The following is a 257,601-nucleotide window of genomic DNA, read 5'->3' as shown; positions in this document are numbered from 1 at the left end:
ATGGAGGCAGCGGTCACTCACCACAGACCCTATCAAGGGGGAAATGCAGGAATAACAAAAGGAAATAACAGGGGAGACACAGCAGCTGAACAAGTGGAGAGGGGATCATGGACTTCGATATGCTGCCGTCTACACCCCAGAACAATGGCAGCAGGCTTTCAGATGGTGATATCTTAAAAGCCCTGAGTGCCCGGGTGGATGGTTACTGGTCATGGGCAGCTGTCCCTCCTGTCGGCCATCACACTGCAGGCCATCCGGGCAGCTCACCTGAGTACACAGGACAGTCAGGAGGCCCCATATCAGTGGCTCATCAAGTCCACGACCATCCCTGTTCTCCAGTCTCCTTAAACGGGGTCGGAGCTCACTTTGTCTGCCTCCGGAATAAGCCCAACACTCACCCACCCCCCGCAAGGTCAACGGAGTGACCCCCACGTGGGATAGAGCCACACATCCAGGTCAAGACTGGCAGACTGATTTTCTAGGGATGCCCTGGACACAAGGAAACGTCAGACGTTTGCTGACTGTCACCGACACCCTTGCCAGCTCGATAGAGGCATGCCCCACCCAAACGGATACTGCCCTGGAGTTCTCCAAGACCCTGCTCAAGGAAATAACCCCTCGGTTTGGGCTCCCCAAGTCCATCCAGAGTCACAACAGGCCCACCATTGTTTCCCAAATTTCTACGGAACTCTTTAGCATTCTAGGAATTAAGTGGGCTTTTCATGCCACTTGGAGACCACAATTGTCGGGAAAAGTAAAACAAATCAAACCCTAAAAAGAAACTCAGCCAAACGATGTCCAGACACTCACCTGCCCTGGCTCTCCCTCCCCTAGAGCACTTGTGAGAACATGGACAGCCCCCAAGGAACACGCAGGTGGGGTTCACGTGGGGGCATGTGACGGGTGCCCCTTCCTCTAGGACCCAGCTCCAAAACCCACCTCAGGGAGACACACGCACTGAAACATGCCTTAGAGAGGAGAGTCAGAGCTGTACACACCTACAGGGATTTGGAACTGCCTCCCCTGACATCACTTCACATCCTTTTCTCCCTGGGGACTGGGTTTGAGAACCTGGGAAGCTGGAAATCCACAAGACCAGTTAGACCCCCAGGTGCTGCTGTAGCCTGCCAGATTCCTCTGTCTGTGTGATTTTCTAGGCAAGAATACTGGAGTGAGTAGCCATTTCCTCATCCAGCGAAATTCCTCGACCCAGGGATCGAACCTGCATCTCCTACATTACCAGGAGGATCCTTTTACCACGGAGCCACCTGGGAAGCCCAGACCCTAGGTGGGCAGGACCTTCCCAAGTAATCTCGACCACCCACTCTGCAGAACGATTACAGGGCATGACTCCACAGGCCACCATACCAAAGTGACATCACCTACACCTGAGAAAGAAGTTATTGAGCCACCCACTCAATATACCAGTGAACCTGCCACAGACCTTAAATCACCTCCTTTTTTTTAAACCATGCCTCGAAGCTTGTGGCACCTTAGTTTCCCAATCAGGGATTGAACCCCAGTCTCCTGCAGTGAAAGTGCTAAATCCCAATCACTGGACTGCCAAGGAAGTCCCCAGCTCACCCTCGCTTAGACAAATCCCAATTTGTGCACAATGCATGCCAGGCTGGCTAAGTTCTCACAACCCAGATATAACCATTCATGACATCTCCCAGCCCCAAGAGCAAAGGGCAACGGGACTCACTGTGGCAGGAGGAGGGATCAGTCATCAGCCTCTGACTAGCAGCCTCCCAGAGTCTCACATAGACCCTAGAAGACTTGTCTAAAAATATGGCGGATGCCTTACAAGGACTCCATTCTTCTCTGGACTCAGTAGCAAATATTCTCGACAACAGGCTGCCCCTTGATTATCTCCTACCTGAGGAAGGGGAAGTCTGCACAGTTAAGACCTGCTACATGGGAGTCAATAATTCTGGTCAGATCAAAGTAAATACAAAACACAGGTATGAGCAAGCTCAGTGGTCACACAGATATAACACACTCCCAAATCCAATCCAAGCTCCATTTAGTCAGAGGCCTCCTTGGCTTAGCCTGGCTTCTTCCATTTCTCTACCACTAACTGCTATCATCTGCCTGCTCATCTCTGGGCGGGCCTCCTTAATTGCCTCCTCGACTTCCGTTAGTGAACAGCTTGAAGTCATCAAACTTCAGGACGATTCGAATGCAAGGATGCAAGTACATGGGACTGCAGCCTGGTGACCATCACACATATTTTAGGCTCATCAGGGAACAACCACACCCGTGTGTTCAGCAAAAAACAGCCTCAGCTTCGGAAGTCAGACCATCTGTCCTCCAGCGCCCCTCAAGAATGAGGAGCAGTAACAAGAAAAGGGGAGGCTTTGTCACCAGGGATAAACCAGGAATTTGCTCAAAACCTGCCAACCACACCCCCTCCCCACTTTTAGCAAGAGTTAACATAAACCTTTAAGTTCAAGGGTCCAGAAATAAAAAAGGAAGCGCCCTTCCCGCACACAAACACACAAAGAAAAACACAAGTGGAACCAGCTGAGACCAAGATGGCAGCAATCCAAACTCCAATAGACCCTGCATCTCATGACATGTTGATTTTACTGTATGAACGTATTACACAACACACCTCATAGCAGCCAGTACCATACATTAAAAGACCAAAACAGGATAAAGAGAAGGTGGTCCCCCACTCCCTCAAAAAAGCCCTGCCCCTTCCCAGGTAAACTAATGAACATGGCTCCCCATCACTGACCTCACACTCCTCCCTTTAAAATTAAATCCCTCTCGCCAGGGGTTGTCAAGTTCAGCCCTGAACTAGTTCAAGCTTCTCCATTCTCTGGCGGCTGAATAAAGCTTGTGATGTGTTAACCAGCACCCTCCTCCCAGGCAGACAGCGTAAGCCGGGTTGAGGCCCCACAACGGTCCATACGACTCAATCCGTTAACAGGCGCACAAAGAGAGGTGGCACCCGGAGCCAGGGCCGCCCCTACCAAGATCCAAGCTACACCGGCCTAGCAGTGGGCGGCTAGGCGGAAAGGACGGGTAGAGTCCCAACGGTCCCAGCACCAATGTCTTCCTCATAAACTTCTGGTAGGCAGTACGCATATGCAGGACCCCGCCTCACAAACAGTGTTTATGGAAATGGGTCCGGGGGTAGGGCAAGGGTCGGGGGGTTGGTCTGCAGGCGCGTCGCGGTCACATGTTGGCTCGTTCCCGCTGCAGCCGCGAGTTGTAGGCACGTGACACGGTGTTCCAGGCGTCCATGTAGCGGTCCATGCACATGGCGATGCACTTCTGGGGAAGGAACCGGCGAGCCGCTTAGGTCTGGACCGCGGCTGGTGTCCCCGCCCCGGCTGCGCACGCGCAGCATCCTCTCCACGCCTCTTCATTAAGTCAGCGCACGCGCGGAGGCCACCCTACCGGGTCCAGCCCGCGACCCCGCGACCCCGCCACCCCGGTTTTACCTGCTCCGAATTGTCCAGGGAACCCCCCGGCTTCCCGATACACTTCCGGAAGCACTTGTCCGTCATCCTCTGTGGGGACACGCGAGCCCTCAGTTGCGACACCGGCCCCGGCGGATCCCGCAGTCCTCAGCCCCCCACCCCGCCCCCGGCCAGCCCCGGACCTGTAGCAGCTCCTGCGCGTTGGCCACGGCGATCTGCACTTTCACCTGCTCCATTATGAGCCCTGGGTCCAGCTTCCCCCCGCCGGAGCCCCCGAAATCGGAGCCGAAGCCGCCCTCCATGGCTCCGCAAAGTCAACCGGACCGCCGCCGCGTGCGCCGACCCGCACTCACGCCGGAAGTCCGCTGCCCCAGGGCCCCACGGGAAATGGAGTTCCGGTGGGTGGGAGCAGGGTCCGGACTACGAGTCCCATAAGGCCGCGCGAAACTTCCCGCGCACGCGCAGAGAGGAACGGGCCGAAGTCCGCTTTCCGTGTCGAACTCCGGGTCGAGAGGCCCGCACCTCCGTGCTTAGGCTCCAACCCCCCCAAAGGTCCCGCCGCGCGTGTACTGGACGATGAGCGCGTTTACCCCGCTCTTTGCAGACCTGGTAGCGCCAGGCCGTATTAGGGGACCAAGAGCGCTGCGGGGTGTCGGTGTATCAGATGGGGTAATGCATAAAACTAGCGGTCCGCGCGGTCTGATGGGGGTCCTAAGACATCCGCTTAACTAGTGGCTTGGGCTCCTACTACAGCAGCCTGGCGTGGGAGTAGTAACTCACGGGCAGAATTTAAAACCAAAATGTTTTATTGGATGTTGTACAAAAAAGTTTCCAGTCTTAAAATGTATATTACAAATCATTGGAGGAAACAAAAGACCACACGTTTAGCATGCATCTTAAAAATCACCATCTGAAATGTGTCTAGACAGCCAGTTGCTGAAACTGAGTCCCCTGGCGTGTAGTGCTGATGATCCCTTTCGGGCTTGGAATTAAGACCTTTCCAATAGCGTCAATGTCCTTGAGGAATGGCAGTCCCCGCTCGGATGTGCTGATATAAATAGAACTGCTGAGTAGACGGTGTGGTAAAAACGAGCCCAGGTCAGAGCCTGGCTGTGATGAACACTGAGCGCCCAGACCACAGGGAAAAAGGCGTCCGTGTCTCCCTGGCACTGGGTCCCTTCCGAGGGCTGGGCCGAGTGGCTGTTTTTCTAGAAGGGTGCTTCTCCTCACATGACACGGGCTCAGAAAAAAAGAATCGCTTCTGTATCAAGTGGCTTAAAGTTAAGCATGTTTAAGGATAAGTGCAAATTCTGTTTTTCAGGCCAAGGCTGACATTGTAACATTGGACTTTGTCCTTTGTTTTCAACTACTTAATTACCAAAGACTGGTAATTACCAAATTACCACCAACCTCCAGCCCCAACTGGCCACCAGTCCAGCGCACCCTGCCCTCACCAGTCAAGGGCTTCCCAGCCTGCCAGGGCCACTTCCAGGCTCCACTCATGATCTCAGCCAGGCAACCACTGGGCGGTGATGAGACCAAGAACTGGCTGAATCAAGAAGTCATCTAGTGAGCCTGGGGGTTCTGCAGTTTTTTAGGCCCTCTGGGCCTGACGGGAGGGTGGGGCCCTCTCCTTTCCTTCCTGAAGTCCTCAAGCCCAGCCTGCAAAACCGCTTCACACCCAGAATTCCAGGACACAGCTTCGATCCCCAGAGATTTCCAAAATACCCTGAAGGGTGTGGCTGAGACCAGTGCAGTTTCCACTCGCCCCAGGACCACCCAGACCCCATCCCGCTCTCCAGACCCTCATGGTCTACTCAGCTCCTGTTATGCCAGGGGAAGGGAGCAGCCTGTACCTGGAAGCACTCCTGGCAGGGGGGTGGGGGTGAGGGAGGGTGGAAAAGAGAAGGTGCTGTCAAGACAGGAAGCTTCTCATGGGCTGCACCATTCTTCTGGTGAGGCCACTTCCCTCCACAGGGCAAGTACAGCCCTCGGGCCAAGGACTCTGGTAGCCAAGGAAAGATGCCCAAAGCTTTGGCCTGCAGGGAGATTCTAGACTTGGCAGAAGCTTGGTTTTGCCGGTGGCTGACACTTTCCTGTCCTGGGGCTTGGGCCCTCCTCACCATGAGCAGTTCCCAGGGAAAGGAGGTGGACGGGCTGCTCCAGCCTTGGGTAAACCCTGAGGGGCTGGCACTCAGCCTACCTGGAAGCAGGCTGCCTTCAGGGGCCAGCCTGCCTCCATGGCTCAGTATTGCGTCTTTAAGACTTGAGCTGCGCTTTCTGAAGAGTCAGCCAGGGGCGCAAAGTCCACAGGGACAGAGCCCCCTGATGACACCACCTCCCCACCCCCAGAGGGGACTGTCCCAGTGACCCTTGAGTGAGCCCCTGAGGTGGGAGCCTGGCAACCTGTACTGACCAATGTAAAAAAATAAATATCCATTAAAAAAATAACTTCTGTGTATCTACGTGGCGCGGGTCAAAGGTCTACTAACGCAGGGAGGGGGGTCTCTGGGTGATCAGAAGCTGGGCTGTGGCACGGAGCATTCCACAGAGGTCTGCTGGCATGGGCAGGTCTGTCTAAGAAACACCGTTTCAGCAGGAAGCTACAGAGGAAGCTAGCGTATCCGTGTGTACCCAAGAACACAGGAGTGGGCATGACCTGTGCTCAAGGCACAGGGCTGGAGGTCAGGGAGTCCCACGGCTTGCCCTCGTCACCCTCCACAGATGGGAGGGCAGAAAGCGGTGGTTGCACATGGATGTCATGTCCGAGGTTGTCACACTCATCCCCTTGATACTGACCTGGGGATAAGTCTCAGAGAGGAATCGCCCCCAGGTCCCAAGCTTCCTTCTTGCCTGTCCCACAGGGTGAGGAAGTTGACTGCAGAAAGGCCCAGAAACGTGAGGCTCCGGCAGCCAGAGAGGGAGCCGACAGGCCCACCCCACACACCCGACTCCCAAGGGTTGAGCAGAAACCACCCAAAGCCCAGGTCTGACAGTACAAGCTGCTTCCAGCCCTCTTTCGGGTGCTCAGTTGGCTGAGTCACGGAAACCGCAGGGGTGCCCCTGCTCCCCACCAGGTCAGAAGCTGGATTCTGAATTTGGTTTTTTTGAAAGCTTAAATGAAACAAACTATGGGATCCTTATGCAGTTCTGCTCTGTCCATCCCAGGCCTCCTCTCCCGCCCCGACTCCAGGCTGCAGAAGAGACCCACGCAGCCAACGGGCCTCCTCCCACCCCTGCTGGACTCCCCAAAGTCCGCTAGCCACTAGGCTCCTGGGCTGGTTGGACAGGGCACCAACAGAGTCTGGTCAGTGGTGAAGGGTCCCAGGAAACCCGCCGACAGGAAAGATCAATAGAGACCCACCCCCAATGCTCTGGCAGTTTGCTTAAAAATTCTCTAGAAATGTACCAAGGATTAAAGAAGCCAATGATATAAAAATAGTTTTCAGTGGCTCTGGGTAAAGAAAGACGTGATGAGGCATGTTCGGTTCACATGACGCGGCAGCCTCGAGAGGTGGTCCTCGGGTCCCCCTGGAAGGAAAGATGGTGTAGTGAGGTGAGCCCAGGGTGGCAGGCACATGCCAACCTGGCCAGGCAGATAGCTGGTGGCCCTCGGCCCTCCCACCAGGGGGGGCTGGACCAGGCTGGGGCCTGAGCCACCAGGGAAGCTCAGCTTCCAGCAAGACGACCCCAGCTTCCTCGGCTCCTGTTCCAGAACCTTCCATGTCTCCCTCACTCCTGAGTCACAGGACTCGTTACAATGGTCTTAGACCCAGAAGAGTCCTGCACTTGTGTCTTGTTCAGTGTGGTTCCTCGGGCCCCCCACCCTCCCCACAAAACCATTATGAAGTCACCAGCATACCAGTCTGGAGGAATCACAGTAACAGCGGGTGGGCTGAGAAGCCCTGAGGCTGTACCAGGGTCACTTTGAGATACAGCAGCTTTGCAACCCCATTCCCGGTGTCCCTAGGTGGGTACCAGAGGTCCGCACGACAGGCAGGCCCAGGAGGCAGGGCAGCTGACCCCACAGCCTATCTGCTGTGAGCTCTGTGGCCTGAGTGATGCCCAGGGCAGCTGCATGAACAGGGTCTGGGATGTGTGCGTGTGTGTGCACGCCCGTGCCTGGGAGCTTCTACCTGCTGGTGGAAAAGATCCTCCTCTCCAAACTCAGCTGCCTCGTCCTCGCCCTCCTCCCCATTCTCGGTCTCCCGCACCACTGAAGACTGCTTCACGGTTCTCATGGCCACTTCCTGTACGAGACGAGAGCTGCAGACAAACCCCTCCCCACCCCAGGAGCCCAGCCTGCAGGGGAGGCAGTCAGGACGCCCAGGCCTAGGCTGCACTCATGTGCCTGGCGGCCAAGGCTCCATCCACCCAGGAGGCGCCCCAAGACCCAGGCAGCGGGGAGGCACTCACCTCCCCATCAGCATTGACCAGGGTGGTCCGGAAGCTCTCACCGGTGCCCCAGCTGTTCTGGCTTTTCCACACGAGTGTGGATGGGGGGCTGTGAGCCACCCCCGCTCCAGCTGCCCACACCTGGGGATACAGGAAGGCCTCCCCGTTAAAGTGGGCTCCAGTCCTAGTGGTCACCAGCCAGCCATTCATCACAGGTCCCCTTGATGCCCTGGGTGTTTAATCCTTCTAGGCCTCTTAGATTCTGGCCCAGGGATGTTAATCAATCACCCCAGTATGGAAGAAGAGACTGAGGTTCACAGTGGCCAAAGACTTTCATCTCAGCAAATGAGCCAGGCTGGGATGAGGTGCCCTAGAGTCTGTGCCCGTGACTGTTAACATGGCTGGCACTTTGCCTGCCAGCGCAGACAGACAACCTAGACCCAGTCCCGCCCACACTGGGGACCCCTGGCACATCACTCAGGCCTCCCAAGAGCTCCAGGGAGGCTCCGATGAAGAAATGTGGACACAGGCAATTGGCTACCACAGGCGGCTGTTCTCAGCGGCGGGGCTCCACCCTGCGGTTCCCCTGGCCCCCTGCCCCATCCCAGCTACACCTCACAACCTGCCCCTCCGCAGCCACCTACCGTGACAGTCTGGCCGGCCCGCAGCACATACTTGGGGGTGAACTTGTAGGAAATCTCCTCCCCTTCCAGGACCTGCCTCTTGATCCTCCAGTTGCCCAGAGACTGATCCTGAGGAAGGGCGCTGGCGTTGGCACAGGGCTCTGGGAAACCCCGGGGGGCCTCCCCTGAGGGGCGGCGCGGCACGGGGCAAGGCCTCACCTTGTCAGAGCTGTTCTTCAGTTGCACGAACCTGCCCTCCAGATCGATCTCCTCGATGCTGACGCTGCCTGAGGCAGAGGCCTGCTGCGCCAGGTGGAAGCTGCCGCCGCTGCTGGTGCTGCTGCTGGAGCCGAGGCCACTGGAGCCCGTGCCCGGCGGCTCCTCCACCTCCAGCCGCTTCCGCTTGCTGCGGCCCGGGCGCCCGGCTGTGGACACACTGCTGCCGCTGCTGCTCGTTGTGGCCCGAGAGATGGTGATCCGCGATGACGGGCTGGGGGACAGCTTCAGCCTGGGGGCAGGGGTGCGGGGTTACCATGGGCTGAGGTGCAGGGGTGGGGTGTTGGAGGGGGAGGGACAGCGCACTCGCCCAACCCCCTCTCCTCGCCCCGCCCCTGCCGCGCTCACCTCTCCTCCTCTCCCTCCAGCAGCTTGCGGTAGGCGCTGATCTCCATGTCCAGGGCCAGCTTGACGTCCAGCAGCTCCTGGTACTCGGCCAGCTGCTGCTGCATCATGTCCCGCACTTCCATCATTTCTCGTTCTTTGGCGTCCAGCATCTTCCGGAACTTGTCCCGCTCCCCAGCCACGGTCTCCTCTAGTTCACGGATCCGGTCCTCGGCCGCGCTCGCCTGCAGCAGGGTCCACGCGCGTCACGGTGGGGAAAGCCCACTCGGCTGCAGGCCTCTGGGGGCGTGGGAGGGGATGAGACAGGACACGGCCCGAGGAGGGGTCGGGGCTGGGGCTCTGGTGAGTCACCTGCTTCTGAAGGCTGGAGAGCTGGTAGCTGAGGGATTCAACCCGCATGCGGGCCTCCTTCAGCTCCTCCCGAGCGGCGCTGGCAGCCTTGTCATTCTGGTCGGAGCTCAGCTTGGCGTTGTCCAGCTGCGGGGACAAGGGCAGGCATGAGGGCCGGCACAGAGGGTGGGAGTGGACGGCCCAATGCCCACCGGCAGGCATGCTCGCATGCACACCTTGGCTTGGTAGGTCTGCTCCAGTTCCAGACGGTACAGCCGCACTTGCTCGTCGTGCTGGGCGCGCAGTTCCTCCAGCGCCTGGGCCATCTTAAAGTCATACTCCTGCTGCCGGCTGCTGTCCACCTCCACCAGGCGGCGCTCATGCCGCCGCCGCGTCTCACGCCACTTCCTGCGGACATAGCCATGCGCTCACTGCACGCTTTGGCCCTGTCACAGGCGTCCCTGACTCTCCCCTGGGGCCTGAGCAAGGGTGCCCAACTCTGCCACTGGTGACCCTCTGGGGTAGGCCCGGGCCACCTGTTCACACCCACACCACGATTTACAACCACCCAAGAACCATGACCCAGAGCCCCCAGCTGACTGTCGATTAACACACCTATGCCTTCACACACAGGAGCATCACCCGGCCCTGAAAAAGAGAGAGGCCCTGACATTCGCTACCATGTGGACGGATCCTGAGAACAGGATGCTCAGTGAGAGAAGCAGACACAGAAGGACATACAGGGTGTGATTCCACTGATGGGAAACGTGCAGAGAAGGCTGATCCACAGAACGAGTGGGTTCCTGGTTGTCAGGAGCTAGGGCAGGGGGTGGGGGTGACTGCTGATGGGGGTGGGTTTCTATTGCAATGATGGAATGTTCTGGAACTAAACAGTGATGGTTGAACTATCCTGTACTAAATTTCATTAAATTGTATGTTTTAAAAAGTTTTGTTATATAGGAAAACTGGAAGAATGCTAATGGAAACACCTACAGAATTTATTTTGGGGGTAATGTTCTGGAATTAAGAGGGGATGGCCGCACAGCTCTGGGAATGGACTAAGCTCTAGTCTACGTGGTAAACTTTGAAAGCTTTCTGGTAGGGGACTATTTCAATAAAGCTGTTAATAAAAAAAAAGAATTCTTAAAAAAAAAAAAAAATCCTAATGTGGCTCATCACAGGAGCCTGGGGTCTAGGATAGATCAGCAGTGGGTCATGGCAGTGGCCAGCTGGCCCTGGCCACATGTACCAGGAGCTGACCAGGCAATGGTGGGGTCAAAAGTAGGTGGGGGAGCCCCACTTGACAAAACTCCCTGCACAGATGTCAGTCACATGTGTCTGGGCCCCGTGGATGAAGACAATAGGAACGTGTCCACAGGAAGCCACTGTGTTCACAAACAGCCAAGAAGCACAGTTGGACCCTCAGCCCGCACCCCACCCCTGGCCCACCTCAGGGGCCCTCCCGCCCCCTTGGCCTCCTCACGGGATCCAGGGCGGCTCTGGTTGCAGTGGGGCCTGGCAGGAGCAGGAGGCCGCTCCGCAGTTGCATGGGCATCTCACCCGCCTGCACGCCGCAGTGAGCCCAACAGTGGCTGCCTCCGGGTTCCATCTGGCTGTGACAGCACAATGGGCCAGGACCAGACGGGAGGCCAGCGGGGCCAGGGCTCTAGTCAGTCCTGCCAAACCAGGGAGCCGAGGCCCAGAGGCAAGGAGGCCAGGGAGGGTCTGCAGGAGCCTGAATGATGACCCCCAAAAAGCATGCCCATGAGCTGATCCCCACAGTCTGCCAAAGTAGCCTTCCTGGACACAGGTCTTTGCAGGTGTGATTAAGATACAGGGCTCAAGACCATCCTGGACTATCTGGGTGGCCCCAAACCCAAGGACAAGTGTCGCTATAAGAGACGCAGATGCACAGACAGAAGAAAGCGGCGTGATGGTGGAGGAGGGGATCAGGAGATAAGTCCCCAAGGCAGGGAGAGGCAGGAAGTGGGGGAACACCCTGGCTCCTGCTGGGGGGTGGGGAGGACGACCTACCTCCTCAAAGACATCCTTGCGGAAGGCCAGCTCCTCCTGCAGGCTCTGGCAGCGGTTCTCCAGGTCCACGCGCATCAGCGTCTCCTTCTCCAGCTGCTTCTTAGCCACCGCATGCCCATCCTCCGCCTGGAAACGTGGCACAAGCAGCTGGTGACGCTGTCTGCTGCCACGTGAGGTCCTTGGGGATCCCGAGTCCCCAAACTCCCCTGGGGTGTGGACTGGGCAGGGGTGGGGTGAAGGGGGAGCCCACAGCCTGCACCGCCTGCAGCTACCTTAGCCAGCTGGGCCCGCAGTTCTGCCACATCGTTCTCCAAGGTGCGCTTGTCACTAAGTGCAGCCGCGAGCTCGGCCTCACTTCGGTGGAACACAGACTCCAGGTCCCTGACGCGGCCCTGGGCCACTGTGAGCTCACCCTCCCTCTTCTTGGCGCTGGAAGTCAGGAGCAGAAGTTAGTAGGCAGCACTGACCCCAAGGCCAAGTTCATGGCTGCCTCGGGGCCCAGACCCTCACCTACCCATGCTTTCAGTACCAGAGCCTCATCTGTCAGCACCAAAGGGGCCTTGTCTTCAAACCCGTTCTGCCCCATGGGGACCCCGCCAGCCACTCAAAATAACCCACAAGATGTGGATTTTCATGTCCTTTTCCCTGACTTTTGGGCACAGGAGGAGGGACCACTTAGAGGAGACTTTTTTTTAATGTATAATTTATTAAAGTAATGAATTAAAACCCTGGCCTTTGAAATGCTGATCTCATTTGTAAAGTCAAGCTACTTCAGGCAGGCTCACTTAACTTTTAATAGATATCTCTAATGTGACACATCTAAGATGCCAAAGAGACTTTCTAAATACACAATTCTCTCTTTTGTTTTTTGGCTGCACTGTGCAGCACCATACAGCATCTTAGTTCCCTGACCAGGGAGCGAACCCAGGTTCCCAGCACTGGAAGCTTGGAGTTAGCCACTGGACCACAGGGAAGTACCAACACACAACTCTTACTAGCGTGAACATTTCTAAATGGTGCTCTAAATCTCTTGAATTAGAAGTGGGTAGTTGAAAGCTACCCACTTCCCCACCAAGGAACTGAAGCTGCGCCCTGCCCAGCACCAGTGGGGACAGCACAACAGGGGTCAGATCAGCACCACCCTTCCTGGGTCCTGATAACCACAGACATCCCCAGACATCACCTGGTGTCCCCCAGGGGCAGGATCGCCCTGGGTGACAATGATCGGGGACACCACACCAGTTTGAGTGAGGTGTGTGGGGGAGGGATAAAGCCCAGTGACTTCAGTCACCAGGCTGGTCCTGTCCTCACAGCAGTCCTTGGGACAGGAACTCCAGGCAGACGTGGCACCCATAGCCTCCATGAGGGCCTGGGGTCCCGCAGTCCACATTCCTGAGCCATACAGTCCTTCCACTCAAGGGAGGGGGGTGGGCTGCAAACCCCACATCCCTAGAGGGTTTGGGGAAACTGGACTCATCTGTCCGGTAGACCACTACTGAGAGCCAGTTTCATGGACATGCTGTCCTCTCACCAGAGAAACGTCTGTGGACTCCCCATCATCAGGAGGAGCTTTCTCGTGGGTGCAGAGAGCAGTGAGACCCGCTGCCCTCAGGTGAAGGGGGAGGAGACAGGAGACAGACACGCAGAGCGGGAGCTACTGGGCACAGCCCTTGAAAAGCCGGGGCCCGGGGCCTGGGCCAGGCCGTGGTTCCCAGGGCACTGGGGAGAGCAGAGAGTACACAGGCCTAGGGTGAGGTGGGTGGGCAGGTCGAGATCAGCTGTATGGCCAGGGCAACAGGAGCAGAGGTGTCAGGAAATGTCGAAAATCTCTCAACACCGCCACCCTGTGCCACAGAGATGAGATGAATGGAATGGTCTGGGAAGCAGGGGTGCTGGCGACCCTCAGTGGCTTAAGTTTCTGCTGCTTGACAGCTTCAGGGTATGAAGTTCCTCCCCTGGAACCCTAATTCCTGGGGGATTAGGCAGGAGAGCCCAGCCTATCAGGTCCTCCGCCCGCGTTCCCATCATCACAGGGTTTTCACAGCGCTCTTGGTTGGAAGAGAAAAGCACAGGCTGCCACCTCACGGCAGGTGCACTTCGTTCAGGGTCACGGGCCACCCACACTGTCTGCAAGAGCTTTGCGCCTCAGAGCAGGAAGTGAGGCCGGTAGGCAAATCGCCTGCACACCCAAGTACTCGAGACTGGGGAAGCCTTCCCTCGAGAGCGGGGGCCAAGGTAAGTCGCCGGCCCGGGTGCCCGATGGTGGGGCAGGGCTGTCACTGAAGCTGTCGTAGGAGCCTGTGACGCGGCCCAGGCATGGGGGAGGCATCGCGACACACGTGACATCAATGCCAGGCTCGAGCTAGACAAAGCGGTCTGTTATCTAAGGGTGTCCACCATGAGTGTAAATTCAGAAAGGCGGAAAAGCAATACCCCAGATCGGCCTCGGAGGTTCTGTCTGGGCGGAGGCTCATGGAGACTTTCAGTTTTCTCTCTTTAAAATTTTTACTTATGTATTTTGGCAGTGCTGGGTCTTCACTGCCGCGCAGGCTTTTCTCTAGTTGTGGCAAGTGGGGGCTGCTCTCCAGTTGCGGCGCGCGGGCTTCTCACTGCAGTGGCTTCTCTTATTGCAGAGCATGGGCTCTAGGGCACACGGGCTTCAGCAGTTGCGACTTGCGGGCTCTAGAGCACAGGCTCGGGAGTTGTGCACAGGCTTAGTTGCTCTGAGCTGTGTGGAATCTTCCCAGACCGGAGACTGAAACCGTGTCCCCTGCATTGGCAGGTGGATTCTTCACCACTGAGCCACCAAGGAAGCCCTTGTTTTTCTCCTTAAGTTCACTGCGTTATCTGCTTTCTCCCCAGGGAGCATCTATGATTCTGACAAGCAGAAACGTGACTTCTCAGCCCACCCAAGGAGTCACACGCAGGTTCAGGGTGTCTGGAAGATTCCAGAACCTGTGTGGATGTGACAGAGAGAGGCTGGGGGAATTCCAGAATTCTCCAGCATTCATCCTCTTACTCGTCTCCAAAAAGCATGTCACTTTTTAATTCAAAGTCATAATAAATGGATGGGGTCTCCCATCTACCCGACCTCCTGAAAAGCACGCAGACTGCCTCTCCTGCCCTGTCAGACACCAGCTGATTGTGTTGCGTGGGTCTGTCTCAGACTGTCTCACTGCTCTGTTCCATGAGGGAATCAGAAACACACCGCTAAGAGACAGGGGACAGTCTGAGGAGGCGACTGGAAAAGGCAGAGCTGTGGAGACATGAAGGACCCCCAGCCTGCAGGGGTTGGGGGGAGGATGAGTTGGGGGTGTGGGGAGGCTTAGGGATCTTCAGGGCAGTGACCACGCCCTGTGACGCTATGCTGGTGCACACGTGTCAGTGTACATGTGTCCATACCCAGAGAGCGCAGGACACCAAGGGCGAACCCCTGTGTGAGGTATGGACTCAGCTGATAAGAATGTATTCATATGGGCTCATCACTTGTAACAACGTAGCACACCCGTTCCTGGGAGATGTCCGCAAGGTGGGGCCCTGGAGAGGGGTCTGGGGCACCCTGTGTTCTCCACTCATTCTCCTGCAAACCTAAGGTGGGGCCCTGGAGAGGGGTCTGGGGCACCCTGTGTTCTCTACTCATTCTCCTGCAAACCTAAAACTGCCCCTCCCAAAGAAAGTAAGAAAGTCTCATTAGAAAAGAAGAATCCCGCACACACGAAGGTGGCCTCCGGAGCTGGTGCCGCTGAGCCCCCTGACCTCGTGCTCAGCGTCCCTGTAGCCAGTCTGGCCTGCCGGGGTCGCTGCGAGCGAGGGTGGAGGGGCCCTGGTCTAAACACTCGCTGAGTTCACGTCACTTCCTTCCTTCTGCCACCATCACCACCAGCGCTGCCTCATTCTCCAGACTGGTGACACTTTTACTGGGGAGCAGCCAGGAGATGGTGCTTTGGGATCAGGAAGAGAAGGTCACCCACCGCTCCCCGGCTTCCCAGGGCGGGCACAAGGGGGGAAAGGGCTGGGAGTGTGGTGGTGCCAGATACCAGGGGATTCAGTCCCAGGGGAGCTGCTGAGGTTTCATCTCCGGGGGCCAATTCTTTGGAGGGGATAATGGTGCTGGACAGGGCAGCCAGAGGGCCAGGCCCCAAGAACCCACATGGCCCGCTCCCAGGAGGGCTGTGCAAGTTGGGGTCCTCCCACCACACACAGCGTGACAACCCCCGCCTCCTGCCCCGTGCGCCGTCACACCGCCACAGCCCCACCTCTTGGTGGCCTCCTCCAGCTCGGCCCTCAGCTTGCCCATTTCGATCTGCAGGCAGGCGCGGTCCCGGGCCGTCTCGTCCAGCACCCGGCGGGCGTCAGCCAGCTCTGCCTCGTACAATGTCTTGATGCCACTCACCTGCGGGGACAGCCGGGCCAAGGTGAAGCCCTCTTCCCCACCAACACAGTGCCACTCACCCGCATGGGCCCCCCCATCTGGGCCCCCCAGAGTCTGCCCAGGTCACCAGCCCCTATCAGGCCACACCTGTCAGCTGGACACACACTCAGGTCTCCCTGCCCCACCCAGAGGGGCCCAGAGCAGTGAGCATATTTAAAAGTATCAGAGACCAAAAGGATAGGGAGATGCCATCTGCCCCATAAGGATGGCAATCACAGAGACCACAGCAAGTGTCAGGAGGATGGGGAGAAGCTGGCACTCCCATGCATGGCAGGGAGGGCGGGTTGGTGCCGCCATCATGGAAGACAGTTGGCGGTTCCTCAGATGGACAAACAGAGCAACCACTGACCCAGCAACGCCACCGCCCGGCATCTACCTGGGACAAGTAACACACGTACACAAAACCCAAGCACAGGCACTCACAGCCCCGGCACCGCTACCAGCCCCAAAGGGGAAATACCCCGAGGGCCCATCGGCAGGGGACGATGGATACAGTGTGGTCCCGCCACACCTGGGGCGTCCCTCAGCCCTGAAGAGTGAAGCCCAGACACTCGCGACCACGTGGACAGGCCCCGAGAACACGGCGCTCAGTGAGAGGAGCAGACACAGGACACACAGGGTGTGATCCCAACAGGAAACACGCAGAGCAAGCAGGTCCGGAGACACAGAGAGTGGGTTCCTGGCTGTCAAGGGCTGGGGAAGGAGTATGCAGGGAGGAGAAAGCTACTGGCATGAGGTTTCCTTTTTTTTTAAGTGCGATTCTTGTTAGAGATACAGATGAACTTGGGCAAACTCCAGGAGATGGTGAGGGACAGGGAGGCCTGGCGTGCTGAAGTCCATGGGGCCAACAAAGAGTCGGACATGACGTAGCAACTGAACATCAACACCATATGAGTTATAGATGTACAACATAGTAATTCACAATTTGTAAAGGTTATTCTCCATTTATACTTATTATAAAATACTGAGTATACCCCCTGTGTTGTAAGTATATCCTTGTAGTTTATATACTTTATACATAGTGGTTTGTTCCTCTTAATTCCCTACCTATCTTGCCCCTCTCCAGGAAGGAGCTTTCTTTAGGGGGATGGAATGTTCTGGAATTAGATAGAAGTGATGGCTACCCAGTTGTAAATATATTAAAACCACCAAACTTAAGAGTTTAATTGGGTGAACTGCATGAGATTAGAATTCTGCCTCTACGAGGCAGTTACAGGGGTTTCCCTGGTGGCTCAACGGTAAAGAACCTGCTTGCCAAAGAAGGAGACCCAGGTTCGATCCCTGGGTCAGGAAGATTCCCTGGAGAAGCAAATGGCAACCCACCCCAGTATCCTTGTCTGGGAAATCCCATGGACAGAGGAGCCCGGCAGGCTACAGTCCACGGGTTGCAGAGTCAGACACGACTGAGCAACTAACAAAAAAAGCAGTTAAAACCCTTCCTGGGACGGACAAAAGGCTGACAGAGGGAGACAAGGCAGCTGGCTTTGCAAGTGGCCAAATCCTTCAAGCTGGGCTTCAACAGTATGTGAACCGAGAAATCCCAGATGTATAAGCTGGATTTAGAAAAGGCAGAGGAACCAGAGATCAAATGGCCAACATCCACTGGATCACAGAAAAAACTAGAGAATTCCAGAAAAACATCTGCTTCATTGACTACGCTAAAGCCTTTGACTGTGTAGATCACAACAAACTGTGGAAAATTCTTAAAGAGATGGGAATACCACAACACCTTACCTGCCTCCTGCAAAACCTGTATGCAGGTCAAGATGCAACAGTTAGAACTGGACATAGAACAACAGACTGATTTAAAATTGGGAAAGGAGCACATCAGGGCTGCATGTTGTCATCCTCCTTGTTTAACTTACATGCAGGGTACATCATGCAAAATACCCAGCTGGATGAAGCACAAGCTGGAATCAAGATTGCTGGGAGAAATATCAATAACCTCAGATATGCAGATGACACCACCCTTATGACAGAAAACAAAGAGGAATTAGACTCTTGATGAAGGTGAAAGAGGAGAGTGAAAAAGCTGGCTTAAAACTCAACATTCAAAAAACGAAGATCATGGCATCCAGTCCCATCACTTCATGGCAAATAGATGGGGAAACAAAAAAAACAGTGAGAGACTTTATTTTCTTGGGATCCAAAATCACTGTGGATAGTGACTGCAACCATGAAATTAAAAAACCCTTGCTCCTTAGAAGAAAAGCAGTCACAAACCTAGACAGCATATTAAAAAGCAGAGACATTACTTTGCCCACAAAGGTCCGTCTAGTCCAAGCTATAGTTTTTCCAGTAGTTGTGTATGGATGTGAGAACTGGACAATAAAAAAGGCTGAGTGTCTTCTAACTGTGGTGCTGGAGAAGACTCTTGAGAGTCCCTTGGACTGCAAGGAGATCAAACCAGTCAATCCTAAAGGACATCAACCCTGAATATTCATTGGAAAGACTGATGCCAAAGCTGAAACTCCCGGTACTTTGGCTGCCTGATGTGAAGGGCCGACTCACTGGAAAAGACCCTGATGCTGGGAAAGACTGAAGGCAGGAGGAGAAGGGGGTGACAGAGGATAAGATGGTTGGATGGCATCACCTATTCAATGGATGAGTTTAAGCAAGCTCCGGGAGATAGTGAAGGATAGGGAAGCCTGGCATGCTGCAGTGCATGGGGCTGCAAAGAGTCAGACCTGACTGAGCTACTGAACAACCACCACCACTTCCCACAAAGCTACAGACAGCAGTGAGTGTCTGTGCCCGGGCTCAGAGGGCAGCTGAGCCGGGGAGGGACCCTCCCTTCCACAGGAAAGATCCAGGGGAGCTGCCAGGAACCTGCCACTTGGTAGCCGGATCACTATTCTGGTCTGCCTGAGACCTGGAAATTCTCAGATGTGGGGTTTTTAGGGTTAAAACTGGAGTGTCCCGGGCAGATCAGGACCAACCCGTAAGAGTTGGATTTGACAGGGGGTCTGAGACCCCCACCCTCTCCAGCCCTCCCACCTCAGTCCAGCTCTCCTAGTCATTTCATCCCGCAGGTATGGGGTCTTAGTGCCATTTCACACATGGGGGAACTGAGGCATGGGACAGCACACTGCCCTCTCCTAACCTGTCGGTACAGGCCAGAGAGGTCTGCTGGGGACAGTTCTGAGAGAGAGACACATGTGGGGATCAAGATGAAACAAGCCTCTCCCTCCTGTGCCCTCTTCACCCCACCCCCATCTCCACCTTCTGGAATAAACCCACCATCACCAAGAGCAGCCAGCCTCACTGTCTAAGGGTGGCCGGGAACCCGGGTTCACAGGAGTGTCTCTGCCCTGTCTCCCTCCTGACCCCAAAGGAGGGCCTGGCACCCAGGCTGCCGTCTCGGACAAGATCTCTGGCCCCACAGACTGGCTCCTCCTGGGCTTTCCTCCCCAGCTTCCCCTTGTGGCAGGAGGAGCACTGATGGCCAAGACAGCAGGAAACCAAGGTGAGGTCAGGTGGGAAGCTGTCCCTCCCTGGGAGCCCAGGGTGAAGGAAACCTAGCACGTGCACCTGACGCTTATCTGACGGTGACGTCAGAGTTAATTTTGATTTTTGAAATATCTCATTAAGATGCCACTCATGGGGATTTCCCTGGTGGTCCAGTGGTTAAGACTGCGCTTCCAGTGCAAGGGGAATAGGTTCGACCCCTGGTCAGGGAACTAAGATCCCACATGCTGTGAAGTGAGGCCAAAACAAACAAAAAACAAAAAAGGAATGAAAACAACAACGTATAGCCCTTATTTAAAACACTTTATTGCTAAAAGATGCCAACCATCAACTGAACCTCAGTGACTTGTAATCCTTTTGCAATAGCAATATTAAAGGTCACTGATCACCCTGACAAAATAAAACAAATGAGAAAGTCGGAAATATCTCAAGAACTATCAAAATGTGACACAGAGACCCAAAGAGAGCAAATACTGTTGAAAAAAAATAGCACCAACAGCTTTTTTTTTTTTTGGCTGCAGAGCTTGTGGGATCCTAGTTCCCCCAGCAGGGACCGAACCAACACGCCTGCAAAGAAGCACAGTCTTCACCACTGGACTGCCAGGGAAGTTGTGCACCAACAGACTTGCCAGAGGCAGGGTTGCTGCAGACCTTCAATTTATTAAAAAACTGTGTCTTAGGTGATCCTCCATAACCAGGTCTGCAAACTCAGGCCCACAGCACAAAACCCCAGCCACCTGCCTGCAGAACTAGAATGGCTTTTATATTTTTAAATGGCTGAGTAGAGAATAACAAAATTTTCATGACACAGGTACCTATATGAAATGCACACTTCAGTGTGTATAAACAAAGCTTTATTGGCACACACCCTGGCCCGCCCCTCCATGTACTGTCCCTGGCAGCTTCCCCGCCAGCTGTGACGCCTGAGTTGAGTGCTCACACTTGAAACTGTTCACCCACAGAGCTGAAACCCCAGCCCTTTCCCAAAAACCTCTACTGAACCTGGAACCTGATCTATGGCACCAGGACGAAGGAGAAAACTCTGTAGAGGAGGCTGCGAGGCCGCAAAAGCTCTTTCAGAGCAGGGAACAGCTGTTCCCCGCAGGCCTGTGCCTCCATGTGCTGTGACACTTGGGATGTCCCATGGGAGCCCCGGGCACAGCTTTGGCTTTTGTTCTGTCTTTAACAGCCAGGGCTGCACAAGTGAGGAGCTTGAGGAATCCCAACAGATGTGTTAGCATGTGTGGCCGTGAGGGGAGCAGAGTTCGCATAACCCGAGGTAACCCTTTTCCTAGGGTCCCAGACTTGCCCTGAGGCGCTGCCTGCATCCTCAGGGACAAAACTGCCCCGGAGTTGACAACCACTGCCAAACTCCACAAACCCTGACCCTCTGCAAATCCTCCAACTCCCAGAGCCCAGCTCCTGCTCCCTGGGTCTACCTGAGGAGCACCCGCCCCCTGGTCCGCACAGCAACAGAATACATGGGCAGGAAAGGAAAAAATGTGAAGCCTAGGGGAACTCAACACCTGTTTGGGGACTCCCTGGAGAACCCCCTTCTTCCCTGGTCCACTCGAGCCACCCCCCCACCCCAGCACCCAAGACTCTTCCCATACAGAAATTTGGCCAGCCCTCAGCCTCCCAGAAACCCTTCAGGGATGCATGTGGCCATTCACCCTAGTTAGTACAGCTCACCAAGCCAAAACACCCATCATCTGACTTTCAATGGGAAAGGCAAACGTCCACACACGACCGGCCAGGGTCTATGGGGCGGAACGTGACTTTATCTTAGGCACCTGAACCCTTTGCGTTGATTACAAGCCCACGGTACGCTCACATTTTAAACAGCATCACCACTGGGTTCCTTAAGTGGCTTCTCAGCTTTGACACTAATGGCATTTGGGGCTGGATCGTCCTCTGTAGGGAGATGTCCTGGGCTCTGGGGGGAGGAGTGTGTGGGGCAGCCTCCCTGGACCCACCGCCTTGATGCCAGGAGTCCCCCAGTGTGACAACCACAGACGTCTCTAGCCATCACCCAGTGTCCCCTGGGGGCAGGTTCTTCCAGGGGAGAAGCTGCCATCCAGATCGGAGGCCTGACACACCATGCCCTCCCACAGCCCTTGGCCACTTCCAGGTCACTCCCTCCATGCAGCGCACATGACCAGCCCACCTCACTGCTCCAGCAGGTTACTAGCTCCCTCCACTGACCAGCTGAGGGGGCATTCGTCACCTCATCCCTAAGCTCCAGGGGATCAGGCAGGTGGGAACTCCCCACTCCTGCTGTGAACGAACACCTGTCATCTGGGTGGCTCCAGATCCTGGGCACAGTCCTGGGGTGCACGGTGTGGCAGGGCCCCTCCTGCTCCCACCCGGCAGTCCTATGTCCTAACCAGCACGGGCAGCCGAGAAGTAAACCACGCCACTGCCCAGACACGTGGACAGCATCGAGTTCCCCAGGTCCGGCCCCTGCGCTCTAGGGCACGACACTCATCCAGTGGGGCCGGCACCCCACGTCCACTGCCTGCAGGTGGGAGGAGAGGCCGGGGTGAATGACCCAGTGCTGACCAGCCCAGCAGGTGGAACTTGGGCCTGTACTCCGAGGACCCGCGTGCACTGCTGAGGCAGCACCACTGGGGCAGCCACTCCAGTCCCATCATACAGACGACAAAACCAAGGCTCTGGGGGCCTGAGTGACCTGCCCAAGGTCACAGATTAAAACCAGGGTTTGGATCCCAAGCTTTAATCTAATCCCAGGCGACCTAACACACCACCACCCACCAAGTCTCCCACCTCCCCAGACACCTGAGACACACTTTCGGGCCCATCCTGATCCCGGGGACCCAGGCAGGGGCAACAGAACCCACGGAGTGTTCCCTCAGGGCAACTGATATAGTTCCTGAGGGAACACTATATTTTATTGCCTTTATTCTAGAAAACAAATGTGAATTCATGGTGGCCCCACATACAAACCCCAAAAGTAGGCATTTATTATTATTTGCACTTTACAAAAGAGGCAGTGAGCTCAGAGGTTAAGTGATCCACCCAAGGTTATACAGGCAGTAAATGGCTCCCAGAAATGACCAACCCCCTAGCTCCACTCCACCCCCCACGCTCTCCTCCCAGAGGTCATCACTGCACCCATTCTTCGGAGAGGAAAGCTGAGGCTCCGAGCACTAAGTGCCAGCTTCAGGCCCTGACTCTCCCACCAGGCCCACAGGGAACCACATGGTGGCCCCTTCCCCCTTATTCTGAGGACCTGCCCTTGGGTTGTGGGGGGACCTGTGGGAGAAAAGGAGCCCCCCAGGTTGGCAGCCAGTTTTGACACACCCCACCCAGGATCCCCAGACCCCTGCCCTCACACCCACTTAGGGGGCAGGGCTTATCCAGCCTCTTCCCCCTCACCTGCACCAAAACTTCCCCTGGTTCCCCAAGGCCTCACACCTCCCCCTCCCCTCACATCCCCCAGGACAGGGCAGAAGCTACCAGACTCGTAGGCTCCTGCCCATTAGCCAAGGGGGTCCCAGGGCCCAACATAGGGCCTTTCAAATTTCCCATGGGACCAGGGAGACACTGGACTCCCCTGCTCTGACCCCTAACCCCCAAGTCCTAGTAAAAGACTGAACTTTCTTCCTGTTCTGTGCTGTGTTTAGTCACTTAGTCGTGTCTGACTCTGTGACCCCATGGACTGAAGCACCCTAGGCTCCTCTGTCCATGGGGAGTCTCCAAGCAAAAATACTAGAGTGGGTTGCCATGCCCTCCTCCAGGGAATCTTCCCAAACCAGGAATCGAACCCAGGTCTCCCACGTTGCAGGCAGATTCTTTATGCCCCAGGTCCTGGTAAAAGACTGAACTTACTGCCTAATCCCACTCAATCCCCAAACTCCCCAGGATGCATTATGGGACCCCTGCAAAGTTCTAAGGAGAACTGAGACCACTGACTCATCCCAGACCCTCCACTCCTCCTCAGAGACCCAAGAACGTCCCCTAAGTTTTCTTGTAGAACACCCAAACACAAACCCAAAGACTCTCCACAACTCCTCTGTGGAGGAGGGGTCCACCCTGGCTCACACCCCATCACTCAAGGGCTCCCCAGATCTCCTCAGATCCCTTGATAGGCAGGGGCTGCCCCATCTCCCCCTACCCTCCAAGGCCCCTGGGGGCCCTTCAAACGGTGGGGCCTGACCAGGTTGCATCCCTCAATCAGGGCACCTCCCACCAACCCTTGGGGACACCTCAGAGAAGGGGTCTGCCCTAATGGACCCCTCACTCGGGGCCCCTCCAATCCCGAGTCCACTTCAGGGGACTGGCCAGCCCCAAACTCAAGGGATACAGGAAACACCCTGGAGACCCCCGGTGGGTGGGGGGACCTGTCCCAGGGTGCAGCCCTCACTCAGGGTACCCCAGCTCCCCCTGGGTACCCATCAGAGGACACGACTCACCCCAGCCTGCACCTCTGTCTTAGGGGATCCCCAGATTGGCAGGGATTCCCTCGGGGGCGGAGCTAGTGCCAGTCTCCACCTCTCGCACGCGGTGGGGAGGCGGGGGGTGGGCAGAAACCCATGGGGATCTCTCGTAGGCGCCCGCCCCAGCTCCCACCCCTCACTGAGGGCCCCTTGAACCTCCCCAGGGGCCCCTCAGGCATGCACCCCTCACTCAAGAGACCCTGAGAAGTTCCCGGACTCCTCGGTGGGCGGGGCAGGAACCAGTCTACCTCTTGCAAGGGAGAAGTCCCCGAAACCCTCGAGGACCCTCAGAGGCCGCAGCTCAGTCAAGCGTGTGACCCTCGCGCGGGGCCCCCGAAGCTCCCTGGGGACGCCTTGGTGGGCAGGGCCCGCCCCAGTCTCCCCCTGTCGCAGGAGCGTCCCCGAAACCTCCGGGGACCCTGAGAGGCCGACCCGCCCCAGCAGGGGCCCCCGGCGCCTGCGCTCACCTCGCGCGTGGTCACCTCCTCCCGCTCGGAGATCTTAAGCTGCAGCCGGTCGTTCTCCAGCTCCAGCGCGCGGACGCGGTCGATGTAGTGCGCCAGGCGGTCATTGAGCTCGCGCAGCTCCTCCTTCTCCTGCAGCCGCGACAAGCGCGTGGGCGACAGCGGCGTGGAGGGCCCGCCCGCGCGGCCGGGCTGCGGCGTGGCCATGGCGGCGGCGGCAGCGGCAGCGGTTCGGGGTCCGCGCTGCTCGGAACGGCGGCCGCGGCTCGGCGGGCTCATTCAATCCGCGCCGCCGACCAAGATGGCGCCTGTCGCCCGCCGCCGCCGCTGCGACAGGGCAGCCTGGGACTTGTAGTCCGGCCGGCGCCGCGCGCGGCACGCCGGGAGCTGTAGTCTCCTGCTCAGTTTCGCCCGCTGTCCCGGAGCCAAACAACTGGACCCCAAATCCCAGCTTGACCCATGTATGACCCCGGGTTTCTTTCCGGGCCTCAGTTTCCCCACTTGCATAACCTACCTACGTCATCGGAGTCTCATTAAAATTACAGGTGGAGTGGTGAAGAAACTTCAGAAATATCTTCGGTGATTTCACCAATATATGGAATAAAAAACAAAAAACCCAACACATCAGAAATACTCCAGGCTGCAACTAAGACCTGATGCAGCCAAATAAATAAATATCAATATATTTCCCAAGCTCATAGAGATATTGCCAAGTTGTCCTCTGAAGAAGTTTACCAATTTACATTTTTGCAACAACAATGTATGCATCATCTAACTTAATTATTTCATTTAATTTCTTTTTAGGTCTATAAGCAAAGTTTTGCAGTTTTTTGTGTGTGGGGGTTGGCTTTTAAAGTACACTTATTTACAAAGTCGTGTTAGTTTTAGGTGTACAGCCCAAGCACATACATACAGAGAACGGATTGGTGGCTGGGGTTTGGGGATGTGAAGTGGGTGAAGGAAGTCAAAAATTACACATTTCCAGTTACAAAATAAATGTCATGGGGCTGTAATGGATAGCATGGTGACTATAGTTAATACTATATTGCAATTTGAAATTTGCCGAAACAGTAGATCTTAAAAATTCTCATCACAAGAAAAAATTCTATAGCTATTAATATGTAAGGTGATAGATGCTACCTAGACTTATCAAACTATTAGTTTGTACATCTAAAGCTATATAATGTTATGACAATTATACCTCAATTTTTAAAAAATGCTCAGTGAAAGAAGCCAGACACAAATGGCCATACAAATGTATGATTCCACTCATATAAAATGTCCAGGGATTTCCCTGAAGGTCCAGTGGCTGAGACTCTGGCTTCCAGTGCAGGGGGAATGGGTTTGATCCCTGGCGATGGGGTGGGGGGTGGGGAGCAGGGAGGGGGAGGTGGTGTCCATTCATTGTAGGATGTCAAGCAGCACCACTGGGCTCCCCTCCCTGCCACCTTGATGCCAGTAGCACCAGCCCCCAACTCCAGTCAAGACAACCCAAAGTGTCCCCAGACTTTGCCACCTACCACCAACGGGGCAATGTCACCCTCAATTGAAAATCACTTCCCCTAATCCTGGAACTTGCCAGTTGTTATTTTTGTCTTGAAAACCCCTCTCACCAGACATTTAACCTCAGAGGACTTGATGCAAACAACCTTCTCAGGGACCCCAGCAAATGACACATGAAAACTTGATTCCTTTTCCAGACGTCTGGTGGAGGGTCTGACCTTGGTGCTTACCTCTCTTGACTCTTGATGTTGTTGTTTAGTCACCAAGTACTGTAGGACTATTTGTGATTCCATTGGCTTAGCTCACCAGGCTCCTCTGTCCATGAGATTGCCCAGGCAGGATGCAGGAACCTGCGTCTCCTGCATTGTCAGGTGGGTTCTTTACTATTGAGCCACCAGGGAAGCCCCTCATACTAGGAGAAACACCAAATACAAAACAGTAGGTAGAACGTGAGGAAGCTTGAGGTAAAGACTCTGCCTGCAATCTCTGCCTGCAATGCAGGAGATCCAGGTTCCATCCCCAAGTGGGGAAGATCCCCTGGAGAAGGAAATGGCAACCCACTCCAGTATTCTTGCCTGGAGAATTCCATAGGAACCAGGCGGTCTACAGTCCATGGGGTCATGAATAGTCTGAGAGATTAACACTTATCACTAATAAGTGATACAACATAACGAGGGGTGGGAGGAAAGAAAAACGATTAACGTTTGGGTTTGAGGTAGTATGGGATCACCTTCCTCCCCTCCACCCTCTAGACATAGCTGCAATCCCCTCCCCATCAGAGGTCCCACTGACCACCGCCCGGGTCTTCTGCCATGCAAGGCCCCAAAGCCTACCCTGCGTCCACCAGGCTGGCCTCTCACGGAATGTGGATGTCCCATTTGCCTCCAGGTCTTGGCCTGCGCTGTTCCCTCCTCCAGGAATTCTGTTCCCTGCGCTCATCCCCCACCCGGGGCTGCACGGGCCTGACTTCAGTCTGGAGTTTGGCCCCTTCTCTCCGCCCCATCTGTGCCCCGAGCGCCCTCCCCGCCCCTAGCCCATCGAGGAGCCCGGGGGGAGGGGGCTGGACTCCAAGTCCCAGAAAGCCCTGCGCTTCCCGTGGGTGGGGCCGGTGCTTCCCCTCCGCGTGCTCAGTTTGGGAGGCGCTGGCAATTTTCAAATTTTGGCGCTGAGCCGGCGGGGCGGCGACTGCTGGTCCAGACCCCTCACCCCAAACCCCACCCCGCCCCGCTGAACCCTAGGTCTGGCCACCCGGAGAAGATGGCCTGTCCACTTTACGGGCTCACCAGGCGCGACACATGGTTGGGGTTGGTGGTGGTGGTGGTGGTGGTGGTGGTGGGATTCTCGGCCCATTTCCAAGACGGGAAACTGAGGCACGGGGCGATCCGGGGACCTGTCCTGGGAACCCCGGCCACCAGGGGCGGGGAGGGGATGGGGTTCGAACCCAGGATCCTCTGACCCCAGGGCGCTTGTGAGTTAATGGGCAGTTGCTGCCTGCTTTGGGTGTGGAGGGTGCGGTCGGTGGGCGAGAAATCCCTGAGCCCGGGAGGACCGGCCAGTCTCTGCCCGCCGTCCACTCTCCCTCCCCGCTCCATCCCCCATCCCCCGTCCCTTCCGCGGCATCTTGCTGGAGTTTGGCGCCAAATTTTTCAAAATCTCAGTCCAACGACTCCCTCTGGCTCCCAGCCCGGATCACGAGCCTGGATGCTGAATTCCGGCGCCTGGACCTGCAGGACCGCGGAATCTGGAATCTGGAGGAGTGGGGCGGGCTCAATGCAAAACCTGGAGCTAGGGGGTGGGGGTGGAGGGCGTGGATTCCGGATGGGAGGAGAGGGGACCACTCGCATTGAAGGGTCTGAATTTGGGGGACCCTGATTCTCGTGTCTGTTGGGGAGCTGGGGTTCTAGACCCTGGATCGGGAAGCCCTGTTTCAGAGCCCAGAGGAGGACAAGTTTGGTCGGATTCCTGAGCCTGGAGGCTAAACCTGGAATCTAGGATCAGAAGTCAGGAACCTGGAGCTGGAACCCTGAAATTCCAACTGAAATCTGGGGGGCAGGGTAGCGCTAGGACTGGAGGGACAGCTGCTTGTTAAATGGGCTTGGGGGAAAAATGAAATCAACAGGTGTGGATTGACATCTCCCAGTGCCAGACACCAGTGACCAGAACAAAGGTCCGTCCCTGCCCTTGGGAAGCCGGCAGGAGTGGCATGTTAGAATATAATAAGTACATGGGCTTCCCTGGTGGCTCAGTGGTGAGGAATCCGCCTGCCAATACAAGAGACACAGGTTTGATTCCTGGTCCGGGAAGAGCCCACTTGCTGCAGAACCACAACTACTGAGCCTGCACTCTAGAGCCCAGGCTCCGCAACAAGAGAACCCACTACAATGAGAAGACCAAGCACATTGCAACTGGAGAGTAGCCCCCGCTCGCAACTGGAGAAAACCCACGTGCAACAAAGACCCAGCACAGCCAAAAATTAATTAATAAGTAGGGCTTTCCAGGCGATACTAGTAGTAAAAAACTTGCCTGCCAATGCAGGAGATGTAAGAGATTCGGATTCAATCCCTGGGTTGGGAAGATCTTATGGAGAAGGACATGGCAACCCACTCCAGTATTCTTACCTGGAGAATCCCATGGACAGAGGACCCTGGCGAGCTACAGTCCATGGGGTCGCAAGGAGCTGGACACCACTGAAGCGGCTGAGCACACATGCACACATAAATATGTTGTGGTGGGGGTGGGGGTGCGGGGGTCCTTTGATCATGGAAGCTGGGTGCCATTTAGTTGCGTGGTCTGGCTCCAGGGTTCATGATGCTGCAGTGAAGGTGTCCCCTGGAGCAGGGCCCACTCCCAAGCACACTGGTACTGATGTTAAAAGGATATACATCCTTGCTGGCCATTGTCCCAGAACTTAGTTCCTTATCATATAGGAGAGGACTTGATTTGAGTTTCGAAACCCTCACTGTTTGTTGTTGTAGGGAAACAAAAACTGAAAACAGCTCAAATATCCTTCAATAAGAACACACCCATGGGAACTATGTTCAGTATCCTGTGATACCATAATGCAAAAGAATCTGAAAATTTATATATATATATATATGTGTGTATTTATATATATATACATATATATATGTATGTATGTATAACTGAATCACTTTGCTGTACATTTGAAATGAGCACATTGTTAATTGTACTTCAATTTGAAAAAAAATGGTGTGTGTGAGGGGATTCCCTGGTGGTCCAGTAGGTTAGGACTTGGCACTTTCACTAAGTGCCTAAGTGGCCTAGGTTCAATCCCTGGTCAGGGAACTAAGGTCCCACAAGCCATGCAGCCTGCCCCCTCCAAAAAATAATAACAAATTTTAAAAGATTTAAAAACAGAATACACTGATACCTTTGTGTAGACTCACAGTGGAACACTATACAGCAGTAAAAGTGAATGCCCAGAATGACCACCTAAACAAAAGAGCATGTAAAAAACAAAGTGCAGAAGACTAGCTCCAGTAGGCTACCATTTGTATAGTTATTTCAGGGTGCTATAAATATTAGAGAACTGAAAGGAAAAGTGGGGACGTGGTTAACCCAGAAGTCAGCATGGTGGTTGTGTTCTGGAAGCCTGGTAGTTGTGAATGTTTCTATGCTTTAGGCTAAGGTTGCCTAAGACATAGATGCTCTTTGTCTGTTTGATATGTTTTGTGTTTCAAAAATGAAATACACAACCTCCCTCAGACTGCTGTGCAGAACAACATGGTTCCAACACAAACAGAATATCCTACCATAAAAAAAAAGAGATGATAATTATGTGACCTGGATAGAGAGGTTAACCTTTGGTGGTAATCATACTGTAACATATAAATGTATCAAATCAACACCTGAAACTTACACACTGTTATATCTCAATTATATCTCACTTTAAAAAAGGAATATCCTCAAGAAAAAAAAATAGAACACCAATAGAATGCCATCTATATTATTCTGGGGCTTCCCTGGTGGCTCAGATGGTAAAGAATCTGCCTGCAATGCAGGAGACCTGGGTTTGGTCGCTGGGTCGGAAGATTTCCCTGGAGAAGAAAACCTCAACCCATTCCAATATTCTTGCCTGGAGAATCCCATGGACAGGATACAGTCCATGGGGTCACAAAGAGTCCGACAAGACTGAACGGCTGACACATTACTTTAAATATTTTAGTCAGTACTTTAAAGACTGAAGGAAAGGAGAGAGATTAATTTTTAATATGTTTTACTTAACCTAACATACCCCAAATATTTTAACCAACATTATAATCAACATACACAATTTTTAAAAATTTTATCAAAGTATTAAAAAACTTATTGAAGCGTATAGTTAATTTACAGTGTTGTGTTAATTTCTGCCATATAGCAAAATGACTCAGTTATAAATATATATGGGCTTCCTTTGTGGCTCAGCTGGTAAAGAATCCACCTGCAATGTGGGAGAGCTGGGTTCGATCCCTGGGTTGGGACGATCCCCTGGAGAAGGGAAAGGCGACCCACTCCAGTATTCTGGCCTGGAGAATTCCAGGGACTGTGTAGTCCATGGGGTTGCAAAGAGTTGGACACGACTTTATATATATTTATGTATATATATTCTTTTCATATTCTTTTCTATTAACACAAATGATTGATGAGATATTTTACATTCTTGTTTTTTCACATTAAGTCTTTGAAATCCACTGTTTTTCATACTTTCAGCCTATCAAAACTTGGATGCTCAATTTTCAACAATTTAAGGAAACAATAAAGTTGTTTTTAACGGAAAAGTATTTTACACCACTTCTTTATTTTCTTTTCTAGTTTTTGGCTGCACTGCATATGGGATCTTAGTTCCCTGGCCAGGGATTGAACCCTTGCCCCCTGCAGTAGAAACACAGCGTCTTAACCTCTGGACCACCAGGGAAGTCTCTCCACCATTTCTATTTGTAGGTTTTTTTTTTAACTAATTATTAATTTATTTGGCTGCATAGGTCTTGTTATGGTATGCAGGATCTAGTTCCCTGACCAGGGATCAAACCCAGGCCCCCTACAGTGGGAGCACAGAGTCTCAGCCCTTGGACCACCAGAGAAATCCCTGTTTGTGGGTTTTAGTTCATTAAAATGAAATTCAATTGAAATTCAGTTCCTCAGTCACTCCAGCTACATTTCAAGGGCATGGTAGCCTCAGGTGGCTGCTTACTACCTGGCCAGCACAGGTGGAGAGGATGCTGGATAGTCCCCAGGTGAGGGACTGTAGTTACCTGGGCTGGGGTCACTGTTGCACTTAAAGTCTGCCTGTCCCCCTTTGGGACCTCTCTCCACACCTCCTTTTCCAGCCCTCACTCTGGTACCCACGACTCGGGAATTCCTTGTCTCCTGATGCAGGGTACATCCTCCTAAGGCAGGCAGTGTCCCCAGTCTGCACACCTGCATGACCCAGAGGTGGCAGAGGGCAGCTGTTTAGGGGCAGGGCTATGGATCTGTGAGCCGAGGTGCCCTTTGTGTGCAGGTAAGGACTCTCATGATCCAGGGCAAACCCTCAAATCAAAGGCAGCAGACCATCAGCGTGGGGCCAGCCCTGCCCACACTGCCACATTCTTGTGCAGAACCACCAGGAGTCTGAGAATCCTAAATGTGAACCAGACATGCCAGGAGGCTTTGCAGGTTTCGATTCCAATCTACTGCTGTGTAACAAACTACCCCCAGACTTTATGATGTCTCATGATTTTGTGGGTTGGGAATGCAGGTGGGGCTCAGCAGAGTGGTTCTTCCATGTAGTGTTGGTGTCCAACTTGCAGCTGGGCTGGGGGATCTGAGCTCCTCCTCCTGTCAACCTATAGCTTCGCCAGCCCCTTTTTCTTCTGTGTAGCCTCAGGGTCTCCCCAGGGCCCATTGGTACAGCACAGACTTCCTATGAGACATCTCAGGAATCTCAGACATCTCCTCCGAGAGCAAGACAGTAGCTGCTCCTGAAGTTAAGGATCATGGTTGGCAGTGTTGCCTCCCTCAGGACCCTGAGGTCAAGGCCATTATAGACCCAGCCCAGATAAAGGGGAGGGAAATGGGTCTGCCAAGAAATCCTAGAATTGCAGCCATGTTGTTTTATTCTAATAGCTTTATTGAGATGTAATTCACACCTCATATGACTCACCCCTTAAAGTGTATGATTCAGTGGTTTTAGTATATTCACAGATGTATGCAACCATGGCCACGATCAATTCTAGAACATTTTCATTACCCTAAGAAGAAACTCTGGGGGAACTTCCCTGATGGTCCAGTGGTTAGGACTCTGCACTTCCACTGCAGGGGGCACAGGTTCAATCTCTGGTCAAGGAACTAAGATCACACAACCTGAGTGGTGAGGTTAAAAAAAAAAAGTAATATTATAATGTAATACTTTTTTAAACTGAAACATATGTGAAAAAGTCTCCACCCGTGATGAACTTACAGCTGGTATCTGAAGTCAGGATTGTCATATGGGAACCATGTCCACCTAAAATACAATGGGTTGAACTCCATGCATCTATACAAATGTAAATCATGTAAATGTAAGTCATCCATGCAAATCATGGAAAAGGACGATTGTACTGTATCATTTTGCATCAACTAAACAAATTCAATTCAGTCTCTGGATGGCCTAGAAGACATCTTACCTGTCCCTTCATTAGTTAACGAGTTCCTTGCAAACTCTGACAAATATTGATTGGATATTCAAGCGAGAATCATGCTTTTACCTTTCTTAAAAAGTGCATCTCTGTTTTGGGTTGGGGGGAGGGACCGGCAGGGGCAAAGGCACAATCAGAGAACAGCGGGAAGGGTGAGCAGAAGAGGGGCGTGGTGAGACTGTGGGTTTGGAGGAAGCCCTCTGGGTACTCCAGGGAGAACTTGTTTGGCAGGGGGCATGAGCATCTGGGGACAGGGGGTTGGCTTCAAGTGGCTTTCAAGGTAATTGCCATAGGGAAGGTGTACAGTGCTCTTTCCACAGGCCAAGCCCAGTCTAGGTCATGGGTTTTTATCATCCTTTTCACAACTTGATTTCCCCAGGAAAAAAGGGAGTTTCAGAGAGGTTAGGTTACCAACCTGAGAACACACAACTTGTGAGGGGTGGAATGGGATTGGAACCAGGTGAGCTTGACAGAGCAGAGTGGCCCCTACCAAGCACCTCGCCCGGATGTCACAGACACAGACATTCTGGCCCCTCCTGCCTACTGCTATCCACCCCCAGCACCCCCGGAAGTGACCGGGCCTCCTCACCTTTGCCCTTGACATTTCTGCCACCTGGTGTGTGTCCTGTTCACCTCCTCCCAGCCCATCCTGTCTTCCCAGCGTCTCCAAGTTCAGATGGTGACTCGCCTCCACCAGGAAGCTGCTCCTTGGGGACCGGAATCAGGTCTTGTTCATTTTTGAGAAAAAAAAAAAAAAAGATGTCAGAGGCCAGTCCCTCCCCTGCTTCAAGCCTGACAATGGTTTCCTTTGCTATATTGACCCCAAGTCAAATTCAGACCCTTCCAATATTTATTTATATGACTGTGCTGGGTCTTAGTTACGGCATTCGAGATCTTCTTTTAGCTGTGGTGTGTGTGATCTCATTCCCTGACCAGGGATCGAACCTGGGCAACTTGCATTGGGAACTTGGATTCTTAGCCACCCACTGGACCACTACGGAAGTTCCTAGCTTACTTTCTTCACGACACTCAGATTTCAGCTCAAATGTCACCTCCTCAGAGAAGCCCACCCTGACCACGCCACCCAAAGCAGTTGCATTATCACCACTCCCAGCGCTGAATCAGCACCCAGTAGGCCTTCAATCAATGCCTAAATCCCCCACTTAGAGGGCAGTCACCATACACAGAGCCCTCTCCTAAGTGTGGACCAGAATGAATGCATTCCATGCTCAGAAGGATCCTAGGTAATACATTGTTTCCATTTCACAGAGGGGGAAACTGAGGCACAGGTGTGGGGTGGCAGGATGGTCAGGGGGAGATTCAAAGCCAGGCAGTCTCCTTGGTCATGCCCACTGCCCCTGCCCCATGCTCCTCACCCCAGCCCCTCACACCCCTCCTGGCTTACTGGGCTTGAGTTATCATAACAGAAACACCACAGGCTGGAGGGGCCTAAATCATAGACATGACTCTTCCATGTCCTGGAAGTCTGGTGTGGCTGGTTCCTGCTGAGGACCTGATTCCTGGTCTCACTGTGTCCCCACCTGGCAGATAGCGCTCTGGGCTCTCTCTTCCTTTCCTTATAAGGACACTAACGCCAGGGGCCCCACCCTCAGGGCCTCATCTCACGCAACCCCTCCCAAAGGCCCCACCTCCAAACATCCTTAAATATTTTAAAAAACTTTAAAGAAATGCAAAGAAAAAAAAAAACCCACACCATGCTGACTACATTATCAAAATTGTAAATCAAGATAGGATGGGGGGCGGGGCGCTTCCCTGGTGGTCTAGTGGTTAAGAATCCACTTGCCAATGCAGGGAACCTGGGTTCGGATCACTGGTCAGGAAAACTAAGGTCTCACAAGTCATGTGGTGCAGCCAAGAAAAAGGAAAATAGTTTGTCTAATTCTGGACTACTGGTGATGGTTGCATAAGCTTGTGATTCCACAGAAACCCACTGAACTAGACACTCTAGATGGGCGGGTTTTATGGTATGTGATTTCCATCTTGATAAAAAATGAGAGAGAGAAAAAAAGATTATCTCGATGACCAAGTTTTTGGTGCCTCTTTAAATTCTGCACCTGCCTCCCCAACAATTTTCCTTCCTTCCTCATCCTAGTCCCACCAGGGCAAGCCAAGATGTTCTGAATCAGCCTCATCAGTGTCTCCCCAGGGGGCCAGGCCCCGGCCAGGCTGGCCGTGTTCTCTGCTGGGCAGACCACTTCCTGGCTCCACCAGGAAATACCTCCTCATCCTTCAAAACTCACTTTGCTTGTCTGGTCCCCAGTCTGACCTCCTGGACCCGCATCCCCCTAGCCCATTCCCTCTGGACCACATATCCTGTCCTAACCCCTGCCTCTGGGAATAGCTGGAGTATCTGGGAATTGTTGTTCAGTCACTCAGTCGTGTCTGACTCTTTGCGACCCCATGGACTGAAGCATGCCAGGCTTCCCCCTGTCCTTCAGTTTGAGTTTGCTCAAACTCATGTCCATTGAGTCAGTGATGCCATCCAGCCATCTCATCCTCTGTTGTCCCCTTCTCCTCTTGCCTTCGATCTTTCCCAGCATCAAGGGTCTTTTCCAACAAGTCAGTTCTTCAAAGCAGGTGACCAAAGTATTGGAGCTTCAGATTCAGCATCATTCCTTCCAATGAATATTCAGGGTTGATTTCCTTTAGGATTGACTGGTTTCATCTCCTTGCCTCCAAGGGACCCTCAAGAGTCTTCTCCAACACCACAGTTCAAAACCATCTTGGAATAACCTCAGACAGCTCTGAGCTCTGTGCCTCTGGATAAACAGCATGGTCTTCCTGGGTCTCTATTCCACCCCCTGCAAATGTGCACCCACCACACAGGGCTGCTTCCTGGGCACTGAAGGAGAAACTGCTTATGAAAGGCTTAGCATGTAATAAATCCTCAAAAAAAAAAAGTTTGCTCTTATGCATATCCATGTGGGTTTTTTTGGCCACTGCATGTGGGATCTTAGTTCCCTGACCAGGGATCAAACCCATGCCCCAGCAGCGGAAGCACAGAGACGTAACTGCTGGACCACCAGGTGGTCCTCTTATGTGTGCCTTGAATGCGATGTAAAATTAAATTTTAAAGCACTTACATTTATCAGTTCTAGAGACAAGGGAATCTCATTTGCAAGGTGAGTGTGGATATGCTCAATTCTCTGACTGGGCAAATCCCCAACTCACACGTTCTCCAGGAGGAGGGTGTGGGTTTCCCCCTCGGAAGACAGGGTCACCTCTTCTAGAGCAGACAGGGACATTTTCATGGTTGCACCTACCTTAGGAGCAAAATTTAAGAGGGTGCCCGAAGCTCAATCATCAAGATAAATAGTTCATTTATTTATTTTTCCTCTTTTGGCCATGCTACATGGCATGTGGGATCTTCATTCCCTGTCCAGGGATCAAACTCATGCCCTCTGCATTGGAAACACAGAGTCTTAACCACAGGACTGCCAGGGACGTCCCAAGATAAATACTTTAATGTAACATTTTAAAAAATAAAAATCAATGCAAAAAAAATCATGATGAAGAAAAGCTCAAAATTGGAAATAAAGCCAGGATTTAACCTTGCAAGTGAACAACTCACCTCCCTGCCCTCTACCCCCGACCCTGTCAGATAATGCTTGTTTTAAAACCTGGATTTTTGCTCATCATGGATGGGGGTCTTGGGGCATAGATTTTGGTTAAGAATAGTATATTAAGATATTGTTTATCTTTTTTTTTTCTTTTGGCCTCACCATGTGGCTTGCAGGATCTTAGTTCCCAGACCAGGGATCAAACCTGTCTCTCCTCAGCAGTGGAAGCACAGAGTCCTAACCACTGGACTGCCAGGAAAGTCCCTATAATATTATATTGATGACTGAGTTTTATGGCATTCCTTTAAAATTTGTGCCTGAGGTGAGTACGTTGATTCCCTCACTCTATACCCTGCCCTTGGTCCCAATAAAACTTTGTTGACAAAAAATGGGGTGCACAATAGCCAAATGGTAGAAACAACCCATGTGCCCATCAACAGATGAATGAACTAAATGCAGTCCATCTATACAGTCTAATATTATTCAGCTTCAAAAAGAGGGCAATTGTGACACACACATGAATGAACAACTGTGGATGAGTCTTGAGGATATTACGTTCAGTTAAGTAAGCCAGACTCAAAGGACGAATACAGTATGACTCGATTTATACGAAGTCCCTAAAGGATCAAATTCATAGAGACAAAAAGTCAATGGTGGGTGTCAGGAGATGGGGGTAGCTCGTGTTCCATTCCCAAGAGTTTATTCTGGGGATGATAAAAAAGATTTGGGTCTAGATCACGGTGATTGTTGCCCAGCATTGTGCATGTATATCACGCACTGGTATACTTACAAATATCGAAATGATAAATATCGTGCATATTTTACCATTAAAAAAAAACCCCACAGTAGCCTAGGCAGTTAGTTTGATTAAAAAATTAAATCTATAAAGTTATTTGTCATCCGTTCCGGGTTTTTCACCTCCTCTACACTCCGCCCCTGCCGGTTGGTCCCTTCCGGAACTGCGGACGCAGGGACCTCGCGTGGACACCAGGTGGCGCCGCCGCGCCTCGCAGGGCCCGGGACATTTCGCGCCTCCACGGTGGGCGGCGCGGAGGCGGCGCGATGCGTCAGCGGGACCGCGGGCCGGGGAGCTGGGGGAATCAAGCCGTGGGGCCGAGGCCAGACCCCAGGCTGGCGGGGGTGGGGGTGCAGCTGAGTCATACGGGAGCCCCCGATCGACCGTGGGAGCCAGTCCCACGCGGGCCTGCCCGCCTGGCTCGTGAACTGCTTTCCCAGGGAGATGGCGTGGCTGGCGGCTGTCCGAGCGCGCGGCCGCGCCTGGCGCACACGTGTAACTCCAGCACGAACTAACCGGGGCCTTGGATTAGTGGAGGCCTCACCAAACCTCAGTCTACCCTTTTGCATCCTGCAGATGAGCATAGCCCATGCTTCCCGGGTTCTTAGGGATTCAATGAACCGTGATACGGAGAGCCTGGGACTAAGTGGGCGCTCTATACTTTCAGCGCCCACACCGGAGGGAATAAAAGCGGCCACCATCACAGCAAGCGCGCCAAGCTGGCAGCGCGCAAAGGTGGCAGCGCGTGGCGCACAGATGAACCGGCTCCCCTCGCTCTCTCTCGAGCCTGGATTTCCCCCAACAGAGGCGCGGTGAACAGGGGCAGTCAAACCTTGCAATGCGAGGCGCCTGCAGGGGGCGTGGAGCCTGCGAGGCCGAGCCACCTGCGCCTCCCACGCGCGCCCCACCCTGAAACTCGCAGGATTGTAGAGGGGGTACCGGGTCTCGGCCCTGGGCTCTGCAGCCCCTGGTTCTGGGGAACTCGAGGCGACCTCCCAGACTACCAGGCGACGTTTATCAAGTGCCGCTTGTGTACTCCACTTATTAGTTAATGTTTCCTGCAACCCAATGAGGGCGGTGTGCATTGTCATAGGACAGGTGGGAACTCTGAGGCCGCCTTCGCAGCCTGCAATTTTGGGGATCTAGAGGCGGCCTCCTGCGGCCACCACCGCGTGCTAGGCGCTTACTGTGCATCCCTCACTTTATTTAGGACTCTCTGCAATCTAATGAGGCCAACTTTGCATTTCCATTAGACAGATAAGGGCATAAACGCCCAGAAAGTAAAGTCACCCAGGGGCTGGGGTCCCTGCAGCCTGGTGCGACCCCACTACCACCACCTAGGGATCGGGCTGCAGACTGGGCTCCCTCTCAGTGTAAAACTCCTGCAGAACCTGGAAAGACTCGGGCCGGGGACTCTCCGGGGACCGGGAGGGGATTCCAGGCCCCCCCGAAAGTCTGGGCCGCCTCGCGCGCTGGAAATCCCGCGCGCGCCCCGAAACGCGGCGCGGCTGCCGGGAAATCAGGAGAAAACTTCTGCTTTTTTTTTTCTTTTCTGGCACTCAAGCTCCCCCCGGCTCCACCCCCCCCGGCGCCCTCCTCCCGGCTCTCGCCCCCACGTGGGGCGCCCCCGCGCGGCGCCCCGCCCCCTCCCTGCCGCCGGCCAACCGAAGCGCGAATTTCTCTCTCCTTTGTGTTTTGTCCAATCGGAGGGGCGAACGGGTCACCGTGGCCACGCCCCCAACTTCTTAGTCTATAAAAGGCGGTGCCGGCGGCTGCAAGCTCAGATCGCTGACGCCGAGGACTCGGATCTTACGGAGTTGCTACTTGGATTATTCTTGCTGAGACACTTGCAATTTTTTTCCGCCTTTTTGGGGGTGGATTTCGCTGCCTTCCGAAGGTCTTAACTAACGCTTGGTCTCCGTGGGAAGGCTTTGGGCTCTCCAGCCTTGGATATTGCATTTTCTTCCTTGAACCTGTCTTAAGGCTGTTTTCCACTGTGGATTATAACTGCAACATGACACTGGAAGAGCTCGTGGCGTGCGACAACGCGGCGCAGAAGTAAGTAGCGGCGTCCCCGCCGCCTGAGGTCGGCCGGGCTGGGCCGGGCGGGGACGGGGCGCCCCGTGCCTGGCCTGGTGCTGATCTCCGCTCTCCCTTGGCCCTAGGATGCAGACGGTGAGCGCCGCGGTGGAGGAGTTGCTGGTGGCCGCGCAGCTCCAGGACCGCCTCACCGTGGGGGTGTACGAGTCGGCCAAGCTGATGAATGTGTGAGTCAGATTCTGTCTCCCGGCTGGGCGCGGGTGGGGACCCTCTCCGCTCTGCAATCTCCCTGCTGCACCCCTCTCTTGCATGGGTCTGGGACACCCCCAAGTGTCCCCATTGTGGGTTGGGGATCTTTCTGCTTTTTTTTTTTTTTTTTTTTGAGGCGTGGAGGCTGCAGTATGCTAGGGCTACATCACTTGCAAACAGTCGCCTGTTTGTGTCCCTGACTTACCCCCCACCCCCACCCCCGGCCTTTGAACCGAGCATCTTCCCCACTCCAGCATCTGCTTGCAGACGCCATCCCCTGCACACCTGCAGTTGCTTTCTGCTTTTGCAAACTCCCCGCCGAACAGGAAGGGGGGCCCTTCCGAGTCCCCAGCTGACCGACCCATCCCCCTCTGGCCCCTCAGGGATCCCGACAGCGTGGTCCTGTGCCTTCTGGCCATCGACGAGGAAGAGGAGGACGACATCGCCCTGCAGATCCACTTCACGCTTATTCAGTCCTTCTGCTGCGAAAACGACATCGACATCGTGCGGGTGTCGGGGATGCAGCGCTTGGCGCAGCTACTGGGCGAGCCGGCCGAGACCCAGGGCACCACCGAGGCCCGGGACCTGCACTGTCTCCTGGTCACGGTGAGCAAACTGGGTCTCCGCCCTGCCCCACCCCCACCCGGCACCTGGGCCCGTGTTTGTCAACAAAGTGGAGCTGGCCGGTGTGCACCAGCTCAGCGCTCAGCCACGCTTGGCATGTCCCGTGGGCAACCCGCTGGCCTCCAGGCCTCTTCACCCAGAGAGTTATTTTGAGCCAGCCTGTTTTCCCCATGGGAGCCCTGGGAGAGGGAAACTCCCCACCCACTCCTGGGGGCTCCTGCTGAACCCCCTCTTCTCGCTCTCCCACAGAACCCTCACACAGACACCTGGAAAAGCCACGGCCTGGTGGAGGTGGCCAGTTACTGCGAAGAAAGTAGGGGGAACAACCAGTGGGTTCCCTACATCTCCCTCCAGGAGCGCTGAGACCCCGCCGGGCATCGGAAACTTGCTGCCGAAAACAAAACCACATAAATATTTGACCCCCCCTCCCTCCCAGAACAACCCCCCCTCAACAACCCAACCCGTGAGACCATCGGGGGCAGGATCGCTGGAGACTGAAGACAGGAGAGGGAGTGCGCGGCCACCCCAGGGCGGGAAGCTTGGAGCCGGGGGGCCAGCGGCGGCCACTGTGTGAGGAGAAGACAGGACCCGGGCCAGCAGGAGAGGGGACCTGGGAGCTCAGGCCTGGTGACAGAGCAGATGCAGGAGTTGGGGAGGTGCTTGCTTCCCCCACCAAGGAGGGCCTGGGCTCCACACTTCGGGGGTGGGGTGGGACTGACTGCAGCCCCCACCCTTCTTGAGACCGGAGCTGACATCTGCAAAAAACGGGCCTTGGTTGGCCGAGGGTCGGCACCCAGGCCAGGACAGTACTTTGGGACTTGGGAGCAGGGGCTCATGTTGCTCTGTACCCATGAACTCCCAGCTTGCAAACTCATTATATTGACAATCTATTTTGTTACTTGCACTTGTTACTTGAACCACTGAAAGACAGAGGGGAAGCTTACAGATACATATATTTTTACTTCTACTATGATGGCCTTGTAATAAATTTTTAAAGCTTCTGGGTTCTTGTGTATTTGCAATCCAGCCTCTGTGAGGGACCAGCCCCCCCAACCCCCCACCCCCAGACTCCAGCAGTGTGCCCCTGCACCCCCTCCTGCAGGCTCACCAGGAAGTGTTACTTAAGTCCGAGTTAGCCGCTCCAGGCTCCTTGCAAAAACAGTGCCTCTTCTCTCTGCAGCCGGCGCCACCCAAGTCCAACAAATCTTTGCCTCTTTTTTTTCTTCTCCTCCCGTCCTGCCCCGTAGCAATTAAAAGACCGGTTTATTACGAAACCTGGCCGCCGTGCGGCTGCTGTTACTGGCGGTGCTGGAGCCAACCCCAGGTTCTGGGCACATGAAGACGCACCCCTGGGGGGCTGGCTGCAGCCCCTGCCTGTTCAGCCGCCACCGCAGCCCAGCTCCAGAGAGGTCAAGGGGCCACCTGTGACCACACAGCGAGGTGGGCTTGGAGCTCAGAGCTGCCTCTGGGCTCGGGCCTAGCAAGAAGAACTTTGGGGATTCCCCAGAGGGCACCCCCCACCCAAGCCTGCTCCATCCCAGGATGGGCCTCTTCACTCCACTGAAGAAAAAAAAATTTTTTTCATTCCTGAAACTAAAATCAACAAGCAGAAAAATACCCCAGGAAGTCGTGCTCCCGGCCCAGCTGGGCTTGGCACGCGGCTACGTTTTGCCTCTAAATCGAAACTGCGAAGCCTGGCCGTCCACCTCCTTGTTCTACCAAAGTCTCAAGTGGGTGACCCCCTGCGGCGGGGGTGCGGGGCGGTTAGGAGGGCAGCCCGGCTGGAACTCCGGCTTCAGTCTTCCTGCCCGGAGCCTGCGGAGTGGGCTCGCGACACCTGTGCAACACACCCCCTCCCCTCAGCGCTGCACCTCGGGCCTGGGAACCAGGTTGCGGGGGGGCGACCCGACCCGGGGACCAGCCCAGGCCGCGACCTTTCCACGGAGCCCCACGTGGGCGCGTGAGGAAAACCCCGACGGCCCCGGGGGAGTCACGGGGCTCGGGGGAGCCCCGCCGGGGGAGGATGGGGGAGTGAAAAGAGCAAGGGGAAGTCCCAGAGGGGGAGGTGGGGGCGGGGCGGGGATCCCTCCTGGAGGGGAGATCTGAGGGGTGGAGGAGACGCAGAAGCAGCCGTGATGGAGTAAGGACAGTTCCACTCAGCACAGGGGAGGGGGCGGAATCCCAGTAGGGGGTGGGGGAGGGGAGGTTCTATAAGTGGAGAGACCGGAGCCCTGGAGGGTGGAGGTGGGAGTTTGAAGAGAAAGGGGTGTGGGGCGAGGGGGCACCCAGAGCGGGAGGGGGAGAAGGGCCAAGGAATCCCTGTAGTGGGTGGGCGCGCGAAGTGAGAGAGAAGACTTGAGTGGGTGGAGGAGGAGCCAACAGTCCGAGGGGAGAGGGGAGGGGGTTCCTGCTGGAGTTGGGAGGTGAGGGGACGGAAGGCCCGCGTGATGAAAGTGGCCTGTGAGGGGGTGGGGGGGGATGGGGCGAAGGATCCCTGAGATAGGGCCCAGAGAAGGGAGAGGGAGCAGAGGCCGAGACCTCAGAGTGGGGGGCGGGGCGCGGCGCGACGCGGAAGGACTAAGGTGGGGGGGGGGGTTCATTGTCCCAGAGCTGATCTGGAGATCCCCCAGTCGGGTCAGCTTGTGGGAAAGCTCCCGCTGGCTCCGCCTGTGGGTGTGGGCCGCTCTGTCCCCGTCCTGACCTTGGCCACACAGAAAGGCCGTATGACCTCTGACCCTCTCCTCCCTAAGTCTCCTGTGCAGTGGGGGCACGATCCCAGGCCCCTGGGCTCCAAGGAGACACAGGGCATGGGTAGGACCTCGGCTGTGTGACCCTGAGCTGGTACCTTAACTTCTCTGTGCCTTTAAAGTTTCCCTTTCTGAAAAGGGGGAATAATAATGCTACCTGCCTGCCTCATAAATTGCTGAGGTTAAACGAAATATATATTCCTCAGATTAGCTTCCCTGACATAGAATGTATTAAGAGGATTACCCATTATTACGACGAGGGCTATTATCAGCACTGTTATGTCCCCTGCATTTCCAGAATCGTCTCCTTTAATCCTCGCACAGCCATCCTGTGAATTAGCAGAGCCGAGACTAGGGTGAGGCGAGCGGCACACACTTTCCGTGCAAAATTTAAGGCACCAAGCGCCCAAAAACTCAGTCGGCAAGATGAAGAATATTTTCAAGCAATATTTTTAACTCGGATGCAAACATTAAAAAAAAGACAGAGAAAATCCCCTGGGGACCAAAACCTGTAAATCATGAGAGGATTAGCTGATTTGTCCCTCTGCTTCTTCGCGGGCAGGGTTCCTGACCGGGTTTGATTTAAACTTCGGATATTTGGCTCTTTGCAGGCAAAGAACCGAGGGCTCGTAGGGGGCGTGGCTTTTCACATGGGCGTGACTTCTTAGGGGCGTGGTTTCCAGGAGAGGCTAACCAACGCTTTGAACTCGGCTGCCACTGCGCGAACACGGGAACGTTCGTCATGGCTCTTACGTTCTCACTCTAGTTCTCCCATTATTATTACTACTATTGCTCCTGCTGTCGTTAAAAAAAGCATTGAGTCTTCCTGACGGAACCCGGAACCCAAGGGCTGTACCGAGGAGTTAACAGCAGCTCGTTGATTCAGTCTTCTCTGCATGCAAACACCCTTAAACTTGACCACTGTCCACTGAGGACGATGCTGTTGTTCCATCTTCCAGTAGAGAAGCCTGAGGTCCAGCGTGGAGGAGCCCGGGCTTGGCCAGGAGTCTTAAAAACCCAGGGGTACAGGGATCGGGCAGGTTGCACCCTAATAAACTCCTGCCCCCACCAGATTTCAGGGTGGAGTGGCCATAGGTCACCAAGGCTTGGCCACTACTGCAGGTACCCCCTCGCTGAGGCTTCCACTGCTGAGGGCTGGGTACCAGGAGCCAGAGGGTACAGGCCAGCACTCTTTCTCAGCTGGGTACATGCCTGACTGGGGTGCACGCTCCTCTCAGGGTACCCACACTCGCACACACATTAGCTGTCACCCCCATCCTCCTCTAGACCCGACAATCACGAATCCACTCTTTTATCTCTGTGGATTTCCTTGTTCTGGAGTTTCGTAGAAATGGAATCCCATGTTCTATGGCCTTCTGTGTCTTAACTTTTCTCACCTGCATTGTATCTGGGGGCTTATCTGTTTTGCAGGGTGTGTGTCCCTGCCAAAGTTTGAACTTGTATTGCCTACTCTGTGTCCCTGGGACCCCAGCAGCACCAGCACCTCCCTGAAGCCCAGAATCTGTGGAGGCGTCCCACCCCACCCCTGGCGTGCGTCACTGCACACCCACCCTAGGTCCAGTTGCTGCTTGCACACCTGGCCCTCTAACCTCTGCCCAGAACCCTTTGTCCTTCCCTTTCGGCAAGCTAACACCCACACACCCTCTTGTCCTCACCTCACCTGCCTCCTCCTCAGGGAAGCCCTCCAGGCAGGCAGGACCCCTGAAAGCCTGTCTCCTGGCTCCATCTGCTTCCCCTACCTCACCCCCGTCTTGGAGGGTTTGGAATGACACTTCATCCTGCCACCCCCTGTGCCTTAACTGTCTCCTGGGTTAGGCTTCAGATTCAACTGGGCTGGGTGTGTGTATTAGTCAGTCATGTCCGACACTGTGATCCCATGGACTGTAGCCTGCCAGGCTCCTCTGTCTGTGGAATTCTCCAGGCAAGAATACTGGAGTGGGTTGCCATTTCCTCCTCCAGGGGATCTTCCCCACCCAGGGATCAAACCTGGGTCTCCTGCATTGTGGGCAGATTCTTTACCATCTGTGTTTTTCTCACCTCCTCCCTCCACCCCCACCAGGCCCCTCATGGCCAAGCCCCTCGTGGTACCCTCAGTGCTCCTGGTGTGAAGATTCAAGGCCAGATCTGGACGAATGAATAACCAGAGATTGACCCATCGGTCATCTGGGTGACCTAGGACAGACTGTTTTGTCCCTAAAGAACACATACACTGACCTGCCAAGGGCTGGGGGCCCAGCCAGACACAGTGACACCACCTCGTCAGGGAAGCTGGAAGGCTGTGGAGGCCACGCCCTTGGGAAAATTGTTTCTCCTCTTTGGGCTCAGTTTCCTTATCTGTACAATGGGCACATGAATAGGAGTGCTCATCTCTGGGGCGTTGTGAGCATTAAATGAGTGAAAATATGCAAGGCATTTAGAGCAGCTGGGAGAGATTTCCAGGAGAGCTGGTTGGTATGTGACTATTTATCTGATTCTTTCTACCTGTGCTGGGCCTCTGCCTCTCAGTGTCCCTGTGAGTCGAGATCCCTCTCTGAAACTTCGTAGCTACGCATCTAGGTGGTTGGATCTGTGTCACTACATGGGGTCCCTGAAGTTCATGTGCACAAGTGGCCAGGTCTTGCTGTCTTGCAGTCCTAAAAGTGTGTTCAAATGTTGCTCCCAGGGTCAAGCCCTGTCCCCTGGCCTCTGCAAACCCCCACCAAGTACTTCCTAGGTCCTCCCCTTGGCCCATGGTCCCTGTCTGGTGTGTTCCCCCTCCAACCCCACAGTGCCTCACCTGCTCTTTTTTTTCTCTCCTGACCCCGGTACCCAGGCAGAGGGCGTGGCCTCCGTATTAGATTATGGGGGGTGGTGGCAGTATTTCCCTGGGCACAGGCAGTGGGGAGTGTTGGAGGAGCCTGGCCTTGTCTGCTAGAAAGGGGAAGTCTGGGAATGATGGCCCCTCCCCCACAGCTGCACACCAAGGTGTCTGGAAGACCTGCAGCCTGCGGGCCCCAGACCCACCCTCCAGTGTAGAGAGGGGGGCTCCAGGTAGACAAGTTCACCATCACCCCACAGCCTTGCAGATGGGTACCCAGGGACCCACGGTGATCGCCTGCAGAGACCCAGAGTGACACACAGCCTGAGTGACACCCCTACCCCTAGGATGCCCGGGGATTAGCACGTGCATGCAAACACACACACGCATAGAGCAGCTCCATCTGAAGAGGGCGGGGGTCAGTCTGCAGTCCCTCCCTATTCTTTCCTGCTTCCTTGTTCTTCCTCGTTCCCACCCATCCCCTGCTCCCGGGTGCCAGGTTCCCAAGCTCCCGCAGCTGCTCTGGGATGGAGTGGGGTGAGGGGCGTCGCGGAGGAGCCTACGACCTTCTTGCACACGTGTGCGCGCCTGCCCCAGGCGTGAGCGTGCAATTGCCTGCGTGCAGGCGCGGGATGGCGTTTGTACCAACGCGTACACAGCAGGAGCACCATAAGTGCCTTTGGGTCTGCTGGCAGGGCAGTGGAAGGGCAGAGTTCAGGCCCGAGGGGGAAGGGCAATCGCAGAGCTCGGGATTCGAATCTCGTTTTGGCGGTTAACCAGCTATCGGTGTGCGCAAGCTTGACTCAGTTTCCCCCTCCGCAAAAGGGAAAGTCTAACCACCCTCCCACATGGCGAGGCGAAGTAGATAATACACCACAGCGCCCGGCCGGGAGAACGCTTATTACCCCTTCCCTCCACCCCGCCCTCCCGCCAGACACTGGGCGGGGGGCGCTGACCCAGGCCCCAGACGCCCCTCCCTTCCCAGCAGGCAGGAGTCCCGGCCTCCTCGATCCTTAAATTGGATAATTGGAGACAGAGGCGGGTGTGTGTGAGACAGAAACTCCCGAGTGGGCGAAATGCAGAGACCTGTCCCCCGAGTTTCCCCACGTCCCGACCCTCACCAGCGCCCCGCGGGTGCGTCCTGGGCGCGCAGCCTCAGCGCCCGCCGCCGACCCCCTCCTGTCCCCCGCGGTGCCAGCCTTCCTGTGGTGCCCGCCAGGCGCGGTGTCTGCGGCTGCCCCGGCGTGGAGGCGGGGTGGGGTGGGGGGGGGGGTGTCCAGGCCGGCGGCTGCCCTAGCGGCGTCTCCCCCCTCAGGCCCTGGCGGCGGGCGGCCGGGCCGAGGGCGGGGCGTCTGCACAGACCCTCCTTTTGTGAGCGGCGCCTTCCCCGGGCGGCCTGGCGCGCAGGGCCCGGGCACCGCGCCAGCCCCGGAATAGCCTCCCTGCCCCGCCGGCCGCCCCACGCCCCGCCGGAGCCGCCTGACCTGCCGGGCCAGGCGCGGGGGTGGGGAGCCGGCCGCGGAGGCGCAGGGCTGCGCGCGTGAGGCCTGCCGTGCGGAGCTCCTCTCGGCTGCAGACGCCCACGGGGATCAGCCCCGGTCCGATCTGCGTGCAGGGCCTTCCTTGGGCAGCCCCCTCTCCTCCCTGCAAATGCTACTGTGGGCGGCCCTCCTTCTGAGCGCAAGGCTTACTGCGTGCGGGTACCCACCTGCCTGCAAACACCTGCGGAGAGGACCGCCCTCCGTGCGTGCGTCGCCCACGGTGTGCAGACACTGACGTTAAACAGCACTGTATGTGGCACCTGAGTGCGTGCCTGCATCCACTGTGCACAGGCACTGACAGGCTCACCAATGCCTCTCAGCAGGCACTGAGACGGCTGTGCCCTCCAACACCCGCGTCTGTGCAGGCTCCAGGAGCAGATGGAAACCCTCCTGTCGCATACCTTCACAGGCAAGCACCACGTGAGGGCCCCAAGACTGCAAATTCTTCCCCAGGTCAAACATTCTCTGTACAGACCTCCGACCCCAGGCGGATTTGGGGGGGGGCACTCCCTGAGACCTGGGACCCTCTGCAAGGGGCCCCTGTGTGTGCCTCAGTTTCCCCTCCAGAGTCTCTACTGGTTCTGGCTGTGAGGGGCTTCGAAGGAAGTAGAGGAAGCCAGCTGCACACTCCCCCCTCCACCTGTGGGTCTGGGCAGTGGACACAGGCCGGCAAGGCTGGGGGCAGGGCCTCTCCTAATCAGCTTCCTGGAAGCCCAGGGGGCAGGTGCAAAGGCAGGCAAGCTCCGCAGGCAGCTCGCCAGCGGGTGGCTTCCCTGAAACTGGGCACAGCAGCTGGGAGAGGTTTCCGGGCCCGCCCGGCCCCACCTGGCCGGGGGCACTCTCGGCACATGGGTGGGGCCTGCAGGCAATGCCAAGGAGGAGCCTGGCTTGGCCTGCACATGCCTGCACAGGAGCCACTGGGGACGCTCAGGCACACACACACACACACACACACACACACACACCCTGTGTGCCAGCATGTGTGAACCCTGTAGCCCACGGGCCAACATGTGTGCTGTGCACACACACAGGCTTGCATTCACTTGTGGGTTGTATGCTAACCACAAGACACAGGCGATGGCCCCCAGGTCTGTGTTCGGCCTTAGGCTCCTGTGTGTCTCCAGTGTCAGTTAAGTATTTGCGGAGTGAACCATAGTAAGTGGAAACATCATTATGCAATGATGTACCAAGTGTTCATCAAGTGCTGGGCACTTGTACCTCCAGGAAGAACAGAAAGATCCCTGGACTGACATTCTAGACATATATGCAGGGTGTGAACAAGTTCACACTTGTGCACACTTGGGGGTACCATGCACATGGATCAGGAAACACCTGCTGCTTCTGCTGCTAAGTCACTTCAGTTGTCTCCAACTCTGTGTGACCCTATAGACGGGAGCCCACCAGGCTCCCCTGTCCCTGGGATTCTCCAAGCAAGAACACTGGAGTGGGTTGCCATTTCCTTCTCCAATGGATGCAAGTGAAAAGTGAAAGTGAAGTCGCTCAGCTGTGTCCGACTCTTTGCGACCCCATGGACTGCAGCCTAACAGGCTCCTCCGTCCATGGGATTTTCCAGGTAAGAGTACTGGAGTGGGGTGCCATCACCTTCTTTGAGGAAACACCTGAGGCCACCTTCATTCATTCATCTGCAGAAACCAGAGTCAGGTATGCACACACTGGCCTTGTGGAGAAATGCTTTCCTAGACACACAGTTTCCCCTCTTCTCTGCCTGAAATCTGCTTGTGTTCTCCATCTGCCAGCCTGCTCCGGACCTGCCTTCCTGAGGCCCCTGGGTGTCCACACCTGGGTTTTGAGGGGCTCTTCTGGGCATGATGAACCCTGCCCCTGACCTTTTGAACATCTATTACCAGGTGGCACTGCGGCCTGGATTTCCACCCTTTGAAATTCTTCTTAGTCTTAGGTTATGTCTGCAGAAGCCTCCAGAAAAACACAGTCAGAGTTGGCAGGATCTGAGCTGTGAGGAGTTGGGGGAGCTTGGAGAGGTGGCTCCTGGATCCCCCAGAAACCATCCTTCCATTTTTCAGCTTGGCAAACTGAGGCCCAGAGGGGAGGGGGAACTGTGAGAAGCGGATGATGCCGCCGGTCCCCTCTTGCCCCTCTTTCAGCCCAAACAGTAGGTTCCCACAGACAGCAGCCAGGGTGGGGACAGGAAGGTGGGGACCATGCGGGGGGAAGTGGGGAGGAAGCCTGGGGGGAGATGGCCTGTCTGCGTCCTGGAGACAGAGAGTGAGGCTAGTGGCCCAGAAACGCCCACCTCGGGAGACAGACACACTCACGGTGACAGAGACCCAATCTGGGACACACAGACATGCTTCCCCTTCCTGTCTTGGTTCAGAGGCTTCCTCCCCCGCCTCCAGATGGGGCTCCTGGGGTGCCTGCCCTGCCAGTGTGTCTATGTGTGTGTGTAGGTGACATGCATGTGTATGTTTTTGTGTGTATGAGTGTACCTGTGGTTTTTTTGTGTGTAATTGTGTATGTGGACACTTGTTTAGCTGTGTGTGCATGTTTTTGTGGGTGCCCATGTGTGCACTTGTATGAACACACGTGTGCTTCTTGTGTATTTATAAGTGTGCATGCATGTGTTTGTGTGGATGTGTTTTGTGTGTGTTTCTATGCCCATGTATATTTTTAGGGGCCACATCTTGCAGCTTACGGAATCTTTGTTCCCCAACACCAGGGATCGAACCCGCGCCCCCTGCGGTGCTCAGAGTCCTAACCACTGGACCACCAGGGAAGTCAATGTGCATACGTATTTTTGTATTATGTCCACACACGTGCTTTCATGCTCATGTGTTTGTGTGTTGTGTATGTGCTCACAGATGTGTGTGTGTGTTGGAGAGGGAGGCTCCAGTGCTCCAGGTGTCCCCAAGACCCAAGCTTCATATTTGGGGACCTGGGGTTTGAGGCTACTTGCACACGCACAGACACATGCACAGATACAAGCAGCAACAACAAGGGGAATAATAGTAACAGCTGGCATCTCCTGTTGCGTTACTAAGTAATGGGCACTTTTCTAAACACCTTACTTTCAGGACTTTCCTGGTGGTCCAGTGGTTAGGACTCTGACTTCCAATGCAGGATGCTACAAGGGCCAAAACATATAAAACAGAAGCAATATTGTAACAAGTTCAGTAAAGACTTTAAAAATGGACCATTAAAAAAATACCTTTTAAAAAAAAATCTAACTTTTTTTTTGAAGACAAGTCTATAGAAATCTAATTTGTAAACAGTAAGTTTATACTTTTTAGGTGTGTGATTTGGTGAGTGTGGACAAAAGGATACAGTTGTATAACCCTTACATAATAGAGGCTGAGAGCAGGCCAACACTCCGGACTTCCTTCCCTTCCTGCGCTTTGCATAGTCCAACCCTCCCCCACAACCAGCCCCTGCCACCACCCATCTCCCCCATCCCTAGGCTTCAGCCTTTTTCAGGAAGTCACATACACAGGATCACACAGTATCCAGCCTTCTGAGTCTGGCTCTTGAACTTAGCACAGGGCAGCTGAGACCCATCACGTTGCTGCCTGTGTAAGCAGTTTGTCCCCTTAAAAAAAAAGATTACCATTCAGATGCCATGAAATTCACCCCTTTGAAGGGTATAATTCAGTGGCTTCTAGTGGATTCAGACTTGTGCAACCATCATCTTTAATTCCAAAATATTTTTATCACCCTCTAGAACCAGCCTGGCTCCACAAGCAGGCACTCCCCAGGCCTCCCCGCCACCCCTGACAACCAGAATCCCACTCTCTGTGTCTGTGGATTGGCCTGTTCTGGACATTTCCTATCAAAAGGATCGCATCCTGTGTGGCCTTCTGGGTCTGCTTCTCTTACTGAGGGGAAATATTTCAAAGTCAGTTTGTTTTATTGCTGGCTAATATTGTATGTATGGCCTGACCTGTTTACCTGTTCACTTGGGACAGATAACTGGGGTTGTTTACAGTTTCTGGTGATAAAGAATAAAGCTGCTAGTGGGGTCTGGGTGTGGAGCCAAGTAATCATTTCTCTTGGATAGACCCAGGAGTGGAGTCACTGGGCCGCCTCCCGTGTGTAAACACCTCACATTTCTTAATTTATTCCTCATAATATAGGAGGTGAGAACTATTATTGATCCATCTCATACATAAGGGAAGTGAACGCTTCGACAGATCTCTCACACTTGCACTCGCGCGCGCGCGCACACACACACACCTGCTGGCTGGGATCTTGCCTCCAGCACCCATTGGAGACCCGCCAGATTCCACGCACATGTCCAGGGCTCCCCACGGCGCATACAGCAGGCAGCGTAGTTGTCACGCCCTACACCCCCAGAACAGACGCCGGTGGGGCTTGCAGACCCAGACGTGCTGCAGACACACTGCGATTTGTTCATCTTTCCAGCCAACCCGTCTAGTCCTGACAGTAATTAGCTCCCAGACTGGCGCGGAGACGGTGAACAGGCTCAGAGTCATCGCGGCGGCCCCACGCCCACAGGCCACCGGCACTCGACAGTGAGTGTGTGTCCAGGCTAAGCCCCCACCTCCCCACGCCAGATAACATGGACAGGCCCTGGTTGGTATGAGGTGGATTATATTATGTATGAGATGGATCCCAGGCGAGGGATTCCCACCCACTCCCTAGAGCTAGCCGGGTTCCCGCACGCAGGCCTACGGTGCCTTCCACACGAGATCATGCCCGTGAACTTGTGCACGCCCGCACCCCGCAAGCGCGCGTCCCTGCGGGCGCCCGGGCACTCTGCGCTCCGGGAGCGTGCACTCTCGCTCCCCGGACCCGCGTTGGCAGCGGTAGGGGTGGCGGAATGGGAGGGGCCCAGCAGGATCACGCCGCGCCCCGCCCCGCCGCCCGGGCCGGAAGATCTGCGGCGGCAGCGGGCGCTGGCGTCACGGGTTTCCATTGGGGCCTCCGCGCGGGGGCCGGGATTCCCTGGCGCAGAAACGCTTGTGACGGCGGCGCCGGCCTGCGTCGGCCGCGCGGGGAGGCTGGACCCGGCTGGGATGACATCAGCCCCAGCGTTTGTGGAGCCGGCCTGGGAGGGGAGGGGGAACCGGAGAAATGAAAGTGACACGTGCGCTGCGCCTGGTACCTGCCCGGCCGCGGGCTGAGCGCTGGGCTCCGACCGGCCCTGAGCGCGACCAAGGTCTCCACTTCACAGATGCGGAAACTGAGGCCCGCGGGCCCTCATCTGTGAGACTTGCCTGCCTGGGGCATAGGCCGTGGCTCAGTCTGGAGTGAGGGTCCCTGGCTGGAAGACCCCTTTGCCTAGGGCCATTTGGGGTCCGGACCCCCAATTGCTCGTCTCCCTCTCTTTTCCGCAGCAAGCGGGCTCAGAGAGGCCTGGTTATCCTGGCGCCACCCAACAAGTCTGGCAGTCAAGCTAGATCTGTCCACGCTGTTGGTCTCTCTCCAGTCCTGGCCCCTGCGGTGGCCAGAGGCGGTGCCCGCGTCTGAGCCCGGGCGCCCCGGCTGGCCGGCGGGGTGTGCCCACCGGCTGGCTGCCTCTGTGCTGAGGACAGGACGAATGGACTCTAAAAATAGCCTGGGAGGAGGCGAGGGCTATTTTTAGCCTACGTGGCTCGGGCCCTCCCAGTTCCCGGGTCAGCAGCCCTCGGGCCATGGCAGTGAGGGGGGTGAGGGACTCCAGTTTCCAGGATCCCTACGGCTCCTGGGCATCCCGACCCCTCTAAGTCCCTTGATCGCCCACCAGGGAAGCCTCTTCTGCGCACAGCCAGTCCTATGTGTACCGGCTGGGAAGAAATTGGACCTACAGCGGGGAAGGGGGGAGCGGGGGTGGGGTGGGGAGGGGTTGCCCGAGGCCACCTTTCTTGAAGCCCCACCCCCTTCTCGAGCTGCCCTAGCCTTTTGTTAGGCGAGGAGGCTGCTTTCTATTTTGGGAAGGTGTTGGAATAAATTCCCCGGCTAAAAATAGCCGGTTTGGGGATTCCTCCACCCAGGCTAGCCGCCCCGCCTCTCCTCCTCCTCTTCCTCCTCCTGGCTGACCCAAGGCTCGCCTGGATTTTAAAGGGCAGACGGGGACACATAGCCCGCAGGAATGTGTGTGTGTGTGTGTGTGTGTGTGTGTGTGTGTGTGTGTGTGTGTGTGTGTGTGTGTGTTGGGGGAGGGGTCCTCCCCTGGGGCAAACCTGGATTGGAGAGGACCCTCCTTCCACACTCCGCACCCCCCTCCCGTTTCCTGGTTGTGGGGGAGGGGCCTCTCAAGGGCGTTCCCACGTTCCAGGTGAGCCAGACGTTCCGGGCTCTCGGAATCTATGACATCCCACATCTGAATTCCATCTCCAGGACAGGGTGGGGCTCCCCACACTCACCTTTCACCTCCTCTCAGGGTTGTGACGTGTCTGCTCTGCTGAGAATAGGTCTTGATCTCCACACTCTGGCAGGGGGACTTTCATGTCCCCAAGAGGAATATCTGCTTGGGGAGCGTACACCGAGGTACAGAGGACCCAGGGCAGGAGTGGGACCCATCTAAGGCTCCTTCCCTGATAGTTTTACTCTCTCCAGCTTAACCGCTGGGCAACCTTGGAGTAGTGACTTCACCTCTCTGTGCCTCAGTTGCCTCCTTCAGGAAAACAGGGTAATAACCACAATAGAGTTATTGTAAAAACGTGAGTGAAGAGATGAAAGAGCGTAGAACAGTTCTGGCAGGTGATGGAGCGGGTGGCCCCAGAAAAGATGTGGTGATGGGATGGCTGGAGCCAACAGGAACATTTTGGGTTCTGGCTGGCTCACAGTCCTTGAGGGTCTCAGGAGTGACCTCATGCTACACATCAGGAAACTGAGGCCCTGGGATCATTTCACGGGCCAAGGGTCTCATGATTGGATGATACATGGGAGTCCAGAGCCATGTCCTGATGCTCTGGGCTCTGACCTAGGCCTTATTCCAAAGCTGCCTTTTGCATTCTTCCATCTGTTCCTTTTCTCACTCAGCAAATACTTGTTGGGCATTGTAGGAGTTTCCTATTGCTACTGTAATGTCACCACAAACAACACAGATATATTCTCTTAGAGTCCTGGAGGTCAGGAGTTGGAAGTCCCTCTTACTGGACTAAAATCAAGGTTTCCGCAAGGCCAGCCACGTGTCTTCTGGAGGCTCTCAGGGAGGATCCATTTTCTTGCCTTTCTCAGCTTCTAGAAAGGGTCCCATCTCTCCCTTCATAGCCCTGGAACACATGCTCTTTCTATTACTTCAGGCATCATATCACCTTCTCTGAGTCACCTGCCTCTCTCTCTTTCTCTCATAAGGACCTCATGATGACTTCGGCTCCTCCAGGGAATCCAGGATCATTCCCATCTCAAAGAATCTTTAATTTAATCCCATCAGCAAAGTCTGGAAAATAGTCTGGCAATAGAATAGGACATCTTGGCAGAGAGGGGGCTTATTAAGCCTATCACAGTTATCTGTCTTTGGCCAGACTCTGCTGGGTGCTGGACAACAAGACACAAAAGCTGGCAGATGCTTGCTCTGGTGGATCACCAGGATCCATGGCAACATCCATCAGGTGGTCACAATGTTGAACACGTGATTATAAATAGGCTTGCCAGATAAAATACAAGACACCTGGTTAAATTTGGCATTATGGATAAGCAACATTTTTTTCATATAATACTAGTATATTTAATAAAGTACTTGGGACATATTTAGTGAAGGCTATGGTTTTTCCTGTGGTCATGTATGGATGTGAGAGTTGGACTGCAACCAGTCCATTCTGAAGGAGATCAGCCCTGGGATTTCTTTGGAAGGAATGATGCTAAAGCTGAAACTCCAGTACTTTGGCCACCTCATGCGAAGAGTTGACTCATTGGAAAAGACTCTGATGCTGGGAGGGATTGGGGGCAAGAGGAGAAGGGGACGACAGAGGATGAGATGGCTGGATGGCATCACTGACTCGATGGACGTGAGTCTGAGTGAACTCCGGGAGTTGGTGATGGACAGGGAAGCCTGGCGTGCTGCGATTCATGGGGTCGCAAAGAGTCGGACACGACTAAGCGACTGATCTGATCTGATCTGATCTGGGACATACTTACAGGTAAAATAATTTTTTAAAAAGTATATATGTATTTCTCATTTAATATCTGACTCATAAAAAAATAACTATAGTACTCTGATGGGTGATTAGACCACAAGTTATAACTTGGCAGGGAAGGGTCTTAAGGCTAACAAATAATCCAATACGTGTGTTAGAATGACAGTGACCTGGGTGTGGAGAAAGAGACCAGGTACAGACGCAAGTTTCGCACCCAGGAGCTCACTTACTGTAAGAGGTTTCTTAGAGCACTGCCCAGCCTCGGGGTGGGTGGGCCCTGTGCGAAGCTCCGACCCTTGAGCCTGTACAGGCGCGTCCTCGCTGAGAGGCTTGGCCAATCAGAAGGCGAGTCTTAAGGTCAGGGTCTGAGGATGCGCGTGCCCCCTAACTCTGGTTTGTTCTGCGCAGCCTCCAAGGGGTGGGACCTGGAGGGAGGTGGGGTTTCGCTCTGGCTTGCCGCGAAATTGGCCCTGGCAGTGGAGGGGAGCAAGGGCTGCTGGAGCCTGGGGCGGTGGACGCCCGCAAAGGCCCCTCCTAGGCCTCAGGCCGGAGGGCTCGGCCCCTCAGGCCGGTCGGCGGTCCCCTAGGCCCAGGAAGCAGGGCGAAGGCAAAGCGCCCCTTCTGAGAAGAGGCCGGGTCCTCCTATGCGGCTGCCCATCTTCGGAGAAATGGGCAGGAAATGGAGAGGAAGTGGCGGTGGGCCAGGGGGGCCTAGGTGCTGGGATGGAAGGAGGCGCTGCCTAAACTCACCCTCCCTGACTTTCCCCCTCGATCACGGCGGCCATGACAGCGGGCGATCTCCTATGTTTATTTTTTACTTTTCCTGTGGTGCTGAGTGATACTTGCAGGCCTCTTGAGGGGAGTCTGGCAGGGGAGATAAGGCCCAAGAACAGAGAAGTGCCCCGGGGCTTAAAAGAGACAGTGATCACGTAGTTGATACCGACCTGGGTCCTGGGACTCTGGTCAATAGAAATTGATAAGAGGCCAGAGGAGGAATTCAGGCAAGGCTTTATTGAGACTTGTGCGGCAGCCCCAGGCAGGGAGAATAAGTAGCAGTTCCTTTGCAGGATCCCCGAGGGGGTGAACTGGTCCTTCAAATGGGGTGAAGGTAGGGGTGGATGCAGGAGGTGTGACTTAGGTGGCCTGTCCACCCCCGTGGTGGTGCTGTGTGCAGGGATCCTGAACAGGACCCCCTTTTCTCTAGCACCTCAGAAGTGGCAGTTGCGTTTTGGCCTTTTTGTACTTTTTTGTTCCTAATTTTCCCAGCTGCACATGTGTACAGTTAATTTTTAGTCCGTTGTAGTTTCTCTGTCTTGTGTTGCTATAGGAGACAGTTTTCCAGGTTCAAATCACAGATCCCTGCCTGTCTCGTTTGTCCCACAAGCCAGTGGGATGTCAAGGGCATTACAGCATCTTAAACTGTCAGCCAGAAGTTCAATGTGTTGGAGGCTTACTATGTACACCTATTAAATATCTTCATAACAACCTCCATGCTATTAATTATCCTCATTTTTCAGGCAGGGAAATGGAGACTCAGAGAATTGAGCTGCTGAAGTCCTGCATCTAACCTTGTGGTAGAACCTGCCCTGCTTGTTTGTTTTTCATCTCAGGGCACTGCCTCTGGTTGGGCTGCTCTCCGAGGCCGTGCAGACCCATTGCCCAGCTGTGCCCCTGTCCCCACCCTCCCGAACAGTCACTACAGTTACAGGAAGATACTGGGTTCCAGGATCTTGGGCCCTCCGGATCTGAGGTTCCTTCTGAAGTCACAGAACCGCCAGGAGTCCACAGAGGGAATGTCTCAAAGTGTGCTGGCCAGGAAGGAGACCAGACACGAAGGGCAGTTCCTCTCTGCTCCAAAGGTGGCCGGGAGGAGGCTGGCAGAAGGTCAAGGGAAACAGGAGTGTTGGGGGAAGGGGGGCTTCCACTACTTCCTCCCAGTGGAAGGATGATGCTGGGAGAGCAGTTGCTTGACCCAAGGCTCAAGCTTTGTCTTTCTTTCACCCCTAAGCCTTGCACCAGATGAGGGACTGCAATTCTGACCCCAGGTTGCAATTCTGACCCCAGACAGTGTGCCCAGACTATCCTGTGAAACTTTGAGCCCCTGGTCTGAGAATTCCTCTTCTCTGGGGCAGCTGCACGTGGCTTTGAGCACGGGGACGTGAGTGTTTGCCAGACTCATCTAGATTCTCCTGATAACATGGAGAGTGGGTTGGGGGCTGTGAATGCAGAGTTTTCCCCCTAATGTTCTGTCGAGTGGAAACTCCCCCTTCTGCTTATAGCTCATCTCCTACTTAGGACTGGAGGCTCTTGAAGAGGGTGTGTCACACGTACTTGTGCTCAATTTGTGGTAATACGTTTTCTTTATAATAGGCGAGTTAACAGGCATCACTGAGACTGACTATGGAAACCGAATGTATAAGAAAGACGGGACCCTAAACACCTGCTGGTTGGCCCAGCCGCCACACCACCACTTCGCTTAGGTGCGAGACGCAGACTGCGTTCTGACCACGGGGAAAATACCTTTGTCCGCCGTGGCTTTGGAATTCTTCCCAGAGTGATAAATTCTAGTGAGAAAGAGCCCTACGTTCTTAGGGCTGGCTCTCCAGTGAGGCCTTGCATCATTCTTTCCACTGTAAACTGTGCGGCTGGCTTCTCCTGATCAGCCACACGTGTACCGCAGAAAGGGCTGGGCCTGACGTGGCCACCCAGGGGCATCACCCTCGTCCTGGAGATTTTGCTGCCGCCTCCAAAGGCCCCAGTCATGTGGGATGCTGGTCCCTCATCTCTTGGGCACTCTGGGTGGGGAGACTGCATCCTGAGCCACCTCATTGGCTGCCTGGGCTCTAGCACAGACCACTCAGCAGGGCTGGGAACCGGCGAGGGGCCGGGCTTCGGAGGCGGGACCACCTCAGGGGGAGGGGCTTGAGGCTGGCCGCGAGTCAAAGGCGGAAGTGCAGATAAACAGGATTCGAGTCATCGTTTAGATAAGCACTTTTGCTTCTGCACCACAACCTTCTGGAAGGCTTGCTTACACTTTCCTGAGCACAAAAACAAACTTTCTAATCATAAGTAACATGCGTGCGACGTGAAGTCTGGCTGGTAGGACTTGTTATCTTTCTCTCATTGATGTCAACCAGTTTCCAAAAGTCTCTCTTAAGTAGAGGTTACTGGTTCATGCATAGAATGTTGGATGTGAAAACTCAAGAGGGATGGGGCTGTGGGGCAGGTGGGCATGGAGATGTGCTGCCTGCAGCCCTTCAAGGAGAAAGGGACGAGTTACCCTGGCTTCTGGAGTGTTGTCAGTGGACACCCTTCAGCTGTCAGCTCCTTTAGGAGATGCAGAGAGCTGCCCGGCCCCAGGTCCCTGCGTCCTGGAGGCAGCCTGTCCAATGGCTGATCCAGATGGAGCTAGAGAGGCCTGCCTTTGGGTTCAACAGAGGAGTTTCTGCAAGACTGTCCTAGCTCCAGGGCTCCTCTGGAGTAGCCTGAGGCCCCCTCCTTTCTCCTCCACATGTGGTGACCCCAGAAGTCCTTTCTAATAAGCACTGTGAACACAAGGTAGACTGTTTCCATGAGAACCCAACCTGCCCCTGTAACACAGGGACAACTGTGCATGCATATGTGTGTGTGTGTGTGTGTGTGTGTGTATGTGTGTGTGCATGAACTTGACATTATGGAAATGGTGAAAACAGACACAGAAAACAGACTTGTGGTTGCCAAGGGGGAGGTGGTGGAGGGAAGGACAGATTGGGAGTTTGGGGTTAGCAGAGGCAAACTATTACATGTAGGATGGATAAACAGCAAGGTCTTACGGGATAGCGCAGAGAACTATATTCAGTAGCCTGTGATAAACCATAATGGAAAAGAATATTAAAAAAGAACATATATGTGTGTGTGTCTCTGTGTGTGTATAGATGGAGCTAGTGATAAAGAGCCCACCTGCCAATGCAGGAGACAGAAGATCCCCTAGAGAACTTCTCATGGCAACTCACTGGAGTAGTCTTGACCTGGACAATCCCAAGGACAGAGGAGCCTGGTGGGCTACAGTCCATGGGGTCACACAGAGTCAGACACAACTGAAGCAACTTAGCACACACATAACTGAATCACTTTGCTGTACAGCAGAATTAACACATTGTAAGTCAACTACAACAAAGTTTTTAAAAACTTGTACAGTTCAGGGAACCTTACTCAGTGCACTGTGGTGACCTAAATGGGAGGGAAATCCAAAAAAGGGGATATGTATATGTATAGCTGATTCACTTTGCTATATAGTAGAAACCAACACAGCATTGTAAAGTGACTATACTCCAATACAAATTAATTTTAAAAATAATTTAAAAATTAATTAAAAATTTTAAAATTAATTTAAAAATAAAAAAATTTACTTTATTTTCTTACTTGACAAAAAAATGTTGAAAGAATAATAGCACTCGTCTTCCAGAACTATCACAGGATCTTGACAGCCCCTAAGGTTCTTTTGACATTTTGAGCTAGTGTTATCAGTGTGAGTTTCATCTCGGTTGTGGCTTGTGCCTCTTATCATGAAGAAACCCTAAAGGTCTCACTTGATGTTTTTGGTCTTGCTCTCAGCTCTGAAAAACTAAGCGTCCATAGTTAGAGTGACTTGCCCAAGCTTCCCAGGAGGCCAAGCAGGTTCCACTTGTTGAGGTTTTTCAATGTATCAAAAAGACGAAGAGGAAGAAATGTAAAAACGGGGTGAAGAAATTGTATAAGAGAAAAATGTAGAAAAATTGGAATACACGATTCAAGAAGTGATGAGAGGATTCATAGATACAGCAGACATAGGAATTCACTGAACTATGGTCAGGTGACTGGCAGCAGATTTAAAATTGAGTGATAGATCTGGTCTTCTTTTTTTAAAATATTTATTTATTTGGCTACACCGGGTCTTGGTTGTAGCACACGGGATCGTTTAGCTGTGGCTTGTGAACTCTTAGTTGCAGCATGCGGGATCTAGTTCCCTGACCAGGGATGGAACCTGGGCCCCCTGAACTGGGAGCTCAGAGTCTTAACCACTGGACCAGCAGGGAAGTCCCAGATCTGGTCTTTCAGTCCCATCAGTTGGTGCCTCTCACGTCCAGTTTCTTTTGACTAGAGCATCAGGGTCTCAAGAGGCTCTAAGGCCAGTTACACTGGTGGATGTAGGGTCTGGCACCTTAATTCTGTGTTCTTGCCTCCATATTCATGTCCCATTCTGTACTACTCAGTGTTTTGTGTTGATAAATCAAAAGAACAAATAAGTATGATGTGTTTGAATGAACCTTGTGTTATGGACCTGGCTATGGAGACTGCCATGACGATGTGATGGTTCTATCCCTGAACATCTGAGTTAAGATGAGCCCTGGTGGTCCAGAGGTTAAGACTCTGAACTTTGGGGCTTCCCTGGTTAAGCATCCGCCTTGCAACGTAAGGGACACCAGTTCGATCCTTGGTCTGGGAGGATCCTACATGCCGAAGAGCTACTAAGCACGAGTGGTGCAACTACTGAGCCTGTGCTCTAGAGACGATGAGCCGGAACTAGTGAGCCCACATGCTGCAACTACCGAAGCTGGCACGCTGGAGCCTGTGCTCTACAGTAAGAGCAGCCACTGCAGTGAGAAGCCCATACACTGCGATGAAGAGCAGCCCCTACTCACCACAGCTAGGGAAAGCCCGCACGCGGCAACAAATACCCACCACAGTTAAAAAAACCCCTCTTCTTCCTGGGAGTCTGGGTGATGGAGAGCAGGAAGGGGCCAGATTAAGATTTTCCCGGGCTCCAAGTTCTCATAGGAGCATGGTGCTTTCCCACGACCCTCAAACCTTGGGACCCATGGCTTACATGTGCCAGAACTTCAGATAGCTTCCCTCTGAATTCTCTAACTGAATTCTCTAACTGGCTTCCCTGGTGGCTCAGTGGTAAGCAATCCACCTGCCAGTACAGGAGGTGCGGGTTTGATTCCTGAGTTGGGAAGATCCCCTGGAGAAGGGAATGGCTACCCACTCCAGTAATTCTTGCCTGGGAAATTCCATGGACTGGGGAGCCTGGTGGGTTACAGTCTATGGGGTCACAAGAGTCGGACATGATTTAGTGACTAAACACCACAGTACATTCTCTAACCAGAGATCAGAAACTGAAGGTGACTTGTCTGCCTCTTGGTGTGGGGGGAAGAGGAGGAGTTGGGGTGGCAGGGCAGCCATCACCACTGTCACCACTGTGGAAGCCAAGCCCGCACACCCCTCCCGGTCCCCGTGAGAAGTAGCCAGGGAGCCAAGGAAGGGCCGGAGGCGGGAGGAAAGGAGCAGTGAGCCTTTTTATTGTGGATTAATTCACTCGGTAGTAACAATTCCACACAATATTAAAACACTGCAGGAAAGTGGGTGTGGCACACCTGGAATTTTCTTTTTTTAATCAGAAATAAAAACCACTGGACATCCACACACAGATGGGGTAGAACCTGCTAGAACCACAGATTGCTTCTGAGAACCTGGTGACCAGTCTTTACAACATTTGGCAATAGTCTCCAGGGACGGGGGCAGGTGGGGGGGGAAGTGGGCGGGGTGTCGATGTATGGCTTTTCAGGGGACCCAGCCGCAAGCTCTTGAAGGACAAGCGACCTGTGGTGGCCTCCCCATGGCCCCGAAACTGCCCCTGATCACTCAGGCTCGGGGCGGAGGTCTAATGACTGTTTCCTGCCCACCTGGGGGCTGGAGCTGCATGAGCTGCCTGGAGGCCCAGTGACTACCAGACAAGGCAGTCAGGACATCAGAGAAAGAAAAAGCACCTTCTGCACTTCCATGGGGCTGGAGGTCACAACCAAGTTACTTCGTTCTGGGCCTAGGGGTCGCCTTTGGGGAGGATGGGGCAGGGGCATGGAATGGGGGCTGGGCCAGGCCCAGGGAAGCACTGCAGGCTCCAGAGAGGAGACTCAGCCATTGCCCAGCACCGCCGTGTCTGTGTGTGTGTGTGTGTGTGTGTGTGTGTGTGTGTGTGTGTGTGTGTGTGTGTCCCTAATTCCCTCGGGACGTGGCTGAGAGGCACTGGCCTTGTGGGGCTCTTACAGTCTCCAAGACACCCTGAAAGCCGTGTTTTCCTGCTGACATGCATGCCAGAAAAGCACAAGCAGAACAGCGTCCTGTGTGCCCCGATGCTCCAGGCCTACCCTAGGGACTCTGATGTTGAAGAGGAAAAATAAAAAAGGGAAAAAGCGCTTTTTCCTCTGCTGGAAGGAAGTCCACAGCAGAGTTCCTGCTGCCGCCTTCTCCCGAGCTCAGAGGCTGTGGGTGGGTACCTGGGAGGCAGCTGGGCAGGTGTGGCCATGGGGTGGGGGCACAGTGGTCCCCATGCTCTCTGGGCCTCAGTTTACCCAGACCACTGAATCCCTGGGGTCTCAACCAGGGGGGAGGGTGGAAGCTCTAGCCCAGGTCTGATTTTGCTTCAGGGTTTGAGGCGGTGGGTGGCCATCGGCTGGCTGAGCCTGGAGCCAGCGATGGGGCTGCTGAATTCAGGTTCCCCCCACCCCCTCTGCCAGGGGTCCTGAGCTTTGCTTTCTGCTGGCTTCTCCAGGGTCACTTGGTGGGGACACATGATGGTGCTGGCAGGGCAGGGGCTGGAGAGAGAGGCAGGTCTGGGTCCGGGTGCTCCCAATGAGATCAGGACCACTTGTCCTCTTTGGGACCTGGCTGTGGGAGCCTGGGTCAGTGGGGGCTCGGGAAGAAGGCTGGGCGGGCGCGGACTGAGCTCTGGCTCAAGGGATTAAGGCTTCTGTCCCAGAGCAAAGGGTGACGGGTTAGCAGATGGCTCGTAGGCTGCCCTTGCTGCCCCTCTGCCCCTCAGGCTGAGCCCCGCTGTGCCATGGCTGCCCCAACCCCTACCCCTGGGGTGTGCCCAGGGTTTCTGGAATAGGCTTTGTTTCATCCTGCTGTTCTGCCAGGGGTGGGCAGGTGGGGCCTCCCCACCCTAGGCTGCAGTGTAGGGGTCAGGGGCTCGGGGGCTTTTCCCAGTCCAATTGCAGGTGCGGAGGAGCCAGGCTCCCTGAGGCCCCAGGTGCTCCCGGACCAGCCGGAGAGAGCTGGGTGCTGGGTGAGGGGAGCGTGGCCCTGGGTCTGCACTCTGGGGGTGCTGGGCATCCCACCAGCCTGTACAGCCAGGCGAGGTCTGAGCCCAGGGGCACGAGAGGAGCGGAGGCTCTGGGTCCTGCCAGCCCACGTGCCTTGTGCTGGCTGCCCAGGACCCTCGCGCTCAGCCTGAGAGCCTGACACCCCAGGCCGTAGGAGCGGGAGGCCCCTGGAGCTCAGGCCGTGGGGTCCTGGAAGCTGCAGGTGGCCCTGGCAGCTGAGGAGGGCAGGTGTGCATTCGGCCAGTCCTCCAGCCTCCTGCTCCTTGAACCGTCCATATCACAGCATAGGAAACAGCCATTGTAAAAAGCCCACCGCCCCGTCCCTCACTGGCCACTCCAGGACACTTTACAAACACCCCGGGTGGTCGGGTGTGAGTGGGAGTGGAGCACAGAGAGTGCCTCTCTGTGTCCGGGCAGAGGCTCCCATCTCCACGGTTTCTGCAGCGACTTCCAGACAAATCCCACACCTTTTCAAACCCGGAAGCACCAGGCGCCCCGGGCAGGTCTCCCCAGGTGGCATTTCTGTTGGAAAAACGGCCATGGAGATGCAGAAAGTGGAACAAAACAAAACACTGAGAAGCTAAACAGGGCCGTGGCCTCTTAACTGCCAGTGCCAGTCTCCTGCTTAAAACTAAAGAAAACACAGCTGGACGTCACAGTGACCGGGGCCACAGGCTGAAAATCCCTTTCTGGGGTGGGCGGGAGCCTCAGCGTGGCTGGAGGGTGACACAGGCCACAGGAAAGCCACGCAGTGGGGTGGCCCTGGGGGACAGTGTTTCACAGGCAGAGCTCCCCTCCTGGCCCCTACCATCCACGTGTGCATTGTTACATGACCTGGCTTTGCCTCAGATGCAGCTGATGACGCCTGATCTTAGTGGTATGGAATTACAAGGTTTTAAATGAAAAGGAGAAAAATTTCCGCAAAAGGGTGCATTATGTCCCTCCCCCCAACTCCCACCCAATGTTACTCCACTGAACAGCCTCCCACCTCCCCAGAAAAGCATCTCATCATCCACTTGGCAGAAGCCTTCCCAGCAGCCAAAGGTGTGAGACTTGCCACCTGCTTGGGCCGCCCACGCCAGTGGCGGATTCACCCACCTCCTTCCCTTCCCCGCTCCGGCCCAGTTCCGCCCCAACCACGACTCAAATGGCAGTTCAGTTTTCAGAAATTGTCACCACATCGCTGGGGCATGTCAGTTTTTCCCCGTTGGAAGTGGCGGTGAAGCCCGGCCCCTGATGGGGCTGCGATACTGGGTCTGGTAATCCATTTGAACCCAGATGGTAAATTTTACCCCATCTGGGCAGTGGTGACTGTTTGCATTTCTTTCGGAATTAAGAGTTTTCCTTGATTTGACGCCCTGGCTGGGGGAAGGGGAGCGGGGTGGAGGAGTTGAGCGAGCGAGACAACCAAGCTATAGGATAATACAAGGCTTCTTGTCCTTAAAGGGGTTCTCGGAGGCGGGGACTCCCACCAGCAGGGGGTCGTTCCGGGCGTGCTGCTCACAGTAGCTCATGAGTTCGGAGGAGGCTTTGGAGACCTGGGTATGGGCACAGGAGGAGAGAGGAAAGATGAGAAAGGGCCGAGGTTCCGTGTCCCCAGAAGCCAAAAGATGGAGACAACCCTAGTGCCCGTCACCTGAAGACACACACCGTGTCCCACACACAGGGGAGCACCACTCAGCCACAGAAAGCAGAGAAGCCCCGACACTTGGTACCACGTGGACGGACCCTGAGGACACGATGCTCAGTGAGAGACGCAGACACAGAAGGATACACAGGGTGTGACTCCACTGACAGGAAACGTGCAGAGCAGGCCAATCCAGAGACACAGAGAGTGGGTTCCTGGTTGTCAGGGGCTGGGGTACTAGGGGGACGGTGACTGTTAACAGATAGGGGGCTTCTTTTTGGGGGTGATGGAATGTTCTGAAATTAGGTGGTGGTGATGGTTACACAGCACTGTCAACACACAAAATATCATTAGTGGTCAATTTTATGTGTATTTTACTGGAATTTTAAGATTAAAGAAGCAGCTGCAGGACTGAGCCCCCTCCAGCAGAGCTTGTGTGGAGTCTGAAGGGAAGGTCAGGGGAGGGTTGGGTCTAAGTCTCCATGTCCATCCAAGAAAGGACCTGATGGGGGACAGCCCGGCTGGCAGGTGGCCCGGCATGGGGGACAGGCCCTTCAGTGGCTGATTCCTGTGCTGTCTGACCAGTGGGGTTGCCGTGGCCATGGTGAGGAAGCTGACACTTAGGACCCCCTGCATCAGGGTCCCCAGAATAGGAGGGAGGAGAGGAAGGGACTGCCCAACCGGCGCTGGGGAAGCAGACCTGGGGAGAGCAGTGGCTGGTGTCCGGTGCAGGGAGGGCAGGGGTGGGGGCAGGCTGCACTGTCCAGGCTGCCCGCTCCAGCCCCGTTTTGAGTCTGGGGCGCAGGCACACCTCTGCAGCAGGGGTTCTCTGGAAAGTCTTCAGAGGAGCCTCTGCATGGGCCCTGGCTCGGATTCTATGGCTCCGCCTGGATCCCTGCAGACAGGATGCCATGTGCCTTCAGCCTCATCTCCCCGCCGCTCCCTCGGGCTGGCCCTGCGGTCCCTGGTCGCTGTCTTGGGGCCACAAAACCTCAGGAGGCACTAGGAGGGAGATGGGTCATGCCTGACTCTGCTCCTCCCCATGTTCAAAGGCTGCCAGGGAGCCCTCCCAACATCAAACGGGTGGGTGAGTCAGCGATCTCTGCCAGGGTTGGGACTGGCGGAGGAAACCACTTCAACCGGGCTGCTCTGTCTTCAGCCTTGAGGAATGCTTTGAGTGCTCAGAGTCCTGGAACATTCAGACGCCTCGTGGGGGGCCCCCAACCCCACCCGGGGGTTGCAGCGACCTCCTTCCACCTGGCTGGGCTGGAGGTGCAAAGCGCTCAAAGATCCTCCCCCTCCCACCGCAGGGCCACGGGGCGAGTGTTTGCACTGAGCAATGACAGAGGATGACGGTGCTGGGGGAGGCAAGCCGTGAACAAAAACATGGGTGATGGCTGATTTTATGTGCTCACTTGGCGCGGCCATGGGTACCTGGTTGTCTGGTCAAAGGCCAGCCTAGATGTCTCTTATTGTTGTTGTTTGGTTGCTCAGTCATGTCCAACTCTTTGAGACCCCATGGACTGTAGCCTGCCAGGCTCCTCTGTCCATGGGATTTCCCAGGCAAGAATACTGGAGTGGCTGGGATGCCATTTCCTTCTCCAGGGGAATCTTCCCAACCCAGAAATTGAACTGGGGTCTCCTGCATTGCAGGTGGATTCTTTACCAGCTGAGCTACCAGGGATGAGATGAACGTTTAAATTTAGACGAGATTAACATTTAAATTTATGGACTTTGAATAAAGCAGATGACATGCCCTAATGTGGGTGGGCCGCATCTGATCAGTTGAAGACCTTAAGGAAAAAGACTGTTTGATGGCCTTGGAACTCGAGCTGCAGCAGCTCTTCCCTGGGTCTCCAGTCCATTGTTCAGCCCTGCAGACTTCAGAACTGCCAGCTCCACGATCGCGTGACCCAGTGCTTTAAACTGCCTCTTACGCTCCCTCTCTCTCTGTAATATATCATCGTATATCTCTGACTAATGCAGTGGGCAGCTGGAGCCTGGCTAATGAGGGAGCGTAAACCACCAGTGTCTTCCAGACAGATACTCCCTGGCCCTCACCCGGCCACCTGCAAGCTGGGGTCTGTGGCAGGAGTCAGCTGCTTGGAGGCAGCCCGGCATCCTTGGCAAAGTGGACGGGTTTGGTGAGAAGATGATTTTGAAAAGTGGCAGATACCTTTCTTGTGTAAGAGGCCATGACTGGCCCATTGGTCCTTATTCTTTGAAAGGGCTGGATGTCATCCTGATGTCCACTTATGGACTTAAGATTCAGCTACATAAATACATGTATCCCTCCACACATGGGAGCATCCCTCAGCCATGAAAAGGAGAGAAGCCCTGACACTCGCTAACACATGGACAGATCCTGAGGACATGGTGCTCAGTGAGAGAAGCAGACACAGAAGGACACACAGGGTGTGACTCCACTGATGGGAAACGTGCAGAGCAGGCAGATCCACAGACACAGAGAGTGGGTTCCTGGTTGTCAGGCTGGGGAGGGGATGGGGGTAACTGCTAATGGGAACATTTCTTTTTGGGGTGATGGAATGTTCTGGAATTAGTCATGATGGTTGCACAACATTTTCAGTTCACCAAATGTCATTGAATTGTACACTTTAAAAATGGTTAACTTTATACAAATAATTAAAAAAAAAAAAAGCCTGCAAGCTGACTGCCCAATTATGCAGTATCTTATTTTGTTTTGCATGTTCCTGGTCTCTGATGGGTTAAGCATTTGTGAGGAGTAACTGCTTGTCTTTTTCTTTTTCTTTTTTTTTAGCATAAAAATCAAACATGCTTATTTCCAAAAATGCAATCCATGCAGAAGTGGCAAAAGTAAACATTGAAAGGCCCCACGTCCTCCCTTGCCCAGGGCCAGGTCTCTGACTTTTCTTTGCATCTGTCATAACAAGGGAGTGGCATAGAGCTCTGAGGATGAGGGGCCAGAAGAGAAAGTGCCTGCCTCACGTTCACCCTCTTGGAGGGGCCCCATCCGGCCTTCTTTGGGGCTATCCAGGGATGGACCCCAAGGGCTGAAGGGCTCACAACAGACCTTGAGGCCTGCCTTTGGTCTCACTGTGTTTATGAAGCACACTGGCACATCTACCATCACAACAACCCACAACCTAGCTTAATAGGTGGTGTGTCTTTCTGCTGAGACAATGGAGGCTCAGAGAGGTTAGGCAAGTGGCCCAAGGTCACACAGCAAGAGGCACAGCCAAGTGCAAACCCCCGCTGTCCTGCTAGCCTCCGTGCCCACCTTTTGCTGCTGGTGTGTCCAGCGGCCTCTCCCCTACTCACCTTAATGCGCTCGATCCCAGCTTCGATGCGGAGCTGCTCCACCAGCTTCCGAGCCTGGGCTATGTTGTTAGTGGCTGACATTGTCTGCCATCAGCTCTGGGCCCCCGTCGTCCAGAGAGCTGGGTGGGGAACAGATGGACATGAGCTGACTCTTAAAGTCCTGGGACTGCAGGTAGGGGATGGCGAGGAGGGATGCGTCCCCCTTCTGGAGCCTTCTAGGGCCCCTAGCCTGGCCACCCTGCAGTCATGATGCCTATGTCCTCTGGGTCGTGGTGGGTGCGTGCATGTCCTTCAGTCGTGTCATGTCCAACTCTTTGCAACCCCATAGACTGTAGCCTCCCATGCTCCTCTCTCCATGGGGAGTGGGTTGCCATGTTCTCCTCCAGGTGACCTTCCCAACCCAGGGATTGAACCCAGCCCTGGTGAGAGGTCTGGCCAAGGGCACCTTCTCCCACAGTCCCCTCCATGGTTGGTTGGGGTTGAGTGCTCCCCGGATGTGACCACCCAAGGGCCCCAGGAGAGCTCACAAAAGCTCCGCCTCCACTCCTGGCTGGCTCAGAATGGAGGGGCTTTGTCTGATTCCTGCACCTGCTCCTCCCCCAACATGGCTGGCACTGAGGCCGGTCATTCTCTCTGGGGGGCTGTCCTGGGCCCTGTGGGGTGTAGACCAGCCCTGTGGATGCCAAGAGCACCTCCAATGTGACAACCAGAGATGTCCCCAGACATGGCCCAGTGTCCGATGGAGGTGGAGTTGCCCAGGACTCGACCCCTGGCCCTAGATGCAGGCAGATTACATGAGCAGCCTGTACCCATGGGTCCTGAGTACCCTACTCTTCCTCTGGAGGGCCTGGGCCAGTTTCCTGCCTTCATTTGGTCATTTGTCCAGTGAATTGAATGTAATTAAATATAAAATGTCTTGGGACTTCCCTGGTGGTCCAGTGGTTAGGACTCCTAGCTTCCAATTGCAGGGGGCCTGGGTTAGATCTCTGGTCAGGGAACTAGATCCCACATGCCACAACTGAGAGTCCTCATGCTGCAACTAAATAAAAAAGATCCTGCATGCTGCAGCAAGATCGAAGAGCCCCTGTGCTGCAGCTAAAACCTGGAGCAGCCAAATATATAAATATTTTTTAAAATACCCATTTCCACCTGACTTACATCCATGTTCAATTAGTTATGAGAATGCTCTTTAGATGGGACCATGTGGTATGGAAGGCTTCCCTGGTGGCTCAGACGGTAAAGAATCTACCAGCAATGTGGGAGCCCTGGGTTCGATCCCTGGGTTGGGAACATCCCCTGGGGGAGGGCACAGCAACCCACACCAGTATTTTTGCCTGGAGAATCCCCATGGACAGAGGAGCCTGCTGGGCTACAGTCCATGGGGTTGCAAATAGTCAGATAGGACTGAGCAACTAAGCACACACACACACACGGTATGGGGCCTTTTGGGACTGGCTTTGCTTTTCCCTTGGCCTCATGATCTGGAGCCCCACCCCGGCAGCTGCGCTCATCAAGAGTCCACTCACGTGCAGGCCAAGTGGAGGTCCATGGTGTGGACCCTTCACCTGTCCAAGGATACCTGCACCAGTTTCCGGTTCTGGCCATGTCAGCACAGAGCTGCAGCAGGCATCTGTGTGCAGGCTTCGGTGTGAACATGAACCTTTATTTTTCAGAGATAAATGCTGAGGACTGCAACTGCTTGTTGACTTTTTTTTTTTTAAAACAGCACCTGTTTTCCAGAGTGGTTGCACCATTGTATGTACCCACCAGTCATGTATGAGTGATGTTAATTTATTTTTATAATTTGGTCATGCGAATTTTTTTTTCTTTTCCTTAAGGTGATTAAAAATCCTACCTATTCCATCAATCCACGTTTAGTGAGCCCTAGGATAGAGGTTCTCAACTGAGATCATCCTGTCCCCTGAGGATACTGGGTGACGTCTGGAGACATCTGTGGCCGTCAGGACCTGGGATGTTGCTCAACACTGACAGTGCCCAGGGCGGCCCCCCACAGTGGGTGACCCAGCCCCAAACGTTGACAGCGCCAAGGCTGTGGAATGGAATCTGATCCCAACTCACACTAGACAGCAGGATAAACCCTGATGGTCAGATGGTGTGAACCAGGGTGACTCCAGCGTCTGTGAGTCACCTCCCCTCCCTCCCACTCAGACATGTATTTATTTATTTGGCTCCTCTGTACACTTGCAGGATCTTAGTTCCTGGGCCAGGGCTTGAATCTGGACCCATGGCAGTGAAAGTGTAGAGTCCTAGCCACTGGACTCTGCCTGAGAATCCCCAAGGTGTGTATTTAGGTGTGAGCAGCATCTGAGGACCTCAGGGGTCACATGGTCAAGGAACCCAGTGTCCTGTGGGGTCCATGGGATCCCTAGTCCGGGGCTCTCACCCAGGGAGATCCTGTCCCCAGGAACACTGGGCAACCTCTGGGGGTGTCTGTGGTTGTCATGACTGGGGAGGGGCTTCTGGCATTGAGATCAGAGCAGAAAATGACCTAACCCCAGTGAGCGCATTGTCCGGGTTGAGGAAGCGCCCAGTGGGTCTGCATAGTATTAGTTTGATATGGAGTGGGTAGAGCCCAGGTTCAGGAACCAAAATTCATGGGTCCCAGGGAGCCACCTGGCCAGGCTGGCACTGACCCAGGCCATTCAGCAGAAGCGCGTGCTTCTGTCATGATACACGGCGCGTCTGTCTGTGTCCCAGTCAGTAGAGAGGGGCAGTTGCCGAAAAGGAAAGGCAGATTCCAGGTTTTCAAAAAATTTCCCACTGGGCAATGAAAAGGAATAGACTGGGGACTTCCCTGGTGGGCCAGTGGCCAACACTGTGCTCCCAATGCAGGGGGCCTGGGTTCGATCCTTGGTCAGGGAACTAGAGCCCACATGCTGCAACTAAAGATCCCCTGTGCTGCAACGAAGACTGAAGACCCAGAGTGTCACAAACTAAGACCCGGCACAGCCAAATAAATATTAAAGACAACAACAACAAAAGGAATGGACTGTGGAAGTGTACATCCTGGATGGCCCTCCAAGAAATCACTCAGAGTGAAAAGGGCAGCCCCCAGAGTCACATGCTGTGTGGTTCTGCATACTGAACATCTCTGAGATGTCAAGGTAGTAGAGACAAGGAGGGATTCCTGGTTTCAGGGGGGCGGCGCCCTGGGGAAGGGTCTGGGGAGACAGGTGCACACCAGGGATCCTCACTCAAGAGCCAAGTATCCAGACTGTGTGTGTGTGTGTGTGTTGCGGGGGGGAGGTTCACAGGTCTGCCAGGGTAGGGGGATGAACTGGCAAAGATCTTAATACATGCACACACGTCAAACCTCAGGAATCTGTGTCAACAGGTGATACAGGGCCTTTCTGTTGGTGATCTGATATAACCGTGTGTAAATCTATAGTGATCTCAATCCAAGTTTCCATTAAAAAAAAAATCCCTTCTGTGCTGCTGCCTGCCTACCTACCTCTCTGCCAGACATCCTGGCCCCTCTCTGGGCCAGAAAAGGCCTGAATGTGTCTGCTCCGGGCGCGCGGGGCCCACGTGTGGGCTCCCAGAGTGCTCTGATTCAGCACAGCGCTTCAAAGCGGCCACAAAACATCCAGCTCAGGGAAAACCGCCCTTGGTTCAACTTAAAAATACTGAAATTACTCAGTGCTAAATATAGACGCTGACAGAGAACAAACGGGGTGGCCCCATGGCGTGTTTTCCTTGGAAGGCTGGGGAGTACTGCTCAGCACCCACACTTGGAATGTCCACCAGGACCCTGGGAGCCCCGAACACCCTGTGGGGCCACCCCAACCATGGCCTCCCTCGTGGGCACTAAGCCCCTCAGCGCTGCTGGCTTCCTCTTCTGGACACGATGCCCTTAAGAGGTGCCCTCCAGGCTGGGTTATAACCCCGGGCACCTGGGGACGGTCACAGGGGGCTCCCTTGGGTTTTGTGTGCTTGTGTGCAGGTATGTGTGCACACATGTGTGGGTGAGTGTGTGTCTGTGTCTGTGCATGCATGCCTATGTGTCTATGAGTTTGTGTGTGCATGCATGTGTGTCAGCATGTATCCATGTGTGGGCATGAGTGGGCTGAGCGGCTGAGACCAGACGTGGCAATGTCATGGCTACATAGACAGCAGACTGAAGCCTGGTCCTGGCAGAGGCAGGGCCAGCCCAGCCTCATTGCATGCCCCCAGGGTTAGGTCAACTCCCTCGGGCAGGCACAGGCGCTGAGTCAGCCCAGGAACATTCCTCACCAGCAGCCTCTCCTCCAGAGGCACGTGATGCCCTGGGCACCTGACCTGGCTGGGCCTGCCTGGGCCCAGCGGAGCCTTGGAAGGCCCTGGACACCAGGCAGGGCCTTGGGAAGCTGCGGGGGGAGAAGGTGGGAGCGGGCCCTCTGGGAGGGAGTGAGGAGGCAGTTGGAGCTGCAGGCCGCGGTCAGGTTCCCGCCTGGGGAGAGGCCAGTTCAGGCCTGGCGAGGCTGGGGGCATGACTTGGGGGTGAGGTTTGCCTAAAAATAGAAGCTTAACAGACGCCACTGGGCCCTGGCTGGCCTCCCAGTAAAGGGCCAGGAAGTCACTGGGGTCAGGCGGGCTCCCACAGAAGCGTTGAGGGCGTGTGGTGGAGAGGCAAGGGCCGTGTGGGCCGGAGCGTCCAGGATGCTTTGTGAGCTGGGCTGATGACAGACAGAGGGTCACCCCTGAGCGCTACAGACCCCAACCCGGCTGCCAGACCCCAGTGCACATGAGGATCAACCATAGCCAGGGGAGGGCAATGATTCTCCACGGTGGGCTGTAGGATGGCTGGATGGGGGAACACCTAGTTTGAACAGGGTCACCTCAGCCCCTGCTCACACTAAGGCCGCATCACTCTCTGTGGGGATCTGTTCCGGGAGCTGTGGGGAGTAGAGCAGCCTCCCTGGCCCCTATACCCTTGATGCCAGGAGTCCCCCCTCCCCCCGAGTTGTGATGAACCACAGATGTCCCCAGACACCACCCAATGTCTCCTGGGAGCAGGATTTAAAGCTTTTGTGGAACTCTCTTATCAGAAGACTCTCTGTAGCTAAAAGATATTCTTTTAGGAAAATACAATTTTTGGGGAACTGAGATGGTTCAGCTTGAAGTGAAGTGGTACTAAGCAGAACAGAAGTTTGTTTCCAAACAGGTTTTAAATTTCTTAGCATCTGGGAATTCCCTGGCGTTCTAGTACTTGGGACTCCACGCTTTCACTGTGGAGTGGGTGGGTTCAATCCCTGGTCGAGGAACTAAGATCCCACAAGCGGTTCAGCCTGGCAACAACAGCAAAATATGAAACAAAATTTCTTAGTATCCAACAACCTGGCTGGGAGAAGTCACACAGGGTCAGAGGTTCCCTTGAACTCAACCAACAACAGAAGTGGGAGCAAGCACAGCCTTCCGGGTGGGGGTGGGGGTGGGGGTGGGGGCAGGGTGGGAGGCAGAGGTCTTGCAGAAAGAGCAGACCCTAATTCTGCCCCAGATTCCTAAGCTGTGTGGCTCTGAGCTCCAGTTAGCTCTGCTCAGGACTCAGAGCGACACCCCGTCTCAAGCGCAGGGCCTGGCCAAACTCCAGGTCCCCAAGTTCCTATTCTGGGGGTCAGGGACCCTTGAGGTTGGCAGCCATGGTGGGCCTGCCCTACAAACACAGCTGCCGGGGAGATGGGATGAGAGATAAGGTGACCTAGACCTGCTGCGCCCAGCCAACGTAGACCGGCAGGTTTGCTGGAAGCTGTTGAGAAATCTTGCTCCTTGTGCAGTTTGCTGGCAGCTCGGTGGCCACTCCCTTCACCTGCCCAGGGGCCAGGCAGGGTGGGATATCGCAAAGGATGAAGGAGAGAGAGGGGCAGAGTTTGAAGTGAATTGAGTTAAAACTAGGAGTGGATGGAATCAGTAGCAGAGTCAGAGATGGAGAGATGTAGATGGTCTATTTCCTCCGCCAGACTGAATGCCTGCAGGGCCCTCCCCTTGAGCCCAGAAGCAGAGGTGAGACTGAGGTGAGACTTCCAGCTGGGCTCGGAGCCCACGACACTGGTCACGTCCAGTCACTTTCCTGCCATTTTTGGACATGGTTAGTGGCCTTTTACTGGTAGGTGATCCTCGGTTGTGAAACTCTCCTGCTAAGTCCACAGAGTCTCTGGTCTCAGTCCAGGGGACGAGGCTGTCTCCCCATTCCTAAAGATAAAGTCTAGAAACAGGAGACCCTGGACTCACAGCCTGGCTCTGCCCTGGCCTGGGGCTGGGCTTCCTCAACCGGAGAAGGGGGTGGATGTTCTAGGAGCTGAGAATAGGACTTCCCAGGCGGTTCAGGGGTTTACACTCCACCTTTCAACGCAGCGGACGCAGGTTCGATCCCTGGTTGGGGAACTAAGATCTTATATGCCACGGGGCAACTAAGCCCACGAGCCACAACTACTGAAGTCTGTACTCCCTAGATCCTGTGCTCTGCTACTGGAGAGTAGCCCCCACCTGCTACAACTAGAGAATGCCTACGTGCAGCAACAAAGTCCCAGTGGAGCCAGAAATAAATAAAATAAAAAGTAAAAGCCAAGGGCTTCCTTGGTTAAGAATTGCCTTGCAATGCAAGGGACATTGGCTCCATCCCTCATCTGGGGAGATCCCATATGCTTCAGGGCAACTGAGCCCATGCACTACAGCTACTGAAGCCCCTGCACCCTAGAGCCCATGCTCCGCAACAAGACAAGCCACTTCAGTGAGAAGCCTGTGCACTGCAATGAAGAGCAGACCCCACTTACTGTAACAAAGACCCACCAAGCCAAAGAAATAAATAAACTTTAAAAAAATAATAAAAGCTGAGACTGGATCCCCAATGGTCATTCTGTGGCTCTAAGATCACAATGATCTATGTCCCTGGCCTCCTCCTTAGCCATCTGGACCTTGGAAAAACCTTTCTCTCTGCAGAGTCCACTCGCACAATGGTGGCCAGCTAGTGTGGACACCCTTCTGATGAGGGCCGTGGGCAGAGCTGCACAGGGTAGAGATGCTCAAAGGCGCTGGAGGACCATTGAGAGAGTGAAGGATTTCCATCCCGAATCTGGGGAGGGGGATGGAAGCCCAGGAGTCTGGCTTGGGGCTGCCTTTTCCTGGGGTGGAGGGTTTGCCAAGAGGCTGAGGGGGTCTCATGAGGCTAGGGGCACAGAGGTTGAGATCCAGGGCCTCCTGAGGGGAGACAGATTGGGGAGCCCCCACCTCCTTGATATGAGCTGGGATAAGAGTGCTGCCTTCTAAGGAAAAGGTCCACAGGCAGCAGACAGGCGCTCACGGCAACTGCAGCTGAGTTCTGAGTAACCTCAGTCCCCAACACCAGATTGACGTGACCCTAAATGCTAAGTAGAAGTAAATGGAAGTCCATCCTTTCTGGGGAAGACAGCATCACCTTAGGCTTCACGTTGTTTCTACAATGAGTCAGCAGGCACAATATCTAGCACACAATCAGGAAAGACCAGGCAGGACTTCCCTGGTGGCCCAGTGGTTAAGACCACACACTCCCAGTGCAGGGGGGCCAGGTTTGATCCCTGGTCGGGGAACTAGATCCCACGTGACGCAACTATAATAAGAGTATACATGCTGCAGTGAAGATTGCAGATCCCAGGTGCCACAACTAAGGCCAAATAAATATTTTTTAAAAAAGAAGAAATGACCAGGCACACAAGAAGACAGGACCGTATAAACAAAAATCGGCAGAAATAACAGGCTCTACCAACAGGCCCCCAGGGGTTCCATACACTAAAATCGACAGAGTTTAAAATAACGGTATTAACCATGCTAAATAAATGAGGCTGGAATTTTAGCAGAAAATTGGAAACTAAAGAAAAAGACTGAGTGTGTAGAAACTGACAATATATGAAACGAACACAACAGAAGCAGCACTATCATTAAAGACAACTAAGGAGAAAATTAGTGAACTAGACAATAGCAAATATCCAGATCGAAGCGTGGACCACGTGAAACAAGGGAAGAGACACAGGATGCAGTAAGGCATGCATGTGTGCTAAATCACTTCAGTCGTGTCTGACTCTTTGAGACCCCATGGGCTGTAGCCCATCAGGCTCCTCTGTCCATGTAATTCTCTAGGCAAGAATACTGGAATGGGTTGCTATTTCCTTCTCCCAGGGATCTTCTTGACCCAGGGATTGAACCGTGTGTGTCTTATGTCTCTTGCATTGGCAGGTAGGTTCTTTACCACTAGTGCCCCCTGGAAGCTCTACTAAGGTCTGACACATGTCAGAGCTCTGGAAGTGGGAGAGAGAGAGAATGGAACAGAAGCAATCTTTGAAGAGATAGTGACTGGTAAGTTCCCAAAACTGACAAAAAACAAAAACAAAAAACTCTTAAGCCACAGATTCAAGAAGCTCTAGAACCTCAGGCAGGAGAAACATTTTAGAAATGGACAGAGAAATGGCCAATGGGCACATGAAATAGTGCTCAATGATTAGTCATCAGGGCAAGAATAACTGAAAACCATCACGGAGTCTGCTTCGCAGCTGCTAGAGTGGCAAAAATCTAAAAGACCGACAACACCAAGTCCTGGGGAGGATGAAGAAACAGAAAGTTTCACATGTTACCGACAGAAGCGTCAACCGCTCTGGAAAGTGAGTTAGCAGATTCTTATGAGGTTAATCCACCTGCCGATGCAGGAGCCTCAGGAGACACAGGTTCAATCCCTGGGTTGAGAAGATCCCCTGAAGGAGGAAATGCCAATCTACTCCAGTATGGGAAAGAGGCAATCCCATGGAAAGAGGAGCCTGGTGGGCTACAGTCCATGGGGTCAAAAAGAGTCAGACATGACTGAGCACAGCAAAGACAGATTTTATAAGGTTAAACACATACTCAACCTATGACCCAGCAATTCCACTCCTAGAGATTTACCCACTTGTACAAGATGTTCATATGTCTGTATTTATAAGAGCAGAAGTTGGAAGTAACCCAAATGCTTGTCAACAGGAGAATGGGTAAACAGACTGGTAATTCATACCATGGATACTCACACAATGGAAAGAACCTACTGGCAAATGAAGCCATGTGTGTGACTCTCAAAATGCTTGGTCAGGTGAAAGAAGACAGACATTAGAAATATTCTCTATCTTGACTGAGGTATTAGTGTACACAGGTGTATTGACTTGTCAAAAGTCATCAAACTACTTATGTAAGATCTGTTCATTTTACTGAAGAGGAATTATACCTCAATAAAATCAGTTAGGGACTTCCCTGGTGTTCTGGTGGCTAAGACTCCACGCTGTCAATGCAGGGGACCTGGGTTCAATACTTGCTAGGGGCACGAGGATCCCATAGGCCGCAACTAAGACCCAGGGCAACCAAATAAATAAATAAATATTTTAAAAATTAAATAAAATCAGTTAATTACAAAACTAATGAACAAACATAAGGTGCTGGAGGAAAAAGGACTAACAATTTTACGGATCCAGTGAAAATTCTAGACGTAGTGAAAACAAACTTTAATAATTAGGGTAAAACAAAGACATTTTCAGACTTCACAGGTTCAGTGGTAAAGAACCCGCCTGCCAGTGCAGAAGACACAGGAGATGCAGGTTCAGTCCCTGGATCGAGAAGATCCCCTGGAGTAGGAAATGGCAACCTACTCTAGTATTCTTGCCTGGAAAATCCCATGGACAGAGAAGCCTAGTGGGCTACAGTCCATGGGTCGCAGAGTTGGACAAGACCGAGCACGCAGGCAACGATGCCAAAAGACATTTTCAGACAGACTGTCACCAGCAGAACTTCCTTATTAGAAATAAAACAAAAAGATATTAGAGATAAATGACCCCAGGTGGAAGGCGAGAGGTTTAAGAGGACGTAAAAAACAAAACCAAACCAAAGTATCGAAGAAGGGGAAGAACTTGATAAAATAATTCCAAAATTTTCATAGGAAAATAAACAGGAAGTGAAAACCCTAAAAGCCCTTGGACCACAAAAGAATCACAAAAGCCATCAACTCGATATTTACCTCCACCCAGTCCAAAAAAAAAAGTCAACATCTGAAAAAACACGTATACTTCTCTGTCTACTGCAACTGACTCAAGGCCAGAGTGATGGGGACCAGGCCAACTGTCCCTGGTGACTTCTCCTCAGTCCAGCCCTCAGCAGCCCCAGGAAGAAACAAGACCTTTCCCACCAGTGGAATCACACTCTGTGCGTCCTTCTGTGTCTGCTTCTCTCACTGAGCATTGTGTTCTCAGGGTCTGTCCACACAGTAGAGAGTGTCAGGGCTTCTCTCTTTTTTGTGAATAATATTTCCTTGTGTGCATGGAATAACATTTTTAAGCACACATTTTCAAAAGAAAAGCCCTCCTCGCTGTTGTTGAAGTGCTCAGCTGCTTAGTCATATCTAACTCTTTGGGACCCTATGGATTGTAGCCCACCAGGCTCCTCTGTCCGTGAGATTTTCCAGGGAAGAGTACTGGAATGGGTTGCCATTTCCTTCTCCATGGGACCTTCCCAACCCAGGGATTGAACCCATGTCTCTTGTGTCTCCTGGATTGGCAGCTGGATTCTTTACCACTAAGCCACCAGGGAAGCCCCCATACTATACTTGATCTCAGCCAAAAGGCGGAGAAATGGTAGCCATATATTTTCCTAACTAGGAAGGAAGTGGAAGATGGTACAAATCAGTGGTTTATTTGCCTTGGACTCAGGGTTACAGGCTGTGTTTCTGGGTTGTGGACAAGTGCACTGGAGCGCTGAGCACTGTGTTTGATGTGCAGGTGACAGAGTGCAAGGGGTGGACCCCATGTCAGGCATCATGAAGGTGTTACTGTGCCCACTTTTTACAGATGAGGAGAGAGACGGAGCCTCAAAGACGTGAGTATGTTAATAACCTTCCCGAGACCATGCATCAGGTGGAGGTTGCGCCAGGGTTTGCATTTAATTCCCAAACCAGAGCTCCCTGGAAAAGGCAGGTCCCAACATAAAGCTTATAAAGCTTCATAAAGCTCTGAACCCAGAGGCAAGCTTCGGAGGCCGAGGGATGCAGTATCTGCGTCCTCCATGGCCCAGTGGATTTGGCAAAGGGTTTAGATATACAGTGATCCTGGATCTGAGGGATTGGATCCATACATGAGGGGAGGTGTCAGGATCCTCATGTGGCTTCTTTCTTTAGGGAAGAATGTGCAGAATGTGCAGAATGCTAGGGATGCTGACGACAACTGTGTAGCCATCAGGGTTAGAGAAAACCCCAAGTGAGATGGAACAGCGGAGAGCCTGAGCGTGGCGCCTCCTGTCTGGTGGTCTGTAAGTGACCCTGGGGCTCCTGGAATCCTGGACGCTTTTCCCAAGACCTGGAGCAGACTGTCACGTCGGCTTCCAATGGGGCCGCACACATGTGCCAGGGAGACCTTTGCATCATCACCTTGTACCCCCACCAGGCGTCTCAAGATCACGTCTCTGTCCCCTGGTTCCTGGTGATGTAGGCTTGGAGTTTCCTGGTGGTTGAGTCCGCTTCCTTCTGCCTCAGAGAGTCAGATGGAGTAATGGGTGCGGATGCAGGAGCTCTAAGATGCCGTTTGGCCTCTGGGTCTTGCCAAGATGCTCAGCACGACCGTGTGCGCATATCGCTCACGGGGTGGGGGTGGGGAGGATGCATGGCAAATAGGTACCCAAGACCTCAACGGGGATGGGCGGGCTGAGCCTCGGCGACCTCGTGAACAAAACCAAGAAGGAGACAGCCGGCTGGGGTGGCCCAGGCCTTGCAGGGACCCTGAGCAGCAGGGCTGATGGGAAAGTGGACTGGGCACACACCCAGGCATCGAGGGAAGCCCTGACTGGCTGGGCATGTTTCTGGTGGGCAGAAGCAGAGGCCGGCAAGAGCAGACGTGCTCCCTGGCTCAGCCTGTGATGCCATCTCCACCCTTGGAGGTGTTTTCCGGCTGCACAGGAAGCAGTGACAGGGAGACACAAAAATGCAGGAGATTCCTCTGAATTCCGCGCATAGCTCTCATAGCTGGGAAGAGCTCCACTCCCAGCCTGCTCGCGATAAACCAAAACCCAGCCGCTGGGGCTGCTCTCTTACCAGAAAAGAAAGAATAGGACGCCAGGGGACGTTTCTGAAAGTTGGCTGGCTAAGCTGCGTAAAAGGAAAAGAATGTGAAAAATTCTTTTCGCTGGCTGGGCAGAGGCAAGGAGCAGGGCCTTGAAAGACTGGCGGCTCCTGGTCCTGGTGGTCCAAGAGGAGGTGTGATGGGGGCCACTGGGGACCACTCCCTGGGTGCAGTGTCTGCCCGCAGTGGGTGGACACCCAGGCACAGCCCCAATTGTTCAGTTGCTCAGTCGTGTCCAACTCTTTTCGACCTCATGGACTGCAGCACACCAGGCTACCCTGTGCTTCAGTCTCCTAGAAGTTGCGCAAACTCATGTCTATTGCATCAGTGATGCCATCTAACTATCTCATTCTCTGTTGCCCCCTTCTCCTCCTGCTGTCAATCTTTCCCAGCATCAGGGTCTTTTCCAATGAGTCAGCCTGGCTCTGAATTCCATGCACTGAAGATGGATCTGCAGCCCCGGGGCCTCAGTGTGAGACAAGTTACTCCCTGGAAAGCCTCGGCTACAACTTCCATAAGCACAAGATGCCAGGCCTGAGAGAAGGTGGGCTGGGACCCCCTGACTCTCAGACAGAGTGCCCCCGCAAAAGGCCACCTACTGTCCTGAGGAGGACAGACAAGTCAGCTGACATTGGTGCTGTCCTGGGAGCTGTTGGGAGGTGGAGCAGTATTCCTGCCCCCCACCTTGATGCCAGGAGCCCCCCACTTGTGATAACCACAGGCATCTCCAGACATGGCCCAGTGTCCCCAGGGGAGAACCACCCCTCATTTGAGAAGAATCGGGTTAGAATCTCCCAGTGGAGTTCTCACAACGTTTCTGCCCTGGATTTTACTATTAAAGACAATAAGGATGGGACTTGCCTGGTGGTCCAGTGTTTAGGATCTGCCTTCCAATGCAGGGGAGGTGGCCTTTGATCCCTGTTCAGGGAACTAAGATCCCACATACTGTGGGGCAACTAAACCCATGGGCCGCAACTACTGAGCCCACATGCTGCGACTAGAGAGTTCACAAGCTGCAGTTAAGAACCGACACACCCCAAAAAATAAATAAATGTTTAAAAGAATGTACGGGGACTGTCACCTTAAAAAAAAAAAAGAAATAAAGAGCATCACAGGAAATGGAAGGAGGGTTTTTTTTCTGTGTGTGGCAGGGCTTCCCAGGTGGCATGGTGGTAAAGAATCTGCCTGCCAATGTAGGAGACACAAGAGACTCAGGTTTGATCCCTGGGATGGGACGAGGGATGATTCCCTCGATGATTTCCTGGAGGAGGAAATGGCAACCCACTCCAGTATTCTTGTTTGGGAAATCCCATGGACAGAGGAGACTGGTGGGCTACAGTCCACGGAGTTGCAGAGTCGGACACAACTGAACACACACAGGCACACACACGTTGGTTTCAGGGCCCATCCAGAGTCAGAGCTAATGTGCCTGATGTCACTTGTGGCCGGGAGTGACCCCTGGACCCCACTTCCTTGGTGGGGGCTGACTGATGAGAATGCATCTGTCACACCCGACCTTCACCAGCAACCTAGCCAGGGGTCCTTGGGGCTGTGCACACCTCTACGATGACCCCCAGTGACCTGGAGAATCCCCTTTCCTGGGGTGCGGGCAGGACCTGAGGAGAGGAAGGGGTTCAGCTCTGGGCGGGGCAGTGTCGTGTGGCACAAATGTAGGAGGGGGAGAACCTTGGTGGGCCTGCTCTTATTAGGGGAGCGAGTGTGAAGGGGACTCTGCACAAGGGAAACCCTCTGTCACTGGCTTTGAAGCTGGAGGCGGATGTGTGGCAAGACACAGGGGCAGCTTCGAGGGAAGGGGGACCCCCTGCTACGGCTGCATGAAACCAAGTTCTGGAACAATCCGAATCAGCCCCAGGTGAAGCATTCTGACAGCAGCCGGGAGAGACCTTGAGCAGAGGGGGCAGCCACACCACGGTCTTACTGACAACCTTCAGGGCCTTGAGCTGGAAGCCACGAAGTCTGTGCTGGCTCGTTACTTGGCATGGACAGCTGATACACTGGCCGGGCGAGGCCCAAGTGGGATCTCCTGACCGTTGGCCTGGCCTCTTTCTAGCACTCTCTGTTCCAGATGCTGGACAATTCCAGCTGGCAGCCACTCCTCCCGCTGAGCAGGCACAGGACGCGCGTTCTCTTTTGTAATGGCCCTGAGATGCTGGCGAAGCATTAAAGCCAGAGGAATTACTGGCAGTATCTCCATCAGCAGCCAGCCTGTTCCCTGAGGTTCCTGCTCCCTGGGACAAGAGTGCCACATGCATTTCATCTCTGAAGGCACAGGAAGTTGATCTCAGTGAATCCAAGCTCAGACAAAGCCGGCTGCTTCCAGGCGGTTCTGAAAGCCCCCTCCCCACCTCCTCATCCAGGCGGATGAGGCCATGCTGGGTGAGTCAGAGCCCAGGAAGGTGGCCTTGTAGAGGGAGGGGAGCTGCGGGCAGCCAGAGCCTGTGTCGCAGGCCTTATCCCTGGCCTGCAGGGAGGGGAGGGGAGGCAGGCGGGAGCGAGTCCGCGTCCTCAGAGAGAACAGAAACAGCCTTCATTCTGCTTTAACACTTCCAGAACTGGTAGCTTTACAGCTCACCGAGCTTCTGAATTTTGACCCCCCTCCCTGCCTGCCATGAAACAGGAAGGAAACAAAACAACCCCCCCCCACCCCCACCAAACACAAACCTCCAGCCAGACTGGACAGGAGGACAAACAAGGCCTGGGTGAGAAAGCAGGCTCCCCGTCCCGGGGGTAACCGCCCCCCCAGAACACGATGTTCAGAAGAAGAGGAGGCAGGCCGCTGTGTGGAAAGAGGGAAAAAAATCCCAAAGCCAAACAGAACGAGATGAGGTTTGAGAGAACAGTATCTGGGCTTCTTTTAAGAACAGGCTGCCCTCCTGCAGGGCTTGGGGGGCTGGCTGGCCACCAGCTGTGCCCACATGCAAGCTGATTACCCTGTGTTTCTTACACACCTACTGTGTGCATGAGGCCTTGGCTCTGCTTGCCTTTGGGGGGCCTCCTGCACCACAATCCACGGCATAGAAGCCCCTAAGTAGGGTGTTTCCACAGGGATGATGTCTGGGGCATCTGTTGTTGTCACGACTCGGGGGGCTCCAGGCATCAAGGGGGTGGGGCCAGGGAGGCTGCTCCAAACCCCACAGTGCCGGGGACGGGCCCTCATAGAGGATGGCCTGGCCCTCTCTCCTTCGCTGTGCCTGGGGGTGGGGAGAGACCTGCTCCAGACTCCACAGAAACGGCACACACTGAACCTTAGGGTGATAAGGTCAGAGGGAGGGGAGGGTGCCTTGCAGTGTCCCCAGCAGCTGGACGTGGGGGCCTCCTAGCCTCGCTCCCAGTCCCAAGCAGGGTCGCGTGCACAGGGCCACGGGCACCACACCGGCACCTGGACTTTAGTAGGAGGTGGACCAAACCTCTTTGACTCCCCAGCATCCCCACCCTGCCTCCAACTATCCCCCATCCCACCTCTCCCCAACCTGTCCCATCCCCACCCCCTCCACCCACCTCTCCCCCATCCCCATCTCCAGCTAGGTTGGCTCTGGGATCCCCCTTCCCGGCCTCGCATCTGGGCCTGAGCTTCCCCAGGATCGAGGTCACCCTGGCCTGGCGTGGGGCGGGCCAGCCATGTGACGGCCTCTGTGACCTTGAGCATGGTGACCTTTGGTGGGCCGCAGGGGCCATGAAAGACCAGCTGGGTCTCCGCCAGGCAGATGCTTCCCCACAGGAGGCCCGCACCCCCTGGAGACCAGGGTCTTGTGACTTGCTGTCAGCTGGTCCTTTCATGCATGGGCTAAATCGGGTCCCTTGGCAGCTATTTTTAGAAAGGGCTAGGAAAAAAAGGGAATGAATGAGATGCCCACAGGCGAGGGAAAAACAGAGCTGCAGGGCGAGTGGCCGCCCTCGGCTGAGCCCGGAGGCGGGCGGACAATGTGCCCCGGTGACAGAGGGCTGACAGTGCGGCTGGTGCGGGAGCAGAAGAAAGGGCCTTCTCTGTCCGCCCAGAGGATGACTGCAATCATGTGAGCGTGTGCAAGCGGGTAACCCGGCTGGGCCAGCGTACTGAGCGCCTGTGGCTAATGTCAGCCCTGTTCTCGGCTTCCTGGCACCCACGAAATGCCGTCACCCTGGCCCTGGGAGGCTGCAGCTCGGATCCAAAGGGCAGGAGGCTGGGAGAGGGCAGGGCAGTGTTCCCACCTGAGCCTGGACAACCTCCTCCACATCCTGCAAAGCCCCTTGAAGTGTCCTCCCCCTCTGAGAAGCCCCTGGTCTACCATCTATGCACAAGGCTGCACTGGGACCCTTCCTTGGGGTAGCCACAGCTCTGTGGATGCTCCTTGGCATTGCATTTCCCATGGCTGCTGTCACAAATCACCACAAATTTGCTGGCTTAAAACCACACACAGTGATTATCTCGTGGTTCTGGAGGTCAGGAGTTTGACTCGGGCCTCATGGAGCTAAATCCAGGCATGGGCAGGGCTGGTCCCTCTGGAGGCTCCAGGGGAGCACTGGCTCTCCCTTTTTCCAGCTTCCAGAGGCGCCTCATCCCTGGCTTGCAGCCCCTCTTTCCACCCTCAGAGCCAGCAGAGCAGCATCTCCCGTCTGCTTCTGACCCTCCCCCTCCCTCTTATAAGGACCCCGTGATGACACTGGGCCTCCTGGGGGAATCCTGGATTGTCCCAATCTCAGGGGCCTTAAATAATCCCTCCTGCAAAGTCGCCCCTGCCCAATGAGGTGAAGTGTCCACAAGTCCTGGGACCAGGACAGGGGCGTCTTTGGGGGCTGTGGCTGGGAAGCTGGGCACCAGAGTGGCGTCTGGACGAAAGGGACAGGTGGCTGCAGGGCAGGGCGTTTACCAAGGGGGCTCCGTCCTGGCACTCACTCTGTCCTCAGGGCCAATCTCTCTGCCAGGACAGGCCCCCCGCCCCAGGATCAGGCTGCCAGAGGAGCGCACCTGGCCACATCTGACGTCCACAGCGGACGCCACTCGAAGGCAGGCGCCCAGGAGGGCAGAGTGCAGATGGCCTTTCCTGCGCAGAGGCACTGCTGTGGACGGACCTGGGGCTTGGGTGCCGGGCTCCAGCTCTTTGCTCTGGGCCCTGGGTCGCTGGTCAACACCCGTGGACCAAAGGCGAAACAGCCCAGCATCAGAATGACCAATGGTGACTAAGCACCTGTTACTTCACCTCTGATGTGGTTACAAATTCCTGGAACCACGCACACACAGAGAGACTCACCCTAAGGGTTAGCTGCAGTCAGGGACATTTTTCTTTCTTTTAAAAATTTTTTTTGTCTGCGCTGGGTCTTTGTCACTACAGGTCTTTCTCTAGTTGTGGTGGGTTGGGGCTACTCTCTGGTTGCAGCGTGCAGGAATCTCACTGAGGTGGCTTCTCTTGTTGCAGAGCACGGGCTTTTGAGCATGTGGGCTTCAGTATCTGTGACACTCGGTCTCGGCAGTGGTGCATGGCCCCAGCTGTCCCTTGGCAGGTGGAATCTTCCTGGACCAGGGATCAAACTTGTGTCCCCTGCATTGGCAGTCAGACTCCCAACCACTGGACCACCAGGCAAGTCCAGGGATATTTTTTATATTAAAAAGGCAGGGGGAAAACAGTGCAATTAGGTGCACAATTTAGAGGCATGCCTGTGTGGGGAGCCAGACCCTAGAATAGGGGCTGTGGGCCACGTCTGGGAGGTCTGTGGTCTTCCCTCTGGGGCCTCCTGGCATCGAGGGGATGGAGCCAGGGAGGCTGCTTCACACCCCACTGCACCCAGGATGGCCCATCAGAGAACAGCTGGTCTATGTCAGTAGTGCCCAGTTGGGGTCTGGGGGAGACCCCTATACAAGTGGCTGAGGAGTGTGTCAGCTCAGGAGCCCCTTTCCTGTGAAATGAACATGTGATTCTGGTCCATCGAGGAGCCTGGTTGGGCCAACGTGGCTCCCAGGCACCTGCTCCAGGCAACACCACATGTCCTCAGTGTCCAACTCCAAGGGGCCCCAGGTGCCCAGCAGACAGGGGGGTCTGGGGTCAAAGCTCAGGCTGCCCTGCAGTAAGACACAGCATCAGGATGTCTGGATGGAAGCCCTAGTCGGGTGCTGACTCCTGTGTGTCTCAGCTGGAAGCCTGACCTTCAAATACAGGGTGGCAGGGGATGAAGGGTGGGGGGCGGGCAGAGAAGCAGCAGTCTCCATCCAGACTGCAAGTCTCGGCATTGACCAGGGTGTAGTCTGGCTGTGTTCTCATCTGGGGACACTGTGGAACCTTCCAGAGAGGGCTACCCCTGCAGCTACCCCTGCTGACCATCTGGGGAGTGCTGAGCCCCAGTGACTGGGTGGGATTGCAGGAGCTGGGTGACCGCAGGTGGGGTGGGAAGCAGGGGTGCGGAGACCAGCGCCCGGTCTGCAGAAACTCCCAGCGAGAGTGAGCTAATCTCAGCTTCCCAGTGGCCTCTGCCCCAAGATGAGGTTTTTGTGACCCGTGAGGAATTTCTAACAATGAGATCGAGTGTCTGGATCTGTTCACACTGACATCCTTTTTCTCGGCCATCCAAATTCCATTACGCCTTTTCTCGTTAATGCAGAAACCTGGCCAAGTGCCGGGCTGCCTGGGAAGCGCCCAGGTCTCCTGTGGCCCTGGCTAAAAAGGGGAACTGTGCCGCAGGGCTGGGTGCCCGGTTCTAGGAGTCTCTGCAGGGCTTAGGAGAGGCAGCTGGGGGCCCACTGGACCCTGGAAGTAGAGAGGGTACATGGAATGCATGGACGTGACCTTGTGCGACCCTCAGGGACTGGTGGGGGGTGCCGGTGGCTGCTCAGAGTTCTGCCCCTTCCCCTAGGGACATTCCTTGGTAGCCTGCTGAGGCAGGTGGCTGTGTTTAAGAAGCGCACTTGGCTGGGAGCAGTGGGGGTGAACTTCAGAAGCTGCTGGCAGCCCCTAGCGGACAGGCAGAAGGCACCCAGGACACAGTCCTGCAGCCACGGCAAATTCTGCCAACACCCCTAGGGACCCTGGAGCAGACTCTCCCCCAGCCGAGCCTCTGTGTGAGAGTGCAGCCTGGCTGACACCTGGATGGTGGCCTGCTCTGACCCCAAGTAGAGGACCCAGTGAGGCTGTGCCTAGAGCCCTGACTCACATGATGATGAGTGGGTGGAACTTGGGGGTATTTGTTATGCAGCATCACAGACTAACACATCAGAGGACCTGCAGAGAGGGCCCAGGCCTAGAGGAGATAGAACGGGATATGGACTAAGGTCATCTGTTGAGGTTCCCTCATTTTTTCCTACATTGTCATGTCAGTTGGACCTGCTGCTCCTGAATTCATCTACATGACTGTGAAAATAATATAAATAGAAAATATAACACTGGGAATTCCCTGGTTGTCCAGTGGTTAGGACTCGGTGCTTCCATTGTAGAGGGCATGGGTTATATCCCTGCTCCAGGAACTAAGATCCTGCAAGCTGCATGGCTTGTCCCTCATTCCCCCAAAACAAAGTACCATTAAAAAAAAAAAAGAAAATATAACATGAGTGTCCAAGAAATAATGACTCCCTCCTGGCCCCAAGGTCTTTGACTAAAATGACCACTCTAGGAAGGTCCAGCTGTGTATCCTGCTTTGAAAAGCCAGCCCCCCCAGGCTCCCCTGACGGCAGGGGAGCGACAGAGTGATGGTGGGGACGGGAGAGCCAGGCACAGCTGGGAAAAAAAGATCGAGGTTTGCGCTGCTCCTTGGCAGGCAGGAATCTTAGTTCCCAGACCAGGGATTGAACCTGTGCCCCCTGTACTGAGAGCAGTCTCAGCCACTGGACCACCAGGGAAGTCCTCTTCTTGCACTTTTAAAACAAATGACCTGGAATCCCTCCCCTAGCCCTCCAGCATCTCCTCCCTCCAGCACTCACTGCACGCGCCCAGTGGGTCTCACTTGCACCCGGGTGGGTCCCACACAGGGCACTGTGGGGACCGTGACCCCACCCCACCATCCACTGGCTGGGGCAGAGGCTGGCGGGACTAGGATTCCGTCCCTGTGTTTCACCACTCACGCCTCCACAGCAAATGTCCCCATTACCCCAGCCATGAGATGCTGGGAACATGGGGAAGAAAACCAACCTCTGTGATTCAACTGCTCTGACGCCCCCACAGCACGCACATTGCAGTACTTCCTCCTCTTTTCCCTTTCGGCAGCTTCGCTGAGACATCAAGTCAGAAAACAAACAGTTCACCACTGAAAGTGTTCACTCATTCAATAGTTTTTTGATATATTATGTTACTAGATTTTTAAAATTACAAAATATATTCATATGACATAACATTTGTCATTTTAACTATTTTAAGCATACCCCTCACTGGCATTTAGTGCATTAATATTATTGTGCTGCTATCACCACTACCTAATTCCAGAACATTCCATCATCTCTCCCAAAGAAGTCCTGTCCCCATCGGCAGTCACCCCCATCCCCACCCCTGGCCCTGACCACCAGGAACCCACTCTCTGTGTCTGTGGATCTGCCTGTTATGGACGCTTCCCATCAGTGGAGTCACACCCTGTGTCCTTCTGTGTCTGCTTCTCTCACTGACCATCTTATTGTCAGGGTCCGTCCACGTGGTAGCAAGTGTCAGTGTATCTCTCTTTCTCGTGGCTAAGCCATGCTCCCATCTGTGAAGGGATATGGTATGTGTGGCCATCACTAACTGTTGGACAGTGGGGCTGTGCCCACCATTCAGTTCAGTTCAGTTCAGTCGCTCAGTCGTGTCTGACTCTTTGTGACCCCATGAATTGCAGCACGCCAGGCCTCCCTGTCCATCACCAAGTCCCGGAGTTCACCCAAACTCATGTCCATCGAGTCAGTGATGCCATCCAGCCATCTCATCCTCTCTTGTCCCCTTCTCCTCCTGTCCCCAATCCCTCCCAGCATCAGAATCTTTTCCAATGAGTCAACTCTTTATATGAGGTGGCCAAAATATTGGAGTTTCAGCTTTAGCATCATTCCCTCCAAAGAAATCCCAGGACTGGTCTCCTTTAGAATGGACTGGTTGGATCTCCTTGCAGTCCAAAGGACTCTCAAGAGTCTTCTCCAACACCACAGTTCAAAAGCATCAATTCTTCGGCGCTCAGCCTTCTTCACAGTCCAACTCTCACATCCACACATGACCACTGAAAAAACCATAGCCTTGACTAGATGGACCCTTGTTGGCAAAGTAATGTCTCTGCTTTTGAATATGCTATCTAGGTTGGTCATAACTTTCCTTCCAAGGAGTAAGCGTCTTTTAATTTCATGGCTGCAGTCACCATCTGCAGTGATTTTGGAGCCCAAAAAAATAAAGTCTGACACTGTTTCCACTGTTTCCCCATCTATTTCCCATGAAGTGATGGGACCAGATGCCATGATCTTAGTTTTCTGAATGTTGAGCTTTAAGGCAACTTTTTCACCCTCCTCTTTCACTTTCATCAAGAGGCTTTTTAGTTCCTCTTCACTTTCTGCCAAAAGGGTGGTGTCATCTGCATATCTGAGGTTATTGATATTTCTCCCGGCAATCTTGATTCCAGCTTGTGCTTCTTCCAGCCCAACATTTCTCGTGATGTACTCTGCATAGGTGAATTTTGCTGCTGTGGACATTTCTGAACAAGCATCTGTTTGAGTATGTGGCTTTTCAGAGCTGGCCTCCTCAGTTCACCTCACTGAACTCCCGCTGCTGGCCCTGCCCTGATGCTCAGAGAAAGTGGTGATGGCCCCACAGGGCTCAGGGCGGTCCCACCCAAGTGGGCTGGGCAAGGGGCCTGGAGACTGTGTGATGGTTCATTTATGTGTCAGTTTGGCTGGGCCATAGACACAGGTTTGATCCCTGGGTTGGGAAGATCCCCTGGAGAAGGAAATGGCAACCTACTCCAGTATTCTTGCCTGAAGAATCTCAAGGACAGACAAGCCTGCAGGCTGCAGTCCATGGGGTCTCAAAAAGTAGGACACGACTGAAGTGACTTAGCACACACGCTCATGCATGGGCTGCCCAGATATTTTTGGAGACTTTTTAAAAACCATTTTCACTGCATTACCCAACCAAGAAAAATCTGATAATTCTAGTCTTTGTGCAGCAGGAACCTGGTCAAATGACATCTTACTGTTTTTTAGAGAAAAGTTGGCACAGCCCCAATTCTCCCAAACCCAGCTCTTAGAAAAGAGATGAACTGTGCTCACTTTGTCTTTGAATTAAAGAATTCAATACAGGGGTTCCCTGGTGGTACAGTGGTTAAGAATCTGCCTGCTAAGGGAAACTAAGCTGGTGGGCCACAATTACTGAAGCCCATGTGCCTAGAGTCAGTGCTCTGCAACAACAGAAGCCACTGCAATGAGAATCTTGCGTAGTGCAACTAGAGAGTAGTCCCCGCTCACCACAACTAGAGAAAGCCCACAAGATGCAGCAAGGAAATCCCAGGACAGGCAGATAAAAAAGAATTCAGTACAATCCAACCAAGCAGAATTCCATCTCCTCAGAATGCATTACCAATTCAAACCTGTTGGGTGGGTGGGTGGGAGGGACCCTGGGCTGGTGGTCAATAGACCTGGTACCAAGTTGTGACTTTGTCATTAAAAAACTAAAAAAAAAGAGGAAGAAGGACTTCCCTGGTGGTCCAGTGGCTAAGACCCCCGAGCTCCCAATGCAGAGGGGCTGGGTTTGATCCCTGGTCAGGGAACTAGATCCTACATGCTGCAACTATGACCCAGTGCAGTCAAATAAATAAGTATTAAAAAACAGAGAGAGAGATTTTTGATGGCTAATTTCAAGTCAGTTTGGCTGGGCCATGGCATGTCCAGGTATATATGTGGTCAGACATTCTTCTGGATGCTTCTGTGAGGGTGTTTATGGGTGAGACTGCCATTTAAACTGGTCGAAAGTGAAACTGTTAGCTGCTCAGCCGTGTCCAACTCGTTGCGACTGTAGCCCACCAGGCTCCTCTGTCCATGGGATTCTCCAGGTAAGAATACTGAAGTGGGTTGCCATTTCCTCCACCAGGGGATCTTCCCGACCCAGTGATTGAACACGCCTCTCCTGCATTGACAAGAGGATTCTTTACCGTCTGAACTACCAGGGAAGCCCTTAAACTGATGGATACTGAGTCAAATGGATTACTCCCTAGGATGTGGGAGGTGGCAGGGGAGCTTTTCTACTCACATGAAGGCTTGAACAGAACAAATACCAGGCCTCCCCTGAGCAGGAGGGAACCCTCCAGTGATGGGCTTTGGTATTGGCTCTCTTGGGTCTCCACCCTGCAGCCTCCATAATCAATTCCTGAAAGTAATTCTCTGTATTCACACCCTGTTGGTTCTGTTTCTTGGAGAACCCTGAGTAATACGGACCGCCAGGTGCCTTGTGGGTGGAGATAAAGGAGCTTGAACCCTAGCCTCGTGGTCCACCAGCCCTGGGTCCCACTGAGCCTCTCTGCTGCCTCAGTTTCCCTACCTAGAAATGAGGACAAGGAAACCTGCTCCCTCAGGCTCCTACCAGAACGAAATCAGACCAAGCGGCCGGGCCTGGCCCAGAGGAGGCACTTGATAAACACCAGCCAGCTTGCCGAGTGGGGTCTGCAGCAGGAGGGGAGGAGGTGGGCAGAGGCTGTCAGCAGGGGCTGGCCAGGTGCCTGGGAGCAGGGCCAGGGCCTGGGTGGAGCTGACGTCATGGCTGTAGCTCGGTATCCTGCCGGCTGACAGGTGAGGCAGGGCGGGGACCTAATCCCCCAGCACGAGGCCACGTGGCTGCAGCCCTGGCTCTCCTGACACCTGAGCCTGGCAGCTGTGGCTCTGCCATGATTCCAGACATGTGTGTGTCCTGGGGGACCAGGTGCACCTGAGGTCTGGCCTCCCTGTTAGGAAAAGGGGCCATGGACCCATGCTCTGCTGATGAACAATGTGAAAAGATCAAGACGAGAGGATCGGTGACCACTGGGAAGCACCCTCATTTCAGAGCACTGTCTTCATCATCACAGTTCCCATCGGCCAGACTGTGCCGATGACAGCACGGCGCCTGCCTTGGGCACAGAATCTGAGGGACACGGGAAACTCAGTCACCGCGATCAGTATCTTCATGTGATATTTTTTAAGAAGTCAAAATGAATGCAAAATATCCACAAGGAATCAAATGTCAAGATTTTCTTTAGAACTTCCCTGGTGGCCCAGTGGTAAAGAATCCGTCTGCCAATGCAGGGGACACAGGTTTGATCCCCAGTCTGGAAAGATCCCACACGCTGTGGAGCAACTAAGCCTGTACTACTGAGCCCATGATCTAGAGCCCAGGAGCCACAACTACTGAAGCCTGTGCGCCCAAGAGTCTGTGCTCCACAAGAGAAGCCACGGCAATGAGGAGCCTGCACATCGCACAGAGTGCAACTATAGAGAAAATCCCTTGCAGCAATGAAGACCCAGCGTGACCAAAAGTAAATAAATGAATAAATTTTAAAAATTAAAAAATTCATTCATTAGAGACATGATCTAATAGGGCTAGAGTTAGCTTGAAACAATTCCCTCTTTAACTGAAATTTTAATCTCAAGACTTCCCTAGTGGTCCAGAGGTTAGGGTCCCTGCATTTCCCCTGCTCAGGGATCTAAGATCCCACATGCTGCATGACTTGGCCAAGAAAAGGCTCAGAGAGGAAGCAGAGAAGCCGGGTCCAGAGTGAAGCCCCCCACCTCAAACTAGCCCTCCCACTGCATCTTCAGCAAGTCCTGCAAAGGGTCCCAAGAGAACCCTGTTTGAGCCACACCACCATCAACATCCTTCACCAAGAGAGGCACTGCGATGTGCTTTCTTTCCTAAGCAGCCACGGAACCTGTGGAAATTAACTCACACGCTCTCAGACGACCAACGGGGCTATGGAGCAACCACAGGGGCAGGTGGAAAATGCTCGGTGTGAAAATGAGACCTGCTGAAACCTGTGGGATGAGGGTGTGGGAGGAAAAGTGCCAGATGCAGATGGCACGTCAGGGAAGTTCCCAGATCCATGACCCGATTGGACACCTGGAGGAACAGGGACCAGAAGGGCCAGCGAAACCCCAGGCCCGCAGGGGGAAGGAAGTGACACAGCCTGAGATAAACGACATAGCCGAGAGAAATGAAAGAGAAGCCAGAGAAACTGAAACTGGTGCTTTGACAAGAGGGGCCACCCTGACAGGCATTCAGCCAGACTGATGAGGAGAAAGTTGGGGGAAGATGCCAGGGACCATGGGGGGGTGTGCCTGCCGGACTCCTGGACCTGGGAAGGGCTATAGGGGGGGAGGGTTGTAGGAGGATGCTGCGGATGGAGGGAGAGAGGTAAGCAGTAGATTAGGTAATCTACACGAAAGGGACGGAGTTCCTGGAAAGACCCATGTTTCCTGCCTGCTGGCTGGAGGCCCTTCGACGCCCGGTTTCCTATTGACAGCTTCCCTCCCTTCATCTCAACACGACCACGCTTGGGAAGTCACAGCATGTTATTTCCGCTGCAGGGAGATGAAAGGGACCTGCCCAGACACGGCAGAGGCGGGCCTGGGATTTGAACTCAGGTTTCCTGGCGGGTGGCCCAGAGCTCTGTTCCCGGTGACACAATCCCCAGTGTGTCATATGCGCACCAAATACTCCCACTTGTTTGTTCCTTTTTTTTGAAAAACAAGGGATTCCAAGCTCGTGAAGTAAGAGAAAACGCGACATACCTTTTTCCAGTTTTTCCAAGAAGCAGCACTGCTTTAGCCTGTTTAGAAAGACAGGGAGGAAAAAAAAATCCTGGTTAAATATTTTTAACTTAATTATCTCCAGCTTTTCTCAGAGAAATACTTGGCTGTCACCGAAAATGTGGCATTTGATGTGGAAACAGGCCATGTCCTCCAGAGAAAGGGGGGTTATTTCTGGAGAATCCACTTCATTCTCTCTTTTTTAAAAATATTCTTATTTTTTGGCTGTGCCAGGTGTTATGTGTTGCATGTGGTATCTAGTTCCCTGACCAGGGATCGAACCCAGGTTCCCTGCACTGGGAGCATGGTGTCCTACCCACTGGACCACCAGGGAAGTCCCCTCCACTTCATTCTTTATAACCAATCCATGCAGGACACACAATGGTGTTTCTCTGGGGGCAGGGGAGGGGCGTCGAGTTTTCTTCTGGAAATTGTACTATTCCATTTTGGGACACAGGGACCCCAAGCCTTGATATGGAACCCAGCCTTGACGCGTGTCAGGCTTGGGGTTTTTCCATGTCTGGTTTTCGGCTTTGATGGAAGCCACGTGCCAGGGTGAAAAAAAGGGAGAGGTGGAAAATGCGATCTGGGGGCAAAGCAATTAACCTCGGGGTGGAAGAGGTGACAGGTATATGGGGGCAGGAAGCTGAGGGATCTGAAGCTGGCCGCCCCAGGCTGAGAGGTCACCCGGAAAGAAAGGAAGTCCCTGTGAGAGGACCCCGGGGGCGGGGTGGGCACTGGTGCTTTAGAGCCGTCATTCTCCAGAGGACCCGCTGCTCCGAGTGGAACCCTGGATGGAGCCAAGCCTCTGTCTGATGACTGGTGTGCATGGCAAGAGGGGCTCCGGGCAGCCACGCCCAGCTGTCAGCGTGACCCAGAGGCTGAATGCCAGCCTCCACGCTGCTCCCCACGCTGTACGCACTGCCCTGAGAACAGACTGCCCAGGGAGGCACTCGCCAAGGCCAGGGGGAGAGGCAAACAGTCACCTGTCCCCTCCACACACAGCTGGTACCAACCTCCCATGGGAGGAGGAGGAGGCTGTGGGCTACAGAGGCCCGTCCTCTTCGGCCACACAGGTACCTCAGCTTGGGCTTCCCGGGGACCCCTGCAGCTGCCAGGCCACCAACTACACCTCACAAGCCAGCAGCTAGGGACCTCTCTGGTGGTCCAGTGGCTAAGACTCTGTACTCCCAATGCAGGTGGCCCGGGTTCGATCCCTGGTGGGGGAACTAGATCTTACATGCTTCAACTAAGAGTTCACCAGCCGCAACAAAGAATGACAATCCCTCGAGCTGTAACTAAGACCTGGTGCAACTGAATAAATAAATTTTAAAAAAAAGAGAAAGAAACAGAAAAGCCGGCAGCTAGCCGACTCTTGAATTCTAGGGAGGCCCGCCCTGGGGAGGCCAACAGAAGCCCCCGCCCCCTGCTCAGCACAGGCCAGGCTTCCCCAGCTGCAGGCTGGCCTCGGGTGAGGCTGTTTCCCCCTGGCTCCAAAGGTCCCCGGTGGTTTCCAAGAGCCGGCCCCTCTTTTCTGCAAACATTAGCTCTTTCCAAAAACTGACAGTGTTTTTTTCCACCTACACAAAGGCACATGCCGCTGCTGTCATTCCTGGGCCACGGTGAGCCTTTCTCAGTGGCCCCAGGACCAGGGGGCTGGCATAAGAGGCCACCAGGGAGACCCAGCTGGGTCCCAGCCTCAGGAAGGAGGGGACTGGGCAGCTTTCTATAAAGCAGGGTTTCCGCCCTTGGCACTGCCGACATTGTAGTCCGTCCCTGGTGTCGTGGGGTGTGGAGCAGCATCCCTGGCCCCCACCCGCTCAACACCAGGAGCTCCCCCAGTCTTGATGAACACAGTCATCCCCAGACATGGCCCCGTGTCCTCTGGGGGCAGAATCAGCCCCAGGTGAGACCTCTGCCTTGAGGCAGCGCTGGGTGAGACGCACAGACATAGAGGGAGGCACCCGGCAGCGGCAGCGGGAGTGCTTGCCTCGATCCAGGGAGGTGGGGAGGTGTCCCCAGCTCCTGCTAAAGGTCAACACTGCGCTGTCCTGTGGCCTGTGGGGTGGGGAGACACACCACTGCTGGGCCAAGTGTGTTGAGGCACTGGGGTTCCAGGATGCAGAGGTGGCCCCTTACCACCAACCCATGCTCCCCTCGAGGGCTGGGACCCTCCCTGATAGCCTGCCCTAAGAACAGGGCAAAGTCTTGATACCTGTGGACTCTGTGCTTGGGAATCCACCTACGGGCTAGAAGGTATCTGTAACCCCCATACTGATACTCGGGGGTGGGGTGTGCAGTCATTCGAGGACACAGGCAGAGCAGTGAAACAATTTGAGTCAACAAGAAGCATTTTCCCATCTGAGGTGGAACCAGGCGGTAACCAGGGTCCTTTTCCACCATTCAGGGCCACGTTTTTGGCTTTGGGGGGTTTTTTGGGTGATTTTGTATCTAATGGCCCCAAGCATAAAGCTGAAGAGCTGGCCAGGATCCAAGTGCAGCAGGGCAGTGAGGCACTCACGGAGACAATAAGTGTATCAAACGAGCTTCGTTCAGGCAAGGGTCGCAGCCCCTGCAGTGACTTAATCAAAGAACTGGTGTCAGATCGGGTGTCTCTAAACAGAAACACACGTCACACGAGGTTGAGTGGGGATTGGTCGTGACAACAAGGCGACAGAGGCTCTTGGGAGCCTGGCCCTGAGTGTCCCCAGAAGCGGCGTGCCAGGTTCACTAATTCAGTGTTTGTGGCAACTGTTTGGCCCAGAACTGCTGCCAATGATGATAATCTACTGTTTCCATGTTTTCTCTTCTTTACGACCACAGAGGGAACACAATTTCATGTTCCCAAATCTAGAGATTAGGTAAAGTCACAAAGATCATCCATAATCCTATCACCTCGATTTTTTAAAAAACATATACACGTATCTATCCATTTGTACAAATTCAGGTCCTTTATACTATTTGATTACCTGCCTTTAAAACTTTTCTTAATTTGCTTAATATCACATTGTGAGGGAACCATTACAGTTAGCGCCTCCCCACCACACTCCGCCCCATCTCTTCAGACTTTTAAAGATGCGAATGTTAGGCTTCCCTGGCGGTCCGTGGGTGAGAATCTGCCTGCCAGTGCAGGAGACACGGGTTCGATCCCTGGTCCGGGAAGGTCCTACATGCTGAGAAGCAACTAAGCCTGTGGGCCGCAACAAGAGAAGCCACTGCCCTCTCACCATAACTAGAGAGTAGCCACTGCTTGCCACAACTGGAGGAAAGCCCAAGTGCAGCAACAAAGACCCAGCTCAGCCAGAAATAAATAAGTAAAAAACAAACAAACAAAAAAGATTCAAACTTGTGTTCACATGTCCAATCACATAAGCTAATTTACCTGTCTGGCATTATCTGTAAAAGTTGCGTACTAGGCTAACTTTGTTGGACTTACGAAAAAATGGGACTTATGAATGTGCTTTTGGAAGGGAACTCACTCATAAGTGGGGACTTACTGTATTTCCCCATACCATCGCAAATTCTAACATTTGATTTTGGGATGATTTTAGATGGAATGAAAAGTGACAAAAACAGCATGGAGAACTTGCACCTGCCCTCAGCCAGCTCTTCCTAAGGTTGCCATCTTGCCAAAATGAAGAAATGAACACAGGCGCCTTGCTTTAAATTCAGCTCCAGGCTTTATCTGGATTTCGCTGTTCCCCTCCACCCTCCAAACTATGTCTGTTCTGTTTTGGGGTCCCATCTATAATACTAATACTACGTTTAGAAACAGGATCTTTTTGGGTGTACCGTAATTTATATGATTAGTAGTAGTCCCTTGAACTGCAAGGACATCAAACCTATCAGTCCTAAAGGAAATCAACCTTGAATATTCACTGGAATGAATTCACTGATGCTGAAGCTGAAACTCCAATACTTTGGCCACCTGACTCGAGGAACCGACTCATTGGAAAAGACCCTGATGCTGGGAAAGGTTGAGGGCAGGAAAGAGGGGGGCAACAGAGGATGAGATGGTTGGATGGCATCACTGACTCAATTGGTCATGAGTTTGAGCAAACTCAGGGAGATAGTGGAGGAAAAGGAAGCCTGGTGTGCTGCAGTCCATGAGAGTTGAACACAACTTAACGACTGAACAAGTATGGTGCATACATATTGTTGCCCATTATTGGATGTTAGGGTTGGTTATTGTTCTTTCTTAAAATATTAATTAATTAATTTTATTTGGCCATGCCAGGCTTTAGTTGTGGAACTCGGGATCTTAATCTTCTTTGTGGTATGTGGGATCTTTAGTCGTGGCATTCAAACTCTTAGTTTTGGCATGTAGGATATAGTTCCCTGACCAGGGATCAAACCTGGGCCCCCTGCATTGCGAGCACAGGGTCTTAGCCACCGTACCACCAGGGAAGTCCCATGGATGTTTAGGTTGTTTGTGATTCTTTCCTTTACTTAAATCATTATACCACAAAAATCAAATGCACATGAAACAAATATCCAAGCATACGAAATTCTGTGTACCCCTTTCTTTCCCTCCTGCTCGAGGATGAATTCTTAAAAGTTAACTCTGAATTTAAGGGCTTCCCTCATAGTGCAGTTGGTAAAGAATCCGCCTGTAATGCAGGAGACCCTGGTTCAGTTCCTGGGTGGGGAAGATCCCCCTGGAGAAGGAATAGGCTACCCACTCCCGTATTCTTGGGCTTCCCTTGTGGCTCAGTTGGTAAAGAACCCGCCTGCAACGTGAGAGATCTAGGTTCAATCCCTGGGTTGGGAAGATCCCCTGGAGAAGGGAAAGGCTACCCGTTTCAGTATTCTGGCCTGGAGAATTCACAAAGAGTTTGACATGACTGAGCAACTTTTACTGAGTTTAAAGATATAGAGGACTTGATCGATTCCCAGCTTGGCCTTCAAAAAGATGGCAAAATGGTTCCAGCAGGGCCACCAGGCTGCTCAGTTACCCACTGCCTCAGCAGGCCTGGGCACCAAGTTATTTTCTCAGATTCAGACACGTGTTATTTTCTCACACTTTTTTTTTTTTCCTTGGCTGTGAGACATGTGTAGGATCTTAGCTTCCCAATCAGGGATTGAACCCTGGCCCTTGGCAATGAAAGCTCAGAGTCCTAACCACTGGACCACCAGGGAAGTCCTGCTACACTTTTTTATTAACGTAGGACATGCCTACAGGAGAGTGTGCAGATGGCTCATGTATAGACCATGCATTTAAAAAGTGTGTGCACCTGGGTCGCCATCGCCTGCATCAAGACAGAACATCTCTGGGTCCCCAAAGGCATCCCAGGGCCTCCTCCCCAAGGGAATCACTATTCTGATGGAATTACTTTTTATTCTTCTTATCATCATCATCCTGACTTTTACTTCTGAAGATGGGAAAGAGGGTACAGATTCTAACCACAGGTGCCCACTTAGGTGAGAGGAAGAACTTCCTAGAAGGTTCTAGAAGACAGCCAGCCAGCATCTGCTCAGAGAGGGAGAGGAGTCGGTCTTTCTGGCCCAACTGAGGTGCAGGGAGGGGATTTTGAGCAAACTCTGGCCCTGGCTCTGGGCACTTGTCTGGACATCAGTTCTCTGCTTCTCTGAACCCTAAAGCCCCATCTGCAACATGATGACCCACAACATTACTCTCAGGGTCAAGGTGAGGATGAAACGAGACAAACACAGTGCCCATTGAGGCGGGAAGCACCGATCTAATGATAAAAATAACACAGTGGATGTGACACACAATACGTAGGCATGCCTCATTTTATTTCACTTCATGGATATCGAGTTTTTGTTTTGTTTTTTACAAATTGCATGTCTGTGGCAACATGTTCCTGCAAGGAATAAAGAGTGCTGCTCTGCACTGAGTCCAAGGAAGTGGGTGTGGAGATGGAATCTCCTCCTGGTAAGGAAGCTGTGGAGACTGTTGAAATGACAACAAAGGACAGAAGGCAGGACACAAACTTAGTTGATAAGGAGTTTGAGAGGATCAACTCCAGCTGTGAAGAAAGTTCTCCTGTGGGTAAAATGCCATCAAAGGGCATTGGACATGACGGAGGAACCATTCATAAGAGGAAGAGGCCATCAATTCTGCAGACTTCATTGTTGTCTTATTTTAAGAAACTGCCACGGCCCCCTCCCCCGTCCACAATGAGGAGGCAGGACCCTCCACCAGCAAAAAGATTAGAACTCACTGAAGGCACAAGATGATGGCTAGTGGTTTTTTGTTTTTTTTTTTTTTAAAGCAACAAAGTATTTTTTAACTAAACCCGAATCCTGAGAAGTAGGAGCTGTGGCTCTGGGATTAAGGGCAGAGTAGCCTGGGTCAGTGGGAAGGCCCTGGGTCCTGGGCTGGCATGGGTACAGCTGGGGAGACCCGGCTTCTGGGTCATACTGATAAGATCCTCGCTTCCTGGATGGTGGAGCCTTGGTGGGGGAGGGGCTGGGCTGGGGTCACATGGGATTGGGGTGGGACTGTCATGCTCACTGAGTGTTTACTCTGGGTCAGAAACTAAATTTCCCTTCTTTCTCCTGAGAAAGGTGTTATGGCTGCTTTGCAGACCCAGTCTGCAGGGTCCCTGATGTTTCAGGAGACAGGCTGCTCCCTGGCTCAGTCATGAGCCAGGGAGGAAAATTCCAGAAAGCCTGGCTCCTTGACTGAGTTTTCATTAGCAGGGCCTTGCTGTATACTCAGGAGTGGAGGGAGATGGTCACACATATGTGTGTGTGTGTGTGTGTGTGTGCATACACGCACGCAGTTGGGGGAGTGGGTCACTAGGGCAGGGGATCTTCCCCAGGGAAGCTCTGCCCACCATGGGAAATCTGTGGTCATCAGGACTGGGGGGCTCCTGGTGTCGAGTGGGTGGGGGCCAGGGATGCTTCTCCACACCCTACAGCCCCCAGGACAGCACCCCCAGAGGATGACTGGCTGAGGTCAGCAGGCCCAGGTAGGGGAGGTAGAGGGATGGGTGTGGGGGACCCAGTCCCGGTCTCTGCACAAGCTCCTCCTGGCCTGGGATTCTGGGCTCCACCTCTGGGTGCCTTTGCCTAAAGCTCTCATCCTGGCTGTTCTCAGCTTAGCTGCTCAACCTCCAAGAGCCTCTCCTAGAAGGGTTAAAAAAGAGATCACCTGCTTTTTTTTTTGTCTCAGAGATGCCTAGGAGCACAGCGTCCAGCGGAGGAAGCTGCCTTGGCAGGGAAAGAAACCAGAAGTGCTTCTCATAGATTTTCACCAACTCTTTTGGGGAGAGAGGAGGGTAATCCCCTTCCTTCGGCACTTCTCTTAGAAGTTTCTCTACATTCTACTTCTTAGAATGAAACTGGGCTCCAGGGTGAGCATTCATGCCCTCCACCCGCTTGGGGCTTTGAAGCAAAAATCCAGCGATTCAGAAGGTTCACAGTAGGCTGAGTCCCAGGAGCTGCTGCTACCACGTGCCCTCAGCCTGTCCTCTGCACAACAGGGGCCAACTCCTTACGGCTGCAGGGGACACACCTACAGCTGGTGCTGAAAATAACAAACTATATATATATATATTTTTTTTTTTTTTTCAGTTGAAAGCTATCCTTATCTTCAGTATTTATGACAGGATCTCTCCCCCTCAGCTCTGCTGACATCGGAGCTGGCTCTTCCTCTGTGGGGGGGCGCCATCCTGGGCACTGTGAGGAGATCCACAGCATCCCTGGCCCAACCCCCTTGATGCTAGGAGCAGCTCCCTCCGGAGTCATGACAATCCCAGATGTCCCCTGACACGGGCCAGTGTCCTCTGGGGGGCAGAGTTGCCTCCACCTCTGTTCCACTGAGAATACTTTGCTGTTGTTTAGTCACTAAGTCATGTCTGACTGTGACCACCAGGCTCCTCTGTCCATGGGGTTTTCCAGGCAAGAATACTGGAGTGGGTTGCCATGTTCTCCTCCATGGGACCTTCCCCACCCAGGAATCAAACCCGAGTCTCCTGTGTCTCCTGCATTGGCAGGCAGATTTTAGACCCCTGAGCCATCTGGGTGGATAAATCGAAGCTGTTTGAGTGGGAGAAAGGGTCTGTTGGTTCCTACCCTCTAGGACTAAATCCCCAAGAACTGCAGACATCTGGGATGAGGAACCAGTCATCAAGCGTTCCCAAAGTTTGGAATCCCCCAGGGTGATGCCCCACCCATCTGGGGGAGCTGAGGCAGCTGGCTGGGGTGCGGCCCATTGGAGGGGCCCCAGGCGACTTCCATGGGCAGCCAGGGTGGGACCCCCGAGTGAGGCTGGCTCACATCCACAGGAAAGAGAGGCTCAGGCGATCCACAGGCTCAGTGCTCCCGGATGGGAGGGTGGGGTAGTGCATCCGCGTGTTTAATGATGGTAGGAAACAGGAATGAGAGATCCCGTTCCCGCCCTTAGGGAACTTTCTGTTTGAGGGGAGGATGGGGGAAGGGAGGGATTCTCAAGATGCAGAAATAGACGCTCATAGCATATCATATAAGTGCTACCTACTGACACACGTTTTTCTATAAAAGGCCAAATAGGAAATATTTCAGAGTGTCTGTGGCAAAAACTCAACTCGGCAGCTGCCACAGACAACACGTTGTGGGTGTGCTGTGTGCCAATAAAATTTTATTTGCAACAACAGGCAGAGGGCCAGATTCCATTCCCCTGGCTGCAGTTTGCAGAACCTTGAGCTGGAGAGATGAACAGCCTCTGAGATAAAAGAACGACAGACAGTTCCTCCAAAGGTTAAAATAGAATCACCCTCTGACCCTGCAATGCCACTCCCAGGCATGTACCCAGGAGACATGGAAGCACATGTCCACACAGAAAAGCGTGCACAATGTCCAGAGCTACATCATCTATAACAGCCAAAAGTGGACAGGACTCAAATGTCCATCAACGGATAATGGATAAACAACTGTGGTCCCTCCACACATGGGAGCATCACTCAGCCATGAAACGGGGTGAAGCCCTGACACTCGCTACCACATGGACAGACCCTGAGAACACGATGCTCAGTGAGAGAAGCAGACACAGAAGGACACACAGGGTGTGACTCCACTGATGGGAAACGTGCAGAACAGGAAAATCCACAGAGAGTGGGTCCTGGTTGTCAGGGGCTGGGGAAGACAGAACAGGGTCTAGGGTTATTATGCGGGTGAAGAAAATATTTTGGAATTAGGTAGTGGTCATAACTGTACAACCTTGTGAATGTACCAGAAACACTGGATTGGTAAATGGGTAAATTTTATGGTGCGTGCATCGTATCCAACTTCAGTTGTGACTGATTGTTTGCAATCCTATGGACTGTAGCTCACCAAGCTCCTCGGTCCATGGGATTCTCCAGGCAAGAATACTGGAGTGACTTGCCACTTCCTCCTTCAGTGGATTTTCTTGACCCAGGGATCGAACCTGCATCTATTGTGTCTCCTGCATTGCCAGGTGGATTCTTTACCATTGAGCCACCTGGGAAGCCCAAATTTTATGGTATGTGAATTATATCTCATTTTCTAAAAAAAAAAAAGGGGGGGGGGTTAAGTATGAGAAGCTTCCTGCAGTATACAGTGTCCAGGCCCAGAGCTTGAGGATGGGTAACCCCAGGGCTGGGGGTTCCATGAGAGGCCCTAGCTGGACGGTCCCCAGAGTCCAAGCCAGGATGTGGGTGATCAGAGCAGAGAGGACAAGGGGCCAATGACTCAAGCCACACAAGTGTGGCCCAAAATGGACATGCCTGCCATGTAGGGAGTTTGGGCCTCTTCCTGGGGGTGAAGGGAAGTTTCCATGCTAGCAGTGATGGGTTTAGGGTGGGAGGATAAGAAGCAGGGTCTCATCATGACTTTTGAGGTCCCTCTCCAGAAAAAAAAAAAACTAAACACACTTTATGACCACATTGGTATAAAGATGGATGCATCCAGGCTGGGTTACCATATTCGTGGTTATCTTCTGATGTTAGGTTAAAGCATTCTCATGGGTTTCATGGGTGAGCAGACCTGGAGCCCAGGTGGGAACAGCCTGAATGAGAACCATGAGGGGGGCCTGGATGGAGGCCATGGTGGGGAAGGAGAGGAATTTAAGTGGTTGAAAAGGTCGGGGAGGGATCAACGCGGATCTGAGGTTCTGGGAGGCTCTCCTCACCCAAACGAAAGTGTAGGTTGCAGGGGAGAGGAGAAGGTGGTCCTGAGACTGGGAAGATAGGGGTGTCTACTCTGTTAGGCAAGGCCACCCCCAGACACATCCTTTTTTCTGAGAAGTCACTGCAGCCAGAGGAGCAGAGCCCAGCCTTTGAGCAGGGTGCATTCTGGGCTGGGGGTGGGGGCAGGGGGAGTCATGGAGACCCCGGCTCTCAGTGAAGAAGAGTTTGGAGCCAGCCTCAGGAATGTGCTTGCTTTGGGAGTGGGCCTTCCCGTGACCCTCTGTGGCCTTCCACCATCCCCCTGCCCAGGCCCATCACCCAATAGCGTCTCCTCCACAACACTTACTGACTGAGCTGGAAGACTCCTCTCGAGATTCAGGGAAGACACTCGGGGGAACCCCACACCCTGGTGTGGGGAACATAGTGTTTCTTCCATATCAGATGTCGCAGCCCTAACCCCAGACCTCAGAATGCAACCTGATTTGGAGGCAGGGCCGTTGCAGGAGTAACACGTGGTTTCAATCCCTGGTTCAAGATGATCCCCTGGAGGAGGACACAACAGCCCATTCCAGTATTCTTGCCTGAGGAACCCCATTGGCAGAGGAGCCCGGCAGGCTACAGTCCATGGGGTGGCACAGAGTTGGACACGACTGAAGCGACTTAGCCCACACACATGCAGGAGCAATCAGCGAAGGTGGAGCCACACCAGAGCAAGGGGGGTCCTAATTCAACATGACTGGCATCCTGATAAACCAGGGATGATTAGACACAAACATGCACACGAAGACAGAGGCAGAGGTCGGGCGAGGTGTACACCAATGCCTCGAGAAACCCTGGGACAGACCCTCTGTCATGGCCTCAGATGGAGCCAGCCCTGCTGACACCTTGGTCTTGGACTTCTGGCCCCTGGAGCTGCAAGAAGACATGTTTCTGTTGTGTGTAACTGTTACAACAGCCCTGGGGGACTCACACACACCCCTGGGTGCTGGCTTGGTGTGACACTGTGGGGAGGGGCTGGTGACAAGAAACCAGAATCAGGGTCTGCTGTGGACACTTGTCAGTGCCTGCCAAGCTGGAGTCTAAGCTTCCTCTTCAGGAAAGCCTGATTTTTGTTCAAATTTTAATTAAAAAAATTAATTCTGGGAGGCTAACGACTACAGCAAAGGTTCAGAGTGGGGAGTGAGAGAGAGAGGTGTGTGTCAGGGAGGAAGGGGGCCTTCTTGCGGGGTTGGGCGGGGACAGAAGGGCAGAGGCACTGGGAGAGCTTTTATTTTTTTAAAACTGTCCTAGGTGGCACAACTGGAGAAGGAACTGGCAACCCACTCCAGTGTTCTTGCCTGGAGAATCCCAGGGACAGAAGAGCCTGGTGGGCTGCCATCTATGGGGTTGCACAGAGTCGGACACGACTGAAGCAACTTAGCAGCAGCAGCAGGTGGCACAACTGGTCAAGAATCCGCCTGCCAATGCAGGAGACACAAGAGACATGGGTTTGATCCCTTGGTTGGGAAGATCCCCTGGAGTAAGAAATGGCAACCCACTCCAGCATTCTTGGCTGGGAAATCCCTTGGACAGAGGAGCCTCGTGGGCTACAGTCCATGGGGGTCACAGAGTCGGACACAACTGAGCCCACACACACGCAGATATACTTAACAAACAATTCACCCTCTTGACCATTTTTAAGCTCACTGGCACTAAGCACATTCACATTGTTGGGCAACCATCCCCACCATCACCTCCAGAACTTTCTCATCTTCCCAAACAGAAACTCTGTCCCCATGAAACACTGACTCCCCATCCCCTCCCCCAGCCCCTGGCCCCACCATCTTCTTGTCTCTGTGGATCTGACTCCTCCAGGGACTTCCTGTGAGTGGAATCAGACAGTGTCTGTCCTTCTGCGGCTGCTTCTCTCACTGAGCATCATGTCCTCAAGGTCCATCCATGTTGTAGCAGGTGTCAGAATCTCCTTCCTATATAAGGCCGAGTAATATCCCACAGTGTGTATACATTACATTTAGTTTACCCACCATCCACTGATGGACACTTGGGGTGTTTCCACCCTTCAGCTACTGTGAATACGCTGCTGTGTACATGGGTGTGCACGTGTTCCTTCCATCCCCTGGTTTCAATCCTGGATCCAGCGGTAATTCTAAGCTAAGTTCTTTAAGGAACCACCAGACTGTTCTCCACGGTGGCTGCCCCAGGCACATTCCCATCGACAGGGCAAGAGGGTTTCAGTGTCTTCACATGAAAACCTGTTGTAAGTTACATTCTTATCTGAGCCTCAGTGTCTTCAGCCACGTCCTTGATGACTGCAGTCGTGAAACTAAAAGACGCTTGCTCCTTGGAAGAAAAGCTATGAGAAACCTAGATAGCATATTAAAAAGCGAAGACATCACTTTGCCAACAAAAGGTCTGTATATCAAAGCTATGGTTTTTCCAGTAGTCATTTACAGATGTGAGAGTTGGACCATAAAGAAGGCTGAGTGCCGAAGAACTGATGCTTTCGAATTGTGCTGGAGAAGACTCTTGAGAGTCCCTTGGGCTTCAAGGAGATCAAACCAGTCAATACTAAAGGAAATAAATCAGTACTGAATATTCATTGGAAGGACTGATGCTGAAGCTAAAGCTCCAATACTTTGGCCACCTGATGTGAAGAACTGACTCATTGGAAAAGACTCTGATGCTGGGAAAGATTGAAGGCAGGAGGAGAAAAGGTGACAGGGGATGAGATGGTTGGAGGGCCTCATCAACTTAGTGGACATGAGTTTGAACAAGCTCCGAGAGATGGTGAAGGACAGGGAAGCCTGTCATGCTGCAGTTCATCGGGTCACAAAGAGTAGGACACGACTGAACACACTCACATACCTATTTAGTGGGTTCATGGCTCCTCCCAAAGGCCTGCTGGGTGGTCCCATGAAAGATGATGTTTGGATGTTAGGCTTTGTTTTGCTTTGGGGGGGACAACATTTGTCCCTGGGCTGCTGGGGAATGAGGGAAGAAATGCTGGTTGGGTTGTCTTGCATGTGTGTGTGTGTGTGTGTGTCTGTGTGTGAGTGTGTGTGCCTTCCCTGGGGACCCATCTGGAAAGCTGCTGGGAGATGAACAGCCCGGGAGAAGGGATGCCACCCTCAGGCACGCACACATGCACGCGCGCACACGCAGACACACGGATACACGCTGCAGGCATGCATGTTCCTAGAGCAGGGGTCACAGGGCTGCTGGCCTCCGAGACTGAGTTTCCCAACCCACATGACGTGCAGACATACAGCCGGGAGGGCCAGGGAGACCGGCAAGAAAAACAAACACGCTGGGGTCACTTCCAGCAGCTAGCTCCGTCCGAGCCTGCACGTGGGGTGCTGGAACTCGGCACGGGGTGGGGTCCAGCCCTTCCTGCAGGGCCAGCATGGCTCCCAGACACGTGCAGAGCCCCCTGGAGGATGGGGTCACCGGCACAGGTGGGGCAGGGCCTGGAAGCAGCCTCAGGTGAGCCCCCATCGTCTGGGGAATGGGGAGCCTGGGCATTCCCTTTGTCCTGAGCTCACTGGCTCTGCACACGGTCACGCGGGCTGCTGGCATGTGTGCAAAGCCTGGCATCTCTGTGTTTCCTCTGCAGGGCACAGGCTGGGGCATCAGGGCAGCAGGTTCATTTTCTACGCTGAGTGACGAATTTCCACCGTCTAGTGTCTCAGGGTTGGGGGCTCAGGAGTCAAGGCACAGCTAAGTCCGGGCTTGGCCCCAGGGCCCCCAGGGCTGCAACCCAGGTGGAGCTGGGGCTGTCGGCTCATCAGCACCTCGACTGGGGAGGGCCACCTCTGAGTTCCTTCAGGCTGTCGCTATAGGTGCCTCCTCAGGGCTCAGGACTGCGGTCCCTGCTTTCAGCTCTCAGATCCCATAGGTTGCCCCCAGGTCCTGGCCATGTGGGCCCCTTCACAAACCTTCTCATCACGTGGCAGCTGATCTCATCGAAGCTGGCAAGAGGGGGTGTCGAGGGGGCCTGCTTCAGGGAGCCCTAGAGGATGTACCCCATACACGGGCCTGACAGCCCGTCACTTCTGCCACCCTCTCCTGGGGAGAAGCAGGTGGTGGTCTCACTCAGGCTCAGGGAGAGGGGACTACACAGGGCATGGGAGCGGAAGGGCAGGGTAGACGTCTCGATACAAAGTCAGCATGTGCCCAAGACCACCTTCCTGGGCCCCAGAGCTGAGAACAGACACGGAGAAGGTTTATGGTTCTCAAGGCAGCTGAACCGGGACTCCAAGGGGAGGAATCTAAAGTGGGGAAGGGCCTCCAACAGTGGATCTGCTGTTGCATGTATTGTAGACACATACAACGTGTGTGTAACACATATATACACACACACATACACGTGTACATATACCACATGTATATAGTGTGCTGTACGCATGTGTTATATACTTCTATACATGTATTACACATTTATGGGCTTCCCAGGTGGCGCTAGCAGTAAAGAACCTGCCTGCCAATGCAGGAGACATAAGAGACGAGGGTTCGATTCCTGGGTTGGGAAGATGCCCTGGAGCAGAGTATGGCCAACCCACTCCAGTATTCTTGCCTGGAGAATCCCATGGACAGAGAAGCCTGGTGGGCTACAGTTCATGGGGTCACAAAGAGTTGGACACGACTGAAGCGACCTTGCACACATGCATTACACATTTAGGGGCCTCCCAGGTGACCCAGTGGTAAAGAACATGCCAGGTAATACAGGAGATGAAAGAGGTGCAAGTTTGATTCCTGGGTCGGGAAGATCCCCTGGAGGAGGAAATGGCAACCCACTCCAGTATTCTTGCCTGGAGAATCCCATGGACAGAGGAGCCTGGCAGGCTACCAGCCATGGAGTTGCACAGAGTCTGATACGACTGAGCACACAAACACATTATACATTTATGCATACATACTATGCATACTACATATTTATACTCACGAACAAATCTAAAAAGAAAGTAGGGCTTTCCCACATAAAACAAATGGAATTCGAGTGCAGCATCACATCACAAAGGGTGGAGGTTTTGAGATGAGGTTCTGAAACTCCCTGAGGGTCGGCTGGCGGCAGAGCTGGGAGAAGCCAGTGCCAGAACTGGAGCTCTGAGAGGGCCCCATAGCATCGCCCCCTACTTGATTTTTCAAAAATATCTATTCATTTATTTATTTGGCTGCACCGTCTCTTAGTTGTGGTGTGTGGGATCCAATTCCCAGACCAGAGATCAAAGCTGGGCCCCTGAATTGGGAGCACAGAGTCTCAGCCCCCAACTTGATTTTATAAAGCTATTTGTGATTTTCTATTTGATTGAACATCACCTCAGTTCTTTGTGGAATGAGGCAGAATGTAAATAACTCCACAGAAACAGCGCTCAGAGAGCAGGTGACAGACTCAACTCTTGCAGGCGAGAGCGCTGGTGAGGACCACCCGGTCCGGTGAAGAGGACCCTTGGTTCTGGTATTCCAGGATCCAGAGACCTGGACGCAGAAGCCCCTGTTTGCTGTGCCTACAGACCCCTGGGTGCTGCTGAGCCAGGCAAGTCCTTCTCTGTGGGGGGTGGTCCTGGGTTAGGGTGCTGGGACTGTTACAGCATCCCTGCCCCTCCCCCTGGAAATCACACAACCCCAGTGTCCACAGTGTCAGGTGTCATAGGAACTCCAAGTCACACGCTGGGAAGCGCTGCAGTGGGGTGGGGGCCTGGAACCTGTGTGTCCTGCCTCCCAGGTTGGGACTGTGGACCCAGACTGATCCCCTGCATGGAAAACCACCAGCCCTGGCTGGATGCCAGCGCCGCTTGTCTGAGAGGGGCCAGGAAATGGCTGGGAGGGATGGTGGACTGGACAAACATCCCGAGAATGTAAGCTGCTCCTCTACCCTGGCGCTTGCCTGCCCGCCCTCCCTGCCTGCTCTGGAGGGACCTTCACTCTGGGGTCCTGCCCCTGCCTGGACAGGGCCAGACACAGAGGCCCGGGAGACGGCTGCTTGGACACACCTGACACGTGTCACGTTAACCACAGCAAAGGGGGCCACCCTCCTGGGCCTCAGGTCCCCGTCCTGCAGAGGGGTGGCTGGTTTGGCACTCATACCCTTGGGTGGTGACTCACGGGGGGCCCAGGGAGGACCCTGACCCTCACTCTGGCTGTGGGGCTGGTTTTGGGAGCCAGGCATCCAGGGAGAATGGAGAATGGGCAAGTCACAGGGTGGACATCTGGCAGGAGCCAGACAGCAGGCTCAGGGCTGGGATGCGAGCATGCAAGCGGTTCCACGGGGGGCAAAGGTGGGCAGTGCTTCTCTAGGCCAAGGGATGCCAGACTGCCAGCACCCCAAGAAGCAGGGGAGCACAGAAGACACCCCACCTCAGTAGGAGTTGCCCTGCCCACACCCTGACCTCGGACATTCAGCCTCTAGCCCTGCAGGGGGGTAAGTCCCTGTTCCTTAAGTCCCTGGGTTCCTGGTGCTCTTCTGGGCTGCCCCAGACAGCTCAGCAGGTACCATTTTCAGAGCTGGTGAGGATCATGCAGCAGGAGAGAATGAGATTCCAATATTACAAATGAAGAATCTCAAACAGAGAGAAGCAGGACTTCCTTGGCAGTCCAGTGGTTACAACTCAGTCTTCCAATGCATGGGGCAAAGGTTCCATCCCTGGCTGGGGAGCTAAGATCCCATATGACTTGGGGTCGAAAAACCGAAATAAAACAAAAAACACAAGCAATATTATAACTAGTTCATTAAAGACTTAAAAAATAGTCCACATCAAAAAAAAAACCCAAAAAACAGAAAAGTTCCTAACATTTTCATCACCTCGGAGCTGGGAGAACTTCTCTTGGATTCCCCCACCTGATTCCCAGTCCACCCACCAGTCTGCTGATGGCCTTTATTCTGCCTTTCTTTCAAACTCAGTTTGGCTGCCACCTCCTCCAGGAAGCCTTCCTGGCTTGGTGTTGCCGTGGTCATACTGCCTGAGTGCCACTGCCTCTCCAGCCACTCCACTAGGCTACATCAGGGCTTTAAGCAATCTTTGAACCCCTGGTGTCCTGAGCAGACACTCGATAAGTGTTTTACAAACTATGAAGCAAGGAGTGGGAGGGATGTGTGTGAGGAGATGGGTAACACATGCCACAGCTGATGTCACCCCCTCCCCTGATCCCATCTTCAGCCTCGGCCCTCAGCCCGTGACCTCTGCCCCTGTCTGCACGGGAGAGCTCTCATTGGCTCAGACGCCCCTCCCCAGTTCTTCGGGGTCCATTTCTCATCCCATCTTTAGCCCCAAATTAGGACATGAGGAAGATTCAACTTGTAATGTGTAGACTAGTCTCCGTGGTCCCCCACGTCAGAAGTGCAATCTTGAACAATCCCAGCCTCACAAGTCGTGAATCTATGGTGCGGCCTCTATCTGTTCCCAACACGGTTCGTCTTAAGGACAGAGAATCCCCCCCTTAATGAGACTAGAGAGAAAACAACCAAAAAAAAGGACAATCTAGGTCACAGAAGGGTAGGGAGGGGGCGGCCTGGATACCAGGTGCCAATCTTCTCACTTGCAAATTGCCCAGGAGGGCTCCCCGGAGAGGTCAGCGGAGTTCCCAGACCACAGGAGGGTGAGAACTGGCCTCTGCTCCTCCCTGGAGATCCTTGAGACACACCCTGCATCCCCGCGTGCCTGGTGAGGTCCCCTCACTGACTCCTCATTCAACAGATGTTGGCTCAGAGGGATGAAGCTCTGCTCATGGCCAGCACAGCTCTGCAGGGTGAAATCCTAAGGGTTTTCACATGCTCTTGTGTCGCTGTTCAACACGTGCTAGGGCAACAGTGAATGCTTAGGGGGATGGGAAGGTGTGGGAACAGTTTGTGGAGGGCCCGGCATGTGGCTAGTGCCCTGCTGGGCGCCTGATGTTCCCATAACTCTCCTTAACGTGGGATGCGGCATCTTCCTAGGGGACTCTCCCATCCCCTCTGGTTGGAGTTAGGACTGGTCTACGGGATTCCCAGTTCCCCACAACAAAACGAAATGGAAAAATGGGAAATACTTTGTCACAGGTACGAGGGACAAAACCATGAGGTCCTTCATATATAAAGATTTTCAATTAATCAATAAGAGATGAACAAACCAACTTAATGAATGTGGGGTCCTGGATAGGATGGAAAATGGAAAAAGTTCATTAGTGGAAAAACCAGTGAAATTTGAATTGGTTCTATGCTTTAGTCGGTAGCACTGCAGCAAGACTAGCTTCTCAGCCTTGATCAATGTTCTATGGCTATGGAAGAGATGTGCCCCAGGGAAGCTGGGTAAGGGTGTAAGGGTGCCCTCTGTACCGCTGTTTCTGCACCTCTTCTCTAAGTTGCAAACTATCTCGAGATGAGATTAAGATGGTGCAGTGGAAGGACATGTGCTCATCTTCTCCTGCCAGAGCACCAAAATCACAACTAGTTGTTGAACAACAGGAAGATACTGGAACCCACCAAAAAAAGATATCCCACATCCAAGGACAAAGGAGAAATCACAGTGAAGTGGTAGGTAGTGTAGTGAAGTCGCTCGGTTGTGTCTGACTCTGCAACCCCAAGGACTATAGCCTACCAGGCTTCTCTGTCCATGGAATTTTCTAAGCAAGAGTACTGCAGTGGGTTGCTATTTCCTTCTCTGGGGGGATCTTCCCGACCCAGAGATCTAACATGGGTCTCCTGCATTGCAGGCAGATGCTTTACCATCTGAGCCACCAGGGGTAGGAGGGGAACAATTTCGATAAAATAAAATTCTATACTTGCTGGGTGGGCGACTCAAAAACTGGAGAACAATAATACCAAAGAAGTTCTTCCACTGTTGTGAAGGTTCTAGGCCCCACATTAGGCTTCCCAGCCTGGGGATCCGGCCAGGGGACTGGGAATCCCCGGGGAATCCGACGTTGAAGGCCAGAGGGATTTGATTACAGAGCTTCCAAAGGACTGGGGCAAACAGACACTTTTGGAGGGCACAAACAAACTATCTCAAAATCTTCAAAATGAACTGTTAACAATGAACATAGGGACTTCCCTGGTGGTCTAGTGGCTAAGACTCCATGTTCCCAGTGCAGAGGGCCCAGGTTCGATCCCCAGTCAGGGAACTAGATCCCACATGCTGCAACTAAGACCTGGAACAACCAAATAAATAAAATTATTTTAAAAATAGATGATATATAGATAGATGACAAACAGATGACAGAGAGACAGAGATAAATAGATGAGAGATGAGGCCTCGTGTTCTGCCAGCCCCCACTGGGCACTGTCCTGTCACATCTGTAGGTCCTCCAGGGCTACTCACCGCTCTGGCCTGGCCCCTCTGGACCCTCCCCACACGCTGCCATCCTTCTGGGCCCAGAACCTGACTCCATACATTTCAGGTGTGCTCCTGGCTGTCTTCCCCTTGGCACTTTGGACATTCAGGGGTGGGTCCTTTTCTGGGGGGTGTCCTGGGCACTGTAGGATGTTGAGCATCCATTCCCCCCACTGGATGCCAGGAGCCCCACCTCCCTCCCTGGCGTCGTGATGAGCACGGGCATCTCAGCCACCTCAGGATCTCTGGGTGAGGCCCACACAGAGCTGGGGGCTTCACCATGGCTGACTCACAGACCCAGGAGGAGACTGGGACTGGACCCTTTCCGGGCTTCCCGATCTGGACCAAACCCTTTCCTGATGGGACTTGGGTCTCTCTTGCCCCTGGACCACACGTGCATCCCCGTGCTGCTTCCTCTACCTGGGGAGGGCTCTGGTGCTGACCTGCTGCCCCAGTCCTCAGCAGACAGACGGACGGATTTCTGTGATAAGAACCCCAGCTGCCTTGGAGCTGCATCTGAAGTCCTGGAGTGTCAGGGGACCCAGAGGAGCTATCGTCTGGGCCTGGGAATGCCAGGGGCCGGGTTCTGGGTTGTTATGTCGACAGGGAGCTGGGCCTCTGGGGAATGGGATGTGCAGCCGCCACCCACTGACTACTGACTGGCTGGGGGCTGCAGGTGAGAGCCTGCCCTGGAGGAAGGGCAGCACAGCAGGGCTGCTGAGTCACTCTGGGGCTCGTGGCATTTCACCAAGGTTATTAACTCGAGGCAGCGCCATGACAATCACCGTGGAGTACAAGGACCAAGAGGCCATCTCAGCTTCCAGGAGCTTGTGGGAGGAGCATCTGACTGCTGCTCACGAAACAGGACTCAGAGATGCCAGGAAGGCTCCATGCTGGTCTCCTGGCGGGAGGGGGGTCAATCTTGGCCAGGGTGTCCCCGCCAGGCCCTGCTGACCAGAAGATCCTTCTCTGTGGGGGCCCATCCTGGGTTCTGTGGGGTTTAGCTCAGCCTCCCTAGCCCCACACCCTCGATGCCAGCAGTTCCCCCAGTGTGATGAGCACAGATGTCCCAGACACTGCCCAGTGTCCTGGTGTAGAGAGTCGTCTGGGGCAAGCCTCCTGCTAGGTGACGGCCAGCCTCCCCTCACCTTGCCCTGCCTCCCTTACCACATGCACTGAGAATTGGGTCAGCATCTGGATCAAACACATCAGGGTCAGAGGGAGGGCGAGGGGCCTGATGCTGGGCTCTGGGCTCAGAAGGAAACAAGGTCAGGAAGACTCGATGACTCAGAGAAAGTGCAGGGAGGGGGAGGCGGGGTGTGCTCTGCCAACAGGCTCCGATGGCTCCTCTCTGGGGACCTGAGTGCTGCTTGCTCCTTCCCGGAAAACTCAGAAGTGCAGATCAACCCCAGATAAGGAGACAAGGACGGTCCCTCACTGCAGGATTTCGTGGAAGGGGAGCTTGATTAGATCAGCATCTCCTTCTTGGTGCCCCTCCCACACACACACTTCTCACTGTTAAGCCTCGGGGCAGCACCCCACTTGGTTAGCAGACACTTATCAATAACCCCCTCTCACTCTCCTCTGCCATTTCGATCTGTTTCCTGAGTAAACGTTCAGGAAGGAAGAACCATGGAGGCCAGGCCCCCCATCTTCACTTCCTGGCTCAGGGTAGGCAGCGGGGTCCCCCACCTGGCAGAGAAGGGGGTGGGGAGCTCAATTAGCTCCCAGAGCACTGAGCTGGCGGGATGCTTCCTGGGACCAGGGGGCAGGGCAGGGGTGCTGGACAGAGTGGGGCAGCCGGGGAGGGATGGGCAAGATCCAGAGGGTGGTATCTTTGAGCAAAGAAAGAGACACACTGGGGATGCTCAGAGTCTTGTTTCTTGTGGTTGAAGGAGATGTCTGCAAGCATGAGAAGGTGGGGTGACAAGAAGTGAGGAGGGATGGGCTCAGAACTTGGATCTCAGTGTGAATGCACGGCTCCTCTAGCAGGTAGGTAGGTAGATAGATAGATAGACAGTAGATGATAGGTAGATGACAGACAGATAGATGGTTTTTCCAGCAGTCGTGTATGGATGTGAGAGTTGGACTATAAAGAAGGCTGAGTGTCAAAGAACTGATGCTTTTGAACTCTGGTGCTGGAGAAGATTCTTGAGAGTCCCTTGGACTGCAAAGAGATCAAACCAGTCAATACTAAAGGAAATCAACCCTGAATATTCACTGGAAGGTCTGATGCTGAAGCTCCAATACTTTGGCCACCTGATGTGAAGAGCCAACTCATTGGAAAAGACTCTGATGCTGGGAAAGATTGAGAGCAGGAGGAGAGGGGGGCGACTGAGAATGAGATGGCTCAATGGCATCACTGACTCAATGGACACAGATTTGAGCAAACTCCAGGAGACAGTGAAGGACAGGGAAGCCTGGTGTGCTGCAGTCCATGGGGGTCACAAAGAGCTGGACAGGACAGCGGCTGAACAAAGATAGATAGACAGTAGATAGATAAATAGATAGCTGAATAATAGATGATAGATAGATAAATAGATGATATAGATAGATGGATATATGTCAGATATTAATAGATAGAGAAGCATACATACACAGACAGACGACCAATAGACAGATAGGTAAGTAGACACAACCAGCCACCTAGAAGCCATGACACCGCAAAGGCACATGATGAGGCTGGTCCATCCCCACACACAGGTTGATGATCTCTGTGAGACTCTTCCACTTGACACAAGAGTCCCCTAAGAAGATCCTGTGCCCGTGGAGCAGCAGACCTCTGTCTTTCTCTGCATCTAGTTATAGGTTTCTGACCACATGCCAGAAGGTCTCACTGCTTGTTCACCAACACCCAGCAAAACAGGAGACTCAGGTGATTCTTGACAAGTTGCTTGTGCCCACATTCAACTGAGAGGGGAATGCCAGGGGAAAGCCCAGGCTGGACCCCGTCTGGCCCACTGCTTGCTTTTGTAAATAAAGTTTTACTAGAACACAGCTGTCTACATTCCTTTACAAGAGGTTTCTGGAGGCTACATGGCAGAATTGCATAGTGGTGACAGAGGCCTCCTCATCTCCAAAATGAAAATCAGTTGCTACCTCGCCTTTTATGGGGAAATTCTGTGGACCTCGGGTGGCTGGCAGCTCTCAAGGGTGCTGAGAGCATGACTGTTCCTCTTCTGCTGGAGGCTTCTGGCACTTCTGCTCTGGGTTCACAAGGGGACTACAGAGTCGGTGTTGCCACACTGAGCTCAGAGAGAGGACAAGCCAGAGGCCCCGCCCTGCGCTGTCCTAGGTAGAAGCCTCCACACACACGGTCCCTTTCTGGGCCCAGGGCCACCCATGGAGGCTGCCCATTCTGTATGGGTTTAGCCACACTCTTCCACTCAGCTCCTCACTGTCTTTTCTGTTTTTAATTTCTGCTTTAAAAAAAGGAATTTCAAAGAACTTCTGTAATCATTACAGATTCACAGGAAGTTGCAAAAACCATGCACAGGAAATCCTGTGGACCCTTCTCCCCACCTCTCCCAGTAGCAACAGCTTACAATTATAGTTAGTATCATGATTAGTGTGTTCATCCTCTTGGATTGCAGGAATAATAGCACAGACTGGGGGCTTAAAGCACAGTCATTTCTCTGGTTCCAGAGGCTGGAGTCTGAGAGCAGGGTGCCAGTATGGCTGATTCCTGGTGAGGGCCCGTGTCCTGGCCTACAGATGGCCAACTTCCGGCTGTGAACTTGCACAGCAGAGAGCTCTGGTCTTTCTTCCTCTACTTGTTGTTCAGTCTCTAAGACATGTCTGACTCTTTGTGACCCCAGGGACACCAGGCTTCCCTGGGGTTCACCATCTCCCAAGTTTGTTCAAACTCCTGTCATTGAGTCAGTGATGCTCTCTAATCATCTCATCCTCTGCCACCCCCTTCTCCTTCTGCCTTCAATCTTTCCCAGCATCAGAGTCTTTTCCAATGAGTTAGCTCTTCATATCAGGTGGCCAAAGTATTGCAGCTTCAGCTTCAGTACAGTCCTTCCAATGAATATTCAGGGTTGATTTCCTTTATGATTAGTTGGTTTGATATCCGTGCAGTCTGAGAGACTCTCAAGAGTCTCCAACACCACAGTTCAAAAGCATTAATTCTTCAGCATTCAGCCTTCTTTATGATCCAACTCTCAAATCCATATGTGATTACTAGAAAAAACCCACTGCTTTGACTATATGGACTATGGTAGCAAAGTGATACCTCTGCTTTTTAATACACTGTCTGCTGCTACTGCTGCTAAGTCCCCTCAGTCATGTCCGACTCTGTGTGACCCCATAGACGGCAGCCCACCAGGCTCCCCCATCCCTGGGATTCTCCAGGCAAGAACACTGGAGTGGGTTGTCATTTCCCTCTCCAGTGCATGAAAGTGAAAAGTGAAAGTGAAGTCGCTCTTAGCGGCCCCATGGACTGCAGCCTATCAGGCTCCTCCATCCATGCAATTTTCCAGGCAAGAGTACTGGAGTGGGGTGCCATTGCCTTCTCCTAAGTTTGTCATAGTTTTCCTTCCAAGGAGCAAACATCTTTTCATTTCTGGTGACTGCAGTCACCATTTGCAGTGATTTCCTCCACAAAATATTAGCAAACCAAATGCATGAAACATATGTAAATGATTCTACATGTTGGGGAATGCAAGGTTGGTTTAACATCTGACAGTCAGGGCACACACTACAGGTCAACAGAATAAAGGGTGAAACCCATGAGATCGTCTCAGTAGGATGCAGAGGATGATGGAACAGGTGTCTACATTTCTCTGTCAATAAAAACGCTCCCTAGACCAGGACCAGGACTGGGAGGGGACTTGCTCAGCCTGACCAGGGCACCTGCGCAGACCCTGAAGCCACCAGGGTCTCACAGTTCAAGACTGCACACCTTTTTCCAAGACCAGGGCAAACGGAGGATTCCTACTCTCATCACTTCTATTTGACGTCTACTAGGAGTTCCCACCACGGCAGTTGGGTGGGAAAATGAAATAAAAAGCATCCAGATGGGAGAGGAAGAAGGAAAAGCGTGTTTGCATGCAGATGAAATGATCAGGTACAAACTGCACAGCAGTGGACAGCGCACAACCCACCCCCGAGAGAAACCCAGCTGCCCTTGGAGCCACAAGTCTCTCCTGAGCTCGGTGGGGGCAGGAGCATGGGCTGGTGGGGGCAATGGGGGTCCTGCAGAACTGCGACTGGGTTTTACAGCCTCCTCGACTCCCTCGGGACGACCAGGAGGGCATCAGATGAAAAAGTCCTACCAAGATAGGCCCACAACAGGCTCTCTGCAGATGGACAGGTAGTAAATAGACCTCGGAAAACACGTCATGAGGTTTTCGGGTTTTGTTTTGAAAGTCAACAGCTGCCCAGAGCCCAGCAGAGTGGGTCAAAGGGCCAATTCCTCGGCTGGGAACGGGGTGGGGACAGAGGGCAGCTGGAGCCAGATGCCGGCCCTGTGGGAACATTGTACTGTCGGGGCTGTATTTCTTCTCCATAGTCCTCTGACTTTTGCTCCCAACTGTCTGCTGACGTATCTGACCTTGGCTGGTCCGTGGGAACCCCAAACTCCAGGGAACCAGCCCGTCTGGTTGAAGTGTTCTAAGTCCTACATCTTGGGAACACCTCAGCCCTGGCCAACCAGGGTGGGTGGTTACCCCACCATCTCCCCCAATGGATCCCCTTTCCCTCCAGGCTCCCAGCGCCAGGCTGGGGGCACCATCATTCTCCTGGGGTCTTAGGCAGGACCCTGACATCCCAGTGTTGTCCTGCTGCCAGGCCTCCTGTCACATGGCTCCTCCCGCCTGTCTCAGCCTTCCTGCATCGTCCCTGCCTCTACTGCCTGAATCCTGTCCTCTCCTCCCATGTCCAGACCATGGGAGCAGGAAAGGGAATAAAACATTGATCTGGCCCCCCTGGGCCCTGAGCACAGACAGTTGTATGATGTTTATGATCATTTAGCACAGGGAACTATAGGCAATATCCTGTACCATAAGGTAAAATAATATGAAGAAGAATGCACGTGTATATATATTGATATATATGTATAACTGAATCATTTTGTGGTATAGTGGAAATTAACACAACATTGTAAAGCAACTTCTACTTCAATAAAAATTAATCTTAAAAATTAAAATTTAAAAAGTAACAGCACTCACAATGCAGCACGGATGAACAACAAAATCAGGGGAATTTCAGAAGCCAGACACAAAGGACCATATAGCATGTGATTTCATTTACGTGAAGCGTCCAAAATAGGCAAATCCACAAAGAGTGGGTTATTGAGTCCCAGGGCCTTGGGGGTGGGTGTGAGTGACTGCTAATGGGGACGGGGTCTCCTTTAGACCCCAGGGGATGATGAGAATGTGCTGGAAGTAGATGGTGGCAATGGTTGTAAATTTTGTAAATATACTAAAAACTGTTGAATTGAACATTTAAAATGGTAAAGTTTATAGTATGGAAAAAATTATTTTAATGTCTGTTTTATTTTTTTTCAAAAAAATTTTTTTTTTTGGCTGGTCCATGTGGGTTGTGGGATCTTAGTTCCCAGATCAGGGGTTGTACCTGGGTCCCCTATAGTGGAAGCTCAGAGACCCAACCACTGGACCACCAGGGAAATCCTATAGTATATAAATTTAAACTACATAATGTTGTTAGAAAATAAATGATAGGGAACTACATTATCAAGAAGTCAGGCCCTTTATCCAAATGAATTTTCTGGACGTGTTGATCTTTTAAAGTATCATTAAAAAAAAAAAAAGATCAGATGTGCTATGAGGGAATCAGAACAGGTAAGGGAAAACAGGAGGGCAGTTTTCAACTCTATTGAGCACAGAATCATTTTCACATATTTTATAGATGAGAAAACCAAGGCTTAGAAATGGCAGAATTATGTGAACTGTATGTCAATAAAGCTGTCATTCTTCATCATTCCAGCCACCTATTCATCCATCCATCCATCCACACACACTTGAAATGGCATTTTTACTTGAAATGGTAGAATTGCAACTCAGGACTTGCAAATCATGTTCCAATACTATTCTTACCATTTAAAAATATCAATATCTATTTTATTTTTCAAAGTTGAACACGATTCTTATTGGTACATTGTTCCCTGGAAGCCTGGTACACTTGGTAACCTAGCAACGCAACATCTCTCAGAGGATAAGGCAGAAAATTCTCCTGCAGCATGCTCCACTCACAATTGTTGGGAACCAATGATGAAGAGGGCAAAAATAATCATTCCTCCTCACCATCTCTTACAAGATTTGTAAGGAATACTCCTAGGTGCCCATACTATTTGCCGAAACTCTGCTCCACCTCCACTCCGCCCTGCTCTGCTTTCTCTCGTAAGATGCTAGTGATGCAAGCAGGATCCAACCTTGATGTTCCACAAAACCCATAAACTGCCCCCAACTCATGGCTCTCAAGGATGGATCAGGGTTGCAGAGCTTCAGGGCAAATTTTGCTTTGCTGAAGCTAGGCTGAAAAGCAGTGGTGGTATTTAAGAGGGAAAACATGCTTCTTCTTTATGCTTTCGTGGTATATCCTAGATTTTTCAGTATATTGTCATTTAAAAAAAAGTTAATTGACCTTTTTTAAGGGGGAGATTATAAGGGACCAAGCATGTGACCTGGAATTCCTCTCTCTCCCAACTCCCTGACAGGGCTATTCAGCTACAGAACCAATGTAGAGGAAAAGTTTTCCCCAGGGCTAATGACTAAAAACTCTCTTTATATCTGGGAGCTAAGGCAGAGAACAAACTGGGAAAATTACTCACAGCATATATAATGGACAAAGTGTTAGTGACCATCATATGTAAAGAATACCTACAAATCAATAAGATGAAAATCTCAGGAAAAATAAAATACTTAATGAAGAGATACAGATACCTGAGAGAGAGAGAGAGAGAGAGAGGAAGAAAGAAAGAAAAAGAAGGAAGAAAAAGGTGATCAATATTTTTAATGACCAAATAAATGAAGATTAATACATCAAATTAATCAGTTGATGATTGAGACATCATTTTTCACACCACTGACTGGCAAAACTTTTACATTTAATTACTAACCATCATGGCAAGGCTGTGGGGGCAATGGTGATGTTGAAGGGCATTTAAATTGATAGAAGCTTTGTAGAAGGTTATTTCTCAATGACTAACTCAGTTTTAAATGTGTCAGGTAAGGTGGGGGGGCACACGGAAACCTCTGCACCTTCCCCTATGAACCAACAAGTGTCTTAAAAATTAAATCTATTGAAATAAAATAGGGCATACTTATTGTAACTGACAAAAAGTGATAGGCAAAATATACTGTTAAATTTTTGTTAAAGTCAGAAAAGTAGAGTTGTTGTATTTTTGTTTTGCTTTGAGAAAGATCAGTCTCTGTCATGGGACATGTTTCTAGCAACAGGGCAGACTCCATTGCTTGTGTCTCCCCTCCTGTAAAGCCCAAGCAACACTCGAGGAAAGAAAACTAACACCCTGGGCTCACAGAAAGGAAGAAAACTAGCAGAAACTCAAGATGTGAGAGGACTGGGCACCTGGGTTGTGGGAAGTGGTGTCCCCACCGCTAGGCGAGAGCGCGGGAGCTGGGCTCAGCCACCTTTGTGTTTCTACTGTGCTTATCATCTCTTTCTCCTTCTAATTTGTCACCTTAGGTTTTCAGATAAATTGTGAAGATGGTATAGAGTCTTCATATACTCCATACCCAGTTTCCCTCACTGTTTATTTCTGGCATCAGCATGGTAGATTGGTCTTAATGAATGAACCAATATTGATACATTATTATTAACAATAATCCATATTTATTCAGATTTCCTTAGCATTTCCCCAATGTTCTTTTTCAGTCATAGGATCCCACCCAGGACCAGATGCTATGCTTAGGTGCTGTGATGGTTAATTTTAATATATATATATTTAAAAGGCCAGGATTCTTAGGAGAAGAGATTAGACAGAAAGTCCACCTGGGTGTGCAGAGATGCAGTAAGACATCGCCTCCATTTGAGTCTATGGGCTTCCCTGAGGATTGGATGCCAGAGTTCTATTCTCACCCCCGGGTGGCTTAGAAACCAGAACTAAGAAATCAACCTATAATGTGGTTCTAAACATCTGAGGAAGCTACCAGAACCCAACCACCGCAACGGGACATACTCTTGAGCCCAGGCCACCCAGGATTCTCCCAGCCAAAGCTTGGGACCACAAATGCGCAACACACCTGGCGTCTTCACGCACCCCCGCCTCCGTGGGTACCCGAGCACAGGGAAGTCTAGAAAGAAGGGTCAGAGGTGAAAGGGGAACAGTGATGGATGGCATTTAGTTAACACATTACTCTCATCTGGCCTTCCACTTAACTTTTCCCATAAATTATCCAATTTCACACTCACAACATCTCTTTGATGGTTATTATTCCATTGAACAAACAAGCAAGCTGAAACACAGCAAAACAAAGAAACTTGCTCAAGACTCATAATTAAAATTTGTGGGCAAACTCTAGACTGGACACTCGGCCCGCCCTCTGTCCCCCGTCAGTGACTGTCAGTTCCTGTCCGCCCCACGCTCTCAACAGGGGTTAATTCCAGGTAGCGGGGCTTGCCATTAGAGATTTCCACTTTCTCATGCCTGTGTTGTTTATAAAGACATTTTCTGAATACTGTCAGGATGATTCACTTTTTCAACTATTGCTCTTTGTCATAGGTATCTTTTATTTGGCATTTTGTTCAGCTTTCTGAATGCCTATGACAGTGTTAAATTACTAATACCAACGTTTTTGTTTAGTTGTTGTGTCCGACTCTTTTGAGACCCCGTGCACTGTAGCCCGCCAGGCTCCTCTGTCTATGGGATTTCCCAGGCAAGTACGCTGGAGTGTGTTGCCATTTCCTTCTCCAGGGGATCTTCCCGACTCAGGGATTTGTGACCACGGAGCCACCCCTGAAGCCCCATAAATACATTCTTGATGGTGGGAGGGTGGTGGAACTCGATTCCTGGGGACGTGAGAAAAATCTTACTCTTTTTATGCATGAAGCGTACCTGTGCAGACAGCACATGAGCAGTTATACAGTGTCCCTGTGCTGTTAGCATTTTACAGGTCTGCTATGAGGAGGATTTTCCCTCATCAGCTCTTTGATTACCAGAACTTCAATTTTTCCCAATAATGATCAACCTCCAAAGGAGAACAAATAAGGGTTTTTTTTGGTTTTTGTTTTTTAAACTGAACTACAATTGATTTACAATGTTGTGTTAGTTTCAGGAATACAGCAAAGTGATTCAGCTATATATGTGTGAGTGTGTACATATATACATATATATATATTCTTTTTCAGATTCTTTTCCATCATTGGTTATTACAAGATATTGAATATAGTTCCCTGTGCTCTATAGTAAATTCTTGTTGTTTATGTATTTTATATTTATTGCTGTGTGACTGTTAATCCCATACTCCTAATTTATCCCTCCTTTCACTTTCCCTTTGGTAATCATAAATTTGTTCTCTATGTCTGTGAGTTTTTTTCTGTTTTATAAATAAATTTATTTGTATCATATTTTAGATTCCACATATTACTGACATCATCTGATACTTGTCTTTGTCTGGCTTAATTCACTTAGTGTGAGAAACTCTAGGTCCATCCATGTTACTGCAAATGGCATTTCATCCCTTTTATGGCTGAGTAGCGTTCACTGTGTGTATATACTGCACCTTCTTTATCCACTCATCTGTCAGTGGACACTTAGGCTGCTTCCATGTCTTGGCTATTGTGAATAGTGCTGCTATGAACACTGGGGTGCATGTATTTTTGAATTAGTGTTTTATCCGGAAATATATCCAGGAGTGGGATTGCTGGATCATATGGTAGCTCTATCTTTGCTTTCTTAAGAAACCTTCATACTGTCCTCCATAGTGGCTGCACCAATTTTCATTCCTGCCAACAGTGTAGGAGGGTTGGACAATTACGGTTTTAAAAAGTATCACATGGGGTGGGAGGGAGGTTCAAGAGGGAGGGGACATACATACCTATGGCTGACTCACATTGATACACAGCAGAAACCAGCACAATATTGTAAAGTAATTATCCTCCAATTAAAAATAAATAATTTAAAGAAATCTATTTTGCTATGCTGCTGCTGCTGCTAAGTCGCTTCAGTTGTGTCCGACTCTGTGCAACCCCATAGACCGCAGCCCACCAGGCTCCCCGTCCCTGGGATTCTCCAGGCAAGAACACTGGGGTGGGTTGCCATTTCCTTCCCCAGTACATGAAAGTGAAAAGTGAAAGTGAAGTCGCTCAGTCGTGTCCGACTCCTAGCGACCCCATGGACTGCAGCCCACCAGGCTCCTCCGTCCATGGGGTTTTCCAGGCAAGAGTACTGGAGTGGGGTGCCATTGCCTTCTCTGCTGTTTTTTTTTTTTTGCTATACTCATGGCAAAAAAATTAAAAAATGCACCACATGAACTCACGGCATTTAGATATACAGTGCGTTCTCATCCACTCCTTGCATTATTCTTTTTGATGAGCAGTTAGGACAAGCAAGTCTAACAAGGCTCTGGGGGTGGAGAGTGATAGTGAAAAACAGAAAAGCAAACAGAAGGTTGAGAGGACACTGATTTACACGGAGCCAGTATCACTTCTGTATCAACTTACGTTCATGTGAAGGAAACAAAAGATAGACGCTGAGCTAAAAGGTCATCTCATTACAAGCTGGAATATGTCTTGTTTCTAAGAAGCTTCTCCATAAATGGGAAGTTGAGTTTCCAAGGAACATTTCCACTGAATTTGGGTGAGGAAGGCGGCCACGAGGAAGGGAGGGGAGAGGGGTGGGGCTGGGTCCTGAGCTCAAACACCACGTGGTGTTCTGCTGGCTGGCCCGCTGGCCCGGGCTGACCCCGTGTGGAGCTGCACTTTTCCTTGCTGACTCCGGGAATGTCAGTCTTCTCGAGAATCTACGCTGGGATCTGAGGTTTCAGTTTCACCAAAATAAATCCTGCGCTGGCCCAGCCCTTCCTCGCTTCATCCAAATAAACCAGGCCACTTTTCTGAGAGCATTTCAAGGGGAGATGGGCGCAGCCCTGCCGGCCTCCGGAATGCAGAATGCGGGAGCTGGCAGAGAGGCCTTTAGCCCTCAACAGCCCTGCATGCCCCGGGGGTACCAAAGTTCCAAAATTCGGGGAAGTCTGGGAATTTCTCTAAGGCTGTGGAGTAGGTTGTCCAGCAGGGTTTAGTCTGGGACATCAAAGTTCAGAAGCAACACAGAAGCACTTGAAGGAAGGGAAGTGGTGGTCTCCCCACTCCCACCCCACCCCCGCCCCCACCTTCCGGGGATCCTTGCCTCTTGTATTTTTTAAGACTGGCTTCTTCATTTGTTAACACACCTCGTGGGATAGGAACAGTGTTCTCAGGTGGACACTCAGGGCAGGTCATCCTCTGAGGGGCGTTCCGGGCACCATAAAGTGTGGAGCAGCCTCGCTGGCCCCACCCCCTTGATGCCAGGAGCCCACCCTGGTCATGACAACCACAGACGTCCCAGACATTGCCCAGGGGTCCCCTGGGGGCCAGTCTACCCAGGTGAGAGCCCTGGTCTAGAAGAACTCATACTTGAACAAGCAACTGGCCTCTGAGGATTCAGCTCAAGGAACGTCCACAGTGAAACTGCTGAAAGGCTGGTCTGGGGACTCCTCCTCCCCGGTGATCCAGCCCTGGTAGGCCAGTCAATCCCTCCTGCATCTCCTGGGGCTGTGCAGTCAGTGTCCCAATGGGTGCTTGCCACTTGGCACCATGGATGGGTGAAGGCACAAAGGAACAGTGTGGAAAAAAGACACGGCAAAGTGGGGAAGTCTGGCTGACACCCGTGGAAGCCATCAGTGACCCCCTGTTACTCATCCGTGTCCTCCTTGATAAAGTTCCATCTGCAGCCTTCAAATGACTTGGGAAAATGTCAGCCAGGAGTTTAGAAAAACGACTGACAAAGGAACTGAACTGTGGCCTCCAAGACCGTGATAAGGTTGGAAATAGCATTTTCTCCTTGGAACTCCATGCCTTCCAAGGTCTAGTCCGGCCTTTTTGTGGCCTTCAGGTTGGGCTGACCGCTTAATGAAAGTCCCTAATCATTTACAACAGGATGCAATCCAGGGGCTTCCCTGGTGGTCCAGTGGTTAAGACTCTGTGATCCCACTGTAGAGGTCATGGGTTTGGTCCCTGGTCAGAGAACCAAAATCCTGCACGCCATGACATGCAATGCAGAGTGGCCAAAATAAAACCAATAAATAAATAAATATTAAAAAATAAGATGCAATTTGCAAAATTTCAGATTACTATAATTGAGAGCAACTTGTGTTTAGGGGCGGGGGTGTTAAGGTGTGTCTCAGTATTTGAGCGTTCAGCATCACGAATTCAATTCGAAAACTGTGAGCGGGACCGAAAGCACAACGTGAGGGAAATTCTGTAAACGGAGCAGAGAGGAAGTCCACCCGCCATTCTGTGAAGGCACTCACAGGGGACGCGCCCAGAGCGAGACGGTCATGCCCAGTTAAACTGCCCCCATTCAGTCCCTGTTCCAGACACTCTCAGGGTGCAAAGCTTTGCACCGTGTGATGACCACTTCTATTCTTACTATTTTTAACAGCACAGCCCCTCAATGCAAGCCATCTGCTTCTGGATGTAGATGAGGTTACAGCTGACTGTTCTGACAGTGGAGGGAAAACGGGCCATGTCAAACTCACTGAGTGACAGGTCCTGGGACATTCTGCCTTATCTCCATTTTAATCTTTTAAAAGATAACAAGTAGAGGAACACTTCTGGCAGCTGAGAACACCAACTCTAAAAGAGTCGGTTCTCCAGTCCAATCTCTGCTGTCCAGTGGCTGTGGGAGATGGGGAAATGGAATTGGAATGAATCTCCTGGCGTCTTGCCTGTAAAATGAAGCCAGTAGCAGCATTTGCCTTAAAAGGCAAATGAGGAAAAGATCTCCTGGAACTGTTATTCCAGGGATCCTTGCACTTTCTGGTTGTGGGACCCATTTACACTCTTAAAAATGATTGAGGCAGGACTTCCCTGGTGGCCCAATGGCTAAGACTCCACGTTTCCAATGCAGGGGGCCTCAGTTCAACCCCTCGTCAGGGCACTAGATCCCACATGCCGCAACTAAGACCCCGGTGCAGCCAAATAAATAATAAATAAATATAAAAAATGATTAAGGTCACATGTGTGATAAAATTGCAAGACTCTCAAGCACAACTGAGTGTGTGTTTACACGCCAGTGAAGTCTGAATGAGTTTTGCGGGCTGTACCCATGTCGGTTTCCCAGATTTGATATGGTACTTCATTTATTCAACATGTTAATGCTGAAAGAAGGGACTTGCCTGGCATTTAAGTGGTTAGTGCTCTGAGCTTCCACTGCTGGGGGCATGGATTTGACCCCTGGTTGGAAAATTGAAGATCCCGCAGGCTGAGTGACATGGCCAGAAAAAAAAAAAAAAAAAGTTGGAGGAGGAAGGAGTCCACAGGACTTCCTGCCCACTTCTTTGCAACTCCCTATAAATCTGTATCTAAAAGTCAAAAGTCCGGACTTCCCTTGTGGTCCAGGGGCTAAGCTCCATGCTTCCAATGCAGAGGGCCCGGGCTCCATCCCTGGTCAGGAAGCTAGATTCCACATGTTGCAACTAAGACTTGGGACAGTTAAAGAAATAAATATTTTAAAATAAATAAATTTAAAAAAATTTAAGCACATACAGGTGAAACCTTCTTAGACCCAACACCAAAAGCACAGTGACACCAGGAAAATAATAGATAAATGGGGGGACTTCATCACAGTTAAAAGTATTTGTGTTTCAAAGGACACTGCAAGAAAGTGAATAGACAACCCACAGAATGGGACAAAATATTTGCAAGTCCTATCTCTGGATGAGGAACTTGCCTAGAAAAACCACACACACACACATTGTTATGATGATAAAAAGGTATTGGGGAGGGTGGGCGTGAGTGGGGGCGCAGGGGGTATTTGGGAACCCTGTATTTCCTCTCAATTTTGCTGTGAACCTAAAAATGCCCCCCAAAATGTCTATTTTAAAAAATATATGTATTGAGGACCCCAGACAGCTCATGTTAAAAAAAAAAAAAACAAACTATCTCTAAAATTTTAGCAGGACTACATTTTTAAATGACAAGTCTTTCAAAAACAAAAATGTGTTTTTTAGGGAGAATAGTGGTATTTGCTGCATTTTGCAAATTTCTTCCGTGTGTGGCTTAACGGAAGACAGCTGGATTCTCATACCAGCTCCTGTGTTCAATCTGTTGTGACATCAGAGCCACGTAACTACTGGAAAACAGCACACACATGTGAGAAAATGCGGGTAACACAGGCCAGGGGTGCTGAGCCCTGGGACACTACCAGGGAGAACCGGCTGCAGGATCTTGGCTCCAGGTCACCGCTGGGAAAACGAGCTCGGAATGGGCACCAGACCTGCCCGAGTCCACCACGTGCAGCTCACGTTCCCTGGTAGACCTGGGACCCTGTGTCTCTAAAGACCTGGGCCGTGGGTAGGCAGCCCCAGACCAACCATGCCTCAGTTCAATTGGGCCAACCACTGACACCTGGTGTTTCCAAGGTGACTTGATGGAGGTGCATGCGTGCTAAGTTGCTTCAGTCATGTCTGACTCTTTGGGACCCCATGGACTGTAGCCTTCTAGGCTCCGCTGACCATGGGATTCTTCTCCAGGCAAGAATACTGCAGTGGGTTGCCATGCCTTCCTCCAGGGGATCATCCTGAGGTTTTGTAGGTTCAGGCACCCCCATACAGGATACGCCTCTGTCGCCTTAGCCCTGCCCCAGCGTCCCCACTGCTGGGCAGCAGGGAAAGAGGCGCCTGCAGAAAAGGGAGTGAGGTCACCTGCCCCAGCCAAATGCCATCAAGGAAAAGAAGAGACAGCGGGAATCCCAAAAGATCCTTCACGCTCCTTTCAGAAACTGTGAGAAGTGTCTTGGGATGCGTCCCCAGGAAGGTAGCCCACTGGGCCCAGACATGACTCTGATGGAGGCTGAACCACCCACCAGCTCCGGCTTCACTCTGTTCCCCCTGGGCCATGGGGAGAAACAGTTGGCAGAAAAGAACAGTCTGTGTGAGGGGCCCTGGTCACCCCAACCTCGAGTCCTCGAGCAGATGGACAGAGATCGCGGGTGGCTGCCAGGACATCTTGGGCTGGGGCCCTGGAGACTCTGAGTGCAAACCACGAACAGCCACCTCCGACGGTATTCTGGGAATCTAAATGAGTCCCAGACGCCAGGCTGCAAGCAGAAGTTGGTCTCGACTCAGGCAGCTGGCCACCCCTTTCCTCTTTTCCACTTTTCCTTAGGCCAGAATTGCCTTTTATAGCCAGATTGATACTCAACAACCCAAAGAAGTTAGAAGGCGAGAGTGGCAACAGCTGAAGGGTAGGACCTGGGAGGACAGGCCAGATCGAGGCTGGAACCTGGACCCTGTGTTCTGGGACAGGTGCTGGGCACAGAAGTACTGAGAGGTCGGAGGTCAAGGGTTGGCGAGGGTGAAAGGGCAGGGCGGGCATCCTGCTACCAAGAGCAGGCTCGCTGTGTTCTTTCCACCCCACCAGGCTGCTGGAACCTCGGGGGCTCCCGGGAGAAGCCCAGGGAATCTAGCCGTCCTGGACTGGGAAACGCACTTGCTGGACCATGTTCTCAGAGCCTGGATCTGAGATGGACCAAAACCACACAAGGGCTCCCGCTGGTCGGGCGGCAGCTAAATACAAGGAAACTGACTATCTGGAGAATACAGCACTGCTTTTGGGGGGATAACGTACATTTGTTTTTACTCACTGTTCAGATATTTTGTTTGTTTGGTTGGTTTTTTGGTAGGGCATTAGAGCTGGGAGGAATTTCAGAGTCTGCCTCACCTAGATTCATTTCACAGCTTCCCAGGTGGCACTACTGGCAAAGAACCCACCTGCTGATGATGCAGGAGATGTATGAGATCAGGGTTGGATCCCTGGGTCAAGAAGATCTCCTGGAGAAGGAAATGGCAACCCACTCCAGTATTCTTGCCTGGAGAATCCCATGGACAGAGGGGCCTGGTGGGCCCCAGTCCATACGGTGGCACAGAATCCGACACAACAGAACGACTTAGCACACAGAGAGACTCATTTCACAGGTGGGGACCTGAACTTGAGAGGGAGAGATGTTTCATTTTCTCTTTTTTCTTTTTGGTGGTTGGGGGGCGGAAGGCATGGAGCGCAGCTTGCAGGATATTAGTTCCCCAGCCGGGGACTGAACCCACACTCTCGGCAGTGAGAGTGCAGAGTCCTAACCACTGGCCCACCAGGAACCACTGAGATCCCAGGGAGGGACATTTCTTTTTTTGAGGAAGTGAATGCTTTCTATTCTGAGCCTCTGAACCAGGGCGAGACTTCTCCCGCTGCCCTCCACTTCTCGCCTCAAGGGGCTGCGTCTTCTCCCCCCACGTTCAGGAATGGAGTATGATCTATTGTTTAGTCGCTCAAAGTATTGGAGCTTCAGCTTCCTTATACTTATGACTGCTTTAAGGGCCAGCCAGGATAATCGCTCCATTTCAGAAGGCTTAATTGAATCACCCCTGCAAAATCTTTGCCTGCTCAGGTAGCGGACTCAAGGATTCCTGGGATTTATTTATTTTTAAAAGATATTTATTGAATATTTTTGGCTATATATTATCTCCAATATATTGGAGATCAGATGGCATCTGAGAAATATGCCAATATGATTTGGCTGTGTTGGGTCTTAGTTGCAGCACATGAGATCTTTCTTTGCAGCACGTGGACTCTCTAGTTGCAGTGTACAGGCTTAGGTGCCCTGTGGCATGTGGGGTCTTGGTTCTCCCACCAGCGATCGAACCTGTGTCTCCTGCATTGTGAGCCATATTCTTAACCACTGGGCCACCGGGGAAGCTTAGATTCCTGGGACTCAGGACCTGATATGCTTGGGGGCCATTCTTCAGCCCACCCCGAAGTCTGTTTTCAGGGCAAATGTGTGTGCTGACAGGAATGCCCCCATGCCCAGAGCCAGGTGGGCTCCACAGGCACAAAGGCAGCTGATGATGGTCGCACAACACTCTGGATGTGCTGAATGCCAATGGATTGTCACTTCAAAAAGATCAAAATGGGGGCCTTCCCTGGTGGCGAAGTGGCTAAGACTCCAGGCTCCCAAGGCAGCCTCTTCAGGCTCCCCTGGTCAGGGAATTAGATTCCACATGCTGCATCTAAGACCAGTACAGCCAAATAAATAAATACATTAAAAAAAGATTAAAATGGTAGAACTTTTTTTTTTTTTAAATGAGAGGGGACTTCTCTCAGGTCCAGCAGTTAAGACTCAGCACTTCCACTGCAGGTGGCATGGGTTCGATCCCTGGCAGGGAACTAAGATCCTACATGCCCCGTGGTGCAGCCAGAAAAAAAGAAAAGAAAACTGAAGATGGTAAATAAAATGTGTCCCGGCTCAGCTTCCCATCCAGGGCTCAGCCTGGCACAGGGGCCCCACTCCGGTAGCACCCCATTCACTTCCCTTGCTGATACCAACTGCAGTGGGAGACAGTGGGGTGTCAGGATTAACATGTGGTTGCCACTAAAAACAAGCTAGAGGTTATCTAGGGAGCAGCCTGAGACAGCCTAGCCTGCAGCTGCAGCAGATGGTAGCAAGCAGGTTCCTCCCTGGCAGGCAGCCAGGCAGCATGCATGCACATGGCACGTGGGACACAGCGGAGGAGGGGCCGGGAAGGTCGCTGGGGGCTCAGATGCATCACCGGCAGCCCCTCAAGGGGCTCCTGAGATCAGATGACATTTGAAAAAAAGGTGACACTGAGCCTCCTGGCTGCCTGGCCACCACGCAACACAAACCACCTCAGTTTCGACACCTAAAAGTCAGAACAGTTTGCAGGTGGTGAGGAGGTGGAGAGGAGGAGGTGTGGGGGAGGGAGGAGGAGAAAAACCGAAAGGCGAGAGCGAGATCTGATTCAGCAAAGGCTCTCTGCCCACAGAGGATCTGCCCCGTGACAAACAGAAACCCAATACCAGGCAAGGGCAAACTTGCGAAATGAGATGACAAACGGGACCTTGGAGGCTTTCTGTGCGTGTGTGCATGCGTGTGCATATGTGTGCGCACAGTCACACACACGGCAGGGGTAGGAGGAGGATGGATACTCCTACGGGAGTAGCCTAGCCAGCACTGAGGGAGCCGAGGGTACGGTGCTCCCGAGTGACGCAGGTTTGCGATGCGACGCAAGCACCTGGCTCACGTGGCCCCAGTGTTGGCACACCTGGGCAGTCCTAGACTCAGCCCCGAGTCACGAGGCAGCGATCCTGGTGGAGTTTCCCTTCCACCGGACATCCCGGGCCAAGGTGCTCAGGGCCTCCTCTTCTCCCGTGAGGAGCTCAGAGGGAGGGTCCCCAAGTACCCCCTGGGGGGGACAGAAGCGAGGGACACAGCAGAGCGGGGGTCTCCCAGGCCTGCAGTCTGCTGGCACCCTCTGGGCCAGCACCATGGCCTCCGACGGATGCCTGCAAGCCTGTGAGCACAGCCCGGACCCGTGTGCTTGTTCTACAGCCACATCTCCTTCTGCAAACTTTTTCAAAGACTTGAGGTGAGGTTGTATAAAATCAGGTTCAGCCTTTGAAAGTGAACATTCCAGGGGCTTCCCTGGTGGCTCAGTGGTAAAGAATCTGCCTGCCAGTGTAGGAGACACAGGTTCAATCCCTGGTCTGGGAGGATCCACCTTTTCGCTGCTGTGAACACGATGTACGTGTGTATGTTTGAGTATCTCTTTGATTCCCTTGCATATACACCTAGGAGTGGACTCTCTTGGTCAACTGACTCCTTTATCACTTTTCTTTCCCTGAGATGCTCCAGACCAGGCCTCCTCACCCCGCATCCTGCAGCTTGCTTTTGGGAAGGTAACTCCTTACAGTGGCAGGTGCACTTCTGATAGGCATCTACATGACCTGGGGTGAGGGGGTGAGGATCTTAGGAAGGGCGTCCCCCCAAAAAACCCAGTGATTAAGATAAATAATATCTTAGGGACTTTGGGAAGGTCATGTGCATACTGCCATATTTTAAATGGATAACCAACAAGGACCTACTGTATACCACATGGAACTCCGCTCAGTATTATGTGGCAGCCTCGATAGGAGGGGAATGTAGGGGAGAATGGATACAAGTATATGTATGGCTGAGTCTCTTCGCTGTTCACCTGAAACTATCACAACAATGTTAATTGGCTATCCTCCAATACCAAATAAAAAGTTTAAAATTTGAAAAAAAAGATAAATAATATATTCATATGCTGTTGTAAAAAATTGAAATGGGACTTGCCTGGTGGTACAGTGGTTAAGAATCCACCTGCCAATGCAGGAGACATGGGTTTGATCCTTGGTCTGTAAAGATCCCACACGCCCTGGAGCAACTAAGCCTGAGCGCCACTACTACTTAAGCACACACCCTGGAGCCTGTGCTCTGCAACAAGAGAGGCCACTGCAATAAGAAGCCTGCCACCGAAACTAGAGAAGGCCCGTGCAGCAACCAAGACCCAGCACAACCAATAGTAAATAAATTGATTTAATATATATATAAATGTAAACATTTAAAAATGTTAATGCCAGGAGAAATATCAATAACCTCAAATATGCAGATGACATCACCCAAATGGCAGAAAGTGAAGAGGAACTAAAGAGTCTCTTGACGACGGTGAAAGAGGAGAATGAAAAAGCTGGCTTAAAACTCAACGTTCAAAAACTGAGATCATGGCATCAAGTCCCCAGACTTTATGGCAAATAGATGGGGAAACAATGGAAACAGTGACAGACTTTTATTTTCTTGGGTTCCAAAATCACTGCAGACAGTGACTGCTGCCATGAAATTAAAATATGCTTGCTACTTGGAGGAAAAGCTATGACAATCCTAGACAGCGTATTAAAAGCAGAGCCATCACTTTGCTGACAAAGATCCCTCTAGTCAAAGCTATGGTTTTTCCGGTAGTCATGTATGGATGCGAGAGTTGGACCATAAATAAAGCTGAGCACCCAAGAATGTGAATATGAATCTTCGAAGCATCAGCTTTGGAACTGTGGTGCTGGAGAAGAAGACTCTTGAGAGTCCCTTGGACTGCAAGATCAAGCCAGTCAATCCTAAAGGAAATCAACCCTGGTTATTCACTGGAAGGACTGATGCTGAAGCTGAAGCTCCAATACTTTGGCCACCTGATGTGAGGAACTGACTCATTGGAAAAGACTCTGATGCTGGGAAAGATTGAAGGCAGGAGGAGAAGGGAGCAACAGAGGATGAGATGGTTGGATAGCATCACCGACTCAATGAATGTGAGTTTGAGCAAACTCCGGGAGATAGTGAAGGACAGGGAAGCCTGGCATGCTGTAGTTTATGGGGTTGCAGAGTCAGACATGACTGAGCAACTGAACAAAACGACAAGGCTCCTGTTGCGGGTGTTCTGTGTTGGTGAGGCCCTTTTGAAAACCGTCCTGGCGTGTGTGTACTGAAGGAGGAGGCCGCTGGCCTCACCTCAAGTCAGCACAAGTTCCCTTGGGGAACTTTCCACCACTCACCAACCTACAGGGCTTCAAGGAAGCTCATCAGCACTTTCTTAGAAAATTATCTGTTCTGCAGGTGGCACCAGTAGGCACCTCCCTCAGCCCTGCCTGGCTCCGAACGGGTGCTCCATTGATGTGGCCAAGTCAGGCCCGCATCCCAGGAGCCAGAATCCCAGGAAGCAAGGTAGGAGGTGTCTCTGGGGCACTGGTCCCCAGTCCAGGACCCTCAGGCTGGAGTCCAGAGTCTGGTGTTAGGGTTCCAGAACTGGGAGAGGATAAACGTGTTATTTCAGGCACTCGGCTCATGGTACATTTATCACAATGACCACGCTGGAAAACCAACGCGCTGGTTCATACGCTGGAATGGCTTTCAGAGCCCAGAGCCACAGACTGTCCACCCTAGAACATTCTGCTGGGACCCTGGCAACTCCTGGTCTCCACCCTCAAACCCCCAGAAAAGACGATGACCCTTCAAGGGTCTCAGCCACAAGGGGGCGGGCTCGAGCAGCCTCGGGAGAGGTGACAAGACTGGCTGTAAGCTCTGCAAGACGCCTCCGCGTTTCAGGTGGGGTCCGGAGCCAGGTGGGTTGGGGGTACGCTTCTTCCTGGTTGGTTTGGCTCAGGGCACAGGGCAGAGGAGCCTGGCGGGCTACAGTCCCTAGGGTCGCAAAGAGTCGGACAGGACTGAAACGACAGCACGCATGCACGCACGCACAAGGGTGCGCACGTCTGTCTTCTGAGCAGAGTTTGGGACTCTCGGTTCTCAAAAGGCAGCAAAGGGAAGAAACTCAAACAGACCCAGGGCAGGCGCTGGGCCCGAGCTTGCGGGCTGGGCTGAGAGCGAGTTGGGAGCAAAGCCACAGCGGCCCTCAGAAACCGCCACCTTCCAGCTCAGCTGGTTGCGCTGGCCCTGGTGGCGGTCAGAAACTGCTATTGGGCCAGTTCCCTTCCCCTCGTGCCTTCCAAGAAGCGGGGTGTGTAGTGGGGGAGCTGGGTGCCCGGCCGGGGCTGCCCCCGCCCAGACCATCAAGAAGCCGCTCAGCCCAGTGATCTGGCCCCTGGCGAGACAGCCTGGAAATGCACCGTGGGAGACGGTGACCGAGCCTGAGGAGCGCGAAGGTCTCCGCAGACTGACTTCAGGGGAGAGGCATCCGGCCGGCGGGCGTCTAGACTGTGGTGTTTCTGGGATGCTAGGGTGGGGGGTGGAGGGGGGCGGTGCAGAAACGCCAGCCAGCGGGAGGGCTGTGCTGCCACCTGGTGACCGCGACTGCACATGGTAGGCGGACCCCAGGTGATGAGGCATCAGCTGAGAACAAGAGGTGGTGGTGGGGAGTGTCCCAGCCCCCGAGGAGCCTGAGAATGAAGAGGGAGGGTGTGAAAAACTTGCATGGATTTAGGGCAGGTGATGCCCCCTGGGCTAGGAGATCCCACGGACTGCCCCCTCTCCCAGGAGACTATGTTCCATTACTGTGTGACCTCAGAGGTCCTGGGAGGCTGCACACCTTTCAATACACACCTGAGGGGGGAGGGGGAGGGGTAACTCACACACGCTGGGGGCCACCCTGGTTTACACCGTCTGACCATCAAGGGTTTATTCTGGAGTCTAATCTGAGCTGTGGATCAAATGTAACATCTTTCCAAGTAATGAACTCAGGGTTTCTTCCTGGGCATTGCCAACCTTGGAGCCCAGTCATTCTCTGTGGGGGACTGTCCCCAGCACTGTGGAGGTGCCTGTGGCTGGGAGTGGGGAGTCGGGGGCCGGCTTGCCCCGTAGGCTCCTGCCACCAACGAGTAACCTGGGAAGTGATAATTTGTAACTGCAGGCATGTGAAGATGAATGCACGCTGGGTTGTTACTATACATTCATTAAGATTTTATTCACTTTTTAGAAGAATGAAAGTCCAATAATGTGCCCTGAGGGGGGCCCTCAAGAAGTGGACACTTGACGTCCCCTCACGTCCTGATGGTCGCCCCAATGTGGTTATTCCGGGCTGGGCAGCGGTGAACTCCACCTGCCTTGTGCGGCTGCTGTGGGGGAATCACATCCTGTCCCCATAGCCTCCCAGGCTCCTCTGTCCACGGGGTTCTCCAAGCAAGAATACTGGAGTGGGGTGCTATTTCCTCCTCCAGGGGATCTTCCCGACCCAGAGATCGAACTCACGTCTCCTGCATTGCAGACTGAGCTACCAGGAAGTCCTTTGGGGGAGCAAGTGGCGAGGTCCAAAGCTGACAGGTCTTGTGGCCCCCGAGAGGGCAGTGTTAGCCCTCAGGAGATTGGGGCAGGGGCACACGGTGGGGATGGAGTGGGGGTGGGTGCTGAGCCGGGAGGTCATGTGATCTGACAGGGCTTCTGAGGCTGCCTGAGCTGGTGCTGAGCTGGGGTTCCTTCTTTCTGAGTGACACAGCCCTGACTCAGCCTGGCTGTGGGACCTGCAGCTCCGTCTCACCTCAGAGGGGATTCGCAGGCACTGTCCGGGCCAGGCCCTGACGCCCTGTCCACCTCACCCGGCTCCCTATGCATTGTAGCTTGCTGGAAACAGGCGGCCGCCACCCTCCCAGCTCCCTCCCAGTAGCGGGCGTGAGATTCCTGGAAGCTGCAGGCCAGTGACCACGGAGCGGTCCACTGACATCACCATGAAAGGCCACGGCCATCAAGAACGTGGGCTGCCATGAAAAGGTTCTGAGGAATGGGGACAAGGTGTAAGGATGATAATGCACCTCCGTGAACCCCATGACCCCCAGAGGACAGTGCCCTGTTTGTGCAGGGGGTGCAGGAGCTCCAGACAGGGCGAGTTTCCTGCATACCCGTGACCGCCCCATCACAAGACGGGGCTGTCCCAGCATCCTGGCGTCATTCCATGGGCCCAAGACCAGAATCTTAAACTCTCAGGACTGGAAGGAGCCAGGAGACAGCACTGGGGTTGGTCATTCTCTAGGGGGCTGTCCTGGACACTGCAGGATGTAGGGCAGCATCCTCCACCCCACCCCTCAATGCCTGGAGCCCCCCAGTCATGACGACCACAGATGAAACCCTGACACCACCCAGTGTCCTCTGGGGCAGGATGAACCCTGATGAGACCACCCGTCTTGGTCTAATAACAGAAATGACTCTGGAAGCAGCTGCTCAGCCCCTTGCCCAGGGCCTCAGATGTGAGAAGCAGAGTGAGGAACCGTGGAGGCGCAGGGTCCTGGGCTGCTGTGTATCTGACAAGAGAAGACAGATGCAGAGACTCCTCGTTGCCCAATCCCTGGAAAGCACAGCTCTCAGCCTTTCTACTTCTTGGCCAAGAAACCCGGCCGTGGCTGGGCTGCGTTCCTGGCACTGTGCGCCACGGCAGCTCCGATTGACCCTGGCCTGTTCCAGGCAGGTGCTGAGAAAGCGACCCAGCTGCCCCAGCAGCCCCAGCAGACGGGACTCCGCAGTACTGCCTCCCCTTCCAAGGTCCTGGACTGGGGGCGGCTCTCACCCGGGAGGCAGTCTAGGAACATCTGTGGTCGTCAGGACAGGGGTGTCCCTGGCATCCAGTGCATGGGGATTAGGGAGCCGCTCTGTGCCCCGCCATGCCCTGGATGCCCCACCCCTACCACCACGGAGGATGACTCGGCCCCAGTATCCACAGCCCCGAGGGGGAGACCCTGGGTTAATTATTTGGGAAAAAGTTGAGTCTGATCCCTGCTCATGCTGGACCCAGAATAAGCTCCTGCCAGTCAAACTGGGGTGACCCCAGGATCTGGGACTGGCCTCTTGTTGCTCCCACTTAGGCAGTGTGTCCCATCTACACGTCAGGAACACACTGGGAGGAGGTAGGCGGGGAGAAGCCACAGCCCTCATGACCCGGGAGGACAGGGCTTGGAGGACATAGATCCAGGGCTCTGGCCAAGCCAAGGAAGAGCCCAGGCCCCGTGCTCCCCCCGGGTCTGCAGCCACGGCCCTGGAGGCCTCCCTGCAGAACCGTCTTTCCCAGCCCCTTCCTGGTCAACCCGGCCCAGCGCATGGCCTCGGGTGAAGTAAACACAGGCTGGGCGCCAAGGACAGAGGCTTGGCCTAGAGCAGGCGGGGCACCCGTTGCGGGGATGAGCCCAGGGACACGGCCCTGCCCAGGGAGGGAGTGGGACGTGGGGCCCAGAGCAACCCCTCCTTCTGGCCTCAACCTTGGGGCTGAGCCAGCGCCAGCCCAAGGCTCCCCTCAACCCCTTGCTTTAATGCTCTGGGTGACTTTGGGACAAGGGGCCCAGGTATTCCTCTCGAACCCAGCCCTGAAGATTCTGTCCCAATGCTGCAGTTGAAAGATGGGGAGTTCCTGGGGCCTCCTCACTTCGAGCACCATGTGGGCCACCAACCCCCTGGGGGATGCTCAGGATGGGGGAGGGGATGGCCGGGGAAGCCCAGGGCCATAGGCATTTGAATTTGCAAGCAGAGAGCGAATTCACCTGACTCTAAACTCAGGTGTCCAGTATGAGCAGGGATCAGGCTCAATGCTCTTTCCAGATAATTAGCACAGGGTCTTCCCTGGCACTGCTGACTTCAGAGCTGGGACAGTCTCTGTGGGGGGCTGTCCTGGGCACTGTGGGGTGTGGGGCAGCCTCCCTGAGCCCCACCCCCTGGATGCCAGATGCCTCCATCATGATGACCACAGATGCCCTGGACATGGGGGTGGGGGGTCAGAACAGACTCGGTTGAGAACTGCCATCCTAGCTGGGGTACTGGGCTCTTGCAGGGAGGCTGAGCTGACCCACATTGGGGCTGAGCCCGACTGGCCACTGCAGCTCTGACCCTGCCTTGGAGACTGCAAGCTGTGGCCCTCCTTTGGTCTGATAGAAAGCATTAGATCAAGGACGCCCCTGGTGGTCCAGTGGATAAGAATCCACCTTGCAGTGCAGGGGACTCGGGTTCCATACCTGGTCAGGGAACTAAGATCCCACCTGCCGTTGGCCAACTAAGCCTGCACACCACTAGAGAGACGCCCACATCACACTGGAGATCCCAAGTGCTAGAACTAAGACTGAATGCAGCCAAATAAATAAATATTAAAAAAAAAAAAAAAAAAAAGCAGGAGACCAGCCTAGACAGAAGGCCGTTCTCTAGGACATCTGGCTGTCATGCCTCAGGACTGTCCACAGTCTGCCCACCACTTCCCAGCTCCCTCTTCCTCAGCGCCTGCCTCCTCCCCACCCCTAGGGGTTGCCGTGGATGTGGCCTCCTAGGGAGACCTCCCTGGACCCCGGGCTCTCGTCTCTCTGCTCGGCCCTACCCGGCACCTTTCCTGATTTCTTCCTCTTGTCCTTGTTTGCTTGGGTGTCTGGGCCAGTGCTGTCCTCAGAGGGCGGGGCTTCATTCTTAGACTCACCACTGGGTCCAGCACCTACAATCGCCCTTGGCCTGTGCTGGGCACCGGGGCGCTATTCTGACCCCCTGCCTGACCCACCACTCACTCCCCAGCTTCTCCAGCCACTTCCCCCGATGCTGGCCTCACCCCCCTCTAATGTGGCCGGAGCCCTCACTAGACCAAACAGTTGTTTTGTTCAGTCCTTTTTTTTTTTCAACAAACACGTACTTTGAAATGAGCTGGGGTTTACAGAGAAGTTGCAAAGACAGTAGAGAGGGTGCCATCTGTCCTTCCCAGACCACTCTTCCCTGGGGCATGTCTGTCACAGCTGGGACAGTGACATGGGGACGCTGCATCCAGATTTCACTAGCTCCCCCACCCACCGTGTCCTTTTTCTGCCCCAGGGTCCCACACTTTGTTCAGTTGTCACATGTCCTTAGTTAACTCTGGGTCATGACAACCTTTTGGTTTTCCTCACCATCTTCTCACTGTTTGTTTTTAAAAAAAATAAAAAAAGTTTCTTTCCATTTAAAAATGCCATTTAGGGTTTATTATTGTTATTTTAAAATTAATTGGTAAATATTTAAAAATTTTCTCAGTTTTAATTTTGAATCTGGTAACTTTTGATGAATATAACCCAAAATTTAAAAAAAAAAAATCTCTGTGGGGAATTCCCATGTGGCCCAGTGGTTAGGACTTGGTGTTCTCAATGCTGAGGACCAGGGTTCAATCACTGGTCAGGGAACTAAAACCCCTAAAGCCATGCAGTGCAGCCAAAAATAAAATAATATTTCTTAATAAAAAAAAAACAACAACACAGAAACTCCTTGGAACCTGCAGGATCAAAATGCTGGAGAACTTCCATCCTAAAGCAGAGTTGGCAAGCTCTGGCCTGAGGGCCACGTGTGGCCCTCTGCTTGCTTTTTGTAAATAAAGCTTTATTGGCACATGGCCACACCTGTTCCTGCAGGTGTTGTCTCTGGTGATTTCAAAATACAAGGGCAGAGCTGAGTAGCTACGGCAGAGACACCTTGACCTGCAAACAAGAGAATATTTAAGGTCTGGCCCTTTACAGAAGGTTTGCTATCGTTGATCTACATTATAGCAAGTTTGGGGCAAGTGCTTGTTAAAAATCAGGCCGAAACCTTATCAGGGTGTGGAGCCCCCAGAAACATCAAATACCATCGAAATGTCTACCACATAATCGAAAGCAAACACCACCATGAACTATCTTTCAGCTATGAGAAGGAGGGAAGCCCTGACACTCACTGCCATGTGGAGGGACACTGAGAACAGTGAGAGAAGCAGACACGGAAGGACAGATAGGGTGTGATTCCACTGGCGGCAAATGTCCAGAACAGCCCGACCCACAGACAGAGAGAGTGGGTTCCTGGTTGTCAAGGGCTGGGGAGGGGGAGGGGTGACTGCTGATGGGGATATGGCTCCTTTTGGGGGGATGGAATGTTCTGGAATTAGCTAATGGTGGTTGTTGCACAACTAGGCATGAAAACACACTGAATTGTACACTTTAAAGGACGAATTTGATGGTGTGTGAACTACATCTCAATAAAGGAAAAAGAGCCCACAGGCCTCTGCTCCGGCTGCCGGACGCTGCCGTGTTCCATCTCCTACACACCTGGTCTCCCCACCACTGCCTCACCTTGCAATTCCCCCTCAGACACAGTAACAACCTCATCCTTCCCCCAACTACACCCCAGGACAGGGCCTGTGGCACCCCAAGGGATGGCTCACACCGCAAGATACAACACAGTATAAAGACGGGGAAAAGTCAAAGCCGTTTCTCCTCGAAACAAACTGCAAAGATCTCAGGCAAGAATACAACATTTTTAAGCAACTATAGGCAGAAGAGATTTCAAGGCAATGTCCCAGCAGTGGGCAGGATCCTGGGACCACAGTGCCAGCTTCACAGGGGGACCCCAGGGTGTCCCCATGCCACCATCATCCCTGGCTGGGCAGCTAGCGGCGTGCAAGGAATGACCTCGCAGGGTGGAGGTGCTGGCTCCAGTCGAGGCTGTCCCGTGACCTTGGGTAACCTCCTCCAGCCATGGTTTACAGAGGCGTGAAGGCTCCCTCGCTGGCAGCACACTCCAAGGGTGGGGATTATATCTTGACTAAGTGACTTGCTCAGGGCTGCTGCCAACAGGGGCCCCATCCACGGTGCTTTTATTTGCTGCAAGCTCCCCAAACCCGTGACCACCCCCCAGTCTCTTACTGAGTTCAACCCATCTCCCCCGTGGTAGGTTGAGCAATTCCCCCCAAATTCATGTCCACCCAGAACCTCAGATGGTGACTGTTTTGAACTGAATTGTGTTTCCCAAATTCCTGAGTAGAAGCCCTGACCCCCAGGACCCTGGACTGTGACTGTATTTGGAGCTGTTGTTTTAGTTGCTAAGTTGTCTTTGACTCTTTGTGACCCCATGGACTGTATAGCCTGCCAGGCTCCTCTGTCCATGGGATTCTCCAGGCAAGAATACTGGAGTGGGTTGCCATTTCCTTCTCCAAGCGATCTTCCTGACCCATGAATCGAACCTGCATCTCCTGCATTGGCAAGCCACCTGGGAAACCCCTGTATTTGTAGATGGATCTTTAAAGAGGAGATTAAGGTAAAATGAGGTCCTAACGGTGGCCCCTGAGCCAATGGGACAAGGGTCCTTATCAGAAAGATTAGGGACTTCCCTGGTGGTCCAGTGGTTAAGACACTACCCTCCAATGCAGAGGGTGCAGGTTTGATCCCTGGTTGGGGAACTAAGATCCCACGTGCCTCTGAGCCAAAAAAACACACCATAAAACAGAAGATATTAATATTTTATGTTACATAAAATATAGTAACAAATTCAATAAAGCCTTTTAAAATGGTCCACACCAAAAAAAATTCTTAAAAAAAAAAAGATTAGGACACAGGTACACACAGACAGGAAACCACACAAGGACTTGGGGAGAAGGTGGCCATCCTCACACCAAGAGAGGCCTCAGAGGAAGCCAGCCTGTAGACACTTTGATCCAGGACGTCCAGCCCCCAGCCCTGGGAGAGAATAAGTGTCCATTGTCCAAGGTCCCTACCTGTGGTATCAGGTTGTGGCAGTTTGAGCAGACTAGTCCAGACACCTCACTTGGAAATAAGATCTTCTCAGATGTCACTAGCTAAAGAGAGATGAGGTCACTCTGGGATAAGGTGGGCCCTGACCCAGTCCCTATTAAGGGAGGACAGACAGGGAGTTCCCTAGTGGTCCAGTGGTTAAGAATATGCCTTCCGATGCAGGGGGACATGGGTTTGATCCCTGGTCTGGGAACTAACAGCCCACCTGTCACAGAGCAACTAAGCCCTCGCACCACAACTAGAGTCTAAGAGCCTCAACGAAAGACCCCACATGACTCAATGAAGATCTTCCGTGCCACAGCTAAGATCCGAGACAGCCAAATAAACACTTTTTTTTAAAAAAAGGTGGGGTCTCAAACAGATAATTATACACCTGTATTTATAGCAGCACAATTCACAACAGCCAAAAGATAGAAACAACCCAAGTGTCCATCAGCAAAGGACGGATGAATAAACGTGGTCCCTCCACACTGTGGAAAATGATGCAGCCTTAAAGAGGAAGGAGATTCTGACACCTGCTACCACACAGGTGAACCTTGAGGTTGTGATGCTCAGTGAGAGAAGCCAGACACAGAAGGACAAACACTGTCTGATCCCACTCACAGGAGGTCCCTGGAGGAGTCAGATCCACAGAAACAGGAAGTAGATGGTGGGGCCAGGGGCTGGGGGAGGGAACGGGGAGTGAGTGTTTCATGGGAACAGAGTTTCAGTTTGGGAAGATGAGAAAGTTCTGGAGATGATGGTGGGGATGGTTGCACGACAGTGTGAATGTGCTTAATGCCATGAGCTGTGCACTTAGAAATGATTAAGAGGGTGAATTTTATCTTATGGGTATTTCAACACGCACACACACACACAGACACAAAGATGCTCCAAATGCTCACAAGAGCCCGTGTGCATCCCAGTTGTGCATGTGGAGCCAAGTAGCCCGTGAGCAAACACGGCGGTCCTGGTGGTCTCGCCACACAGATGACCGTCCCCAGGTGGCACTTCTGCCATTCCCCCCACCCCCCAGGAGGTGGCTGACATCTCAGTCCTAAGGGAAGGGAGCAGGGACCAGGTTCCCCGAGTGTTCTTGAGGATTCTCAAGGACAGAGCGGAGGGCAGGCGGGTGGGAGGGCGCCCGGCACTTCAGCTCCCACTCTCGGCTCCCAGGCTGTTTACTGAGCTCGTACGTGTCCACTTCACAGGCTAGGCAGTTCCTGCCCCGAGGTCAGGAAAACAAGTTCAGCTCAGGACAGGGAAGCACCTCCCTGGCCGCTGTCCTTCCTGGTGGATGTGGGGCCGGGACCTGTGGAGGGTAGACCCCTGCTGGTCACCTCCGGAGGTGCGGGCTCTGGGCCAGGGGCATATCGTTTCCCCACTGCTCCCTGGCTTCCTTCTTGCCCTCGGTCAGGGCTCACCACCAATCTGCTGAAGGGCCTGGGTCCCTCACTCAGGCCCATGTTTCCATGGATACCAGAGAGGCCGGATGACCCCTGATATCTTCAGGAAGAAGGAAGTCAGAGCCCAGAGAAGGGAGGCATGCGGGGCTCGGGCAGAAGACCCCAGGACAGCGGGGTGACAGGACACACTTCCCGTCCTCCCAGGACCCTCGCTGCGCCGCCTGAGGACATGGGCTACAGAGCCGCTGCCCTCACCCCTCCGGCAGCAGCCCTGGGTGAATTTTACCGAAGGGAAACTGAGGGTGGGAGAAGAGGCCTTCCTGACCAGGGGTCTTGGAGCTGGGAAGTGCTGCAGCCCAGGTCTGGCTCCAGTGCTCACCCCACCCCCAAACATTGTAGAAATGGCCCTGAAGCTCCCGAGGCCTCTGCCCACCCCTGCTGGTGGTCACCAGGGCCCGTCACCTTCTCTGTGCCTTGGTGTCCTAATCCGGAAAACAAGGAGGTCAATTGATTGTTGCCATGGGTAGGGCTGAAACCCTCCTTGGCTCCTTACTGCCCTCAGAATAAAGTGGTCTCACCTGAAGCCTCCTTGCTCCCCCTCACCTTACATCCCTGCCCACCATTCTGGAACCAGGATGGTTCTTGGCACACACCACTCTCACCACCTGGAGAGTCTTTCCCACTCTTTCCCCTGATCCACTCCAGGGTATTGTCAACTTCAACTCAGATGTCACTTCCTCCAGAAAGGCCTCCCTGCTTGAAGCCCCAGAGGGAGCACTTGCTTTGTCCTCAGGCAGGGCTGTCACCATCAGCTCAGTTGACCGGGGTCTCTCTTATTATTATTATCAGGTAATACATGTATGCATGTATGCTAAGTCCCTTCAGTCATGTCCTACTCTTTGGGACCCTATGGACTGTCTAGGTAAGAATACTGGAGTGGGTTGCTATTTCCTCCTCCAGGGGATCTTTCCGACCCAGGGATTGAACCCGTGTCTCCTGCATCTCCTGCACTACAGGCAGATTCTTTGCCCACTGAGCCACCAGAGAAGCCCCTCAATCAGGGTTTCAACTAGGGTGAGTCTGTCACCCAGGGGACACTGGGCTGTCTGGGGACATCTGCGGTTGTCAGGACTGGGGGTTCCTGGCATCAGTGGAGTGGGGGATTAAGAGTGGGGGCACCCCCCACAGCTTCCAGGATGGTCCCTGCACTGCCAAGGGGACTTGCTAGCCTTGCCCCTCGGCCCCGGGACGAGGGAGATCTGGTTGCTGGTTTGCCAGGGGTGTGTGCAGGTGTGGCTGCCTCTCTTACCGCCTACCCTGCAAGTCCATCCTCAGCCTGCAGCCCTGGCTCGCACCGAGGAACCCAGAGCTGGCAGCCTGGCTCTCTGGGACTCTGGGGTGCCTGGCTTTGCGACTCCCGTGGGCAGAGGGCTCTGGCTCACCTCTTGCCTCTCATCCGGCCAGAACTGTGACTCAGCGGGACGTTAGTCAGATAGCTGGGGACAGCATGTCCCGTTCCAGGAGGCTCAGGAGCTCAGACCTCGGGGCGGCCACTGACTCAGCCAGGAGCCCGCAGGGATTACCATTTGGGATCGCTCCGGGTAGGGTGAGTATGCTCTCCGACAGCCCTGCCATGTCACCCACCCCGGTCACAGGCTCACTTCTCTGTGCAGGAGGTCAGGTGAGGATTCCTCCCCCAGCCTCCTTCTTCCCTTCTTCCACTCACTCCCTAAACATCTGGCTGGGCGGTTGGGCAAGACCCCTGACCTGGAGGAGCTTACGGTCCAGCCTGGGTGATACAAGCAGTTGATCTGAATGTCACAGAACAGTTACTGCATGGCCCTGGGCAGGTTACTCAGCCTCTCTTTGCTCCCAGTTTCTCCTCTGTGATGTGGAGATAGCCATCTCTAACTGGCAGGGCTGTGGTGAGTTCCAGAATGAGCGTGTGGGAAGGCAGCAGGGTAGGTGCATCAGCCAGCTGCTGCTGCGTGACAAGTCACCACCAACACAGCCTCCAAAACAACACCCTTTGTTGTCTCCCGGTTGCTCTGTCAGAAAATGGGGATGTGGTTTCACTGGGCTCTCAGCTTGGAGTCTCAAAAGCCTGACACCCAGGGACTGGCTGGGCTGAGTCCTTATCTGGGACTGCAGGGCCCCCTTCCAAGCTTGACAGGTGGTTGGCAGAATCCACTGCCCTGCAGTGGAGGGACTGAGGTGCTGTTTCCCTGCTGGCTGTTGGGTGGGGGGTGCTCTCAGCTCCCAGCTGCATGGCCTTCTCCCCAGGCAGCACACACACAACATGGCTGTTTGCCTTTTTCAAAGTCAGCAGGAGTGTCTGCTGCTGCTCTGATCTCTCTCTCCTTCTCTGTTTATTGTGGTAAAAAGCAATTTGCCATTTTAACCATTTCTAAGTGCACAGCTCAGTGGTATTAAGCACATTCACATTGTTGTATGATTGTCTGGACCACCACCCAAAACTTTCTCATCTTCCCAAACAGAAATTCTGTTCCCATGAAACACTAACTCCCCACCTCCTCTTCCAGCCCCTGGCCCCACCATCTACTTTCTGTCTCTGTGGATCTGACTCCTCTAGATATGTCTCTGGTCTCTTGTAAAGGCTCATCTGATTAGGTCAGGCCCACCCAGACAATCCCCCTTGGGATGAACCCCAAAGTCCACTGATCGGGGTCTCTGTTACACCTGCCACGTTCCTTTGGCCACATCATGTGAGCCTAACCATGGAGTGGGAGCCCACCCATCCCAGGTTCAGAGCGTCAACACCAGGGGTGGAGATCTAGAGAACCATCTTGGAATTCCCCCTCCCTAGGAGGTACACAGATGTGAGGGATGCTGCTACTGACCAGGGTCCTGGGAGTAAGAAGCACACAACGCCCCACCCCCCCGCCCCACCCCCCAGAACACTGACCGACCATGTGGAGCACAGAGAAGACAGCAGAGACCTCTGGGGAAGTTGAGGAGGCTTTGACTCCAATGTGGGGATGTCCCAGCCGCCTCGGAGCCTGGGCAGATGGCTGGGGGAGGGCGGGGGATGACTCTCACCTCCAGAAAGCTCTAGGGTCCCTCACAATAACTCCTGGCCCTCCCAGTCACCCCTCCCTCCGGAGAATCCTCAAGGGGAGCACTTGGTGATCCTCCTGTGGGTGCCAGCACTGTGGTGGTTGATAGCCAGCCCAGCTCTGTGCTCAGAAACGAAAGTGAGTCTCCTGGGATGCCCTGCAGGTGGGGGTGTGTCTGGATTTGAACCTGAGTCTTTGGTGCTGGGAGCCCCCACAAACTGGCAGAATCCCCCCAAGAGAATAAACCCACTGGAAGGGCTGGCTGCCTCACGAGGTAGCAGACAAGACACAGAGTTGGGCCTGCACAGCGAGCGTGGGTCCCAGTGCCATCCACGGTTAGATGTTCGTGTCTGTTTTTCTCCGCCTCCTCTCCCCCACCTCAAGGATGGAAGAACTCTCCATTCTGTAGATGGGTGATGGTCCTGCATGCCCACAGATTAAACAGAGGGCAGGGGCCTGCACACACACCAACTTCCTATCGTACTTTACTTATAAGATGAGGCCACTGGGGGGAGCTGGGGAAAGGGTGCATGGGATCACTCTGCATGGTTTTTGCAACTTCCTATGAACCTGAAATTGGGCTTCCCAGCTGGTTCAGTGGTAAAGAATCCGCCTGCCAATGCAGGAGACACAGGAGATGCCAGTTCAGTCCCTGGGTTGGGAAGATCCCCTGGAGAAGGAAATGGCAACCCACTCCAGTACTCTTGCCTGGAGAATCCCATGGACAGAGGAGCCTGGCAGGCTACAGTCCTTTGGGTGGCAAATAGTTAGACATGACCGAGCATGCATGCATGAATCTGGAATTATTTCAAATTATAGGCTTTCTTTTAAAAAAAAAAGTGAGGGGACTTTCCTGGTGGTTCAGTGGTTAGGATTACAAGCTTCCACTGCAAGGGGTTCAGACTTGATTGCTGGTTGGGGAACCAAGACCCTACAAGCCAAGAGGTGCAGCAGAAAAAAACAAAAACAAAAAAACAAATGAACCCATAGGTATGTCTAGGTGTGACTGAGACAAACAAGGCATGCCTTCTCCAACCGCTGCCATTCCACCCAGCACTGACCTGCCTGCGGTGCTGCCAGCAAGGAACAGGAGGGTGCAAAGGCCCCCTGCCAGCCCTGGTGCCCGCTGCAGGTGCCAGCATCTGCAGTGACCAGGCCCCCTGCTGCCCCTTGGTGGCCAGGAGGAGTCTAAGTCCCCAAACCCTTGGCTCCTGGTGGACCAAGCCCCAGGGGTTGGCAGGACTATGAAGGTGATAAGATGCCATTCCCCTGATTAGGTGATTTCCTGCAGAGGAAGGAATTCGAGGGTGTAATTTAAGTCCCAATTAGAGACCACCCTTGTGGCCCAGTGGTTAGAATCTGCATGGGGTGTGGGTTCAATCTCTGGTCAGGGGACTAAGATCCCACATGCAGTGTGGTGCAGCCAATAAATAAAGTATCTTTGATATTAATTTCTCATTTTGATATTAATTTCTCATTTAAATGCTTTCTTCTCTGTAATCATCCTCTGTGGTTTTTCAGTCTTCTAACTTTATTGAGGCTTTCAATGGCTAAGTCAAAGATCTCTCTGGGTAACATTACATTACACTTGAAAACATGGGGGTTATTTTCAAATATCTTTTGATACTGATCTCTAATATAATTCCACAGTGATAAGAGAATAGGCTCTGTATCATTTCAATACCTTTAGACCATGAAATTTTTGCACCTTGTTTTATGTCCCCAGATATGTTCCAGTGTCTCTTAGTTTATAATCTATGCAAACTTGAATAGAATTTGTATCCTACTGTTGTGAAAATTGTATAAATCTTAATTATGTTGAATTGGTTCATAGTGCTTTTCAGGTCTACTGTATCCTTCTACTTCTCTGAATATTCATTCTATTCCTTTTTGAGAGTTTGATATTGAAACTCCAGCTAAAAATTTATCTACTTAAAAAATAATTGTCATATGCAGTGGAACTTATATGTAACCTTGTTCTGTATTCTCCAAGTCTCCTATAAATGTGTTATCATAACTTCATAATTTAAAAAATAAAAAAGAGAAAGAAATCAAATTAAGTAAATTCCCAAATTAGTTGACTTTGAGTTAATCAAAAGGCTGCATGGGTGGGCCTGACCTAATCAGGTGAGCCCTGGCTCCCTAGGGCAGGGCCCTTCCTGCAGTGACTGGAGGGATGAGGGGCCCCCTGGAGGAGATCATGCAGCCAGGCCAGGACCTGGTGGCAGCCTCCAAGAGCTGAGAGCCGTCCCTAGTGGGCTGCTAGCAAGACAATGGGCCCCTGGGCCTGACAACTGAAAGGAACCAAACCCTACAAATGGCCTGAGCAAACTTGGAAGTGGATTCTTCCCCAGTTGAGCCTCAGGAGAGAACTCAGCCCAGGCCAGGGCCAGGGAGACTGTGAGCAGAGGCCTCAGCCACACTTCTGCCTGGAGAGACAGGGGAGGGATAAGGTGCCGAGTCTGCGGTGGTTTATTACAAGAAGCTAGCAATAGCTAGCCAGTACCCTCCTCGTGTGATAGCAGAGCAGAGAGCCTGGGATTTCACAATCACTGTCACATTTAGTCACACACAGGGGATGCTCCACTGGCTCAAGAAATTCCAAGGGCTTTGAGAGCTGGGAGCTAGGAACCATGGCTGAAATTCAAAATATGTATTTAATATTAATATAAGTCCCAAGACCACACTCCCCAAAGGCTCCACCTTCAATTCCCACCACACTGGGGGTAGGTTTTAACATTTGAATTTGGGGGGATACCAGTGGCAATTAGAAACAAGCTCCTGATACCCCAGTTCCCTGTCATCCTGTATTTGGTGTGCCTGTTGAAGCCCCCACCCCACCTTCAGCCCCCAAGAACCCTCCCTCTGCCCCCAGCTTTTGAGCTCATCCCAGCCTGGCCCTCCCCAGGTCATGCCTCAGTCCTCCGTTACACATACCCACCGTGTACACTGTACTGGGAGCTTCTGCACCCAGACGCATGTGTTTTAGCCAGCTGGGCCTGGCACACAGGTGTCTGCTGACTCAACAAATGAAGTCAGAGCGGAGGGAACAAAAGGAAGAACCACATCCTCAGTGTGCACCGGCTGAGATGAATTCAGGTCTGTGCACTGTGGCGGGGGGTGGGAATGGGCCCTGAGGTGTAGGGGCTCCTTCTACCCACCACAAATGAGCCCCTTTTCAGCTTCCCCGTGGCTCCCTGTCCCCCTGCCCCCACCTTACCATACGTGACTGTCATCCCATGCGTGTTCTGAGTCAAAGGAGGCCTTGAATCTGACTACCGATGACCGCGTGTGCATCACCCCTGCTCTGAGGGAGGCTGACCAGTCAAGCTATTGCCTAGCAACGTGCCCGCCTGGGGATGCGTGGGTCTCTGAGCCATGGCTGCTGCCTGGGCTGGGACAGTTCTCACTGCCCCACAGGTGGAAGCCTGGCTCTCCGGTATCAGATGGGAGCCTCTCTGGGCCTCAGTGTTCAAGCTGGTTCAATTGGGTGGCAGCACTAACCAGTGTGTGAGGGGATTCGCCTGCAGCATGCGGAATAATGGGGCCAGGGTGGGAGCCGGTGTGATAACATACATAGAGCACAAAGAAAGTGATGCTGGTTCATCCTGGGAACAAGAATCTTGGGAAGCAGGGTCTCCACTCCCCACTCCGGCTGGGCGCTGCTGACACAGGCTGGGACATTCTCTGTGGGGCCGTCCTGAGCACTGTGGGGGGTGGAACACACCCCTAGGCCCCCCACCCACTGTATGCCAGGGCCCCCTCCAGTCATGACAACCACAGACGTCCCCAGACATTGCCCAGTGTTCCTTGGGGGCAGGATCACAAGGGTGAGACCCTTCTGGAGGGGGTCGAGGTCACGTCTGAGCAGCTCCTGCTGCCATGGGAAGCACCCTAGGGCCTGCTCTCCCCAAGATTCCAGAATCAGAGCCATGGGATACAGGGGTGGGGGTGGTTTTGGGTCCTGTGTGCTGCGGAGGGGGGGTGCCCTTGGTGGGTTTCTGGGCGGGGACCCAGTAATTACATATGTATTGTGAGGCTGCGGCAGCAGCCATGACCTTCTGCAAGAACGTTTTAAGGTTTCAACTGTCTATCTTGGCAGCTCTTTCAGGAGAACAGCTTGTCCGCGGAGAGAACTGATAAATGTGGGCATTTCAACACACATCTGAAGCGGGGGACCAACCAGGAGGAAGAAACGGTCTCTGACGCGGCGCGCCGGGTTGGAGTTTGTCCCTCACACGAGGGCCACCCTCTCGAGATAAAGAATCCGGGAGGCGCTTTCAGCTGAAATGTTCACAAACTCCCAGAGAACAGGGGCTATCAGGAAAACACCCGCTGCTGGGAGGTCACTGAGCTCTGCCTCAGGCGGGAGGGCTGGTGGAAAGCTGGAAAAATCGTTCTCAGCTAAGAATCATCACCCCGGTCTGTGCAAAATACACTCATTTCCATCTGAGCCCCCTTTCAGGAGCTCAGTGGCTGCCGGGGACTCGCGGCTACCCTATTGGAAAGCCCAGCTCTGGCTAAAAGGGCGGTGGCACCTCCATAAGGAAAGCCAGCGCCATGAAGGCCCATGCTCTCATCCTTCCACGAGGCGGGAGCCAACCAGCTATGGTCCCTGTCCCCCACCCCCCCACCTACCCTCTGCCAGAGCTTCCAAACTTATGGGAATATCCATCCGGTTTCCGGAGGGGGCAACCACATCCAGAGACATTATGAGAGGAACCAGTGAGGCAGGGGGCCTGCCGCCATGGGACACTGGGTGATGCCTGGGGACATCTGTGTGGGCTCAGTTGTCAAAACTGAGGGCTCCTGGCATCATGTGGTTGGAGGCATGGAGGCTGCTCCACCCTCCCCCCACAGTACCCAGGATGCCCACCTCACCCCACAGGGTGACCCAGCCCGATGTCAGCAGTGTTGGATGTAAGGGACTCCGAATGGGTGCACAATTCTCACTAGAACATCCACCGTGCACACTGGAATCCCCTGGAGCCTGGCCTGGCAGACACTCAGAAACCCTTGCTGAGGGGATGGAGAACGTTTTGGGGAGGGTCACCGCATCTGGCCAGGCCGAGCAGTCACTGCCCAGGTGACACACACCCAAGGTTACCTCAGGAGACACTGGGCAGATTCCATAGCCAGGAGACCTGAGGTGGCTTTGAGGGTCTCTGGCATTTAGGTGAGTCCCAAAGGAGGTGCTTCAAGAGACCAGCCTGGGGAGAAGCCCTTCACCCTTGCTGCTGCCCAGGGTCAGAGCCACTGGCTGGTTCCAGGCGACAGAGGGGGAGTCCCAGAAGCAAGATCCAGTCATCCCAGTAGGGCTGCCCACCCCCAGCTCTGGCCTTCCGTTCTCTGGTCCCAGCTCTGCTCTGGCCACCGGAGTGTGCCAGGGTTGGGAGAGTTGGGGGGTGCAGGGATCTGAGCTCTCCAAGGTCACAGAGTCTGTGCTTTCTACCTTCCTCTTACATCCAATGAACTCGCAGAGGCTCCAGGTCTGTGAGGTGAAGGCCCCCAGGAAAGAGTGCCAGTGGACTCTGGGTGCTGAACCAGAATGTCCTGGAACATGTAGACAGGGGGTCACAGGGCTCCACGAGGGCCGAGGGGTTGACTGAAGAAGCTGGGCGCTCACTTGCACCCCTGCACCCTCTTCACATCCATCCCTGCTAGTTGCGCTGGAGACCTCATGGACCTTCACTGCCCCCTAGTGGCCATCAGTGGGAATCCCAGCACTCTGGGGATTGCCCCAGCCCCAGACCCCTCCTCTGGAGCCCCAGACGCCAGGTCCCACTTTTAGCCCTGGCGTCTGCATACATTCAGCACACTGGATCAAGGTGCTGTCACCAGGATGGACAGTGTGGCCCTTGCTCGGTGACACTCTGTCTCCCCTGGACAGGCAGTGGCCCAGAAATGGGAGAGTCCATACTGTAGGGACCTCGGATGTGAGGGGCCTGACAAACAGGAAGTGCTCCGAGTCACTATGAAACTAACAAGCAATCGGGAAAAACCTTGATTCCCCCCACTTGTAGGACAGCAGGATCCCTTGGAACAGGGAACCACTGCAAGGCTAGCCATGTGTACCAGCTCAGGAGTGTTTTCTGTCTTTCCCAGCAGTGTTCACCAGGCACTGATGACCAGGCAGCTGGTCACCCTCGGCCATTGTGGGCACTGTGGTGTGTGGAGCAACCTTCCTAGCCAAGGCAAACAGCCACCTGCTCGTTGCCAGGAGCACCCCCCCAGTGTGAAACCTCAGATGTCCCCCAACATGGACCTGTGTCCCCTGAGATGGGAGCAGGGGGTCAGAATCACCCCCCTAGGTGAGACCTCCTAGCACAGCTGAATTTCAAATGGCTCAAGGACTGAAGTGCAGAATACATCATCCAAAACAAAATGCAGGTGGATTGTGTTTTTATAATCTTGACGTGTTAGACAACCACACAAAATAAAGAAGACAGGTTTGTGCAAAGTTTCAGATCCCCATTGACAATATGCACTGTGAGCAGAGTGCAGAAACACTCTCCACAAAACACTTGCAGTGGACCATGTCCAGACAGAGAAATAGGGAGAATTTAAACATCACCAGGGCTTCCCTGGTGGCTCAGTCGATAAAGAATCCTCCTGCAACGAGGGAGACCTGGGTTTGATTCCTGGGTTGAGAAGATCCCCTGGAGGAGGGCATAGCAACCCACTCCAGTATTCTTGCTCTCCAAGCAAGAATCCCCATGGACAGAGAAGCCTGGTGGGCTGCAGTCCATGGGGTCGCAAAGAGTTGGACACAACTGAGTGACTAAACACAGCACAGGACAGAAACCCTAACAGAAAGGATGCATCCGGGCCATTTGCCTTAGAGAAACAACTGAGCTCGTAAAAAGGAGGCCTGGACACAGCAACTAAAATGGTCCTGGCTTGTTGGCTTGGCCAGGACATAAAGCTGCACTTGAGAGGGCGGTGAGACACATCCTGGGATGGAAAATGGTGCATTTCTTTGTGGCTAAAGGTCAAAACAAAAATAAGAACACCCCGACTGAAAGTCATAGGCAAGGCAAACTTACTTCCAGGAACTCACCCCAAACAACAACCAACCAAGGATGAACAAAGTTTGCACAAGGACAAACAAAGTTTGCATCGCAGAACATAGCAAAGAGAAAACTCTTCTTATCCGAAGTCCCTTCAGTGAATGGAATTCAGAGAGGTCTGGGAGGATGCTCACTGAGGTGTGAGCAGTGGTCCCCGCTGGGTGTGGGGTCTGGGGTATCTTGTCTCTCCTTTGTCCATTCAGTTTCTCTTTACAATCAGTTGGTCAGACATTAACATGTTGGAGAAGGGTTGAGTGGGGCTCACTCATCATGCTGTGATGACACATACAGTCTATGTGACCTCGCCCGGCTCCACGTGGTTCTCCAAACCCCCCTCCTGCTTGGTGACTTTGTGACACAGAGTTAACACTGAACCTGTTTGGGACCTTCAAGGAGCATAAACAAGCCAGATGGACCACAGGGCTCCAATCTCAGTCCTGGTCTCTGTCTGTGGGGACAGCGTCCCTCCCGGGCTGAGATAAAATATATATTTTAGCTTCACTGAGGTTCGCTTTACACATCATACAATCAGCTGGTTGGCAGTACACAACTCGAAGCTTCTTAGTCAGTTCACCAAGCTGCTTGACGCCCCAGCCCCACAGTTCTGGGCCGTCCCCTCAGCACTGTAAGATGTGTCTGGGCCCAAACACAGTTCACCCCCATTCCCCCCAACCCCTGGCAAGCCCAAGTCACCTTTCCGTTCCAACACACTTACATTTTGTGCTGACTTCATCTAAATGGAATTATACGATGTGCTGTCTTTGGGATCTGCCTTCTTGTCTAAAGGCAGATCTTGTCTAACGCTTATTTTACACACACATGCACTAGATGAAAATAAGTGTTATAAAGACATCAGATCTCCCTCGAATTTATTGCTAAATGGAACACAATCTGAATCAAAGATCCATCAGAACTTTTGATAGAAACTGGAAGCTGATTCTAAAGACAGCTGTCCCCGCCAGACACTTAGAGTCAAGGGACTGGGCGGGGCACTACCGGATGCCATGGAGCCACCTTATTCATCCCCATGCTGTTTCCTCTTCCTACGTCACAAAAGCCACTCAAAGTCCTCTTGGGAATAAAACCAGAGACAAGCAAATGCATAACAGTTGAGAGATCAGGACTGAGCTGTATTTTGCTCCTGACTTAATTCTTCCTGAGGCCTCTGGCACATTTCCCAATCTGCTGTCCCACCAGGGGAGCGATAGGGTTGAGATATTTGTTCAGTCCCATGAACGGGCTCTGCTCTGAGTGAACAGCATTGATGGGTCACCCTCCACGCACATGGGAAACGGGATGAAGCGCCGCAGACCCTAATCAAGCCTTTCGAGGAGGAAGCTAAGAGCTGGGAAGCAGGTGCCACTGTGGCCATGTGCCCATCCTGGGTGCACTAGAACCTGACCTGTCAGCCCCATGTCCCCCCAACCCCGGAGCCTGGATGGAAGACATTCCCTGTGGCTCCCATAGGCTCTTGGCAGGTGAGACAAACCCCCAGAAGTGAGCAAAGCTAAGAAGATGCAGGTGTGCACGGCGAGGTCGCCTCTTAACTCATCCTGGCTCCAAACAGCCAGCCAAACACCTGAGTGAACTCTAAACATAGAGAAAAGAAAAACCTCGTGACACCAACCTGTGCTTCTTAAGTCCTGGCCGTCTTCAGCGACGAGGTTCAGAAACCCAGTGTCCGCTCCCTGGAAGAAAAACGAACAGTGTTAGCTGGGTCTGATTTGGCCTGAACTGCCACATGGGTCAGCAGTACTATGATGAGATAGAAAAATCCTTTGGCTGGGGGTGGGGAGTGTGGAAGGGCTGCCTTCTGGTCACTCTGCCAGACATCGGGGATGGTACAGACAGGATGCTTCAGAAATGCAGAGAGATGAGAATAACGGCAATTTGCCAGAAAGGTTTGCTAGCGATCTGTGGTGGTACCCGTGATGAAGTTTCCACGTGTTCCGAAACTGAACTGGATGAAAGGACTGGATGTTCACATGACCTTTTATAGTTTATAGAAGATTTTCACCAGCATCATTGGACCCCCATGGTCTCCTGGGAGGAAGGCAAGAGAACTGAGTCAACTCCCTGCCATGGAGTACCCAGCTCATCCAGCTTTGCCTGAGGCATGTGACCAACTAAATGCAAGGTGGAATCTGAATAAAGAGTGGATCGAGGTGGCAGAAATGTATCCATGTCCACCTCTTGGTTATCACAAACACACTATGCTTATGAATGACCCAGTCATTGGGAGAAATTAGGTGATGGGTAATTTGAAATACCTCTGAAAATCTAAAATTATTCTAAAAAACTTTTTAAAAAACTTCAGTTTAAAAATTTAGGGAGGGACTTCCCTGATGGTCCAGTCAGTGGTTAGGACTTCAAGCTTCCACCGCAGGGGGTGTGGGTTTGATCCCTGGTTGAGGAAATAAAATCCCACAAGCTGCGTAGTGTGCCCCCAAAATAAATAAAGTCTTAAATACATAAAAATTTAGGGAACGCTCCTACACTGTTGGTGGAAATGTAAACTGGTACAGCCACTATGGAGAACAGTGTGGAGATTTCTCAAACAACTGAAAACAGAGCTGCCATGGATCCAAAACTCCCACTGCTGGGCACATATCTGGAGAAACTCTAGTTGGAGAAGATTCATGCACCTCAGTGTTCATAGCAGCACTGTTTACAATATCTAGGACATGGAAGCAACTTAAAAGTTCATCAGTAGATGAACTGATAAAGAAGATATGGTGTATCTGATGAAGAACATAAGATATATATATATATATACACGAAGTGTTGGTTATTCAGTTGTGTCCGACTCTTTGTTTCCCCTTGGACTGTAGCCCGCCAGGCTCCTCTATCCATGGAATTCTCCAGGCAAAAATACTGGGGTGGGTTGCCATTTCCTCTTCCAGGGGATCTTCCCCACCCAGGGGGTCAAACCTGAGTCTCCTGCATTGCAGGCAGATTCCTTACCGTCTCAGCCACCAGGGAAGCCCCAATATATATACACACACAACAAAATACTACTCAGCCATAAAAAAGAATGAAATAATGCCATTTGCAGCAACATGGATGGACCTAGAGATTATCATAGTAAGTGAAGAATCATAAAGACAAATACCATGATATCACTTATATGTAGAGTCTAAAAAATTATACAAATGAACTTATTTATAGAACACAAACAGACTCATAGACTTCAAAAACAAATTTTTGATTTGGGGAGGAGGGATAAATTCAGTTTGCAATTAACATATACAGACTACTATATATAAAATAAATAATCAACAAGGACCTACTGTATATAGTACAGGGAACTCTACTTGGTATTCTGTAACAACCTATATGGGAAAATACAAGATAGAATGGATACATGTGTATGTATAACTGAACAACCTTGCTATACATTGAAACTAACACAACACTGTACACCAACTATATCCCAATATAAAATAAAAATTAAATTTAAAACATGTAAATGCTATATTATTTTTTTTGTTTAGTTGCTGTTGTGTCCATTCTTTGCAACACCATGGACTGCAGCAGGCCAGACTTCCCTGTCTTTCACTATGTCCCAGAGCTTGCTTAAACTCATGTCCACTGAGTCAGTGATGCCAACCAATCATCTCACCCTCTGTTGCCCCCTTCTCCTCCTGCCCTCTATCTAACTGGTTGTCAATTAAAGGCCAGGATGGAGAAGCGACGTACCCACCACCACCTGCAGGTGGTGCTGCAGCCTCAGGAACGCCCTCTGGGCTCTAGAAGCAGCTCTAATAAAAACTCAGCCAGCAGCAGCATCTGCTCTACCTGGCCCAGCCCCTTAGGATTGGAGCTTCTCTGGCCACTGAGGCCAGAGGGGTGCCCTGGACAGCGTAGAGCACAGTGGGCCACAGGGATGAGAGATGACAGGGCTGGAGCAACGTCACAGACCCGAGGCCAAGACTTGCCTCAACCTTGCAGGGACCATCTGCTCGTCTGATTCTTCATTTCATTTTTGAATCAATTAAAGGCTCATGAGAAGTTGCAAAACTAGTACAGAAGGGTGCCAGGGAACACTCTTCACCAAGCTCCCTGATGGCCGCTCCTTACACAACTGGGGAACATTATCCAAACTGGAGAAAGTGACTGATAAACTAGGCACCGTTTTTTGTTTGTTTGTTTGTTTTTTAAGTCTTACTGAGATACAATTCTCATGCCACACAATTTGCTTATTCAAAATGCACAACTCAGTGGTCTTTTTGTACATTCACAAAGTTGTGTAACCATTACCACAACCAATTTTTGAATATTTTCCTTACCCCAAAAGAAGCCCTGCCCCATCAGCAGTCACTCCCCTGCTCCCCAGCCCGACAACAGGAACCCACTCTCTGCATCCATGGATCAGCTGCTCTGCACATTTCCCGTCAGTGGAATCACACCCTGTGCGTCCCTCTGTGTCTTCTTCTCTCACTGAGCATCATGTTCTCAGGGTCTGCCCACGTGGTAGTGAGTGTCGGGGCTTCTCTCTTGTGTGGCTGAGTGATGCTCCAGTGCGTGGAGGGACCCTGTGTTTACCGTCCCCTGATGGATGTTCAGGTTGTTTCTACTTCTGGGTCCTGTGAATCACACTGCTGTGAACACGGGCAGCTTATGAATCACTGCAGAGACGGCATCTTTCTCTGCCCTCACATCTACCATCTGCCAGTCTCCCTATCCCCAGCCCTTTAGCGCCAGCTGCGGGCTGTCCTCTAGCCCTTGAAGCTGGACTTGGGCAGGGAGATGAGCCCCACAGAGCCCCCCACCCTGGCTATGCTCAGCCCAGACCAGCTTAGACTAGAACAGAGAGCAGTGAGGACAAAATCCATCCCCAGGGCGCACAGACAGCAGGCTGCGAGGTGCACCGGCTGGTGCCAGGCTGTGCCCGTGACCTTCAGCGACAGAAACGCTGGGTTTTCACCTTCCCGCCAGGGTGAACTCCAAGCCCCCATGACAGGCCCCTGTGAATTGTGGAGGTGGCCATCAAGAGGATCTCCTGTAGAATCTGCACTTGTTGTTCAGTCACTAAGTTGTATCTGACTGTTTGTGACCCCATGAACTGCAGCACGCCAGGCTTCCCCGTCCCTCACTATCTCCCTGAGTTCACTCAAACTCATGTCCATCAAGACAGTGATGTCATCCAACCATCTCATCCTCTGTTGTCCCCTTTTCCTCCTGCCCTCAATTTTTCCCAGAATCAGGGTCTTTTCTAATGAGTCAGCTGTTTGCACCAAGTGACCAAAGTATTGGAGCTTCAGCTTCAGCATCAGTCCTTCCAATGAATATTCAGGGTTGATTTCCTTTAGGATTGACTGGTTTGATCTTGCTGTCCAAGGGACTCTCAAGAGTCTTCTCCAGCACCACAATTTGAAAGCATTAATTCTTTGGCACTCAGCCTTCTTTATGTTCCAACTCTCACATCCGTACATGACTACTGGATAAACCACAGCTTTGACTATATGGACTTTTGTCAACAAAGTGATATTTCTGCTTTTTAATACAATGTTAAGGTTTGTCATAGCTTTTCTTCCAAGGAGCAAGTATCTTTCAATTTTCATCTTTTAATCTGAAAAGTTGGTGGAAAATGTGACTGTGGGACCTCTCATTCAAAAATTATGACAAATTTCAAAACAATGACAGCAGAGACCTGGGGTGCAGGGGCTGTAAGAAGCCAGGCCTGCCGACCCCACATATACCCTGCCCTTGGAACTGCCGACAAGTGACTTCACTGCAAGGAAAGAGGCCAAGCTCACAACGGTGGCAATCAGGGACCCAAGAGGATAGGACGACTGCACACTCTTGTCGTGGGCGGCACTTTTTTTTTTCTGACTGCACCACATGGCTTTCGGATCTCAGTTCCCCACCAGGAATCGAACTTGTGCCTCTTGCCTTGGAAGCATGGAGTCCTAACCACTGGACCGCCAAGGTAGTCCCCTGAGTAAAACTTTTTACAACCTGTGCGCCCCACCTCATCCACATGCTTTCCTTTCTTTATTCTTTTTAAAAAATTAAGATAGAATTCACCTACTATAAAATGTCCAGTTTGATGGCTTTCAGGAGAATCACAGGTTCTGCAACCATCACGCTAATCCCAGGACACCTTTGTCGCACTCATCAGTATCACATGGTTCAAAGCTGAGGCTCCCAGGGAGACACAAGATCCTAGGCTGCAGGAGCCGAGGATGCTCTGCTTGCCATGCAGTCCATGCCACCATCACTGAGCCGGCCCATGATGGGATCTCTCTAGTTCTGGGGATTCTGCACAATCCAATTGGTGCCAAGGGCACAGTGTGAGGAGCCCGGTGGGTCTGGGGAGAGGGTGCAGGCCCCACACAGAGCTGTGTGGTGCTGGGAGAGGCCCACCCTAGGTACCACCTTCCCTGACCATCATGTGGAGGCGGATTGGAATGGTTTGGTGTCCAGGGGCAGGAGGCCTGACACGCAACGCCAAGCAGGAGTGGGATGGTCAGAGCCAGGACATAGCACCCTTGGCCTGGCTGAACCCTCATCTCACAGCACTACGGTCAGGACTCCAACATGGGCTGGGCCTCATGGGGCTAAATCCAGGCCTGGGCAGGGCTAGTCTTTCCGGAGGCTCCAGGGAAGCACAAGCTCTTGCCTTTTCCAGCTTCTAGAGGTGCCGCATCCCTGGCCCACGGCCCCTCCCTCCATCCTCACAGTCAGCAGCGCAGCACCTCCTGTCTCTCTCTGCCTCTGACTCTCCCCCTCCCTCTTATAAGGACCTTGTGATGACACTGGGCACCCCCCAGAGGATCCAGGGTTGGCCCCATCCTAGGGGCCTTAACTTCTTCCCATCTGCAGAATCCTTTTACCACGTATGGTGACACACAGGTTTTGGGGACTGGGGCACGGACATCTTTGGGGGGGCCATTATTCTGCCAACTGCACCCTGTAATACCTGACATGTGTGAATCTAGCCCTGGAACTTTGCATTTAAGAGCAGATCCCAAGAGAGTACAATGTAGCATGATATCCTATTTATAAAGCTAAAAACAACTCAACTTTCTAAAACAGATTTTTAGGAGTAAAAATCTACTCCAAGTATGCTGTTAAGGAGTACATGTAAACAAGACAGAATTAGACAAAGGACGGGAAATGTGACGCGAGCTTCCACCTCGGCTGACTTGGAGACCTGAGCCAGGTGGGTGGGCTGGGTGGGGAGGGTCTCAGGAACGGCAGAGAGCTGGCAAGGCTCTGGTTTTTGTGCTCAGTGGTGAGTTTGTGGGTGCTCACTATTAAGAACATACACACTAAAGAGGACCTACATTCAAAGGAATATTACTCACTGCTAAAGAAGAAATGAGCTATGAAGCAGGGAAAGACACTGAGGAACCTCAGATACAAGTCACCAAGTGAAAGAAGCCAGTAGAAGAGGCCACGCACTGGACTCCACTGGTGGTCCAGTGGTTAAGACTCAGTGCTTTCAGTGCAGGGGGGCTCAGGTTCAATCCCTGGTCGGGAAACTTAAGATATCACATGCCCCACAGTGCAGCCAAAAAAGTTGATTAATTCGTTAAAAGGTTGAAAAGACTATACACTGTGATTCCAACTGTGGGACATTCTGGAAAAGGCAGGACTCTGGAGACTAGAAGAATCAGTGGTTTTGGGGGTTGTGGGGAGGAGGGATAAACAGGTAGGGCCCAGAGGCAGTGAAATGACTGATAATGGATACATCTGTCCGAACCCACAGAACACACAGCCCCAAGACTAGACTCAGATGTCAACTATGGACTTTAGTTAATAGCAACATATGAGGACTTCCCTGGTGGTCCGGTGGCTAAGACTCTGTGCTCCCAACGCAGGGGGCCCAGGCTCCATCCCTGGTCAGGTAACTAGATCCCATGTGCTGCAATTAAGACTTGGTGTAGCCAAATAAATAGTAAATAAACAAATATTTTTTTAAAGTAACAATATATGGATATTGGCTCATCAAGTATAACTGAGTTACACTAATGCAGGACGGTAATAATAGAGAAAAGTGTATGTGTGGGTGTGTGTGCCCATGTGTGTGGAGGGGGTATATAGGAACTCCGTGTACTTTCTGCTTAATTTTTCTATAACCCTAAAGTACTCTAAAAATCAGCCTAGTAAAAGCTGGGTGAATTGGACTTCTCTGGTGGTCCAGTGGTTGAGAACCCACCTGCCAATGCAGGGGACCCAGGTTCCATCTCTGGTCGGGGAAGATTCCACACGGCAAGGAGCAACTAAGCCCATGAACTGCAGCTACCGAGTCTGCACGCTAGAGCTCACTAACCACAACTACGGAGCCCACGTGCTGCAACTACCAAAGCCCACACACCCTAAAGGCCACGCTGTGCAACAAGGAGCCACTGCAACGAGAAGCCCGTGCGCCACAACTAGACAGTGACCCCCGCTCGCTGCAACTAGAGACAGCCCTCGCAAAGCAATGAAGACCCAGCGCATCCAAAAGTAAATCAATAACATTTTTTAAAAAGAAGAAAAAAAAAAGTGGGATGAATTGGGAGAGTTATACTGAGAACCAGGAATTCTGAAGAGGAAAAGAAAGGAGGGAGGGAAGGAAGAGTGAGGCCATCGTAGCCCGGGTGAAGGCTCCACACACACATGACCAGCAGGTGGGTCAGGCTGTTGTGAACCAAGACCCAGACACAAGCTGGTCAGTCCTGCCAAGTGGATTTTCTACGTTTCTCCCAAGGCCCCTGCCAGTATCACAACAGGATCACACTGCCCAGATCAAGACCTCCTGGCCCCTCCAGCCTGGATTAACCTACTCCAAAGCTGTCCCCAGGCCAGGGGACCAGGGCGGACTTATGGGCGGATCAGACAAGAGCCTAATAGAATGTGCCCTGGGATTACTCCCGAATCCCATTTGGCCAGTGGAAAGCATATTCTGGCTGGTGCTGAGCCGATTTCTGCAGATTTTGAGGGCAGGAGGCAACCTCTTTCCTTCCCGCTCATTCACCATTCCCACCCTCACCATTCCCATTGCCACTCCGCCTGGAGAGATTCCATCCCTTCCACCTCCTGGCATGCAGTATCGGCCAGGCCCCTCTTCCTCCCTCTGCTCCAAGGTGCGTGCAAATGCAGAAATGAGACAGAAGAAATCTGTCCTCCACCCATTCTTTTTTAATCTCCCTCTCTCTCTTTTTTTAATATTTTGTGTATTTGGCTGGGTCTTAAGTTTCGGCATGTGGGATCTAGTTCCCCAACCTGGGGCCCCTGCATTGGATGAGTGGAGTCAGCCATGAGACCTCCAGGGAAGTCCCTCCACCCTGTTTCTGAGGCCAAAGCTTTGTGGGGAGGAGGGTAAAAGCAGCTGAAGTAAGTGGGCACAGGTGTCCCAAGTAGGCGTCCCGAAACTGCAATTCTCCCTAGATTGCCCGCGAACGGACTGTGACCCTAATTCCTGGTGAAATCACTGAGACAGTCACTCCGCAGAGCATTTCTCCTTTGGTGGCAGTGGTGCATCGTTTTTTTTTTAGGGACATTGGGCAAGTAACTTAATGCCCCCCCATCCTGATCTCCAGAGCTCCGTTCACCTGCTGTGGCAGCGTTTCCAACATCGCCAGCCTCCAGAGATTCAGCTCATGTCCTACGTGCTATCTCCTCCCACTTGCCACTCGGGATCAGTTCTCCTCCCGCTTGGGGTCAGGGCGGCTCTGCGTGATCACCTGCGGTGACAGCAGGTCACTTCTGAGATCTGTCATAAAAGACATGTGGCTTCTGCCTGCACTCAGTGAGCCAGCCACCACGGAGTGAGGAAGCGACGTCGTGGACAGGGACCATGAGGGGCACCATCCTGCAAGCGGCTCCTCTGACCCCACTGGGCCTTCAGACGAGGTGGCCCTGGGCTAACACGTGCTCCACAACCTCCCGAGGGCCCTTGAGCCAGAACCACCAAGGGAAGCTGTTTCCAAGTTTCCCACCCACAGAAACTGTGAGAAAGGGAACACTGGTGGTTTACACTAAGCTTTCAGGGACTTTCCTGGTGGTCCAGTGGCAAGGACTCTGTGCTCCCAATGCAGGGGCCCAGGTTCCACCCCTGGACAGGGAACTAGGCTCCACATACTGCAACTGAGCCCACAAGCCACAACTAGAGAGCCCATGCAGTGGAATGAAGACCCAGTACAGTCAAAATAACGAAATAAAATATAATAAAATAAAAAATAAAATAAGTCTTCAGGGTAATCTGTTACACAGCAAGAGATAACTGATACACCTGTCATCCAGGCTGATCCACCTGACAGCTCCACATTATTTTTTCTTTGTCAACCACTACAATTCTCTAATGGCAAGCAACCAACAGCACTGGATTTTTCACTTTCTGGTTTTTCCCCCATCTATAGATCTGATCATCTGGGAGACTTAAGAGACTAAAGGGACTTGGTAAATTCAACAAGGGGGGAGCAGTAGAACAATTAAGGTGAGAAAATGAAGCCTTTGGGATTCACAGATTATCAAGAGATACCATCGCCTGGTTCTGAGACCAAACGAATCCACTACTTTGATCTGCTTCCTTCTAAAGCAGGGTCTTGGGCCTTCCCTGGTGGTCCAGTGGCTAAGACTCTGTGCTTCCAATGCAGGGAGCCCCGGGTTCCATTCCTGGTCAGGGAACTAGATCCCACCTGCTTCAACTAAAGATTCTGCATACTGCAACTAACACCCTGTGCAGCCAAATAAATAAACAAAAAATAAATAAATATTTTTTAAAGTAAATAAAAAATAAAGCAGGGTCTCCCTCAGTGCTACTGATGTGGAGGCTGGTCATTCCTTGCTGGAGGTGGGGGCATCCTTCCGGGCACTGTGGTGGGTAGAACAGCCTCTCTGGCCCCACCCCTCATTCCAGGAGCCACCTGCCAATTGTAATAAGCATAGATGTCCCCAGACGTGGTCCAGAGTCCCCTGGGAGGTGAGATCACCCCCACTGAGATCCCTGCTCCAAGCACATCCCTCATGGACAGACACAGCAGGGACTCAGCATCTGGCAACAGGAAGCCCCCCTGCCTGGGGTACAGTTCCCCACTCCTGGGAACCAAGCAGGTGGGCCTGGGATGTCTGCGCCCCCTTCCCTCCCCACACGACATCCCACCAGCGCGTGGCAGGAACACCTTGCCTCGCTGGAGGCTTGATATAGACCTGCACTGCAGTTATCACCCCAGCCTTCACTCATCACCACAGCAACCATCTAAATGTGTCACCCCGAGGAGCTCTGATTGCAAATGAGGCAGGAGGAGAAGCCTGGAGTGGGGGACGGCAGCCTGAGCCTCGCCACCTGAGCTCCCAGCCCTGAGCCCTCGGAGTCTCTTGGAGAAGTGCCTGGGATGGACACACCACTCCAAAGTCTTGAGACTGACTCAGATCAGGGGCCAGCACAGTCCAGTCCAATGGGACAAAAGGGCCCGGAAGGCTGACTCAGGGGCTAAAGGTCTCCAGGAGCCCAGCAGATGTAGGGGGAGGAGGGTGCTGACCCTGGCTCTGTGTCCTGAGTCTCTCAACCCTCCTCCACCTAACACTGGGTGGGGTCTCCCCACTTTCCTATTTTTGACCAAGCTGCACAGCAAGTAGGATCTTGGTTCTCCGATCAGGGATCAAACCTGAGCCCCCTGCATTGGAAGCTCAGTGTCTTAACCACTGGACCACCAGGGAAATCTCAGCATCTCCCTGCTTTACTCTCTAATCACTGGAGCTTTGTTCTGCTAGTGCTTCCCTGGTGGCTCAGTGGTAAAGAACCCACCTGCCAATGCAGGAGACGTGGGTCCAATCCCTGGGTTGGGAAGATCCCGTGGAGAAGGAAACGGGAACCCACTCCAGTATTCTTGCCTGGGAAATCCCATGGATGGAGGAGCCTGGAGGGCTACAGTCCAAGGGGTCACATAAAAGAGCCAATCATGACTCAGTGACTAAACAACAACAACATGATGTAAGCAGGGACCAAACTCAACATTTTTCCAAATAATGAACACAGAGTCTCATACCCAGCCCTGCTGACACTGGGCGCATCATCTTCCATGCAGGGCCGTCCTGGGAGCTGTGCGGTGTGGAACAACCTCCCTGCCCCCATCCACTCAATGTCAGGAGCCCCCCAGTGTGGCAAACACAGATGTGGCCAGACATCACTAGTGTCCCCTTGGGGACAGGATCACCTGCTGAGCCAGGCATCGATTATCAGACCTCCTACCCCCTGGCACTGTCCTGTATGGAGGGACAGGCAACTGACTTGGGAAGAGGATCAATTAACAAATTAAAAAAAAATGTGTATGCACAGATTTCTTTTTCCTCTCAAAATTAAAATAGCTTCTGTCCGTCCCCCGGAAGGCGGTGGGTAGGGACAGATATTCCCGAATTTGACAGGCAGCATGGTTTCATTCTACCCCAACTTCGAAATGGACTAACTCCCCCAGGGCCTCAGTCTCCAAAGCTTCAAGGTGGGGGTGAAGGTGGCACCCCCTGAGCGGGTGGGGCTCTTGGATTAAACAAGTGAATATCTAGCAAATGGATAAATCAGTCCTAGCATATTGTTCATAGCGGATCACTTCTTTACCATTGGAACTTTTTCACAATCCTAGAACATCTAGTAACTGCTTTGTTGACAAGGCTAGGACTCAGCAGAGTGATTCTGTGAAGGACCAGGTGACAAATGTTTTTGGTCACTGTCACTACTACTGAACCCAGCCAGTCATGGACCAGTGGGCGAAGCTCTGTGCCAGTAAAGCAGGGGATGCAGGTTTGATCCTGGCTGGGGAACTAAAGTTGCATATGCTGCATGGTTCAAGAAAAAAGAAATCTGATTTTGGGAGTTCTCTGGCAGTTCAGTGGTTAAGACTCCATGCTTCCAATGCAGGGGGTGCAGGTTTGATCCCTGGTCAGGGAACTCAGATCCCACACACCTCAAGGTCCAGCCAAAAAAGAAAGAAAGAAAGAAATTGACTAACCCAGGCGACTTGGATCCAGCCCAGAGGTTGGAGGCTGGAATTTTAGACCCCGAGACTGGAAGATGGTCTGTGAGCAGATGGCACCAGGCCTCATATGGGGACACCAGTGCAAAGGGAAATGGGATCCTGGGTCCTATCAGAAAGCCCTCAGCTGCCCCTCACCCCAGGCCATCCACTACACAGAAGGTCGCCACCACAGAGACACCACTTCCCTCAGATTCAGAGAAGGGGCTGCTGCTTTCTCAATACCTTGGGAAAAATCCATGGGCCAACCTCTGTTAGCAAGTATAGAAGCTCTTTATCAACCTTGGTTGCAAAAGGCATCCTAAAGCTCTTGACCTGGTGAGCAAACTATTTTCCGATCATTCTAGACAGGGCAGTTTACCATCTGCAAAACTGCCACCGCTAACAGCCCCGAAGAACCCATCCCCAGAGGGAGAAATGGTTTCTGCAGACGGAGAGACTGAGAAAACCTCAGTGTAGATGTAGATGTGACAACTCAGTGTCCTATGGATCTGTGTGCGTCCTGGGGTAGAAAGGGGTGTCAGGGGAAAATTAAAGAAATCCAAATGAAGTGTGAACTTTAGTTAATAATGACACTATTTGCAAACCAGAAATAGAGACCCAGACGTCAAGGAGGGAAATGGGGCAGAGGGGAATGGACTGGGATGTTGGAGTTGACATATATAGATTACTATGCATGAAATAGAAACTAACGAGAACCTGCTGCTCTGCTGTGCTGTGCTCAGTCGTGTCCGACTCTTTGCCACCCCGTGGACCGCACCCCACCAGGCTCCTCTGTCCATGGGATTCTCGAGGCAAGAATACTGGAGTGGGTTGCCATTTCCTTCTCCAGCAGATCTTCCTGAACCAGGGATGGAACCTGCGCCTCTTGTGCCTCCTGCATAGGTAGACAGATTCTGTGCCACCTGGGAACCTACTGTACAGCCAAGGGACCTCTACTCAATGCTCTGTGATGAATTAAATGGGAAGGAAATCCAAAAAAGAGGGAATATATGTATATATACGGCTGATTCACTTTACTGTACAGTAGAAACTAACACAACATTGGAAAGCAACTATACTCCAAAAAAAATTAAAAATAATAATGACATATCAGTGTTGGTTTCTTAATTGGGATGAACGTATCAGGTCTGATGCAAGATGTGAAGAGCAGGGGTGACAGGGTACGTGGGATCTATCTGTACTGTCTTCCCAATTTTCCTGTGAATCTAAAACGAGTCTGAAATGAAAAGTTCATCTAAGAAGAAAAAGGAGAGAGGGGAGTGACGACAATTAGCTGCTTATGCTTGAGGAGGCTTTGAAATGTGATTGAGGGAACATTAAGTTCCTGTGACAGCATCCGATAATGACAGGGTTATATAAAGCCCAGAGAAGAAAGACGCTAAAAACAGGATATGCTAATCAGCAGGGGAAGTTGGCTCCTAGGAGAGGAGTGAGGAGGGGGAGAAAAGACAGGTGGCTAAGTGGTTCCCGAGACAATCAGGGTGGACCCCGGCCCTGGGGCTGCTCCACGGGAGGAAATGTCTGGAACGTCCCAGGCGGACAGGGGCAATGAGGCACATCTGCTCAGGAGCAATGCCTGCTGAGTGCACAGCCAGAGCCTGGGCTTGGGGGAGGGTGGTGGTTTTACAGATGGAGAGCTCTGGAACGTGAGGGTAAAGCCATGGTCCAAAGACAGACAAACAGACGGGTGATGTGACATGGATCCTGGTCTTTGCAAGCTGACTTACTGGACACCTTCATCTCGACCAGGGTTTCTCCCTCTCCACCCTGCAGACATTTAGGGACAGGTCATTCCCTGTTGGGGCATCCTGGGCACTGTGGGTTTGGAGCAGCCTCCCTGAACCCTGCTCCCATGATGCCAGGAGCACTCCTAGTCCTGACGACCACAGATGTCCCAGACAGTGTCCCCCAGGGCAGGATGTCCTGAGGAGAAACACTGACCTACAATAATTTACAACAACTAACAATGTACACACAGGACCATAGGAGTGTAATTATCCTCATTCTACAGATGGGGAATCTGAGGCTCGGAGAGGCGATAAAGCCAGCCTTTGGTCACCAGGAGGAAGTCTCAGAGAACGGGTAGTCAGGAGTAGCCAATACCACGTTTAACAAGGAGAGGCCTCTGCCTGGGGAGGGGGCGGCAGTGTTGACCTGTCAGCATCTGAAGGCCAAATACAGCCCACCTCTTGTGTCTGTAAAGTTTTGTTGAAACACAGCCACATCCATTGATTTATATATCAGCTATGACATTCACATGAAATTAAAAGACGCTTGCTCCTTGGAAGGAAAGCTATGGCAAACCTAGACAGCATATTAAGAAGCAGAGACATCATTTTGCCCACAAAGGTCCATATAGTCAAAGCTATGGTTTTTCCAGTAGTTATGTATGGATGTGAGAATTGGACGATAAAGGCTGAGCACTGAAGAACTGATGCTTTTGAATTGTGGTGTTGGAGAAGACTCTTGAGAGTCCCTTGGACTGTAAGATCAGACCAGTCAATCCTAAAGGAAATCAACCCTGAATATTCACTGGAAAGACTGATGCTGAAGCTGAAGCTCCAATACTTTGGCCACCTGATGTGAAGAGCTGACTCTTTGGAAAAGACCCTGATGCTGGGAAAGATTGAGGGCAGGAGGAGAAGGGGATGACAGAGGATAAGATGGTTAGATAGCATTACTGACTCAATGGACATGAATTTGAGCAAACTCAGGGAGATGGTGAAGGACAGGGAAGCCTGGCATGCTACAGTTCATGGAATCGTAGAATCAGACACAATTTATCAACTGAACAACATATGACATTCATGCCTACAAAGGACCAGCTGGCCCTTCATAGAGTTTATTGGCTCCTTACAGAGGTCCTCCATCACCACCTCAGAGCCCTGGATGGTTTTTCCAGACTCTTGAGCGCTCACTAAAGACTTTGTTGGAGGAATAAAGACAGCAGAGACAGCCTCGCTGGCAGTGAAAGGAGTCTGGACTGGTTCTGCCTGGTTCGGGATGAGAAGGCCGGTCCCTGGACTCATCAGCTCCTCGGCCAGGAGGGGGTCTGACCCCTGCCCACCCGCCAGTCCTGCCCTGGCGGGAGGAGCACATGTCATCATAGGTGCGTGGGACTGTCGGGTTGACTGGCAACAGGCAGCATGCCAGCCCGTCACCCGAGGTGTGTGGGCTGCACTCTCATCTTGACCCTGCTCTCCCATGGGATGGAGCCAGGCCTCTGCTCTGAGCTCTGGGGTTCACGGAACCATGTTCCCCTGAGCCTGCATGGTCAGCCCTGCGGCCTCTGGAGGGTACAGTGTGCTGAGCGAGGACGAACGCAGCTGCCCCAGCTCATCTTCCCAGAGCCCCAGTGCCTCAGTGTCGCTCTGGTCCCAGTGCTGAGACCCATGGATCGTGCTGTCATCTGAAGGTCACCTCCGTCTAGGCTTTCTCCTCACCAGTACTGTGGGCGTTCAGGCCACTCTTCAGGGTAGAGCAGCCTCTCTGGCCCCCACCCATTCATCTAGGAGCACCCCCTAGTTGTGACAACCACAGATGTCCCCAGATGTCACCCAGTGTCCCCTGGGGGTGGACTCACCCTGAGTGAGACCCCTGTGGTAGGGATTTCATGGACTCCCAGGAAGTCATGCATCCCGTGACCATCTGATCTCCGAGGTCTGGTAGGCTGCTTACATTTCAATACACACCTGAGTGAGATGGAGGGGAGGTAACTCATAGATGCTGGGGGCCACCCTGGTTCACACCATCTGACCATCAGGGGTTTATTCTGGTGGCTAATATGAGCTGAGCTTCCTTCCAGGTGGCTCAGTGGTAAAGAATCCAGAGGAGTTCTTCAGGATACGCAGATTTGATCCCTGGGTTGGGAAGATCCCCTGGAGGTGGAAGTAGCAACCCATTCCAGTATTCTTGCCTGGAAAATCCCATGGACAGAAAAGTCTGGCGGGCTACAGTCCATGGGTCACAAAAAGTTGGACGTAACTTAGTAACTAAACCACCATTCTTTTAAGGTCTTTATTGAATTTGTTACAGTATTGCTTCTGTTTTATGTTCTGCTTTTTTGGCTGCAAAAACATGTGGGATCTTAGCCTTGACCAGGGATTGAACCAGTACCCCTTCCATCAAAGGCGAAGTCTCAAGCACTGGCTCACCAGGAAGGTCCTTGGCTCATTGTCACTAGTTACATCTGCAGAGACCCTAATTCCACAAGAGGCCAGATGCCCGGGTGCTGGGGGTGAGGACTGGAACATATCTTTGGGGGGAACAGAGCTCAGCTCACAACACCCCCTCTTTGGCCTTTCCCCTGCTCTCCCAGCCTTGCCCTGAACCCCAGCTCTCCTGACCCCCACATACTGTACTGACCCTCCAGCTGTGTCCTTCATGCCCATCAGAAAGCACTCCCAGGTCGCCATCTCTCCGGTGTCCCACCTGCTTCCCTGACTTCCCACCTGGAGGGCTGTGAGCTCACTGGGAACATTCCCCCGGAGGAGGAGGCGCGCTGAGCTCCATGCCCGTCCCGGGGTCACAAGTTTGAGGCAGATGGGCAGGTGACGGCAGTTCTGGTCCCTGGAGAGATGACACCTGGCTTGTTGGCAGGGGCACTGCTCCAGGCTCAGCTGTCACCACATGGGAAGTGGCCCCAATGTCATCAGCCCCTCCAAGTGTCCTGAGAAGCTGGGAGGTTTGTTTTTGTTTTTTAAATGTAAAAGCTCCCGCTTTTTTTTTTTTTTTTTGCTATGTCACTTGGCTTATGGGATCTTAGTTTCCCAAACAGGATCGAACCTGGGGCTCCTGCAGTGGAAGTGCAAAGTCTTAACCAGTAGACCACCAGAGAAGTCCAAAAGCTCCTGGTTTTTAAATGTTGGCAGTAATTCAGTAATTCTGGGAATCCCAGACTATCTTACCTGTTTGCTGAGAAACTTGTATGTGGGTCAAGAAGCAACAGTTAGAACCCTGTATGGGACAATGAATTGGCTCAAGATGGAGAAAGGAGTACAACACGGCTGTCTGCTGTCACCCTGCTTGTTTAATCTACACTCTGAGCACATCAGGAGAAATGCCGGGCTGGATGAGTTACAAGCTGGAATCAAGATAGGTGGGAGAAACATCAACAACCTCAGACATGTGGATGATATCACTCTAAGGGCAGGAAGCAAAGAGGAACTAAAGAGCCTCTTGATGAGAGTAAAGGAGAGTGAAGGAGCTGGCTTAAGATTAAATATTAAAAAACTACGATCATGGCATCTGCCCCCATTACTGCATGGCAAATAGAAGGGGAAAAGGTGGAAGTAGTGACAGATTTCCTCTTCTTAGGCTCCAAAATCAATGCAGATGGTGACCGCAGCCATGAAATCAGAAGACGACAGCTTCTTGTCAGGAAAGCTATGACAAACCTAGACAATGTGTTGAAAAACAGAGACACTGCTCTGCTGACAAAGGTTCATATAGTCAAGGCTATATGGTCTTCCCAGCGGTCACGTACAGTTATGACAGCTGGACTGTAAAGAAGGCAGAATGCCAAAGAACTGATGCTTTCAAACTGTGGTGCTGGAGGACTCCTGAAAGTCCCTTGGACGGCAAGGAGATCAAACCAGTCAATCTTACGGGAGATCAACCCTGAATATTCACTGGAAGGACTGATGCTGAAGTTGAAGTTCCAGTATTTTTGGTCATCTGATGTGAACAGACGACTCATTGGAAAAGTCCCTGATGCTGAAAAAGATTGAGGGCAGAAGGAGAAGAGGGCGTCAGAGGATGAGACGGATGGACGGCATCACCGAAGCAATGGACATGGACTTGGGCAAACTCTGGGTGAGGGACCAGGAGGCCTGGCGTGCTGCAGTCCATGGGGTCTCAAAAGTCAGACATGACTGGGTGAGTGAACAACAATAATTCAATGTCTCAAACCACTGGGGCACTTCCCCTGTGGCACAGTGGATGGGAATCCGCCTGCCAGTGCAGGGGACATGGGCTTGATTCCTCAGGAAGACCCCACATGCAAAGGAGCAACTAAGCCCGAGCACCACAACCGCTGAGACCACACGCCACAACTACTGAAGCCTGTGTGCCTGGAGCCTGTGCTCTGCAAAAGGAAAACTAGAGCAGTGAAGGCCCAGGCACCGGAACTAGAGGGAGCCCCTGCTACAACTAGGAAAAAGCCTGCACACCGACAAAGACTCAGCACAGCCAAAAAATACACGTGTGCACGCGCACTCAGCCACGTCTGACTCTGCCACCACGTAGACTGTGGCCCACCAGACTCTGTCTGTGGAATTTTCCAGGCAAGGATTCTGAAGTGGGTTGCCATTTCCTCCTCCAGGGGATCTTCCCGACCCAGGGATCAAACCGTCTCCCGCACTGGCAGGCAGCTTCGTTACCGCTACGCTACCAGGGAAGCCCAAAATTGATTAATTAATTAAAATTAAACAAACAAACAAACAACACTGGGTTCTGCCTCAGGCAGCCAACAGTGATAAGTGCTGTGGGCCGAACGAGCCCCACAGTGGGGTGTGACAAAGGGCCGCTTCACCTCTGGGGTTCTTCACCCACATCCACACCCCAGTCTGATCACAAGAAAGCACCAGACACGCCCAGGTCAGGGGAGGTGCCGCCAAACTTCTGACCTGTCCTCACAACAGTCAGAGAAAGTCAGGGACAAGGACAGTTGGAGAAACTGTCACAGCCGGGAGGGGCCTAAGGAGACACGATGACTCCATGTGGGGTCCTAGAAAGTGCCCTGAGGCAGCAAAGAGGACGTCTGGGGAAAAATAAGACTCAGGTGGTAAAGAATCTGCACGCAATGCAGGAGACCCAGGTTTGATCCCTGGGTTTGGGAAGATCCCCTGGAGGAGGAAATGGCACCCCACTCCAGTATCCTCGCCTGGAGAATTCCATGGACAGAGGACCCTGATGGACTACAGCCCATGGGGTCGAAAAGAGTCCTACATGACTGAGAAACTAACACTTTCAGGGAAATCTAAATAAAGTATGGACTATGAAGAGAAAATTTATCAATCTCAGTTCAACCACTGTGACAAATGTACAGCCTTGGACCTAAGATGCTGCTAGCAGGGGAAACTGGGTACGGGGCAGGTGGGAACGAACTCCCTGCACTGTCTGTACTTTTCTGTAAATTCAGCGCGGGTTCAAGAGATTACTTTAAAGAAAACCTTGACCGCTAGAAACAAGGTATATAGCATAAGACACTGCAGAACGCTCAGAACCTTATAAATATGTCTTCCAAACTTGACGGGCTTGTTCTCCAAGGGGACCACCATATAAACGTAAGCATACAGTTATGACCATTTTCTTTAGAAATTAGGAAACCACTGGGGAAGGGCTTCCCTGGCGGTCCAGTGGTTAAGACTCTGCACTTCCCACATGCTGCCTGGTGCAGCAAAAGATCAATAATGAGAATAATAAAGAAAAGCTAGGTTAGTTAAGCTCCCAGGCGTTTGAAATGATGGCGCAAAAAGTTAGGAGGTGGGGAGCCCCTGAGAGGAGACACGGGGTACAGCCATTCATGGTACCGAGGGGCGCAGAGGTCCCTGGCCCCCAGCAGCCTCCGAGTCAAAAAAGGCCTTAAAACCATGTCTGTGGACACCACTCTGGAGCAGGAATAGTGACCACGGCTGCCCAGCTCAGAGCTGGCGCCCTGGGGAATCTTGAGGTCAGTACACCTGCAAGGTCAGGAACCATTTCCTGTCTATTTAAGGTAAGGAAAAAACCTGCTTAAAAAAAAAAAAAAGCTAGACAAAACATTCATTGGAAGGACTGATACTGAAGCTCCAATACTTTGGCCACCTGATGCAAAGAGCTGACTCATTTGAAAAGACCCTGATGCTGGGAAAGATTGAGGGCGGAAGGAGAAGGGGACAACAGAGGAAGAGATGGTTGGATGGCATCACTGACTCAATGGACATGAATTTGAGAAAACTCTGGGAGATAGTGGAGGACAGGGAAGCCTGGTGTGCTGCAGTCCATGGGGTCACAAAGAATCAGACGTGACTTAGCGACTGAACAATAACAACAACACAAAACATAAGACATTGCCCAAAGTCAGTAAGTGGAAAAGAAAGACTTTAAACTTGAGTTTAAGTCCAAAGCTCATGAAAGGGAAAACCCAACGGTTCCCACTTGGCGACACTCAGTGCTGTCTGGAGACATCAGGTAGGGCAGTGGGGGCGCTCCAGGCATCCATCAAGTGCGTGGGGGTCAGAGATGCAGTTCCACACCCCACGGTGCCCAGGATGGCCCCACACAGAGCCTGATTGGACCCAAATGTCAACAGAGCTGAGCAAGAGATCCTGCTCAACAGGTGGGGACTAACTCTTGTCATATTCCCAGACCCATGTGTACTAACACTGAAAGTCACCCCAGGTACTTCTGACTACCAAGAATTGCAGGACAGGGACTTCCCTGGCGGTCCAGTGGTTAGGAACCTGCCTCCCAATGAAGGTGGTGTGGGTTCAAGCCCTGGTCAGGAAGCTAAGATCCCAGGGGCCTCAGGGCCCAAAAAAACAAAACATAAAACAGAAGCAATATTGTAACAAATTCAGTAAAGACAAAAAAAGGTCCACATCAAGAACTGCAGACCAGTACATTGGCTAGTACAATCCATCTAAATTAAAATCTTTTTTTAAAAAAGATATATTTGTATATGTGGATGTTTACACACAAAAAAAAATTCCCAAGTGACTCTGTGTGAAGAATCTGCCCACCAATGCAGGAGATGCTCGGAGTCTTAGCTACTTCACCACCAAGGAAGTCCCATGATGTACCTCTTAATATATATTTTTAGAGATGGCACTATGGGATCAGAAACCATTACACATTTTTAAGTTTCTTGAAACACACTACTAAATTGGTGCTGAGAAAGATTATGCCATCTTATATTATCCTGCAATTCACGGGGTCACACAGAGTCAGACACGACTGTGCGACTGAACTGACTGATAATATCCTGGTATCCACATCCTCATTATCATGGGTATTACTTTTATTAATATTCACCAGTTTAAAGGTGAAAAATAGAGTCTTCTTGGGATTTTGTAAAATAATTTTTTAACTTTGGAGTGATTTTAGGTTTGAACAAGACTGCTTGCGAGGATAACACATAAACCTCCTATTTATCCTTCACCTGGCTTCCTCTGTAAGGTGCATTTGCACAACGAAGACATCGATGTAACTGCGTTACTACTAACCAAGCTCCACCATTTATTCAGATTTCACTAGTTTTTTCCATTAAAGGCTCTCTTCTGTTTCAGATCCCATCTAGGATACCATATTGCATTCATTGGAAAAGACCCTGCTGCTGGGAAAGATTGAGGGCAGGAGGAGAAGGGGGCAACAGAGGATGAGATGGTTGGATGGCATCACCAACTCAATGGGAATGAGTTTGAGGAAACTCTTCACTTCATAGACAGTGAAGGACAGGGAAGCCTGGCGTGCTGCAGACCATGGGGCTGCAAAGAGTCGGACACAATTTAGGGGCTGAACAGCAACGTGTCATCCCTAATCCTTAAGACACTCCTACACCTCCATGTTGCTGATGAGAAGATGGAGGTTCAGAGAGGTTAAATGACTTGCCAACATCACAGAGCTGCTGAACGGCACAGCCTGGATGCAACCCACACCTGAAGAACTCTAGATCCAGGAATACTCCAAGCGTGCCTCCCTCCCTGTCATCTCAAGTCCCTTCAAACACGCAAAAGTTAGTCTCCAACTCTCCATTAACACATGAAGTGATCCACGGCAAGTGTTAATAACTGGGTGATGAACCGCCATGACAGAACTAAGCAGACATCCTTCCCTGCAAACAGCCGCCTTGAGAAACTATTTCTGAACAATATGTCATCTCATGGATGTGTCCTTGGAAACCATCAGAGACAAAAGAAAAATCTCAGAAGTGATGCTGTCCTGTGACTTAGCAATAATAACATGTGACATTAAACCAAAAGCAACCCTGTTCCTATTGGACCATCCACCTTATTTAGCACTGAGTGACCTCTGGCTGGGTGGAGGGCACTCTGAGACAGTCCCCCAGTGATCCCCAACTCCTGGTCCCTGTGCCTGTGTTCCTGCCTCCCACTGAGTGTGGGCAGGACCCATGACTTGTACTAGCACACAGCATTGAGATGGGACATCACTTCCATGACCATCTTATGTGAGAAGGCAGCTTCCACCTTGCCAGCAGGCTCTCTCCTTTGCTGCTGTGATGAAGCAAGTTTCCAGGCTGGGAAGGCCCAGTGGCCCACAGCCAAACAACTGAGAATAGCCTCCAGCCAGCAGTCATGTGAGTGAGCTTGGAAGCAATCCTTTCCCAGCTGAGGTAAAATGGCAGCCCAGGGGGGTCCTCCCCGGTGGTGGTTAAGAAACTGTCCTCCAATGCAGAGGACATGGGTTCAAGCCTTGGTCAGGAAACTAAGATTCCATGTGCTGCGAGGCAACTAAACACGCACAGCTCAACTAGAGAGAAGTCCACGTGCCGCAACAGAGAGCCAATGCAGCCATAGATAAATAAATAATTTTTTTTTTAAGACAGCAGCCCAGGCCAAGAATTTGACTGCAACCTCTCTCTGCTCAGAGACCCTGAGCAGAAGCCCCAGCTAAGCTGCACTTGGGTTCCTGACTCACAGAAACAGAAACTCTAAGGCAATAAACATGCGTTGTTTCAAGTCACTAAGTTTGTGGTGATTTGTTACAGCAGCATCAGTACACTAATACAGACTATTTCCAAATTCAAACCCACCCTCTAAAGGTGAAAATCTGAAATGTATTTGAAACATACAAGTTTCTAGATTTGAAATATACAAAAGCAGTCCAGCCTGGTCTTGAAGGCAATCACATTGGAGCAATGTTTCAAGGACAAGGACTCCCAAAGTGATTGTTTGAAAATGGAGATGTGAAATCTGGGGTAATGAACAAAACAGATTCTACTTAGCTGACAATTATAACCAGATTTTTCACACTCAATTGCATATACTACGTCAGGCAGTTTTTCTGCATTATTGGGTTTGAAAGCTGTGCTGTTGTGTGTCACCGAAAAGAAAAACTGATTCAGAAAACAACGCTGTATGTTATATATATATGTGTGTGTGTGTGTGCATATATATATATATATATATCGTACTACTTTTCTTAAAACAGAACTGCCATGACGCCTCCCTCTCTGGCTGAGACCAGAATAGATAAAAGTCCAGATTTTTACACACTTGGGACCGGCAATGTTTTAACACATGGAACATTCTATGAGGTTGCAAACTGTTTTATATTCTTCAAACATATCCTGACTGTGCCAACTGCCCTGACAGTTGGTCATATTCTCAAGTGAATCTAAACAGATTACACTTTTAGAGACAGATGCATGGAGGGACTAGAGGGTCTCTCCACCACAGAGCAGGCCTGGTTACATCCCCTGGACCATCACAGGAAACAGGATCCTGGCTTTTATGAAACGGGAACGCTGGAGGGGAGAATGTCATGGCCATGTTCAGTGCTATCCTTTGAAAACTCGTGACTGCAAAGACTGGGAAATGCTGGCCAGCAAGGAGAGAGAGAGGTCACTTGAAGGCAAAGAGGCAGAGAACACTATTTACCAAACCAGACTGGTGAGAGAGACTGCAAATCTCAGTTTGTGTGGCCCCTCTCCTAGGACCACTATGAAGGACAGCCGTGACCTAAACTGGTTCATGTGTGGGCCTCGCCTCCCCCCACCCAGAGAAGTCCTGGGGAACATTTTCCCAGGGTCCTATAGGTCAGGGGTCCCCAACCTCTGGGATCTACTGCCTGATGATCTGAGGTAGAATTGATGTAATAATAACAGAAATAAAGTGCACAATACACATAATGTGCTTGAATCATCCCGAAACCATCTCCCACCTCGGTCCATGGAAAAACTGTGTTCCACGAAACCCATCCCTGGTGCCAAAAAGGCTGGGGACCGTTCCTCTAGAACGCCAAGAGAAACACAGGAAAGGCTTAGTTCACATATATTGCATGGTGGTTTTCAATGAGGAAGAGAAACGACTTTGCCCCCGGGGGGCACTAGGTGGTGTCTGGGGACATCTGCTGCCATCATGACTGGGGCTGGGGTGCTCCTAGGACCGAGGGGGTGGGGTCAGGGAGGCTGCACCACCCCCACAGCGCTCAGGACACCCCACAGAGGACAACCTGGCCTCATGGCGGCCCTGATGTCAGCAGGGCCAAGGCTGAAAGCCTGCCTGGCCTGGCCCTCAGGGCTAGAGGGACTCGTTCGTCTTTATTACAGACCCAAATCTGTGTCATGCCCGCGGAGGAAAAACAGTCCCGTAATTACATTTCCATACGTGCTACCGGGAACTTTTTTAGGGAAGACAGTTTGGGAACATCGGCTGGAGACAGAATGTTCCAGGAGGTGCTGAGTCAGAGCGGAGCTGCTGTCAACAGGCATCACAGTGTGTGCTCAGTCACTTCAGTCGTGTCTGACTCTTTGCGACCCCATAGACTGTAGCCCACCAGGCTCCTCTGCCCATGGGATTTCCCAGGCAAGAATACTGGAGTGGGTAGCCACTCCCTTCTCCAGGGGATCTTCCCAACCCAGGAATCGAACCCTCGACTCTTCTGTATCCTGCATTGGTAAGTGGGTTCTTTACCACTAGCACCACCTGCCACTGACAATTCAAACATATTAGCTTTGGCTTTGAGCCCATTACATATGTAGTGGGCTGCATGCCCACCCGCCGGGACTTGGGACTTTGGGGGACATCTGTGGTCATCACGACTGGGGGCAGGGTGGTCGGATCCCTGCACCTAAGGGGTGGGGTCAGAGATGCTGTTCCACCCCCCACAGCACTAACCGGCCATCTCCCAAGCAGCGACCATGCGTGGCCTGCAATGACACCCTTCCACAGACGTGGTCCTTGGGCTTGAAGGACAAGTCCAGGCCTGTGACACGGCCTGTGACACCCTAAAGCCCTCTCACCCTGTCCAAAACCCTCTTATCCTCCGGCCGTCTGCCTCTGAACACCAGGGCCTGGGAACAAGGTCCGTGGAGGGTCAGCAGCCCATGGGAGACAGCTGATGGGGTCCCGTCCCCTGCATGTGGCCCTGAGCAGAGGGGCAGCAGATGCCCCCAGCTCCCAGCTACACACAGGGAGGTGGATGTGTGGCACGCAGTTCCCGTGGCTGGGCTGGGATGGGGAGCCCAGGAAGGGATGGAGAAGGAACCACAACAAGTGACCACACAGTGTGACACCTGGCAGGCTGTCTTCCTGGGTCCTCCTCCACTTGGCTTCACTTGGCTCGTGGACAATCACCTGCTCTGGGGGTGGCGCCGCAGTAAACGAGAGCAAGTCCTCACTTTGCCCCAACTCAGGGCCACACCTGGGATGGTGCCTCAGATTCCCCGTCTGCAGCACAGATGGGATGGTCCAGCCTAGGGCGGAGCCTGAACAGTGGGCAGCTCCTTCCCAACCTCACCTCCAGCCCATTCAGCCTCATCCCTGGTCCTCAGTTCCTGGGCCGAGGGATGGCCATCAGTGTCCAGTCACATCCACCACGACTGAGTCTCCTCCACACCTGATCCCATCTCCCCAGGGACAGACCTGTCTATTCCTCACTTTGGTCCGTGGCTGTGGTGGCAGCCATTGGGAAGACAATAGTATTAATATTAACATACACTTTAGGGCTTCCCTGGTGGCTCAGGAATTAAGAATCCGCCTGCCAATGCAGGGGACACAGGTTGACCCCTAGTCTGGGAAGCTCCCACATGCAATGGAGCAACTGAGCCTACGTGCTGCAACTACTGGGCCCCTGGGCCCCAGAGTCTGTGCTTCTCAACAAAAGAAACCATCACAATAAGAGGCCTGCATCACAACAAGCGAGCAGCCGCCACTCGCTGCAGCTAGAGAAAAGCCCCCACAGCCACAAAGACCCAGCACAACATACACCGACTGTAACACGAATATTATCTCTAATGTGACATAAATAATAATATTAAGAGTGTCCCTTAATAAGGGTGGTCCAGTGGTTAAGACTCCTTGTTTCCACGCAGGGGGCGTGGGTGCAACCTGGTAGGGGAACTAAGGTCCCACATGCCATGTGGTGTCACCAAAAAATGTTTTACATAATAATAATAATAAAATAGTAACATTAACAGTGATAATACTATTACATCAAAGGCAGTAATAACCTGTCCACCCCTGACTTGGGTCACCGCCTTGGCCATCATCTCAGCCCTTAGGAGGATTCTGGACAGTGATTTATATTCCATTTTGCCCACAAGGAAACAGAAACAAAGAGGTTTTGCCCAAAATTGCCCAGGGAGAAAGTTATCCAGTGTCTAAGTAGTCACCCCAATCCCAAGTCTCACTGTGCCACAAGGCCCCCGACATTCCACCAGGTTCCAAAAGGTTCCAGAAGTTTCCATCATTTTTGACCTTACACCTCCTTCACATCTCACCCCTCCCAGGAGTCCCCATCCCACAAAGGAGGGAAGGACTCTCAAAACTCCTCGAGCTGAGCCCCACTTGCTGCCTTCTCCCAGGGACCCCAGAGCACCCCCATTCCCTCCCAGTTCCACCCATGGCCAGTTGGGGCCCAGTGCTGGCAAAAGCTATGGCCAAGGTGTGACTGCTCAACAGCCCAGGCCACAGGAGAGTTCACGTCCTTGTGCCAGACTCTGAAGGACAGGGCTTAGAAGGAGAAAGTGTCAGATCACAGCTTGAACTCAGCCAGAGATGGGCATCCCTCACGGGCCCATCAAGGACTGCATGCAGGCTCACTCCATGAAATGGCACCCCCCTTAGACCAACAGGTTGGGGGTGGTGTTGTAGTAAAATAAACATAATAGAAAATTTGTAATTTTAATCATTTTAAAGTATACAATTCAATAGTATTTAATACAGTCACAGAGTTGTGTAACTATCACCACTAACTAGTTCCAGAACATTCCATTATCTCAAAAGAAGCCCCGTTCCCATCAGTAGTCATGCCCAGCCCCTGACAACCAGGAACCCACTCTCTGTGTCTGCGGATCTGCCTGCTCTGCATGTTTCCCATCAGTGGAATCACACCCTGTGTGTCCTTCTGTGTCTGCCTCTCTCACTGAGCATCGTGTTCTCAGGGTCTGTCCACGTGGTAGCGAGTGTCAGCACTTCTCCCCTTTCCGTGGCTGAGGGATGTGTGTGGAGGGAACACAGTTTTGTTTATCTGCTTGTTTGCTGATGAGACATTTGGGTGGTTTCCACCTTTTGGCTGTTGTGAATTATGCTGCTGTGAACATTGATGTTCAGGATTTGTGTGGATGAATATTCTCATTTCTCTTGAGCGGACACCCAGGAGTAGAATTGCTGAGTCGTATAGAAACTCCATGTTTTCCAATCAGCTGCCTGATTTCCATTCTTGCCAGCAGGGCACAGGGTTCTCTCCTCTCCACACCCTCACCTACGCTTGTCACTGTCTGTCTTTCAACTCTAGCCATCCTGATAGTTGTGAAGGGGTGTCCTACTGTGCTTTTGATTTGCATTTCTCTGAAAGCTAATAGTGTGGAGAATCTTTTCATGAGACCATAGTCCAAGAGGGGCAGATTTGGCCACACTGTGCAGCCTGTGGGATCCTAGTTCACTGACCAGGGATCGAGCCCAGGCCCTCAACAGTGAAAGCGCTGAGTTGTACTCATTGGACCGCCAGGGAATTCCCAACACCACAGTTTTTAATCCTAGGAGACAGGTGCACCAAAGCCAGCCTCACATACCCAATTACACAGCCAGAAGGAAGCATGGCTGGTTCTGTCACTGAGAGAAAAAAGCCTGTGCAAAATTCAGACAACATGATCAGCTTTGTCTCATGGAAGAGCTACAGAGTGGCGGGCCTGGGGCTGGGTCCTTCCTGGCTTGGCTCCCTGGTTCTTTTCTTTTTAACTGAAGTATAGAATACAATTGATCTACAATATTGTGTTAGATTCAGGTACACAGCAAAGTAATTCAGTTATACATGTTTATGTATCAGTTCAGTTCAGTCGCTCAGTCGTGTCCGACTCTTTGCAACCCCATGAATCACAGCACGCCAGGCCTCCCTGTCCATCACCAACTCCCAGAGTTCACTCAGACTCACGTCCATTGAGTCAGTGATGCCATCTAGCCATCTCATCCTCATATACCTAGATTATTTTAACCTTTTTTCCATTATAGTTTATTAAAAGATCATAATATTGATGTTGAATTTAGTTCCCTGTGGTATACAGTAGGTCCTGTTGTTTATCTATTTTATATACAGTAGTGTGTATATGTTAATCTCATGCTCCTAATTTATGCCTCTCCATCCCCTTTGGTAACCAAAAGTTTGTTTTCTAAGTCTGTGAGTCTGATTCTGTTTTGTAAATAAGTTTCATTTGTAGTACTTTTTAGATTCCACATATAAGTGATATCATATAGTATTTGTCTTTCTCTGACTGACTTCACTTAGTATGACACTCTCTAAATCCATCATGTTGCTGCAAATGGCGTAACTGCATTCTTTCTGATGGCTAAGTAGTATTCCATTGTATATATACACATCTTTATCCTTCCATTTGTCAATGGACACTTGGGTTGCTTCCACATCTTATTTATTGTAAATAGTGTTGCTATGAACATTGGGGTGTCACTTCCCCAGTCCTGAGCCTCAGTTTCCTTATCTGAAGACAGACCCTCAGAGGGGCACCCCAGGTGGGTGCTCTTGGGGCCAATACAGCCCTGGGTGGGAACCACTATGCACAAAGTTAAATGCAAGTCAACAGTGACCAGCCCATCACCAGAACCTTGACCTGGGGCAGGAGGAGGGGGAGAGAGACGCAGCTGCAGCCCTGGGGACAGGAGGTCATCACATTGGCCCCAGAACACAGACTCTAGAGCATTCTGGAAGATTCAACCTGGGCTCAGTGAATAAGAGCCCCTCTGAAGACACGCAGGTGACATAACTAAAATGGAAAGTTCATCTCCAAGAGGCTCCAGGATAGAATCACGCATCGTGGGCTCAGCCACAGACTCGGTAGAAAGTATGTGGTTGGGAATTCCAGCTGCCCTTTAGGGTCCAGCGCAGCCCATGACAGGAGGCTCTTGATCCGCATCACGTACCAGAAACGAGACGAGAAGCTGTGAGGACACAGAACTTTATCTACACTGTGGTTCCCTAAACCACATCAGTTTCCTGCAGTTACTGTAACAAACTGCCACCAGTTCAGGGCTTAAAACCACACCCATTGATTCTCTCATAGTTCTGGGGTTCAGGAGTCTGGCTCAGGCCGCACGGGGGGTAAATCCAGGCGTAGGCAGGGCTAGTCTTTTCGGAGGCTCCAGGGGAGCACAAGCTCTTGCCTTTTCCAGCTTCCAAAGGCACCGCATCCCTGGCTCATCGCCCCTCCCTCCATCCTCACAGCCAGCAGCGCAGCACCTCCTGTCTCTCTGCCTCTGACCCTCCCTTTCCCTCTTATAAGGACCCTGTGATGACACTGGGCCTCCCGGGGAGTCCAGGGTCGTCCCCATCTCAGGGGCCTTACTTAACTTAATCCCTCCTGCAGAGTCGCCTCTGCCCCATGAGGTGACGTGTCCTTGGGGGCCCCATCACTCTATCACAGCTTGCTTCTGATTTTTTCCTCCATGTTTTTGTCTGAATTTTTTTTTAATCCATTTTTTTCTTCATATTTAATACCTGCTGGCTACTAGACATACATTCTGTGTGGCCTGCTCCACCCCCCTTGACAGAGGAGCATCTTTTATAGATAAAACCAACCAACCAAAAACTGAAGCTCTGGCTAAAGAAAGCTGGGTGAGGCCCCCTGGCGACTACAGAGCAGAGGTGGCTGGGAGTCCGATGGGAGTCCAGTGGGTTCGGGGCGGCGTCACTGGACACGAGGGCAGGTGGAGGCCGGGTGAGGTGGAAAGGTGGCCTTAGTGGAAAGGTGGGCAGGTCAACAGCAAGCAGGTGGTGTTTGTCAGAGCAGAGGGCATTCCAGGCTGGGGGAGGCAGGAGTGTGACCCCAGATGCAGGAGGGAGACAAATGAACAGTACAGAGAAAGCTGCGGTGGGCTGGCTGCACAGTTAACAAGGATGGGGACGAGAGTGGGCCTCGGGGATGAATGCAGTCAGCCAGAAGAACTCAAGTCCTTCCAAAGTCCCCAAGGCTGAGCTGAGAAAGAAGCAGCAAATGGACGAAAACCCCACCAGGCAGAGAAGCACAAACAATCGAGAAGTTTAAAAATAGACAACGGCCCCACAATGCCACTCCTGGGGACCCACCCGGGGGAACTGAAAACAACCATCGACATAAAAACCTGAAGATGGATGTTCACTGCAGCGCAAGTCATGGCAGCCTAACAGTGGAATCATGCCAAGTGAGCATTGATAGATGAAGGCATCAAGACACAACAGACGTATATGATGGAACATGATTCTGCTCTAAACTATGAAAGTGGACAGACTCTGAGAACATGATGCTCAGTGAGAGAAGCAGACACAGAAGGACACACAGGGTGTGATTCCACTGATGGGAAACGTCCAGAACAGGCAGGTCTTTGGTGCCCGGAGTATTTAACAGGGACAGTTTCAAATTTAGAAGATGAAAAGGTGCCGGGTAGATGGGGACAGGGGAAGAACGGTTGCATAATGGCGTGAATATACTTAATGTTACTGAACTGTGCACCTAAAAACAGTTAAAGCAGTGAATTTTATGTGACATGTAATTCACCACAATGAAAAAACAGAGCAAATCAGAGTGGGTTGAAGTGGATGCAAGGAGCTCACCTCCTCATCCATGCAGCGCTGAGCAGAGAAATGAATGGGGGTGGGGGGAGGGGGGAGAAAGAAGGTGGGCTGTGTCTGGTGTGTGATAAACTAATTTTTGATTTTCAGAAACTGCTGTGACCGGCAGGGCCCTCCCTTAGGACGACAGGAGACAGGCAGCACGGATGGTCACTACCTTCACCCCTGGCATCATCCCGCCATTGTGGGCTGAGTGAAGAGGCCACTGAGAAAAAGGCTTCGGCTCAACAAAGGGTTCCATTCACACCCCAGAGAAGGAGCAACTCCTGCCTGCCTTCTCCTGGGACATCTCCCAGGGGCACCCAGTTTCACTTTCAAAGGACATGCCAAACACCCCCCCAGAAAGCAGCCTGATTTCCAGCAGCCCTCTGCTTTGGCCAGACACTCTGCCACATGTGAGCCAGCACTCAGGATGTGGCTCTGGGAGATGGGGCGAGAGGGCAGGAACAGCAGCAGCTTCACGGGGCTTCCAAGTCTTGGGCTGCCTGTGCCAAAACTCTCCCCTGGGGTTTCAAAGCTCCCCCTCCTTTGATGGAGAGGGAAATGGCAAGCCGGTACTCTTGCCTGGAAAATCCCATGGACGGAGAAGCCTGGTAGGCTACTATCCATGGGGTCACAAAGAGTGGGACACAACTGAGTGACTTCACTCACCTCCTTTGATCAGAACATGGCACCTTCACAAAACCAGGCCAGAACCCTTAGGCAGGCTTCCACTGGGATTTCAGTCACCAGCAGTGAGCCCAAGGCCCGCAACCCTCATGCATGGATTTGGGATGTGAGGGGCCCATGTGTCTCACAGTAGTATGAAGACATTTCTCCCCAACATCCCATAGTGTCTGCAGCCACACATGCAAGATGATGAGCTGTCAACTCCTCAGTTTCATCTCCAGGAACACAGCCTTCATTGGGTACAACTGAACCCGGAGAAAGCTGACATCATGCTGCAAAGACTCAATGCAAAGTTCACAGTGCAAGGGCTTTCCCAGTGGTCCAGTGGCTAAGACTCTGTGCTCCCAATGCAAGGAGCCTGGTCAGGGAACTAGATCCCACATGCTACAATTAAAGATCTTGCTTGCTGGAATGAAGATGGAGGATCCCACGTACGGCAACTAAGACCTGAGGCAGCTCAATAAATAAATAAATATTAAAAAAAAATTTCTCAGCACAGAGGGTGAAGGATCTGGCATTGGACTGGGAACACAGTGAGGTGATCTGGGGGTCCGAGGAGACTAATCCAGGCCTCTATGTATCCTGGGGGAGGGGACAGGTAATCAAGGTTAACATCTGGGTGAAGCCATGTGGGTGTCAGGGACACTGGAACGTGCTAAGAAGGCACTCAGCTCTGTGTGTTCTTTCCCAAAACCACGACTTTGATGTAATCATGAGAAAAGCATCACACAAACCCAGACGGAGAGATATCTTGCAAAACTCCTGCCCGGCCTCCTCATGGCTGCCCAGGCATGAAAAGGAAAGTCAGAGAGCTGTCACCACTCAGAGCGGCGAAGGAGAGCTGATGACTGAATGTCACGTGGGGTCCTAGAGCGGGGCTGGGGCAGAAAAGGACATCAAGGGAAGCCAGTGAAATCCAAACTTAGTGAGGGCCTGAGTCAACAGTGATGCACCCACACTGAGTTCTGGGGGTGGCACAGGTGCTCTAGGGAGGAAGGGTGCTGGGGTGGGAGAGACTGGGCGAAGGGCACCCGGGATCGTCTGTACTACCTCTGTGACCCTTCTGGACATTTGCAATTAGTCCAAGATAAAAAGTTAATTTAAAAAAAAAAAAGAAAAAGGAAACAAAGAGTTTGGGATTAGCAGATAGATACAAACTAGTATATACAGGATGGATACACCACCAGGTCCTACTGTAGACCACAGGGAACTATATCCAATATCCGAAATAAACAATAATGGGAAAGAATGTGAACGAGAATCTATATATTACAGCTGAGTCACTTTGCTGTACAGCAGAGATTAATGCAACACTGTAAATTAGCTATACTTCAATAAAATTTAAATAAAAAGAAATAGATCTCAAAACTCAGTCCACTATCTTTCCTAGAGATGACATGTGGGATGCTGGTGGTGGTACCAGAGTGGCTGGTATGGGTACCAGCTCATCCTACACCCATTTCACAGCGAGGGAAGTGGAGGCTCAGAGGAGTGGGGGGACTTTGACAATTTGGAAATCAGAGATGGAGCCGAGACTGGAACCCAAGTTTCCAGAACCCTGGCCCCTGTCTTTCATCACCCCAAACCCGCACACACACCTGAGGTTTGTGAACAGCACTGGATGTGTTTCAGTTTTTCTTCACACAGTCCCGGAGAGGCTCCTAGACATGTCTGATAAGAGAAAGAGAGACAGAGAGATGCAGACACAGAGAGACAAGGAGAGAAATACACAGAGAGACAAAGAGAGACAGCAAGAGTGAGAGACAGGAAGAAATAGACAGAAAAAGAGACACAGAGAGACAAAGAGAGACAGAGAGAGAGAGAAGCCAATCTATTTTTTTAAACAATAAATGCCCAGCTCATCCCCAAAGCCCCACCAACCCCATTGCTATTGATCATTCAAGTCAAAAACAACTCTGCATTTCATTAAGCAGCAATTTAAGGGGAAAAAAAATTCCATTTCTCACTCTTGCCTCAAATATTTAAAAGTCAGCCTGGAAGAATTAATCTGTCAGTTTCTCAACCTAAAGAGAAAGGCGTTGCTAAGTTCAGCAGTTGCTGAGCGAGGAGCCCCGTTGTGGGCGCCCAGCCAAGGGCAGAAAGCTTTAGTTTTCACGTCAATCCAGCCTCTTCCAAGCTCGCTCTGGGACGCTTTGCCTGGCAAACTGTGACTCCTGGAACATCATTCTACAAAACACCCAGCGCCTGCCATTACAAGAGTTTGTCTGAATATGTGTTCATTGCATCTGTTTTAATTTACTTTACCTGCTTTGGGGGATTTATAATGTAAAAGCTATGAGCACAGACATTTATGAACAAAGTTTCACATTTGTACATTTTTAAAGAATGTTGTAATAAACATAATTGATGTTGTAAAATATGACTTTTTTTTGAGCTATCAGAAGCCACAGTTCATCAAATTTAAGAGCCTGTCATTTCTAAGATGCATGTCTCTCACATTTTGAGACACTAAAGGAAATCAGTGACCCATCTCAGTAGGGCACGACGATGCTATGGGAAATACAATCACTCCACACATTTGTTCCCAAATCATTAACCCCTGCCCACCTAGAAGGCTTTGGGAATCCAAGCCCCAAACTAGGTAGCATCAGAGGCAACATCGCTTGCTCCTTGCAAGGAAAGCTATGACAAACCTGGACAGTATATTAAAAAGCAGAGACATCACTTTGTCGACAAAGGTCCATATAGTCAAAGCTATGGTTTTTCCAGTAGTCAATGTACGGATGTGAGAATGGAACCATAAAGAAGGCTGAGCACCAGAGAATTGATACTTTTGAACTATGGTGCTGGAGAAGACACTTGAGAGTCCTTTGGACAGTGAGGAGATCAATCCTAAAGGAAATCAACCCTGAATATTCATTGGAAGGACTGATGCTATAACTGAAGCTCTAATGCTTTGGCCGCCTGATGTGAAAAGACTCACTGGAAAAGACCCTGATGCTGGGAAAGATTTGAGGGCAAGAGAAGAGGGTGACAGAGGATGAGATGTCATAAAAGTGTTAAAAAATAAAATTATGACTGACATAGAGGACAGACATGTGATTGCCAAGGAGGAGAGGGATGGGAGAGGGAAGGACCGGAAGTGAGCAGATGCAAACTATTACATATAGGATGGATAAACAACAAGGTCCTATTGCACAGACCAGGGAACTCTCTTAAATATCCTGTGGTAAACCATAATGGAAAAGAATATGAAAAAGAATATATATATATATATATATAACTGCATCACTTTGCTGTACAGAAGGAATTGACACAACATTGTAAATCAACTATACTTCAACAAAATAGACTTTTTAAAAATAAAATGACATTTGAGGCTCAGCCCTGTTTCCGTTGGACAGCACAGCTTTGAGGAGTGGAGAATGTAGAGGGATGATTCATGTAAAACTCCACACAGTATAGAGTTAGACCTTTCCCAACAGGCACTCCAAGTTACTAAGTTGTTCTTAGCTCCTTCCCCATAAAAACAAAATACTGGGGAGGGAGGGATGAACTGACAGCATAGAGGATTTTTAGGGCAGTGAAACTGTTCTCTCATGGTGGATTCATGTCAGTGTACATCTGTCTCAACTCATACAAGACCAAGAACGAGCCCTCTGGTCAACTACTGACATTAGGTGACAGTGACAGGTCCATGCAGGTCTACTGATTAAAATGGATGTCCTGCTGGTGGGGGACTTTGATGATGGGGAGACTGTGTACAGGTGGGGGTAGGGGCATGCGGGGAAACCTCTGTTCCTTCTGCTAAGCTTTGCTGTGAACTAAAAAATAAATAAAGCTTATTAAAAAAAATCGAACTTCCCTGGTAGCACAATGGATAAGAATTCACATGCCAATGCAGGGGACATGGGTTCAATCCCTGATCTGGGGAGATCCCACATGCTTTGGAGCAACTAACTCCATGCACCACAGCTACTGAAGTCCCCATGCCTTCCACAAAGAGCCACCACAAAGAGAAGCCTGCACATGGCAACTAGAGACTGGCCCGCACTCTCCGCAACTAGAAAAAGCCTGCTTGCAGCAAGGAGACCCCATACAGCCAAAAATAAATCAATAAATTTATGGGAAAATATCTTCTTACTTTAGTGCAATCATAGAATCATAAAATCTTATTAGAAATAGTTTAGCCAATGGTTTCCATCAGAAGGTGGTTCTGCCTCCTCCCAGGGGATGCTGGGCCATGACTGGGGCATCTGTGGTCCTCAGGACTAGGTGCTCCTGACATTGAGTGGGTGGAGGCCTGGGAAGCCTCCTCTCACCCCACAGCACCCAGGACGGCCCCGCAGTGGATGACTTGGTCTCGCAGTCCTCAGTGCCAAGAAGGAGAGGTCTTGCCTTAATCAGAACCACCATGTCAATAACAACAACATCTCATATTTACAGAGAACTCCCCCCGCCTCCTTCTGGAGATGCTTCATTGGATCTGCACAACCTGGAAGGGGACCTCCCTGGTGGCTCAGATGGTAAAGGATCTGCCTGCAACGCAGGAGACCTGGGTTTGATCCTTGGGTCAGGAAGATCCCTTGGAGGGAGAAATGGCAACCCACTCTGGTATTCTTCCCTGAGAATTCCATAGACAGAGGAACCTGGCGGGTTACAGTCCATGGGGTCACAAAGAGTCGGTTAAGACCGAGCAACTAACACTTTTCAGACACGACTGAGCGACTAACACTTATACTTTCATTTCAACCAGGAAGGCAGCCAAGACAGGTGTCCTGCAGATGACAAATAACCAAGAGCTTCCCTGGGGCTGCAAGGTCACCTGTGACCTCCTATACCCCCCTGTCCCAGTGAACTTGAAAACTCCCACTTCCTCCCAGGGGCCCAGTTGGCCCCAAGTTCTCCATTTTCTGTGCAATGGTGCAAATGTTGTTCCGGTGTTGAGAAAGAGGGAATGGGGTGGGGCAGGGCAGGAGGGCATTTAGCAACTAGGACCAGAGGGCCCCCCAAAAAGCTGACTCTCACCTTGCGAGGGTGGCCCCTTTCTAGGTGGTATGGGGTACACTGTGTACCCCTCCCACCGAAGATATGCACACTTCCTAAGCCTGGAGGCTGGGAATGGGACCTGATCTGGAAATAGTGTCTCTGGGGGTGTCACTGAGCTAAAGTGAGGTCACACAGAGTAGGGTGGCCCTGACCCAACAGCTGGCATTCTCAGAAGAGGGAAATGCGGACACACGTGAGGCTTAATACAGATTCTTTCCTTAACCAGTTCTACTCAGGCTACCTTGAACTTTTCAATGGGGCCTTGACGTTTGGGCCCCATGTTCATCTCTACACTGTACAATTTCAGCAAGAATCCTGCTAAGTTGATGGACTAAGATTTCCCCCAGTTTCCACATCTGGTCACCCCCATACTTCACTGGGCTCCTCAGCCCCTCCTCCAGCTAATGTCTGCACCCGGAATCTAAGAGATCCCTTATACAGAATTACCCCAGTGCTTCCTCTTAGCAATCTCCCATCCCCTGACCCTCACCTGCTCCTTGGCTACTCATTGCCACTGGTCTGCACTGTATTCAGAATGGAGCCCAGTTCTAAAATGAGGTTTCTTTTCCCCATTGCAATCATTTCTGGGTAAACTCTTGTTTTTACTGTTGTAACTACTGTCCAGCTCTGGGTTTTCTCTGACAGACACACAGGGTGAAGGCCATGTGACAACAGGGGCAGAGACCAGAATAATATGTCTGTGAGCCACGGGGCGCTAGGGGTTGCTGGCAACCACCATCTTTCAGAAGGGTTTCCCTTCTCAGGAGGGAAAGAGAATTGACTTTACTAGTTGACTCAGTGGTAAAGACTCTGCCTGCAACGCAGGAGACGAAGGAGATGCGGGTTCGATCCCTGGCTCAGGAAGATGCCCTGGAGAAGGAAATGGCAACGCACTCTAGTATTCTTGCCCGGAAAACCCCATGGACAGAGGAGCCTGGCGGGCTACAGTCCAAAGGGTCCCAAAGAATTGAACACGACTGAGGGACTGAGCACACACATACACACACACACCACCTTCCAGAAGCCAAAGAGGCAAGAAAGCCCCTGCTCTGGGGACCCCAGGGGGAGCATGGCTCTGTCCATAAGGATTGGAGGCTTCTGACCTCTAGGACTGGGAAAAGACAGATTTCTGTTGCTTCAGGCCATGTGGTCTGTGGTGCTTTGTAACGGGGCCCCAGGAAAGTCACACAATTAGCCAAAGACAAGGTTGCTAGGGTTGGCGCATTATTTCTCAACCTCCCCTGACCCCACCCCATCCCCCAGCAACCGCCTGTCTGTCCAGCCCAGGAGCTACATGGACTTGGCCTAATTCACCTCCTGTCTTTGATTTCTCTTGACTTTTTAGGCCACCAAATGAAGGGGTTTCTTAAGAAGGCAGAGGCTGAGGTCATGGCCTTGACAAAAAAGGACAAGATGTGACCAGTGGTCACCATCACAAAGCTACCAGGCAGGTTGCAGATTCATTTGAATCCCAGATTCACCTGGCCCCTCACCCTGGCACTTCCTCATGTCAGCACAGAGGCACAGAAAACACATGTACACACCCACAGACACCCATGGTTATGAAAAGCAGACTCTCAACTAACTGTCATGCAGCAAAGATGGGTCACTTTTTTGTATTTTATCATCTCCAAACAGTTAACTTTCAGAAATTCCAAAAAAGGAGCAATTTCTACAAGTCAGTCTTTCTCCCTTGGCACTGCATCTGGCATGGAGGGGGCAGGGGCTGGGAAGGCTGCTCCACAGGCATGGTGCCCAGGAGGGCACCCTCAGACAGGATGACCAGGCCTGGTATCCAGAGTGCTGGGGAGGAGGGAGACTTTGCCCATGATGACTGCACCGCCCCCCAACCTGTCTCCTAGCAAACTTCTCAGCACAGGCCTTCTCTCTGGCCTCTTCCCTTGATGTCCTGGGCACAGGTGTCACCCCCATGTCTCTGTGCCCTGAAAGACTGCTTCCTCTCACTGCACACCTGGGGAGCTTCTGAAATACACAGCCTGGGGCCTCTAGCCCTGCCACCCTCCAGGGACCCTGACTCAGAGAGCCGGCCCAGGGACAGGATGGCCCCAGGGGCCCGTCTCCACACCGCCCCCCATGCACACAAGCGTTTCATTCACGTGGTGCTCCCGGCGCCTGGCACCCGGTCTGAAGCTTAAAATAGGCACACAACCAGCCTTTGTTGGGGAGAGGAAGGAAGGAAGGAAGGTTTCAGACAAAGGAGACAGCAAACTGCACCATCCAAGAAAGCTGAGGGCATGCGCTGGGTGGGCAGAGTGGGAAGGGCCATTCCTGGAGTCAAAGTGAAGGTCAGCCTGAAGGTGGGGTGGGGCCAACTCCCCACCGAGGGGGCAATTTGATTTTGTCGAGTGGATGATGAGTTGGTGAAGATGGCAGGGAAAATTATGAACCAATCTCAGCTTTAGACAGAAGACTCTGGTTATGGTGGGCATGAGGGGCAACCCACCAGAACAGGAGAGACTAGAGGCTGATCTGCCAGCTGGGATGTTCTGAGCAAGAAACAGGGAAGCATTTAACTCAAGGAGGGAAGAAATGCAGACAAGAGAAAGAGAAACAGAACCAGAGGGCTCATGCCCGAACGACCCCCAACTATGGAGCTTCAGTTTGGAGGGCTGTCAAATGCTCAGGAAAGAAAAAAGCCATTGACACAGCAGACCGATTCTTCACCGCCAAAACGCAGAAACAGCCCAGATGTCCACCAACAAGTGAACAGATAAACATGTGTGTCCTTTCACACGGGAACGTCACTCAACCATGAAAAGGAGAAGCCCTGACACTCACTATCACGTGGCCAGACCCTGAGAACACAACGCTCAGTGAGAGAAGCAGACACAGAGGGACACACAGGGTGTGATTCCACTGATGGGAAACGTCCAGAACAGGGCGATCCGATCCACAGACACAGAGAGTGGGTTCCTGGTGGTCAGGGTCTAGGGAGGGGGTGGGGGTGACTGCTCATGGGGATGGAGGTCTTACTGGAGTACTGGAAGGTTCTAAATCAGCTTTATGGAGATGGTTGCAAAACTCGATAAACTTACCAAAAAACTGAAGTGTGTGTTAAAGTGGCTGAGTTTTATGATGTGGCAATTGTACCTCCATTTAAGAAATAAGCAGTAAGACTTTATCCCTTTGCAAGGTTCTCCAGGAGAACTTGCTTCCCAGGTGGCACAGTGGTAAAGAATCCACCTGCCAATGCAAGAAATGCAAGACAAAAATGAAGAGAAAAGAAAAAAAAACAAGAAACTCAGGAGACTCAGATTTGATTCCTGGGTCGGGGAAGATCCCCTGGAGAAGGAAATGGCAACCCACTCCAGTATTCTTGCCTGGAAAATCCCATGGACAGAGGAACCTGGTGGGCTACCGTCCATGGGGTTGCAAAGAGTCAGACACGCATGCACCCACCAGGAGAATTAGTACTTTTCCTAGAAGAGTCTCAGAGCTGCCCACCAGCCCCCCTGCCCGCCAGCTAGTGGGACAAGATGCAACAGCACAGGATGGAAGAGGAGAAGGCGGGACCTGAGCAGCTGGGACAAGTCACCCATCTTTGCAGTGACCCATTCTGGTCTCTGAGGTCTCCTGGGTGTCATATGGAACAAACACTTTCTTCTAGACCCTGAAGAGAGAAAGAGAGGCCATGCCCAAGGGCAGCACAAGAAAGACATGGTGAAAAGTGAGGTTCAGAGCTATTGAAGTGAGCATTGAACATGGTGACCCTTGATATCATCAAGGACAGAAGACTGAAGAAGACAAACCTTCCCAGAACAAAGACACAGCTCGGCCGATCATCCTTGGGCTGTGAAGACACAGCCACCTGTAGGGGAGCAATGGAAAGAAAAGTTCGTGTCCACACCCCACAATCACACAACTGTCCTGGGAACCATCCCCTCTAGAAAGCTCCAGAAAGCTCCAAAGTCATGGAGGCCAGGCCCAATCACGCTTCTCTAAGAAACTACAAAGGAGTTTCAAGAATTCAATTGCCCAGGATTTCCCTGGAGGTCCAGTGGTTAAGACTCTGAGCTTCCACTGCAGGGGGTATGGGTTCGACCCCTGGTCGGGGAACTAAGATCCCACATGACCCATGGCACGGCCCCCCAACAAAAAATAACACACACAAAAATGCCCCAGAAAATACTATTTTAAAGATAATTATTTATTACCAGATGCAAATGAGAAAACTTGTAATAACACCTTGGAGGAAAGAAGGCACTTTTTACACTACTACAGGGTATACCAAAAAAAATGCCTCCATTCAGTAAGCAAAAAGCTCACTGTGTCAGGGTAATTCATATTCAGTTGTCTTTCCCTTCAAACTATAGGGCCCTGGGCTTTATGAAACATGGAGCAGTAGAAAGCAATGGCACTGATTACAATCATTTTCAGTAAAAGACCAAGAACCATCTGAAGAACTCAAGCTTCTGAGGAAGACGCCTGTACTCGGTTACAATCGAGGAAAACAATCACAAATGTTGGCTTCTTTCAGTGCCGGCAGCTGACCAGTTAATCACATACTCAAAACCAGTAGAAGTGTTCAAAAGCCACATGAAAGACCCACCTAGAAAGAATTCAACATTTCTAAATTTTTCTAAAAGTGGTGTGATTTTTTTTTCCTTCTCTCAAAAGAACACAAGATGACATAAAAACCAATCCAAATCTGAATGGCCATACTTCCCAAGGGTGAAAGGTGAGATGTGATATTTAAAGGAGAAAATAACATAGTTTTGTTTCCAACAGGGGGTTTCCACCAGGGGTGATTCTGTCCCCTGAGGACAGGGGGCAATATCTTGGGATATCTGTCATTGTCACACTGGTGGGGAGGTGCTCCTAGCATTGAGTGGATGGGGCCAAGGATGCTGCTCCTCATTCCACAGGGCCCAGGATGGCCCCCCACAAAGGAAGGCCTGGCATTAAGGCCAGCAGTGCACTGTTTATGAGCACTGCCAAGCGGAAAGACCCTGGTCCATCACAGGAAGTCAACTTATAAATCTCATATATTTATTTTTGTTAGTTTATTTTTCAGCCACACTGTACAGCATGTGGGATCTTAATTCCTCAACCAGGGATTGAACTCACGCCCCCTGCATTGGAAGGCAGAGTGGGAAGTCCCATGCAAAGCTCATGTATTTAAAGAGCATATAACTGTGGCCCAGTGGCCCCTTCAGGGCACACATCTGAATGGTTCCTGTGGGGTACACTTCATCAGAACGACCCAAGAACCTTTCTCTTAAGTAGATGTGCTTGTTCCTTGATAAAGCTTCAGAATCCAGGCAGAACCAGGTAGACTTGTCCTTTGTCATTGTTGTTTTTCCCTCATTTTTAATAATGTGAAGAAAAAAATTTTTTGCAGATTCTTTTTTTAAAACTCCAGAAAGGATTCTTACATGCACCCCAAGATTGAGGGACTGAAATCAAGCTCCAAGTGATTTCTTCCCTCTCCTCCCTGACAACCCAGTAATTCTACCCACCCACCTTCCTCCCCCCCAATAAACCTTAATTTAGAACATTATTATCAACACGCACGTATCCTCGCCATGTGCCAGGAGTGTGCAAGGTACACGCATCTCCTCGTTTCACCCTCGCAGCGATCCTGTGAGGTACCTGCTCCAGTTTTATTACTCCCATTTTACAGAGGAGTAAACTGAACCCCCAGAGGGGATACAGCCAAAAGAGCAGTCAGAGAGGACAGGAAAAGGCAGGCCCGCCTATCAGAGCCCCTCCACTCTCAACCTGTGCAAGACCATAGCCTGCAACTGAGCAAATTTGAGAACTTGGCATTTGCCTTGCTGACATCCAGCAATGGTGAAGGCTCTTTGCTGCTCATCACGCCTGTCTTCTCCCACCCATATTCCAGCCCTGAGCAACCCCCTCTTCACGAGGAAACTCAAGTGCCACCCACTTCCCTCAATATCATTGTCCCCAAAACTTCTACTTTGATTCCTTAACTCCTGACTCCCCAAATTCCTGAAAAATTCAGCCACCAACACAAACCTTTCCATTTCCCCTCTGTGCCCTGCACGCCAGAAACAGACCTCAGTGTGTCCAGCATCCATTGTCTGCAACTCACTGAGTTACCAAGGGGTCTCTGCCTACACCAGATGATTAGCCAAGGTGGTGGCGGGGGGATTCCCTTCCGCTATCCTCATTACTGACTTCGAACCTAGACCCCTCTATTTACTCCTGAATAGTCAACCTCCTGGAAAACACCTGGTCCAGGGCAGGGGGGTGTCTCCCAGCCTCTAGCCCATCTCCCTCCACTCTCCTCTCTCTCTCATCTCTCACAGACACTCGTTTCTCCCGACAGCCATCAGATGCCTTTAGAAAGAACCCTGACCACCCGCCCCCCGCCACTTCTCTCAGTTCCCCCCGAAGTCTGCTCTTTGACCCTGTGCCAGCTCACCCTGACCCCAAGTTCCTCCACCATCACCAACTCCATCGCAGTCCACTCCCCTGCTACCCTGGAGCCCCAGCTCCAAAGACAGCCCTCAACTCCAGCCCAGATCCCCAGCTTCCTTTCAATGGACCCCAACCCCAAACTCCAATCCAAATTCCCAGCCTCAGCCTCTTCCTCCTCAAGGGACCTCCTCTTCAACCCTCAACTCCATCAGCAGCCCCCTCCCCAGCTAACCTTCAACCCCCAGCTCAAGAACCCCAACTCTAACCCAACCCAGGGCCCAGCCCATCTTCAGGAACCCCGGCCCCCAACTCCAGCTCGGTTTCCCAGACCCTCCTCACAGACCCCAACTCTCAACTACAGCCCAGATTCCCAGACCCTCCTCACAGACCCCGAACCTCAACTCCAGCCCTGATCCGCAGTGCCTCCTCACAGACCCCAACCCCCAACCCCAAACCGGATCCCCAGTGCCTCCTCACAGACCCGGACCGCCAACTCCAGCCCGGGTCCCCGGTGTCTCCTCACAGACCCCGAATTTCAACTTCAGCCCCAATCCCCAGTGCCTCCTCACAGACCCCGATCCCCAACTCCAGCCCATATGCCTGGTCCTTCTTCACAGACCCCGACCCCCAACTCCAGCCCGGATTCCTGGTGTCTCCTCACAGACCCCGACCTTCAGCTCCCGCCCAGAATCCCGGGCGCCTCCTCACAGACCCCGACCCCCAACTCCGTCCCTAGCCAAATCGGAGCCGTTCCAGGACTCCCCCACCCGCAGCCGCCCAGGCCTCCCCTCCGCCCCGGCCGCGCCCTGCCCCCGGGGCTTGAGGCGGGGGCGGCAGACCCAGACCCGAATAGCGGCAGCAAGAGCCCTTACCTGCGTTAGGGCCACCGCGGCCGCCTCAGCCCCGCCGCGCAGCCGAACCCACCGCAGGCGGGCGAGCACTTGCTCCCCTCTGCGGGGGCAGGGCCAGCGGGCCGGGGGCGGGCACTGGAGGCTGATGCGGCCAATCGCGAGCCCCAGCGACGGGAGCTAGGGCTGGGGGCGGGGCGCAGAGCAGGCAGCGGGGTAGGGTGCGCCCGAGAGAGCGGGGTGTGGGGTGCGGGCGGGGCCGGGAGGCGGAGCGCTGAGTGGCATCGCGGCTGGCCACCCGCAAGGGAAGAACGTGCGGGGGGCGGGGCTATGCTAATATGCAAATAGGTACGTTGTGGTGGACTGCTCCGCGAGGGTCGAGCTGAATTTGAGAGATGACTTGGAGACTGACGTCGAGGAGGCGCGAGGCGATTTGCCAGTTCAAATCCCGGGTAAGATCGAGGGTTCAAATCCATATCCTAGCTCACTTGGGCATAAGAACGTCCCCTCCCGATCTGTCGCTTGACCTCCGGACAATGATAATAACTGCTCCCTCTCCTTAAATTGTTTGCATAAGGCTAGGAGGAGAAATGATATTATCCCCGTTTTACAGAGGTGGAAACTGAGTCTCAGAGAGGTCAAACTCAAGGTTATTCGCCCAACCCTCTCCAGGGTTTCATAATATCCTAACTCCTGAGTCTTGATTGTAAAATGCAAATTTACCAGCCCTCACCCAGATGGAATGAATCAGAATCCTGAAGCTAACTGGACCCCTGGAGTGTGCATTGTTGACATGCTCCCCTGGTGATGTTGGGAAGCATTTGGTGTGTCTCTAAAAGTATACAGCAAAAAAAAAAAAAAAGTATACAGCAGTCTTGGAGAGGAGAGTTTCTCATACAGGAGGATGAAGCCATCGTACTGTGGGACATCAGGAACTTTATGCAACACTGTTACTCTATGATCTGAACTGCTGGCCTACCAGCTGGGCCCCCCAGGGCTGCTGTCATCCCCGCAGGAAGCTCCCTGCTCACTCCCTGCAGTGCACAGACAGAATCAGAGATCTGGGGACTGCATCTCCTTCCCCAGCTCCATCCCTCAGGAGGAATTACTGTCTGAACAAGGCTGGCAAACTGGTGGCCCCAAGACAAGATGTGGCCGCCAGATCCTATAAAAATTCTAAATTTGCTGCCAAAATTGAAAAACTAGGATGTTTCATGAAAAGAAATTCAGATTTCCAGGAGCTCTTGAAAAATTAGGTCTGGCAATTCCTTCAACTGTCAGGTGAAGGGACTGATTGCCAGTGACCCCAAAGACAGATTCGGGCAGGGCTGGGGCAAGGGAAGTGAGACACTTTTCTGAAATCTAGAACCTAAAAGGGTGTCCCCAAACATTCACTATCAAGATAAATACTATATAAATGTCTTTTTTTATTTTTGGCCACAGGGCGTGCAGCTTGTGGGATCTTAGTTCCCCTATCAGGGATCAAACCTGCGCCCCTTGCATTGGAAGCTCAGCATCTTAACCACTGGACTGGCAGGGAATTCCCCATAAATGTCATATTTTAAAAATTAAAAATAAATGCAGAAATAATCCATGGTGAACAAAATAACTACAGTTTTAAAGAAAGACAAGATTTGATTCTGTGTTTGTGCACACCAGCTCCCTTGCTACCCTCTAGCCCCAGCCCTGTCAGATCCTATCTTTATTTCAAATAGTGATATTTTGCTCATCATGGATTCCTTTGCATTAAATATTGCATTAAAATATATATCTAGATGACTTGAGTATTTTTTTCCCCTTACCCGTGGAAAGAGCCTCATTCTCCTCACCCTGGGGCACCGTGGGGACATTTCAATGTTTCTCCCTCTAGTCCCAGCCCCACTTATCAATTGGCAAACTTGGTGACTTGCCTGGTAGTTCAGTGGCTAAGACTCCGAGCTGCCAGTGCCGGGGGCCTGGGTTTGAGCTAGACCCCACGTGCCTCGACTAGAGATCCCACGTGCCACAACTAAGACCCAGTGCAGTCAAATAAATAAATAAAGTTAAAAGAAAATAAATTTGCAAACTCTGTCCTGAGCCATTTAGCAGATAGGAAAGCTGAGGCCCTGCAGGTTTTCCCCCCACATAATATGGAGGTCATCATGCCTGCTAGAGCCCTTCCATTGACTGCAATAAGTACTGGGTCCAGCAGGGCCTGTGAGATCTCTGGTGGGGACCATAGAGGAGAAGCACTGAAATGTCCCCACGGTGCCCCAGAGTCCTTGTTCACAGCAGTCCAAGCTCTTCCCACAGCCCCCTCCCTCAGCCCCGCCCCACACCTCCCCATCTTTCCAGTCCCTCATCCCTTCCAGGTGGCGAGCTAACTTCCCCACCCCCAAAGAAGGCGCACTGGTGGGGAATGTGGAATCCACGACTTTATTGCAGGAAGACTATTTCTAAAGTGAATGCTACACAGACCCCACAACGGGGGGCAGGGGGACACCCACATGCGAGGGGGCAAAGGGGCAGGGGCGGGATCACAGCAAGCATGGCCTGGCACGGTCCCCAGAACCCCTCTGTCCCCCAGGGTCGGGGCAGGGCCTGGGGCAGGAGAGGCCTGGAGGCGGGCAGGGCCCCAGGGAGATTGTGCTATCAGGGTGTGTCCCTGAGAAAGGGCTGCAGACCCCCACCCAGCCCCACTTTCTCTGGCACCTTCAAGTGGGAGGGGTCAACACCAGTTGCTGTGGGCCCTGGACCCACCACAGGCCAGGGGGGTTCAGCTATACCCAGATAGGATGTTACCTGTTCTTCCATGGGCCTGTCCACATGCCGGGCAGTGACACACACGTGCATATGCACACACACAGTGTACCCAGTAAATATTTGCGGAATGAACAGCCACACAGACGCAAGGGGAAAAAACACACTGCTACCAAGATGGACACAAACAGTCCCTCTCACCCACATACAGTCCGCGTGGTCACATGACAACAGCCACAGGGCCTCTCTCTCATATGTGTGCATGCACACACACACAGACACACACACACACACACACACAGCTTCCTCACACTTCATGACACTAGTGCTGCTAAATGGCTCCAGGGAGAGGCCCAGGAGGCAGGCAGCTGAGACCCTCCATCCCAAGACCACAGGCAACTGAATGCTGCCCACGAGCACATGAGCTGGGATGTGGGTCCATCCCTGGTCATGCCTTCAGATGAGGCCACAAATGCATGCTGTTGCAAGTTGCTGAGTTTGTGGTCATGTGTTCCCTAGCAACAGCTTGATGGATACAGATGTCAGGCTAAGAGACACCTTACTACAGAGTGAAACAGGCGTGGCATTCCTCAGTCAGGACAAAAAGGTTTACCAATGCTTTCTGCTATTAATAAATCACATCACCCAACACCCAAAAATGCAGCCATGTACAGCCACACTCTTGCAGGTGCCAAGGTCACCCATCATAAGTGTCCAGTCCTGTTGGCAACCACACGACCCACATCTCCATACACCCTACACTGTGATCACACTGCATACTGTCACACACACAGGAGCCTCCCCATACATGCTTAGACATAAGCCATCCGCCCAGCACACCAAGGTACCCAGTTCATCATCCCATGGGATTCTCCCCCACCACCCTAGGCCTACAGGTCACCTTCACACTGGCCGACACAGCCTCACCGGGTCCCATGAGTGTGGTGTCATCTAGACACTTACAAAAACATAATCTCAGGGTGGCAGGCACACCCTGACTCCAGGACACATGCCTTCCTGGGCAGCCCCCATGGCCTAGTAGGTGGGAGGCAACAGGTTGGGCAGAGCTCTGCCTTCAGCCCCACAGACCCTGCTAGTGCTGGGTCCAGATGCCTGCCTCTGACAGGGTCCGGCTCCCCCTCCCCTTGTTCTCTGTCCATGGGCTGTGTCCAGGAAGGCCCTCCATATTCATCCCAGACAGTCTCCTGGAGTTGTGCTGTGGCCATTGGCTGGTTCTGGGCCTCCTCTGCCTGCACCCCAGGCCCAGGCTGGGTGTGGAGTGGGATTCCGGGCTGGTGGGGCACTGCTGAGGGCCCTGTTTGGTTATTGCCTGGCAGCCTGAGACCCAGCCCGCAAAGCCCCCCACCAAGCTGTGGGGACGGGGACGAGAGGAGTGGTCTGGGACCTGGGTTGGGGGGGCCCAGGTCAGAGGTCATGAGGGATGGAAGCGGGAGGGGAGTGTATGTTAAACACCAAATAGGAGAAAACAAAATCTGAGGTCCATGTGCATTTCAACTCCCTCCTCCCCAGCAAGGTCACAGTGATCTAATGGGGGGACCCAAGGGGAAGGGGCAGGAGTGGCAGACACGGAGATGGGGAAAAAAACCGGCGTCCTCAGTCCAGATGGGGACAAACAGCTTCCTCCCCACTGCCTGTTTTCCCACGTGCAGATCATGGGGGCCACCTCCAGCACTTGCCTTCCAGGGATACAGACAGGATGGGGGGTTGGAGCAAAGAGGGAGGGAACAGCAGAGTGATGCAACAGAGCTGGGTTGCCACAAGCCCAGATCTGCCACAGGCTTGGCAAGGCCTCAGTTTCCCCGCTGGAGATGGTGGATGAAGGGAGAGAAGTGGAAGAAGTGGGAGGGAGGCCAGGAGAGGAGGAGAAAGGGAGGAGGAAGAGGGCACAGGACTTGGGGAGAGGCCCATGCCCGGGACAAAGGGGTGCTGGCGGCGGTGGCGGGCTCTCTGGCTCACATGAGAATGCATTTGCCCTTGATGCGGTCTGTCCTCTTCTGTTTGCTGGAGCGCTTGCCATCGATGTTCAGGCTCATGTTCCGGCGCGTCTCCAGCGTGAGCAGCTCCTGGAAGAGCTCCTTGACGTTGTAGTTCATCTTGGCCGAAGTCTCCATGAAGGCGCACTTCCACTCCTGGGCCACAGCCTGGGCCTCGCGGGTGTCTACCTCCCGCTGGGTCTCGTCGCACTTGTTGCCCACCAGCATGACGGGGATGTCCTCCACGCTGCCCTTGATCTGCACGATGAGCTTGTAGATGGGGCCCAACTCCTCCAGCGACTGCTTGCTGGTGACCGAGAAGACTAAGATGAAGGCATGGCCCTTGGAGATGGACAGCCGCTGCATGGCCGGGAACTGGTGACTGCCCGTGGTGTCAGTGATCTGCAGTGTGCACACACTCTTGTCGCAGCTGATGACCTGCCGGTAGGTGTCCTCAATGGTGGGGATGTAGGTGTCCCGGAACGTGCCTTTGACGAAGCGCAGCACCAGCGAGCTCTTGCCCACGCCGCCCGCCCCGAACACCACCACTCGGTAGTCGTTGCTCTGTTCAGGCATCTTCCACACGGGGGTGTGGGGCGGGGCCGGGAGAGCTCGCAGCTGCGGCTGCTAGAACCCCAGACCGACCCTGCACAGAGAGGAGTGTCAGATGCAAAAGGCCCACCCAGGTTGGGAGGGAGTGAGAGGGGTAGGCTTCTTGGAGGAGGCAGCATTTCTCCTGCCTCCTCGTTGATCTGGTTGACTTTGCCATTCAGAACTGCACCCTCTGCCTGTCTGCTTTCCCTCAATGAAATATGGGGCTTGAGCTCCTTTCGGGGTGTGGAAAGACTTGACTGGAAGGAGCGTGGAGATGCCGGCATGGGGTGCACACCCGCAGCTTCCTCCACCTGTGCGCTCCCCCAGCCCCCAGGAGGCACTGGCTTTTCCCTGGATCTGTGACTGGGGCAAGCTGCCTTGCCACCCTGAGTGTTTTCTCCTCTGCAAAACAGGTGAAGTGGTGCCTGTCTCCAGCCATCACAGGCTCTCTGCTCTCCCTCAAGCCCATGCGAGCTGCATGGTGGGGTATCTAAAATGCAGATGGCAGGGCCTCAGCCCTGGAAGCAGTGAATCCTTTGGTCCAGGGCCACAGTTCTGGGAACTTGCATTTTAAAGCTGCTCTCCTTCCCACATCCCCTAAGTGTGATCCTGGCGCGAGAGGTCCAAAATTTTGCAAATCATAAAGCCAGTTTTCCAGGTTGTAGATGAGAAAACTAAACTTAGCCTAGAGAAACCCCCACTTCCTAAACTCCAAACCCAGACTATAGTCTGGCCTGCCACCCAGGTCTGATGTGTCCGTAGGAACAGAACTCTCTGCGAGGGAGTCCTCTAATCCTCTGTCCCCACCTCTGTGCTCAGAGAGGTCCAGTGACCTCGGGAGGTCACACAGCACAGCAATTCCTAAAATGATGACCGTGGGGGAAGAACTGTGGCCTGGGGGCGAGAAGGCAGGAATCCTGTCTCCAGTATCTGCATCCTTATCTATAGAAACAGCAGCATCCCCTTCCCTGCCTCCTCTCAGCCATCTCTAAGGGTCCCTCAGCATGGAGGGGTGTGTCCACAATGAGACAGAGAAGACATGGCAAGATTGCCCCCCTGGCCGTGCTACTGCCCTCAGGTATGGGGGGGGGGCAGGTAGTATGCAAGATCCAATGACGTGAACCTGGCAATGAAAACCCTAGTAAGTAAATTGATGTCCCCGAGCCTCAGTGTTGCCATCTGTGAAATGTGAGCAGTTGCAGCACCCATTCCATGGAGGTGCTGGGACAAAGAGTGTCAGACGCTGGAGAAAGCCCTTGGCCGGGTGCCTGGCACACAAGAGCCCTCAGTAAAGATGGACAGACATGATTCTCCATCTCAAGGACCCAGGATGTAAAGCACCTGGCTGGTGGCGGGTAGGGAAGTCACGTTCTCAGTGATCAAAAGTAACAGGTTTGTCGGAAAAAGACAGACAGTGAAGCTAACGGCTGACACAGGCCCCACAAATGACGTGCCAGGCAAACTTGTAGGAGCTTTAGCAGCTCTAACTCATGGGGGACCGTTAGGCATCTCAGTGACATGCATAGCATTGGGGGGCAGTGGCTGGTGAGGCTGGCAGCCTGCTCTGCAGTTACTGCCCTCTCCTGGGTGAGCACCCCGAGAAGTGGGCTCAGTACTTGGCAGCTGGGCACCGCCCAGACTGGCCGAGGGATCTGGGGTGGCTGGTAAACCATTGGCTCGGCTGGCCCAACCCAGCCCTTGCCTTGCACTGAGTGCAGACCCCCCAGAAGGTTTCTGGGCATGTCCACAGGGGTGTCCTCCAGGAGGGGTCCATGGGGGCCTGGGATCCCTGACTGGGAGGCCCATTCCATAACCCCCAAACCCACGCCAGGAGCCTCCCTGGGTGCCATTTGAATCCCGCCCTCACCTCCCCTGGGCTGGGGTGGGAGGAGGAGGGGGCCATGGGCACCGAGGCTCCATAGGGGGTGGCACAGGCTCAAGGTCACAGCAGAGAGGTGGCCGAGTAGAGCAGGGTTTGAACTGGCCCTAGTTGGCTGCAAGGCCTGGGGTCCTTCCCCTGTGCAAGGCAGCCCACCTTGAGACTCCCAGGCCAGACGAATCTGCCCAGTCCTGGGCCCTGGAGTCCAGCGAGGAAGGTTGGAGCGACCTTAGGTGCAAGAAAGCAGGCCCAGCTCAGGGGAGGGCCTGGGGGCAGGGGCTGGCTGCCCCAAGGGGGTCTGACTTAGTAGGGACTACCTGACCAATGAGGGGTTTGATGACAGAGGGCCTGCTCTAGAGGGGCCTGTGGGGGGAGGCCAGCCCAGGGGCTCCCCTTAGCCCAAGGAGGATCTAAGTGGTGGGGGAGGGGGTGTCCACCGGAGGAGGGGCTCCTGGATGAGGGGCTTGGCTTGGAGAGGGAGCAGAAGGGCTGAATTGGTGTGTGGTCGGAACAGACGGGCTCGGGGCCCACCTGACTCCTCCTGGAGAGGCCCTGACGGCGGGACCGAGGGGCTGCGGTGGGCCGGAGGGGCTGGCTTGGTCGAAGGGCTCCCGGTCAGTACCATGGGGGAGGGGTGATGCCAAAAGGGAGCTGTCCAAGGTGGGCGCGTGGAGGGAGGCCCAGCCAGGGCCCGGCCGGACTGGGGAGGGGGTTCCGGTGGAGGGCTCGGCGGGGAGGAGGGCCCAGCCCCGCGGCCGCGGAGGGTGGGGCTCAGACAAAGGAGGGGCGCGCGGGGAGAGGACCTGCGGGCCTCGCGGGGTGATGCAGCGGGCCCCGGCGCCCCCCGCCCCCCGCCCTGGCCACCTACCTGGGCGCTCGTCCCTGCGGCGCCGCCGCGGCTGCTGCTGACCGGCTCCGTGTCCGCTTGGGCGCCGCCGCCCCCCGCACGCCCGCCGCCGCCCGCCCGAGCTGCCTTCGCCGCCGCCGCGCCCGCGCCCGCGCCCGTCCCCGCCCGTCCCCGCCCGCCGCCGGGCGCCGCGCTCCGCCCCTCCCCCGGGACCCGCGCCCCCGGCCAAGGTCACCGCCGCCCCGCGCCCGGCCGCGCGCCCACAGTCCCTCCTGGGCCCCGCTCAGACCCCCGCCCCTACATCGCCGCCTGACAAACACAGAGTGCTGCCAGGGACGCAACGCGGGTGGGGTCGGCTTCTCGGGGATGCAGCTGGAGCACCCCAGGGTCACCCTGCAGCCGGCGGCTGGGCAAGATGAGGGGCACCCGGGAGCAAAGAGAAGGGGCCAGCTGGCAGAAAAGTAGATAAGGGTACTGAGGGACAGAATGGCACCCCCTTGGGCTGGTCCAGGGGGTGGGAGGTGTCCAGCTTAGGGGCAAGGGAAGGAATGTGCATTGATGGAATGAATAAATAATCAATAATAAACAGATGTGTGAGAAGGCAGAGGTGGCCCAAGAAGGCTCCGGACAATGTGGGTGTTGAGGAGACTAGTCCTCACGGGAGGCTGTTTCCTGGCAGGGGTGGGACTTGATCTGGGTTGATGGCTATAAGGGCAGGTCACTGAGACAGAGATGGCAACTGGGCCTCTGAGGTGGGGGGATGCTTCTAAAGGTAGAGGGGTGAACAAAGGGAGCCAAGGAGGCTGGATTTGCAGTTTTCTTGTAGGAAAATGTTCTCTGTCTCAAAGCAGAGTTGTCTCTGAGAGTAGACATTTACCTTTGGGAAGTGTCTGTGTGTCTGACGTCCACACGTCCATGTTTAAACCAGCAGGATGCCATCACCCCTCCCTCCTGCAGACTCGGGGGGCGAACTCTCAGAGCAGGCCAGGCTTTGGGGCACGGGCAGGGGTGGCTTTGAGCCCACCCCAGGGCCCACACCTCTTAGAGGCAGGTACCCCTAGATCGGGTGAGGAGGCTGACACCAGGGTCCCACAAGGAGGTGCCTTCTGGGGTCAGAGTGGTCACAGGGTGAAAGAGGCTCTTCATAAGGTGATGAGCTCCCCATCATGAGATGTGTGAGCAGACGGTCAGCTGGAACCCAAGGGCCCCTCTGGCTCCAGATTCTTGCTGACCCATCATGTTCATGGCTCCAGCTGAGCCAGACCCTTTCTGCTCCCTTGGAGATGTGGGCACAATCCCCAAGACCACCTGGTTCACCCAGAGTCTGGACCCCTGAGGTCCGCCCTGCTTTGGGGTGTGAAGGGCCCCATTTCTCCCTAATTCTGCCCCTCCGCTGCATTTCCCGACCTCTCATGCCTGGACCATCCACCTCCCTCCTGGCCTCCCTGGACCACCCCCTTCAGCGCTCCTCAAGCTCCCCTCCAGTTCCCCATCCAACCCTGGCTGCCTGGAGCTGTTCCCTGGGCACACCTCCCTCCTGTCCTGTCCTAGGCCTCATGGGGTACCACAGAAGGTGGCCTGGTCCCAGGCTAGCATCTCCAAGTGCTCTCAGCCAGCGATGGAGACAGCCCCGTGTGCAGACAGGTCCTATACTCTGGTTTGCATCTCTGTGTCCCAGCCCAGCATGCCTCTGAGCCTCAGTCTCCCCATCTGTGAATGAAGGTCACCATTGTGTTCCTTGTCAGGGTTTCTGGGAGCAATTGGGCCTGACGTCCACCTAGGTGGGGCTGCTGGGCACCTGCGAGCTCAGAGATGACAGCCCGAGCTCTCTCCTGTTCCAACTGCCTGCCTGCCTCCGTCTCCTGAGTGACCAATGGTGCTGATCTGGGTTTCAGGCCTTAGGCCAGCCCTCTGGCTGCTCAGGGTGCCAGCCCAGGCCAGGGCAGGCTGACTCATGCGGAGCAGCGTGGGCACTGACAGCAGTTCCACTCTGTGGCTGCTATTTATAGTTCCCAGGCCAGCCTCTTGGCCTCGTGAGCCAGAGCAGGACTGGCCCAGAGTCTCTGCTTGGCTCTCCCTGGGCACGGGGCCCAACCCCCACCTGAGCACCCCAAACCAAGGCAGCAGTCCCCCTTCACAGCCAGTAGAAAGAGCCCTGGCCTTCATGAGCTAGCATGGGAGTGTGCTGGGTTTCTCCAGGTCAGCTAAGGGAATCGGCTCTCCCAAGGCGGCCCAGCAGAGAAGAGGCAAGGTGGGGGCTAGAACTAGGGCCCACTGGGTTCTGAGCCAGCCTCCCACTGTCCCTGGTTGTCTGGGGGTCTGGGCCAGGGACCCGCACCTGGCCTTTGCCATCCTTGATCTGCACAAGTCCTCCTTTATGCAATGGGACATCCCTTCACCTAGGAGGAGGTCCCGGCTCCTTGCCTAGCCTCACAGCCTAGGGCCTCCCGCTGGCTGCTCCAGGCGGGGGACACTCCAGGCCCCCTGTGCAGGGAGCAAACCAGCTGGGTCTCACGCTCTGCTCTCTCTGTGCTCCTGGGATTAATGCAATTATGTGGGCGAAGCTGAGGCTGGGCGCCACGGCCTCTCACTGATGCTGTTTGGCCCACAGAGGGTTTTTTGTTTAAGTTTAGTGTCAACATTTAAAAATAAGATATCGTTTGTCAAAACACATGTTGCCTTGACAAATGAACAGGCTGGTGTCTCAAGCCTGAATTCTGTCAGCCAGCACCTGTGGAAGCTGGACCCCAGGCCCCGGTGGAAGAGGCTAGTCCCTGGCTGAGGTTGCCTGCCTGGCTCCTGGAGGTGGCCAGAGGGGCTCCTCCAGATCCTGGGCTGTGTGGTTATCACCACCTCCATCAGCATAGACTTTGCCACCAGCAGGAAAACCCCTTTAACAAAGAGATGGACAGGGAAGTTTGATCAGTCAGAGGAAAGGACCATGATGTGCAGGAGACCTCAGGGCCTTTGCAGCCCACTCCCTCCACCAGAAATCCTCCTCCCCCATCTTCTGACTCAAGTGAGACCTTCAGAGATTCCCCCCAACCACGATGCTAAAACAGTCTCTGAACCATCACAATATTATAATTATCCTCTGATTAAAATAAATAAATAAATTTTAAAAATAAATAAAAGTAAAATAGCCTCTTGCCTCCCTTCCTGGCTCTCCCTCCATCTTGCTTTAAGCAATCCCACTGCTGGGCATACACACTGAGGAAACCAGAAGGGAAAGAGACACGTGTACCCCAATGTTCATCGCAGCACTGTTTATAATAGCCAGGACATGGAAGCAACCTAGATGTCCATCAGCAGATGAATGGATAAGAAAGCTATGGTACATATACACAATGGAGTATTACTCAGCCATTAAAAAGAATACATTTGAATCAGTTCTAATGAGGTGGATGAAACTGGAGCCTATTATACAGAGTGAAGTAAGCCAGAAGGAAAAACACCAATACAGTATACTAACGCATATATATGGAATTTAGAAAGATGGTAACAATAACCTTGTGTACGAGACAGCAAAAGAGACACTGATGTATAGAACAGTCTTATGGACTCTGTGGGAGAGGGAGAGGGTGGGAAGATTTGGGAGAATGGCATTGGAACATGTAAAATGTCATGTATGAAATGAGATGCCAGTCCAGGTTCGATGCACGATACTGGATGCTTGGGGCTAGAGCACTGGGACGACCCAGAGGGATGGTATGGGGAGGGAGGAGGGAGGAGGGTTCAGGATGGGGAACACATGTATACCTGTGGCGGATTCATTCTGATATTTGGCAAAACTAATACAATTATGTAAAGTTTAAAAATAAAATAAAAATTTAAAAAAATAAAGCAATGAAAAAAAAAATTTATTTATTTAGGCTGTGCCGGGTCATAGTTGTGGCACACGGGCTCTTTAATTGCAGCCTGTGGGATCTGGTTCCCTGACCAGAAGCTTGCATCTGCTTCCCTGATGTGTCCCCTGCATTGGGAGCACAGTCTTAACTACTGGGCCACCAGGGAAGCCCCACTTCACTTTTTTTCATCTTGAAGGCACTTAATGCATTCTGTGTCCATGTATCATGTGTCTCACTCGCTGGAAAGTGAGTTGCTTAGGCTCTAGGACTGTGGGTCTCACCTGTGGATGATCCTGCCCCCAAGGGACACTGAGAGATATCTTGGGACATGTGTGGCTGTCATGACCAGAGTGAGCTCCTGGTGACGAGTGGGTGGGGGCAGGGAGTCTGCTCCGTACCTCACAGCACCCACAATGACCTCCCCGGGGGATGAACTGGCCCCAGGTCAGCAGTTCTGAGGGAACCTTGGTGTAGGTCAAAATGTATCTCAAACGTGTCCCCCACAACCAGCATCACCTGGGAGCTTGGAGAAAATGCGAAATCTCTAACCCCACCCCCCACCAGGACTGCTGCTTACATCCTATTAGGCTCAGGAGGGCTGAATGTCCCCAGTGCCAAGCAGGAGGCTGGTGGCTGGAGGGTGGGGGGGGGTGGGGGGGGTGTGTGGGGATCATTTTCTAGGGGCAGTTTGTCCACCCGAGTGGCAGGACCAGAAGTAGCTCAGAGGGAGGCCCAGCCGGTCCCTTGAGGGAGACAGTGTGTGAACCATGATGGCCATTTCCTTTGCATTAAACACAGCACTTCAGCTGTGCCTGTAGGCACTGGGTTGGGGGTCTGAAAGGCCCAACTGCCCACCCTGTTCTCCCCAGCCAGGCTAGGCACACAGCAAGCACTTGGGCCTTTGGCCAGAAGACTGCTGTCTGGCCAGTCAGCTGTTTCTGCCCTGGGAGCTGTAGAGGTCTGGGGGGTGACAGGAGCGGATGGGGGAAGGATCTCCCTTCTGCAGCCCAATCTGGCCTCAGCAATGTGACAGAGTTCTAGGGCCTTCTCAGAACCACCTCCATGCCCTGCAGCAGCCCTTCTTGGCCTCTTCCTGGCCTGCGGGAGGCTCTTGGAAGGTCAGGTGGGTAGGTCACTGGCTCTGTCACAAAGCTGACGGACAGCTGCTCATGGTGAACAGGGGCAAGGACAGATGGGCTGCAACAGCCCTCTCCTCCCAGCAGGACTGAGGGTCCAGGGCTAGTGCTCAGGGCGGGCCTGGAGGCACAGTGTGCAGGGACGCAGCAATCGTCCGATGCCTGCTTTTCGGGCCCAAAAGACACAGAAGGGCTGGGAACCAAGCTCCTTCTCCCAGTCCCATGCTAATGAATTCCCCACCAGAAATGTAAACAGCAGACAACAGAGGCTGAGACACACTGTTATTATGGTTGATTCAATCTGCGAAGCCTGGGTGCCGCCTCCTAATTTTCTCCTTTTTTGTCTCAGGATCAGGAAGGGGAACCCAGTCGACTCCATCCAGCTATTGCCTGCACTGGGAGCCCCGACTCCCCTCCTCTCCAGGCAGACTGTGGAGGGCAGCGGGGCCCAGGGAGGGTGATGCTCCAAGGACCGAAGCCAGGTTCTGGGTCAACTCTACTGTCTGCAGAGCTCTAAACAGTGCCTCTGCCCTTGCCCATAATCATTCCACCAGGAGCTTGCCTGGTCGGGGCCAAGTGGCTAGGGGTGGCCTTGACCCAGCTGGGCACATCCGGATAAAGGTGGCACCTGGTATTTTGTGCTGAAAGCTTTGTGTTTTATTTTTCAAACAGAAAGGCATTTGTACTATCTGGGATTGCTCACGTCCAAGCAAAGGTGGTTGTGCCTGGTCGCCACGCAACACCTTAAACAGATCATCAGCAGGTGTCTGCCCCCTTCTCCTCCGTGAGAGACACACACAGAGCTCAGAGTGACACTTCCTCAAAGGTGCAAAGTTAAATAGAGATGGGTGAAGGCTTGTGGCCAGTGTGCAGTTCTGTGTCAGGGCTGGTCCGGGGTCCCAGGAGGTGGGTTTCCAACCCACAGGCTCCTTCAGCCAAAGCTCCTGTCACCACGTGGCACTCTCATGTCAGAGCCGTGGGAAGGTGGAGCCACTAAGCTGTCCTCAGAAGACCCTGGTCTAGACCAGACACAACCAACTTCGGCCAGGGGCCCTCAGGAGTGAGGTTGGCCCCCCCAGGCCCCTCTTGGATGAGATGACCACTTCTCTTCTCACCTCAACTTTCAGCTTTGACCCTCACCCCCAAGTGGGGAGGGCTGACCACAACTGACTGACACCATCATCTCAGTGAGCAGCAGACCCTGGGGCTGACCCTGGCTCCTCCAACAGCAGACAGGAGGGGTAGCCTTGGGGGAGGCTGGTGGATGAGACAGCTTGCGTCCTCTCCTACACCACACAGCACTCCTCCCCAATTTTGGGGGTTCCAGCATCCCCAGGGGCCTGGAAGCAATTCTCCTGGGGCTGGAGGGAGGCCAGAGCCCAATAGACAGAGGCTGGGCAGGCTGGGGATCCAAGGACGCCAGGGACTGGGGTGGCAGTGTCCAAGGCATGAGTGGGGTCCACTGGGGTTCCCCTCTTTGCTGGTGCTGCAGTGCCCTTCCTGGTCCATAAGCTGGCTCAGAGTGAGAGAGAACGACCGGGCCTTGAGGGCTCCAGTAGGGGGATGGAAGGGAAAATGTGGGGACTGAGGGGTGGACAGGCCTGTGGTGTCCCCAGGACATCCCAGGAGGTTGATGGCAGGCAGGAGAGCAGGGACCCTGCTGTGTGTGTGCTTTAGGTGATGGGGAGGCGTATGGAGTGGGGACTCCTAGAGCAGACCACATGGGAGGTTCCTACTGGATTTGGGGAGAGGAGCCCCTGAGGGACCCACTGCATGGGCCACACCCCTCCATCTGAAGACAGGCCCTGGAATCTAGCAGATTGCTGGGTACTGCCCACTGAGGGCAGAGTGAAGCAGGGGCAGGCAGTCACCAGCAACGCTGGGTTTAGGACAAGGTGCAGGTGATGCTCCCACCCCCACGGGGGTCACTTGCCTGGCATGGGGACAGCGTCAGGCCAGGTGAGGTTGAGATTTGGGTCCTGGTAAAAGCCAGATTGATGTTCCTAGAAACAGGCCCAATAGTTCCATCAGCAGTGGTGGGGCTGCTTGGACATACACCCTTGTTCCCTGAGACTGGCAGGGAAACTAATGGAGCTTGTGCATTCTCATGCTTCTGGAGCCTGGCTAGCGGCAGCAGGCCAGGACCTGGGGTGCCTGCTCGAACAACAGTTAGGTGCTCCAGGTACACCCTGGGGCCAGAGCACCTGCTGAGCCCAGGCCCACAGGGCACAGGGGCCTGTCCTCGCCAGGAAGCTCAAACAACCCCACTGCACAGCAGGTCTTGCTGGCATGAGTCTGGGCAGTGACCCTGACTGAGACAGGAGTAGACTAGAGATTCTAGGAAGGGGCCTGGGCCCCTGGCTGAATGAAAGAAGGAGGTGGCAGGAAGGGTATGCGTAACGGGGTCAGGGCTAGGGGAGCCAAGGCTGTGCCAGAGACGCAGCAAAGTCCCCAGAAAGGGCCCTCAGCCCTGGCTCATCCCTGGGGGCGCCTGCTGGTTGCCCCGACAACACTAACACAGCTCGTTCCTACGGAGGGGAGGGTGTATGCCAGCCCCACAGGGCTGTTAGTCCCCTACGCTCCTGAACCTGAGCTTCATTTGTGCCTGGTGGGGGGAGTTGAGTCACGTGGCCCCTGACCCTGGCCTGCCGGGAGTCCCTGGGCACCTGAGGCCAAGAACCAAGGACTGAGGCCCCTGGAACCTGCCCATATGTCTCTCTGGGCCAGAACCAAAGAGCTCAGCCCCAGGCCCTGGGGGACAACCTCCCCATGCAGGCAGGCCGCACCGAAAACAGGGAACAAGGTGTCTCCAGGGTTCCTGAAACCATACCTCCGCCCACCAAGCACAGCCTCAGGCAGCAGGAACCACTAACCCTGAACTGGGCCTCCAACTAACCCTGAACAGAGGTTCCCTGAAGGGCCCTCCTAATGGAAACCACTCAGGGTGTCACGTGACAGAGCCTGGCCCCTCTTCTAACCCTGGGGACATTCCGCCAGCTTCGTGCTGCAGGGCTCCAGGGGAGGCTGAGGGTGGCCACAGGTGCTAAGTCGCTCAGTCCTATCTGATTCTTTGTGACCCCATTAACTGTAGCCTGCCAGGCACCTCTGTCCATGGGGATTCTCCAGGCAAGAATACTGGAATGGGTAGGCCATACCCTCCTCCAGATTTTCCAGATGCAGGGATCGAACCCAGTCTCCCAAATTGTGGGCAGATTCTTTAACATCTGAGCCACTAGAGAAGCCCAAGAATACTGGAGTGGGTAGTCTATCCCTTCTCCAGGGAATCTTCCCAACCCAGGAATCGAACCAGGGTCTCCTATATTGCAGGCATATTCTTTACCAGCTGGCCACCACGGGCAAGGAGGACAGAGGTTGGCTACTTCCATATCATCCAAGCTGGAGTGTTGGGGGAGGAGGGTCTGGGTCCCACCCCACCTCCCCTATGAGTCACCAGATCTCCACGCCCGAGGATGACATGGCCACACGGCTTTGGGAAATACTTTTAAGAGAAGAATTTGTAAAAGTAAGAGTGGGGCCCCAAGGCTCAGGGTGCAGGATTTGGGGTGCAGTGTGGTCCCAGGCGGCCCCTCTATGTGCAGGCATGGCCTGGGGGCTGAGCTCTGACCCTCAGGGGAGGTGGGGCAGGGCCCTGTGCATCTTGTTGGGCTCCGGCTGGGTGGGGGCAGAGTGGTCACCACTTGATGAAGACCATGCCAGCCAGGACAGTGTAGCCCAGCACCAGGAAGAGGACCTTGAGCAGCCGGTCGCTCTTCTCCTCCAGCTCCTTGGCCAGGATCTCAAAGAAGGTGACGAAGAGGAAGGTGCCACCCGCCAGGCCCTGCAGCAGCACAGAGGCCACGCTGCTGGGCATGCCTTGGGCGCTCTCAATGCCCAGGCCAAGGCTGATGCCCAGTGGGATCATGGCACTCACGGTGACAGCCAGCTTGGCTGCGTCCCTCAAGGCCATGGCACTCCTGGCCATGTTGATGCCCAGGGCCACGGCCACCAGCGTCTCGTGGATGGCCACTCCCACGAACAGGCTCACCACCTTCTCCCCTTCCTCCTGCAGGCCCAGGGCCAGGCCCTCGAAGACCGAGTGGGCCGACAGGGCAAAGACCAGGCTGAGGAGCCGCAGCGGGCTGGAGCGTGACAGCTCCTGAACGCTCAGGCCGTGGCTGTGCCCATGTGGCTCCGCGTAGAGTGCGTGGCCCCGTGGGCCGCCCATGAAGGGGCTCTCATACTCCGAGTCGCTGCCAGCATCTGAGCTGGCATTGAATGTCTCCAGGTCGATGAAGGCCGGCCTCTCCTTGCGGAAGGTCAGCACCAGCTGCTCCAAGAAGACAGTCATGAAGAAGCCCAACAGCATGATGGTCTCGGCCAGCGGGTAGTCGGTGCTGATGTGCGCGAGAGTCAGGACTTCCTGGAGCTGGAGCGGAGGGTGCCAGGGGGAAAGGATGGGAGAGGTTCAGAGGCAAGAGGCTGTGACCCCACTGCCCACACAACAGGTTCACCAGATATGACCATTCAATTAACAGAAATACCCACTTCATACAGGTTTTAAAAGGGGAAGGGGACAGTGACTCATCCTCGATGGATTGAAAAAAAAATCTATTAGAAAGGGAATAGGGCTCACGCCACTTCCACTCTGTTGACCAACTTGCAAATGGTGTAGAGACTTCCCTGATGGCCTGGTAGTTAAGAATCTGACTGCCAATGCAGGAGGACATAGGTTCGATCCCTGATCCAGGAAGATTCCACATACCTTGAGGCAACTAAGCCCCTGGGCCACAACTACTGAAGCTGTGCTCTGCAACAAGAGAAACCACCTCAGTAAGAAGCCCAGAAGACCTAGCATGGCCAAAAATTAGTAAATAAATAAATAATAGTTAAAAAAAAAAAAAAAAAAAGAATCCATGCTTCCACAGCAGGGGGCATGAATTCGATTCCTGCTGGAGAAACCAAGATTCCGCATGCTGCTCGGTGTGGCCAAAAAAATAAAAAATAAAAGCAACCATTTGATACCCTTTAAGATATTCTTCCTTTCTGTACTCCTCCAGCCTTCTACAGGTAGCTTCTAAAACAAGCAAACAGACAAATATTTAAAAAAATAAAATAGTGTAGTGTGCTAAAGATATGTCCACCAGGAACTTCAGAAAGTGATCTCATTTGGAAGAAGGGTCTTTGCAGACATAACTGAGGTGCAACAGGCTGAGCTGTGTCCCTGACAAACAGAAACTTTTATATGAAAGTCTCCCAACCCCTAGTGCCTCAAGTGTGTGTGTGTGAGTCCTAAGTCGTGTCCAATTCTTTCTAATCCCACGGACTGTAGCCCACCAGGCTCCTCTGTCCATGGGATTTCCCAGGCAAGAATACTGGAGTGGGTTGCCATTCTCTTCTCCAGGGGATCTTCCTGACCCAGGGGTTGAACCCAGATCTCCCACATTGCAGGCAGACTCTTAAGCCTGGTGCCTCAAAACCAACCCTATTTGGAGGAAAGGTCTTTAAATAGGAGATTCAGTTAAAAGAAAGCTGTTGGGGCAGCCCTAAGCCACTAGGTGGTGTCCTAACAGGAAGAAGAAGAGCCATCCTGTGAAGAGGCTGCAAGAGATGGCTGTCTGCAAGGCAGGGAGGGAGGCCACAGGAGGCCCCACCCTGCCAGCACCTTGATCTCAGACTTGTGGCCTCCAGCCCTAGAAGAGAGTAAGTGTCTGTTGTTCAAGCCCCCCATCTCTGATCTTCTGTCATGGTCACCCCAGGAAACTCATTCATAAGATAAGGATCTTGAGATGACATCTTCCCGGATAAGGATGGGGCCTGAATCCAATGACAGGTGTCCTTCTGAGAGAGAAAAGGAGACACACAAAGAGACACACAGGGAGAGGCCATGTGATGATGGAGGCAGAGATGGCGTGATGCTTGCAAAGGGCCAGGGACACCAGGGACTGCAGACGATTCCCACAAGCCAGGAGGGACACGGGATAGACTCACTCTCATGGCCTCAGAAGGACCCAGACCACTGACCCCTTGGTCTTGGACTTCTGGCCTCCAGATCATGACATCAGTCGGGCCTTCTGGCCCTGATGCCTCCATGGGTTTGCTTCCAAATGACTCAGAGGCTATTTCTGGGGGCCCCCGTCACTCTACCCTCTTGGGTGAAGGTGCTGAGAACCAACAAGAGGCTTGCCAGCACATCTGGCTGTCCTCACCAGACCCCTTGAGCCAGTACCATCCAATACCTTCCAGATGATGGAATGTTCTCTGTCTATGCTGTCTGACATGGAACCAACCAGCCACGCATGGCCCTTGAGGACTTGAAATGTGGCTGGTGCAACTGAGGACTGGCCTGTTGAATTGTGTTCAATTTCAATTCACTGAAACCTGACCAGCTGGAATGGTCCAGGTCCATGGCGGCCACACTGGACCATGAAGCGGGAGCTCTGATGGGGGCTGGCAGGTGGCCAGGAGGAGGGGCCTGGCCCACTGAGGTGTTGGGGAGTCTGGGGCAGGGGTGCGGCACAGGAGTGGTTCTGGGAGGACTGTGAGAGGGCCCTGTGCGCTGGAGAGGAACAGGGAGGGGCAAGGCCATTACAGTAGTCCAGGCTGGTGGTGACACTGTCAGAATGCAGGAAGGGGGTGCAGAGTACACCAGAGAAGACTCAGATCTCATCCTCACTGATGCCAAGTGCACAAGTTTCCCATGCTCTGTAATGGAGGAACACAAGCTTAGAAGTGCAAAACACTGCCCAGCCCTCAATGTCAGCAGTCCAGGCACAGGATGGGACTTGTAGATAAAAGCAAAAGGCACAGTGAGGAAGCCCACGTGGCCAGGGACTGCGGGTGGCTCCCAGCCAAGAGCTCGGGAGGAACTGTGCCCCAGTTCAACAATCAGGAAGGAACTGAACTATGTCTCACAACCACGTGAGCTCAGATGCCAACCTGTCACCAGCTGAACCTTGGGATGAGACCACAGCCCAGCAGATACCTCTACTGCTGCCTCATGAAAGCCAGCAGCCAAGTTGTTACCCAGACTCCTGACCCACAGAAACTGTGGTCTTAAAATATATGCTGTTTTAAGATGCTAAGTTTGTAATAATTTGTTATGCAGCAAACATCTGACTGATACAGGAGTTGAAAAGAGGCCACAATTGTCAGCTTCAGGACAAAGTGCACATGCCTGGTGCAAGTGGTCTGGTCAAGTAACGACTGATGAGCCTACCATCTGGGAACTCCAGGTCTTGTTCAAACCCCTTGTTTACCAGGTAAGACCCAGAAAGGAAAAGCAACCAGCTCATGGTCACAGAGTAAGTTCATTTTCTACTTCCCCTCACCCTTATAGTGTCAAGGTCCCTAAGCTTGGTATCAGGGTTGAAAAGCACCAGAGATGGGGGAGGGGCAAGATAAGGGTAGGGGATTAAGAGGTATAAACTATTATGTATAAAATAGGAACTTCCCGAATGGTCCAACGGTTGAAACCCTGAGCTCCCAATGCAGGGGGCCTGGGTTTGATCCCTGATAGGGGAACTAGATCCCACATGTCACAACCAAAAGTCCAAATTGCCACAACTAAGAGTTTGCAACTAAAGATTCCACACACCACAAAGAAGATTGTGCATGTAACAGTGAAGATCCCATGTGCCACAACTAAGACATGGTGCAGCCAAAAAAATTAAGACTAAAAAGATTAAATAGGATACAAAGATGTATTATACAGCATGGGGAATATAGCAATAGCTTCTAATAACTATGAAGAAAGTGAAAGTGAAAGTTGCTTAGTTGTGTCTGACTCTTTGCAACCCCATGGACTATACAGTCCATGGAATTCTCCCCAGGCCAGAATACTGGAGTGTGTAGCTGTTCCTTTCTCTAGGGGATCTTCCCAACCCAAGGATCCAACCTAGGTCTTTCACATTGCAGGCGGATTATTTACCAGCTGAGCCACTAGGGAAACCCAAGAATACTGGAGTGGGTAGCCTATCCTTTCTCCAGCGGATCTTCCTGACCCAGGAATCAAACCAGGGTCTCCTGCATTGTAGGCAGATTCTCTACCAGCTGAGCTACCAGGGAAGCCCTTTAATAACTATAAATGGAGTATAACCTTTATAAAATTGTGAATCCCTATGTTGCATACCTGAAACTGACAAAATATTGTATATCAACTATATCTCGGTTAAAAAAAAAAATGGAAGAAAGAAAAGCAGCAGAGACGCTTGGCCATAAGGTGCCATGGGCCACTACTGCCAGCCCAAGGAGCCTTACCTTTTCCCTCACAGCCGGCAGTAAAGCATTGAAACATGTGGCCAGAAAGACCCCACCGCCAAAGGTGTTGCAGAGCGAGAGGATCTTTTTCGAGCGGTGGGCCTTCTCAAAGTCCATCTCGATGATCTTCACGGGGAGCAGGGAGCCAAGCAGCATGAAGAAGAACATGCCCACCATGCAGAGGATTTTGGCCACCAACAGCTTCACCATGGTGGCGTCCCCCGGCTGCTCTGGTCGCCGCCTGGCCAAACCATGTGTGGGAGCACACTCCCGTCCCACAATGCGCTAGGGGGTCCAACCACGCAGCTGGGGGCTCATGCCTCAGTCCAGCCTCTGTGAATGTCAGGGGAAACTGCATCAGCTGTTGGACTGGTCCTCTGACCAGCTCAAGAAACCAAGCCCATCACCCCCAGTATTTCTACCCACTCCAGGCCTAGCACGCATCATTGTCTCCTGCAGAAAATTTTCCACGGCTACGCTGTCCAGTATGGCAGTCACTAGACGCATGTGTCTGTGTAAGTTAATTAAATAAAATGCAGAAATAGGGACTTCCCTGCTGGCCCAGTGGCAAAGACTCCACTGCAGGGACTAAGACTAAGGTTAAGACTCCCCAGTGCAGGGGACCCAGGTTCAATCCCTGGTCAGGGAACTAGATCCCACATGCCTACCCTAAGACCCAGTGTAGGCAAAAAATATATATATATAAACATTTAAATAATATTCAGTAGAATTCAGCTTCTCAGTCACACTAACCATATTAAAAGTGTCCAATAGGCACCTGAGTCTAGCAGTCGCCATATTGGACAGCAAAGAGAACACTTCCATCATTGTACAATGTTCTGGGTCCCCTCGCCCTTATGTAAAATCCAACAGCTTTACCCTGAAACAAAGGTTCTGCACCGCCTCCCTTCACTGGCCTTTGTGGTCCCTGACTGTGGCAAGCCTGCTCCCACCTCAGGGCCTTTGCACCTGTTGCTCTCTTCCCCAGGCCACTTTCCCCTAACCTTCCAGTAATGCTTGTCTTTCAGATCGCTGCCTCCAGGACCCCTTGAGGGGGCCTCCCCCTGCCCTAAATGGTACCGCCAGTACCCACCTCAAGGCTCCAAGCAGAACCGATGCTCAGTATCAGTTGGCTGAATAAACGGATGAGCTGAAGCATGTGGACCTCTTTATGGGACTTGATGAGCCAAACTGAAATCGATCTCGCCCTAAACAGATCTGAAAATGTCACCATTAATACAAGAGACTGCGTCTGCTCCCCAACCTCTCAGTTCTCACTGCCCGCGTCCCCTAGTCAGTTCAGATGCCACCAGGGGGGAGATATCTCACACCCCGTCCCTAGGCATCACTGGTGCTACAGGAAACTACATAAAATCCTCGAATGTCCTTACTCACCTTGGGCTGCGACTTCCACAGGATCCAGGAGTCTGTCTTCCCCAGTCCGAAGCCAGATACACAGTAGGCGCCCAATAAATACCTGCCGAGGATCAGGATGCCCCAGGCTGCAGCGTTGAGGTGAGTGTGGCCTGGACGCCCTCAACCCGGGGGCTAATGGGGCTAGGCAGAGGGGACGGTCTCATTCATTCATCCTTTCACTCAGCATTTATTGAGCACCATCTGTGTACCCAGCGCTGCATCCGGCGCCCAGCTCGACAGGAGACAAGTCGCGCTCCGCTGGGGAAACCGTACGCAAATCAAAGGAGGGGCCTCGGCTAACGGGCAGAAGAGCCCGCCTGGCCCCGAGCCGCCCAGGCCCAGCCCGCACGTACCTCCGTCGGGTCCTCGCCCGCCCACCAGAGCCGTCTGCCGCTCAACTGCCGGGCGGTGTCGACCCTTCCGCCGGGCTCCTGGCCGAGCCGTAGCTCGGCGCGCCGCTGCCCACGCCCCGCCCACACCTCTGACCACTGGCCACCCCAAGCGCCGCGGGCCACATTCTCCACGCCATTGGCTGTTACAGTTGCCACTCAAACTGCGACTCCACCTCTCCTACTGGCAAGGGAAAGTAGTTTCCTCCCACTGAGCGGCGGGTACTGCCACAGGGCGGCTCCGGTGGGAAACTCAGACCTTAGAGGAAGGGTTCCAGAAGTATTTGGCTTCCAGAGCTGTCCAGGGGCTCCTGGTGCTGAATCCCGTTCGGGTAGAGGCTTGGCCGTTGTCAGGAAAGGATTTACTACGAGTGACTGTCCCTTTCGGAGCGTCCTGGCTGCTGGTGTCCTTCCTGTCGGCTTAAGAAGCAGATTTATCCCTTCAACATCTCTGCTTCCTATGTGCCAGAATATTTTCTTGGAGAACTTCTGTCAACAAAACAAAGCTCTCTCCCCTTTTGGAGCTTACGTTCTAAGAGACATAAAATAATCGATAAACATAATAAGTAATAAAATTGTATCAGAAGGTGACAAGTGCTCTGGAGTAATAGAGCCCAGAGAGGGTTGTCAAGAGTGTTGGGAGGTGGTTTGGGATATATACACACACACTACTATATATGATAGATAACCAACAGCACCTACTGTATGGCACAGGGAACTCTACTCAGCATTCTGTGATAACCTATATGAGAAAGGAATCTTAAAAAAGAATGAATATCTTATGTACACCTGTGGTTAATTCATGTCGATATATGAAAGAAAAACTGATACTGTAAACCAATCATCAATCAATTAAAAATAAACAAACACTTTTTTAAAAGCATGAATGTATGTATATGTATAACTGAGGCATTTTTCTGTAGACCTGAAACAAACACAACATTGTAAATCAACTTTACTCCAATAAAATTAAAATATATTTAAAAATAAAGTGCTGGGTGGTGAATTGCTATTTTGAGGTTTTTTTGTTTGATTGTTTTAGGATATATAACCAGGAGTGAATTTGCTGGGACAAATGGATAGTTTTTAGACAAGAAGAAGGAGACTTAAAAAAAATATCTTGATATTAGCCCCCCAAAAGCAACCAGACTTAAGAAAGAAGAGACTGTATTCATTTGTTAACTAAAATCTTATTGTCAGCCTACCATGAGCCAGGCATGGGAGAGTTACTAAGAATAAAATGGAGAATGCTACAATATGGATAAATCTTAATGCATTAGGCTAATTGAAATAAGACAGTCACAAAAGGATAAATACTGTATAATTCCACTCACGGGAGGTCCTAGAGGAGTCAAATCCATAGAGACAGGAAGTAGATGGTGGGACCAGAGGCCAGGGGAGGTTGGGGGGTCAGTGTTTCATGGAGACAGAGTTTCAGTTTGGGAAAAGAAGAAAGTCCTGGAGATTATGGTGGCTGTACAACAATGTGAATGTGCTTAATGCCACTGGGCTGTGTACTTTAAAATGGTGAAAATGCTAAATTTAATGTTATGCGTATCTCACCATAGGGGCTTCTCAGGTTGCTCAGTGGTAAAGAATCTACCTACCAATGTAGGAGACACAGGAGATGCTGGTTCCATCCCTATGTCAGGAAGATCCCCTGAAGGAGGAAATGGCAACCCACTCCAGTGGGTTGAAAATTCCATGGACAGAAGAACCTTGCAGGCAACAGCCCTTGGGATTGCAAAGAGTCAGGCACAATTGAGTGAGTTAGCACAGAGGCAGACTTAATAGGCAGACCTCTAAGATGATTCCAAATGACTCCTACATCCTAGGAGTCACATCCTTGTATAATCTTCCCTTCTCCATCTTAGGGTACACCCAGTGACTTGATTCCAATGAAGAGAATATTGTCAAGTGATGCGATGTCATTTTCATGATTAGGTTTTAGAAGACTGACTTCTGTCTTCCTAGCACAACTCTCTCTATTGCATTTTCAGCTTGCTTTTTTTTTTTTTTTTTTTTGAGGGCAGGGTGCTGCGCCATGCAGCTGTAGAAACTTAGTCCTTCCACCAAGGATTGAACTCTGGCCTTCAGCAGTGAGAACATGGAGTTCTAATCGTGGGACCACCAGGAAATTCCTTCAGCTTGTATGTTTTGTTAAAGCAAGTTGCGATGCTGAAGAGGCCCACACTGCAAGAAACTGAGAGTGACCTCTAGCCCAACAGCTGAGATCTTTGGCACAAGAGCCTGCAGGGAACTGAATACTGCCAACAACCATGTGTGATCTCAGAGCAGGGTCCTGCTCTTGTTGGGCATTCATAGGGCTCATGCCCAGTGGACACTTCGGTTACAACCTTTGAGAGATCCTGAGCTGAGGACTCAGCTAGGTGAACCTGGCTTCCTAACCCACAGAAACTGAGTTAATAAACCTTGTTGTGGTAAGCCACTAAGTTTTGGGGTAATTTTTTATGCAGCAAAAGATAACAATACATATGTATAAAGGGAAAACTGTAGATTGTACTAAGAATTATTCAGAAAAAAAAAAAGAGTTCTGCATTAACCAAATAAAGAGTGGTGAGGAGTAGCAGGGGGAGACAGAATGTTTGATGTGAAAGTAAAAAAGAGGACTTCTGTGGCAGTCCAAGGGCTAAGACTCCATCAGGAGGCATGGGTTTGATCCTTGGTTAGGGAACTAAGACCCCACATGCCACATGGCAAAAAAAAAAAAAAGCTGGCCACATTGGGGAAACTGAAAAACCAGGCTGGCTGGATGCTGGTGAGTGATGAGGAGAGCTGAAGGTCAGTCCCAGAAGCCATGTTAAAGCATTTGGCTTTCCCCATCAATGCACTGTGATTCAGTGATGAAAACTCATTGAGAAATTCTAAGCTGGGGAGGGCTTCCCAGGTGACACTAGTGGTAAGGAATGTAGGAGACACAAGAGCCACAGTTTTAACCCCTGGGTGGGAAAGATCCCCTGGCATAAGAAATGGCACCCCACTCCAGTATTCTTGCCTGGAAAATCCCATGGGCATACTAGCCTTGTGGTCTACAGCCCATGGGGCCACAAAGAGTTGGACACAACTGAGCAACTAAGCACAAGCAGGAGAAGCTTGTCATCCAACTGACATTTTATATTGATTTTGAGACCTATGTCCACACTTCGGATGAAGCCTTTGAGAGATCCTGAACTTTGAGCACTCAGCTAAGTGAACCTGGATTCCTGATCCACAGAAAGACAGAATTGTAAAGGGAACAAGTGAAGGCAGGGAGACCAGTGGAGGAATTTGAGGAAGAGCCGATGCTGGGTTATTTTTATTTCTTTATTTTTGGCTGCGTTGTGTGGCATGTGGGATCTTAGTCCCCTGACCAGGGATCAAGCCCGTGCTTCCTGCAGCGGAAGCTCAGAGTCTTAACAACAGGATCACCAGGGAAGTCCCAAGAACTGATGCTAGTTTACACAAGGGCATTGACAAGGGAGATGCAGGGAAGTGGATGAATCTGAAAACCATCTTGGAGAGTGAACTGACAGGACTTGGCTTTGGTGCTGGTTTGTCTGTGGGTTGTGGGAGTAGGAGGTGTTGAGGATGACTTGTAGTTTTCTAGTTTGAGCAGTTAGATAGATCTCAGTGGTATTCACTAAAATAGGAAAGACTGGAGGAGGCACAGACATTGGAGGTGTCAGAAGACTAAGTTTGGCTTTGCAGAGTTTAAGTATGACAAGTCTATAAGTTCTTAACGTTTAATGCCACTTTCTGCCTCTATGGAATTTGCTTCATGACAAACATGCAATATATGGTAGCTATTTTTTTTTAATGAAGCCTAGTTTATTTACAATGGTCTGCCAATTTTTGCTATACAGCAAATGACTGAGCTATATATATTCAATATATATATACATTCTTCTTCATATTCTTTTCCATTATGGTTTATCACATGATATTGAATATAGTTCCCTGTGCTATACAGTAGGACCTTGTAGTTTATCCATTCTGTGTGTAATAGTTTGCATCTGCTAATCCCCAGCCCCCAGTCAGCCTCTCCGTGCCACCCTCCCCCATGGCAACCACAAGTCTATTCTATATGTCTGTGAGTCTGTTTTTGCTTAATAGGTAAGTTTATTTCTGTCATATTTTAGATTCCAGGTCTAAGTGATGTTATACAGTATTTGTCTTTCTCTTTCTGACTGACTTAGTATGTTGATCTCCATCCATGTTGCTGCAAATGGCATTATTTTGCATTTTTTAATGGCTGAATAGTATTCATTGTATATCTGTGGGGTGTGCGTGCGTGTTCAGTCGCTCAGTTGTGTCTGACTCTTTGTGACCCTATGGACTACAGCCCACCAGGCTCGTCTGTCCATGGTGGGTTATCATTTCCTACTCTTGGGGGTCTTTCCCACCCAGGGATCAAATCTGACTCTCTTGCATCTCCTGCATCGGCAGGAGGATTCTTACCACTGTGCCACCTGGGAAGCCAATATACGTGTCGTAGCTATTTTAACCATTGGACACACAGTGACTTGACTCTTTTTCTGTTTTCCATAATTCACAACAACAAGAAAGATCATTCATAACTACAGCACACTAGGTAACTGCCCACAGGACCCCCTCCTATATGAGAATTCATAAAGGGCAATGTGTGTGTTATTCACTCAGTCGAGTCTGACTCTTGGCGACCCCGTGGACTGTAGCCCACCAGGCTCCTCCATGGGATTCTCCACGCAAGAATACTGGAGTGGGTTGCCATTTCCTCCTCCAATAATGTGAAATATTTATTCATAAATGTTTAGAGGAGGAGGCTGCTCAGAGAAGGAACTGCATAGCTTCAAGCTTTTATTAGTTCCAGACATATTTTTGAAAGCTTCCTAGACTCCAGGACCTATATAAATAGAGCAGGTATCTTCAGACTACAATAGAAAAAAATATTGACAAATTTGACTGCATTGAGTACTTGAAAAATCTCCCATCATGAAAGATTCTGAATGAGCTCAAAAGATAAGTGACAGGCCAGGAAGAAATGTTGAAAATAGATGAAATAGAGCTCTTGATAGCAAGCAAACGTCCCAAAATAAAAATGGGAAGGGAAATGAACAGACAATTCTTAGGAGAACAAACACAAGAGGAGAATAAATACAGGAAAAGATACTCAAGCTGTGCAGATAATCATGGAAATAGGAAATAAAACTAGCTGAACAGGAATTCCCTATAGGTCCAGAGGGTAGGGCTCCTTGCTTCCACTGTAGGGGGCAGTCCCCCTGATTGGGGAACTAAGATCCCACATGTTACGTGGCATGGCCCCTCCAAAAATACCCACCAAAAATACCCATCTGAAAAGCTTTACTGAGGTGTAAATGATGTACAATAAACTACACATATTCTAAGTATACAGTTTGATAAGTGTTGATATACGTACACACCTGAGAAACCATCCTCACAATCAACATAGTGAACATAAACTGCACCCGCTGAAAAAAATGACCTCCTGCCCCTCCCCACCACCGATCCCCAAACAGCTGCCATTCTGTCATGGTTGTTCAACTATGGTTGAACATGGGTAGTTTCCAGTATTGGCTTTGCTAAAGGCACTGCCCCCATTATTCCTCTGCATGACACTGGGTGGCCATTCATGAAGGTTGCTGTTGGGCATACATTCCCAGGGCAGTGGGGGGGTGGTGGTGAGGGGGAGCAGGGCTTGGGTGAAATTGTATATCCAGAGGTTTTAGGGTATCTAGATGCTCAGCTCTAGAATGTCATGTCAGGACTGGTGGTCAGCCACTGGACCTGGTGGTCCAGTGGCTAACACTCCACCTTCCAATGCAGTGGACGATGTGGGTTCAACCCCTGGTCAGGGAACTAGATCCCACATGCAGCAATAAGAGCTCGAATGTTGCAGCTAATAGATACTGCATGCAAAAAATAAGACCTGGAGCAGTCAAATAAATAATAAATAAATAAATTTTTTTTTAATTCATTGAGCTGTTTGCTTATAATGTATGCACGTATGCTACACGCAGATAAAAAGTTTAAGAAGCACAGTGATGAGAAGGAGAAAGAGATTTCCGACCTCCTCCCCAGGTCCGCGAGAGCTTACAAAGACGGTGGGAACAGCCTTAAGCTGAGATAATTCGTGGTCTGCACCCTCCAACCTCACCACGGCAGGGACCCACATTCTGTGACGGAGAATCACATCAGGCAATCAAGGTGGTGTTTGTTCCCACCACAGCACAGAGCTTCACAGAACGTCCCTGTTGAGGATGACTTAAAATTCTGAAACGAGAATTGGCTGTAAACGTGCAACTCCCAATCTCTAGGACGCAGGCCGTTTCTAGGCTCAAGTCCGGATGGTTTCAGGGTCAGACGCGACGGTGTTCTTTGTGGTCCTGATGCTCACGGATGCAGGCGGCGCCTGCGCGCCCTCTGGTGGCCTCAGCTTCTAACATACGGGGGCCAAGTCCAGAGGGTTCAAAGTGTGTTCTGATCATTGATTCAAATAATTCATTTTGAAAGGCTGGGGTCGATTTTGGGGAGGGGTCAGATCGGGCGTGGAAGCCAACTCAGTTTGGGGTTTTCAGGTTACCTAGGTTGGGATGAAATCTTTACTGCAAAGATAACAGGAGCATTCTAGAGCCAGTGAACAAGTTAATTAAAAAACATTTTTTTTTTGGCCCTGCTAAGCTGTTTGACTGTATAGAGCTTCTCCATCTTTGGCTGCAAAGAATATAATCAATCTGATTTCGGTGTTGACCATCTGGTGATGTTCATGTGTAGAGTCTTCTCCTGTGTTGTTGGAAGAGGGTGTTTGCTATGACCAGTGCGTTCTCTTGGCAAAACTCTATTAGCTTTTGCCCTGCTTCATTCTGTACTCCAAGGCCAAATTTGCCTGTTACTCCAGGTGTTTCTTGACTTCCTACTTTTGCATTCCAGTCCCCTATAATGAAAAGGACATCTTTTTGGGGTGTTAGTTCTAAAAGGTCTTGTAGGTCTTCATAGAACCGTTCAACTTCAGCTTCTTCAGCGTTACTGGTTGGGGCATAGGATTGGATTGCCGTGATATTGAATGGTTTGCCTTGGAAACGAACAGAGATCATTCTGTCGTTTTTGAGACTGCATCCGTTTTTGATATTGCATCCAAGTACTGCATTTCGGACTCTTTTGTTGACCATGATGGCTAAGGGATTCTTGCCCATAATAGTAGATATAATGGTCATCTGAGTTAAATTCACCCATTCCAGTCCATTTTAGTTCACTGATTCCTAGAATGTCGACATCTCTTGCCATCTCCTGTTTGACCACTTCCAATTTGCCTTGATTCATGGACCTGACATTCCAGGTTCCTATGCAATATTGCTCTTTACAGCATCGGACCTTGCTTCTATCACCAGTCACATCCACAAGTGGGTATTGTTTTTGCTTTGGCTCCATCCCTTCATTCTTTCTGGAGTTATTTCTCCACTAATCTCCAGTAGCATATTGAGCACTTACCGACCTGGGGAGCTCCTCTTTCAATATCCTATCATTTTGCCTTTTCATACTGTTCATGGGGTTCTCAAGGCAAGAATACTGAAGTGCTTTGCCATTCCCTTCTCCAGTGGACCACATTCCGTCAGACCTCTCCACCATGACCTGTCTGTCTTGGGTGGCCCCACATGGCATGGCTTAGTTTCACTGAGTTAGACAAGGCTGTGGTTACTCCTTGGAAGGAAAGTTATGACCAACCTAGATGGCATATTCAAAAGCAGAGACGTTACTTTGCCAACAAAGGTCCGTCTAGTCAAGGCTATGGTTTTTCCAGTGGTCATGTATGGACGTGAGAGTTGGACTGTGAAGAAAGCTGAGCGCCGAAGAATTGATGCTTTTGAACTGTGGTGCTGGAGAAGACTCTTGAGAGTCCCTTGCACTTCAAGGAGATCCAACCAGTCCATCCTAAAGGAGATCAGTCCTGGGTGTTCATTGGAAGGACTGATGCTGAAGCTGAAACTCCAATACTTTGGCCACCTCATGCGAAGAGTTGACTCATTGGAAAAGACCCTGATACTGGGAGGGATTGGGGGCAGAAGGAGAAGGGGACGACAGAGGATGAGATGGCTGGATGGCATCACTGACTCGATGGACGTGAGTATCAGTGAACTCCAGGAGATGGTGATGGACAGGGAGGCCTGGCGTGCTGCGATTCATGGGGTCGCAAAGAGTCGGACATGACTGAGTGACTGAACTGAACTGAACTAAAGCTTCTTGAGGGATCTTGGATCCCCCACCAGGGACTGAACCTGGGCCCTTGGCAGTGAAAGCATGGAGTCTCAACCACTGAATCACCAGGGAATTCTCCTGAACAAATTATGTTTTGCTGCTGGCAAAATGGTTTGGTATATTTGTTTCTCTGACATGTTTATCAAGGGTCTACTGTGTGCTGTAGGGCAGGGCTTCTCAGCCTTGGCCCTGCTGATATTCAAGGCAGGATGAGCGACTGAACTGAACTGAACTAAACTGAGCACTGGGGGGTTGGAGCAGCATCCCTGGTCCCCAGGGTGATAAGCACAAATGTCTGTCTCCCAGACATCACCTGGTGTCTCTAGGAGCCAGAACTGCTCCCAGGTGAGTCCTCTTGCTTATGCAAAAGAGAGACACATCATGTTTCCACCTCATTGCTCCACTGGACTTAATCCGGGTGGGATTTGCCATCTAGCTCCTAGGATTTATGCACCAAGGGTGTGGGGATGCAGAGAACAGTTTTCCTGACCCCATGGACTGTAGCAGCAGCTGCCTTAAGTCTCAAGACTCAACCCACTCCTGGAAGCTTTCTCCAAGGCACAACTTATGCTAAATCTATGTTTAATTGCCTTTTTTTTTTTCCTTTACTCAATACACTTCTGACAGTAATATTCAGAAATATCCTATGGGCGACAGACGATGCGATGGTTGGTTGGCATCACTGACTCAATGGACATGAATGTGAACAAACTCTGGGAGATAGTGAAGGACAGGGAAGTCTGGTGTGCTGCAGTCCATGGGGGTCACAGAGAGTAAGAACCACTTAGGGACTGAACAACAGCACTCGTGTGGGATCAAGCAGCGAGTCTCCAGGATACACATCTCATCGGGTTACCTAGAAAAGCCACTGGATTCTGGGATGAGATGCTGACAGTGACCCCATTTTTTTTTTTTTAATCCATTTCCCTCTTCCCCACGCTTCCAGTGGTTCCAAAACAGAATGTTTCTGGATCTTTCCTGTACACTTAGACTGGGTGTGGGGTCAGTTCGGAAGAGGCTGTGCAGGGCCTCCCTGAGATGGGCACACGGGATGGGAGGAAAGGAACCCAGACCATCTAAGAAGACCTATGGGCCATGTTAGATGCTCCTGGAAAACACAACTCCTATTCCTGTGCCAACGCTGATGCTCAGCATGAGCTTCTCCAAACAGGTCTGTCCCAATCCCCTGAGAGGCTTGCTTAACACACAGAACCTGGTGGACTTTCCTGGTGGTCCTGTAGCTAAGACTCTGTGTTTCTAAGGCAGGGGGGCTGGGTTCAATCCCCGGGCAGGGAACTAGATTCTGCATGCTGAAGCTTAGAGTCTGTATGCCGCAACAATAGCAAGAACAAAAAAAGACTGCATTTGCCACAGCTGAGACCCAGCATAGCCAAATAAATAAGTAAAAATAAAATGCAGAACTGGTAGCACATGCATGCTCAGTTGCTCGGTTGTGTCCTACTCTTTGGGACCCCACGTACTGTAGCCCACCAGACTCCTCTGTCCACGGGATTCTCCAGGTAAGAATACTGGAGTGGGTTACCATTTCCTCCTCCAGAAGATCTCCCCAACCCAGGGATTGAACCTGCATCTCTTCTGTCTCCTGCATTGGCAGGTGAGTTCTTAACCACTGATCCATCTGAGAAGCCCTCAGAACCAGTAGAGGGCTCACTAAATAAATTCAGGAGAATGCCTGGACTTGACCAATATTTCTCAAATCCTTTGGTGTGTGGAGCAGCAACCCTGGTCCCTACCCACTCGATGCCAGGAGCATCCTTCAGTGCCAACATCCAAAAATATCTCCAGATATCACCTATCGTCCCCTGATGGGGGCAAGGTTTCCTCTATTGACAACTACCAACCCAGGTGAATTTTCAGAGTTTATGGGGGGGTGGGAGGAAGGTATCAGGGATAAAGGCCCTCAGATGACTTCAACAGCAGCCCAGATGGGGAGCACTTCATCCTCCTCGCTGAGCTGAGGGCCACCAGCCCATCCTTGCTCATCGCAGACAAGGAGGGAACAGGTTTAACCGGCACCATGGAGCATTAAGACTTTGCTAAGGGACTTCCCTGGTGGTCCGGTGGTTAACACTCCGTGCTTTCACTGTAGGGGGCGCGGGTTCCGTCCCTGGTCAGGGGACTAAGATCCTGCATGCTATGCAGCCAAAAAAATAATTTTGCCAAAAGCTCATTCCAGAAGGTTGGTAAGTCTTAGATTTTTCTCTCTGAAGAATTCTTGCTCAAATGGATTGGCATAAACTGAGACCTATGTAGAGGTGAGCTGGGGGAAGAGTGGAGGTGGCAGGAGGGTCCGTAAAGACCCGAGATGCTAAGACTCCTGCCAGACCTGGAACCTGATGATTCATTTTTGAACATGCCTGCACTTCACAGAGGCTGCACAATCAGAGCCCTCTGGTTGGCTGGGAGACTTCACTGAACTCAAGCCTGTGGTGGACAGATCCTAAGGCACTCCAAAATCCCACATCCTAGAGGTCACGCCCTGTGTAATCCCCCGTCAGTGTGTGGCTAGATCAGAGACTCCTAACCAATAGAATAGATGGTGACCATCATTCCTGAGACTCAGCCACGTTGCCTAAGTTTCCAACCTGGGAGCTGAAGCCAGCCAGACTTCCTCTCTCCTGCTGCTTGGGTGAAGCAAGTGCTGACAGCAATACCTGGGGAATTGTGGAACGCTAGCTATTGACCCCCAGAGGTGTCCACGTCCGAATCCCCAGAACCCATGAGTATGGTTCCTTACATGGCAAAAGGGACTTTGCAGGTGGGATTATGAAGGACCTTGAGACAAGAGATGATCCTGGATCACCCAAGGAGGAGGATGTCCTGTGTTGTCATGAGGAGGCAGAGCGCGCTTTGACACAGACAGCAGGGGTGAGGCTTCTGTGTGAAAAGAGAGGCAGAGACTACGGTGATGTGGTCACAAGCCAAGGACACCGAGGCTTGGAAGCTGGAAGAGGCAGGAAGGACTCTACCCTGGAACCCCTGAAGTGGCAGGGCCCTGGCAGACACCTTGCTTTTGGACGGACCAACTGATTCCATGCTCCTGCTTCTAGAACTAAGAGGCTCAATGTGTGTTGGTTTAAGCCCCTGAGTCTGTGGTATTGAGAGAGTTATTTCCTAGGCAGGTTGATAGGGAGTCTAGGGGTCCCCAAGGAGAGAAGGGTCTGGAATTCCCAAGGAGGAAGAAAGGACAAACTTTTCTTTCTCCACATTCCTTAAGATTATATAACAATAATGTATCCTGCCTAAGGACAGTCTTTGGATTCAACCTTCTGTTATCTTAAAATGTTAATTATGGGAGTAGACCTGGTCTTTACAAGGACGTATCTTGCCTGAGGACAGTGTTATCTTAAAATGTAAATTATGGGAGTGGGTCTGATGAGGTCTTTACAACCTCCAGACATTCTTTGGATTATATAACCTCATTGTTAACACTAGCAAGGGGGTACTCTTTCTGCCCCCTTCTGATGCCTATGTCAGAAGCTTTCTCTATCTCCTTTATACTTTAATAAAACTTTATTACACAAAAGCTCTGAGCGATCAAGCCTCGTCTCTGGCCCCGGATTGAATTCTTCTCCTCCGGGGGCCAAGAATCCTGGTGTATTCGCGTGATTCAACAACAACCTTTCAGTATGAGGACAACCCCAGGAAATGAATACAGGAAGCCCTGGGGGCACAGAGCTAAGGGAGGTTAGGCCTTGACTTACCACACCGTAAAGACTAAACTGCAGATGGTCTATGGGCAGATAAGAATGAGGCCTTGGCTGAGACCCTGAACAGAGGCCCCAGCTGAGCCTCACTGGTTTCTGACCCACAGACACTGGGAAGGAACCAGTTCTGAACCACTGAGTTTGTGCCAACTTCTGCTTTTGGTGGCACTTCATGGCTTGCTGGATCTTAGTTCCCAGAGCAGGGATCGAACCCAGGCCGTCAGCAGTGAGTGGGTAGTCTTAAGCACTGCACCACTAGGGAAGTCTATTATCTCAGTTTTTAAAGAGGGACCACTTCCTCAGGCAGGTAGCTGGAGCGACGTAAATGCCAGTCCACCCTTCCGTGGGACACAGCCAGGACTTGCCTCTCCTTTGCTCTGATAGAGCTCTCATGCCCACAGTAGCATGGGGGATGGACTCCTCTTCTTCCTGAACTTCGTGACTTACCAGCCACCATCCAAGTGGCAGGGAACATGGGGAGGTCACCTCAGCAGGACACAGCAGCTCAAGGTCACTAGAGGCTATGAGGACACCCACTGGAAGCCAGAGGTCACAGCCAAAGAAAGTGGCATGGCCCAAAAGCATTTCCACAGCCCAGCGACCCGGGGGAGTCGAGTGCAGGCCTGACACCCCCTGCACCTACACACGTGTCAGCCTCTGGACAGGGAGTGAGCCAGACCCATCAACACATGGATTTAGCCCAAGGGGGTTCCCAGTCTGACTTCTGGCCTCCAGGATGGAAATACTGTGTGTGGTTAAAGGCCACTAAATTTGTGAGATTGTCTCCAAGGTGACAGGGAAGGCACACACAACCTGGGTCAATGGTTCAGGGTGACCCATGCAGGGTCCACGCTGGGGGTTCCCGGAAGCTCTGGGAGGTGAGGGGGTGGGGGCAGAGCGGCACTGAGAGGTCCACACAGATGCCAGCAGAGGTCACGATGTCTATTTATTCCCCACACGTTACCTTGTCACCATGGTAGCACTCATGAGTTAGGATGCCTTGCGCGATGTGTGTGGGGCTGTCTCTCTCTGAGTTACCTACACACACAGTACTGGTACGGTGTCGCCTCCCACACGACCTGACACCACCAGGGAGCCTCCAGCAATCCCATCGCAACATTGTGGCACGAGCCACAGTGCCAGGGACCCTCTCCACCCTGCCCTGAGCTGCAGGGACATCCACGGTGGCTGCCTGGCGATCTCAGGCCCAGGCAGGTGGCCATCAGGGACCCCCATAGCCCCGACCCCCAAGTGGGAGGAGAGCCCGCTGAGGATGCAGGCAAGCCAGGCCAGCAGGACCACCTGTGGACAGAGGACAGTGGCTGGGATACACAGCCAGGCTGGGACAGGCTCAGGAGCCAGCTCAAAGGTCGAGAGGGCCCCTCGCAGTCTGTCGGTTTTAAGTACTGAGAAAAGCATGGCGATCAGACCCGAGTCCATCCGAGCACTGGACTGGAATTCAAGTCCCAGAAATGGGTCGTGTGCATCCAAGACGTCTGCTTCAGCCCCCGCTGGACGCAGAAACTGCCTCCGGGGCACTTGCAACTGGAGTTCCTTGTGTGAAAACACGGGTCTGCTGGGCCAGGCTGGCTGGCAGTGAGCTCGTTCGAGCAGGGGTGGCCAGGGAGGCCATAGTCAACTCAGAAAGCGGCTTCTTGGGGGCTGGGAGGCCCTGCAGACAGACTGGGGGGGCAGGCAGGGGCTGAAGGGGCTTCGGGGCCACGGCACCCCATGGGCCACTTCTTGGAGAGCGGTGAGAAGACCACCCCCACCTCAGAATGTTCTAGAAAATACTTTAGTGACCAGGTCTTCAGGGCAGGGGGCCAGGAGGGAGATGGGTGCTGGTCTGCACTCACAGCTTGCTGGCTCTGTTTCAAGAAGGATCTGGGGGCCGTGAGAGAGTACAAAAAGGGAGGGAGGGGAGGAGGTAAAAGTAAACATCATAAAAATCTGGCTTAACATGCAGGTCCAAGTTCTTTTTCTCTCGTGGGCGATCCAATGGAAAGAGACGGAAAAGGTCAAGAAGGCTTCCTGTTGGCCGGGAAGGACCCGATGGCGCTGGGCAGGCTGGAGGGAGAAACATCTGAGTGGGACCACCTGGCAAGAGACCTGAGGGCCCAAGGTGCCCCCCAGCCCCGGGGACTCACGGGGTGGTCACTCCTGCTGGTCGTCGTTGCTGGCACTGGGAGTCCGACTCCTGATCTGACTGCGGAGCTGCTCTATCAACTCTGGGTTCTGTTGCTGCATTTGCTGAGCAAACTGCTGGCCCCTGCAGGTGGGGGCAGGGGAGGCATGCCTGGGCTCAGCCAGGTCCAAGGCACCTACCCAGCCACCTCTCCCCACCTGACATGCCCCTGGAGGGCAGGGGGACCACTCCCTGGAGAATGAGGCTCCACAGAGCACCCGGGGACCCTGGACCCTACCCCACCCGGGAACCCTGCCTGGCAGGTCCACTCACGCCTGGATGAGACTGGCCAGGTCATTCTGCGAGGGGCTGGTGCCGGGAGTCCCCAGGGGGTTGTGGCCGCCCGAAATCATGCCAGACATGCTGCAAAGAGAGTCCTGGACTTGAAGACGGCTCAGTCCCCTTTTCCCCCTGCGGCCCTGCTTAACCCTTCCCCTCTGCTGGCAAGAGATGTCCCCTGGGACCCAACTCCCCCTGAGCCCACCCTTCTGACTGCAACCTGTCAGTTTCACCAACTTTCCCAGGAACATCCATTTTTTACTCAAAAACAGTGATTCTCAGTGGGGCAGTGCTGCCCTCCAGGGACACTAGGCCATGCCAGTGACACAAAAGACCATAGAATGTCTGAGTCCACTGATGTGAAACACTGTCAGGCCGATCAACAGACGGGTGACTGGTAGTCAGGAGCTGGGAGACCACACTCATGGGGTGGGGCTTCATTTTGGGGTGATGGACGTTCTGGAATTAGATTGTAGTGACCAGCTACAGGACATTATAAGCGTACTTAATGCCATGGAACTATAGACCTTAAGATGGCTAAAATAGGAAACTGTATGCATCTTTTACCACAATAATTTTTAACCACAAGGTCCAAAGAAGAAAGGACTTCCCTAGTGGTCCAGTAGCTAAGAATTTGCCTTGCAATCCAGGAGATGCAGGTTCAATCCCTGCTGAGGAAGTAAGATCCCACATGCCAGGGAGCAACTGAGCTCACGCACTGCAACTACTGAGCTCGAGTGGAACGACTGAGAGTCCACACGCCGTGATGCAGATCCCGAGTGCTGCAACTAAAACCACAGCCAAAGAAATATTTCAGAAAGACCCAAAGGAGAACAGTGGTCACTTACAGCTGCTGAACCTGGGGATTGTTCATCAGGTTTGATGCCTGAAGAAGAGAACAGACCTGTCAGATGGGGCAGGCTTCCCAACACATCCTGCCACTGACAAGGTTACCCTGTGAGCACCATGGGCCTCCAGTCTAGCACCCGGAGCGCCTGCCTGCCTCTTCCCCAGGCCTCACCACCCATAATGCGCTGCAACCCTCCCCCGCTTCCCTACTTTCATCCTGTCTGGACTCTCATCTTAGGAGATTCCAGGCACCTCATCACCACCCCAGATGGGGACGCCCCAGAAGAGTTGGTCCCAGTTCTCCTCTGTGGATAAACGACGACACCTGTTATCTCCCCTGCACTGATCCCCTCCCCTGCCAAGTTGGGACGATCTCCTCTGGGCCAATTTTAAGACAAACATGAGCAGAGGTCAGGGAGGTGACTTCCAGGTTGTGGCTCTTTCCAAAAAGGGCAAGACAGCGCTACCACCTGGCCGTGGACCGTCCACCACCCTTTGTGGCTGTCTCAGGTCACAGTCGTGCGAGCACCAGGCATGGCTGGGTACTAACAGCACTGCACAAAGCCTCGGGAGGCTGTGACCATTGACCCCAATGGACGAGGCCAAAGGAGTGGCCACTGCCAGCTGCGTTCCCTGGCTGGGTGTCCTCCTGCCTTGTGGCCATCTGTCCCTGGATGAGAGCAGAGGCCCAGCTACAACATGGGAGGCCGGACACATCTCATCAGGACAGACATTTCTCTGGCAGCTGGGGCTCCTCTTCCTGATGGTCTGAGACCCTGGGGCCCCTGGAGCCAGCAGTGAGCCCTGAGGACCAGCAAGACCACCTGGAACTGCACAGGCATGTGGACACGCCAGGCGCCTGCTCCCGGGGAACACCCTGTGCAGAACACGCACCTCTGCACAGAAGGTGGCCTTTCTCTGGGGCCCCCACGCCCTGCCGAGTCTCATCTGCACCTCAGGGAGCAGGTGTAGTCATCTGTAGTAATCGTGTTCACACTGAGAAGGGGCTCAGCATGGGGTGCAGGGCTGGGAGAGGGGGCTCAGTCTGCTCCCTGTGCTTGACATTGAGGAGTCTGACAGAGGGTGCTGCAGGTACCCCCTCCCTGGGACGTCTGTGGCTGTTCTGACCGTAGGCAGGGGCAGCGGGGGCAGGTGAGGCCATTACCATGCTCATGAAGCTCGGGTTGTTCAGCAGGCCTGCGATGTCAAAGCTGCCAACACCTCCCGTCTGCGGATGAGAAAAACCCTGGTCAGTGGTGCCGGGACACAGGACCTCGAAGGCTAGTCCCCAGGAAGTGAGGGGTAAAGTTTCCCATGGGGGGCGTGCTGGAATCCTGGGCATCCCTTCAGCTCAGGCGGTCCAGGCCTGCAGCCAGAGGGAGCTTTGTAGAAGGAAGCACCACGTGTGGGTCACCCAGGACGAGCTCAGCATGTTAACCTCAGCTTTTACTTTGAAGCTGCCTGAGAAAGGACAGTGTCCTCCGAGAGTAGCAAGTCCTTAGAGACAGTAACCAACTCGTCCATGACTGCACCTTTCACTTGCACACCTCCCAGCACAGGCCAACATGACCCCTCCTTCACGGGGCCCCCACAGCTGGAGCCACAGTCCCCACCCTGGTCACCTCAGATCACTCACACTAGGTACCCCGAGCCTGCTGGCCCTGAGGGCTGACTCCTGCCCAGGGAACCACTGATAGGCTCGTCCCCACCCCGAGGGGTGGCTTCCCTGGGTGACACGCCCCCTTCTGTTTCCGGGATCAGCCCCTTCTCTCAGGACAGGACCCCGCTGAACAGAGGACCAGCCCCCAGCACCAGAGGGTCTCCACACCCAGCTCTGGCCTTGCCCTCCAACCCAGCTGCCCCACCCCCAATCACTGTCCCACGGGACTCACAGGACTGGGTGCCTCTCTCAGCCGCAGCTCAGCCACCTTGAGGTTGGACTTGTAGGTCTCATTGTCGGGATCCAGCTCCAGGGCCTTTCTGTAGTAGGCCACGGCCTCCGTGTGCTTGTTCAGGCTGGATAGTGCCAGGCTGCAGATGGAGGGACGGAGGGCATGGGGGAGGGTCTGGGAGGCAGCCCCAGTTCTCGTGGTGGGGGGTCAGAACCCTACCTCCCTGCTTGGCAGAGCTGGTCTCAGGTGCATCCCGGGACTACCCGGGAGTTCATGCCAAGGAGGCGCCTCAGGATGGGCTGCAGGCCAGGACACCAGCCAGCCACCCCCAACATCCACAGAGGGAAGTGCTAGAGACAGTTATAAAACCCACCTCCACTGATGACCCCCCCGAGTGCCAGGTGGGGTGCACCCTGAACCCCATGAGGAGAGATACTCTGCCTGGGACCCTCCCCAGCCTCGCCCTCCATGTCTCTGCATCTGCTGTCCATCTGTTTCTTCACAAAAAGCTGATTAAACTAAATGACACAGGAATTTCCTGATAGTCTAGTGGCTGAGACGGCGAACTCTCAATGCAAAGGACCTGGGTTTGATCCCTAGTCCAGGAACTAGATCCCACATGCCCCAACTGAGAATTCACAACTAAAAGACCCCATGTGCCACAACTAAGACCCATTACAGCCAAAGAGATATTAAAAAAAGAAAAATCACCTAAATGACATGTCCTCCTGACTTTTGTGAGCCTCATGGGGAATCACTGAACCCAGGGAGGGGTCATAAGAACTGTGACTTACGCCAGGGGGTCAGAAGCTCAGGTGTCAGCCTGGACTTGGGATGGTGTGGGGCTCTGTCCCTAACACAAGCGCCCCGGGCAGAAGGTGTCCGCGGGGTGGATGGGCAGGCACACTCACCCCATTCTGCCATAGGCCTTGCTGTAGGACGGGTCTATGCAGATGGCCCGCTCGCAGTCCTGCACTGCCCCTGCATAGTTCCCCAGTTTGCTGTAGGCTGCGGCTCTGGGGGAGGACAAGCAGAAAGGTCGGGGAGCTAGCTCCTCCTCGCAGCCCCTTGCCCGGTCTCCCTGGCTACCTGGTGGGGCAGAGGCAGGGTCGCCGAGAGTGGGAGGCCCTGGCAAGCTGAGTGCCCATGCTTGGTACCTGCTCATGCTCACTCACGCCTGGCTACCTACCCAGCCAGGTGTGTCATTTAGGATGGCAGCTGAGGCATCGCCATCCCAGCCTTGGGTGTGACCACTCTCCCCATTCTCTCCCACAGCCTGCCCAGGCCCCTGCCAGCAACTCCCTCCTCCCCTATACTCCAGGTTGCACCTGTTACAGAAGTAGACGGCATTGGCAGGGTTCAGCTCGATGGCTTTCCCGTAGAAGTGCACAGCGGCCTCGAAGTTCTCTACTTTCATCTGCTCATTTCCTAAAGAAAAAGGAAAGGATACATCCATCCTGGGGTCGGAGGCAGCCTTCTTGGCTCTCTTGGCTTCCCTGTGAGGGGATGGGGTTTTAGGGCCCAGGACGTGACACTCAAACACAGGTCAGGCTGGTGCCAACTGTCGTGGCCCTGGCTGCGCCATTTGGGAAGCTAAGCCTCAAATGCCATCACTCTTGCTCGTTCCTTCAGAAACAGCCCAGTTTTAATGAGATGGAATTCATATACCACAATCCTACCCTTTAAAACTATATAATTCTGCAGTTTTTAGTATGTGCAGAGTGGCCCAATCATCACCACTAACTCCAGTACACTCCATCAGCTGAACATAAGCACCAACAGCTGTTACCACTCCCCAGTCCCTGACAACCAGGAACCTACTCTCTGTGTCTGCGGATCGGCCTGCTCTGCACATTTCCCATCAGTGGAATCACACCCTGTGTGTCCTTCCATGTCTGCTTCTCTCACTGAGCATCGTGTCCTCAGGGTCTGTCCACGTGGTAGCGAGTGTCAGTGCTTCACCGCTTTCTGGGACTAAGTGACATTCCCGAGTGTGGAGAGACCACACGTGTGCAGCCACTCATCGGCTGATAGGCAATGGTTTCCGCTATGAGCACAAGTGCACAAGCACCTTTGTGGATGTGTTTGCACACCTTCTGGGCATACCCCTGGGAGGACCCACTGGGTCATGTGGTCACTCTAACCACTTGGGAAGGTCCACAGTGGCCTTGCCATTTACATCCCTCCCACTGAGGGTCTGACTTCTCTATGTCTCCACATCCATGCAGAAGCCCCTGACCCCTACTCCAAGGCTGGCTCGCCATCTACTCTGACGGACCGGCTGGCTTCTACTTCCTGCAGCATCTGGAGACCAGGTTGTGGGGCGCTCCTCACCTTCAGTTTTGAGGCGTTCTGCCTCGGCCGAGTCCTCCTCCGAAGGCGGGGTTTCCTGGGGGCTCCTCAGATCTGGCGGCAGCTCCTGTCCCCAAAGCGAAATTGAGTTGCTGGAGAGGCAGTAGGAAACCACCGTCCCCCTGCCCCACCCAGCTCAGCACCCTTCATGCCTCTGGGGGTGACTCAGGCCCTTGTTCTGCGACCGATCCATGGTCCCGTGGGACCTGAAGGCTCACCTTGCCCGCAGCAGCTGCTTCAAATATTTCCGGAAGAGTCTGGGGGAGCGCGAGGTCACTGTCCTCCACCGTCACCCCAAAAGCGGTCTCCAGGCACTGGATGGCAACTGCCAGGGGAATGGAGGTGCACTCTGCTGACCTCAGCCCCGAGACTGCGATCTTGGCAGGCAAGATTCGAGCTTCCCTTCTTGGGCCAGCTTGCCAAGGCCTCGGAATGCATCGGTTGTGGTTCTGATTCCTCGGGGAAGTGGAGGACGGACCTACCCCTCCATGAGGCTGGGAGGAGAGGGGACAGTGCTATCCCTGCCTAGCAGGGAGCAGATGGTGACCTCAGGGCTGTCTGTGGGGTCACAATGCTGGGGCCGCCCAGGTGGTCTGACTGCTGGGTCTGGCCTGGGGTCCTCAGCCTCATTTCCATCTTTGGTGGATAGGGACACACATTCGGGGGGGGATTCAGAACCCTAGGGGGCTGTGCCTGACTGTAAGAGCAAGTGACAGAAAACCAGCAGGGGGCCCAGCGTCCCTCCCTGTGAAAGAGGACGGGGACCGGCCCATCACACTCACCCCACAAAGCTCCTGGGCACTGATGGGGGAAGGAAGGAGGAGGATGGGGGAAAGTAGCTGGCAGCAGGGGGCAGAGGACCCAAGCTCCAAGGAGGGAGGGAGACCAGTGACCCCCCACATACCTTCCAGGCTTTCCTGGGCATCAGATGAGAGCTCCCCATGCCGGAGCTGGTCGTGCAGGAAGCGGATGATGGCGTAGGCCAGACGCTTCTTGTTGTCCATCGTGAGGTGGGAGGACACACGCCTGGGAGCTTCAGGACCTGCAGACATAGAAGGAGACAGGCCTGGGGGCTTCAGGATCTGCGGACATGGTTCAGGGCATGAGGACAGGGTGGCAGGGACAGCCAGGCCTTTCCCCTTCTGCCCCTACATCCACCATCGTGCACCTCTTGCCCCAGACCATCCAGGCCCCAACACACCCCACCCTGCAGGAGCCACTTGAACTCACTGGCTAGCTGTATCTGCTCAACGAGAGAGGCAGGAAAGTTAATTCTCCTCATTTCACATAGGGGACACTGAGGCCACCCAGAGCCCCTGGCAGTCCTGCCTGATTCCTGCCTCAGGGTGACATGGCCCTGGGCCCAGTGGTCGTCACTCCTCACCAGCTGGATGGGATACACAGGGCTCCCCAGGGACACAGAGGGTGGGCCACAACCCTACCTGCTGCTTCTCTACACTCAGGACAAGAAAACATTCTGACATTCCAAGTCCCAAACATTGGGGGAACAAGCACTGTCCATGAGGGTCAGACAGGACCAGCTGGTGGGCCTGAGCAGACCAAAGGCCCAGAGGGCACTGACTGCCTCCCTTCCAGGCCGCCCAAGGGCCTCCTCTGGGTTCCAGCACACCCTGCTGTATTCCTAGGCTTTGTGTGACCATTCCCGGGACACCCTGGTGACACTTATGGTTGTCATGGCTGGGAAGGCAGGCCCCCACAGTGCCATGATGTGCCAGGTACTTCACATCCCTGCAGCTTTGCCCCCTGCAGGGGACCACCTCCCAGTCAGAGAGTAAACAGGCTCAGAGGGGGCAGCCCATGTTTGCCAGGGCTGCAGAGGGCTGACCTGGCAGCTGGGATGTGCAGTGTGAAATATCCTGGTTCCCCTAACATGCTCCCATGGGGTGAAGAGCCTGCGTGGCCTAGAAATCGAGGGGCAGCCTCCCAGCCGACTTATCACTAACCCATCACTGGTCAGTGACAGGTAAATCAAACTAGAGCAAGTCCTAAGCCCCAGGGTTTGCACACTGGCTGAGAGCAGGCGGGTGCTATCCACCCTCGGCCCTCAGGTTCAAGACATGTGACCCTGGAGGCACTTAGGGCCCTGTTTCCGGTTTGCAGAAAACTACATCATTGACAGTTTAAAGAAAGGAGAGAAAGCAGACACAAAAGGCCACACAATGTGCGATTCCACTGATGGGAAATGTCCAGAACAGGCAAATCCACAGACACAGAGAGTGGGTCCCCGGTTGTCAGCGACTGGGGCTTCTTTCGGAATGTTCTGGAAGTAGAGGTGACAGCTGCACAGCACTGTGAATGTACTGAAGTCTACTCAATTTTATAGGATGTGAATATCTCAATTTCTAAAAAGTGAACTTGAAGAAGCGGTGTTTTATGCAGCTGGACAGGGCATCTTGGCCACCATCCCACTCCCCAAACCTCTTCAGGGTGGGGGAAGTGGAATGACTTTCCTCCCCCATTTCTGGACACAATGAGCCTTTACCAAGCAAGTGCCTTTGGCTCAAGCGTATCCCTGGAACCGGGAGGTCTAAGGTCAGGATGGGCCAGGGCACAGAGGGCAGATGGCCAGCACTGCAGCCACAGGATCTTAGGAACAACACAGGGGCCATGGAGACCAACCCACACAGCTCACGTGCTCAGAGGACAGTGAAACCCCCAACACTGAGTCATATTCCCCAGCTGAACCAGTGAGCTGCCACCCAAAATGTCAACTACGTTCTGGTTTTTCAGTTCAGTTGCTCAGTCGTGTCCTACTCTTTGCGACTCCATGGATTGCAGCACACCAGGCTTCCCTGTCTTCCCAATCTTCACCACCTGGTTTTCACAGGTATTTGTTTTGCAAACAGCAGCTTCATTCACCACAGCCAAAAGGCGGACACAACCCAATGTCAGTGGATGGACGATGGGTCAATAAGTGTGGTCCATCCACATAGTGGAATATTACTCAGCCTTAAAAAGAAAGGAGGTTCTGACACCTGCTACAACCTGGACAGACCTTGAAGATATGATGCTCAGTGAGAGAAGCAGACACAGAAGAACAAATACTGTTTTGCTCTACTCATAGGAGGTCCCTGGAGGAGTCAGATCCATAGAGACAGGAAGTAGATAGTGGGGCCAGGGGCTAGGGGAGTGCAGTCAGTGTTTAATGAGGTCAGAGGTTCAGTTCAGGAAGATGAGAAAGTTCTGGAGATAAGGGTGGGGATGGTTGCATGACAATGTTGAATGTGCTTTATGCCACTGAACTGTGCACTTTGAAATAGTTAGGATGGTGAATTTTACATTATGTGTATTCTACTGTAATTAGAAAAAAACTTGTTTTCAACACTCAAAGTGGTCCTCTTAGGATGCAGACCTCTGAGACCCCAGGACCCTAGTCCTTTTGTATATTCTGCTCTAAATCAAGGGTCAAGGGCCACACCTGGCAGCCATCCACTTAGCTAAAAATGTCTTTTGCATTCATATGCTACAGAAGTGCCTCCATAATATGCTTGGTTTTCCTCACTGCCCCCAAACCCCAGAGAATTTACCACCTGGCCTTCATGTTTACCAGCTCACCCCCGACCCCTCTGCTGACTTCTCACTGAACTGGATAGAAGGGTGTCAGGGTCTCCCAGAGGGGATCACATGTCAAGGTGACATGGTAATGTCACAGGACTGGGTAGCTGGGGCTCCCACATGTGTTCCAGGCAGCACTTTGGGGCATGGCCCCCCGTCATACCCATGGGAGGCAGCACTAGGTCACTGAGATTCATGCTGGGCTGGGAGGGTACGGGGCGGGGGGTCTGCTTTCCCTTCCAGGGAATAAATGTGGCCTCTGTGACAACAGGCATTTACTTAAGAAAATAAAGGGCAACCTGATGTCTATGTGAGCAAGCTGTAAGGATGGAGGGAGTGACTCTGAGGGGTTGCTGGGGGTCCAGGGAATTCAGAGACAAAGTCACATGTGTTCCCTGCACACTCTCAGTTCTTCCAGCCCCACCCCCCACCATACCCCAGGACCTTCGCATGTGCTGCTAACAGCCCTCTCCCCTGACAGATGCCTCCCTTGAGGCCACTGATGCCTGGTTTCCCACTTCCAGGGCTTCTTCTGGTCTATGACAGGACCTTATCCCAAGGTTTGGTCCCCAATCTGACATACTGAGCGCCAATACCAGGGCCCTGGAGCCCACCCAGGGATGATGCTAGGCCCTACAATCTTAATGCCTCAGGTCCAGCAGTCTCCATCTGAGGCCAGCTCCTTGTCACCCGCTGCCTCAGGGCTGAGATGCTCTGCGCCCCATCTGAAGGGCGCCCAGTGGATGTCCTCACTCTCTCCTATAAAACAGGGTAATGGAGGCTGCAGGGAGATTCTAGCACCTCATGCAGATGTCTCCCCCAGGCTCTACAGACATGGGGGGCTGGGGAGAATGTGCACTGAAGGGTGTTTAATAGCACCCTCTGCATCCATCTTCTGGGAGAGGGCGTGGGGTGGGATGGGACAAGACTGGGTTCCATCACCATGTGACCTTTGAGGTCCTGGGACCCTGATAATATTTAAATACACACCTGAGTGGAAGGGCGGGGAGGTGACCCACTGTGGGGAGGTGACACTGGGGCCCTCCTGTTCATACTGTCTGACCATCGGGAATTTATTGTGGTGTCCAGTGTGAGCAGGCATCAAACGCAGTATTTTTCTCAAATGTGAGTGCAGGGGCCCTCCCCCGCGGCATAGCTGACAAGGGTTCAGGTCACTGTGCAGGGGGCATCCTGGGAGCTGGGATGGGGCAGCATCCCTCTCCCTCACACCCTCGATCCCAGGAAAATCCCCCCACCCTACCCAGGGTGTTGCCAATCACAAAAGTCTCTAGACGTCACCAAACCCCCAGCTGAAAGTCACTGATACACACCAAGTGGGAAAAATAAAGGGCAGATTTTCTGGCCAAATGACTCGGCTGTGAACTTTCAGCAAATCCTGCATTCGCCAAGTATTTTGGGTTACACAGGGCTTCCCAGGTGGCTCAAATGGTAAAGAACACACCTGCCAATGCAGGAGACAGAAGAGATGCAGGTTCAATCCCTGGGTCGGGAAGATCCCCTGGAGGAGGGCACAGCAACCCATGCCAGTATTCTTGCCTGGAGAGTCCCATGGACAGAGAAGCCCAGAGAGCTACAGTCCACAGGGTTGCAAAGAATCAGACACGACTGAAGCAACTCAGCACACATGCACGCTGGGTTTCAGGACTGCAGACAAGAGACTGCGAGTCTGCAGTGGGACTGGCACCTGTTGGACACAGGCAGTCCATGCGAGTGGCCACTCTCCTCCCTCTGAATGGCCCACATCACCTTCCTGCTCCCAGCAAAGTGAGTACAGAAACGCTGGCACATGCTCTTCCTCAGCTGCTACTGGGCACCAGGGGCTCGGGAACAATTCTGACTTGTCAGGCTTTGGCTGGGGAACAGAATCCTCAGCAGGACCGTTCTCTCTCACAAGAACAGCAAGGGCTTTGTGAGGCCCAGAAGGCTGCAGGGGCACTGGCTGCAGGCATGGGGTGCAAGCAGGAGACTGGCCGGGAATGGACAATGGCCCTGGGGTGTGGCTGAGGCCAGGGACCCAGTGCCAGTTCCTCCCGGTGCCTTCAGAAGCCCTGCTGGCTCTCCATCCACCTTTCCATTTTCTCACTAAAAACACCCCAGTCTCAGGAATGCCCTGGGTGTCCAGTGGTTAAGAATCTACCTGCCAATGCAGGGGACATGGGTTCGATCCCTGGTCCGGGAAGATACCACATGTGGCTGGGCAGCTAAGCCCAAGCACCGTAACAACTGCGCCTGTGAACGGCAACTACTGAAGCCCAGGTGCCCTAGAGCCCTGGCTCTGCAACAAGGGAAGCCACCACAATGAGAAGCCCACACACCACAACTAGAGAGAACTCCCGCTATCTGCAACTAGAGAAAGCGCATGCATAGCAACAAAGACTCAGTGCAGCCAAAAATAAACAAACAATAACAAAAATGTATAGAAAAGACTATAGCTCTCAATACAGGGCAGTGCTTAACCCAATTTAGGGCCACTTACCCTTCCAGGAAGACTTAATTATAAAGCCCTGAATGAAATCCTTGGAGTGCCCCGCACTTACAAACCTGAGCTGTATACTCTACCCACACTTGCTTATTTCAAGGGTCAGCAAACATCTTCTGAAAAGGGCCAGGCTGAGGACGTTCAGCTTCCCAGGTGCCAGGTAACATGTGTGTGATCCAGTGGGCTCTATCCCACAAAACCTCATTCACAACAGGCTGCAGGGACTTCCCTGTGGTCCAGTGGCTAAGCCTCCATGTTCCCAATGCAGGGGATCCTGGTTCGATCCCTGGTCAGGGAACTAGATCCCTCCCCGCCAAAAGAGGCTGCAGTGGGATTTGGCCCCCTGGTCACCGTTTGTTTAATCAAACTCCCACTGTACAGCATAAAAAACTGAGGCCCAGAGGCATGGGAGCAACCTCCAAGGTCATCCAGGGAAGATGCATATCTGCAGTTTTGAACCTGCGCAACCTGATTCCTAGAGCTCCAAACTCCAAAATACCCTTTCCTCACCCACAAATGTGGACACCCACACCAAACCTTGCATGTGATTTCTTGGGGGTTCACACCCTTCACCCCTTCTGGACAGCACGGGTGAAAAACCACTAGTCTGAGGTAGGACGTACTTTAGCACTGTGGACATTGAGGGCCAGACTGTTCTCCGTGGGGCCATCCTGTGGATTGTGGAGCAGCATCCCTGGTCACCACCCCCTTGATACCAGGAGCGCCCCTGGTTGTGACAGCCATAGACGTCCCCAGACATGGCCCCGTGTTCCCTTTGAGGACAGAATGCCTGGCCTAGGAAGAGGAAAAGCAGACAAAACAAATAACCAGAGAGAGAAACAAAAGAAAATGGGAAACGTTGCTGGGCGGAGATGCAGAGTGCTCACGCATTTCCTGGCATCTGATAACAAAACCATCTGTCCTCTAGGAAGCTCTAGACAAGTAGCAAGAACCTAATGAAAGAGGGTTCCACGTGTACTTAACCTCATAAAGACCCTAAGAGACATACTTCTACAGCCCCTATTCGTGGCAGGAAAGGGTCGTGGAGAGGGCAAGCGACTTGCCCAAGCTCACAGAGCCAGCGAGAGGTGGACGAGCCGGTCCTTAGCGCCAGATTTCGCCCCCGTCTCCGGCACAACAGGCAGAGGTCGTCCTCGTGAAATTGGACTAACCGCTGCTGATCTCTTGGAGCTGTCACTTCGCGCTGGGGGCCCTGCGGCTTTAGTCCTCTCGGAAGTCCCCCTACCCCATGCAGGGACTGTGACGACGCCCGTTATCTGGAGGGGGAAACAGGCTCCGAGAAGCCAAGAGGCTGGTCAAGGTCACCCAGGTGGACAGTGGAGGAGCCGGGTCAGGGAGCCCCGACTTGAACCCCAAGGACCGGGGCCCCGATTCAAAAAGACCATGTTTCCGGGACACAGCGGACACCCAGCAAGTGCTCACTGCGTGCGGGGCGCTATGCCTCCCGCTATCCACCCCCGGGCCTCCTAATTCGCATTTCATAGGCCTGGAGTCCAGAGGAAGGAAACCTGGGCAGCCAAGGGCTTGCCCGACGCGGTCTGGCCTCAGTTTCCCCTCCGCGCCGCCCACTCACAGCACTCCGCAAATCATGGCGACCCCGGTCCCGGACCGACGTCTTCCTACGGGCACAGGAGCCCCAGAAGCCCCAGACGCCCCGAACTGCGGACCTCAGGCCCATTCGGACCTGCGCCGAACCCCCCGACTCACCTCTCCCGCAGCCGAACCCGGGACCCACCGACGGCTGCGCCTGCGCACCACGGCGCCTCCCTGTACCGCCCCCCCCCCAACTGAGACGCCTGCGCAGACCGCCTGGCTTTCATTCTGCGCAGGCGCGCCAATTATCAAGGCTGGCATAAGGGGAAGTGACGCACTTTAGAGGCTGGGACAAGCTAGTCGTTAGGGCAACCAACCACTGCGAGCGAATGGAGGCCGGAAATCAGGACTGACTTGTCCTCTACAGCGGGAATGGAGTGGTGCATCATGGGACGGTGGAGGATTCTTGTGGGTTGGCTGAGTCTTCACGTGGTGCCGAGTGGGCCACGTGGTGCAGCTGCGTTTGGGTATCTGGCGCCTGGAGCATCATAGACTATCTTTGAATTCGAGCAACTGTTATTTATTTTCTTTACTCATCCATCCTCCAACAAGTGAATTATTTTATTCATTCAGTCCATCAGAGTAAAGTATAATTCACAGATTTTTGTTCACAGCAGGTGCCTAGTAGTCAACGAATATGCACGCCAACTATAAAGGGAAATGTTTGCTCTCATTACCTTGTATTGCGGTACACTGTAAACTAGTGAGTGAGTGAAGTCGCTCAGTCGTGTCCGACTCTTTGTGACCCCATGAACTGTAGCCTACCAGGCTCCTCTGTCCATGGGATTCTCCAGGCAAGAATACTGGAGTGGGTTGCCGTTTCCTTCTCCAGGGGATCTTCCTGACCCAGGGATCGAACGCGGGTCTCCCGCATTGCAGGCAGACGCTTTACCCTCTGAGCCACAAACTAGTATATAAATGAACAGATTTTACTCAATGGCAAGCACTATGAAGAAAACGTGGTGTGTTGTGTTTGGCGGGTAAATTGGCTGGGATGATTAGGGAGGGTCTCTCTCCCACAGGTGAATTTGAAGAACAGGAGAAAAGCACTCCAGCTATAGGAAACAGCGAAAATGAAGACTAACATAGAATTAAACTTGACGGTCTCAAGAGAGAAAAAAATCGAGGGTGGGTAATGGGAAATTCCCTACTAAGTGACGGTCATTAGGGTGAAAGTTGCCAGAAATGTTCTCCCAATTCATTTTTATCCTACTTAAAACGCACACTTAACATCCCAGGGTATTTTCATTTCTTTTGCAGAAATGAAGGATAAATAAAGGAGGTGGGTTTGGGGGCATATTTAATTCTCGTGAGTTTCTGGGTGACTCAGGTGGTTCAAGGTTGATATTTTGGGGTTTTTTTTGCGCACTGCGCTTAGTTTCCTATGCATACGTGCATGCTCAGTCGTGTCCGACTCTTTGGGGCCCTACGGAGAAGGAATCAAACCTGCGCCCCCTTCAGTGAAAGTTCAGTTCAGTTCAGTCGCTCAGTCCTGTCCGACTCTTTGCAACCCCATGAACAGCAGCACGCCAGGCCTCCCTGTCCAACACCAACGTGAAAGAGTGGAGTCCTAACCTCTGGACCGCCTCAAGATTCTGTTTTAACCAATAATCCCTAGGTCAGGCAACTTCACTGTTTAAAAACACCTGTTGTTTGAAGTCCTGGATCCGTTTTCTGAAGCTTTCTCAACAACTTACTTTGCTTACACACATTTTTGTTTTTTAAGTAAATGTGTGTTTAATTTTATTGACCAACTGGTTTCAGCTAATGTATGTGGCGCACCTTCTTTATTCATCAGATACTCGAATGGGATAAGCGCCTGAGACAAGGTAAGCGATCACGGATGACCTTACTTAAGGGAGAAAAGTTGTAAAGCTACACAAATACACAACTAATGTAGAAAGGAGGCTAATATAAATTAATACAGGAGCTGGAAGCCCAAGCCAACTACTGCCAGAAAGAGCCCAGATAAAAAGCTCGGAGGCGCCAGCTGTGCGGGTTTCCACGGAAACGCCTGTTCCTCGCCTCCCCGAAAGCTCCACCCTCTCACAACCGAGAACAAATGACTGACGGGGGTGGTCCCGGCGCAGGCGCAGAGTGAGTCAGCCATCTGGAGCACCGCCACGGGCTTTGGGCGGAGCTAGGGCGCGCAAGCGCCCTGCTCTCCAGCGCACGAGTCTCCCAGCATTCAGTGAGCGCGCGTGCGGCGGGCGCCTCGGTGTGGACATTTGCGTTCTCTGAGTGGGTGGAAGGAGGCTGCTGGCCGCTGCGCGGACACGGACCAGGTGGAAGCAGGGGCCGCCGGTGCACACCCGCCAGCTATGAAGCCTCCTGCAGGTACAGGCCGTTTCTTGGTGTGGCCCCGCTCGTCGGACCCGGGAGCCCTATGCCCCTCCCGGGGTCGCCCCTGGGGCCTTAGAACGGAGCCAGTGACCCTCGAGTGACCTCGGCCCAGGCTGGGGATGGGGGTCGGCGAGCTTGGAACCCCGCCCCCTCGGTTGCCGAATGAATGATTCAGGTTTTTCAGCGCTTCACTCATTCGGCAAACTCCGTTACTTCTCCTGAGGATGGGTCTGCCCTGAGGTGAACTCCAAGGGAGTTCTAGACTTAGGTCCACAGCCGGACGTTCGACAGGCAAAAAGCAAGCGGGGGCTTTAGACAGTGATCGGTGCCATGGCTGGTGGTGCTTCTTTGGGGGGGGGGGCGGTCCTGGAGGGCTTCTCGGAGGAGGTGGCATTTCATTCAGCTTGAATTTGGTGGGGAGAAGCAGCTGTCCCAGGTGGTGGGAATCGCGAGGGAGGCAAGCACACCAGTAAGACGTTTGGGGAGCAATAAGTCATTTTGGCTAAGGCACAGCTGCAGGTCCCTTTTATGTGAAGCACAGTGGGGCACCACAGAAGGGTTTTCCTTTAGGGGAGCAATGTCACCTGCATACCAACCGTGTTTTAGGAAGTCACCCAGGATGTTGAGTAGGGCCACCTCGAATTTTGTCTTGCCCAACCTATCCTCTGCAGCCTATATTGATGATAATCATAATTACCGTTATTCAGGCCGCAGTAAGGCAGGAATGTAGTCTGCTTTCTTTGGTTCAGGATTGTTAGAGACCTGGCACGTAGGTGACAGTGAATGTTTACAAACATGCCTGCTCAAAGTTTTCAAACCCTGCTGCTGCTACTGCTGCTAAGTCGCTTCAGTCATGTCCGACTCTGTGCGACCCCATAGACAGCAGCCCACTAGGCTCCTCTGTCCCTGGGATTCTCCAGGCAAGAGTACTGGAGTGGGGTGCCATTGCCTTCTCTATAGCCGTTGCCAACCTACAGATGCTACAGGAACGCCATCAGGGCCCTCTCTGAGAAAGGGATGTGAAAAGGAGAACTGATATGGTAGGGCTCTGGGCAGAGGGGACAACTGTAGGAAGGCTCAGGAAACTTCTCGAAGAAAAAGCCTGTGTGTCCAGGCACAGAGAAATTGACCAAACCAGCTGGCCAAACCTGCTGTGCTGGACCCAGTAGAGTCTGGACCAAGTAGAGCAGGGGTCAGTGAACCTGTCTGTGTAGGGCCAAGTGGTTTAGACTTGGCAGGCAGGCCACACAACTTCTTGGTCACAGCAGAATCACCTTTAGCTCAGGGGCTAGACAGAAACAGTTGCGACAGTGTTTGGCAACTGCAGGTGTAGACTCTGATAAAGGGTTTGAACTTTAATCCTGAGTGGAGCCCTGAAAGGGGACAGGACCCGACAACCACAGGGTGTGCAGATTTCCAAAGATGGGGTGAGCGCCATCTGCTAGTTCAAGGCATGGGAGGAGAAGTAGGCTGCTTGACTTTCAACCATCCTTATCGCTTGCTGGCTATGGGATCAGGCTATCTCAGGGTTCCCATCTGTGACATGGGGCAACCTAGGGTGCGGAGAACAGAACTGTCTTGGAACCCAGTGAGGCAAGTACACTGTAGAATACTGCCCAAAGATTTTTAAGTGACAGCTGTCAGTGGAGACCAGACTCTCATCCAGAAAACTCTTGGTGGGGGCGGGGGGAGGGGGTGGAGGTGTGGGGGCTAGGGAAGTCTTAATTGTCAGGGCTTCCCCCTCTTTTAGAAAAATAACACAGTACACATGTCACATTCAGGGAACTCGGGGTTCCACCCTGCAGGCAGGTGTTCTTTCAGTGAAACGCAGGTGTGTGCTCAGCACTGATGACTTTGGGGGCTGAGTCTTCCTGCGAGGGCTGTCCTGGGCACTTTGGGGTGTTGAGCAGCATGCCTGACCCCAATGATGCAGTGGTATCACTCCCTGATTGTGACAACCACAGTGTTCCCTGGGGGCAGGATCCCTTTAAGTTTGAGGACCAATTGTTCCACATGTCCACACACAGCCCTGGGGTCTCCCCCAACCCTGTTACTCTGACCCTGATTGCGGGCCTGACACTGACCTGCTGGGTGTGGGGTCTGTCTCCCGGGTCCAGCCTGCACAGGGGATGCCCTGGACGTGGTGGCGCCGTGCTCAGCCGTGAACCACCTCCGGTGGGACCTGAGTGCCCAGCAGATCGCCGAGCTTACCACCGAACTCATCGAGCAGACCAAGCGCGTTTATGACCGCGTGGGCGCCCAGGAGCCCCAGGATGTGTCCTACGAGAACACGCTCAAGGCGCTGGCTGACGTGGAGGTGTCCTACACAGGTGAGCCATGCCCAGACCTGGCAACGCCACCTCCTTCCCAGGGACCCAGTGGAGAGAGGCGCTGGCTGGAAAAGGCCCCTGGTGGGCCTTGGTCAACGGGAGACAGCCAGGCCTGGCTGGCTTGCACTATCCCCCGGGGCCATGTCATCAGACCAGCTCACCTGCCAGCCTTGAAACTGGAGTCCCAGGGGTTGTTTGTTTCCTCCGAGCGGCTGAACTTGGTCCCCTTTGGTTTTCTGACCCCAGCCACCACCATGTGCTCTGAGTAACCTGATCCCCTGGGGCGCCCTTCTTGTCACTCTGGAGTTCCTTCCCTCCTCTTATCTATGGGGGTCTGTCCTACAACTTTGTGTGGTCAGACAGATCCCCAGTCCGCCTCCCAAGCCCCCTCTGCAGAGGCTGATGAGGCAGAGAACGCTGAGCCAGGGAAACCCCTGTCTCTGCATCTCTGGGAAAGCTGTTCTCTGAGAACCGTCTAGAATCCCTGAACTCCGGCTGCAGGAGCCTCACGTGTCCCTGATGCTGCATGGCGCTGGGTGTGTCAGGCCCGGCTGCATGCTCAGACTCCAGAGGGGCCACCCCATGGAGGCCAGTGTGCCATGGGCTCAGAGGTGGGGGCCATGGTGCAGGCGGTGGATCAAGAGCCCATAGGCCAGTTTTGCCCGCCAGTCACCTGCTGGGGTGGGGCAGACCTGTCTCCCCTCTCATCTCCAGCAGGAGGCTCTGGAGGCTGGTTGGTGCAAATTCCCACCTGGGGCGTAACCCTGCCAGACAAGATCTGGTCTCTCAACCCCCACTCCTGTGGCCTTTCCATCTCTCCTCAGTAGACCAAATTATATTATTTTTTTACTTTTTTTTTTTTTTTTTTGGGCTGTGCCATGCAGCACGTGGGATCTAGTTCCTAGACCAGGGATTGAACCTGTGCCCCCTGCATTGGGAGTTTGGAGTCTTAGCCACTGGACCACCCGGGAAGCCCCTCCCCCTGCTTTGCTGGGTGTTGGGCTGTCTGAGTACAGGCTGAGCCCTGCCTGGTGCCCCTTCCCGCGCCCCCTCGGCCCAACCAGCCGCCCGGACTAATCCCACACTCTGCTGTTCTGTTGTCCACTCAGTGCCGTCACAGCGTTCAAATCCCACATGCACAGAGGCCGCTTCTGTCCTTTTCATGGCTCGCTATCGGGCAGCTAGTGTCAGGGCCCCCTCAGACCCTGCCATGTTTGGTCCAATCAGCTGAGCAGATCACCACCTCTGGAGGGTCTACTGTGCAGCTGACCCACCAGCCCTGGGACATTCTCAGTGGCCTGGGGCCATGGAAGCCACCAAACCGTGATGGTACTTCAGGCCCCTCTCCCCCCTGAAAAGTATACACTTTTAAAAAAATTGCTCTGTTGAAGGGGGCTTCCCTAATGGTCTGATGGTTAGGACTCCACACTTCCACTGCTGGGGGCGCAGGTTCAATCCCTGGTTGGGCAACTAAGTTCCTGTATACCACTCGGTGGTATAAAAGAACTGTTGAGATACATTTCACATACCATGTAATCTGCCCACATAAAGCCTAGATTTCATTGGTTTTTAGTGTATTTAGCATATACAGCCATCACCAGTATCTAATTCTAGAACTTTTCATCACCCCAAAGAGGTCCCCCATCTCCATTAGCAGTCACTTCCTGACAATGTGAACCCACTCTCTGTGTCTGTGGATCAGCCTGCTCTGCACGTTTCCCATCAGTGGAGTCACACCCTGTGTGTCCTTCTGTGTCTGCTTCTCTCACTGAGCATCATGTTCTCAGGGTCTGTCCCTGTGGTAGCGAGTGTCAGGGCTTCTCTCCTTTTCATGTCTGAGTGATGCTCCCATGTGCAGAGGCGCATGTGTGTCTAGTCGTCTGCCGACAGATACCTGGGTTGTGTCCACGGTTGGTCGCTATGGATCACGCTGCTATGATGATGTGTGGACAGTTTTTTGGGTGGACAGTGTTCTGCTCCTCTTGGGTGTCCACCTGGGAGTGGGGCTGTGGGTCACATGGTGACGCAGCGGAAGCGTGTGTTCTCACAGTTGCCACACACCCCCTATCTCACGCACGTGGTGCGCCTTGAAGTATAAAATTGTTGGTGCCCTGCAGCATGGCCATGGGCCGCCGGGGCCCTTTCTGGCGCTGAGTCCCTTCAGCCTCTCCTGGTCTCATACTGTTCCTGTTCCCATCCTTCTCAGCTTGAGGTGTCCAGAACTGAGTGCCATCCCATCTGGACCATGAGTCCCTGAGGACAGGGTTAACCACGCTCATCTCTCGCCCAGGGCTTCACCTGCCCATTTCAATGCAAGGCCGTTCTCTCACCTGTACTGTCTCCCCGTTTCAGTTCAGAGGAACATCCTTGACTTCCCCCAGCACGTCTCTCCCTCCAAGGACATCCGCACAGCAAGCACAGAGGCGGACAAGAAGCTGTCGGAATTCGATGTGGAAATGAGCATGAGGCAGGACGTGTACCAGAGGATTGTCTGGCTGCAGGTGAGCGAGAGCCAGGCCAGAGTGTGGACCTCCTGCCCCCCGGCTTCATGAGGTGGACAGAGCCCTGCAGGGGGCAGTGGGGCCGTTTTACCACAACAGACAATGTTAGAGACGTGACAGAGACAAGCGGGAGGAGGAAAGGCGTGCAAGGCCTTCCCACATGCACGTCATCTCACATCCCTGACCTTGCTGGGGTCACCTCAAGGGGACATCCCATCTCCCACGTGAGGTGAAGGGACTAGTGACAGGTGTGTGCATTTCCTGCCTCCCTGGCAGTGCCGGCCGAGCACTGCTGCCCGCGTCAGGGGGCTGCAGGTGCTCCTCGCGTGGCTGGTGGGTGGTTTTTAGAACCTGCCAGACATGTCCGCCTTGGGACCAGGAAGGCCCTGGGGTACTTTGTGCAGACTCGGGGGCGGGGGCCTCAGAAAGCACAGGCGGTGTTAACTGAAGTGTTTATTGAGACCATTGTAGGTTCACATGTAGTTGGAAGAAATGATTCAGAGAGGTCCCAGTTGAGCTTTGCCTGCTTGTCCCTGAAGTCACATTTTGTGACAAGTCAGTGTCACAGCAGGGTCCTAACATTGACACAGCTGCCCCATCACCCATTGCCCTGGGGCAGCCCCCAGCAGCTTTGGTTTGGGGCTGTCCCTAGTCACGCAAGGTCCTATGTGGACTTGAATCTGGTTCCCTGGGTCAGTGCTCGGGCCTGCAGTGCTGAGTCCTGCGATAGCTGCTTTGTTAGGAAGTTTCGCTTTTCAGGAAACCTG

General features: G+C 52.7%; 8 protein-coding genes and 1 non-coding gene across 21 annotated transcripts in view; 3 read left to right on the top strand and 6 right to left on the bottom strand.

Annotated features, from left to right (window-relative positions):
- Nucleotides 1-2,570: 2,570 nt before the first annotated feature.
- Nucleotides 2,571-3,786, bottom strand: TIMM13 (translocase of inner mitochondrial membrane 13). Its single transcript, XM_070373976.1, has 3 exons — nucleotides 3,617-3,786; nucleotides 3,456-3,524; nucleotides 2,571-3,285 (listed from the first exon to the last, which is right to left on the bottom strand). Exons 1-3 carry the CDS (start codon nucleotides 3,734-3,736, stop codon nucleotides 3,187-3,189), a joined length of 288 nt encoding a protein of 95 aa, XP_070230077.1. The 5' UTR covers nucleotides 3,737-3,786; the 3' UTR covers nucleotides 2,571-3,186.
- Nucleotides 3,787-4,223: 437 nt separating this feature from the next.
- On the bottom strand, nucleotides 4,224-24,662 carry LMNB2 (lamin B2). The gene is made up of 12 exons (XM_070373975.1): nucleotides 24,265-24,662; nucleotides 15,694-15,830; nucleotides 11,710-11,866; nucleotides 11,438-11,563; nucleotides 9,640-9,807; nucleotides 9,425-9,550; nucleotides 9,077-9,297; nucleotides 8,672-8,960; nucleotides 8,474-8,581; nucleotides 7,851-7,970; nucleotides 7,571-7,684; nucleotides 4,224-6,965 (listed from the first exon to the last, which is right to left on the bottom strand). The coding sequence occupies exons 1-12, from the start codon at nucleotides 24,538-24,540 to the stop codon at nucleotides 6,924-6,926; spliced, it is 1,884 nt and encodes a 627-aa protein (XP_070230076.1). The 5' UTR covers nucleotides 24,541-24,662; the 3' UTR covers nucleotides 4,224-6,923.
- Nucleotides 24,663-32,018: 7,356 nt separating this feature from the next.
- TRNAG-UCC (transfer RNA glycine (anticodon UCC)) lies at nucleotides 32,019-32,091 on the top strand. Its single transcript has one exon. It is a non-coding gene; the product is annotated as a tRNA-Gly (tRNA).
- Nucleotides 32,092-38,591: 6,500 nt separating this feature from the next.
- GADD45B (growth arrest and DNA damage inducible beta) lies at nucleotides 38,592-40,711 on the top strand. The gene is made up of 4 exons (XM_005888342.3): nucleotides 38,592-38,855; nucleotides 38,963-39,064; nucleotides 39,470-39,692; nucleotides 39,960-40,711. The coding sequence occupies exons 1-4, from the start codon at nucleotides 38,812-38,814 to the stop codon at nucleotides 40,071-40,073; spliced, it is 483 nt and encodes a 160-aa protein (XP_005888404.1). The 5' UTR covers nucleotides 38,592-38,811; the 3' UTR covers nucleotides 40,074-40,711.
- Nucleotides 40,712-61,168: 20,457 nt separating this feature from the next.
- Nucleotides 61,169-199,457, bottom strand: GNG7 (G protein subunit gamma 7). Of its 5 annotated transcripts, XM_070373973.1 has the most exons (7): nucleotides 199,362-199,422; nucleotides 188,670-188,742; nucleotides 156,285-156,345; nucleotides 122,332-122,382; nucleotides 93,691-93,728; nucleotides 67,921-68,039; nucleotides 61,169-64,531 (listed from the first exon to the last, which is right to left on the bottom strand). In XM_070373973.1, exons 6-7 carry the CDS (start codon nucleotides 67,999-68,001, stop codon nucleotides 64,406-64,408), a joined length of 207 nt encoding a protein of 68 aa, XP_070230074.1. In that variant the 5' UTR covers nucleotides 68,002-68,039; nucleotides 93,691-93,728; nucleotides 122,332-122,382; nucleotides 156,285-156,345; nucleotides 188,670-188,742; nucleotides 199,362-199,422; the 3' UTR covers nucleotides 61,169-64,405. The 5 variants fall into 5 exon arrangements, with proteins under 5 accessions (XP_070230074.1, XP_070230075.1, XP_070230072.1 ...); XM_070373974.1 differs by lacking the exon at nucleotides 188,670-188,742 and having other exon boundaries at nucleotides 199,362-199,448; XM_070373971.1 differs by lacking the exon at nucleotides 122,332-122,382 and having other exon boundaries at nucleotides 199,362-199,420.
- Nucleotides 199,458-201,765: 2,308 nt separating this feature from the next.
- Nucleotides 201,766-207,522, bottom strand: DIRAS1 (DIRAS family GTPase 1). The gene is made up of 2 exons (XM_070374840.1): nucleotides 207,412-207,522; nucleotides 201,766-204,716 (listed from the first exon to the last, which is right to left on the bottom strand). Exon 2 carries the CDS (start codon nucleotides 204,644-204,646, stop codon nucleotides 204,050-204,052), a length of 597 nt encoding a protein of 198 aa, XP_070230941.1. The 5' UTR covers nucleotides 204,647-204,716; nucleotides 207,412-207,522; the 3' UTR covers nucleotides 201,766-204,049.
- A 5,090-nt stretch (nucleotides 207,523-212,612) lies between these two features.
- On the bottom strand, nucleotides 212,613-222,524 carry SLC39A3 (solute carrier family 39 member 3). 6 transcript variants are annotated; one of them, XM_070373968.1, is made up of 5 exons: nucleotides 222,400-222,524; nucleotides 222,026-222,107; nucleotides 221,724-221,848; nucleotides 220,631-220,963; nucleotides 212,613-216,800 (listed from the first exon to the last, which is right to left on the bottom strand). In XM_070373968.1, the coding sequence occupies exons 4-5, from the start codon at nucleotides 220,838-220,840 to the stop codon at nucleotides 216,066-216,068; spliced, it is 945 nt and encodes a 314-aa protein (XP_070230069.1). In that variant the 5' UTR covers nucleotides 220,841-220,963; nucleotides 221,724-221,848; nucleotides 222,026-222,107; nucleotides 222,400-222,524; the 3' UTR covers nucleotides 212,613-216,065. The 6 variants fall into 6 exon arrangements, with proteins under 6 accessions (XP_070230069.1, XP_005888401.1, XP_070230066.1 ...); XM_005888339.3 differs by having other exon boundaries at nucleotides 221,724-221,838; XM_070373965.1 differs by having other exon boundaries at nucleotides 222,026-222,304; nucleotides 222,400-222,521.
- A 12,810-nt stretch (nucleotides 222,525-235,334) lies between these two features.
- On the bottom strand, nucleotides 235,335-249,892 carry SGTA (small glutamine rich tetratricopeptide repeat co-chaperone alpha). Of its 4 annotated transcripts, none has more exons than XM_014480827.2 (12): nucleotides 249,775-249,892; nucleotides 242,875-243,012; nucleotides 242,189-242,295; nucleotides 241,953-242,037; nucleotides 240,947-241,046; nucleotides 240,530-240,634; nucleotides 239,619-239,757; nucleotides 238,892-238,954; nucleotides 237,726-237,763; nucleotides 236,872-236,961; nucleotides 236,561-236,682; nucleotides 235,335-236,480 (listed from the first exon to the last, which is right to left on the bottom strand). In XM_014480827.2, exons 2-11 carry the CDS (start codon nucleotides 242,972-242,974, stop codon nucleotides 236,568-236,570), a joined length of 942 nt encoding a protein of 313 aa, XP_014336313.2. In that variant the 5' UTR covers nucleotides 242,975-243,012; nucleotides 249,775-249,892; the 3' UTR covers nucleotides 235,335-236,480; nucleotides 236,561-236,567. The 4 variants fall into 4 exon arrangements, with proteins under 4 accessions (XP_014336313.2, XP_070230064.1, XP_070230063.1 ...); XM_070373963.1 differs by having other exon boundaries at nucleotides 235,335-236,297; XM_070373962.1 differs by lacking the exon at nucleotides 249,775-249,892 and adding an exon at nucleotides 248,670-248,797.
- A 1,946-nt stretch (nucleotides 249,893-251,838) lies between these two features.
- Nucleotides 251,839-257,601, top strand: part of THOP1 (thimet oligopeptidase 1) — a 13,884-nt gene continuing 8,121 nt past the window's right edge. The window contains exons 1-3 of the mRNA XM_005888336.3: nucleotides 251,839-251,997; nucleotides 254,121-254,333; nucleotides 256,686-256,834. Of these exons, the coding sequence (XP_005888398.2) occupies nucleotides 251,982-251,997; nucleotides 254,121-254,333; nucleotides 256,686-256,834 (378 nt within the window). The 5' untranslated portion in view covers nucleotides 251,839-251,981. The remainder of the gene's footprint in view (nucleotides 251,998-254,120; nucleotides 254,334-256,685; nucleotides 256,835-257,601) is intronic.

The sequence above is a fragment of the Bos mutus genome, chromosome 7, assembly GCF_027580195.1.
Source record: "Bos mutus isolate GX-2022 chromosome 7, NWIPB_WYAK_1.1, whole genome shotgun sequence".
Classification (NCBI taxonomy): domain Eukaryota; kingdom Metazoa; phylum Chordata; class Mammalia; order Artiodactyla; family Bovidae; genus Bos; species Bos mutus.
Note: the sequence above shows the minus strand (reverse complement) of the source record. Positions and strands in the feature narration are given on the sequence as shown.

Excerpts from the sequence above, each read along its gene's own strand:
- TIMM13 (XM_070373976.1), bottom strand. The coding sequence starts at position 3,736 with ATGGAGGGCGGCTTCGGCTCCGATTTCGGGGGCTCCGGCGGGGGGAAG. Across the intron at positions 3,525-3,616 it reads ACGCGCAGGAGCTGCTACAG|AGGATGACGGACAAGTGCTT; the intron begins GTCCGGGGCTGG and ends GTGTCCCCACAG. Across the intron at positions 3,286-3,455 it reads CCCTGGACAATTCGGAGCAG|AAGTGCATCGCCATGTGCAT; the intron begins GTAAAACCGGGG and ends TTCCTTCCCCAG.
- LMNB2 (XM_070373975.1), bottom strand. The coding sequence starts at position 24,540 with ATGAGCCCGCCGAGCCGCGGCCGCCGTTCCGAGCAGCGCGGACCCCGA. Across the intron at positions 15,831-24,264 it reads AGGAGGTGACCACGCGCGAG|GTGAGTGGCATCAAGACATT; the intron begins GTGAGCGCAGGC and ends CTGTCCCCGCAG. Across the intron at positions 8,582-8,671 it reads TGAAGAACAGCTCTGACAAG|GATCAGTCTCTGGGCAACTG; the intron begins GTGAGGCCTTGC and ends GCCCTTCCTCAG.
- GADD45B (XM_005888342.3), top strand. The coding sequence starts at position 38,812 with ATGACACTGGAAGAGCTCGTGGCGTGCGACAACGCGGCGCAGAA. Across the intron at positions 38,856-38,962 it reads TGCGACAACGCGGCGCAGAA|GATGCAGACGGTGAGCGCCG; the intron begins GTAAGTAGCGGC and ends CCTTGGCCCTAG. Across the intron at positions 39,065-39,469 it reads TCGGCCAAGCTGATGAATGT|GGATCCCGACAGCGTGGTCC; the intron begins GTGAGTCAGATT and ends CTGGCCCCTCAG.
- GNG7 (XM_070373970.1), bottom strand. The coding sequence starts at position 68,001 with ATGTCAGCCACTAACAACATAGCCCAGGCTCGGAAGCTGGTGGAGCAG. Across the intron at positions 64,532-67,920 it reads CTGGGATCGAGCGCATTAAG|GTCTCCAAAGCCTCCTCCGA; the intron begins GTGAGTAGGGGA and ends GCCCATACCCAG.
- DIRAS1 (XM_070374840.1), bottom strand. The coding sequence starts at position 204,646 with ATGCCTGAACAGAGCAACGACTACCGAGTGGTGGTGTTCGGGGCGGGC.
- SLC39A3 (XM_070373968.1), bottom strand. The coding sequence starts at position 220,840 with ATGGTGAAGCTGTTGGTGGCCAAAATCCTCTGCATGGTGGGCATGTTC. Across the intron at positions 216,801-220,630 it reads TGCCGGCTGTGAGGGAAAAG|CTCCAGGAAGTCCTGACTCT; the intron begins GTAAGGCTCCTT and ends CCTCCGCTCCAG.
- SGTA (XM_014480827.2), bottom strand. The coding sequence starts at position 242,974 with ATGGACAACAAGAAGCGTCTGGCCTACGCCATCATCCGCTTCCTGCAC. Across the intron at positions 237,764-238,891 it reads ACCCGAGCTTCATGAGCATG|GCATCAAACCTGATGAACAA; the intron begins GTAATGGCCTCA and ends TCTCTTCTTCAG. Across the intron at positions 236,962-237,725 it reads AATCCCCAGGTTCAGCAGCT|CATGTCTGGCATGATTTCGG; the intron begins GTAAGTGACCAC and ends CTCTCTTTGCAG.